Here is a 211,630-nt window from a genome sequence, read left to right as displayed (position 1 = left end):
TCATTTGGTATGACTCAACGGGCCGGTTCGGTAGTTCGGCTATTAAAAGAGTAAGCACGATTACGCATTTAACCGCGTAACCGGTCTAGGCCTGTCTGGACGGATCTAATGACATCGCCGATGACGATATAAGATTAATATCGTACGATTATTGTCAGACCACTTCTAATAAGAAGCACGAGTCGCAATAATCGTGCAATTCGAGCGCACGGACCCTGATGAGTATTTATACGAAATGGGTTGGCTTGGGGAATTTCCCCAGCCCATTGGTCCCGTCTCGTTGAGCCTACTAGCTCCGTACTCGCTTTTCACAGCCAAACTACCGCACCGACTCCTTGTAAGTCCGGGAGATATGTTAAGTCCCCTACGACGTCTTCGGCACCCCTCCCTCCGGGGGGGCCCCGCCGAAGAGTCGTAGGGTCCACCCTAACCCTCTCGGCCTGATCCGGCACATTAGTCATATGGTATGACTAATCAGATCATCGGTTAGTATTAGTCATTTAATCTTACTAATAAATAAAAGTGGCTCCACTTTTATTATTACTAATGTCGCACCATAATGGCGTGATTTGTTGCAATTCGCTTGGCGAGCGCTGCTGGTCCAATAGCATTAGACCCGCATAGTCTTGGCTTGCACGATTAACGGTCCCTGAAGAGCTTTAAAAGTGAAACAGGTCGGGTTGGCTAATCCCCATCCCCTGTTGGACCTGCATCGCTCCCCAAGCACCGCAAACAAACCCTCTAAGGTGAGTGGTTGTGGCACCCTACTACTCTTGCGAGCCTCCGGCTCGTACCCCCCTCCCAACGCGGCTTCGCCGCGAAGGTCGGAGGGCTAACCCTAAGTCCACCTTATGGAGAACGACACGCATACCTAGTATTGATTTTGACAAAGACTGTCCCGTAGTAGAGCGACTTCAGAATGTGACTCATGTTAACACATGTAGAGAACCATTATCTTGTGCAATCGATGATGGCTATGAAGCCGAGATTAGTACTTCTTGGAATTATTAGGCGTACAGTGCAATAAATGCGAGGTACAATGCATAACCCTGCCCTTCGGTCGTCTAAGGGCGTGATGGTGGGAAAAATCGAAAGCTGACAAGGCGAAAATTACTATGAAAACCGATGAATTGAAGGAGGAAATGAGTATTATGCACAATTTGCCTGTCAGTTTTGCTGTTGAATGACTTTTCCGCATCTCAACTAGATTGTGACACATAAGACGTTAACCTTGTCCAGTTTGTAACATCTTCAGCGAACAAAGTATCCCAGTTCCACGATCTCCGGGTGACCGTTAAACTACAGTTATATTGGATGGAACGAAGTGCAAGTGTAAATGCGCACCTGAATTTCATTTTTAGGAAGAAAATGGTGCGGTAACGGGTTCCATGGAGTCTGCAACGAACCAGTCCGGGCCCACGATTACGGAAGTTCTAATCCCAAGGATGAATCGTTTCGTCCCCGACTTGGGAGGCCGACTAATCAGACGAGCTCGGCTTACAGCCCTCAACAACCCTCTCAGTCAAGTCTTCGTCGCGGGATACAGAAACATAAACATAACTGGGTATTAGATAAACAAGCAAAGCAACAATAAAAATAGATTCTACGGCTACCGCTCCTCCTTGTACGCATACGGAGCCAACCTCACATTCTCATCGTAGCTTGTCCTTGTCGTCATAGGATACTCGCCGCCATCTGTGTAGTCCAATCAGATTCTCAATCCCCCGGGTGTATGACTGATTACGTGCCGGAACTAAGGTTGTTATACGGCGCACTAGGAGTGGGTCGAGCGCCATTCAGCCCAAAGGCCTGTGCAAAGTCCGCCTGCGGAAACCAATACCGTCAGTGGCATGCCGTACAGGCGGAAACTGCGGAAACCTACCTTGTCTTGGCGTGGCCCGTGCGCCCAGGGTTTGCCCGTAAAGTAATCCACGAAGAACCGGAGGGATAACCAAATTTCATGGAAGAAATCCGCGTAGTTTATCGAGTCCCAGAGGGCGCGCCATGCGCCTGCCACAGGTGGCTTTTGAGTGTATTCAGCGGGGGTGTAGGCCCAGAGCATTAGGCCTGAGAAGAATACCATCTGCGGGATCCATCAGAGATGAAGGAGAGGAGAGGGAGAGACGGAGAATGGGTACCTCGATGCATATAGCGAGCGCATTAAGCCCGTTAGCAATATTAGCCGCGGTCCAGTATTTAGTCGCCTTGATAACCCGGCCTTCGAGCCAGCTAAAGACAAATTCCTGGTACCACGGGAGCATGACGATGAGCTTGATACACAGGAACTTGGCGAGTGGTCGTCGGCCCGCTAGCTCTTCCTTCGTAAGGCCGTAGAATATGAGCAGACCGTATAACGCGATCCTGCTTCGGCATGAGTACACATGAAGAAAGGGGCAGGGGCAGGGGTACGCACGTTATACTAATAAAATCCACAATCTCCAAATACGCATTCGCATAATGAAAATCAAACCCCTCGCTCTCGCATAGCACGTTGTACTTTTCACAGATAATCCCCACGATGGAGCACATTGGCCGTATGATGACGTACTGCAACACCGACCACTTGATGGTGTACATAAAGTACGCCTTCGTGGGCCGGTAGCGCCAGTAGCAGAGAGGCATGGGGAGTTTGTTCTTGTCTTTGCGCACGAGGGCATTCTCGGCAGAGTGGTGGGAGCCGGTGGAGGCGACGTATTCGATGAGGAGGAGGAGGAAGGCGGAGAGGGTGATGGCTTCGTAGGCGACTTCGATGAGGGAGTAGTACGTGTAGGACCGGAAGAAGCGGTACGAGAAGAATGAGATTATGGCGTAGACGGCGGGCATGTAGATGATTCGCAGTCTGTAGGTCGATTAGCACGTGGCATACGTATAGTGGTGAAAGGGAGACGGACATTTGTCGTTGTTCGTTAGGGTTGGAATAGTGCCTAGCGTGCTTGCTCGTTGTCACCATCGTGATGATCAGCGTCTGCAGCCCGGTCAGCCAAAACTAAGTCAGACGATAGGGAACCGAACACACCAGAACACTGCACCCCCCAGCAATAGCCCATCCTATCCTATGAGCGTCCCAATTGACTCCATCCGAGTCCCAAAAGGATGACTGGTCGACAGCGTCTTGGTTTTCCGAAGCGCAACCCATGCAAAAAAGTGGTTCGTTATCCTGAGGGCTTCAAGTGGTCGTCGTGGCTGCCTGCAGACTGGGGTGAACGATGAGTGGAGAGGAGAGAAAAAAAGCAATGCTGCGGTGAGAGCAGCGACAGCGCCGAGAACTCGCTTGTGGTGATGGTGATGACGTGAAATTCACAGGCACGTGGCTGGAGATGACACGCTGTCGGCCGTTGCCTTGACATCAAATACAGTCTCACCGCGGTGAAGACTTGGACCTCTGCGCGCGACATAAAGATAGGAGAGAAGTTTAGTTTAGTTTTTATACGGTCTCTGCTGGTGTAAAATCGTGAGCTTTGAAATCGGACCTGTCTCCAAATTTCGCTGTTACTCGGTTCCGCTCCCTGGGAAATGCCGAGCTAGCCGAGACAACTTGGCGCATCGCGAACTTTACAAGCTGAAGCTATCCTTATTCTCCTTTCCTTCATGAGATTTATTTCTCATACAAACACAGGCGGAAGTGGATATCTGTGGATGTCCATCTTATTTTCTCCTTGGATGTGTTCCGCTACAACAGCGAACTAAGCACCTTCCACGTTCGCCTAGACAAAATTAATTAACACTACTATCATTTGCATAAAGTTAACTCACACAAAACGACGTGCTTGACGTCAGCACCTCATGCTTTCAGCGAGGTATCAGCACGATGCAGCAGAAATACGAGTTCGTCAGTCAAATAGACTTTAGCGTCGCGTCCGGCACGATCCTACACTGTCCGGACGTCGCCCGTGAGTACTACTTGAACTGAGCACACGCATCAGTCTACCATAAATGACAAGGAGGGAATGGAAAACTCACTCTGCGACTCTCTCACCGGCAGGCAACGACTCATCCAGAACCACGGGTCCGACATACTCGCATCACGCTTCTCACCGACTGACGCGGTTTTCCCGAGTCCTCCTGCTAGCAGATCGGTTACATATATACAGAGACTCCCAGCACTACCGCAGAGTGGAGTGGAGGACTGGAGAGGCCGTGATATAGACGGAAGTGCCCAGCGATATAGATTCCTCCACGACGAAGGGCGCGAGACTAGGAGAAATCACTAATTCAGGCATCGCAAGTCACCGAGATAATATTTGGCACATACTCGATAATCAGGGAGGTCCTGCAAGCGCGCTTACATTTTCCATCCCCCTTGGTCCACCCCATACTCACATCATCCACACGCCTCCCCCCCCAAAGCCATGGGAAAAATCGGCGCCGGAGGACCGGAATATGGGTGGAATATGCACGGTGAGGAGGGAACGGAAATTTTACTCGGCGACAAGCCAAGACGCTCCTCCGCGCCCCACTTGCACCATGCTTCTCACCCACCGACGCGTCGACCAGGCTTTTCCCAACACACCTCCTCAGACAGGGCGAGAATACATAGATACCCTCTTCTGCACAGCGAAGAAACGACCACAGGAGCCGGAATATCAACGTGAGCACCGAGCGATAGCAGATTCCTCCACAACGGAGGGAGCAAACCTAGGAAAAGTCACTAGTCAGGCGTCGCAAGTCATCGATGTTAAGCTCGGCATTTACTGGTCGTTAAGACGCGCTTACATCAACACATTTTTCCGCTAGCCAGAAAGGCCGTCGCTCTCCCCACTCACAACATCAACGAGCTTTTTCTTTCTTCCCAGCCAACCCCCCCAAAGCCAAGTGAGGTGGAGAAAGGAAGCGTCGGAGGACCAGGGAGGCCGAATAGGTCGGGATCCCTAACTGAGATAAATTCTGAGGGTATGCGCAAGGTATACACCTACAGAGGGCGGCATGTACTCGGTGGAGAGAATTCAGATCCGTGACCGGCATACGTTGTCCCCGAACTCGCTCTTCGCACCACGACTGGCCTTCTTCTTTTGCTAACAAGCCAAGCCGTTCACGCCTCCCATAAATCGGAGTGGGGTGGGAACACAGAAGTACCCTGCTCTGCTCAGCGGGGAAGCGATGACCGGTGGAGGGTTGAGCGATATGGATTCCTCAAAGACAGAAGGAGCAAGACTACGAGACGTCGCGTCAGAATCGTAGTCGATTGCACAGCACGGCACGTACTCGATAGTCAACGAAACATGTTTATGATCCTTCCCATGGCGCGAAGGTTGCCGGTGAGAGATCCGGGATTAACTCCGACGCAGCGTCAAGGATATGAGCCTCGTCGAAACATTCAACGCTCGAAAATGCGTAGGCGTTGCCATGTTTTTCCGTCGGACATGGTATTCTTCGTGGTCCTGCACACCGCTTTCACGTAAGGAATGGAGAAGACAGACATCCAAGCGAGGACGATCCTAGTGTACAGATGCGTCACTTCTTCCTGTTTTCACTCCAACGATGCCAAATTGTGCGGCGCTCGTTTGCTGGATTACCTTTCAGGTGCACGCAGGGGGGCTATTATGTTCAACTTGACGTGTCTACGACATAAGCATTAGCCGAAGATGGCGGAGGAACCATGGCATCGCGGAGAAGAGCATAAGACAAAGACAGGCTTTCAGGAATCTGTTGGGAGTCAGCCTGTGCGAGTAGGTAGGTCGTCCTAGACTTGAACCAATCTTCCATGTCAAGGATCTTGTCGGCGAATGGGATCTCGCCTGCCGGTAATAAGCAGACTGGTTTGAGTCTAAGACGTCCTCCTTCCTGTGGAAACCTTCGACACACGTTGGCCCCTAGTCCCGTGTGTTTTCTTAGTAGTGGTCGAAACGGGTCGTGGCGTGCACCAAAGTAATTCGCACAGGATGATGCCAATATATGGTACTATCCATGAGGTATCAGTACGATGCGGGAGAAAATCGAGCATGGAAAATCTCACCTCCAACAGTCAAATAGACTTAGGCGCGAGTCTGGCGTCGATCCATTTGATCCTGCACTGCAGTGTCGAGATGTCTCCCCGGTCCGTCCGCGCTACTTGAACTGGACGCCTGCAGTAGTCTATGAGAATCGACGAAGAGGGAACGGAAATCTTACCCAGACAAGCTAAGACTCCGCGTCACCCTATCGGCAAGCTGATCTACCGATGCCTCGACCAGGCTTTCCTGAGTCCTCTTGGTACCTGATCCTCACACAGAAGTCCTAAGCTGACTGAGGCGAGAGACGGATTCTGACGGGAGCGCTGACTGAGATGGATTAGGAGAAAGCGAGACTAAGGGATATCGCGTCAGGTATTTATTCAATGGTATAGTGCAGCACATACTCAGTGTTCAAGAGCATGCGATCAAACCCTTTGAGACGATGCGAAAGTGAGTATGAGATAGCCAACGAGTAATAGTCCCAACCTTCGCGCGTAATGCGTAACCATCGGCCAGAAAATGCGATTACGTTATCCCATCTCTCTGCTAGCTGGAGTAGGGAGTAGACATTTCCGTGTACGAGATGAACTGTAAGCGAGATGAAGACTTAGGTGAGCGTCGAGCTTGGGGGGGGGGGGTCGGCATAGGCTGGCCGAAGTTTACGGCGGCTTTCTCCGTGGCTCAAAAACTGCCGAGTTGCGATATTCTTTGCAATCATGCTACGAAGAGAGTCAAGGGATCAATATGCCCACTCGAAAGCGGCCGTAGTACTAGAAACCTGGTAGCCAACAACGTGGCGTGGTGATGACGGATCAATGTCATTTTCAAGGTCCGACGCGACTCAGTCCCCTACCATCATCGTACCCCTCGACACATTACCCGCCTTGCCAATGGACAGCTCACCTCTCACCTCTCAGTACCTCAGAATTTGACGCGGTCCTCCATCATCGAAATGCAAGACTGATGATACAGATCTCATTGAACAGGTGTGTCGGCCTGATTATCGAGCATTCGAGAGATACTAAATGCGATACTGCAGGTCTCCACCACACGATCTTTTATAGAATACTCTGCAAATTTAGCGCACAGAAAGTTGAGGATGATGCATGATTCAACGATATTGAACGTGGTGACTAACAAGCGACCTAACTCCCAGTTCGGCGTGCATAGAGCAAGATGCCGCCTCTGCCAAAGGCCACCATCTCATGGACGGTAGCAAATATTCAGCATCTTCACCCCTCGACTAGTAGCCTCTCCTTCACCTTCCGAATCGCGTATAGTTGGGTTGTACGACATCTTTCAAGACGTCGTATATTGTCAATACACGGCACGGTACCCTGTCTTCTCCAGAAAGTATCTCAAGAACGCCGTTAGGGCTGAGGATTACTTCTTTCAGTGTTGCGCGTAGAAGGGTATGGATGACTGCCTGCTTCATGCACTGTACGCGCTTTTTCCTCAATTTTTTTTTCTGACTGTATTCATTAACTGTATTATAGGGTGTATATTTCCTCAATTCTACGCCCGCCCACACGATCTTTATCCGCTGGTACACAACATCTGAGACGGTACCACTTGCAAGTGTTGAGCGCGAATATTACGTGGTAGCAGGGCTGGAGGCTTGCTTATGAACTTGTAGTACGTGCTGCGATGCTTTTGATATATTCGTTATTCACTGCGCCATAGCTGTCTGCAACGACATTGCCGCCTTACAAAATTCCATCTCCTGGCCCGCTTGAACGATGGTTCACAAACCATGTTGGATCTGCTTTTACTATGCTGACTCGTACGGACTCACTGGACTGCCGATTATTTGGGGTGCCGCTCGAACTGCCCGAATATATTCAAGCTATTATTTCTCTGGGAACCAGGGTATGATTTCCGTCCCTCTGCCTATGTATGCGAGTGTTAACATCTAGACTAGATGCACCTCGAGACGAGGCGGGACGACCGCAGCTGTCGGCGAGGCTGATGCGGAGAGGTGGGAGGGAACGTCGTTTTCTGTGAGACGACGCTCGTGCCAGGAGATATAAGCCCTCGGAACTGTCATGTTCATGCCAATGGAACAAATATTTGCCCTTCTTAGCATCGGAAGTTCTCGTTTCCGGAGGGAAATTGTGGCTGTGACGCGCGCCGGATTGAATTCTTCCCTTCCCCCACTTTCTGTCGCGGCTTTCTCGTGTACAGGAAAGACCAAAATTCGGATCATCTGCACAACAGCAGCGCGAGACGATGCAAAAGCGCCACCTGAAAATAGTCACAAGGAGCTGGTAACCAAGGACGAAGCGACGTTGTGTATCAAGGTCTAACAAGACTCCGACTTTTGCTGCCCTCATCGCCTAGTTTTCTCTGGTGGACTACTGCAGTACTCAGTACGGGCGTCGAATAGGTGAACCAGTCTGAGTATGATCCGAGCTTCGTACGTCATTCGTATTTCGCAATTATGGTCCTCCTCATTTTCCTTTTACCAGATGGCCCTTTTCGTCGACGGGCAGCGCATGTAAACTTCCGAGGACTACGGTATGACGATTAGTCTTCGGTGATTATACGTGATTGATGACGTTTATCAGATCCACCTCGCGCGACCCACGTCTATTTTCTGTTCGTACTACTTGATTTTCCTGTCACACACACTGCTTACTCACTGATATTTCCAAAGCTTCCTTTTTATCCAGTAGGGAAACCTTTGGTGCTGCGCTTTGTTCCTTGGCTGAGCGCTCTCGGGAATGCCGGTGTTCAGTTCATGCGTAGTTCTATTCAGCGTCCGGATGGTTGTGCATTGATGTACACTTCAAACTTTCAATACTATTGCAAGTCTCTTTCTTGCATCGGGAGCATATCTTGCAATTGACCTAAGCAGACTGTATGTAACGTTTCATATATCCACTGCTATGCAACTGACATTTTGGCTATTTGGTAGCCCTTAGCGTTTGACTCCTTAGTCCTGCACTCTTCTAGGGCACCTTCACGTCGCCCTGCCGTCAGAGCTTCTATAAATATGGTCCTGCGCTTGCGTAGGCTAACGGCAGCTGGGGGAGCATGTCGTTTGTTATAAACTCCGACCTTGGAACTACGCGGATTCAGAAGCGCCACAAAGACTCCGATCTGATGGTGATCCTGAAATACCGACAATGTATAAAACGACGAACTTAGACGACTCTTCATCACACCCCATCATGGCTCCCAGAACTCGTGAACAATGGGTCGCAGACCAGACCAGACCGATGCCCGCTGTCGTCACGGCCGACCTGAGTGGGAAGACACTCGTCCTCATTGGTGCCAATGCTGGACTAGGATTCGAAGCTGCGAAGCATTTCGCTAGGATGAACCCCACACGATTGGTTTTAACGGCAAGGGATGAAGCGAAGGGAAAGGACGCTCTTGCCCGTACGTTCTTTGCTGATCTAATCCACGATGCCTACTGATTTTTATCATCTCAGGCGTTCAGAAAGAGACCGGCTACACAAAAGCGGAGCTATGGATCATCGATGTCGCCAATTTCAGCAGCGTCATCGCGTTTGCTGATAGGGCTGAACGTGAACTCGATCGATTGGATATCCTCGTAGAGAATGCTGGTATGGCGACTTGGGAGTACGAACAAGTGGAGGGTTGGGAGAGAACGTACGTTCTGCGTGGCGTCCTCTATGGGCGGAAGAGGACTGACTTTTTTCTTAGGTTGCACACGAACAACCTCGGTCCAGGTCTACTCGCCATCCGTATGATTCCCAAGATGCTCGAGACAGCTCGCAAGCACTCCGTCGTCCCGAGATTGGTCATCGTCGCGAGCGATGTGCATTATTGGACGACGATAGAGAAGGACGTTATCGCCTCACCGAGGATACTCGCGAAGTTGTCAGACAAAGAGTATTGTACAAAAGAGTGCGTATGATCTCTCTACCTCGTAGCATCTGTGCTAACCTTTAAGCAGGGTCATGGATCACCGATACTTTGACTCCAAACGTTCGTCAAGTCCGTATTGATCTTCATACCAACTAACCTTCGCGCCTTCGTAGTGTTCAATGTCCTATTTGCTCGATCCCTGCAACTCCACGTCCCATCTTCCCCAGCAATAACCGTGAACTCCGTTAACCCCGGATTCTGTTTCTCGGGCCTCCGAACTAGTATCCCTGCCGAGGAGGCGGAAACTATGCGGAAGGAGGAGGAAGAACTTTGCTTCACCACCGAAGAAGGGAGCCGGCAACTCGTTTATGGTGCTGTCGGGTCGCTAGATGACGAAGAGAAACTTCGTGGCAAGTACATCCAGATGTCCGAGGTCGTCGAGGAGAGTGATTTCGTGATCAGCGAAGATGGAAAGATTGTGCAGGACAAAGTCTGGGTGAGTGACTTTCACTCTACTGACAGTAGAGTGGATCGTTGATGTCGTGTCCTTTAGGCGGAGATGCTGGACATTTTGGGTAAAATCGATCCCAAGGTCTCCGAAGTAGCGAACTCGTGTCTGAAGAAGATTTGATTGACGTTCGCATTGTTGAATATTTGAATGTACACTATCGTGACGAATATGCAAATGTTGAAAATTGATCATTGACATAGCGCTCGTTTTCGGCTAGGAACGATCATGATCTCTTGACTCACTACGAGACCGATCAGACATTTGCTTCATTCCAAACTACCACCACTACCATCACCTCTTCCTCCTCCCACGATGCCCTTGCTATGTCCCTGTCGTAAGTGTAATTGTCGCTTCGGGATCCAGAAGATGGTAGGGCAACTCGAACCCCCTGAGTATAGGGCTCGCTTCAACCACCTGCTGGCTACGAATGACGTCGCATTGGATGAAGAGATTAACAGCTTCATAGCGATTTCTGCAGAAAAGGAGGAGCTGAGAAATAAAGTCTGACGTCAGATCACCCATCTCAGAGACTCGATGGATTACTTGTTAGCTCTGCAAGGGAAGACAGTGGGAGATAGAGAACTATAACACCGTCAGAACTCCTTTTCGACGTCTTCCCGACGACATGCTCTCGGAAATATTCTTTCAATGCGAGGACGAGATTGACATCCAGCAGAACATCGAACGGATTGGAAAGGACCAAGATGTCATCGCTTCTTTGGATTATCGCCGGGCACCGTTGCTTCTGACTAGGATGTGCAAGCATTGGCGCGCCATTGTTCTATCTCATCCTCGTTACTGGTCTACCATAAGTGTCAATACCCCCCATGGCAGATATGCCAACAGCTCGACGCATATGCAAGCTTTGGAACTGCAATTCCAGCGCTCCAGTACATGCTCATTATCCGTGATACTAAGGAGCATCACAACACTCGCATTCTCTCATACTCTAGAGCTTCTCGTTTCCTCGTCGCATCGGTGGCAGAAATTACTCACGGCGTTCCCAATACAAGCATATCGAGATCTCTGCAAGAGAGAGAGAGGGCAACCTTCCTTTGTTAGAAGAATTCTATGGTCTCACAACCGTTGATATTTATCAAATAAACAGTGCACCCATTCTCGAATTTACCGGCCTCCGTGGCGCTCCCGTGCTCAAAAAGGTTGCGCGCGCACCGGGTATCTTGAGCCATATATCTCTGCATACACTCCAAATCACGGCAGCGGAGGTCATCAGAGCGCCGGCGACGAATCAAGAGCTTATTGCAATTCTTGGTCGACTACCATCACTCAAACGATCTTCCTTCCTCTGCCTGCCAGCCACGGAGAGTGGAGACCTTAGGGGCACCAACGTGAAGATGGCTCAACTTCGGCATCTATCCCTTCCAATGTCGTCCAGTATCCTTACAGGACCCGCGTTACCAGCGCGTTGATTCTGAAAGGAGATATCCTCGTCGATACCGTCCTCTCACAGCTTCAGTGCTCCAGATCTATAGTTCGAGAGGTAATCATCGCCTCGAATGATATTGTTGAAGCAGATTGCATCACCTGCTCAACGAACTCTTGTCTCGAGGTGGTTGTAGTGCTTATAGAACACGCTCATGCGACCGTATTCATCCAAGGGTTATTCGAAACTTCTGGCCTTTCAACAGGCGCTACGCAAGCTCACGTTGAAGGGAGTAAAAACTATTGATCCGGCCAGCCTTGCGCATGTCAAAGATGCGCATCCTGGTGTCGTTATAATGGGGTAGACCATAGACAGTCCTTTTAACAGATTGATGAAATGTCATTACCGTAGGTAGTTACTCAGTTGGAATACCTCCCGTCATGTTTCTATGTTGTTTATTAGTGACCATTTCACAGCGAGTGTGACTACAGTTTAAAGTCATCGCCACATGATATTGGCCACTCAGAATCCGTTCAAGATCAGATAATCCGAAGAACAGCACACCCCATCGATTTCACACTCCCACGTTGAAAATGTCTACCACGACTGTAACATCCGAATTCTTCCTCTGGCTTGAGGCGGCTAACAAGAACATCAGGGGTTATCCAAACAAAGTCCTGCGGTGCTTAGAGAACGGAAGACAACTATCGCAATCTGCCATCGACAAACAGATCCAAATGTATGCTCTTTCTGCGTATATTGATGATATGGCCGACTTACTCAAACCTAGATCCCCATGAGTCTACGATGTACGTAGCTATTCTAAATGATTTGCATGTGGCGATTAGCTGCTAGGCACGCCTTGATCGTAGGTAGAAACCACCCGTAAGAGATAAATCTTTTGACCTCTTCAATTACCCATTTCTCTCATTTAGGTTCCGTCCTACACCCGACTTACTCTTTCACCATAAGAACTCCAACGTCGAAGCGATGGCCTCTCAAAACAAGGAAGAAAATCTTCGGAACGGATCAAGTGATATACAGATCGGTCTGTACCGTTACGCCCTCCTTGCATGCGTAGGAAGTCGCTGGAAAGATAAGCGCGTCTCTCCGCCAGAATCCGGACTTTCTCTTCCCATTACTAAAGCTATTTACGAGGATGAAGAGTAGGATCAGGTTGCTAATCCCGGTCACAGTGGTTTTAGTGTTGTTCACGCACACCGAAAGAAGGGGAAAGAGCGGTGCATAGCAACAAGGAAGATACTTACCCATCACGGTATTGAGCAAGCGGAAAGAGAACGTTCAATCCTGGCGCAGATTAATCACATCCACGTAGTTCGATATCTGGGGTATGTTTCGACGTTCTACGTTTGATAAAAAGGACTAACTTATTTCGCATGGATCGCATCTTGATCAAAGGGCATGCGAGTTCTGCATCTATATGAATTATGTCCCCGGCGAAATGCTTGTTGGCCTGTCCTGCATCATTCCAGTTACTCGAAACGGATGTAAAAGTGCTGATCCGTCAGGTCCTGGATAGTCTTATCTTCCTACATCGTCAGAATATTGTGCACCGTGACATCAAGGGATCCAATTTGTTCATCACGCTCGACGACTGCGCCAAAATTGGGGACCTTGGTTGTGAAACTGTTATCGATCCCGGTACGAGCCCTCATAAAGTTGAATGATATTAACATGGCCTTACATATGGTCATGTACAGTGGAACTTACTTTCTCTCTCCGGCGCCCCATGTTTCATGTCTCCGGAATTGTTATTCCATGATCATTATGATGAGAGGACAGACATTTGGAGTTTGGGCATGGTGATTATTGCACTGTTGAAGCAAGGGCACCCTGGGTGTAGGAACAAACCTGCTCGTATTGTTGTAATGGTATCCGTATGTTTGCTGCAGTTCAGTTTTCCGGGCTTATCTCTCCTAACGTACCAGGTGCATGAGCGCGACTAACACCTACCTGCGTTTCTCAGAGGGATCACTTCTGAATCGATTCTGAGAAAGATTTTATGTTCACTGTCGAGCAAGCTCCCAGCTTGCCTGCTATTATCAGACTTCCACGTATCCGCAGTCAATCTAATGTTGCGGCTCACGCCGCATTGATGTCCTCATGTTATATTTTGGTATTTATATCTCACTTTCTGCTGCAGCTTCGATAAAAAAGCAGTAAATGTGGAGTGAGATACATACTTACACGGAGGAAAGGCAGGTCCTTCTGATCGCGTTTCAGCCGGAGATGTAAGAGTCTATCAAGCTCCTATAACTCTGATACTACAGACGCGTTGTGCTTATGAGAAAATTCCTGTGGTTTTGCCTCTGCAAGAACGCACATAGCGCCGATGGGATGATCCATCATCCCGTATCGCATGGCAAGGTTTCTTTCGACCCTTTCCAAATGGGAGATTTCTTCTTCTTGGGGATCAACCTAGGAGAAGGTGAGAATGGCCTTACATGTGACGCAGTAAGGCAGATATACCTATGGACCGCAAGGAAGAGACCTGTAATAGAAATAAGAGTTCCACAAGTGTTGTGATGCTGAATGGAACAGCGCATTAAATGGCCGCCCTTATTCTTGCGAGCGCTTGACCAAGGGAGAAGCATAGCAAGAATATTCGAATTTGAGTCGCACGAAAAAAAAAACAGATGTGGATCACGCGCCGTGGATCTGACACGGCATCATCATTCACGTTTAATCGCCGAAGATTCTGATCCCATAGAGTGGCCCTCAAAAATTACAGAAATTACAGGTTGATAAAAGTATGAGGAAGACCACAATTGCGAAAATACAAATGACGCACTGGGAATCATGACAGGGAGATAAGTACTAAACTACAACACAGGCCTGTAGATCTCCACCTGTAATACGATTAGTGCATATGGTGAAGGCATGAGGAAGAAGTTAGCCTTGCCAACAATAACCGTTCTCTCATCACCACCATATCCTGGGGTGGGTCTAGTCCAATTTTAGTACTCGCATATATACATAGAAGGACCACTTTCAACATTCTCGGAAGGCTCGAGTAGCATTCGAAATAATCAACAGTCGGCGAGTTCGTATGAACTAGCATGGTAAAAACATTTCCAATAGGTTCCTTAGAATTATCGTTCCAGAGGTCTGTAGGAGTCCTACTCCAGTGTCACCAGTCGGAATTGGGTCACTGGATGAGAGGCGATGATATTATTGCAAACAGCTACAACACAATAATTAACGAATATCTCAGAGGAATTGCAGCAGTACATGTTCATAAGCAAGCGTCCTGCTCTGCTACTACGTAATATTCGCACCCAGCACTTGTAAGTGGTACCGCAAAGAACGTCGGGGACCACTCAGCTATTGAAGGTCGTATGAGCGGGCGCAAAATTGGTGAAATGTGCAGGACGCACAGGTATAAAATTCGCAACACTGCCTGTAATACAATTGATAGATGCAGTCAAAAAAATGGGGAGAACGTACGTACCTTCCATGAATCAAGTGACCGTCCAGGCCCACACCACTGAAAGAAGTAATCTTCGAGCACTAACGGTATCCTTGAGACGCTTTCCAGGGAGTACACCTAAACATACTGTAAAATGTAACAACGATTACGACATTCTAAGGGATGTGGTATGAATCGACTATAAGCGCGTCGAAAGGGAAAGAGGGATACAGAGGGGCGAAGAGAAAGTGTATTCCCAGCCATGTATGACATGTCTTCTGGCAGGGTAATATCATGCTCTGTGTGCCCCAAAGCGAGTTTAGGGTTGCTTGTTGGCCACCATGACCAATGTCATAGTGTTTCCGTGATATACGTCGTCTTCGCGCACCAATTTCTCCAAAAATTCTATACCGGCTCCATTAGGAATCGGTCCCGGGCAATGGATCGAGTGTTGCACGCTAGGAGGCGATGGTGGTGGTAGAAAACAAGGAGTCGGGTCCGATCTTGAGATTGATCCGAGCGATTCGGGACGTAAAACCCGGATAGTCCCACTCCCGAGGCTGTCTCCTAGCTCTCTAGCAACTTCTTGTTCTTTTGTATAATCCACAGTCGTTCATAATCCTTACATAAAACGGAGAGAGCAAGCTATCGAGACGCCAGTACGACCATGTCTCTGAAGGGCCCACGTCACCTGTACGCAACTTGTACGTCACCTTCTAGCTGGAGATCGGAAGATCAGGCCCGAAAACGTCGTGGATTTTTACTTGATGAAAATAAAACTAGTAGGACCTGTATATCGGCAGCAGACTGAGAATATTCTTGCTGCCACTTTGTCACATTGCAGTCCGACATCGTGAGAAGCTACAATGTAATAGGTGTTGGAATGTCAAGTGTCGCGCATCATGGTGCAGTCGACGTCGGGATCTTCAGTAGGAAGCACCGTTCATCTGTTCTCCTCCTCGGCTTTCCTTATTACATCATATTGCTTCTATTAGTGTACACGGCATGTAGATAAATAGGTAGACGAACGACGATGACCCTCGCCTGTTTGCGAGGGTTCCCTGCTATATCCGGGTGAGCGGCTGGAGAATTACCGCTTATCTCAACAATAGGTCCACTTCGCTTATCACTTCAGGTAGTATGAGGCCTTCGATGGGAGTGCGCCACCCATGACTACGGATAGTGCCACCGAGACAAATACAGCTGGAGTGTCTCGAACGAACGAAGAAATTAGGAAACTAGGGACGAACGAGTTTCCAGGCTTGCACGAGACAGTTCAATAGATCGTTTTTAGGCGGCTGATCACATTGAGTCTCACTTCAAGGTGTTGCAGTGGTCAAAAGAGAACCGACATTGCTTATTGGATTTTTTCATCGTTGCCCTGGTCCGAGACACTGTACTTTTATTTGACTTGTATTCTCGATTTTAGCTTGAGAATTGTGACTTCCCTACTAATAACTCAATCCTCCCTTTTATTTCGCTGGCCTTCGCAGTTACATATCCAGGGTTGAGAAGATGAAAGAGATATATGCTGTCAGATGTATTAGCATTTGTTTTTATCTCAGCGTATGAAAGGTTGTCTGTTAAGTTGTTTCGGTGTGTATGCGGCTGTGGCCAACCATTCTGTTCCTTCCCCGGCATTAGATCAACGGTGATCCATATTTATTTTCAAAGCTGTCAATCATGAAATGTTACGGTTGCAATCTAAATTTATTTCATTACGTATAGATAGTTCAAGCAAGGCAGTTTACTGACCTGGGGAGTCTTCATCCTTCTACCTTCATATCCAAGGGAGAGAAAAATAATGATGTCACCTTAAGATATTTCCATCTAGACCAACGGTGATGTACATGGACATTGTTGGTATTGTATTAATTCTGAGACTTCTACGCTCACGTCATGATGGCTTGTTCGTTTTATCTTCAGGGCCAAAAATCATGATCCCTACATACTACCTCTTGAAATCCTTCCAATGTCACAATCGGATTTGGTCAGATTTATTTGGGTTCTCAGATTGCTCTCGGCGGCTGTTTAGTATCCAATTAACATTGCTTAATTTAATGTTCCGCTGTCATGTTTTACGGCCGTATTTGTAGGGTCAATTTGACAATATAACGTACCTATACCGCATTAGCATCACCCAATACGAGAACCGTAATATGGTCCCGCACAGCACACAGAGCAAATGTCACCAAAGTCCATACTGTACCCCTCAGTCGTTTCTATATGGCTGACGCCATAACTAATACGGCCATGATCGCATATGGTTGTTACACTAAACCTAGATCTTCTTTCTTTACATCAGTATGATCAAAGTCCATCATCTTCAGCAGTGCTATTGAACCTTAACAATTATTCACTGCTTCGTGCTGAATATTTCTGAATGCCCAAAACAAAGGGGCAGCGAATCAAACATTGTGCTTGGAATGAATTTGGTATTTGGTATTGCTCGTTACACCTACTCTCCCCCGTCACCTTGTCGGAATTACTTGCGGCATCACCCCTTGCCCCAGAATAATTCAGAATGATCAATTATATTGCCTCAAAATGTACTAGTACTGTCGGGGTTGGACTCCGGGAGAGGTGTTAAAGTATCTGGATCCCCTTGCGGCACTCACGTTATGCAAGATATAAAGCTAACCAACATTTGAATGTCCAATCATCGGGTGCATTTCCCTACCAAATCCCAGCTTTCCGACATGGCATCTCCTCCATCCAATGACTCCCTTCCTGTGAGTATATATCCATAGTCATTGACGTGTACTGACAAATTGCGTTTAAAATACTAGCATCCGAACTCTATTGAAGGCTCTCGATTTTGGGCAGTATTAATCGGCATCGATGCGTATCCATCTTCGCCATTGAATGGATGTGTTTCGGATGCACTTGCGATGAAGGAATACATAACTAACGACTTAGGCGTTCCAGAAGATCATATTCAATGCCTTCTCAGTGCCAGCTACCAGCCATCCTCCCAGTCGGATGACAATGACACCCCCCTTGTCGACAATGGCGTCCATAGCCACCCTGGTGTCCAATCTGGAGCAATATCCGTTGACGATTCCTCCAACCCCACCCGCACGAATATCGTCGAAACACTTCTCGGTCTATCTACTAGCCCTCTGATACAGAAAGACGACATCATAATCATCTACTTTGCCGGACATGGCTCAATCTACCTCTGTTCAGATTATCACCAGTTGAAGCCCAATCAGACCGTTAGATCCATTTCATCTCGTGGATCTATTGAGGCTCTATGTCCCGTCGACCGCAACAGCTCTACCAATAATGGTGCCGCCATCCCTGACATCAGCGACCGGGAGATAAATATCATTCTCTCTGAAATCTCTCGCAATAAGGGGCACCGTATTACCTTCATTGCTGACTGCTGTCATTCATCAGGTGTCACTAGAGATGTGACTACACCATTCAATGTTCGCCGTGCCAAACCGCTCCCGCCTACTTCAATTCAAGTCATGCTCCAAGCCGCGCACGCTAGGCTCAAAGAATTGAGCAGCTATCGGTCCGTATTTGAAGGAAACTGGAATCCCGATAAGGAGTCCCATGTCGTTCTGGCTGCATGTGCAGAGTTTCAGCATGCGAAGGAGGATAAGGGAGCGAGTGGTTGGAATGGAGTGTTCACACAGGCACTTATTAATGCTCTCAAATCAAAGGATTTGAAAGAACAGGCGACATATACTGACCTCATCCTGGCATTGGAGATGCCTTCGAACATTGGGCAGACACCGGTCGTTGCTGGGATGCATATGAATGCACGACTTTGGTACCAGGTATGATGGTGCCTTTTAATATTCTTTGATGAATTGCTCTTACTCAGACATACATGTAGGATTACACCGATAGCTTCTACAATCGAGGATGCCATATACTATGATGAGTATGTATCCCATCATCAAATACCTGTCGTTTGGAGAACCGATGGGTGAATATACCTTTGCATAATGTTCTACGGCGGGAGAGGCTGTAAAAGCAATCCTATATTCAAATGCACCATTCGTAGCTTTGTTCAATCCTGGCGCCATATTTTCTTTGCTTAATTATTGAATATACCCTGTCGAGTTTTCACTCAAAACGCAAAGAAGACTGTTTCGAGTGTATGTGTAGTCCCTTGGCTTTGTGATTAACGAGACGTCGTCTTTCCATTGGTGTGTATCACGTTCCTCGACTTACGTATCCTTCCTGCTTAATATTACCCATGGGGCGTTTGAAGATTTACGGAAGGCAAATTGTGTATCAAACTTGGAACTAGGGACCTCCGATCCTAATCCATCATAAGATGATAGATGACGGCTGTCCTTACACACTTGAATATTCTCACACCAAAGTCATCGATCCGAATATCTATGAGAATACTACTGTGTAATTGACATAATACCGTATACTGATGGCGAGGTAAAGACCATGCTTCCCTGCATAACTATTGGTAAAATCTGACTTTGAGCATAATTTAAACTGACACAACGGAACTTGGCGCCTGCTGAACAACTGTTGTATTTTCCAAGCTGAGAGGGACCAGGGGATGACCGTCCTTCTAACTGTATTTCAGCCGGAGACGTAGGAGTTCATCAAGTTTATCCAGCTCCGATATAGACTTCATGTTCCCATTGGAAAATGCCCGATTTTTGGCCTCTTGGAGAACACCTGCGGAGTCCATGGGACCAGTCATCCCGTATCGTGCAGCAAGGTTTCTCTCTACCTTTTCCAAATACGCAATCCTTTTGTATCGAAGATCTGCCTGATAGGAGATTAGAACGATATAGACATGATGTAAATTAAAGAAGATCTACCTGCGATACGGCATCAGGAGCGAAACCCTCTCTCGAACCATTCTTGTAGGGTGGTAGATAGTTATCACGAAAAACATTGATGTAATTGTTAAATCGATTGAGAAGGAAGGCGGGAAATGCATGAAAAATTTGAAAGTTCTGACTGTATGTGCCAAGTAGCCACCATCTTGAATTTATGGAAAGTAAAAAGCGTAACATCCTATTATTGAGAGTCTAGAGATAGATTAGGAATCCAAGACTTCTTCAAGAAGTTACATAATATACCTGCAAAAGCCCTTATTACTAAGTTTGTCTTTAATCGACGAGAAACCAGGTATTATATGAGCCGCCCGTTTTGTGAGAGGCCGGTAGGAGTGAGTTGGGAGTAGGTCGGAACGTGGTGACAATCCTTCCTCACGGTTTATATCAGAGTGTCCTCATGGTTCCGTCGTGATTTCCGTGCATATAACGTCTGTTTCTGAAGAGTTGTATATTGGGGTGACACGTTGAAACTGGCCACAAGCTACGTTGCGGACAGGTGTGGCCTGTGCTTGAGCATGACGTCATTCGCAAGGTGGGATCATGTGGGAACTCAAAACTCTAAACGCTATGGAATATGCCGATGAGAAGCATGGCAGCGTGCTCGACGTGCAATGCAACTGCTATCTTGAAATCAGTTGAGTGGCGGTGTTCCGATGGAATTTCATGCTTTACAATAACCCAAGTTTATTCTCCTAACTCTACGCCTAACTTGCGAAATCAACCTTGTCACCTCGCCAGGCCAAAGACCATCGAAAAGTAAACTTATGGATGCGCTGTGCCTCACAAACTTGTAATATGATATGTGAATTCGTGTGAGAGACCGGTATACCACCCATTCACCAGGGAAGATTTCATCTGTAGCGCAGAGCATTCCTTCAAACGAAAAGCGCTTTAGATCACCCCTCAAGCGGAAATTACCGAGAATGACATCCGCCATGACAGTAGTCAGGTACCAGGGTTCGATATCCATCCTACTGTTATAATAATCAACTTTGAACCCTAAAGCTACCTTGATTTCCGTCCTTTCCGTGGCCTTGCCCACTGTCCGGCTCGTCTCGAATTGAAGAGGAATGTTGTTGAACCTCGAAATCATCCACTCCCGCTTTTTCCGCTCCTGCCGGGGGAGTTTCCGTTGATTCCAGGATGTGCCGTTCCAGGGATTTCTGGATTCGGTCCGGAGCCAGCGTGATATGATGGGGAGCTTCACGCTCGGTTTGCAAGACAAAAAATGAGGAGAAAAGGGAGGGTATGCTCGTCAGAACGGTTTCTCATTTGCTCGCCATGAAGTTGCTGGGTGCATGTGAATGATGTCACTAAGTACATGATCTAAAAATGCATTGGTACCTTTCCTCCTTTCTCCGTGCCAGACTGATGCGCTCGTTGTCTAGACCGCCTTTCACACTAGGAGGTTACGTTCACCAGCGACGGAACTGTCAGAGCGAGAAGGTTGCAGGACACAGACTTGATGAGTCTAGGACAACCATTGGACGAAAAAGGCAGATATCAGGAATATTGAGTCAAGCAATGACGATGGCGAGAAGCGTATGGTGTGAAGAAGAGAGCCTTCCGGGGATCGTTTACATAAATAACTGTCGGGCGCGTCTGCATGGCCATCCGTAGCGAGGACATCCTCTCCACCTCGTACTTGGGTCGTCCTCCTTTCGCCTGGAGACCCACGGCACTCGTTTGCCGCTAATTCTGTGGGTTTTACTAGTAGCGGTCAAAATGGTGATGACGCCAATATATGATGCTATCAACGAGGCATCAGTAGGATGCGGGAGAAAGACAAAGATGGCAAGTCTTACCGGTCAAATAGACTTCAGCGTTGAGTCCGGCGTCGATCCGTCTGATCTTGCACTGTGCGGACGTCGCCCGTGAGCGCTACTTGGACTGAGTGCATACAGAAGTCCATGAAAGGGAATGGAAATCTAACCCTGCGACAAGCTAAGACGCCGCTTCACCCTCTCCACAAGCTGGTCCACCGACAACGTTTTATGAATTGTCTCTCCCACTCGCATCACGTTTCTCATCCACCAACGCGTCGACCGGGCTTTGCCGAGTCCTCCTTGTTAAGAGATCCTCAGACAAGAGTCCAAAAGTCGAGTGATACGAGAACATGTAGATAACCCTGGAATGTCCCAGTGCGGAAGGCTGGACTGTCGGGGCCGGAATATGAGCGGGTTATGGCGGGAGCCTTAAGTGACATGGATTCCTCGACGACAGAGGGAGCGAGACTAGGAGACATCGCGTCAGGTATCGTATTCAATTATACAGTGCGGCAAGTACTCGGCGGTAGGGAGAACTTGACTGACTCCGACAGGTAACACTTTGTCTGGGAGCCTTCAACAGAGAACGAGAACGCGCGCGCGCTGTCCCAATATTCCTGAAAGGAACCGCCGAAGGGAAGTTGAAGAGACGCGTTGCTTCATCATGTTTTGTTTCCATGAAAATATGATGCTGGTCCGTGCCGTGCTCGAAACCAAACGCTAATCCTGCTAGTCTTTCTCGTTCACCGGCACCGCACAAGGAAACTATAGCCTCCCCAATGAGAGACACTCTACGAAAGCAAATACCGGAACTCTCCCTATAATGTGATTGACCTCGGTACTTGATGACGAAAGTAGTGGTGAACGGGGAGCTTCCCTGCTTGCTCTCAGTGACTACAAGTTCGTTGACCCGAATCTCCTTTTCGCTAGAACAAAACGGGTAGTAACCGCATTCCGTATTTTAGTGTCCGCCTAGATGAAATTCGTTAATTAACGTTTGTAACAAGGTAACTCCCACGTACTTTCCAGACGCCAATGGTATCGGTACAAGACATCTCGCCATCTCCGCACGACGTCTCATCCACCTTGATCCCACTACTGCTCCTAACGGTGGATGGATAGCTCACACTAAAAGCAAAATGATACATCAGTTCGCGAAAAGGAAAAGGCGAGAACGATTATCTTACCCAAGATGCTACATCAGGGCTTCACCGAATTACCCACCGAAAGATTTTCTGTCGTTGGTGGCTTTACCTCCAGAATGCCTCTCCACCCTGCTCCACTGATATAGGTTCATCCTCGACCTTGTTCTTCCCATCAAGCCCTGACCTTTTCCTTTATTAACAAGCCAGCCGTTCACGCCACGTACACAGCCCAGTGAGGGTGTGAACACAGAGATGCCAGGGAGGGGAGGCTTAGTGTGGTCAGGATAAGCGTGGATTCTGACAGGTGCCTTGAGCGACACGGATGTCCCGACGACAGAGGGAGCGAAACTAGGAGATGTCACGTCAGGTATTATAGTCGATTACACAGCACGGCACGTACCCGACAGTCGAGAAAACATTATGATCCTTCCCATGGTTGAGGAATGCTGGTGAGACGTCTGGGATTGACTCCGACACAGCGTCAAAGATATGAGCCTCATCGAAACATTCAACGCTCGAACATGCGTCGGCGTTGCCATGTTTTTCCGTCAGACAAGGTATTCTTCGTGGCCCTGCACATCGCTTTGATGTCACGTAAGGAATAGAGACGACAGACATCCAGCGGGGACGATGCTGGTGGAAGAGATGCGTCACTTCTTCCTGTATTCACTCCAACGATGCCGAACTGTGCGGCGTTCGTTGGCTGGATTACCTTTCACGCGTACGCAAGAAGGCTAATACGTTAAACTTGACCGTGTCTGCGGCATAGCCATTAGCTGAAGATAGTGGAGGGACCATGGCGTCGACGAGAAGAGTATAGTGCGGAGAAGACAGGCTTTCAGGAATCGTGTACACGACTGTTGGGCGTCAGCCTGTGCACGTAAATAGGTCGTCCTAGACTGCAACCAATCTTCCATATCAAGGATCTTGTCGGCGAATGGTGTCTCGCCTGCCGGTAATAAGCAGACTGGTTTGAACCTGCTACATCCCCCTTACTGTGGAAACCTTCGACACACGTTGGCCCCCTAGTCCCGTGTGTTTTCCTAGTAGTGGTCAAAACGGGTCGTGGCGTGCACCAAAGTAACTCACACAGGATGATGCCCAATATATGTTACTATTCATGAGGTATCAGTACGATGCGGGAGAAAATCCAGCATGGGACATCTCACTGGTACCAGTCAAATAGACTTCAACATCCGGTCCAGCGTCCATTTATCCGTGTCTGACCCTGCACTGTGCAGATGCCGCCCGTAAGCGCTACTTGAACTGAGCAAACGCATCAGTCCACCAAAACCGACAACGAAGGAATGGAAATCTTACAAAGATGCCGTTTCACCCTAACCACAAGCTGGTCCACCGACAATGGTTTATCATTCTTCTCTCCGCTGCGCCTCCTCTCGTATCATGCTTCTCATCCTCCGACGTGTCGACCTGGCTTTTCCCTTTGCCAGTCCTTTTGCTGGGAGATCGTCCACACCTCCCACAAAGCCGAGTGACCCGAGAAGATAGAGGTACCCTCGCCTGCACAGCATGCGATTGAGCGTGTTGGAGGACTACGTGGTCCGGAATATGGATGAGAGCGCAGAGAGATATGGATTCCTCGGCACCGGATTGAGGGAGACTAGGAGATGTCACCAGTTAGGCGTCGTAGGTCATCGATACAAAGCTCAGGACATACCCGATGGTCAAGGAAGGCGTGCAAGCGCTCTATAACACGCCTACGTCAACGCCATTTCTTCGCTAGCCCGAAAGGCATTGACTCTCTGCATCATCACTCTCCCCACTCACACCATCCACCAACGAGCCTTTTTGCCAGCCAGTCGTTTACGCCAAGTGAGGTGAGAATACACTCGCGGCTGAACAGTGGAGAATCAAGGGGTTGAAGAGCTGAATATAGGTGGATTGAGACGGGGAGCTTTGAGGGATGGATTCAGAGGGAAAGGAGTCAGGCAATACAGAGCGCCGCACGTACTCAATAGGTCGAAAGAACGTGCTCTTTCAGAGAACTAGTGAAAGAGCCAACATTGTAATCGTCGAACCTTCCAGAGTGCTAGAAACCGCATTTGCGTTCAGCCATTTATCCACTAACCGTGATGCCGATAGGAATAGCTAGGAGGATAAAGTCGGTGAAAGAGACGCGATGTTTACTCTTCTTTTCACACCACGTGGAGTAAAGGATACCGGTCCGTCTGCGCTCGACCACCTTTCCCGCTCTCGACTACACCCTTCAAAATCAGCCGCCCCAAGAAGCAACTCAGGTATATTAACCAGCAACGTCACGATGATGGATGGCGCAGAACAAGGTTTCTCCGGATTATTAGGGTCAGGTGGTCGCCCATCCCATGAAAAGGGAGTAGACGTTCTACAAGGACGACACCCCTCGAACGGCCGGTATATGAACATCCGTTTCGAAGAAATATGACGTCATAGCAAGCCCATCGTCGAATGAAGAGAATTTTCTCAGTTCCGAGTCAAGGGAGTATTCCTTGCGTCTGAATTCTGCTACGCTTCGGATGCATAGGATGACAGTCCTCGTAAGAGACTGCCGCACTCGCTGTGCGCTTGACTCCGTGCGACACATAAAATGACGCCAATACCCCTTGCCATCAACGAGGTAGCAGCTCGATCCGGGAGAAACACGAACATGGGACGTCTTGCCAGTGAAATAGACCTCAGCTTCACGTCCGGCATTGGTCCGTCTCATCCTGCACTGTCTGAACGTCACTCATAGCAACACTTGAACTGAGAGTGTGTATCAGTCCACGAGGAACGACGAGGAGGGAATGGAAATCTTACGAAAATGCCACTTCACCATATCCACAAGCTAGTCCATGGCACCGGTTTATCAGTCGACCAACCGCACCCCACTCGTATCGCACTTCTCATCCACGGACGCGGGGACTAGGCTTTTCCTGAGTCATCTGGTACCAGATCCTTAGACTCTTGTCTGAGGCGAGAATACAAAGATATTCCCGATCGACAGCATGAAAGAGAGGGGGCGGGAGGACTGGAGGGGCGGAATATGGGTAGGTGGTACGAGATTGTGACAGGAGCGTTGGGTGAGATGAATTCCTCAACGACAGAAAGAGCGAGACTATGAGACGTTGCGTCAGATGTTAATGTTGATGATACAGTGTGGCACCTACTCGAAAGTCACTAGTCACTAGTCACTAGTCAAGACTCAAGAGGGTCATGCATCCGCCATCTGGGACGTGATGTTCTCCGTCGCCCTGCACACCGTTTTCGCGAATAGAGTAGACTTTTGGGAGTAAGAAGAGACGAGGACGATGACGTTATTGGAAGGGACGCGTTGCTTGTTCATGTTTTCCTGCCAACTGTAATCGCCGTGCCGGTCCGTGCCGCGGTCGATTCACCGGTCCGAACGCGCCTTCCCGCCTGTCACCGCAAAGATTACTCAAAGATACTAAATACGAGCTTCAAAATGAACCAGTCGAAGCCAACATTTCATGTCGACGCTAAGAAAGGTTCCAGAGCGCAGCATGCAATGTTATTTGTTGGGCATTTGAAGCCCTTGATGGAAGACATGGATTTTTGCAGGTGGCAACGGGCAGGCGCAGAACCCGGGCGTTCTCCAAGTTGGAGAGATATTGCTTGGGTAGAATATAATGGATGATGGTCAGTCGTAAGTCTTTTACAGCCATCAAAGTGATATCTGCGTCGTATTCAGTGGCAAGGGTATCTTATACCTAGGTCGTCATCCTGCATTTCCCCTTCGACATAACCCCATGTGTTTGATTGGTAGCAGTTGTGAGACATGATTCGATTGACTTAGCACATATGGTGTGTGATCCCGTCCCATCATCGATCAGTGGTACAATTCTACGAACGAGACGGTTAGACTCCCCCCGATGGGTGGATTATTGTCTTGTTGAATGTGAGTTTTTTTTTTTGACAGTGTTTCGATGACCAGCCCCATTCTCTTGTTATGGCTGAAATGCTTTTCCAGAAAATGCACCACTCATATGACTGGCGTGTCGGAGGGACTCGTCTACAGATAACCAAGCTCCTCCTTTCGCTTCTACCTTATCCAGGAAGCAACTGACGCGGAGGTCTGGTTGATTCAGCAGCGCGGTATTCTTGTGTCGCTACTGTCATTGATTAGTGCGAATGTTTCTACGAGTAGGATGGTTCGAATCCGTCCGCTGGTAATTTCCCTGTATTCAACAGATTTTTTCTTCTGTTCATAGGCTTCACGCAGTTCTCAAGCTTTGTCTGTTCATCTGTTCCGTAAATAAATTTATTCGTGAGTAACTAGGTAGTAGAGGCAGCTCACTTTCCAGCGTGACATACGAAAAAATCAACAACGCGAAGTGTGAGGTGAATGACTGATTCTCGCAATATGTCCGATTTTCTCAATCAGGCTGGATAAAGACTAAGGTTCAGCCGGCATTCGTAAGCTCAGGAGAGAGAATCAGATGTGTCGACCTCCTAGATGAGGAGTAAAATCCGAGAAAGTGCACCTGGCGGTTCGAATTCGTCTTCAGGCAATATTACTGCCTCAGAGTAGGCGCAACATTTTGGGATCTCTATTCAAGCCTGCATTCTTATAGCAGATTTTGGCCGGGATGAAAGGTAGTCCATCTTTTCTGTGGATGTTCTGTCAAGGTTATCCTTGTTCTGGAAATCCCTGTTGTATTTTGAATGAGATGTCAGGTAGCAGTGTCCTAGAATGCCACTATCAGTGCCGGTGAGCGACTATCCTGTCTTGATAAACCAGTCTTTCCGCGTCGCATATTTTTTCACCCCTTGAGGAGTGTTGCTCTGCCGCCGAAACAGGGATCTAGTATTGACAGGAGGCGGGAATTTATGGTGAGGTAACCTGCCGGCAGGAATACGGTTCAATGGTTCGAATCCGTTGGTTGACAATTGCTCGCCGCTGTGCTTTTGGCGTACCGAATATCATGGCGTAGGGTTCGATGGGACGGCCAACACACAAGTCCTGTAATGCCTTCCTAGTAAAATAATGATGCCCGTTGAGTTCTCTCGTCTTGCATTCCTGCCTTCTCTGAAGCGGGAACCCCGAGTTAGACAATTTGTGGATGGTATGACAGCGTAAGTATGTGTGATTGTTGATTAGTGAAAAGTGAGTCTAAAGAAGGCCCCGGTTGAAGTACTGACGATATTCCTAAGCAAAACAAACGTTCCTTTGGTTTGACGCCCTGGTGATTGGGACGAGGCACCATTTAGTAGCGGTCCGGGCCGGTGATTGCCGACTTATAATTTCAATTTCAATTTTTGCGCCTTTCTTTTCTATCTCTCACCTGTGATCTGACTTCAAAACGGCCAATTTTGTTGGCTGCGCTCTTGGCTATATCTCTTCACTTATATAGTCTGTATCCACCGATCCAAAGTCGCCTGTCGATGATCAATGACGCGGACACATAGTGTCTCTCTTCCTGCAGAGCACAGATCAATCAACCTGGTATCCATGAGGGCTACAAGGTCACAGATGAACCTGGTTGAGTAAATATGCGTTCATTCCGGTGAGCTCAGGTGGTTGCCCATACAGTTTAACTCGTTACTGAGGCCGATTAGATGGCGATTCTGAAGCGGCATCGTCATCCTTCTCCATTTCGCTAAAGTAGGCGCGTCGCGTACCTCCTGTTCCAGATCACGGAGCGAATACCCATCCACGACGGCAGCGAGGGTACAGAACAACATGGTTGGGTACAACTGGGTTCGTTCTAGTGAGCTCAGACCGTCGCCTATCCAGCTTAAGGTTAATTAAATAGCACTTCCTCAGCGGTATCGGTATCCCTCTCCATTTCACCCCGACGCTCGATGGGTCCAGCGCATCAGAAGCTTCTCGGTAACACGTTTGTTGCATCCCATCATCCGATCACGTCAGGTATGGTAGTCTCCGTCTCGTCCGTTTTATCAACCTCATATTAAGATGTCGTTCCGCAGACTCCATATATTGAATGCCGCACTCGAAGTGGGAGTGAATGTGCTATCACCTATTCACCTAATGTCAATCGAGAATACCGGTCAAGTCAAGTGGCCGGGTCGACACGAACGTGAACGCACGAACTCACCAGATATACGCAAAATTCACCGTGTCCCTCAAAGGAAATTCTCGGTTGCCGATTTCAAAATTCAGCGGGTCCATTTGACCCTCAGCCTTAACGTTTCAACACCTGTCGCAGCTCCACTGCACGTCAGTCGAACCCTGGTCCTGCTGAAACTTTTTACTGATGGTTCCATTATCCCATTAGATAGTATGCTTTGATAAATAACCGACGACAAACCACCTATTAACATGTTCAGCATTCGTGTCACGTATCGAGCTCTTTCACGTGGAACAACTACCCGATTTGAATCCATGAACGTTGCAACTCGGTATCATGCTGCCAAGTGATTACCTATCTGTCGACTGTTTTTGTTACTGAGTTTTGATCAGGCCATCATGCACTTTCTGTGGGCCTGATTAGGTCCCGGATCCTGCGGAAATTGTCGTACCTGTACATCCGGAGCCTCCTGTTCACACGGATCAAAATCATTTACCGTGTCATCGTTTCCGCGTCAGGTAGTTAATTCGCCACCTTTCACACGTTGTTTCAGTCTCCTCGGCACTGTAGTAAGCTCTCCATGCGCCAGTCCTTCGCTCGAATGAACACGCTAATTATGACCATCATCAGGACTTAATTTGGTAAGGGCGGTCTTAACGTCAATTCCATTTAAGTGGTGCTAAAATAGTAGCAAACGGGCTGCAATTGCTTCCTAGCCTCTTGGCGCCTAGTGTTGTTTCGGGCCGGTGGGCTGGCGTGTTGATTGCCGGTATCTTTTTGACATTTACCATTTCGACAATATGCGGTCAGTACCTTTGTACTGTCGTCGCACCGGGATCTAAAGTCCTGTCATCAGCTTTCCTTCGAATAGCTCCCGGGGTGTTGCTGATCATGGAATTACCGACCCCGAATCCCCCTCGTCTTCTCGACACTTTGTTTTCTGGTCAGCATGTGTTGCCTCCTCCGGTCTCTATTTTCTGTTCTACGTGGCCAGTGCTCCTTCCATAGCGGCATTTTTCTCACTTATGGTGGCTTGGTATCTTCTCTTCATTTTGTCTCTTCTTAGCGGAACGGCAAGGCCATCACCAGCGCAAGGCGCCTATCTGTATGCCGCTTGATGCAATCCCTCCCTTGTCACGGGAATGTATTGATTTAAGTTGTGCCCCGATGCCGAACTATCGGCTCAGCCTCCTTTATGCATCACAGCGTAGTTCATAATCTACACGGCTTTCGTGGTAAATGGTACGGCGTTGTATGTTCTCATCAGCAAGGGTTTTCTTATTCTAATCCATTGGAAGACTAGTTCTCGGTCCACTGTGTTGATTGTTAGCTCCCCGTAGTAAAAATGACGGTGTCATCCCTGAGTCTTCGCTTTCCCACGGACCATCTTTCGTGCAGCAAGGACTGTCTTCTGGTAAGTAGGTTGCCCTCTGGGCGTACGAACCTTCACGCCGCTGACCAGCCGCTGCAGAACTCATATCGTCTCTATTGAACCATAACGGAATATATTTCATTGCGGAGGCTTTCACATGACCTTGGAACCTGTATAAAGAGACGGATTCTCTGGTATTATAAGTCGGTTATCGGTATGAGCAAAATGAATTAACTCACAAATACAATTTCCCCAACTGTTCCGTTTCACTGACAGAACTTGTTTTCCCTTCCAGGTTATGCGCACCGTACCTCAAAGGGCTTCTGTGGCGAATGGGTACTTACCATACAATAGCCGTCGTATTGTGGGCTACCCTCATTGTACACGAACGTACAATTCACTGATTAGCGCCAGCTGCAGTACATCAATGGGAGATTCAGCCTCCAAGTACGATGGAAACGCGAGAGGAATCATTCACCTACTAAACAATCTATGTCTGTCTTCCAATATCCCAAAGTCAGTTTTTTTTCAAACGTAAACAGGGTCGGGATCATCCCGGGGAAGAAATATAGTAGGACCCTAGATCAGCGTACGTGATATGCCTGGCCCGATTGGCTCTCTCATGCATCTGATAGAGAAATTAGACTCTGTGAAGTTCAGACTCAGCGGCTCTGATTAACCACATACGAGCCGTGCACGTGTAGTTAACGTGAGCCAAAGTAGCTGATCACTCCCTTCGCTCGCGTTACATCCCGGAATTCCAGATCACATAGTGGGTCGCCTAGTACCCAAAATATCAAGTCGAGCCCGCAAAGCTCTTGAATGTATCTGAGTTTTCTCGCATTCTCTCCCGGTTTTCATCTATCTGGATCGGTGAGTTTCTCAAATAGTAACTTGAGATAGTCGGTTTCGATTGGGAAATAATTTAGCATTGCAAGTGGTACATGTACCGCCCTAACTACTAGGCATACTGAAGCACAACCTCTGATACCCACCTATATAATTTGAAAGCGACAATTTCGTGAAATAAAGTGATAACACATTCTGACGCCTCAGTTGTGTCTCGCATAAGGACGACTTTCTTCCATTTCATTATCTTTCCCTGTCCCACCTCGCGGCGAACGAACGTCACTCGTCGAGTAGCGCCGCTGATAATACCTATCTCTTTCCACCTGTGAGCCGCCATGCCAAGATTGCGGAAGGTAGTTTTGAACTTGACCTGTGGCCTGGTCCTGCCCTTCCACTGCGGACGACGGCGCTGATAAAGGGGGGATATTGGGGTAAGGATTCGCGTTTGGAGAGTCGTAGCGAGAGGAAGAAGACTGAGTTGTAACAGGGTTTGTGTGGCTTCGATAGTGCCTGAGCATGTTTGACTTGACATTGAACTCTTTTCCGCATCCAGGAAGTGAGCATCGATACGCTTTGGGTAGCCTTTAACACCGAATATGTATGAAGACTGATAAGCTCACGCGTAGCACCGGTATGTGTGTTGGTATGAATATTCAAGCTACTGGGCCGACGGAATCGCTTTTTGCAGACCCTGCAGACATGTTTCTTGCTTTCATCATCGTCTTCGTCCGATGACGGGAGGTGAGGAGCAACGGTGGGGCCTCTGGATGTGAACGGGTATCCTGGAGCGAGGGCTTGCGTAGTGGCTGGGGAGGTACATATGGGTGCAGACGGAATGCGTGTCGGAGGCACACTGCCCTTCACACGAACTTCGGGCGAAACGCGCAGCATGTGCTCTGCGAGATGTACGCCGTTAGCTCAATATGGCAAACTGCAGGATGAGCGATATAGCTGACCTGGGAACAATTCGTGAATACTGGGGAGAGAGATGTTCGCGTTATCAGCCATTGGAAAGTAGGCATAGCGGTAAGCATGAGTTCTCCTGGTTATGTACTAGTTTATTCCCACTCAGAATCAGCAGTCATTGCAAGCACGGGACGATGAGCCGGTGGAAGGCATGTTCTTACTTCTTGTGAGGGAGGGATCCTTCATCTGTCTGTTTTCATCAGTTCAAACCCTGTGTGACCATCATAAACTCACCCTTTCGCAGTGTCGTATTCTCCATTGCACCTCCCACGGCTAAGCCACAATCACGGCTTTCAGAGTCTCCTGATTACCCTTCACTGCCAGGGTAATACCTTACGCGGCAGGTCTCCCGTGAGCAGAGCCTTGCCGATCTCCTGGTTATGATTTCCTGATACGACGGCTGATATTTCGTCATTTCAGTCTGCATTGCGAACTCTACTGACATCCAAGTTCTTCATAATAGTGTGGCCGCATCACGGCTGACGACTTCGCTACGAAGAGGCTTTGTATCCATTCTCACCCGGCCAAGCTTTCCTTCAACTATCCGGAGAGATATCTATGTTATCTGTTGGGGTTTCCCGTAATATAATCCCTCACTGTATGTATGAATTGGTAGGGAAGTTACCGCGAACGGAACTTGATAGAATGCGTGTAAAACGGCGGACTGTGCCGATCCCTTGGTTATTTATAGGGGATTATCATGTCCTCCTGGAGTCTATACTAAAAATTGTACATTCCAAGAGACTAACTAGTTCTGATAGATATAATTAGCATTCTCCTCCCGTCGACTCGCCGATTATACTTCCAAGGCCACCGGCAATTCACAGATACAGTAGGTATCTGTTTCATCTTTAGCAAACGTGAAGCTTTGAGTTGGGCCACTCGCAAAATTCGTCGTTGCCGAGGATCCAGATGAACCATCACGAAAATCCATGAGGTTCTCACTGTGCAGCTACGTACTGTGTGTTCAGTTCCGCCATCTGCCAAAAGTCGTGACAGCAACAATGGAATCCATGTGAGATTGAACGGTGAACAATATACCAGAGCCCAGCGAATTAATATGATTATCATCATCGAAGCCCAGTGCATCGCTGGCCAGGGGAAAAACAATTTGATATGATGGAGCGGAAACAGAGGGCAGATCAAGTTACGTAACCTGTTTTTCTTTTGATCCTGACACGCTGATGATCTCTCCACGTCGTAACCGATGACTGTTGTACCTTCCTGGATAAGCGAACTCTGAATGAAAATTGCACCGTAAGCCGTAGGCCATCCCTCACAAACTATAGCCGCCAGTGGCTAGGCGCTGTTATCTTCATCAACTGCGGAGTACATTTCTACCATTACCTCAAGTTTATAGTAATCAAACGTCATCGGATCGGTTGTTCTTTGAGTTCTTTGCATCGTTTCCTAACCCCGCCCCTTTCTTATTGCTCCCTATTTTTGAAGAAAGAAATTTGATTGCTGATACCGGGATCAAAGGCACGAATCCGGCGGTATACACGTTGTACGATGTCCCCGAGTTTTTCATTTCTGTTTCTCACCGACTGTCGTTGTCCTCTTTCTCAAGATATCTTCTCCAGCTAGTTCGAATACAGGGTAGACTTACAGATTCACAGCCATGGATCCAATGGCTTTAGATGACCTGGCATAACCAAGATTCTTCAATCCGCATGTTGGTGTGACAGCGTTGACACGCAGATCAAATGTCGCAGCGAAGGACTCGGTTTGGTAAGTTCCTGAATGCACTCTAGGCGAAGAATTCTGGCAAAATTCCCTTAGGCCATCATTCATTCACTGACTTGTTCATAACGAGGCATCTCCTCCTGAAATATGTAGTGGCATAAGCAGAAGAGAAGGACTATTTTTGCGTCCGCTGATGCATGCAGGGAAGGTTACTACACACGATTAAAGAATCTTAGGGTGGAAAGTCTAGCCTGTTCATGAAGGTACCCAATAGGATATTGACTACGTTTGGATACATTCAGGTACGCACCAATATTATTTGGCCCCGTCTTTCAGCATTAATATCCTAGCGAAACGGATCGCCACTCATTTTCCATGTCGAACTACTACAGATGTCAGTTGCTCCTCTTCAACAGCTCCCGTTATCCTCTAGCGAAGTCAAGATTATTATCACCATTGGTGTCCTAGCAGAAGGACTGGATTACTCTTGTGTTTATCAATACCAGCTTGTGGTGCGGCGGTACCATAGCCTTGACAGTATGCGGATTTAAGGAGCAAGATTATCGGCGGGCCTATGACATTCTTGTAGTTGCAAAAAGTTCCAGAAATCTGGCTCCACGATGCAGGTGTTCTTATCGATGGTCACTTCAATCAAGCTCAATGATGGCTGTAGTAACGATTGCCACTGATGCCGTTGGAATCGTCTTACGGGAGGGACCAGACTCTATTTCGTGGGTGACATGGTTCGGAGGATTCCCCATTTTGGAATAGGGAATATCTCACCACCGATACGCGCATTGGTAACCAAGGTAGGACCGCCGTACTTTAGGTCTGATTCCTCCATACCATGTGCTGACTGCGCGGGGGGATGAAGGGTTAACATTCTTACCAGGATCGATTGAATACGTTCCCTACCCAGCCTCGACTTCAGGTAGCTATATTTCGACTTTAGACGAAATGAGATGAACGTGACGTACCCATTTCCACATTGTGGTCATATGCAGAGATTGATTCATAGGTATACATGTGGAAGGTTCGTATTGAAATTATACATCGATAGATGTTTACTTGCCCGTCAGGTTCGAAGATGATATGCCCGTCTAAACAGCATATGTCTTCCGGATGAACGACCGACAATTTCTTTCCGTGTACGTCATTTGACAATCGCAATTAAAAGACGACCCTCTGCGGAGGTACGCTCACATCTATCAGAACAGGCACCCCTATGAGGCCTCTTTCCCCTTGACTTCTAGCCACTCCCCGAAACAGTGTAAGATTGGTTGCCGTGGTACGAAATTCCATGTTTAGACTGACATTCCGCACAAGGACATATTTTGGAAGAGTTGCGGTTTGTTTAGTCCACAAAAGAGGAGCAAGCCGGCTTCTTCCACCAATATCTCGCACAGGTATTAATTCAGACGTAACAGCTTTCATCCTTGGACCGTTCATGCCGTAGCCAACTAGGGAAAGAAAGATCATTAGACAGGTTCCATCCGTATCAGGTACGTAGCTGCCATGATGGTGCATCTCGCACTCACGGTCATCTCTTATCCCCACAAGACTAGCCTAGACCTTGCCTTCACGTAGGTAGAGTCCGATTCTGGCAGCCAAAATGAAGCGCATGATTTACCTACTGCTAGAGCTTCCTGGTGGTGTGGTAAAAGTGCTCTTCGGATGAGTCCTACCGCGAAGCATCGGATTCGTGAGTCCCTTTTGGCGAGTTAATATTTTCACATCTTGGTAATCTCCGAACCCACTATGCCGAGTGTGACTGCGTGAGCCTGCCAAATATTCTGGTTCGTACCCCCGAATTCTATCACACAGCCTTGTTGTTCCCAGACGTGATTTGGGGTGGAGTTCACACCATACATGGCATAGAACCAGTCGCTACGGTGGATGCAATTCCCTCAACTCTCCACCTGATGCTCGGCTTCCATCACTGTCAGTATCACTGCCGTGATGCTATCATATCGCGAATGATGGTTTGGTGTGGGAACTTTCGACGTGACTCCGGCCATGCGTCGATGTAAATATCTATCAGGCTCACTTCCCTAAGCCCCGGCTACAGGTTTCTGGTCGCTATGCCCGGAAGACGTCTCCAAGGCCCATGGTAATTAATTCTTCCTGATTGTGTGGCTTGTGAGTTCTGGTATTGTCATGAACCTATCTCACAAATTTATCCTAGAACAGGTTGCACCGTGCCTTCATACGAGACCATTTTCGCGTTCCGGATTATTTACACCACGAAAGCGATCGACACGCACTGCTCAGAGGACATCGGTGGGCCGCGCACCTTGATAGATCTGACCTCACAATAGTCTTCGCTTTCTGAGACCGTTCAAAGATTATCTCTGAGCGAAGAAGGACTTCCGGTTAGTGCTTGCTTCATCATATATGCTCATTCGTTTCCTGATTCATTCAAAGATGTACTTCTGAAATTTCGTCCTCTGCTTGTGTGTCCAGCCCGAGATCATCAATCCCCAGCGTCTACGATGGATTGCATCTCAAAAACATGCACTCCGCCACTTAGATCCCTTCACTTTCACGCATTCGGACCGCCTAAATGATTCGGGTGACTATTACAGACATCTCTCTGAATTTCCTTGAACACACTGTCGTTCAAACGTACGTCGTACTTGATCATTGCTCTAATTTTCTCATGATCTCATTCATTGTCTGCAGAGTCAGGTCAGAAACTGACGGAACATTTTATTTTTCGTAGTCGTGGTCTTGTTGCAGATGCGTTTCATCCACTCGACATCTATTAGGAACCTGTGTTGAAAACAACAATATCACGGAGCAGTAAGTGGATACACCGCCTAGCAGGCGACCTAGCGCTTCCTTTTTGACCTGACAATGATCTACTCTCGCTAGAATCGGTTAAGAAGCCAATGAAAAAACGCCAGTTCCCCCGACCGATGATGTTCCTCAAGCCGCGGCTAGTAGTGAACTCGATGCAAACGAAAGGTCTGAAATCCACTTAAGAACGATTATTCCTGTACTAACAGATTCCCAGTACGAAGGACGCTGGCTTGTCTGTTCGCTACGTGAAATTCCGGTGAAATTTTTCTACATTCACTGATTTTCTTAGATCACCTTTTCGTTGGAGCGCTTTTGTAATCAATGATCCTGTGCAAATATTAATTAATCACGGACATTTTCTGCCCTGCAAGGTCAGGCAACTCGAAATCAAGAACGCGAATTCTAACCAGAACACCTTGAACATTCGCCTCTATCCGCGGTGAATTTCTCAGCGAGTTGAAGAGGCCGTTATTATTCATCGTCGGCAATCATCCAAGCCCAAACCGGTAACATACATTTGCTTCAGGATTTACCTCGCATCGCTCACTTGAGTTCTAGAATGCAGCAAAATCGGGAACAGATACATAAACGCAGACTGTACGCACTCAATATGAGCACAAAGAGCAACACGCCATTCCTGAAGTCCACGTAGCGTCACCTCAAGTACCACTTTCTTTCCACCGCCCTGCACAGCGTGATTTTAAGTCCCCTTCCTCAGGGGCATTAATTTCTTCAGCTCTAACAGGTACCCTCAGAGGAGTGGCATAACAAAAATCCGCAACGTCACCCACAAATGGATTAATAATGGGAAGCCGGATGGTGACTTATTTTTATTCCTCGTGAGGTTTACTGGGTTCGTTCCATATTCGATGATGCGTTGAAGCTGTGTTGGGCTTGAACAATGTCAAAGGAGAATGTAAAGCACTGAGACAGGCCATCAGAACGCTCAGCCGACGAAGTCATGACCGCGTTTCGAGAGAAAAGAAGGCTGCGTAATCGAGATTTGAAATCATTAGCGGCAATCAACTTGTCCGGACCGGTGTCCCCGAACGGCACCGGCTACATAAGATGGCATTAGTTAATAGTCTGTGCTAGGATTCTGGCGGAGAAGGCTCGTATTCGGGAAGGATGAATTATGAATTTATGAATTACGACAAGGGGTACGGTGGATGGTTCTACGATTAAGGACCTTGTAGATTTAGGTACAAGTTAGAACTTAGGAGTCCGAAAAGACAAATGGACCGAAGCTGTAGGGAGTCAAGTATAAATGACAGGCAGTCTCCTCATGTTTCGCGAGCCGTGCTCGATGGCTTGATTCTGTACAGTGTCTTCGTGGAGCGACGGTAACGATGTTCTCCAGCAAACATTGAGGACTTCATTTGCGGCTTGAAGGAGACTTTGAAGGAACGTTGGAGAAAGCGCTATCACGCGGCGAAGTCGGTAGTACGGATAGCCGGCGGCTTGAAGGGCATTTCTTAGCTTCTTGATTTCGAACAGTAAGGAGGAATAGCAATCCGAATTTATACTATCTGCAGGATTACAGCGCCGAAACAACGACATACCTAGGTTTTCGGAAGGGAGAGGAGGAGAGTCATGACATCACAAACGGAACCCGCCGGCGTTGCGCGGGGTGTCCGGGGTACAGCCAACATAATTAAGGGTCCGACCTTCGGTTTCCTTCCTTCTTTTACTACTTTCACTGCGTTCTCGCTTCAATGCAACGCGTAAGCCTCAGCTCAAGCGCCTTGCAATGCTGGCTGCGAAACAGATTACAGGCGAGTCCGAGAAACGTAAGCATCACCCACAGTTTGCTGATATGATTCCTGTACTATAGGGACGAGTACACACACCATCGTCGCGTACTGCCCGTACAATCAAGTTTCCATTTCACCCGCCGAGAAGTCATTGACTCCACACTGGATCTCGCGTCCCACTGACCACTGGTTTCTTAATATGCAAAAACGTTAAGACGGTCTCATTATCGAAAGCAGTGAGAAGGCTATGCGAAGTTGTTACGGTTATTCTTTTCTTTTTTCCTTTTCTTTTTCTTTTCTTACGTATTCACGCTTACTCTATGCTGCGCTTCGATCGAACGCTGCTGCGGCACTATCTTTAGCCTACGCAACGTGTATTTAAGTAGAGCCTCAGCTGGTCTAAACCCCAGCTTCGGCTAAGGTTTATTCTACCTAACATCGAACTCCGTTCTTCGTGATTATCTGTTCCATCAACTTGCGTTGGCTTTGACTTGCTAAAGCGTCGTCTACCGAAGTGCGAGTAGCGACCTTAGTACGATCTAAGTCGATTAGAGTTAGTGGCTAACATTTAGCCGAAGCTCGATCTACGTTGCTCAGCGTCACTTCCGAGAAAGAACGCTGCCCAACTCTTTTACGAGAAATTACCCCGCTTGACCAGAGAGGTCATCGCCTACGTTCGTGTGGACAACCCGGTGCTTGTCAACGTACAGCGAGTGGACCAACGGAAAAGCACTCACTTTCCAAGATTCATCCGATACACTTCCTCGTTGCAGTAGTCCTTTGGGTAATCCCCTTCCGACTACTCCTTCTTGCGCTTGTGGTCGACTTGATTTTTGAATTCATCCTTTTCGACGACCTTATTCTTGCAGTCTTTGTGACTGTAACTCTTACCTTCGTCCTAATCGGACTTGGAATATCGGCAGTGTTGCTAGCAAGCTTGCTGGTTGCCCTGTATACGCTATATCCCCGTCTCGTTTAAGGACACCACGTATCCCAACACGAAACCCTTCGTCCTCGCCCTTCAGCTCGCCTCTATTTTAACAGTTCTGCTGTTAATAGTAACGAGCACTCCTCCCGACGAGACCTGCGAAATCACGTTAATGAACGGCTCTGATTATGAGACCGACCTTAGCTTGATCATCGCTCTTCTCATTGTCCTAACCATTCTTGCTGTCTACCAGCTTGCATGGTCCATCGTCGACTTACGCCACGGATAGATCCCCTGACGAATGCCCTGGTCAGAATCCATTCCCGCCGTCTTCGCGACTTTTATACTCTTTTTCTTGTCCATTACTTTGTACCAACTTCGTCGTTGTTGCCAGCGGAGACAGATCCGCGCACAACTTCCAGTTCACTACATTCCTCACACCCCGGCATATCCGCCGCCGGTGATCGACATTCCCTCGGCTTCTCAGCAAACAATCGGAGATGTCGAGTCCAACGCCTCCGGGCAACCTGGAGGATCCCTCTACACATCATCGCGACCCAGCTCGCGATCCTCAGAGTCGAGCACCGACTCCTACGGAAGCGCTTCCAGCGCACCAGCAGAATCCATCGACATCACAGATACCCGGGGGGTACTCCTCGACCGAGGAGACTCGCCCGTACCAGGCCTCTTCGACCAGTCTCCAGTCCAAGGCGAGTCTGGCGACGACCGAGGCTGAAGACAAGGCACCAGGCATCTGGTCGAGGGCGAAGAAAGCCCTGACACCGAGTTTGAAGGGGACGAGCTCACCGAGTGGGAAAGGACCCGACTCGACGACCTCCTCCGTGACCTCTATCCGCACGAGGAAGAAGATGCCCCCGATTCCGGAAGCGAAAGGACCCACTCAGGGTGGGGACATAACAGAGTATGGGAGGAGGTCCGCGACAGAAGAATCGCGGCCGATGACGCCCGAGACCGCGCAAGGATCGCGCGCAACCGAGGTCGCCGAGACGACTTCTATGAGGATTCCGGGGAGCTTGGCGTCGGAGCCTCCGCGGCTACCACCCGTTCAGCTAACCCACAGCTTGTTTCAAGGACCTGGCCAACCAATAGAGGCCCCCCAGTCGCCTGGTACCCCGACACCAGTTGGGTCTACGCAGACGACGGGGAAGAGGTTGCTGTGGCCAGAGACACGCCCGGACCAGAGCCCGACCAGGTCCCTTCAGGGACCGAGGCCCCAACGGTCAGTTCCCCCGTCGCCCCGGTCGAGCCGACGGATAGGGAGCTTTGGAGCGAGTTCCCAGACCTTGACACCGAAGAACTTGGGACAGTTACTGCCGCCGAGCGCGTCGCCGGAGTCTCCAATTGGACGCCCTCTGTCGCGTCGAGAGCCTTCGCCGACCCCGTCCCTCTCGCACAGCGTCCGTGGCCCCTACTCTACCACACGTACATCGAGTCCCTCGGACTCCCTCGAAATGTCCGGGAGTCCCCAGAAGTACAGGCCCGAATGGACCGAGGCCGAGCGCATGATGCATGCATCCGACGCGCCGAGGAGGACGCCCTCTACGGGCCCAATGGCTTCTGGGACTTACCCGTCGAGCCCGACGCCACTCCCGCCGAGATCGACAACCGAATACGAGCCGCTGCCGTTCGCTATACCGGATACGCCCGGAGGGCAGGAACAGACCTCGAGGCCAGAGCACGAGCATGGAGAGTCTATCAGGAGGAAATCTCCAATGAGGACTCCGACATTGGGAGGTGGAAGCGAAACAAGGAGCTTGACCGAATCGCCCAAGAGAGGAAGGAGGCAGAGGATGCCAAGTCGGCCTCCAACCCGAGCCCTGGAGCCGACGGTGATGGCAGCGGTCAAGCAGGTCCTGCTTCAGGGCCCCACGCCTAGACCCGGCATCTTCGAGCTCTTACCCTGGCATGGACTATATGAAATCATTATGGAAGACATGGAAAAAGACCCGCAGTGGCTCTTCTCCGAGGCAGGGGAAGACTACCGTCAAGCAAAACAAATGGGGGATGTTTATTTAATGAAGAACATCCTCGAAGTCGAAACCTGGCACCGGGCGGCCAAAGTATGGAACCTGGTAAACCCCACGGCTCCCCAGCGGGAATGCGAGCCGTATCGACGGCCTCAACCCTTGCCCAACCCTTACGATGGATCGGGTTTCTTTCCCGAAGGATTCTTCGGGGGGGCAGGAGAAGGCGATGACGATATGGACGACCCGGGGGCTGGACCGTCTCGTCCAGACAAGGGGAAGGGGTCCACGGTACCCCCGATTCCGCCAAAACAGCCGCGATATCCAGACCCTGCCGGGTACCCCCCCTCCAGGGGAAAATCGAAACCTAAGATCCCTTTCACGACCACCCAAGCCGCCCGCGCCGCCGCATATTCCGTCCCCTCCGGACCCGATTCCACCCTGGCAACTCGCGCCGGGGGCCGTCAACAACCCGTGGAATGATGTCAAACCCAAACTAGTAACTCAACCGGAGTACTTTACTGGGGTTTCTTCGGACATCACGCGCTTCCTCCACCACTGCGAAGTGTACTTCGCGGTGTTTCCTATGTACTACTCCGTGAACGATCAAGGGCATAACCCTTATCGCATCACGTTCGCTCAAGGGTATCTACGAGGAGACGCGCAGCAGTGGTGGGTGGACCAATACTATCGCTACCGGGACCCCCAGGGTCACTGGAGATTCCCCACCTGGGCAGAATTCTCCGAGGATCTCACGCGCGAGTTCCGAGAAGTAGCAGAGTTGACGATATGGAAGGCGGAATGGAAGAAGGTCCGACAGGCGGACTTCAAATCCGCAGTCGAGTTCTTCGCGAAGTTTGAGCGGTTGGCCCACAAGTGCGAGGAATTCGGGGACGAGAAGCAGATGTTCGAGGCAATAGAAGCGGCCATCAGGCCTACGGTGCGCAATACGGTTATGCATGGGGACAACGAGCGCCCCACAACCTATGCCCAGTGGAAGGCACGAGTATTGCGCATCGACGCAAACTATCGATACGGAGTGGCCCAAGGACTGGGCAATAAGTCCTCCTCGAACCAGGGCGGTTCGGGTCGAGGCAATCAACAATCATCGAAGGGATCGGGTACCGGGGGCAATAAGAAGGACGCCACGGGAACCACGTACGGTGGAGCAGGGCAGCCAATGGAGATCGACAAGCTGCGGTCCGACAAGCGGTGCTTTAAGTGTGGAAACACGGGGTGGAGCCCCAAGCACAAGTGCCCTGACGACAAGTCCAAGTGGCTTCCCGTCAAACTTCCACCCCGCAAGAAACCCAACGTCGCCCGCCTCCGCCAATTACTCGAAGAAGCCGTGAAAGAAGAAAACGGGAAGGAGACGAAGATCGAGGAGGTCAAGGACGATAAGTCGTCAAAAGACGAGCCGGCGTCGAAATAAGCGATTCGATGGCGTCGGCCAAGGACTTAATTTCATCTGGTGCGCGCTCATGTACTCGTAGTCAAGCTCAAAATGTATGTGTAGGTACTCCCTACGACCAATATATCAACTTTTTTGCCGTATTACCAGTCGAAGAAATTAAAAATGACGAATCGCAAACGCCTACGGCGTAGGAGGGGATTCCCGCCACTGGGCACAGTCTGTGCTCAGTAACGAACCCCTAGGGGCGTCCACAGCTCAGGAACCCCCGGCCGACCGAACAGGGAAAGCCCCTCGAGGGCAGAGCCCCCTAGGTCGTGTCTCGACTGCACCCTTGACGAAGGGAGGTCACCCTGGAGTGGGAGAAAGGCCGACAACCCAACCCGCTGGGCCTGCGTTCTTAGGACCGTCTGTTCCAGAGGGAGGCGATGAAAAAGCAGCTGAGGCCGTGAAGGCGAGGGACCCCCTGCACTTAGTAGCCAAGGACAATGCTGCGGCAAACGGTGTAGACCCCCTGCCCGAGCCAACATGTGTGCGTTCACGAAGGGTTACCCGAAGTACCGCCGGGTCCAAGGAGAGCGTAAGCACTGGATCAACCGTGGAGGTTACAACGCCTAGCACAAGCGCCCGTGGCCAGGGTCGAACACAGGGCAGCGAGCCCTCCTCCACCACCTCGACTTCCAAAGGCGCCCAAGTGCCGCCTCTGGACCTTTCTCGTCCAGGTGACCAAATGCCACTTCGAGGGAAGACCCCTTCGGTATCGGTAGAGGAAGTCGAAGACGAAGAAGCCTACTTACGGTCCGACATACCGGTATCGACCCCCAAAAAGTCAACGTCTCCGACCATACCTCTCACCGCGAACGCCAATGACCAGAAGGTGTTCGCGGCGATGTACTACGAACCCCATGGAGTTCTATGGACCCGTCGAGCCCTACGCATCGCGCAAGGAGATGCGGCGGCTCGCGCCGTCCTCAAAGGGTGGGTACATCCTCGACGAAGAGAAGAGGTGACCGACCAGCTGTGTCACCAACTGGAGGAGCAAACCGAGACGGCCACGCAGGCGAGAGAACGGTGGCAGTGGATGGGGGATCTACAGAAACCACCCATGTACATACGAGGAAGGAAGGGGCGGAATGTTTCAATAAACGTACAGTTGGAGACGCTCGATACCCGAGAAACTCACACCGTGTCCGCCCTAGTCGACAGCGGGGCAACGGGAAGTTCCATCGATCGCGCTTGGGCCCAGGCCCACGAAATCAATTTGAAAAAAGCGGCCCGACCCGTTCCGGTCTATAATGCCGACGGCACCCGTAACAAAGGAGGGGATATCACCGAATATGCCGAAGTACGGCTGCGCATAGGAGACCATGTGGAACGGATCGAGCTAGCCGTAGTCGATCTAGGTTCCACCCCCCTGTTCCTCGGACATGACTGGCTACAATGCCATAATCCGCTCATTGACTGGGACACCGGTGCGGTTACCTTAGCCCGCTGCACGTGCAGGAAAATCCCCTTTTCCCTCCCCGACACCGATCCCTCTGCACGATGGGAAGAGTACGAGGAAGGAGACACCATCCTGGTAATAGATTTTGAAGAGGCATTCCAAATACGGGCCATGGGAACCAGGGCCAATGAGTTGGCCGCTCAGGCAAATGCAAAAAAGACTGCCAAATTGTTTGAAGAGATTGTACCGGAAGAGTACCGGGAGTTCAAAGACATATTCGATAAAGAGAACTTTGATGAACTACCCCCGCGGAAACCCTGGGATCATGCCATTGAACTGATCCCCAACGCCAACGCTAACTTGGACTGTAAAGTCTATCCTCTCAATCAAGCAGAGCAGGAAGAACTAGACAGGTTCCTGGACGAAAACCTGTCTACGGGTCGGATCCAACCATCCAAGTCGCCCATGGCCTCCCCCTTTTTCTTCGTCAAGAAGAAGGACGGCAAGCTGCGCCCAGTCCAAGACTACCGTAAGCTAAACGAGATGACGATTAAAAATCGTTACCCGCTACCGCTTATCGGGGAGTTGATGGACAGACTGAAGAAGGCCAAATACTTCACTAAGCTGGACGTACGCTGGGGCTACAACAACGTGAGGATTAAGCACGGGGACGAATGGAAAGCCGCTTTCCGGACCAATCGAGGGCTCTATGAACCCTTGGTAATGTTCTTCGGGCTCACCAACTCCCCGGCGACGTTCCAATGGATGATGAACGATATTTTCAAAGACCTCATCGCAGCCGGGGAGGTATCGGTCTATCTAGACGACATCCTCATTGCCTCACAAACCAAGGCAGAGCACCGACGGATCGTACGCAAGGTGCTGCAGATCCTACGCGAAAACAGACTATTCCTCAAAGCGGAGAAATGCGAGTTCGAGGTGGAAGAGACCGAGTACTTGGGAGTAATCATTAGTGAAGGGAAGCTTCGCATGGACCCGGTAAAAATTGCCGGCCTCCTCGACTGGCCTGTTCCCCGCCGAAAACAAGAATTACAATCCTTCCTCGGATTTTGTAATTTCTATCGACGGTTCATTCGCGATTACAGCAAACACGTAAAACCCCTCACCTCTCTCACCGGAAAACAAGAATGGCAGTGGGGGAAAATGCAGCAGCAAGCCTTTGAAAAGCTCAAAGAGTTATTCCGCGAGGACGTGGTACTAGCCATCCCGTTGGACCAAGGGAAATTCCGAGTAGAAGCGGACTCGAGCGAAGGGGCAGTGGGGGCGGTACTTTCTCAGTGGCAGACGAGAAATGGCGACCAGTCGCCTTTCTCTCTAAAGCTCTTTCAGTCACGGAACGTAACTATGAGATTTATGACAAAGAGCTTTTGGCCATCATGATCGCCCTCGATGAATGGCGACAATACCTCATGGGGGCCAGGGAGGATTTCGAGATTTGGACGGATCACTCCAATCTCCAGTACTTCCGCAAGCCTCAGAAACTCAATCGACGACAAGCTCGGTGGGTTACGGAGCTGGCGGAACACCAATTCTCTTTACACCACAAGCCCGGGGCTCAAAACCGAAAGGCAGACCTTCTATCTAGGAGGGCGGACCACGATCAGGGTAAAGGAGACAATCGAGACGTAGTGGTACTCAAAGCGGAGCATTTCAGGGCCCTCCTCATGCCCACGGCCGAAGAACTGCACGAACGAATCAGGGTCGCAACTCACGACCCTCGTCGTTGGGACAGAGGGATATCTGACTCACTCAACCATGAGAAAGGCATTTCTCGGGACCAAGATCTCTTGTGGTATGATGGACGAATCTATGTACCGATAGATCGTGACCTACGAGGACAAATCATAGCCCTCAAACACGACCATGCCACGGCCGGACACCCAGGGATCGAAAAGACCAAGGAGTTAGTGCTCCGGGACTATTGGTGGCCAAGAATGCGACGCGACGTAGAAGCTTACGTGAAGGGGTGTGACGTCTGCCAACGAACAAAGGCGGACCGTCGTCCGAGGAAAGCCCCGTTACACCCTAACGAGGTCCCGGTGCGTCCCTGGACACATATCTCGGTGGACATGATCACCAAGCTACCAAACTCAAAAGGCTACGACTCGATTCTAGTCATCGTCGATCGCTTTTCAAAAACCATTATCCCCATCGCGTGTACTGAAGAGCTCACTTCCCTCGGGTTCGCTAAAATCCTGAGGGATTATGTCTACGTACCTTACGGGGTAATGCCTGAAAAGGTTATCTCGGATCGCGGCTCTGTCTTTGTCTCAAAATTCATGAAGGAATTCTATACCCTTATTCACGTCGAAGGGAACCCCTCCACCGCGTACCACCCCCAAACGGATGGGCAGACGGAGCGGGTGAACCAGGAGATTGAAAAGTACCTTAAAATGTTCGTCAACGATCGACAAGAGGACTGGAGTGAATGGTTGCCCCTAGCAGCCTTCACTCACAATAATCGTCAACATTCGTCCACCGGATACTCCCCGTATAAAGTAGTGTTTGGAAGAGATGGGCAGGTCATTACCACTTCGCAAAAACCGACGGTAGTCCCAGCCGCGACAAAACTCGTAGCAGAAATCGAGAAGGCGCAAAAAGAGACGAAGGCCTCTCTAGAAAAAGCGGCCGAATCGATGAAAAGAGCGTACGACAAACACAAGGACCGGGCGATTGAATATCAACCGGGGGACAAGGTGTGGCTAGACGCCACCAACCTGCATCTCCCTCGCCCCACCAAGAAACTCGGAGACCGTCGTGTCGGGCCCTTTGTCATCCTCGCCAAAAAGGGGGGCCTCAGCTTATGAACTCAAACTACCCGTTCACTGGAGAATTCATAACCGATTCAACGAATCCCTGCTAACGCCTTACGTTGCTCCAGCATTCCCGAACCAACCGCGCCCTGAGCGGCCACCTCCAGAATTAGTTGACGATGAGGAAGAATACAAGATCGAAGAGATCGTGGAACAACGAGACAAGGTTGTTGGCCGCGGACGAACCCGTCGCGCCATAACAGAATACTTAGTAAAATGGAGGGGTTACCCAAGAGAGGAAAACTCCTGGGTCAAGCGCTCAAACATGGCCAATGCGGAAGAACTTGTAAACGAGTACGAGGCACGGCTCCAAAGGATCCATTGGGAAGTTAACAAGTACGGGCGAACGGTGGGAAGAGACGACAAAATCCCACCAGGCGTCGGAACGGCTTACCATGACCCGGACACTCCATGCGTCACGGACATTGAAACCGTCCATTCCTCCCAGTGTACAAACCCAAGACACTCCGATTCACAAGTATCAGTCGCAGTAAGAGAGGTCACTACCGAGGAAGCGGAGGGAATACCTATCGTACAGGAAACAACGGACGACGAAGACTCCAAGTTGGACCTAGAAAACTTGCAAAAGGTGTACGAAAATTGGGACTTCGACTCCGAAGACGACGACGATGATGACGACACCTGGTCCTTTTACAGTCCATCAGCACAGAGCGGGACGGAGAGTCAGGACTCATTCGGGACGAACGAGTCTTGAGGAGGGGGTAATGTTACGGTTATTCTTTTCTTTTTTCCTTTTCTTTTTCTTTTCTTACGTATTCACGCTTACTCTATGCTGCGCTTCGATCGAACGCTGCTGCGGCACTATCTTTAGCCTACGCAACGTGTATTTAAGTAGAGCCTCAGCTGGTCTAAACCCCAGCTTCGGCTAAGGTTTATTCTACCTAACATCGAACTCCGTTCTTCGTGATTATCTGTTCCATCAACTTGCGTTGGCTTTGACTTGCTAAAGCGTCGTCTACCGAAGTGCGAGTAGCGACCTTAGTACGATCTAAGTCGATTAGAGTTAGTGGCTAACAGAAGTTTGCGGTGGGAAACCTCGAGGTACGTGTCCAACGCCATTGATATAGCCAAAACACTGACTTGACTAAAGCAGGCTGGCGGCAGAGCTTGTCAGCGATGTACAGTCCCTTAACGCAAGGACGGGATGGAATTTCCGATTTGAGGATGGTGCTGGTGAGCCCTTGTCATTCTCAAAGGTTTTGAGTCTTCCTCATCCTTTACCTCTGCAGAGGTTTCTTACTCCAATTCGATGGACGGCATGGGCCAAGCCAGAGCATATCGTCGGTTCTCGATATCTTCTTTCAATACTCTTCCTTCAATACCCGTGGATGTCTCTCTCTCGCTTGCCTCGGCTTGATGCGTAGAGGGTTACGGCTCATTTTTTTAAAGCAACACCTCTTTTCCGGGTCAGTTCTCCCGTTCTGTTCTTACAACCCCAGATCTCATACCTTCGATGCAGTAAAGGCACGACAGCGGATCCATTGGGTATAATGCCGCTCGGCGTCTCCGATGGACAATGTCGTGTAATCCTATCTAATTATCTTCCGGTCTTCCTTATTGTATTCACGGTATGTCCATATGATTTGCGTTCATGATGCCCTATCTGACGTACTGTAACTTAGATTGTATTTCTATATTCCGCGTTAATGATTACGCTGTTTTCAAGTTCTCTGCATAATAATTAGCCGAGAATTGAGCGGCACAACACTGAAGGATCTGTAATGCAACCTCACGTTGTCTGCGTTTGTTTATTCTAGGCGATCCTGCATCAAAGGGATCCACGTCGTAATTTTTTCTATCTAACTATTTTGCGAAGTGTAACTAGATTTGGGGCATATGGATCGCACCCTGCTCACATCCGCACAGGCCGCTTCACGTATTTTGGACTTCCATCGACGACTTTCCGTTCCTTTCCTGGCGTCAGAACCGCCACGGCAAACCCAAACGAAGTGGTCCTCGTTGCTTCTGATTTCTGCACTGCCCGATGAGAATCGAGATGGAATGGGTACTTGCACTCTCTCGTTTCGTTCGTTCGCCTTTCTCATAATGTTTATAGATGGGTTCGCTATTTTTGAAGGCTCAACATGCTGATCCCCGCCAGAATTCACCTCGCTGGTTGGGGACGCCAGTCATGTTCCTTCCAGATACTAGGCTTCTGATATTTACCTAGCAAACCTCCGCGTCAAAGCTTATCTTTGCGCTTTAGACATCTCTATGCCAAATTCATTCTGCAGAAATTGAAACTACGTAACTCAGCGAGCTTTACGGCTGCCAATTATCGACTTTGCGAGGCCAAACTCGAGAGGCAATCAACTTATAGAAACAACCTTTGAGAACAACGGTATATTCCTCACTGAACGCGGTCTTGACATTGCTAAAATCATGCTTAACAGCAAGTCTCGTCCCCAATTTGTAGTGAACTTCTTTGCAAAGGCGGGCGCGTTGGAACTATACAGTTTTCAAAAATTTCTATATGGCCTCGTGTACCGTGTTTCCTCCACGTTCGCCGAGGAGAAACCTAATCTCAATCTGGCTGCTGCGTTGCGATCCTACGAAAGATCTCTGAGCCGGTTTCATGCATCGTTCCATTCAGTTTGTTCTTGCTGGTACACAGCGTAACTGCCTGGTGCAAGTTAACGATGTTCGCTTAGTGGTGTGAACGGGCGGTGTCTTGTACGCGTGGCACGGTTCGACTCCGTATTGCTGAAATAATAGGGTTGCATCTTGATTTTTTCTCCAGGATATCAATTGAATCACCTTGCGTCCCACAGCCAGGTTTCTCTCTGCATGCCTTTTTATGGATACCATGCGTTCGATTTTGTTTTCGGTTTACAACGCCTTTCATGCGCACACGTGCAGCTCCATCTTTGGTTTGATCCTCGGGCACTGCTATCCCTTGCCAGCTTGTGTTTTCCTCCGAAGAGACGTCTGCTGCTCTACGAGCCAAAGTTGCCTTTTCCATTCTATTCCTATCGATATCTGACACACTCTGGTTGTCAATTTCTTTGGTGATGCACGAGGAGTGCTGCTACCAAGTATCAATGGCTTAATACGCCATGCATGCAGTTGATCGTTCAAATCCTTCCGAGAGCATAATATTTGGATCTACTTTTCGAGCAGCACGTCAGCGTTATTTCTTCAGTAGAGCTCGCAGAAAAGTAGGTCTACGCGGAGATACCTTCATTTGACGGCGAAATTGGCGTCAGACTACCACAGATAGCATCTTTAGAACGCCTATTTAAGTGCAGCCCGTTGCTGTAGTGGTAATGGCTTGTGTACGGAATAAAATTTGTCCCATTTTGCCCATTGTTTGGTCGGGGGTTCGAAACCCGGTGGACGAATGTGCTCGGCAGTTTGCACATTGCACAAAGACCAATGAGCAAGCGAAGTTAGTGTGTCTGATGTCCTCAGACTCGTTTCGAATGAATTGTATACAGAGCAATGCGATGTCTATTTGTTCAATGTATACAATCAAACCTTGGTTGTCTTATCGGTCAAGCTCAGACCCAGTACACAGAAACATAGAGCTCAGTCTACTAACAGGAATGAGGTTGGCTTGATACATACGCCCTGTTCGTCTTTGAGAATACAACGACTTCTTGGTGCTAGGAGAAGACAAAAATATCTTATCCTCACTCCATCATCTCTTCCTTCGTTTCATTCCCAAAATGACATAACCAAACGGGACACTATCGAACCGCTATCTTCTAAGAAGACGTGTGAGTTTATGCACGATTGGAGTCGTCTGAGCACAACGCGAGCGAGAGACGAGGGTTAACTTGAGGAAAGCCAGAAACAGGGATGGGAATGGAAAAGAAAGGGGAACGTGCCTGGTCGGGACCGGTCCGGGACTCCGATATCATCACATCGCATCGCGTCTGACTCCTTTCCTTCTACCACCACTTCCTCGAGCCGCATCCTCAGAGTCATAACTTTCCCGTACTTCCCGATGAGTGTCGCGTGTACATTGATCAGCAAGATTATTCTGCCTTCTATTCAAACTGTTTTGTCCTCGCCGAGTCTACGATTCATGGAGAGCACCATGCATGCTGGCAGCTGATACGATCGAAGCCAGCCTCCGCTTTCGAATCTCGATTGCAGCGCGCTCTTGGATTACCACGGAGGAGCAGAGATCGGTATATATGCGGCATTGACATTGCGTCGCCATAAGGGTACGTGGTCTATGCCCTCTGTCTGATTAGATGCTGATTGGATCTATAGTCTCCAGCCGATGTGTATCCGCCGCAGAACAGCATTGCATGCCCCCTCCGAGTCCGGTGTTTGGATGTCTGTTCTCCAATAGCGTACCAAGGTCGATCGCGTTTACCGTTCACTATACAATCTGCTGTCGTGCGAATCACCCAGGGACTACAGCATTAGGAGCAGCACATCTGGGGTGCGTTACGTGAATTACGTTCTTCCTTCGATGACTTGACGCATATATCCAATCCAGGTCGCATCAACCATGCTGCTTGACAACTTCGGTTCCATTCAATGTAAAGTGCCTCTAAGCCCATAGGCACACATATGCTACGAGGAGAAAGGTTTTCTGGGGCTCGACGGGGGATGTATAATAGGACTCGGTCAAAAATAGATGGCTGTAAGTGAGAAGGTGTGTCGTTCTCTCGCTAACTTGCTTCCTCTTTTAGTGGTATGGGGCATTCAGTAAACAAAGCGATATTTGGAGGATATTGAAAACGTCCTTGCCTGGGTTCCATGGACCATCTCGATACCGGTGTGACTATAAGGTAGGAATCTCTTCTTTCCATGTCAAGTGTTCTCGATGGGACGAATTTTCCTTTCTTCTCCTTGAAGGCGAACCATCGATCACTGTCCTACGCCTCGTAACTGGGGAAAGTGCTATCAATGGGTAACGTCTATTTGTTTTTTCAATGCACATAAGCTAATCAGAGATTTTCCCAGTCGACATATTGGCCGTTTCTCGGCGTGCTCGTTAGTTCCAACAAAGGATACTCAGATACGAATGCGATCTGATCCTGCTGCTCTCAAGCAGTCGGGTTTCAATATGCTTCATTAGAATTGTTGTCGATGGGTCATTAAATGGTGCTCGTCCCGACTTTTATTCACTCTGCATCGTGCAGGTCTTCAGTTCCTACCTTTCGTAAAGGCGCAGACACGTATGCTTCTTTCTCATCGTGTATCTCAAGTGCTCATGTCGTGAAGCTCTGTCAGGACAGAGTATTCAGTGTAACGATACTCTGTCGCTAGTTTTCATGAGAAGTGTTTCCCTGTTTCAATGCTACCATCGGGTTATCTGTCAGTCTCATTGCTATGTATCATACCTCGCTAAAGAATCTATTCAAAGGTTGCTATAGATCAACGGACGATCTTCCGGAGCAAATACCGCGGTTCGATTCCGCGCGGCAGTTGTGCGCAGGTTGTCGTTGTCTTTTTTCAGTCGGCGTCTTGACTACATCCGTCTTTAGTCGTCAAAGACTGAAACAGCTAGTTCGATATCTGCTGTTTTTGACTAGTTCATATATGACTGCGGTGCGCATTTGGATCTCTGGAAGATTTAGCGAACGAGGAGAAACAAAGGATAACTAGTAGATAGAGAACTTACGCATTCGTTGATTGACATCCACGTATACATACACTTGAACCAGGTCACCTTTGCCCCGTTCATTCCCTGTGGCAAGCAGAAACTGCTGGTGAAAACTCCAAGTTTCACCTATGTGTTTCTACAGGTGCATGGCCTCCGTTACGAGCTACTAAGTGAAGGTCAGAGCATATGTTTCATCTTACTTTCATCTCCTTTCTCACCAAGTCGTTCCTTCGTTCAGATGTCCAGCGAGAATATGCTGCCCAAAGCAAGCGTAAATCATGGCAGCCATCTCGATAAAGGAAAGGCTAAAATACACCATACTTTTTATTGTGCGCTAACGTCCGGGACGGTCAGTAGGGATGGCGTCTTCGGACTGTCTCGCTAAACATTGAGAAATACCCATCTGTTCTTGTAAGTCGCTCTTCATCGCATCCCAGGACGAGACAGTGGTATCAATAGGAAAAACCCTTCTAGCTGTCTGATTGACTCTTTGCCGACGTCATAGTGGTTTCAAGCAAAAAAGGTAGAGTCCAACGGCTGCCTTGACCTGGTATCTTGCGAAGAGTAGGTATCTCGTGTCATCCTTGCTACCTCGGATGATGGTACGTCGTTGAACGATGCTCATCCTTTCTCTTGTTCACTCCACATTACATAAATTATTGATCCCAGCCATTTCCTTGCATTCTTATTAGACTTAAAGCTCAATTTTACACGCATACATCCCTCTCATCGTGAAGGTGCATTAGGCTCGATGATTCAGTGTACCGGTGAGAGTAGGCCCTGCTTCATCACGTTTCATCTTAATTACAGGGTATTTGTTCTGTCGTAGGGCCATTCCAACCGCCGTCGCTAGCTGGGTTGGTACTATTTGTAACGTGTCTACATTTGTGTTGCCAGATATCAACGGAAGATCTTCCCCGATGAGTATTTGAAGAAAAGACGGTTCGATTCCGCACAGCGTCCTCGGCAGTCTGATGAGATGGTGGAACCCCCCGCAGGGTCTAAGAGATGGAATGCGTTGATGCGGAAAGACTAACTGCGACTCAACGGGAAAAACTATGTCTACCTGCCCTAAACCATCACGTGATCCGGCCCGACTCCGCCTTGGTCTCCTCTCGTCTACACTCCCAATGGTTCATTTTTACTCTCAAAATTTCGTCGGAGACGATCATCAACTTTGAAGTAATCGTTGATCTTGCTGCGCTGATATTGACCAATGGGAGGTCGGGTGGTCGCACGGTTCGAATCCGTGCAGTAGTGTTGGCTGGAAACCGTCTGGCTCCCGGATTTCTTTTACATAATCGGCTTTTTCATAGGAAAGACAGATGCGTGAGACTGATCCAATAATCAGTCGTAAGTCTCAGTGTACATAGTAACGAGGAGCCACATTTAGTTTAGGAAACATATTATTTCTCATACGCACACTGAATTTTAATTCGGTGGATGAAAGGATAGCGTAGATGCTTGTCAACATCCTACCTATCCGGTCGTGCCGCCATTCTTGCTTCATAATAGCGACAAATTCCGGTCCTCTTAGCTCGCCGTTCTTCAAATGGATTCTGTTTTTGCGACTCAAACAAGTCTGACTGGGCGAGTCCAGAACTTTCCAGTGATGTCCAACGAGTTTCTTCGTAAGTTTCGATAGTCCACGGTACGAGTTTTTCCATTGTTTAGCTACACTACCTATGTTCAACATTAATCCTTGCAACAATAGTAAGCCTGCAGCAGGTGCAATAGCCATGATTCAACCCTGTCTGGACTCTGTTGCCGTCGGAAGAATCCTGGTAATGTTTTCGATTTTTTCACTTTTTTAGAACGGGGCCTGTGGAAAATTTCTATCTGTGTTTGACAAGGCTAGATGTAGCTAGAATACCGCTCTTACTACAGCACGAGAACTGCAAGCGCTCCATGAGCTCACTTCTCAGTCCCACGAATGCACCATCCTCGAGGATGGTGATACTCTCAGATTATGTAGAATTGGCCAGGTAATTAGCGAGAGACAAAAAGAGTCTTCTGACCTTGACTTTTCATCCAATTATGTAGACGAGGGTGTAATGGGCCTCATCTATGGTTCGACTCCTTGGATCCACTGAAGCTTGTGTAGATGTGATATACCTTTTGTCGTAAAGTGCTTGGGAGTGGATTAAAACAGGCAAAATCCTGAAAATTAATCAAGAAGTGCGATAAGTTGGACCGTGGAGGATACAGATATGAGAGTCATCATAACATCAGAGAGAAAAGATCGGGACTCATCACTCGAAAACCTAATTGGAATCTTGGCTCATGGGGATTCGATCTCAAGACCTGGTGCACGCAAAAAAAAAAACATTCACCACTGTACAATGCTGCTAGAACCGTTAAGCTATGTAACAGCATGGGGTGGATTTTCTGGTTGTTGTAGGTTGGCTAAGGTTTAACAGTGAACAGACGCTCTGGGTAATCGCGTCTACGTCTTCTAGCCAGCCGTATGTCCAGAAACCAATTACGGTTCCTAGAGAGTAATATTAGTAATAGCAGCACGGTGGTGGGATGAAAGGAAGCCCGTCCGCCTCAGGCTGAGGTACAGATCCTGGAAAACAGGATCGTGCCACTGTACATCTGAAGAATAGAACTTCAAAGCCGTCACATAAATATACACTCATCCCGCAAGAAAGAGATCATCAGAAAGTATAGATTATGATCATGGCAATTCAGCCAGGTGATCACAGATATTAACCATGTGATGCGTGTCGAAGCATCGAGAGAAATATGGAGTGAATACACAGATTGCATACCGTGCCGCTGCTTTCTGTTTCCCGGATCGAAGGTAATTTTCACAGTAAGAAATCTGCGGATTTAAATAATCCAGATTGTATTTGAACAGAGGAAACAGATACTCCTACCTCAGACACTAGTAAATTTAATTTCCTGTCGATGCCTTGGATCAGAGGTAAAATCTTTGAGGTGGATTTGGCGGTTCGTGTCCGTCTTTGGACAATCATGAAGTTGACGCATATATTTTGGGTGCACAGTGTGTGTATATACGGAGCATGCGTCCTACTGTTATAATGATTAACTTTGATGACCCTTAAAGCTACCTCGATTTGCGTCCCCACCCCCGCCTTTTCCACTCCTACAGAGGGGTTTTCGGTTGATTCCAGGACACGCCGTTCCAGGGTGAATTCGGTCCGCGGAGCCAGAGTGATACGATGGGTGCAGAGCCACCACTGCCATGAAGTTGCTGGGTGCCTTTGATTATGCCGCGCTCCTTGTCCGGACCGCCTTTCACACAAGGAGACTACGTTCACCAGCAACGGAGCTGTCAGCGCGAGATGGTTGCAGTACGCGAGTTTGGGACAACCACTGGACGAAGAGGGCAGATATCAAGAATTTTGAGTGAGCCATGACGATGGCGAGAAGCGTATGGTGTGGGAAAGAGAGCTTTTTGGGGATCGTTTAAATAACTGTCATGCGCGTCTGCGCAGCCATCTGTGGTGAGGACATCTTCCGCCTCGTACGTAGGTCGCCCTCCTTTTTGCCTGGAGTCCCAAGTCACTCGTTTGTCACTAATTCTGTGGGTTCTACTAGTAGTGGTCGAAACGGTTATGACACCGATATATGATGCTATCAACGAGGCATCAGGAGGATGTGGAGGAAATACGAAGATGGCACATCTCACTGGTCAAGTAGACTCCAGCGCCAAGTTCGGCTTCGATCCGTCTGATCCTGCACTGTGAAGACGTCGCCCATGAGCGCTAACTTGGACTGAGCGTATACAGAAGTCCATGAATATCGATGAGAGAGCATGGAAGTCTAACCCTGCTACAAGCTAAGACGCCGCTCCACCCTATCCACAAGCTGGTCCACCGGCAACGGTTTATGAATTGTCTCTCCTACTCGCATCACGCTTCTCATCCACCGACGCGTCGACCAGGCTTTCCTGAGTCCTCCTTGCTAAGAGATCCTCAGACAAGAGTCCAAAAGTCGAGTAATACGAGAATATGGAGATAACCTGGAATGCCCAGTGCGGAAGGTCAGACTGTCTGAGCCGGAATATGAGCGGGTTATGGTGGGAGCCGTAAGTGACATGGATTCCTCAACAACGGAGGGAGCGAGACTAGGAGATATCGCGTCAGGTATTGTATTCAATTATACAGTGCGGCACGTACTCAATGGTACCATGCGATTAAACTCTTTGCGACGATGCGAGGAGTATGAGATTACCCAACGAGTAATAGCCTCAACCTCAATGCGAAAGGCGTAACGACTGGGACTTGAACATCGGCCAGAAAACGCGGTTAGGTTGTCCGTCGCTCTGCTAGCTGGAGCAAGGAGTAGGCATTCCCGATTAAGAGATGAACGTTAACCGTGAACGAGATGATGACTTTGGTGAGAGGTTGCTGGAAGGATACGCCACTAGGACCGAGCCAACGGAGGGAGGAGGCTAGGACAAGTCTAGTGATACAGAGATTCGCACGTAGCTACTGGTCGAGAAAACCCGACTACGGTGATCAGAGAGTGATTCTGGTGATTTTGATGAGAGATCCGGGGTTAACTCCGACGAGGAATAGTCCAACCTTCAACATCGCTGCAAAACACACTTGCGTTGTCCCGTATTCCCACGAAGCAACGGTCTCCGTGACCCTGAACATTGTTTCACGAAGGCGAAGACTTATTCGCGAGCAGAAGGAGGTCAGGAATGAGAGAAAGGATCACGTCATGGAAGGGAGTTAAGACGCGTTATTTGTTCAAGTTCCTATTTTAGGTTCACGTGGGTAAATGATGCCGGTCGTTGCCGCGCTTGTTCGCCGGACCGTGCCGTACTGCCTTTCACTCAAGCTTAAGGGCAAGGGGTTACCGGTCCGTCAAGCCGGTCCACCCGGTCGGTCGGTCGGTCGCCTTCGAGAGGCCTTAAAAAAATTCTATATCAATTTTTTTCTGCACTAATCAGCTCAAAAGTGCCATGAGGAAGCAATAATTGATGAAGAATAAAGATCTCACTGAGGATGTTGGCTGTGTGATTCTGTTAAGCATCTTCTCAGTGATAGAGATGATGAAGGAATAGTCCTGCCAGCTTGCTGATGAGGCGGATTTGGGGATTCCGGCAACGTCTAGACGGGAGAGATCGGTTACTACCGGTAACTGCTTCTAACCGGGTGGCAGTGTGCTTACCAATACCGCATGTTATGCCTTCATTAGGTATGTTATTTCCACGGAGGTCGGTCGGTCGGATCGACCAGGCCTTAAAAAAAATATCGAGTGGATGTAATTATTTGACATCCTCGTAACCCCTTGCTTAAGGACGAAACCAAGACGAAACGATTGACCGTCTGAGGCGAACATTTCACCGGACATTTACATTCACTAGCGCTGAATGGGGTTTTGGCATTCACTGAGACCTGTATTTGATGACGATCAAGAGTTTTAGATGGACGGACAGAACCAGGCTTATAGGTTGTAGGAGGTCGAACGTCTTTTATAATCATCAATAATGATAACTGCGGCCGCCACTGACAAGCCCGTTTTCCATTTTGCTACGCTCCAGATACCTAAGATGACCGACCGACTTGGAAACTCCGATACTATAGTGTGCTGACTACACGCCTAGTCTCTGGAAGACTATTCTACAGGCAATTTTAGACAATTATATCCGCCGGCTCCATTTCTTAGAACGGTTCGATCATAGAGCTATGAGTAACGTTGGGGAGGCCCTCAGACCGGCTGTCGGAAGATCATCCTTGAATAATAAGAAGTCACTTCCTCGTGGAGAGAACAGTAAGTCGTCAGCAAGTAGTGATATGCGGAAGAAGAAGATTAACATCTAGGCTACCGAAATTAATTCATTCGCGACTTTGGTAAAGCAAACCCGATTAGACACTAGCAACATGAAACGAAAGAAATTCCTACCAGTTTGACACAAAATCCTATCGAAACAAATACGCTCCTCCTCTGTCAGGATAGAAGCCAAGTGGGGTTCGTCCGTGTTGACAAGAAGCTGCTTTGTTCCAAGACGAGGATGAACTTCATGAGCAAAGAGATGCAACGCGCATTGATTCCGCTACACTTCGGATTACACACCTTAGACAGTACAAGACGAGACGTTCAGTATCCGGACGACTATTCCGATAGCCAGTTCAGGCGGGGGTAGCGTAATGGAATGGCCGTCTCACATGTTGCTAACACAGTAAGGAACGTTGGGTAGGCCAATAATTCCTTTAGGAAGTGATAAATAATGTCCATCATTCAGCACCAGAGAGTAGCCTTGTGTTACAATGAGTCGTGTAGGCCTTCTGTAACCGCTTCATGGAAGCTGAAGACAAGGTTTACCAGATAGAAGGTATTCAATAATGGCTTAACATGAAGATAAGCTAAAGACTGCATATGACGAGACGGATCCACACCGTATCCCACACTTGTCGGTGAAAATCTTGCTTCCGTCATTTTTGCGAAGCTTGTCGTCCGCAAGATTGTATTAACGGGACGTGAACTAAGACAATCATAAAATAAGAAAGTACATTAGAGACGGTCCGCAGCTAGATCAAAGTTTCCGTGATATCGAGTTTATTATTTAAGGTTCGTTGGGTTGGGAAAGAGAGTTCCAGGGCATGAACGCCCTCTTCAGTAACGGTAGGCCAGTTGATGGGTACGGACAACCAGAACAGTTTGACGTTGTCGACGGCAAGTGCGTCGGCGAGGCTCTGGAATTTTAGATGTGCTTAATATGTAGAAGAGACGAAGCTTTGTTACCACACTTTATTACCTGCAGGATTCGGACTGTTCCGGTCCAGGATTGACATGGGATGTCAGTTCTGTTGGAGTATGCTGTTCAGCTCAGATAAGCGGGACTCCGGGATTAGCAGGGAACCCTCGCAAACGCGCGAGGGGCTCGATTACAAGGTATCCTACTTTATTCCTGCTACGTTAGTAGTAGGTCTTATAGAGGGATGGTGGTAGCCGAGTTTTGAGTTTAACCCGAAGTCCGATGTCATAGAATTTTCTATTTGTGGAAGAAATTCACGGCCCAGCGCTTCAAAATTTCCGTTTAAGTCAGAATTTCGGGGTGGCACAGTCACCACTTGTCACTGTTTACATGTGACCCTCTGTTACTATCACGCTTTCTGCGGCGTTGTTCGGCCGATCTTGCCAAGGATTCTGACTGAACTCTGAGAGAAAATGCGAGCTGGTGGCGGCAGAATGCCGCCACCGAGCGAGTCTTTTTCTCTCAGCAGCAGAAGCCACCACCACTGAGTGAATCATTTCAAGGGGTAGTACTCTCTCATTCATACTACTATTTTTTGAATGCTGACTATTATTGATTATGACTTTGAGTTTTTTCCGCAAGCCAAGATTTGAATAACCCTTGGGCCTTGATTCAATCTCTCCTGCAGGAATTATAGCCAGTAAACCTCGCAGGATCAATCAATTATACATAAGCTTGGTTTATTATAAACCATCATAATTATATAAAGAACAAGGCTTCAAGAGGGGTCAACGTAGCAGGCTTTGCCCCTGATGTGGGCCTTGCAGGCGTTATATACTAATGCTAAATTTAGAAAATATACTACGGAAAGGAGGGGTGGCCGTCGGAAGCGCGGCGCATTTGGTATTTCAACAAGTTCTTTCCTTTATACTTCACACTACGGCATATGATTCCCACCGAGAAAGCATTACGCATCGATAAAGCCAGGATAATGATAATTCGCAGTCTTTCCGAGACACCGATCCTTTATTTCTCGTCAAAGATAGACGAACTTACTCGCGGATGTCCACAATATAACCCGTTACCTTCAGCCAAGTCATCAGCGAAGGTAGAAACCCGACCGTAGATAGCGTCAAACAAGCTGATTTTCTTGATGAGTAATTTGATACCGATTTTACTTCGTCGGAAAGGGCGAAACGTCACGTGGGAGTGATGAGGTTTACTGAGCCGGAGAGAGTTCGAGGTGTAATTATCATTCAGAAAAATAAAGCTCACCAATCATCACGATGAAAAAAGGTATGCAGGGCACCTTACGCATGTAAGTCGATTGTTCTGGATGAGTCGTCCTAGCTCGGCTAAATACAAGACTTTGGCATTGTAAGTGCGTGTGAGAAGCTATACAAGTTGAGCTTAGTTCGCTAAGTGAGGTAGACGAAAGCATCTACTCACCAAGATGGGTAAGGGGAAAGGTTGGGATTACGAATTTCAAATAGTTGGCCCGGTCCACGACACGGGCCGGATACCGGTTCTTTCCTTTCCACTCACACCTGCGGTCCATCTGAGAAACATTACGCGTCGGTCAGTGAAGTCAGTAAAGTGATAACTCAACAGACTCTTACTAATTTACTGACTTTTGTCCTTCTGGTCAACGATAGACGAGCTGACTCCCCTTTCAGAATTCTTTCCATTAACCATGGCGCTGGCAGCTCGGCGACTGCAGCCAAGTCATCAGCGAATGAAGTGTCAAACCGTTCGGTCCTGATCTTTTCGATGATTCATTCGATTCTGTCCTCGCTGTCGAAACGGTGAATCGTCAATCCGGGATGACTAGGTAGGTCAGTGTTCTCGCGCAGTCATAAAGGATGATAATTTGAATCATTAGAGCCTACCAAATTTGAACAAAGCCATTGAATATCCATCGCTTCAGAATGCATAGATCCCCAGTTAGTCGAGAGTGGCAACATGACAAGTATCTCGCATTACGTGCAACACGGCGCACCTCAGACCCCAGTAACGAGCAGGACGTGAATAGTGTCTGAGATCAAGAATAAACCCTTCATATCGGAAATTCACGTTAGTCCTTTCAAGACTGTAGTCGGGATTTTGAGTATCCACCCGTTACGGGGAAACATCCGACATCGAGAGAGAAGATTATATTGACAAAAGGTCCGTTCCCAAGCGTCCACGAAGCGGTGAGATCCTCGTTTGCGCTCTTGGTTGCGTTAGTCCTATCTTCCTGCAGATGTAGGTCCGACGTGAGAAGCACACCCTTTGTGAGCTCACCAGAACATCCCGTCGCGCGGCCTCCCGTCTTTCCGAGGGACACGGAGAAAGAACGACCGGTGCGATGAACCGGCCGTAGACGATGTATCCCTACAGGGACTTTGGACTCTAATTTTCGTCGTGAGCTTGAGATCGAGAGACATTCTGTGAGGGTCATTTCTGCAGGACGAACAGGCGCCAGGATGGGGAACGAAAGAAGATAACGATGCCATTTTTATATGTGCCTGCTGGTACACCCTCTCTAAATGGAGATACTAGATTCCTAACATATTTCAGGCAATTCCTAATTCTCTCATGGCAACTGAGACGACTGGTGAGAAAAAAGAAACTGCAATTCATCCGTTCCCACCAAAGCTCACTATGGCTTTGATAGTTGCGATCCTCAAGGGCCTACGTGTACCAATGGCAGGCAAAACCTTGTGATTTGCGACTAAAAAGGGTGCATTATCGCTGCGGAAAGCGTTCTAGGTTCTTCTCACATCACAATGTCATCTCCCTCCGTCATATCATTTTCCGCAACGCGTTCGTGATTTGGTCCTTTTGTCGTACTACTTCTCTGCAAACGCAGTTGTCAGGGGTTAGCTTTTGGTCAGCAGGCGCTAGAGGCTGTAGTCCAAGTCACAAGGAAATACAGCGCTAACGCACATCGTAGCGGAGGAAGTGCTGGTGGGAATACTTACTAGGTGCCGCGTCAAGGAACAATACAGCAACAAGGCCCCGGTAGAAAAGAACCCCATTTCTACGGATTATTGGATGACCGCATCAGGTCTCTTCAGGGGTCCAGGCAATCACGCTCTTTGGAAGGGTGTGCTGACTAGCCGGGAGATTCCGCGCTCATCCTTCGTTTTCTCTACCTGAACGGTGGCCTAACTGTAGTTCACAGTCATCCTGAGATCATGGAACCGCAATAATTTATTCACTGAAGATGTCACCGGCCAGACAAGGTTAACGTCTTACGTGTCATGGGCGGCCTACAATGCAGAAAAGTCATTTGACAGCAAATCTGGCAGGCGAATCGTGCGTAATACTCATTTGTTCCCCCACATTGCACAACTCATTGGTTTTCATAGCCATTTTCGCATTGTTAGCTTGTTGTATTGTGACTTTTGGTTTTCCCAGCCGTCGCACCTCCCTTCACACCTAGACGACCGAAGGCCACTATAAGTGCATGATTATGAGTGGAGGTTACCTTACCTCGGCAGCTGGGTTGTACGTCACGTTGATTTCTTTTCCCGCCTAAGGAGTACTAATCTCGGCTTCGTAGCCAACATCGACTGCACAAGAAAGTAATTCTCCACGCCTGTCAAAGCGATTCACATTAAAGTCACGACTAAGTACGATAATCGCGCCACGCCCTTGGTACGGAAGAGTGTGCTACTTCCTTCTTATTGTCAACATCAATACTAGGTATGCGTGTCGCTCTTGATAGTATGGACATGAGTCATTCAAATTCCATCTCCGTAGATCCCAAGACATTCTGGGAAAATCACATTCATATTTCATGTAGTCGAACCTGCGAAAATCGTAGTTCGAGTTTGGCACGCACGGAGTCAAGGGATAATGTGCGCCTCCTCTCGTTCACTGACGTTCAAGCAACTAACATCCCTATTAGATTGCTCTCTTGCTTGGGCGACCACCAAATGATGGGAGGACTTGTTCTGTGACCCTCTATCTCTACCGACGACCAGCTGCTTTGACCCATCAGGGACTTGTACATTCCTTTGTTTTCTTCTATTGAATATGCGACACTTTTCCCGATAGACACGGTATCTATGTCTACTAGGGTGGATTCGTCTTTGCTCGAGGTCATCTCTGAATCTACGCGTCCGCCTGGCCGTAGAGCGTCCGGAGGACTCGAGATATTGAGTTCGAGTTTGAATCAACCTCGACCTGCGTAGACAGCGATCTGGAACCGAATAGCAATTGTATTCAGCTCCAATCAGTCCTTCCGCAGAGAGCGGAGCAGCTCTAAGCCAGCTTCGCGTTCCCATGGTTTGGCTACTCTCACGAATGAAGCGTCGCTGACTTTCTCTGTTGATGGTGCGTGATAGGGACGAGCAGGATTATAAGGTGTCGGAAAGTGCGAGATGATTCTGGCAATCCGGTTTTCCGGCATGTTGAGTAAGAAATTGGTAAGAAAATGATTGTACGGAAATTACTAGAATAGTCGTAGTTTAGTATAAATATAAGAAGTCAATGGGCAAAGTCTTCACGAGTTTGTAACCCAGAGACTAGAGGTCTTACAAGCAATGTACTAGATTACAGTCCGAAATACAACATAAGGGCGGAGGAAATACTGCTGTGAAGGTAAACTCGTCCTTCACCGAGCTGAAGCTAATCATCATGCTTTCAGATACATACTACCATGAGCGAGAGCAAGACGCATACTCTTGCTCTTTTATGATCAGGTGGGAGAAACGACTAGCAAACGGGAATTTAATCGGTCCTAACGAGGAATGAAGCATCCTTTTTTGTCTTCTTGCTGGCGTTTCCCACGCATTGATCAATCAAACACAGCACAATGGGAGGGAGGCGCTTATCCATGGGAAAGATCTACACGCATCAAATGGAGATACTCGTCCCTTCCTTCGCCATGATAAACCTTAGGATCTGGCTTGTAGGTGTTTCGGTGACAGCTTTTCGAGCTGCTGATGTTAATCGGAGTTGTAGGAGCGAAGACTTTCCCAGCATTAAATTGATGCGATACGAAGATATTGAGGTTGACGATGGTCAGGTGGTTGTCTGCCGCGTTAAAATTAACAGCACACAGTTATTCATTCTATGAATCAACGGCGAGTCAGAATATAGGAGGACGAGGGGAACAAAAATCTTCCCTCAAAATGCCATTCACTTCCTTCGATGCTGTGCAGCGACGGCTTTAAATAGAAGAACACCTGCATCGAGTCATGTTGTTAGCTTTACGGTACGATTCAGAGTACGTTCTACACAAACAACTCATGACCCGCATGCTTACTGGGAATCTCATTTAAGGTTTCGTCTCCCTGCAATCAAAGAGCGAAACTGTGAGAGCTGAGAGCATCGCTATCGAGCTTGTGTTTTGGAAATAGATCGTGTGCTTTATTTGAGTCAATAGGACTAGACGGCGTGTTGCCATTAATACGGTGCTGTTATCTTTGGGCGTCTATCTGTCAACAGCGCTGCTGATGGTGGCACCTATCATGGTCTAGCATTGTGTGTTTCTTCCTTTACAGCACCACCACAACCTCTCGGTGTACTCACAACTGTGTTCCAACCTACGTTGACTATAGACAGACTCTGTCTGCTAGGTGCGATTTCGTTGTGTTTGATGCTTCAGATACTCACTCTGCTATGAATGGAAAGGGAATCTGGAGAGCTTTTGAAGGGATCTTGAGAAGATCACGATTACAAAGACAACTTCATCTCCGAAAGCAGCATGAACTACTTGGTAAGCATTCAGAAATATCCCAGAGCGGCAAGTAATAACGCCTTTCAGACATATCGAATACCTCTGAAGATCACACTCTCCGCCTATACTGAGACGGGACAAAAAGAATCAACCATTCCAGTGTTGGCGCAACGATCCTACACTGGTAGACGGGTCATACCATCTACTTTGGCCAATACTCTGTGCATCTCACTCGGTGCTGGTAGAGTATCGGAGAAGCTGAACATGACACTCGGCACGTCATACACTCTAGACGGTTACCCCATCTCAAAATCATTTCTGGATTCCTGTATCAAACGAAATCACGATTTTGGGACTGCCTACGCTCATTCTCAGCGTTCGAATGACAAGGCCATCATCAGAGGTGACTTATGCAAGCGTGAAGTGAGGGACCGAAAGATGCGACAGGCAGTACTCTGTGATGGCAGGATCAGCAAGAAGGAAGTACCCCCTCGGCGCGTGTGGGATCTAGGTGCTAATCGGGTGGTGCCGTACTGGGTCGCTGCCAACCGCCCGTGGGGGATATCGCATGCATGGGTGGATGAGAAGGATCGCGAGGATGTGTGGACTCCTATCAATGGGTACCAGTGGCCCGTGCCGATGCCGAAGAACGCCGACCTTAATCTTATCCGCATCGAGATGTTGAACAAAGGAGCGCGGTATGCATGGTTGGATGTTCTGTGTCTGAGGCAGAAGTATGATGCTAGGCAGAATCACCTTGAGGAGGATCACCGCAGGGAGAATCTCCGCGTGGAGGAATGGAAGCTTGACGTGCCCACGATCGGGTATGTGTATGACCAAGTGCATGTGGTGTATTACCTCAGCGGACTGGGTCTGCCGCTGGATTTGACACCCGGGTACTTCGACAGTGATCGGTGTTGGTCCAATCGAGCCTGGACACTTCAAGAGATCGGCCGTCGCTGTAACGTGATCATTGCTGGTGATACCGGCGAGCACAACGTCTGGACTATGTTCCATGAACAACTGGAATGATTGCGGTTTATGCATTCAATGGGTGACATCATATTGCAGATGCAGAAACGGGTGTCGACAAATCCTATCGACAGAGTCGCAGGGTTGGTATACTGTCTCGATCTGCGGTATATCCCAATATATGATGCAGAACAATCAGGAGAGAGCGCATGGCTAAAGCTCGTGAACGCCATGAAGTTTTCGTCTCGGATGCAGTTGTTCTTCTGCTACCCTAAGCCCGGGAACGGAAGCAAATGTTGGCGACCATCATGGATGCAGGTAATGGATGCGACATTTCTAGGTGATCTTTACCCAGTCAGTCGAATCCATCGGACGGAGGAAACAGATGTTGACTGGTACAAGGGACACTGTATCGACTCTGGCCATGTGCGGGGATTGGCTGATACTTCAAACAAAGAACAGCGTCGACGAGGTGAGCTAGTGATTGCAGATCATACAGAGGTACTCCACACATTTAAAATCCTTGCTGACCACGAATACCCAATACCCGATGACTCGTACACTCTCCTACTTGCAGGCTACTCTAACATCATTCAGGAATTTTTTGCCAGTTTTTGGGTGGTCGGGCAGCAGAGGCAGGATGGGAAGTTTCAGAAAATTTCGGTGATTAGGATGGATGGCCATAATTGTGACAACGATATAAAGCTATGTAAACTTGGTATTTTGAAAGAAGACATTAGAATGATCCTGTGTTGACTGTATGGGTGAAATAGCATGTACATGGTAGACACAAGTGATATTTTTCCATACAAAAGTTACTTCCGAAATAGGCGGAGCGTATATGGCATCCCTAGCTCGCATAGGGATGTGCTGCGGTATAGGAAGAATTATGTATTTCATACACCGAGTCAAGATGGCATGTTCAGCTGCGATTGAACGAGAACATCAGGTGCCTATGCATTTTACCAAACACGAACCTGATTTAAATTTGCATCCAGGAGAATGCAGCTTTGTGGACTGTGATCGGCGGAACATATCCTAAACCGTGCCAAATTCTAAACAAAATACAAATCGATAATTATCTGCGGTTCGAACAGGTGGTGACCATCAGGAAATGAGTAACATCATCCGGCATTGTAGTAGGTGGAAGGTCCGCGTGGAAGACACCATAGCACGAGTTCTGTTACTATCCCCATCTAGACGAATGAATATTAATCAGAAAATACTCGAAATTGAGGCAAGGAGCCACGTGCATTTAAATCCCTTAGTAAGTTATCGGCTCGTTGTGCAAAACTACTGATATTATCACGTACGTCCGTGACCATCAGATATTACATTATCTTGTTCTTATCGTCTTCTGTATATCACGCAGCTCGTGAATAATCCCCTCGAGACACCTGGCCCTTACATCAAAAGATACCGACTAGCATGGCAACGACAAGGACAAGTACCGCTGAAAGTCTTCGTACAACGCTTGGATATCAGATATCTTCCCATTTCCGATTCTCGATTACTGATCTGCTGCATTCTTGGTAGTGATCGTATTCCCGATGCCTTCGAGGAACTCGTCGATATCCTTTGTGTTGGTAGATGCTGCCTGTGTAACATGAATTAGTTCCTCATCTCAACGCAGGGCCACTAGAACGTACATAGATGATCTGCAGCACAGTCAAAGCCAAAGCCGCGACGCCTTTGATATATGGGAACGGCCTCCGACGCTACTTATACTTCCTTCAGTACGAGCATCCTTGAATGGAGGATAGACTTGGATTTGCTCTTGGATTTCTTGAAAGAAAGCTGTTCAGGGGATGTTAGTAATCGAGGACTAAGCGCCAGACCTTTCACGGAAGCACTATGTTACCTCGTTTTTTGGAACGTGTTGATTCAGGTTGTGATATGTCGAGAAAGAGTCGAGTAACTTACTCGCTGTTATCATGCACAAATTTATTCCAGGGTTCTGTTAAGGAGGTCGAGTGAATAGAGGCTGTAAACTTAAAGCGGGACCCATGTAAATTATTATTGTTTCTGGAGGTGCACTGGAGGATTCTGGCAATGGACACGATACTTGGGTTTTTCGTGATACGGATTGTTTACCTGAGCGGTAGAGGTGACCTTATACGTTTAACAGCAGTGGTCCCTCTCACTCTGAGTCGCGTCGAGCTATGTGTGTCCGCTCAGCAGCTGGGCAGTCACTCACTAAGAGTCACGGTCACTGGGCCATACCTCGGTCGAATGGAAAGAGGCTGACGGACCAAAGACGGTATTCATGTTCTGGGCATTATGAAGCACCCATATCGTGGCTATCGAGGCTGTAGCTCCTGGAGTCATTTCGGCATTTTTTTTTCGAACAGCACGCACTGCGTAATTGTTCTGAAGCGACCTCGAGATTCAGGAAAAGCGTTAATGGGCGTAAGAAAAGCGAAATGCCAAATAAACACTTCACCGAAGAGTAGGATTCCCGAATACGATGCCAAAAATGTTCGAGCACCAGATCTGCCAGTCCGCAAGCCTCAGAGTAAGAAACAGGCTAAGTGAAGGAGGGAATATGTTTATCCTGCAATCTGAACTTACTAACTTATCCTTCTAGTCATATAGCCAGTCATTAGTACTAAGTTGTGTAGGAACATCCTTGGGACTAGAAATACCATGGTGCGCCACCCATCCTATAACTTGAATGACTATCGTTTTTCAATAACTGCGCATCTATGAAAAATCAGATGAGACAATTCACAACATTCGAGCGTACATTCTGAATTCGACACTGCTGACGGGACGAAGGACTGTTCTCGTCATTCAACAAATTTTAAGACGTTGAGCGTAGGTCCACCGCTAAGTAGTCGAGGAAGATGCGATATTAATAAGATAGAATTTCCACTCGATTTATGAGGAATAAGAGCGCACACAGAAGAATCGGTCTCGCAAGATTATAGCTCGACAAGGACCGGGAAGAGGATACAGCAGACACAGGATGACGGATAACGAGCGGCGTATGACAGGACGGGCCGAAGTCTTCATGCACGTGGCCGTATCAACATCGGTGTTTGCCGCGACATTCTTGTCTTATTACAGCCAGCTGCGTTCTTCGTAAAGCTTCATCCGTTCCTTATTTGATCCTTCATGTGGATATATCTTCCGAAGAGCGGTCTCGTGAACATTGCCGTGAGTATCTGTGCAACCTGCCAAGCTTCGACATCTGTTTTTGTTCATCAAAGTAGGTGTACTACTAGGAAAAGATGGATATCGACTCTTATAGCCTTCCGGTTTCTTCTCATAATGATTGTAGCCAGCTTCCAAATTTGAACTCAATTACCATCAATTCATTTTTATCGTTCTTTTTAGGTTCGTGATCTCCCGAGTGGGTATCAATCGCGGTTGTATTGAGCCTCTTTATGTTTGAGAGCGTGTCCCCTTACAAAATGACGACTGAGAGGGAGAACTGACTTTCACCGTGACATTAAGGATTACTTGGACTCGTCATCCGGAGTTCTGCTATTTTCTAGGTCCTAATTCTTTATTCAGCCCTAGAGGATGTATTATCTGAACCTTGTTTGCAGGTGCAAAACGACAGGCCTCTGCGATTTATCCAGCCCCAAATCTCAATCTTATCACTACTTCAGGATGCGACCAACGGCTCGGAGATTTATGGAACATGCTTTAACGGAGTACGTGTGAGTTGAACACCATATGACGAACTTGGAGAGCTGGAACACGTTGAGCTGTGGCAGTTGTTTTTTCCTGGTGTCAGCCCGAATATTTCGCACATTTTTGAACCGCACTATTGAGCCAGGCGGCTGTAAGCACGACCGTCCGATGACAGGCACAATAAGGAGACAGCAAAGTATCCTTCCACTAAAGGATTCGTCGATCTCAGACATCTGATAGCACGCACAATCAGTACGTCAAAATAGCACGTAATCGTGTCTGCACTAAACTTCGTCACAGCAGGTAGACGGCACGGTCAATCGGGGGATGCTACGTTTCAACGAATTCCTCGGACTTGCAGTCAAAACGTCAAATGGCGTACTGAACCATCCAAATTTGGTACCGTCTTGCATGCGCTGATAGCTTATCAAGCTGACTTTTCTTCAGATTATGGGACAGGATGAATGTACCCTACTGCCATGGATGATTCCCGTGACTGTTTTCGCTTCCCCGGCATGCCCATTAACGGGTTTATAAATTCCCCGCTCGTCCAACGTAGCACCTCGTTCTCTTCCACCATGCTGACAGTACTTCATTGCCTTGAAGTTGGCACCATCGCCGTGATCCTCCGTATGTTTCCCTCTGTCATATAATCAAATTACTAAAACTCTTCAGCATTCTATGTCCTCGGTCGACTGGCAGCCTCTTTTTTCAGCTTTGAGCGACACAAAACATGGCGCGCCGTCTGTACGCATGCGTTATTCCGACTGATTGCGGGCCATGCTACGTTCGTCAGGCTGATATTGGGACCTACTTCGGAGACGTACGTCAAATGGACGAAGAACATCGGGGTACTTCCTACGATTGAGCCACTACCCGATGGTGCTGAGCTCTTGTGGATCGGTCATAAGAGGGTGGATAAAGTCATACTGTACGCGCATGGTATGCCTTTCTCATCTGTAACAATCGCTATGGCTAACAATAGCTAAAGGAGGAGCATATTTATTCGGGTGTGGTCCTTCATTTATGCAATTCTTCCGACACCTCCAACTCGAACTGGAGAAACGCAACGTCCACACTGGTATTGTATTGCTTGCTTACCGTGAGTCCTGCGCTGCTTCTCAGTTGCACTGCTAATAATGTCATCTTAGGACTAGTCCCAGGCGCTGTATACCCCAGCCAACTCATTGACGCCAAACAAGCACTCGAGCACCTCTTTAAAGCCGGAATCCAACCTCAGTACACAGGCTTATCGCGTATGGGGAAACACCGTGTTGCGTGATGCAGACGCACTGTTCGTCGATCCCGTTGGGTTCGGAGCACCAAAGGATTGGTTTAATGGGATAGGCAGCCTGGTCGGAAAGGTCCTTATTACGTCCGGAGCGAAGGAGTGTATGCATACAGCTCACGGAGTATTGGTGGATGGTTACCTGAAGACGATCCATCCAGATGTGAAATTTGCTGTCACGGAGGGCGCGAGGGGCGTGCATGATGATATGTTATTCGAGTATGTAATACCGGGAGAGAAGAGGGAAAATCTGAGTCCGACGACTGGGGTTATTGTCGATTGGTGGTGTGCGGAATTGTTTGGAGAGCATAGTGATTAAATTGGTACGAAAACTAATTCATTTTATCCAACTTGATGTAATAGCAAATACAGCCCTCCAGAGATATAGTTAATGCGAACTGGCATCATTCCATGGAGTTGAGAGCAGCAACAGAGTACAAGAAGGTGGCTTTATTTCAATGTTCCACGCTCTTGAAGATATCCGCACTCCCGAATTTATTCTTGGGACAATTAATTTCGCTATAGCGCGTTACAGTGGTATTCCAGTCGAACGCGGTAGGAGAGATTGTCCAGAATAAAAGGTAAATACGTAGGTAGGTAGGATTACATGGCACTGTCCATCGGGGGACGCCGAGCGTACTATGACACGCCCGCCTTGGTCTCTTGTTAAACTGAATGCGATAACGAGCTTTCCGTCGTTGCAGACCGTGCATCAATCAACCTTGGTTGACGCTTTGGTAATTATATCACGGAAGAGGAGCAGCATTCTCGTTCGAGGGTTGAGGTGGATACGAGCGGCATCCAGGTAATGGTTCTGATGCGCTATTCACTTGTTGCAGCCGAAAACACCCATAGAAAGACAAAAACGAAAGGTATGATTCGTAGCCTGGGTGCATAAGAATATCGATGGGTGTAAAGTCGTCAGGTTGGTTCTCTTCAGCAGCGTCAACGAAGGCATCATCCCTATGTTACTTGCGTATAAGTAGCAATTCCTTGAAGAGACGTACTGAAGACCATCATGGATCTGGCGTATTACGGCGGAGTAATGACACGAGAGACGAAAGTCGCGTAAGGAGCGCAGGAGAAAAGCTCAGCATCGAGAAGATGATGCTAGCAACGTGTCGGAGATAATCGTATCGCGGACGAACGGCAGGTGGATCCCATCAAGAAATGGTCTCGTTTTCGGGGGGGATGAAACAGGGAAAGGTTCAGAGCATTGACGAGAACAAGCACTGTTGCAGAACGTCAGTTTGTGGAATTGAGAAAATGGATTAACGCACCATGAATATACCCAACGATAAGGATCTAGCGCATTGGTCAGTTAGCGGACGCGAATACACCCGATCGATGCGTAATCAAATGCACTCGATTAATCATGAACCCGCCCTAATCGTACCTTCTGTACAAATACTCCACCCATTTAACGTCGGATATGACTTGACGGCTGAGAGTGTCACATCTCGAGGTTCGACTCCTCGTATCCGATTATAGCCCAGATCCGTCTCCTTTTGATACTGGTCCCGAAGCGGAAACATTCGACCCTCTTCCCTTCAATATCAAAGTGAGAAGCCATCGGACCAAGGCGGCAGGGCAATGACGCGGAAGTGGCGGTAGTCATCTACTTCGACGACGACGCTACCAATTCTGCTCTGCCAAAGCAGGAGCCTCAATGTAAGAAACGGGCGTCAGTCCAAGAGCGGGAAAACATACCTTTCTTACCGGAGCAAGGAACGACTGCCCGACAAAAAAGCACAATGATGCTAGAAGTACCATCCCCGTACAGCGAGCGCCGAGGGAACGACGTCCATTCCTCTGCAAGACTGAACGTTAGCCCTCGTAGCGTGCATTGTTCTGAATCCGTTCGCCAAGGTTTTGATTATCCTTCGCGATAGGGAGGGAAAGGGCGCTTCACTCCGGCTGAGTAGCATCAGGCATATACGTAGCAAAGATTTGGCGACATATGTATCAATAGGAGATGAATGTTACAGAAGCGGACGAATGAAGGTCTTCTTCCTCTGGCAACGCCAAGGGGAAACGTGCTCGTGAGTGATCCGTTTCCTTCAACTTGGCATAAGCATCAAAAAAGAGAGACGAAACTAGCACACGTACGATGACGCTTCCGATATCCAAATCCTCCTGGCCATGGTTCATGACTACTGCATAAGAAGGTCTATCCACAGCAGGATGCGCACGTCTGCTTGACGCATCCACGCTCTTCCTCGGATTTTCACCGTCTGAATTCACGCTATTCTACCGCTCGCAGAAGTACGACACGTGTAAAGCGATGTCTTCGTAAATTTGATGGCGGGTTTCGAGGTCTGTGCGTTGAAAAAGGCAAATACGAGCGCGAATATACGTGACAAGATCCTGGACAGGGAAGGCAGACACCTGACTATCTAGTCAGTTAGGAAAAGCTCGCTGGGGTAGGGAGGAATGTACCTGAATCATCTTGTCCGTAGTGGTAAACAGTCGCCTCCAATCTTCGGGAATTGGACCCAGTTCGCGTTTGTCGAGGAAAGGCATTGCTATTCTGAGCAGTAGAGGCGACTGGATGGAATTGGATCAATTCAGCCCCATTTGCCGGGATGCTCCTCAGCTACATATCCGCATATATCGGGACAGGACGCGATAAGAGAGCCGTCGATGTTTGTAGCTGGTGCTGCTCGCGAGCTAGGTCAAACACATAGGTGACTGTCCCGAGCTCTTCGCGCGTCTCAGAGTCGCTGGCCTGGTTGGACAAGAAGTTACAGCTCCGATGCAGACACGTATAGAGCTGGACGCGTTGAGGGAGGGATGGGGAGGGCGGTAGAGAGAAAAGAAGGCCGAAATTGAAATTCACTGGATCGGCAATCAACGTATCGCTCTCAACCCGGCCCTAAACAACACCACACGCTCAACACAACCAAAAGGTATGCTAATGACATGTTCCTCGTTCCGTCCAAGATTGAGACCGAAATCAATGGATTTGATGCCGCGTGATGCCAGCATACGAAACTAAGCGTACGTGGATTGGACGGTCTCGCTGATTGGGGAAATACGCTCGCTGGTAGTACCTACAAAGTGCATGGGATTATGCAATTCAAATGTGTTAACCACCGTTTCTCCCTGTCACGATGTCTGCTCCAGAAAAACAAAATATTATATCATTCTGCTGTGGAACTGCAATACCATTTTCCGGACTCGAACCGGAGCCTCCCGCCGTAGCTTACGACTAATCTATGATGGCATATACACTGCTTAATTCTTAGCATAGAGAACATATTCAGAATGTCAATACCATGAAAGTACCAAAACGAAGGAACTAGCTAAATTTCCGGATACCAGTTCAAACTTGATAGATACAAAAATCGCTTATCAGGCGTACACAGGTAACTCAAAAACCATATTCGTTGCACTATTTATTGCCAGAAGAAGGATTCGAACCTTCTAGTACCTGCTCTCGGATGTAACCCTTCATCCAAGCCATTGACACATCCAGATCATCCGACCGTCTCCACATCCCTCCAACAAATAGCCAGCGCCGAGTGTACACTATAGAATCCTTAGTCGCATTAAGATTACGACGCAACTTTTATCCTACAAGTTCAAACAGTCGCCACTCCCCGAGAACTACAATCGTCGTTGCCCGGTCACGAAAGACTCGGACGCTGTGAGGTGGTCGCAGTGGTAGAGAGATAAATCAGCAAATAACACGTTCAAAGAAAGAAAGAACGGACCGGACCGGTGTATACGATGAAGGTAAGATACGACAAGCATGGAGACTCTTGTTAAATTTACTCATTCAAACCAATTCTCTGTCTGAGCGACGCTTATCGGATTCGAATGTCTACTTACTGTGAAAATTAGTAAGAAAACAGGCAGGCTGAGACGTTTATCGTTTTAAATTGTGCATCTTCACTCTGGAGATATGCCCTTCACGACGATCACGTTCAAAATCAAAGGTCTTCGCATACGAGCCCGTCCATTGATTCCTCCATTCCATGAATTCCTGGATTCCCTGTCTATCACCTCCGAATCCAGTTCGTGACTTCACCAAGCATCATCAAAGGGAATTTTGACAGAGGAATTCATTTCGGATCAACGTCCAGGATTTCTATCAATGGATTCAGCACAAGTGCGACGTCTATGATAGCCTCCCTCCAAAACAGAATCATGTCGTCTATCGTTCAGCATCAGAATGCCATATTCGGAACACGAACCGGGTCTTTAATATTAGGATAAGAGTGCCGAGCCGAAGGGTCAGCGAATTTCCTGATACCAGTCAAATGAAAATGAAAATTTCCAGGCCTACATAAGTAGGTCAAAAAACCATTCTCTTCGTATTACCATTGCCAGAAGACGGATTCGAACCGCCTAGTACCTCCTCACGGATTTTACCCTTCATCCAAGTCTGATTCACTGTACTTACACTGGTCTCCGCTCTGTCCAGATCGACATTTCCAAGAAAACGACTCGGAATCTGGGAACAGCACGGATCTCGTGAACCGAAGATAAAAATTCATTGCTCTGACCGAAGATTATGCATTAATTGCCAATGGGCGGATTCGAACTATCCCGTTGGTAGAAACTAGCATCGCTACACAGGAGAGGGCGGGCTCATAATGTGAAGCGATAATGTTGGAGAACGCAGGCATCTGCACGAGCATCTAGTTCCTTCCTACGCACGTAGAAGTAGTATCTGGTGGTAGCCATAACGGTGATTAGAAAGGAAAAGAAATATCCTCGACCTGCTTTGGACGACGATCTAATCAGTTTACGGGAGCTATCCCACAGACAAAAAGACACACCTGAATCATTTCCTGGTACGGCTCTCCGATCTTGTACCGGTATCGTCTCCTTTGTCTTTAGAAAAGGCGATTTCTTCTTTCTAAGCAGTTCAGGCGGGACTGGATGTGCTCATCCATCACGGCGTTACGTCCTCGCTTTTCCATCCTGAGCATGTCGATATCTGACGTAGAAGATGTTCTGTACAATGCTGTTCGTTCATCCAACGTCGGATATGGCACAGAGGCTAACATCGCAAAATCGTTGCATTTCGAGGTTCGATTCCTCGTATCCAACCTATTGTCAGTGCATTGAGCTTTTGATGGTGTTCACGAGGCGGAAACATGGTGAGGCTAGGGTGCAGTTCAACGATCTTTACATCCTCCCTTCAAAGTCTAGCTGATATCGATGAAGCACAGTTCTGAGAGACCAAAGACAGCGATTACATAATCAAAAGTACGTGCTCCGGCGCATCTATCTATGCCTTTCAGAATTTAGCTACCGGAACCTGGGCGTGAGAATAGTGCCCTCCGGGGGCACCGCGAGGAAGGAAGCGTGTGTGGTGGGAGGCGGCACCCCGGAAATCTCTCCCGAACCATGCGGCATAGGAGCAGACGCAGTGTTGGTCCAGCCTTGAAGAAACGAATCGATCAGCATATGAAAAGTAAACGAGACAGAATGATTACATCACTCGCTGCAGTTGAGATTAATTTGACAATAATGCTGCCGATATCGGAATTGCCAGTTCTGCCAGCGCACGAGCCTCAGTATAAGAAACGGGCCAAGATGAAGAAAATGTACCTTTGGCGGTCTTCCAGCTACGCTTACACCATAATTCAGGAACAGTTGACTGATCCGAGCAATGCCGCGAGCAACGAGCGCCTGCCCGAGAAAAATCCAGGACAAAGCACGATGGTCATTGAAGCACCATCCCTCTGCAAAATTGAACGTCAACCCCGATAGCATGCATTATGTTTGCTAAGGGTTTGCCTATCCTTTGCGGTAGTGAGGGGTGGGCGCCAATCTGAGGGTGCGTGGTTCCGGTTGGGTGATATCGGGTAAATCGGCAACGACTAGGTGGTGAGATCCCCGCCAATATGACATCCTTTAGCTGAATAGCCACTACGGAAGAAGATGTATGCAAGTCTCCATCCTCCATTCACGCTACTTGGAAGAGTTGAGAAAATACGCTTCGTGAGTAATCACTTTGTGGTCGCCCGCCTTCAGCTTGGCGTGAGATCAAGAAACAGAGGTTATCGGAATAGAGCACGTACGATAATTCCACGGCTATCCAATGTCATTCTAGTCCTGATTGATGATGCCAATCGCTACTGTGGACCGTCAACCCGAGATAAAATGGGAAAACGAAGAAGCCTACCATGTAACCTGGTACCATCACCGTAGAATGCGCATATCCACTTCACGCAGGCACGACCTTCTTCATCAGAGTTCAACCCTGTCACTGCGACCATTCTTCCGAAGACTCCTTAGTACCACCGCACCTTCAAGAACACAGGCAAACTATGGCTCGATGTCGTCGTAATATTGATAGAACGTTTCGAACCCGCTCTTTGATAGAAGCGCATACGTGCTGGTATTGGATGCGAGCATATCGGGCCAAGTCCTTGACGGGGAAGGCAGATTTCTGGTGATCTAGTTGGTTCATAGAATCTGGCTGAGGGGAAGAGAAGGACCTGCATTACGTCTCTCCCGGTCCGACTCAGAGGGTTAATAGTCGCCGATCTTCCTACGTTAGAGGATTCCGGCAGTAAATGCGCATGTCTCGTTCTTGAGACGAGGGATTGCAGCTCTGAGCAGTCAAGGTGACAGTATGCATTTTGCAGTCGCAACGATGTCGTGTTTTCTTCCTTTCCGAGTCGTGTCGGGTTGAACAGCGAACCCTGAACCTGAAAACACGAGTCAAACAGAGGATGAAGGACAAATATGACAGACATACGCCGTGCAAAGGGAGGACCCTTGGCGTAGATGGTATCGATATCAGAAGACAAGTTCTGCAAGCACATGAAGTCATGCAGAAAAAAAAGGTTAGGAGAAAGAGAGCGCACGTTTTTCGATCAGTTGCCATCCAACCCCTCATATCCTTCCAACGACTTATCCAGCGCGAGTTGTATTGTGACATCCTCGGTCACGTAAAGATTACGATGTACCTCTATCCTGCAAGCTCAAACAGCTGCTGCTTCTCGATAACTACACGTCTATGAGTCATCCGATGAAAGAGAAATAGCTACAGTCAAACGCACCAAGAATTTAACTTCGCGGAGAGTTCCAAACGGCTGGTCCAGATGGAAGTTTTCTGTTATTACGTATCGATGCATTGATGATTCGACAGAGTTCGAAGTCGTCATTGTTAAGCTACGGAAGACACGTCGTTAGTGCGAGGTGGTCGTGGTGGTAAAGAGAGAAGTCAGATAACAACACGCTCAAACAAAGAACGAGCCGGACCGGTTGCTCCTGGTTTATCACGATGAAGGTACAATATGACAAGCACGGGATCTTGGCAAAACTTACTCATTCACAGAGATTCTCTATACGAGATACGCTTACCGAATTCAAATTTCATACATCCGTGAAAATTCGTAAGAAAGCAGGCAGGTTTGGACATTTATTATTTTAAATAGTGCTCCTTCACTCTGGAGATATGCCTTTCACGATGATCACGGTCAACATCAAAGATCTTCACATACGACCCCATCCTATTTATTCCTCCATTCAATGAATTCCTTGGTTCGCTGTCCATCACCCTCCAAGCCTTCCGAATTGTGACTCCAATGAGCATCACCAAAGCGAATTTTGACATGGGGATTCATTTCGGGTTTCGCATCGAAACTTCCTAGAAACGGCTTGAGCAGAACTTTAGTGGCTTCCCATGTCTCCGTGGTTTCCTCCCCTGTCAAATCGTGGCGAATGTCGTCATCCCCACCAAAGTCGGAAACATCAAAGGTTGACTTCTGTGCATAGCCATAGTTTTCCTTGAAACAAGCTAGCATGAGCTTATCACTAGGTCTGAGACACCTATGTACAATTACCAGGGACTTTTGCGAGGTAATACCGTAGCTGGTGACTGTGGATGGCATAAATATATTAATACACACTTCAACAGAGCAAAGAACATGTGTACGCAGATTCATGGGGACCAATTGAAGCCTTAAAATGGCGAATATTCATAGAAGCCACTTTGAAAATCATATCAAGTTCGCAAAGTGGATCTGGGTCGACGTGATCATAGAGGGACATTTCGTTAGCATTTGGTATCCATGGCCCCACAATATCAATCCTTTCGAGTTCATCAAGAATAATACCAGAATCTTTGAGGAGGCTGAGAGGACTTCCCCAGTATCTGCAACAAGACTTGTCCAGAGTCTTCAAAGCTATTTGAAGGCAAGACGATTTCTGTGGAGTATCCTCTTCTTTACTCAAGTCATCCAACAACAAATATTCAATCGAGAGGCATTTCAAATTCGGAAAATGTTTCAAGAGTCTGATTAAATCCCCGGCGGTCTAGGCAGTGTTAGGTCCTTCATTTTCAATCCGAAGCTCCGATATGCTGATAAACGATTGCCCCACAGGATTTTTGACAGGGAGAGAGGCATGGTTTTAAAATCCAACACGATCAAGGACCAACATGATTACTTCAGGATTCATCGGAATGCCAGAAACAAGATCCTCGACTCTCAAAAACAGTTGTGCTCTCTAGGATCATTTCCAGTCATGAGTATGGACTGTATAACAAAGAAAGGAAAATTTAACAAGGCATTTACCGCATGTCGAGATGATCAACACCGTGAAGACTGAGGCTCTGAATCCGGACATCTGTCGCTTGTTATAAGGCTTACTTCTCGGGATTCTCCCACTCAACATCGGATGCAATGAATAATGCCCTCTCAGACACTGATAGTAGGTGCAATACTCACCTCACTTACTCAAGACTGGTCTGAGCCTGAGCCCCTTCTTCAAGTTTAAGAGGACTCAGATTCACAGTTCCTTTCCCTTCTAAGTGTTTCAATTCATTGATGGCATTTAGAAAAGCGGAATGGGAACAGAATGGAAGCTGTCATTGTAAAATATTAGTGTGGTATTTCCTTCATTTAAGCTCTAGCATTCGGCCACGGTGAGTGACATACCTGAGTAACCAGCGTTGTTTCTCACCGAGTTTGCTCCGTGTCGTAAAAGGAAATTCTAGGGATGTCCAATGGAGTGTTTGCGAACGTTTGCCACCATCGAGGCAGTATCCTTGACCATCCCTAGGACTCAACACCCACCTTCATTGTCCCCAATACTTCCCTACACGAGAGACGGATTCATCGGCTTGTACCACACCATCTCTGAATTTTATCTCTTCTTTCAAATGCTTTCAAACATTTGAAGATGCAGTGAGTCCTAACCATTTGCATTCATTTCCTTTGTTTACTCAGACATTCATCAGAGGTCAACATTTTTAGCTCTTCTCTCCTTGGACATAGTACTAATTCGTGGAGTTTGTGACAGAACCAGAGAGAGGTACTGGGCAGAGTAGGTGAAAATATGCTCGCTCCATGCCGTGCTAATAATTCAGATGTCTTCCCAGGCAGGTACAGCAGTTATGGACTTATTTATCCAGTACATTCCCCATACAAGAGTTTTACATCCATCAAATCAAGGAGCTTTCGAAGTCCCGCATCTCTACCAGCAACCTTCCTCTTTCTTGAGCCTCGAAAACGACGAAGGTGACATCCTGATATCAGGGCCTACCGGGAAACTGGAGTCGGATGGATTTCTCCGTTGTTATACGCCTTTGAGTCATGTTTTCCGGAATGCCTAGGGTCAAGTTTCGACTGTTCGCAGGAGTACCTGGGTTGGGTTTGGTTGAGAGAGAGTGAAGCAAAGGTGCGTATCCTGTATTACCTAGGCTTCTGGCAAGTGATATCCCTCTGACAATGTGCAGATATAAAACCTATTTCGAAGGTGAGGTCTTGCATATGCAAGGTCTCAAGACAAATAGGCTTCAAATACGGTGTGTTGCAGCTTTGTAACTTGCGGTTTCGGAAATGACTTGAACGAGGAATATTGTGGCAATGACAGTCAATGATGAGGAACGGAAGTTAGCAAGACCTACCTTGCATATCACAGTAGTGTAAATTACAGTATCAGCCCAGTGCCGGCGCATTTTTTCACCACTTCAATCTATAAAAGAGAACCACAAGACATCTAGGTAAATGCGTACGGGAAAGGAAATTAGCTTGGTCGGCATTTTAAAAGCGTTTAGGTGTGTTCTACCGATTTCAAGTTCCGCATGCTTCCACATTTCTCGGTCCGAAATTTTATCTTCCGCTGTATATTTAAGAACAAGGGCAACGGGAGACTTTTCTCTCTCACCACGACTATCAAACAGCTATGCCCCGATACACCGCCTCCCAAGGGCAAATCGTTTTTTAAAGCCCCGATGCACAACACTGTACGGCGGATTCGCTACCATCCGTACGCTCAGTACGGTCCTCGCGCACATTCCGTCTCAACTCCGCAGGTGAGCTTCACCGAGCCAGATTCCTTCGAGCCAGATTCAAGCTCGGACATCTAGCCCTTGGATCGCACCGTTTCAAAGACCACGGCGAGCGCGCTTTCACGCCCTACTTTGAATGATCATATTCAACGTCTTTCCTTGCATCGACAGGTTTACAAGAATCCCATGAAGCAACCATCGAAGACGGACGACGACCAGTCCTTTAGTTGGTGGAAAATCGTAACAGGCCTTATTGTGAGCGGAATGCATCTTCTTCATAGCGAAGCCGCCGTTGACACCTCGCTTCCTTTCAGCTCATTGCTGTAGCTGCGCGCGTCGTGGTGCTAATCTACGGGTACGAAATTCTCTGACGTGCATCTACCGTACGTGAGTCTTCTGTGCGTAGTTGATATCGCGCCAACCAAGACTCACTGCGTCCCCGTCTAGCGTTCACCGTTTTTGTCCCTTGATATCTTCATTTTTTTACATTTTGTCTTTGCTGTGCTAAAGTCGACACCGTTTCTTTCCTTCAGCGCGTTTGACGAGTCCATAAATATAGAGTTTTGAACAATATATAACAAGTTGATTCAGTATCATGTAGCTAGCGTCAGAAGCTTGCGAAGGGTAAAACGAGAATTATTCAGTTAGCCTCTACTCTCATTCTCGGCCTCTAAGCAGTGAGTATCGGGTTCTGTGAGGGGTATCGTATATCCTTCAGACCGTCTCCGCGAGTATAACGAGATGGTTACAGCGAGAGTCCAACGATTCCCAAACAAAAAGCGGAAGGGAATCTGAAGATCTCGCAGGAAAGATCCGCCCATTGGAAAATAGTGCAATCCCGAGGGTGCATATGAACGAAAGTTTAATATAGACGCGATTAAGAGCCATTGTGCTCCTAGGGAGAAAAGAGGAGCCACGTTGCCTTCTGGATTCAAGTGCCTGATGCTGTCGGTAAGAAAGGTACTTTTCCTTGGCGGGGTCTCCAAAATAAGATGAAGTCAATCTATTCCAGAATGTCGAAGGTATCGTGGGACTGAATCGTTCCTGACATTGATTAATCAGATGGAATCAACCCTTCCTAGCATTCATGGTGATTTCAAGCCATCTGGATGATTATATCTGGCGAAGTGAACCGTTGAGGGAGACTCTCTCGATGAACATGTTCATAGGATATGCCCACCTCATTTGTATTCCGAAAGACCCGAAGAATAAACTCCAACTAGTTCGTTAGCAGATAGTCCAGACTCTGATTAAAATGAGTGCCGTTAACAACGACCAACCTGAAGGAAATTGATCGGAACGACGGTGCAGCAAGAATATTGAACGTACGTCCAGAATGTGCTGTTGCTGATGGATTCATGTCCATGTGGCGGCGCAGTAGACAGTGAAAAACTGTCGAGCAACGGATGGAAGTCGCGAAGATATCTATGTAATAGGTCAGTACTCTAAGTGAATCCTTTTAGGCTCAGACCAAAGTAACGGACGTACTGTTGCTCTAGGGGTAATTCTTATTTTGTTGTAGAGAAATCCAGATTACCGGGTTGACAATCATCGGGATAACATCACGAGAACTACTAGGATCCTGTGTTGGCATGAGAAAATAAACTGAGATAATGCGGAATAGGCGTACCTAGAGGCGCTTGAACATGTCATACACCTTATCATGACTCATGGTTACCAGATTTTCAGATCTTCTTCCCATCAAGCGATAAAGAGATGACCAGCTCGGCTATCCTTAGTACGGTGTCACAACCTTGGACGGAGCTGTGGAACTCTGAGTCCAGATGATATTGAGGCTACTGTCTAGCTCCAGCACTCATCAAGTTCTCAATACAGATCCAACAACAGTTATTGTAGATCGCAAGAAAGACTTAACGATGAACCACCGTGCGCTGTGGGAAGAAGCCATTAGCTGAATCTTCCAGCGGCGCCAACGATCATCAATGATGAAATGGTCTTGCCCAGCCTCCAATGTTTCCATCTGACATAAGATCTGGCTTTGAAACATTAAGGGCGTCAGCGTGTGATCTGTATGCTAGGAAATTCTGCACCTCGTTCTCGCTCTGCTTAGATCCTCCGGAAACAATGTTCAGTACTTCATAACGACGAACGACATTATGCATGTCTTGAACGACTCTATCGACGGCACAAAGCGTGGAGGTTGCGATGGTCCTAGTGTTAGTGGTGTGCTGGGCATACCGTTAGCGACACAGATGGAAAATGCTTACACAAAGCGTGGGGAATGGCTTCATCCGTAAGTACAGGCGGCGTGGCCAGCGTTTCCGGCTTGCTGTCGAAATCGTATAATATTCTCATCGCAAAGGTTTGATAGTTGTCCCTGAAGAGATGTGGCTTTTTCACCGAAGCCATTTAATTGGGAAAGTAAGGGATGAGGACATAGCGTTCCGTTCACCTGGAGCCATCGTGGAGAGGGCTCCTGAAAAAGGGCACTTTTGAGCTTTGCACAAGGAAGTCGGAAGTCATAGTCAATGACGGTAGCTACCATGAATCTCTCTCAAAGCTTGCAATATCCTCTGGGTAGCCAAGAGCGAGCGTTTCCATGCTGCATCGAGTATATTGACAGTAAAAACTTGATCTCCGTAGCACAGTTGGCGGTAGGATTCGCCATAAGCATATCTCTTCCTGGCGCATAGCTGGCAAATCGATGGGCATTTCTTTAGGCGCCGGCCCGTTACCTACGCGTTCATCTCGGGTTCTTGAACAGCATACAGCACGAGAGAAAGATGGAAATAAAAATTGAATTTTCATGTCTACAGAGAACAATAAGGGTAACATTTTGTGGGCAGGAATAGAAGACGTACCTGGCTGCCTGCCTTTAGGAAGCGGGAGAAGCGAAGTGGAAATTCCAAGCAAAAGGCCAAATTACGACAAATACCGGAGCGTGCCGAGTTCCCTCCTTGCCACCGATACCCTTCTTTCTTTCTCCCATGGTCCTTTAGGCAGACTCGAGCAACGGTCACAATCCGAAATTTGGAACTTTTGATTTCAGTTTGCTTCTCCATCCGTGTTCTGTGGCCGTTATTTACACCAGTCATCGAAGACAAGCCTCGCTGGAAACGTTGCAGACACCTACCAGGGCAAATACGGAGACAGGAAGCCGTCCATGGAGAATATGCGGGAGCCCGAGTATTCTCGACATCCATGGCGTTGACACTCTGCAGGACTACCAAGTCTGAGGTTACCCTTACCTTACGGTGCGTCGCTATGCCTAAATTTTCCTGTTTCTTCCTGAGCTAACTGCAGCTCTATAGTGGTTCATTCTCTATAATGTGAACGAATTATTTACATCGACAATGTCTTCCCCTTTGGTCGCCGATCCATCCGCAGCGCGATTCCCCGCTGCAGACGGGGTTGTACTTCAAATGATGCATCGATGTTAATAATCAATACACAGTCGGCTCTGCACAACTGAGACCCTCGCAATCTTGTGTGGATGGCTGGACTTGGCTATCTACCATCATCCCTACTCCTACAGCACGACCTATCCGCCCCAGTCAAACGATAGCCACACGACGACGGCTATGGCTCTCGGTACCGTCAACATTACGACATTGCGTAACGCTACGGAGCCTGAACATTTGGCTACATTTTCGACTGTGGTTACCGGAGAAAATGGGAGAATGGGTAAGCGTCTCAGCCGGGTGCTGAGAATATTTTATTCACGTCTTTTTCACCAGAGCACGGGATTCGGAGTATATATGTACCTTCCAGCTGCTTCGGCTTCCAGACGGATACCTGCGCTATCGAACCTATACATTATTCTATTTTTGCTCGTGTTGCCGTCGTGTCTGAATGCATCCTCGCCATCGCTGTGTTGTTCCCTTCCTTCAACATGCTTTATAATACAACGGACGTTGATGTAGACGTTGCGTGAAAATGGACACAAGGAGGAACCACACTCAGAACCAAGATTCTGCAGGTGGCCTGTCGGCACTCGGTGATATCAAAAACCGGCGAGCGGCCGAGGACTTGAAAACATTAGCATCCTTGATGTTTATACTGACTTGACTCCTACGCTTGGCGCTTGAAATTTTGATTTCGCGTCGTGACAGGGACATGGGTTCCGTTCTCCACATTCGTCTAGAACGACAACTCTTCTCAGATTTGAAGGTCAATCGGTCACAACGGTTAACGCGTCAAATGAGAGGTTCGACTCCTCTACCTCGCAATCAAACCAGTGGTGGAATTCTTTTTATAAGTTCGCTTGCCCTTCGCTTTTAGGTTTTCCCAACCATGGAACTCACTGGGGCAGCTTTGGGAGTCCACAGATACTGGAGAAAGATGTGAAGAGCGATCTTCCGCACGGGAAACATTAAAAATATCGCTCTTTTGAGTAAGTTGCCGATTGACGGCAATTATCAGGTGCGAAGAGATGAAGCATTCCCGAGTCTTCTCTGGACCTGATTAGATCTTGAGGAGAAGGCGGTATGAGGCGTACCAGAAATTTTAGGATCGTCGTGTCGAAAGGGTTAAGACATTCAACCCAGAAACAAATTTGCTAATCCACCCGTCAGCCCACTTACAGTTTCACTCTCGTTCATTCGCGTCGTACGCATGCACGACCGGTTTCCTGCCCTCTATTAATTGACGATCGCTTCCGTTTCTCCGGACAGAATATCTACAAAAATCTGCCGAGCAAACTTTCTTCGTTGCGTTTCTTCATGCAGTGAGAGAGTACCAGGAATATGCCAGTGAGCCATAAAGTTGACGTCCTTTATACAGTCTTCCGTTGTTACTTCTATATACGTCCCCGTCTGATAGGCAATGTATTTTGCGGTGCTTACCCCATAGAAATTTTTTAAAAAATGACTTGCACTATGCTATCCCCGGCATTACAGTGAGATGGGAAGGCACGACACACACCTAAATATGTTAAATATCGGACTACAAAGGGACAACTACCGTTCATCTAAGGGATTCACACAACGGTGGTGATCCTATATCCTTGGTTGTTACTATGTCCCTGCCTAAATTAGGGTAAACCATCTATCAACCTAAACTCCATCCATGCGAATTAGCGCACAAAAGTTCCCGCGACATAGAAATTTACCTCGCCGAATAGGATCAGAAGTATCGGTGTCTCGCAGAGGTAACTACGTTGGCATGATGAAGTATACCAGCGCACTGAGAAATTGGTTGGACGGCATAATTTCCGTGTTCATGCTCAAGTGATCTGCTTTCACCTGGCATCAAATCAAAAGTGATCATTGAACTACAAGTCCAACGATCAGAGAGGAGTTTCGCTGAGCAGAACTACCATCCTACAACTTTGCTCGGGAAAGAGACATTGGCGATATTTAAAAACCCCGACCGTAGCTGGATGGAGAATGATAACCCCTTCCAGGGAATCATCCGGAATTGAACGCAGAAACATTTCCGGCTAGGAGATATAGTGAAGCGGGAACTAAACGATTCCGAGTCCTTCGGAATGAGTGCACTAACCCTTTACCTCTCAAGCCTCAACTTACAGAATGTTTCGTCTAGAGGTGTTTCGAGTATAACTACGGTCCGGGGACTTTCGATTTCAAGCTAGAAGTGTAGAATCTGCGTTCTTTCGTGATGATGACGGATAGATGGTGCTCCTGACGAAATCTTCGAAGTAGGTTCCGGAGACTTTTGACCTCAAGAAGGTTCTGCCGTTTCAAAATAAAGCCTAGTATTATTATATTCGATATGCGTATATGGGAAAAGGATAAGTCACCTACAGTATCTTGTCCACCTTCCTCATACGTACGCTGATATATGATCAATGTCAACGTCACGAGGAGAGTAGGCTGTCGATGCAATAACCCGTAACATTCACGTACGAGCCAATCTGTTGATTGTAATGATGTTGCCATTGTATTCTTCGTCCGAATAATACTTGAAACTGAAAGTCCGGGCTAAGAGCACATCGTACTCGTCGACGCCGGGTATCTGATGGAGGGCCACATTGACGGTATCCATTGCAGCGAATCAGAACGGCGTGATGTAATATCCGAAAGCGAAGTTGAATTGTTTGGGGAATCATATTCTGTGCGTTCATGCACTTATGACCTAGGTTCACTTCAGACCCGAAACTCTAAGGAAGGTTCGATCTTTCGATTGGCATCGGGGGGAACCAAGAGAAAGTAGTTATTACCATCCTAATTTACAACGGAGAAAGGTAATGGCGATGTTCCAGAACCGGTGTTATGTACGTCCTCTGAGTGCTCCGCCCACTAAAGCACTCGGTAAGAAAGAAAGAATAGTGCACGTGCAGAGAAAAGGAGTGAAACAGTTCCCTACAATGATTGTGAATCGCATGTATTAGTGCGAGAACTGAATGTTTCTGGATAGTTCAGAATGCGCGCCTAGAGTCTCGACCTGCAGAAGGTTTGTGAACCGTTTTATCAAGGAAAATTCGCTTCTGGCTCAACTGCGGCCAGGGAAGAAGTCGAATTCAATCTCAAGGTGACATTCCTTGGAACGAGGAGCGGAAGAGGTTTAGGGTCTATTCCTATACTGTCAGGACACCGCGAGAAGAAGCGCCCCAAACTCGACGGCGTCGTATTACGTTGGATGGATGGTACCCCTAGCGAGATCGTAAAGTCTTGTAGATTCCGAAACGCTTCCAACTCCAAGAACATTTTACGCTTCGAAACTCGGAGTCAGGTCCTACAGGAACCAGACGTTGATCATGGGAAGATGCGATCAGGGCCCACTGACGGTTTCTTCTTAATTACGAAAGCTCATAGTCCAGGCTAGGGATCAGCAGACTATAGCACCAGGGAAAGCGTGGGGCGCGGTCAAAACATAAGCCAAAGGAAGCGAAGCTTAAATGACTCACTGTTTTATGTGATGATACTAAGTTTCTATGATGGCCACCTTTTAACTCTGATACTTCTCACCATAACAGAATTTCAATAACCGGATAGTAGCATGGTCCGATACTCACCCACTTCTAAACCCTACAGGATGTTTTAGTTTGAGACGGCCTAAACAAGCCTGGGATCAACATACGTACTCAACCACGTTTCGAAGGGTGCACTCGAATTCCGAGTCACGCGAGCATATCCTTGAAAAACACCGAGCCTCGTTTCTAAGTCACAAGCGAAAAATACAGTTTTGGGGTTGAAAGAAAGGGTATATGTTACTATGGTGTTACTATGGTTCAGTGATCGGAGAGTGTTTCGTTGAGCGCGTCTATAGGAGCCTCTCTAGCCTAGGCCTTTCTAGCGAAGGGGATTTCAGATGAATGTGATTTAGGAATATTGTTACGGAACCTCAGCGAGAAGATAGAACTGGCCAAGCTGACGGGGAGGAATGCTAGCAGGTAATTCGAAACGTAGAACGTACCACGAGTCGGCGTAAACGAGGAACAGAAAAACGAAGCCAGATGACTTTACGGACGTTTCTTGATGTGTGTGAGTCCGCGGACCAGGTCTTACTGCGAGTAGATATTTTCAAAGGTTTCTTGCACCGGCTCCGAATATTCTGTGTCATTAAATGCCACTTGATTTCAGGCCTTGATACCAAGGAAACACTGGGAAGCATTGATACAAGTGAGTCTTGCAGGTGAGATAGCCCGGGGGTGATCGCACACCGATGTCAGATCGTCATTTGATTCCGTTTTGAAGAAAACAAGCTCTCAACAAGAGAAATGGGTTCAATTATGACTAGAGAAATAGCGTATCATTAATGTCATGAAGAATAGGTGCATCAAGCGTTAACACCATTCTTTTCGGGGAGGGGCTGGTTGATTCGTCCGACTTCGTGCACGCCAAATTCAAGATACTTCCCCAGGGGTAGTAAGGGAAGAATTGAAGTAGACGTAAGTACTCACCAGTATGACTGGAGATCCTAGCCTACGGTAACCGAATTGAACCCAGGAACCGCAAAATAGGAAACCGGCAGTTATTTCGGGGTTGGGAAGCCACATTGCTCTTTCCCTGACTCTCAGGATGATCGTGTCCTTCAAATGACATCATACCACTCTTGGAGGTTTGGGGACGTCCCAAACGGAACTGCGGTCCGGGAGTGACTCGGAGATTAAAGCCTTTCACATCGGAGACAGTTACATTCAATTTCAAGAGTCACGCCCAGGGGAAGGGCCTATCGACCTAGAATATCGGACCACAACACGAGAGCGGAAATTAGGCTAATATGCGACATAGCAGTGACACAAAAACGCGTTACTCCTGTATCAAGTATCACTTGTTGTCCAGCTAACGGCCTTTTGCGCTTTGTACATTTTTGACGATGATGCAATGCGAATGTACTTATTTTGCATAGCCTTGCGAGTTGCATATACTAAGAGGATATAAAAGAGGTATTTACGGTATCTTGCAGATGCATCATAAATCTTCAGTACGAATACGGGATCACTGACTTTGATTAGTCCCGGATCACTACGTTGTATCGGTCCGAGTTGCGAGGGCTAGAGCATCAGTACCTTGCATACCAATGAACCGCCAATGGAGTCTGAGGAAATGAGCGATTTATTAATGAATGGAGAATGAAGGACGTAAAGTTCACCTGCCATTGCGCTGGACCGTCGAAACGATGAATAGCATAGTCTAAGAATGTTTGGATAACGTATGCTTCGAACCCGAAGAGAATTCAGTGCTATGATAGCGGCCGTAGTAAGTACTATCCGTGCGTCATAGTTTTCGGATCGGATGCGGAAGATTTAGGCATGAGACGGCGAACTACCAGCCTTCCGGAGAGTGCTAGAGCAAGTGTTAAAAAGCACAATTGCATTAGAAGCTGAATCCACAGTATGAGGTCCTATGATCTGGCGGGACTGATCACCGTTGAAGCAACAAGTATTCAATGCCATCTTATAACAAGAGTAAAAAATTCCTCGGCTCAGGTACATAGAATAACACTGTAGAATCATCGCCGCTTCCATCGGTGAGTTCCATACATATGTACACGTTCCCCGACCAACGGATACTATCAAATACATGCGAACTTGAAATATGGATGCAGGCGCATGAAATCATCTTCGAGCATTGGACAACTCCCCAGTATCCCAGAAGAATAAAAGATAACAAGCAGAGCGCATTAAATGAGTCGACGCAAAGGATAAAATAAATTTACGTCTGCACATGTCTAAATTTCTATTGTGTGCAATGGAATTGTCTTCAGAAAAGGTTTGGTGAAACCACGAGTAAATCTATAAGGCAGTCGCTGCGACGAAAAAGTATAAGTCAGAGTGCGAACAACGCTGTGAATATGATACTAGCAATGGTACATCACCTATGATCTCCGTGTCATTTGACTCACCATCACAAGCGAGATCTGTAAATTATGAATGTGGGAATGACGCACGTTAATAAAATCCCCGAGGAAGAGGTGCTATAGAGTCTAACATGATACTCTCTTCGGATTGCGACTCGTACATGAGGATTCATCATGTGGATACCATAGAGTATTGATCGGTCTTTTGAATATCGCGTTAGTAGTGATGGAAGGATAAATGTAGAGTGCACAGAATAACTCGGTATTGTCACGGAATATATCTGGAATTGACCGAATAAGACAGAATTTGGCTGAGATAATAATGAACTTAGGGAATATATGAATAAGTAACATGAAAGGGACAGATTTGTTGATACAGAGGGGCGATCCGAGTTCCTTGGGAGAACAATGTATACTTGCACTGCACCAAGGGAACCGTTGAAATATGAATGGGGAAATAGATATATCATTGACCTCCCGAAGAAGAGATACGGCGATCCCTAATACGGTTACTATCTTCTCCGAGGAGGTAGAGGGAGGGCTCGGGAGTAAATCGCATCGATTCATCCAAAATTTTAAGTCAAATTTTAAGATATCCCGTAGTGTTAATGAAGGAGAACTTAAATCGAAGTGGATGTAACTACTCACCACGCAGGAAGATAGAGCAAGCTTGAGATAGTCACACATGACGACGTGAATCGAGCGCTGGAAATGTGTGAGTTAAGTAATCGGCAATTACTTCGGGAATAGGAACGCGCTTTTCTCTTTCCGCGACTCCCAAAATGCTCGTGTGACTTCGTTCCACTTGGAACGTTTTCAGCTAAAATGAGACCCGGGAAGGACTCGTGAGTCTGAGATTACTGACATCAGAGAGAGTTGCATTCACTTCAAGTCAGGTCTAAGAATTCAACTTAGAACATCGGAACACGGTGCGAGAGAAAAAGTCGGCTCATAGGAATGAATGCAGCATCCAAGTGATGCTAAAACGCGACGTTCCTATGACAGTACTCTTTGTTGTCCAGACGACGACACTCCAACGATGATGCAATGTAAGTACCTGTTTTGCATAGCCTCAGCGAGTCGCGTAAATAGAAATGATATGAGGAAGAGATTTACGGTATCGTGTGGACACGTCATGAGGGTAGAGACGAATACAGTGCCACTAACTTTGATTAGTCCCGGATTAGTCCGAGCTGCGAGGGCTAGAGCATCGGCACCCTGCGTACTAATGAGCTGCTATTAGTGTCTGAAGAAATGAGCGATTTTAATGCATTGAGGATAAAGGTTGTACAACTGCGCTGAGTGGACAAGGACCCTTCCGCCTAGTCACTAATAAATGATGTACGCTCAAGGCTTGAAAGAGGCAAAGAGAGCTCAGTAGTCAATTTTGATAGCTGCCATATAGTAGGTAATATCATGCGCCATAGGATTCCGATTCGGATGCAGAAGATGTAAGCAAGAGACGGCTATCCAATAGCCTGGCGGAAAGTACTACGTCCAAGAGTATAGCGGCATTAAAGGTGCAATGCGCAGCAGAGAAGTCCCATGATAAGGCGGGATTGATCACGTGCCAAGCGAGATTTGCCGCGTCATTAATCAGCGTTGGAGCAACAAGTATTCAGTCTCGTCTGGTGACAAGAGAAAGAAAACGCCTCAGCTCAGGGCTACGGAATATCGTTGTATAAGGCTCTCCGCTTGCAGTCCGTGGTTTTCAGACGTACGTACATATTCCGCACTAGCAAGCAGTCCCCAAATTTGCCATTTGAAGCATAGCATGGGCGCTAGAATAACCGGCGAATAGACGCGTTATGGCAGTGTTGGTGCACTAGTACTAGGCTGGAGAATCCCTCCTCAAGAGTCAGATAATTCGTCGTAGAGTACCAGGGAGAGTAGCAGGAATAACCAACGCGGAGCGTAGATCCAATCTGCTTTCGTAGATAGGCATGACAACGAAGGTGTCATAGACACTTTTAAATCTGCACCGTGGACGTACAAAAATAACTTTACCTGTACACGAAAAAAAACTCAGAGGCTAGACCTGCTCTTACGTTTCGTTAGAGTTGGTAGGTGGAATACTAAGGACGAACTAACCTTTATCTAAATCGAACGTCTGGAGACGCAGTCCGATGTGTGAAGATGTCAAAAATAAAACTTGGACAGGCATAAAAGAGCCTTGTTTAACATCGTACTTGGCCTGCTTGAAATGGTGATATTTTTCGAGTGTTCGAAATCAAGATGAGCAGTGCTGTTAGGGTGAATGAGTCCGTAAGCGGAGGATAAAAATCCAATGTGCAGGTAGACGTTGACAGATTCATGGCAAATAAAATCTCTATTATTAGTAGTGTAGCTAACGGAAGTCTCGTTTGTCAGCAAGGAGACCGCTATTCCTGATAAATTACTAAATACTGAGTCCAAGTTGATAATTCGGGACTAGGCGACTCAGTAAACCATAAATATACAGGTTGAGGATTGGATGGAAAAAGGCATAGATGCGCATTATCAAATCGGAAGGACAAAGTATTAACAACCAGGTATTTCAAAGCCGGAAGTTCCTGCGTGAGGTCAGAGGCATTGTTGAAAAATCAATCGATGGATGCAATTTATAGACAACGTTCTATTGGTATGCAGTTTTCATTGGAGTAAAGCTGGAATGCGAGATGACATGGAATCACTCCAGCGGTTGTTTTCTCTAGGTTCGGTGGTGACCTCTACTCAGCGAGGAAAACAAATAGTAAATAATGTCTCATGACCAGTTGTCTGTTGTCCCTGAGCTCCTAGAATACCCAGGTATATAGGAGCATCTTGTACTCGAGAGGACTTGGTCAGAAATACAATCCGCATGATCCCATCTCGCGTTCAAACCCTGTCACAATGATTAATACGCTGCATACATCATACACAAGACCAATGTGCTAGTCATCACAAGAAACCATTGACACAAAACCCCGCCCATCCGACGCATGTGTCATGTGGTATAGCAAAACCCCAAGGGGACAGGTACTTACCCCACCCAGAGGTTTCATGCGCAACCCTAGTGTATACAAAACTCTAGGATTTAAATACAGTGACCATAGATGTTCGCAGGAAAGTTTCACGCATCCGTCCGAGGGAAGAATCCACGACGGCCGAAGACTCTGTGGTTGTGCACAAATACTCTGGGATTTTTACCAAAAAATGAAGTTCTAACACCTTCGGTCTAGTGGCCAACGTGGGGATCGAACCCAAGACCTTCGCGTTAATAGCATTGAAACAGATGCATATTAGCACGACGCTCTAACCAACTGAGCTAGTCGGCCACATAATTCCATGCGACTCTTCTCCTGATGAAAGGAAAGGGCTGCTTTCGTATCCGGTCCATTCCGAGGGAGACTTGACCCCATGGTACGTTGAACGGAGATCTAGAATCCTCCCTACCGCTGCTCACCATTCGTAGGTTGGTTCTCGGTCGTTCCATCTCATGGGTATAAAGTCTGGGGTGTCGAGGAGGGAGGGTATCTATCACAATCCATCTATCCACGCTACGCCAAGAGTACGACGCGTCCACTTTTTCTCTGATATGTGGGATATACCTTGACGTGCCCGTTCATTTAGCCTCACACCCCACATGTCGGAGATAACGCGTAGCATCTGGACCGTCGTGCTCATCGCTACGGGCGAGGGGAAGAAACAGCGTTAGCGCTGAGGTTCGTGTGGTTAGCGTCAACTTTAGCACTTGCGTTAACGTCTACCTAACTTAGTTCCGCTCCCGCGCGTTGGATTCTAAAATTACACCACTCTTCCCATTCCATTGCAAAGCTGGTCAACTATCTATCTATTTATTCATCCACACAATCAAATTCGGTCCCGGTTTCCCCAACTCATCCAAACTGGTATGTGTACCCTCTCCTTCCTTTCCCTTCCCCGCGTTCGGGTCTGACGAACTCCGTTAGTACCACTACCTATCCTGATATCCAAAAGAAAATGTTATGTACAACTACGCGCGTGTCTGTATGATTACCAAATAGCATCTCATCTCTTCCACCACTATTACTGCTTGAATAAAAATAAGTCTTCGCACGCATGTCTTTACATATCCTTCTGCGCCAACGTTACGTGTACCCAGGCGAACACAACTACGCGCATTTCTGTATGATTACGAATTAGCGATAGCATCCTTTCCGCCACTTGAATAAGTCTGTGTGTGTTGTGACGTCGGAGGAAAGCGGGTTGCCTTCTGAACCTCCGTTACGTGCAAGACAATAGCACGCCAGTCTTTACCAATTGAATAAGTCTTGCTACGCGGGAGGAAAGCGGGTTATCTTTTCGCCGTTACGATATGTAATGCACCCAGTTCGAGACAACTATGCGCATGCTCCTGTCACTAATAGCATCCATTCCATTGCTCGAACAAGTCTGCGCCAAGTCCGTAACGTATCGCATTACGTCCGAAGAAAGCGGGTAACCCTTTCCACCTGTGCGCCCAGGTCAAGATAAATTGCCAATGAACGTAAGACGCGATCTTGGCGCAATCTCGAACGACACTACAATCTCGAACAGTACACCGCGCTCCAACGCCACCCGATATCGGGATCCGGCGATATATGTATATTAATACAGCCTCGAATAACGAAGAACAACCGAGCCCTAGTACGCATTACCGATAAGATATACCCATACCTATACTATACGAAAATGTTCGAATGAATATAGTATTGACGCGTGATAAGAAGATAAAAAAACCTAAAAAAAAATGAAGTGTTGCGTTATGAATGTCGATGGCGATGTTGATGGTGATGATGATGTGGCCGGTGTTCCCGCTGGTAGTCATACCCGGGAGCGACGGTGACGGGTGTAGGAGTGCGATGCCCCCCTTGGAACACCCTCTGCAGGAACGAAGGATGTCGATGCGGTGGCAGCGGAGGCGTATCGGAATCCGTCGACGAAGATGTGGAAAACACGACCGGCTGAAGCCCGTCTGCGTCAGAAACCGCGAGAAACGAAATGCGGAAGGGAAGGACGAACCACGACTCTAGATGATGACCTGCCTCCTTTTTGTTGTGGTGGAACAATCACGTATCCTCCTGGTGGCGGCGCGTATGCGCCGCGGTAGTACTGCGGTGGTGGCGCGGGTGGATTGGGATACGGTGTTGGGTAATATGGGTTGTGATTAGTATACCCGGGGTAATACGGCGGTGGAGGCGGTGGTGGTGGTGTAGGCGTAGGCGAGACGTAGTAAGTCTGGCTGGGACGGTGTTTTGATTGGGAGCGGCGAGTGGAGGAGGAGTGACGTGTGGTGGTGGGTGGTGGCGCGGGGCCGTGTAGTGGTATTGCTGGCTGGTGGTGACGAGAAGCAGAGGGAGGGGGGGCAGGACCATGGTTATGTGGCGGCATAGGTCCGGGTACCGGAGCGTACAAGTTCATCGGAGGCGGGGGCGGGGGAGGTACTCGCTGGGAGATACCCCGGGTGAGCACGGCCTGATGTGGCCCAGGAGCATCATCGTCTCCGACATCCGAACGAGGACCAAAGGGCGACCTGTACTCGGAAGCATGAGCTTGAGCATCGTCGACCCAGCGAGAAATCCGCCGCATGGTCGCTTGGTAGCGCTCCGCTGCTTCAGGAGAGTAGTCGTATTCCGTCATTGTCGTCACAAAGGAGTGTGTGAGGCAAGGGGACAATAAGAATAAGTCTAGGAGAAAGAGAGGAAGGAATTATATATCAGATTCGGAGCGGAGAGGGAGAAAGTCAAGGTTGCGTGGAAACAATTGCCTGGCGGCCCATGGCGGTTCGGTTCAAGTGCGATCTCGGCTGTGACGCTGCCTTATCTACGCGGCACGTGTCCGGCATGTGTCTCTCCGTGGAAGGGAAGCAGATTAGATTTTAGATTTAAGACTCCGCAGTTCTTTCGTGTGCTAGTGAACTGCCTCTCAAGGACTACAGCCAGTAACTAACTAACAGCTAAGCCCTCGCAAGGATGGTTCAGATCGGCCGGGGCCGGCATCACATGCAATGACTCCAAATTTATTCTCATTCAGTTGGGACTTGAGCTCTCCGTCGGACGGAGCTGTATTGTATTCACTTACGAAAACCACCGACATCGTTTGCTGTTTACGGCGAGTACCGCCTATTATAGGACTTACCACACCACTCTGGGCCTAGTATATTCCGCCGACATCTAACCTTAGATCGCCGTCTCAAGCGAAGGATAGAAAGCGTCACACACCTGTAGTATGTACGTTATCGAGCCTAATCGTCCCTGACTCTGGGGTAAACGAGTGCTTGCTTCTCTTCCTTAATTAATCTCGCTGCTTTCTTTCTTGCTCGACTTGACGCCTAAGGTATGGTGACCGTGTTCCCTCGTGCACGGATCTTGCTCTTTCTTCAAACCCGCGTGTGATACGGCTTTTGTCATACGACGTGTTATTGTATTCTCAAGTCTCCGAGAGCGGATTCCGATGACGCAAACATAATACGGCACCCATCACCACCCACACTTTCTTTTGTCTGGATGCTCACAACGCTGACGTCCTCTATGATGAGCAGCAAAAATAAATACCCACTCCGGTCCGACAAGGGGTAACGTTAGTGATCATTGGGGAAACAAGCATCTGTAGGGTTTTCATCTTCCTTTCATTAATTTCGCTCAGTTCTTGCAGCCCCTTGCGACCCGGACCGGTACTAACCCGCGAGTCAAAGATCACGACTCACCCTAAATACATCGTTCTGTTTTTTTAGCTCTTGGTCCGGGGAAATATCGCCGCGTCGTTCCTACTATGATCCCGATATCGCCGTCTCTGCCCGGCCCGAACGAGCGTGGAATACAGGCGCCTCTGCGTGAGTATCAGCCCCCACGTACCGTAGAAACAAGCGCTCGTATGTCTTTTGTCTTCCATTTGTCGTTCACATCTCTCAATTAGGTCCCATTGCGACTCGGGCTCAGTTACTAGCGCCTAATTATATGTTCTAGTCAACGCTCGAAGTATCCTGCCTGACGGCGCGGTGACCGTTGATTGATTCGACTCTCGTATCCGTTATGACTCATGTTAATCATCCTTCGCAGCAAACAAGTACCTCCGGTCCTAACGCTCTAGGCCTCGCTCTCGGGCACTTACCATATCCCCGAAAGAGTAAGTGATTCGTCTTACAGCCCACAGCAAGCCCACCCTCCCAGCTTCATAGCACACTGTGATAACTCGACAGCCAGCACCGCCTCTGTATGTTCGCTGCACCGCTTTGCTCAATAAAGTGCTTCTTCTCCGCAGTTACGATTGAGAACATCCGACCCTCTTCACAACAAGTACCTACTATGACGCTCGGCTTCATAGCACGCTGTGATGCTCAACAGCCAACACCGCTTTCATATGTTAGATGCACTGCTTTTCTCTATCAAAGGTCATTAACGTTCTTCTTCGCAGCTACGATTGCGAAGAGAGAAGACGTACACAGGAATCTACACGCACCTGAGAAGTTCATTGCACCCTTCTCCGGGACGCGTAGCTTTCTCACACGATGTCACTTCTATGGCGCTTCTTCTTCCCCGGAGGATGGGGGGGGGGGGGGTCCCAACTTCCCTCGTATCAATCCTGACCGGTATTCTCTTATCACGACCCTTCCGCATAGATTTGTATGGTTCCGCTTCTGAGCGTCTTCTTCGACCGGGAGTCTTAGTCCGGCCCGAGTAAGCGAGCAGGCGCCTCTGTGCGTGGAAACAAGCGCTCGTATGTCCCTTCACCCAGTTTAACTCTTCACAGTATCAGCGCCTAATCATACCTTTCTCTCGTTATCCTGCTTCCCGCATCCGGTATGAGTCTGCAACAAACACGCTGATTTCCGGTCCTACAGCTGCCCCCTCGGGGCACCCCCGATGGAGTGAGTGGTAAGTGCTTTCCCCTGTTCTTCCGTCCCTCTTATCCTTACAGCTATTACGACGCACTCCTCAGCTTCATAGCTCGCTATGATATTCCACAACCATCACCGCCTTCTGTGTGTTCGCTGCACTGCTTTCCTCAATTAACGTGCTTCTTCTTCTTCGCAGTTCCACGGTTGAGAATACCCCGATTACAGAAGAGATTCGGTGTATACAGGAAGCTGAGAAGTCAATTGCTCCCCTCTCCCTTCTCCCTTCTTCAGGACGGTAAAGATACGTGCTTTCCCACACTTCCATGGCGCTTCTTTTCCCCGGAAGACAGGGGACTCAGCTTCCCTCGTATCAACACTGACCGGTATTTTTTTCGTTCTTTGGTGGGGCGGAACATCAAGCACGGATTCGTCAAGGTCCATTATCCGAACTCGTGGTAGAACTCACTATAGCGCCATGTATGTTATTTCTCCGGTCCTGAAATCCGATGAGCATTGTTTCTAATACTTAACTTCTGCAAGTTCTACAGAGGCGCTTAATCCTAGTCTGGACTCTTGGTGACGTTCTCCGAATCCGAATCCGATGATGCGTCACTCTTGACACCTCGTCTAGTATACACTAACCGTCCCTGAGCACTCCTCTTCTTCCGTTCATTAATTTCGCCAACGCATGATATTCTACGGCACTCAATCCTCTCTGAGTAAGCTTGACCAGAAATAACCACCCCGGTCCGACTAGCTGGGTAACGTTAATGAATGTCTTACAGGTGCTTGTTTCCCCAATGATCATACTCCATTCATTAATATCGCTCACCCCGGCCCCTCGCGACTCGGATCAGCGAGTCAAAGAATACGACTCTTCCACATACATTTGCGCGTTGTTCAATTCCATCATATCATCTCTGTGTTAGCCCGGCCCGAAAGAGAGAGGTGTGCTTAACGCTCAGGCGAATATCAGCGTCTAATGGTGGTCCTGTGCACCGATCTCTCGCAAAATAATAAGCGCTTGCACCTTCTTCTTCCGCTGAATTTTCTCAGTTATCAGCGCCTGATCATATATTCGTTGTAGCCAATGTTGATGAACCCTGTCTGATGGCGCGGTGACTTGGCTTTCTTGCTAAACATCCTTCGTCTCGGGCAACAAACACCTATCTCCGGTCAGGTCGCTCGGGCACCTCCGAATCAAAAGATGGAGTATGTGTCCATCTGTCCCTCTTATCCTTACAGCTCACAACAAATATATATTGCAACCGTCTCAGCTTCATAGTATTCGACAGCCATCAATTGATAAGTAGCACCGCTTTTGTATGTTCGCACCGCTTTCTAACATTCCTGCAGGCGAGCGATTTTCTGTACACAGGAAGCTGTTTCCATCTCAAAGATTTAGATCGTCCCCCCTACCCGGCCCATTTCACAGCGTACTCTTCCTTCACTCCTTCTCCGGGATGGTCAATGGTACGCCTCCTTTCCCACATTCATAACGAGCGGATCTCACTTGCAGGGCGCCAGATGAGGGTCAAATGACGACCTTCACTTGTATCGGTACTGACCGGTGTTTTCTTCGTGCGAACATCTCCGGACTTGTTCATCCTTTGACCGTGTTAAGTACTGTTATCCGGACTCGCGGCAGGGATTTATGAGTCAATGCTAGGCTCCTTTTCATCCATCTCCCTTTCATTATGATATCATGTTTGCCGTTTCACGAAATCCGTCTCTGATACTTGAGTTCTGCATGTTCTACAGAGGCGCTTAATTCTAGCCTGGATCCATGGCGACGCTTTCCGAATCCGAATCCGAGTCCGATGATGACTCAACACCGCCGCCACGCTCTGACGCCCTTCATCTCCCGGTCATTAATTTCGCTCATTTCTTGAACATTCGCGGTTCGGACTAGGACCAACTCAAGATCGCACCAGCAAGTAGATACACGGTAGCGTCAACCACTCAGACGCCCATAATCTAAGCGAACACGAACAGGTATCTTACTTAGAAGCAGACGCTCGTATGTCCCTCGTCTTCCATTCTTTAACACTGCTCAATTCAATTATTCAGATGCCAGCCAGTGGATTCGCGACTCGGACTTGGCGGACTATTACCCACCGCGAAACCGATATCGTGAGTAGAAACATGACTCTGTTTATTTATGTCTCTTTATATCCTTCCAGCTTTTAGACCGGGGAGGTATTTCCGTGTTATTCAGTTCCATCATATCATGATACTTACATCGCCGTCTCAGCCCGAGCGTATTGTACTTAACGCTCAGGCGAATCTCAGCGTCTGATGGTCCTGCCTGCCGGTATCTCACGACGAAATAAGCGCTCGTATGTGTGACTTCCATCTTTCGTTCGTTCACATCGCTCAAATCAATTCTATAGACCCGAGCTAGAGAACTTGCGACTCGGATACAGTTATCAACGGCTGATTATACATTCTAGTCAATGGTGATGACAGTCTATCCGTGCCGCGTGAATAACAATGACTACTCTGGTTCGACTCACTTATGCAATTTTGGTTTAACATATGTCTCCGAACCGTGGGAGAACAAATAATTGTAAGTCCCTCCCCCGTTTATTACTTATCTTCGCTCATTTCTCGAAGCCCCGGCGGACCTACAGCGGCCCAAATCTAGGTCTCGCGACTCGGGGTACCTCTGATGGTGATGCTCTTTCCGTGACGGAGCAAGTGCATCGTGGCTGCTTACCTCCCACGATAGCGTCATTCCCAGCTATAACATCCGCTGGGCTATTCGACTGCCATCAATGAACACGCATCGCCGCCTCATAACGCAGCGCCTCCCAGATCAGAAGACCATTAACATCCTGCTTCTTCTTTCCCGCAGTTATAATCAAGAGACTGCAGATTGAAGACGATTCCCTGGGTGCAGTGTAAGTGTAAGCGCACAGCGCCTCTCTCAAGGAACCCGGATCGCCCCTCTTTCATTGTTACTGCGCAGTGGAGCCTTTCGCCCTCATTTCCTTCCCTGGACCTGGGCCCCTTCTCCGGGATTTTAATAAAACTTGCTCGCTTCTTTGGAGCTTGTTTCCTCGTACTGCGAAAAGGGGGAGTATGAGGGCAGATCATGGGTTCTCACCGGCGCTTTCGTCGCCAGCGAGAGCCTAGCTGCGCGGTTCTGAAGCAGACATATCTGGATAATATCAGTCTCTTCTATTCGAGCTATATAGATCAATGATCTGTTCCGGGCTCTGTAATGCGATTGGAAGTTCCTCCTGATAAACAGCTCGCTCATCTGGTGCATAGCGAACGAATAACGTATACACAACTTGGGAACTAGGTCATGAGAGCACCTGTCTAAACATCCGGTCAACAGACCCTCCCCGACCGCATTGTTGTCGTACTGCCAACCCCAAGGTTATGAAGCACAAGACCACTTTCGCTGATGACGCCAGACCGGGTATACAACACAACTGCCTCCGATCACTGCCTCCATTAATCTACCCACACTTCCTCGCAGTCAGGAACTGAAGGGGGAAGACGATTCCCAAGGTGCAGTGTAAGTCACAGCCAAGCGTTCTGATCGCCCCTTCCCGTATCAATACCCACCGGGGCCAGCGCCTATATTATTGCGCACGTGAGTACGATTCGTTCACTCGATTAGTGAAAATGAAAGTCGTCCTTCCCTGCAGGGAGTGTTTGCTTGCTTTGTAGATCAAGTATTGGCATCTGGAGGTTCCTAATTCCCGCAGTACCCCCCTGATCACATAGGCAGCAATATATGAGCCCCGGATCCACGCGCCGCTGGTCATAGACGAGCAACAATCTTTGTTAATAGCTGAAATTTTATGGTCTACAAATGAGACGCAGTACGTTTATTGTTCCCTTCTTCGCACGAAGCCAATCGTCCACAAAGTCCCAATTTTCTTTCATTTCCGACCCTGCTCTAACTTCTGAGTTTTCAGGGACTACACATGCAACTTCATCAAGCCATTGAGATCGCGAATAATACTTAGGCGACTCATAATAGCCGACATCGACAGTTGGTAAACGTCAAATGGCTGGTCATGCAGCTTGTTTATATTCCTTCGCTGAGTTCAAGCTGTATTCATACCGGGCCGGGTGAGTCGTATATACGTTCGTCTCAATGAAAATTTCCCTCATCAGAGTCATTAATCTGCTTACAAGTTCTTCTCCCGCAGTTACAGTTGACAGAACTTGTGGCATGAAAATGCCGGTCTTTCGGTAATTCATTCATTATACGCTGTGTGCATAGGATGCAAATGAAAGCTTCCTTCGTGACAATCTCACGATAATGAAGCCAGATCTGACTCTGGGAAAGCCATCTAGAAGTGCCGGGATCGCTCCTTCCCGTGTCAATGTCTAATTCAAACTTCGCACTGTCATTCCCCGGCTAGCATTATACAGCGAGGATCTCGATACGTACATCCTTCATTACTTCTGGAGCCATATTCGAAATGTCTACGCCCACATGTCGAATCACCAGGTTACCTATTTCTCCGGGACGTTAATGAATCTGGTTCCTTCCCCACGATCATAACTGACTTGCTTCCTTCGTGCCTGTTTTTACCGAAAGAAGGTCAAATGACGAGTTCTAATCCAACTTCCTGTATCATTACTTGCAGGTTGCGATGTCGATGTCTCCTTGTTTTCAATCAAGTGACCGTTTGCAAACCGAATATCAAACAAGCATAATAATTGGTCAGATGCGTGGGTTTTATATCAATGGTTTTCTTGTGATGCTTGGCGCGTTGGTCTTGTGTACGATAAATGCAGTATATTAATCATTGCGACAGGATTTGAACACGAGATGGGATATCGGAGATAACAGGTATGTGCGCAACGCGACTCAGGCGACATGCTACGGATCGTGTTTCCGACCAAGTCTTCTCGAGCACACGATGCTCCTATAGACTTGGGTATTCTAGGAGCTCAGACACAACAGACAACAGGTCATAAGACATTAATCACTTGTTCGACGTAATACGTCCGCCCGTTGATTTTTCAACTTGCCTACCCGGTGCCTCCTGACTCGAGGATTCCAGCCCCGCGCAGGAACTTCCGTCATTGAAATATCTATTTAGTCATACCTTGACGTTCCGATTTGACCTTGCTATGCCTTGTTCCCTACGCTATATCCAATCCTCAATCTGTACATTCATGCTTTCCCTGAAAGTCATAGAGTTGCCTAGTCACGAACCACGGCGCAACATGAACTTATCCTCAGCATTTATCAGGAATACCGTATGCGTGCGGCTCGTTCTCTTTAATCTAGGATATTGCTTTGTCTCTCACGTTCGTGTAAGCAAAGCTATTGTATTTTAATGGAACCTGTTCAATTATGTATAATTTCGTACTGATGTCGATATGCTATTACCTCCAAGGATCTTTGCTGGCAAACAAGACTTCAGTTAGGTACACTACCATTGCGTTGCTCGCTTAGAACTCCGATGGTAGCCAAAAGTAGGCCCCCGGAAACGTCTCCAGGGGGCCCTAAAAACATATATTTCAGCGTGTCGTGTGTCTGAGCCGGTGGATACAGTACATGAGTGGAGAGAACAAAGAAAAAATTCGTCCAATGGTTTGTACTAGTAGTCAGAAAATTATCCAAGATATGAAATATCCAAGGGAAAGTCGGGCGAATATGAAAAAGGTCTAATGACGAAGCCCGCAGTAACTAGGGAAGGGAGGGAGGGTAATCGAGAAAACTACAGCACCGAGTCTGGTACGACAGCGAGAAGGCAAATCAGAGAGCGACCGTTCAAGCTTACCTGGTAGGACAGTGAGAGGGTGAGTGAGAGAGCGATGTGGCTCCTCTCTTCGCTGCACTGTCTTACCAGGAACCGATCGAGAAACACTTGCGAGAACCTCTTCGAGCAAGTGTCGGGCTAAGATTACCGTGAGGATCTCGGTCCTTCGAACGGCACTATGACGAGGATCCCGGTCCCCTGGGTGACTTGATTTGGAATCCCGGTGCCAATCTCCGTTCTGCCCTTGCCGCAATTAGACTTGCGTAAAGCAAGCTTTAAACCCATTTTATTTGAACGAGAAGTGAATCTGTCCACATCCATTTGCACGCCGTAACATTGGATTTATCCTCCGCTCACAGACTCATCTATATCATTCACCCCTAACAGCACCGCCTATCTTGATTTTGAATACTTGAAAAAAATATCACCATTCCAAGCAGGTTAAGCACGATGTTAAATGAATGATATTGGAGTTACTAGTGGCTGTACGAGCCGCCGGAATCAACAGGCTCCGAACCCGTTTCTTACCGTGCCCGTTTCTTTACCGTTTACCACCATGTCGACATACATAGGTTAAACGCAGTTGCTCTTTTCGTTCCCTCCCGTACTCGAGCTTCAAAAAATGAGGCTTTTAATCCTGTTCAAGTTTATCTTGGCGCAGTGTACTGCCTTCCCAGACATTTGGTTTAAATAAAGGTTAGTTCATCCTTGGTACTCCACCTAAGAAACATAACAGCAGGTCTAGCGTCTGATTTTTTTTTTTCGTGTATAGTACGTCCGCGGTGCTGATTTAAAAGTGTCTATGACACTTGGCAAACACTTGGTCGTCATGCCTATCTACGAAAGCAGATTGGATCTACGCTCCGCATGGGTTCTTTCCGCCAGTTGTGAGCTCTCCTCGGTACTTCTCTACTTTCCTGGGAGACCACGACGAATTACATGACTCTTGAAGAGGATTCTCTACCCCAGTACTACGAGCACTGCCATAATGCATCTATTCAGTTATTCTAGCGTCCCCGCTATGCTCCAAATGGCAAAGTTGGGACTGATTAGACAGGGCGCCGACTTTTTCGGGCAGTAGAATGGATGCTATCTACTCTCCAAAGGCAGCAGAGCGTTAGCAAGTGACTATGCGGAGGATCTCTTGCTGGGTCGACGATGCTCAAGCTCATGCTTCCGAGTACAGGTCGCCCTTTGGTCCACGCTCGGATGTGGGGGACAATGATGTTCCACCACAGCCCGTCCTCATCCGCGGGATCAGCGCTTCAGCCAGCGAGCACCCCCTCCGGGCCCTCCGCCGCTGATGAACTTGTACACTCCGATGCCAGGACCCATGCCGCCACACAACCATGGTCCTGCCCCTGCCCCTCCCTCTGCTTCTCGTCACCACCAGCCCGCAATACCACTACACGGCCCCGCGCCACCACCGCACACCCACACTCACACAACCACACGTCACTCTTCCTCCACTCGCCGGTCGCAATCAAAACACCGTTCCAGCCAGACTTACTACGTCTCACCTACGCCTACACCACCACCACCGCCTCCTCCGCCTGCGCCGTATTACCCCGGGTATACTAATCACAACCCATATTACCCAACGCCGTATCCCAATCCACCCGCGCCGCCACCAGGAGGATACGTGGTTGTTCCACCACAACAAAAAGGAGGCAGGTCATCATCTAGAGTCGTGGTGCGTCCTTCCGTTCCGCCTTTTGGGTATCGTACGTAGTGTCTGACGCGAAGGGAGTTCAGCCGGTGGTGTTTTCCACGTCTTCGTCGACGGATTCCGATACGCCTCTATCGCCGCAACGACATCCTTCGTTCCTGCAGAGGGTGTTCCAAGGGGGGCATCGCACTCCCACACCCGTCACCGTCGCCCCCGGATACGACTACCAGCGGGAACACCGGCCCCATCATCACCACCATCATCATCGCCATCGACATTCATAACACAACACTGTTTATTTCATTTTTTGGGTTTTTTTCTTTTCTTATCACGCGTCAATACTATATTCATTCGAACATTTCGTATAGCATAGGTATGGGTATATCTTATCGGTAATGCGTACTAGGGCTCGGTTGTTCTTCGTTATTCGAGGCTGTATTAATATACATATATCGCCGGACCCCGATATCGAGTGGCGTTGGAGCGCGGTGTACTGTTCGAGATTGCGAGTCTTACGTTCATTGACAATTTATCTTGACCTGGGCGCACAGGTGGAAAGGGTTACCCGCTTTCTTCCGACGTAATGCGATACGTTGCGGACTTGGCGCAGACTTTTTCGGGAAGTAGAATGGATGCTATTAGTGACAGGAGCGCGCGCATAGTTGTCTCGAACTGGGTGCATTGCATATCGTAACGGCGAGAAGGTAACCCGCTTTCCTCCGACGTAATGTATAAAGATACCGCAGACTTATTGAAGTGGTAAAGAATGGCATGCTATTGGCAGAAGTACGCGCGCAGTTATCTTCGCCTGGGCGCACGTAACGGCTGTTCAGAAGGTAACCTGCTTTCCTCCGCAAGATATGTAAAGACACACACAGACTTATTCAAGTGGCGGAAGGGATGCTATTGCTAATTCGTAATCATACAGAAACGCGCGCGCAGTTGTCTTCACCTGGGTGCACGTAATGTTGGTTCAGAAGGATATGTAAAGACACGCATACGAAGACTTATTTTTATTCCAGCAGTAATGGTGGCGGATGGGATGGGATGCTAATTGGTAATCATACAGACACAAGCGTAGTTGTACATAACATTTGCTTTTGGACTTGGGGGTTATCATAATAAGTAGTGGTACTAACGGAGTTCGTCAGACCCGAACGCGGGGAAGAGTGGCACAACGTACCAACTTGGATGAGTGGGGGAACCGGGCCCGGGTCTTTGTGATTTGATTGTGTGGATGAATAAATAAAGAGAGAGTTGACCGGCTTTGGGTTGGAGAGTGGTGGTGTGATTTTGATTCCGAAAAGAACGCTCGGGAAGAGCTAAGGTAGGTGAAAGTCAACAAGGCGCCAAGCTAACGCCGACAAGACGAACCTCAGCGCTAGCGTTGTTTCTTCCCCTCGCCCATAGCGATAAGCACGACGGTCCAGATGCTACGCGTTATCTCCGACATGGGATGGGGTGGGGTGAAGCTAAACGAACGGGCACGTCAGGGTATAACCCACATCAGAGAAGCGGACGCGTCGTACTCGTACTTGGGAAAGATGTAGATAGATACCCCTCCCTCCTCGACACCCCAGACTTTATACCCATAGGATGGAACGACCGAGAATCAAGAATCAAAGGGCTCGAGCGAGAACCATCCCACAGAGCAGCGGTGAGAGGGATTCTAGAGCTCGCACTTCGTTCATGGGGTCAAGTCTCCTTCGGGGTGGGCCGGATGACAGGTCTAGACCTCCCCACATGTACATGAATGTCTTACGGTAACCCAGAGATCTGCGTGTGGCCGACTAGCTCAGTTGGTTAGAGCGTCGTGCTAATATTGTTACTTTGCAGACGTATTAACGCGAAGGTCTTGGGTTCGATTCCCACGTTGGCCAATAGAATGATCGCTGGGTTTTTTTCGATTTCAGTAACACTGAAATGTTTTAAGGGTACCTCGAGCCAGATCTCCGGTGGTAACTGACTGGTATGAAACTCTGCTGTATCCAAAACTAAGGTTTTCTGGAGAAGCCCCAGTCTGTGCCATTTAGAAAGGGGGACTTTTATATATACCATAGCAACAACTGACAAGCTTAGTATGTCAAGCAGATCCCAGTTTCAAGTGTTTTCATTTAAATGTGAGTACCAACACATTAGCTATCTGGATCACTTGGAAGCTAATGCAGGGTTGAGTTTGATTCCACTCAGTAATGATGTCTTGTGCAAGATTTTTGTCTCTGATAAGTTTACTTGGCATGCTTGCCAGTAGAAACTGACACCAGAATCTCATACTATCAATGAGAGTACAAGAATAATGTCAAAGTATGTGGGGAGAAAGATGAACATAGAACATCTTGCCAATCAAATGCACAATAGAGTCGCATCCAATGAGTATTGATCCTCCTGATCTTGCACATATAGCTACTATTCGAACTGCCTCATCCATGAAGGAAGGATATGCTGCCACATTCATCAGTCTGTGAGATATGACAGCAAGAGAATGTAGATCTTACCCTGCAACAGGCTAGGATGTTGCTTCGCCCCATTTGCAAGCTTGCTCATCAGCAACAGTTCATTCAACTGACCCTCTGTTTCCTCACTCTCCTTACTCATGTTATTCACCAAAGCACCAACCAGGCCTTGACTGAGTCCTCTTATTTCAGTCATTCATGTCTCCCCAGACACAGGAACACAGAGATACCCTCATAGGTACTGTGGAGAAGTGAGGCTTGCAACCAGGCTGGACAGCAGAGCACTGATGAGTGGTACATGGTTAAGACAGGAGCTTTGAGTGAGACTGATTCCTTGACAACAGAGGGAGCAAGGCCAAGGTAAGTGAAGCATTGTAGGTCATCAGCAGAAAGCACAGAAGATAACTCAACAGTGAAGAGAACGTGATTATGGTCTTTCAGATGACATGAGGAGGACTCTGAGATTCTGATTAGAGACCCAATATTGACTCCAACTATCACCATGCCAAGAAATAAGTTCAACCTCAAATAGTATGAGCATCAAAAATTTGAGTGCTACAAGATAGAATTACATTATGCCATTTCTCTGCTAGCTGTGGGTGCATAGTGTTCTCTGTGACCCTGCACACTGTACTCATGAAAGGGTGAGGAGACAAGAGGATGACATTGATGGAAGTGGTGCATTGCTTGTTCCTGTTTTTATCATCTGATGTGCCTCACATATAGTATTACAGTCCTGATTTGTGCTGCCTAGATCAGTTGGTGAACTTTTAAAGTTGTTCCCAGGAAGACAGCAAGTACAACTGCCACCCACATAGACATATCATCACCTTTGGGAAAACCAAGCCGCATCCATGAAGAAAGCAGTTCTTTCAATAACTTTAGCATGCTGGGTGTCCATTATGACACATCAATTGAACGAAGATGTGTGCGATCGATGAAAGAAGGAATTAGTGCTTGGTACTGAGCAATACAGCCAGTACAAGGTAACCATCAGAAGGAGGACTTGACTCCTGGGGAGTTCTTGAGCCAAGGCAGATTCGAGTCAATTCTTCAATGTGAGCAGCCCAGTGTTAGATGACAATGATGGAAGTCAAGGGTTTCAGATATACAGGTGCTATGCCTGCTGGCACAGAACCACATGCAGCTCCAGATTTTAATCTGAGCATCTCGATGGCATGGTGAGGAAGGTAAGAAAGAGTTTAGAGGGGATGGTGGCTGGGATATCCTCCCAGTAGGTGCACATCGACAGTCATGGTTCTCTGTGTCCTCAGAGTTGTCTATTTTTATCGATTTTAAACATGGTTTCTCTGGCATCTATCTGTCACATTGTCACGTATGTTGATCCTTAGCTGCCATAGGATCGAGAAGGGCTGATATGTGCCGGTCTAAATGATGACACAGAGGGAAGAGAGAAATAAGTCTTGGATTGTGGGCTGATGAGGCTGAACTGCATCACATGAATGCACCCTACTTTTCATTGAAACACTAATATTGTATGGTTTGATGTCCTTTATTACTTCAGAAGTGTGAATTGATACTGAGCTGATGAAGCTAAGTAGGCTAGATGTTATTATGTGGGTTTGAACCCCACCTCGGCCATGGATTTGGTATTGTAGTCTTTTGAGTCTTGACTGCTTTTGACTAGGGTCTTGAGTTTTTTTAAATGCATTGGCGAAGCTTGAATGCTTGAACATCACCTCTTACTTGCTGCTCCTCGATGGAGACTTACATTCCTAGTAAGATGTATTATTACTTTCCCCCAACATCAAGTCTGACAGGTAGAAATGTTTGATCTTGTTGATAATGCACTTGTGGTGATGATATTGACAATAAGTCATAGAATATCTTCCTAATGGGGAATACTAGAATTGAATGACTGATAGAATTGAACTCAAGAAGTCATCCAAAAAAAATCCAATGTTCCTCTAACATGCCCAGGAAGCTGAATCTTTAGTGGAAAATGAGAATTTATTGATACTCTGCCCACCATCTAAATAGGTTAGGCATTATAACATGAGGTTCAACCCCCCACATCAGCTATTCATTGAATGGAATATTCAGATCCTTTTTACTGGGGCTCCAAATTCAAAGTTTTGTCAAAGAATACATGAGGTGGAAAGTATAAGGAGTTGAATTCTAAGACGAAGGGAAAGGATACAGAAATACAGACTATTTTACCATCTTACCAGTGTGAGGGTCAGATGAATACTCAGTCAACTAGCAGCCCCATATGTCATTAATGTCCTGGGTTCGACTCTTACCCTGACATCTATATAAATGTTTTGATAAATTTTTTAAATCTAGGTTTTCCGCCAGGGCTAAGAGTTCTTGTTTTACTGATCTAGGTACTCAACAACATATGCCCTACCATTGCTGTATCTCCAAGTGAACATGTACATGAAGGACAGATGTGGGCTGACGAATCAGTTGGTTAGCATATCTGGCTTGCTAAGGAAATATTGGGTTCGAATCCCTTGTTGACCATGTCCATGCTAGTATCATTTTTATGTCTTCACCAGGGCTTTTGCATGCGACAATTCATACTTAAGCAGGAAGTACCTGTCATTCAGTGAGCCGACCCCAAGGAAGTAGGTGTATCTCCTGCTGTAAGTTTTATAAGCCTACTCTCTCAAGTTGATTAGCATTGTTGAAATGTGTTCAATCCCCATCTTTCAAGTTGACAACTTCGAAATATGCCGAGGGAACAATGTTTTATATTTTCAACAAGTACATTCAATATTTAATTGTGGTATTGTACTTGTACTGGCATATGAATGTCCACAGGGATTCTTGTTCCAATACATCCGCAAATAAATGTACTAGACTACAGAGTTTCCACACCACCATTTGTCTGTGTACTTGCTGACTCCGATAGGTGTCGAACTAAGGGTTTGATCCTGATGCGGACAATGATTCCCTCATTTGTAAGGTCTCAGTATCTTGTTTTCACTGACGTCTTGCTTTGTTAGCTCGAGACGGATACGATGTACTCCGCTGGTCCCTTGAACACCCACACGGTCATCCAGGAGAACTTTATCTTTTTTCCAATGGATCTTCGGGTGACTGACTCAACTGGTTAGGTGTTCTGATCTGGGTTCGACTCCCATCGTAAGGCAGTGTGCTATCTGAATACTTTTGATGTTGGCTTCGAGGTTGGCTTCGAGTTTTCCTGTGTGATCGGGAAGATATGTTGTTCCCTGCCCGTAACATCAAGTCGAACTGCATGTAATTCATGCTATAGCCTGCACTGAGATGGGATCACGAGCTCAAAATCGAGGGATCAAGTCCCACAAACGAGACCAAGCTGGATCCTCTGCATGGGAACAAATGTTTAAACAAACACTGATTATTTAAGATTGAATACTAATAGCAACAGCGCATCGGCCAACTTACCTAGATGTAACATATTGAATGCAGAAATGAATCTTCGGGTCGATCCCCAGATTGGCTGCTCGAATAACAACGGTCCACCGGATTTTTATCTCCAATCCTTTTCTTTTAACCGTGCTGCCGAATCGGGATTCTCTGAAAAGTTCATCGTGGGGCTCCGATAAACCTATACTTGCTTCACAAACCTTGTCGATCTTGCAGATGCTCCTTCACCAGTTCAATTCCAGCCGCTCTGTAACATGTTAAATAAAGTCATTCTCACAGCTTGGAAGGCCGGTCCAACTTACCGTATACACTCCTCCTACTCCTCCTAGTATTTCCAAATCATCTTATATCTCCTAGGGCATCCAGAGCGATTCGTATTCGTTGAATGGGGTTGAAACAACGCCAGTTCATGAAACTCACACGCGAATTCGAGCTTATAGATGACGATGCTTCACTAGCAGCGATGAAGAAAAGTTCATGCGAGAAACCCGACCGGCGATGCGCGAATAGAGATGAAAATTTGGGTTAAGGGACTTATAGTAATACAACTACAGATTCATTTGGTTCGCTGCATAAGTAATAAGTACCAATATCGCATAGACCCGGGAACATATACCGACTTTCTTTCTCCCATTACATGCCTTCAGGGTCATCATGGTGGGGATGACAGATATCGAACCGGAGAGCTGGTATCACACGAGGATTTATTCCACCGGATGCCGTGTGCCGAGTCTCGAGTTTAGATGGTCATCGGCGACCCATCCTGAATAAAAGGGTAGGTCGGTGTCAAGACGAACTAAGTTGGGAATCGTTCATCGCCAGGAAGTCACCACTCTGGATCAAGCAGAGAGAAGCTGAGAGTGAGTGTCAAGACGGAAGGCGCAAGCTGTTCCTTACGTTCAGGAGTTAGGACTTCCGCGTTCGTGTTGCCTGCTAGACGAAAACAATTAGCCTTACCATCATCTGCATCAATGTCACTCACACAAAATAGCGTTCTTGCCGGTATAAACAGACGTCGATCCCTTGTGTTATTAAAAATGAGTATCAGTCCAATGCCGAAGCAACGCATGGGGGAGAAAGACAAACATGGAGCATCTCTCCAGACAAATACACGTCCGACCAGCATCGACCCGCCTGATCTTGCGCCGTTCAAGCCGCCTCTCCCGTGAAGGGAAGGATACACTACTTGAATTCAGCGCATACACCAGTCCACGAGAACGACAAGAAAAAACAGGTACCTTACCCTACGACAGGTCAGGACGTAGCTCCACCCTCTTCACAAGCATATCAGCCAGCAAGAGATGCTCTTGATCTCGAAGTAGACATGTGTACGCAAAGGACAGGTATGGGCCGACGGATGAGTCAGTTAGCATGTCATGCTAAGGAAGTATTGGGTTCGAACCCCTCATTGGCCGTGTTCGTGTGGCTTGTATTTTTACCAGCGCCTCTGCATGAGACAATGCATACCATATGGTATGGGTATTTTAAGCGTTCGGTGAGGCGAGGTAGGTATATCTCTTCCCTCTCGAAACGTAACTTGAAACTCATATGTATGTAGAAAGACAGGAGAAATAATAGACTTAACATCCAAAGAAGTATTATTTAAGACGAGTCGGGATATAACGTTCGCGACGGTTTTGCTTCTGGATGTGTCAACGAAAACGACTGCATCATCGTGCGAACACAAGTCGGTTTGTATCTCTGCCTGCTTACGACGTCTTCAGGGCCGTCAACTTCGGATTGGATCTCCTCCCGGCGTCGCTCTGCAAGAACAGGAAGGTAACCGCGTTCCGTGTTCTTGTAGTCGCCTAGACAGAATTAATTAGTGTCACGCTCGTTTGCATCGAGGTCACTCACACAAAATGACACGCTTTACAGACGCCAATATCTCATGCTATGTATTAGCATATATGCGGGAGAAATACGAACATAGGACCTCTCGCATCGCGCCGGTTTGCTTGCTGTTGCCCATATAGCTACTGTTTGAGCCGCATCGCCCGTGACTGAGGGATATGCTACTGCATTCATCAGTCCACGAGAAACGCAGAGGCGAGAATGGAAATCTTACTCTATGACGGGCCAAGAGCCTCTTCACTCTCTCTACGAGCTGATTCATCCGGAGCCACAGATCGTTCCTCTGCACTTTTGCTCTTTCCACTCGCATCATCCGCCAACGAGCCCTCTGTCCAGCCGGTCGGTCATGCCTCTCCCAAAGCTGAGTGACAGATATACCCTCGGCTGCACAACGCAACAGGGACGTTGCAGTGGGTTGGAAACCCAGGATATGGGAGGATTACAAGAGATTACGACGGGAGTATCGAGGGAGATGGATTCGACAACGGAGGGAGCGAGGCTAGGAGAAGTTTCAAGCATTGTAACTGATATAAAGCGCAGCACTTACTCGATGGTCAATAGAGCACGATTATGATCCTTTAGATTCAGCTTCAAATGGCACGAGTAGGACTCTTGTAGCGTTGGCGAGGGATCTGGAACCGAATTCCACGATAAACGTACCGAGTAATAAGTCCAACTTTCAATGGCATGAGCTTCGTAAATTTGAGCATTGCAAAACGCGCTTACATTTAACCCATTTGTTCGGCCGCTGCAGACGCGCAACGTTCTCCCTGGTCCTGCCCGCCATGTTCACGAAAGGAATAGACGTGGTCCACGAGGAGGAGTCGAAGAGACGCGCTGCTCGTTCCTGCTTTTCGTCCCCGCGCATGATAGTACGGTGCCGACCTGTACCACCTAGGTCGGAGGTCGGTTGGTGAGCTTTACGAAGATGCCCACTGCAAGACAGCAAGCGTATACCTAGGTGTACCATAGCCATTGGGCAAACCGAGCTGCATACATGAAGGTGATTCTTTCAGGGGATGTAGCACGTTGGGCGTTCAGTGAACTGACAGAGACTACGCGAGGCCCTGTGGCTTGTGACGCGTCCACTGAAGGAATGTGTATACGATTGATGATGGTGGTGGTGGTGGTGGTGTTACTGGCGCTAGGTCCGAGGGAATTACTGCTCGGCAGAAATGATGGGCGTATCGCTTGTAACTGTCAGAAAGAGGACACGAATCGGGAGCGCTAGCCCTAGAGCTAAGGCAGATGCGGATCGACTTGCGACATACATGCATGAGCATCCCGGTGCTAAACGATCGTAACGGCGAATGTCAAGAGTGTTGCCAAATTGGATATATCTCACTACACATGTTGGTGCGGAATCGCGCGGAGCTAGGAGCTTCCCGAATTTAAATTTGAGAGGACGAGATAGCATGGCGAGGAAAGGAAGAAAGGATCTGGGAGGCTTTCGAATTGGTGATGGGGGCATCCTCCGAGTACGCGTCGACGATGGCCCAAGTTGCTCTCTGTCGTCCGTTTCCATTCATCTAGGCCATAGTTCCTCTGGCATCCGTCTCTCGTCTGATTGCGTTAATCCGTAGCTATCGCAGGATCGAAAAGGGCTCATACGCGCCGGCATGAACGGCGAGCGCAGAAGAAGAGAGAAAGAAAGGGTGTTAAGCCTCGGATCCGATCTCGGGCGCTTAACTATGTCACGTGAGCGCAACACCTTAATTCTGAACATTTTCAAGCTGAGCTCGTATCAGTTCAGTCCGTTGTTATTTCAGACGTGCGAATTAATACTGAGCCGATGAAGCCAAGCAGGCTGGATGTCATAACGCGGGTTCGACTCCCACAATGGTACATATAGGTTACTGTGCTATGTCTAGATCCTTTTGACCTCGGCAATGTCTGCATTGAGTTTTGTTAACCGCACAAGTAAATCTTGAAGGCGTACACCTCACCTCGCACATGCTGCTCCTCGACGGAGACTCACATGCATATCCCAGCAAGACGTAAGTACTATTTCCTGTTGAGATAAGCGGTAATTCTCCAGCCGCTCACCCGGATATAGCAGGGAGCCCTCGCAAACAGGCGAGGGTCATCATCGTTTGTCTGTCTATTTATCTACAAACTGTACACCTAATAGAAGTAGTAATACTACGTAGTGAACAAGGCCGAGGAGAAGAACAGTTTCCTTGCCTGACAACCGAAGATCCCGACGTCAACCGCGCTGCGATGCGCGACACTTAATACTCCAACATTTCCTTCCCCCAATATCAAGTCTGACAGGGAGAAAATTTCGCTCTTGGTAATAGGTCATAGAATACTTACCATTCTAATGGGTAGTACGACATTTGAGTGACTGATAGATCAGAACTCGAGAATCAGAAATCATCAAAAACATCCGACGTCCCTCCCACGTGCCCGGGAAATTGAATATTTAGTGGAAAATGTGAATTTATTGGTACCCGGACAACCAGCTGAATAGATTAAGTGTCATAACACAGGGTTCGACTCCCCGTGTCGGCTATTCCACAAAGGAAAACTTGGGATCCTTTTTACCAGGGCTCTGAATTCAAAGTTTTGTCAAAGGATACGCGATGTGGAAAATGCCAGTACTGATTTTAGATGGCCATTGGCGACGCATCCTAACTCAGAGGAGCTGTAAGTTGGTGTCGAATAGAGTAAGATTCATAATCGCTCATCAGCAAAAAGTCGTGGCAAAAAGTCTAAGCCAAGAGAAGTTGACGGGTCAAGCGAGTCGTTCCTCACGTCCGAATTCTGCTACTCTTCGGATACCTAGAATCACAGATTCCCTTTTATCGACTCCGACAATGAACACTGTAGCATGCCCCCTCTCCGGGCGACTATTCCACCAGCTGAGGGCATGAGGACGGCCGGCTCACTTGGTTAGAGCTGTCCCTTGGCTTATGATGAAAGTCGGAGATGATCACTGAGAACGTTGTGTCTCACTGTGCTGTATTTCGACCCTATTCAGTTCTTGGAAGTGCAGAGCTAGTAAAGAGTCTGATGTCGCCAACAATTGCTTTCCTGTGACATTGTCATGCGAACACAAGTGGATGTGTATCCTACCTGTTCACGACGTCTTCAAGGTGGTCTCTTCCTGGAGTCGCTCGGTAAGAACAGAGTTCCGTATTCGCGTCGCTGCCTAGACGAACCGAATTAGAACCAATCTCATTTGTATCAAGGTAGCTCACACAAAATGACGCGCTTTCCAGTAGAAACTGACGCCAACACCTCATGTTATCAACGAGGGTATCAGGATAATGTCTACGGGTGCGGAGAGAAAAACAAACATAGGACATCTCACCGGTCAAATAGACATGCGTATCACGTCCTTCCGCCTGATATTGCGCATATATCCACTGTTCAACAGTTCTAGTCAACCGTGATGGAAGAATGCACTACTTGAACTAGGCGTATATATCAGCCTACGAGATACGAATACAAGGTAGTGGATATCTTACACTGCGACAGGCCCAGGTACGGTTTCACCTTCTCCACTAGCCGTTTCATCCCGAATAGCCAATCGACCCCGGTCTGCTCCCTCACTCTCTTCACTCATGTTATCCACCAATGCGCCGGATGGATATTGACCAAGTGGAACACAGATACCCAGCGAAGAAGCGAGGCTTAGAAGAGGTTGGAGAGCGTTGAGAACCAGATAGGTCATAATACGGGTAGGTCGTACGACTAGAGCCTTGAGCGAGATGGAATCCTCGACAACGGAGGGAGTGAAGCTATGACGAGTCATGTGTCGGAATCGATATGGCATACTCGATGGTCAAAAGAACGCGATCACGATCCTTCAGATGGTGTGGGGCAGACTCTAGTAATGCTGATGATCGTTGTTCCGAGTAATAGCCTATCCCTCAGCCTGAGCTTCAACGACATGAGCTTCGGAAAATTGCGTGCTGAAAACGTGCCTATATTGCATAACCGATTTATCCACTAAACAGAGAGGTGTGATGTTCTCCACGGTCCTGAATGCCGTTCCCACAAAAGGAATAGAAAGGTCGGCGAGAACGATGAGAAACCAGTCACGAACGAGAGGACGACGTCGATCGAAGAGACGGGTTACTTGTTCTTGTTTTCTTCCGTCAGACGGACCCCATGCGTAACATTTCAGTGCATATCTGCACCGCCTAGGTTGGTTGGTGAGCTTTAGTAAGATTTTTCCTGCAAGACAGCAAGCACGACTGCCGCCCACCTAGCATATGCCCACCTTTGGACAAACCGAGCAGCAGACATGAAAACAGCGTTTCTTTGATTGGATTTAGCGTGTTGGCGTTTACTCAGCTGAAGGAACCTAGGACGGGGCCGCGACTTGTTACATGTCGATCGAAGGAGCGTCGTTAGAAGGCGCTGATTCATCTATACGGGTGGGTGTATCGTAGACGGTAGTAGAGATTCTTTTTTTTTATTTAAAAAAAAACGCTTCACTTAGTCACTTACGCTGTTTTTCTCGAGATCATCGATTCAATGTCCATTCCATTTACTGCTCGATAAAGTAATGCACGCGATGGTGTAGTCGGGATGGGATAAAATTATTGCTGGCTGCAGATATAACATTGATTCCAGCGACTAATACTTGATGTTCAACAAGGGGGGGAAAGTCGCGATAGCGTAAAACAATACCATCAGATTCGGTAACTGGCTGTAGCTTCCCCCTAATAACAGTTCTCGAGGGATTCTTCGTAAGAGTATAAATTCTTCTCATGCTGGCCGGCCATGGATATAGAGACTTGGAATATACACACACCGAGTTATTATCGCCAAATTTCATCAGGCACCCATTTAATTAGATCGCTTGATACTAAGCTCCACCTCTTCAGGTCACAAATTATTTATGGAATCTCGCATAAGAGAAACATGCCCGCCTACCACCAAAAAGATTCACCACGGCAAAACCACAAATAGATATCCATTGAAGCTCGACCTATCATAAAATCACTCTTCCATGATCCCGTCTCCCGATATTTAAATAGTTAATGAAGACCATTCCCTCTGTCCCACTGTCTCCACGCATTCAACCGCCAATTTCCTTCAGTATATGATTCAAACTCATCTTCAGCCGATGGCGCGTGTCTGGATTAGCAGACGATCTCATATTCAAAAATGGCCTAATTCCCCACGAATCTCTCGTCTATGGGCCGCTGGAGCAGGAACCTGAGTTGTTAACGTGTCGGTGGATGACTCGGCGTCGTAATGGAATACGGCTGTAGGCCGCTGTGGCATCTGATTAGATGGATGGAAGAAATCGCTGGGATGCGCCATCATCGATGGAGTTGCTGGTCCGGTTGGCCTTCGGCGTCGCCGGCGAAGGTAAAATGCCAGTGATCCCGCCAAAATGACCAATGCCAATACCCCTACTGCAATGGCGCCTCCGAAGGTTTTGGCTAAGCTCGAGGAGGATGTGGTGGCCAAAGAAAGAGCGGAAGGAGCTCCTGATGACGGTGAAAAAGATTCACTCGAAGTAACTGAATCTTGTTGTGTGGACAAGCTTGGTAGCAGGATAGACGACCGAGTGTTCCTTCAAGAAGTGAGCACGAAATCGAACGATCATACCAAGGACGTACGTATAAACAACATAATCGAAAATAATGTATGACGGCTTCGTCCCCGTAGTCTCTATAAGCAGCGTGTGATCTTCGTCGCTCAAAGATGCATTGCTATACGCCAGAACATCGTACTCAAACTGGTATGTCCCGTCAGAATCATGGCTATAGCTTCCTACGACTTCTCCGTCCATACGCAAATCACATATCGCATCGCTCACAAATCCTGTGCTCTTTGGATAGTTGGAAATGATCAGGTAAACGTAGATCGCAGAGCCTGAAAACGATACGTTAGTCTAAGGATGTCTTCAAAACGAAAACGACGCAGCGTACCATGGAATGTAAGCCGAGCAGTCGTATTTCTCAGAGACGGATAGTATGTCACCCCAGTCCATGTGCCGTTCATCGCCAATGAATTGTCCGGCACAACGGAGCAATCGCTGCAATGGGAGGCGTTCTTCCACACGAGTTCGCTCACGTTCGAAGGTTGACTAGCCGGACTATATTCTACTTGGAACCCAGTCAGCTCATCCCCGAGCGTATCATCGATGGTGTGGTTGAACAGCTCTCCCGCAACGAGGCTGTTGAAGAGAAGAAGGGGAAATAGAGTGAAGAACGCCATGGTGCCACAAAGAAGACGCAGACAATTCAGCCGCCGACAAATCCACGGCAGCAATGTCGTGGGAAACGACACGACTTCGCATAGAACTCATGGCAGTGGAGAGGCAAAGATAGGCAAGTACTGAATTTACACAGCAGCGCTTCTCCCACAGTACGTGATATTGTGGATCAAAGAATGTCTAGCTGGTGAAGATACTTGATCACGGGATCCCGGAAGAGATATAGACGTGATACAAAATATGTAGAGACTGAAGGAGGAGTAAGACGGTTTGCTCATGGTAACAGGATATCTATGTTGCAGTTAAAACAAGGTGATACAGGTGATGGGGTGTAGACGTACCATCGGTCGTAGTAATGCTTATGTTTTGATCAAAACGACCGAAACACGGCAACGAAGAATCGAATTCACTTATCGAAGCCCCGTGATCGTGAGCATCAAGAACTCATGGTCCTGGTAAAGGAAAACCGGTAGGTCGGCGTGGGAAATGTAGCCAGTTACTCACTTAACAGTTGATGACACGTCGATATTGAGCCCACTGTGAGCGGACGATATAACGTTGCGCCACAGATCTAAGAAACTGGATCGGCTGACTGCGAGCCTGGGGGTGGGTTGGCATACGTTCGGCCTGCCAACATATCACGTTGATCTAGGCATGATATCGGAGCTATGCGAGCATTGGAAAGAAAAGGATATGTACTAGTTTTGACATAGCCTTCGCTCTCCGCAGCGACGCAAGGCGTAGTTAGTTGGGTGTTCTGACTACTACGATGAGATTATTCAGGCGGCGTAGTTGTATTAATTGAATGAATTTACGTATTAAAAAAATCCAGCCAAGTCCGGGGAGTGGGTTCAAAGTCGGTCGAAAGGAAAAAAGTCAACGAATTTGACATAATTCACGCAGTGCACTTTTTGACCGGAGAATTTGAGCGAATATAATGAATCTATGTCGTATTCGAGTTTATGAACTGCGATCCTCATTAAATCGATATACGCTGAGAGAAAATTGAACCATACCAGCGTTGCAGAGGCGAGCGATAGTAGATGAAAGTCGCATCGGTCTCGTCCCGAGTTGAGTAGGAAGTAACCTGTTGATAGGAAAGTACGTGAACTTGCAGACAGGAAGCATTCACGGAATGAATCCGTACCAATGAGCGATCGCTGCTGGCTCACGGTAGGAACCAAATTATTCCCGTTGACGTTTATTGCAGGGGTCGCTGTTCCAGTGGCCTCGTAGGCTGCATTGTGCGTTCTGCGCTGAAATACTCGAAATATCAAAGCCACACCAGAAAGGGAAAATGATCCGAACGTACTAATCCTTTCAAATATATCTCCTCTATAGCCAGAGAATCGTATGTTCCGCTTCTTGATAGCGTGAAGGGTTTGAGACTTCCGTTACTTAACGATGGGACCTTGCTTGTTTAATCTCATGAGGGCCGATGACGATAGTAGCATAATTGGATGGTTGAGCATAGGAGGCGAACGAGTGGGAAAAGAATCCTGCGGGTTCAACGATAGTACTAGATCCTTATGCGGAATCAGAGAAAATGCCGCCTGGAAATTGTTAAAACGGAGAAAACACCGCGCTTGGAATAATAGTGCGGTACGATAAGCGTCGCGGTTGATCAACGAAACGAATACCTCTACAGAAAAAGATCTGGAGCCAGTCAGCCTTTGCGTGAAGTAAAGAGTGAAATTTTCACCTCTGACCAATGATGTTTCGTCCTGATCAAGTGCCGCAGAGGGGTACTGTCCTTCATTTTTGAGCTCCACAGGGACTAGTACCGAGGCATCGAAGACAGAACGTCCTTGAAGATCGCGTTATGGCGCGTGATGGTGGTGGTCAGAAAGGAAGCCACCACCGGGCCGGTCTCCGAAATGTCGGTTGATCTCTTTCCAACACCGAGGAACTGGAGACCTCAATCTCTGCGCGGGGTCATAATCGATACTACGGTTCTTCGACTAGGATTTCACAGAAATGTCGTATTTCTCTGGCTCGCAATCCTAGGGTCTTCTTCCTCCGGACCGTGTGCATCTTGTTTTGGGTTCTCGGAGGATATCATTCTTCGACATCTCTCTCGAAGCTTAGGATTATCGATAAGAAGGCTTAACTTTTAATTTCGAGCACGCTAAATCTCAACTACGTCCGGCCGTTTAGCGGGCAACTGCTTTTCAACAAGTGTAGAGGACTTCGTCTAGGGTGATTTTCTCGACATAAGCTAATGGGTATGAGCGTCTCGCTGGGTTCCTGGTGCTGATATTGATCTCTTCTCGTGCGTGGTTTGTTGTTCGATGGAATAATGACAGTACCGGTCTGTCATAGCAATGCGAAGCCAAATTTTCCGCTCTTAGGAATGGCGGTTTGCATATCAAAATTACTCCGAGGATACGAATCTTGTAAGCCGGGCGACGTGAAATATTGGGCTGGAAAGTAACTCGTGAAGCAAACGTATTCTTTATTGAGAATTATGCGCAAACACCATGCAAATCTCCTCTTGATGAGCTGTCTCGCAGTTTAACTGTTTTATTTCCTTAGCTGATAGTTTGGACAGGAACATTGCTTTTCTTTCTCGCACACGGTACCATAGCACCACTGACGTACTGGCTGTTATGGTGTACTTCCCCTGGCTGCGGCGGAACTTCTTGGAAAATCGTGTGTATCATTGTTCAAATATTTCTTTCATGCTTGTGAAGTCTGCGTTGAGCAGAACGACCCATCACGCGAGAGCGAAAGCCGTGCGGAAAGCCACTCTTGTCGATGAACACGTATTGCTCAGTAATTCCCCAAAAGCCTCGAGTAAAAAGCGTGAACACTGGTTAACTTCAAATGAAGGGAAATCAAATTATCGCCGCCTCCACTTTTGGACCCATCGCCTGTCCCTCTTCCATTTTAAACGCAGGAATTCTATCTTCTCTTCTTGGTGAAGGCTATTTCACCGTCCCTCCTCGGCTGTTCGGTGAATTAAATCCGAATGTCGCGTGTCCTCCAAATAGTTACTTCTCGCCCATGTGCACGAGCAGGTGGATTAAGCACCGGTGGAGGAAGTGTGGCTTGAAGCTGTGCAAAAAGGAGAGTTATCTGCGTTCCCAACTCATTTGTTGAAGCGCAACTTCAAAGCATCTAGGCATGCAACGACGATGCATCAAGTGAGTTCCGAAAACGAGCAGTCTTTCCCTCTATACATAGGGAATGTGTATGCAATCGATGGAAGAGGGAGTTAGTAGTTACTGCTCGGCAGAACGATGTTGTATCCCCTAAGACTGTCAAAAAGAGGACACGAGTCGGGCGCGGGAGCCGTCGAGCTAGGCCAGATTCGAGCCGACTATGCAATGTGAGCAGCACGGTACTAGACAACAACGGCAAGGGATTAATGGTTTTGGATGTACCACCGCTAGCGGCTACACTTGTTGGGGCAGAATCATGCGCAGTCAGGGATGTCCAAGGTTTGAACCTGAATACCGCGACGGCATGGTTGGGAAAGGAAGAAAGGATCTGGGAGAGACGTTTGAATCGGTGGCGAGGGCATCCTCCGAGTACGCGTCGACGGTGGCAGCTCTCTGTGACCTCAGAGTCGTCCGTTTCTATCCATCTTGAATATAGTTTGTTGGGATTTGCACCTTCAAGCTCATACTAGAAGATTCCCGAAGCTTCGGCTTACTCATTTGTCACGATACTTAGATATATTTAGTACTTTTGGTAGAATATTCTAGATACTTTGTGTAGTATATAAGGAGCTCATTAGGAGCTCTAGTAGCTAACAATTTAGTATTATTCCTACTGCAAGCCTCCCACTGCAATAGTTCCAACATAGTTCCCCTGGCATCTATCTGTTGCCTATTCACGTTAGTCCATAACTGTCACATGATCGAAAGGGATTGATACGTGCCGGCCTAAATGGCGAGTGCAGTGGGAGGAGAGAAAGAGAGGGTGTCAGCCCCGGATCCGATCTCGGGCTGATGGTGCTTAACTGTGCCACGTGAACGCATTCAACCCTAATACCTTGAGCAAACCAAGCCCGTATCAGTTCAGTGTTATTATTTTGGAAAAAGTATGAATTAATACTAAGCTAATCACTGCGTTCAACCCCCAGCTGTAAAGGGTCCAAATAAGACTGAAAATCCCGGCCGGCCACACCTTAACATACCTATAAAAGGCACTGGTGACTACATCCAGAATAGCTGTGTGAAAGTCTTCTTTCCTCCAGATTTGTAAGTCAGATACAGTCGCTATCTAAATAACGCCTGCAAGGCCCACATCAGGGGCAAAGCCTGCTACGTTGACCCCTCTTGAAGCCTTGTTCTTTATATAATTATGATGGTTTATAATAAACCAAGTTTATGTATAATTGATTGATCCTGCGAGGTTTACTGGCTATAATTCCTGCAGGAGAGATTGAATCAAGGCCCAAGGGTTATTCAAATCTTGGCTTGCGGAAAAAACTCAAAGTCATAATCAATAATAGTCAGCATTCAAAAAATAGTAGTATGAATGAGAGAGTACTACCCCTTGAAATGATTCACTCAGTGGTGGTGGCTTCTGCTGCTGAGAGAAAAAGACTCGCTCGGTGGCAGCATTCTGCCGCCACCAGCTCGCATTTTCTCTCAGAGTTCAGTCAGAATCCTTGGCAAGATCGGCCGAACAACGCCGCAGAAAGCGTGATAGTAACAGAGGGTCACATGTAAACAGTGACAAGCGGTGACTGTGCCACCCCGAAATTCTGACTTAAACGGAAATTTTGAAGCGCTGGGCCGTGAATTTCTTCCACAAATAGAAAATTCTATGACATCGGACTTCGGGTTAAACTCAAAACTCGGCTACCACCATCCCTCTATAAGACCTACTACTAACGTAGCAGGAATGATGAATGCCTATAGAATAATGATAATCTATACCTAGTCAGAGCCTGAAATTGTGAGTGCACCAGAGCCTAGATATTGTTGTGGTCATTATCTTATTATGCAAATGAATGAGGTCATAACAGGTCATGATATTCTCCATTAGGTAGTCTAATTAACACATGATTTTGCTTTGACGTGACACGCCCTTGACCGCTACTTTCCTTCATCTTTCCATGACCCCCGCTCTCCTCAAGCCCATATGGATGCCCCAAGACGTCTGGGATGGTCTGGAAGATGCTGCGAGAAATCTTCTCGGAGTGACAGCTATCGTCAACCCAGAACTTGAAGGCAATTCAGGCCACCAGATCCATAATGCAATGTATGATGGACCGCACAAGCCAGATCCTTTTGATCCCAGGGAACAGGAGGCTGATCTATCAGAAGAAAGGTGAGTAGAAGGTCATATGAAGGGCTTTGACTCACTTCCATCCTTTGCTGTTGCAGGTCATCCACCACCATACCTGCAGATCCATCAACAGGAAATGTCCCTGGGAGAAGTAGCAAGCCTGTATCTACTAGGCAAGTTTTAGTACCATCAGAGTCTGAAGAGAAGCCTTACCAGAAGAGTTTTAATCATTCGCTATGTCCAGTCAGCCCCAGGATCCGTTGCATCGCCAAGCGCCAGAAAATCGTGGTCCAGATCAAATCTTGCAACGAAAACAAGCAACCGCCTCACAAGTTGCAAAGAAGATGCCTGAGAAGAAGGGGAAATCTGTGGGAACAGAGCAGTGAGTGACATGCATGCAGTTTGATTGATGCTGAGGCTAACATCGTCTGGTAGACACCATATACATACACAGAAGTCTAAGCCTGTATCGCACATGTAAGAATGCAACTGTGGCTGTGAGGAATTCACTGACCATAGGGCCCTTCAGCGTAAACAGCAATTCTGCAGCGAAGAAATCACGTCGCCCACCAACAACAGGAGATTTCCATCGGATGATGGATGCTGTTGATGGCCTACTGGAACGGCAGGCTGATATGATTGATGTGATGCACGAGCAGAATGAGGTGTTGACAAAGCTTCAGGAAGAGCCTGTGAAGAAGAGGAAATGAATTGGGGGTGAATCAGCACAACGAGGCAGAAAAAAGAAGCCATTGGGAAGATGTACACTTAATGTTGATGCTGAAGAAAGTGATTCGGAATCAGAGAAGGATGAAGGGCCTCCCTCAGACTATGAAGATATGACCTGAGGAAAACAGTGGTCACAGCCGGTTACCCGAGCTAGAAAGCTTTTGAAGGTTAGAATTGCATCTTAAAGAGTGAAATCATAACTGAACACTGGCAGAAAATTGATTTGGAGAAGTTCCGTGCTGTTTGCAGTGTCAAAACCGGTGACAAGTGGCCAGCTCCAGGAAGAGTCCATACAAATGCTGAAACGCACGAAGTCTACATGACCCCTGTTTTCGAGAAGAATGTCCTTTATGAAGATAATATGACAATCTTCTGCAAGGTTGCTCATCTAGTCAAAGAGGATATCAAGGTGAACTTACAATAAGCATCATGAAAGAAAGCTCACCCTGCCATATAGACCAAATGTCCAGAAGACTTGAAGCACTCGAAGGTTTATTACACCCATGAGACTTTGATTGACTTTGCAAAGGACACTTTTCATGGCTTCAAACCAATCGTGCAGGCACAGGTCAACGAGGCAAAGGCAGCAAAGGCAGCTGTTAATGGTAAAACATCACGCTGGACTCAGAGGCATGCAACTGTGAGTCAATTTTGTGAAGTATGTTATTGGCTTACTGACATTGATTCCTGAAGGCATGTTCCCAATTGCTGAAAGCCACAGGTGAATATGAGAAGGAGTATGGAGTCAATCCAACTGACCTGCTTGCAAATGAGTACATGTCGGATTATGCCAGCGGACCAGAAGATGACGATGAACTGAAGACTGGCTGGAAGCTTCACATGGCCAAACTTGCAGGATTCAACATTGAAGCATTGCCAGAAGATGTATATGCTCAGTTGACATTCTGGGAGCACATCCGACCATGCTGGCGAAGTCAAGAGGTAGGAACCTAGCATTTTACTGAACTGAGTGCTGATAAACATAAACTCAACAGTTCACAGACATACTTTACCGGCTCAAAGACAAATACAATGAGTTGCGAACTGAGCATGAGAGAAAGATGGTCTGCCCAATTCGAGTGATGAATAGCGGGCACAACACTGTTGTACCAGCTACCAAGGCACCCTATAACTTTGGGATTGATGAGGCATGGTGGAACGAGCATCAAGATGACCCAGAGTACACTTACCTTCTTTCTGATTGGAATCGCTATGAAGATCCTGCTGGTTTTGGCTCAAACAAATTAGAAGAAGCTCAAGGAGATGGAGACGCACCTTCTGGGGACACATCTGGAGAAGAAAACCTTGTGTAAAGAGAGAGACAGAATGGAGCCATGTGCTTTTTGCTGGAATTTGGACCTTTGTACTTTTACTCTGATATGCAATTCGGACTCAGACTTGGACCATGGACCTGAAGTAGAACTAGAAGCTGTTTTATGCTGTACAGATATCCTTTGTTCAATCAATATCTAGAAGAGAAGAATGCTGTAGATCATATTAGCAACACTCATAAGTGACATATGTTGAGAACGTACCCTGGGCAATGTCGTTGTCACCCACATGGGTGGCCGATACAGCTTTAATTCCCCACATGCAGCTGGACACCAGATGACTTTGAATGGGATCACGCTTGGAGGTACCCCCAGTGTACCAGGTTGATGATAATAGTCATGACGCCAAAATTCAACCTCCAGTTCTGGGCTGTAGAAGCCATGAACGATCGCAAGGACATTGTCACAACAAGGAACTTACAAATCACTCCAAGGATTGCCATTGACAGCACACATATCCAACTTCGCCATCCACAGAATCTCGGCCCACAGGATTTCGTCCATAACTGAAAGTTGGTCATGGCGGAAAATGTGGGTGATAACACCGGTATATGTTTCGTCATTCCATACAACCTTGACAATTGAAGAACCTGCATTTTTCCGCTTTGTCCGAGACGTTGGTACAATGCGACGACCATCAAGAATTGCATACTCGAAAAACTGTGCCTTCTTGTTAAGAGGTTTTGAGTGTCTGACTGCAGGATTCAAGGGATGATGGACTTTGGGAGAAGGGCCCGAATTATAGTGCTGGACAAGGGTATTAGCAGCAATATCAGAGAGCGGAGTTTTGTTCCTGGAAACCGGCGGTCCAACCACCACACGGATCATTGACAGAGCTATAGAACACTTTAGTATCAAAGAAAGGAAGAGCTCAAATGTACATACCATCTTCAACGATTGCTTCCGGTGTAATATCCTGTGTTGCCACCTGAACAAGTCCTCGATCCTCACCACCTCTTTGAAGAAGTCTGCTGATAAAGATTTTAGCAGCAGCATCCTCATCAGCAGCAGCCAGGATAGCTTTTGACTGGTACGTGGCATCAGTATACATGAGAGACAGAAAGCAAGGTGTCTTACAATAGCGGAGAATTGATTCTGGCATCCAAAACTATGCAGCATGCTGACTTCTAATTGCCTGTAACGCACTAACTTGGATTGAACAATGGTTGCCTCTTAACTGTCACTTGCGTTCGGTGATTCAGTTGTGAAGAGGGCATTGCAATCGCTAAGTAAGGTACGATAGTCCTTAAGCACGAAACAGGGAGTTTCTGTGTGAAAAGTTAGGAGTGTATAACTTTAGCCAAAGCTGGGGTGTAAGACCACAGCAAGGCTCGTTTAAATACATTGTGGTATTTACTAGTATGTACCGCTCCTGTGTCTCGGTGCGTGCTGTCCCAATGCAGCACTGTCTTCTATGTCCTCTGTATCATATGGTGCTTGGTATAGGAGAAGCCCTCCTGCGAGTAAGAAGACTAGTGTCCATAGGGCACGGTCTTCTGAGGAGTGTACGTGGTGGCTTGTCCATCCTAGGGTGTGATCACAGATGACCTAAAGAAGCGTGACTGGGTGAAGAAGGATCCGGCCCATAGAGTGTGATCGGTCTATGGGCCATCAAACAGATCATGCATGTGAGCGGTGGATCCAGGGACCTATCAGGGAAGTGTTGTGGCAATGCTCCGATGATGCGGTGTGAGCGTGATGACACTAGAAGTGCTCCTGCCAGTGGGAATGGCATTGTCCATATGGTGCCGCCTCCCACCGTGTATGGCTGCAGAGCCCATGACAGAGTTCCAGTGATATGGTCCGTGGCACGAGGTGATGCCGTGTAGGCGTGTGACCGAGCGGGTCATGAATGATACCGGTCAGGTACGAGGAGTGATGACGAGAGTCGAATGACGAGTTGCTGTGATGCTGAGATAAGATACCATGATAAGATAAGATAAGCGAAAAATAGGGGTGAATTCATGACAATATTTGCCACGTACAATGATTGGAAGTGGTACTGTTGTGGCAAATTTATATTCATCAGCACTGAGCGAACCACCTGCAGGTTCACCTAGCTGGAGAGGTAGCTTCCCAGCCCATAGTGGTGCCTCGAACTGGTCAACAACGATCATCAAAAGTGTAAAAAGGTAGGGATACAAAACTCGCTTACCATTGATAGAAAGTCATGTATGATATCAAGCTCTCAAGGCTGTGTCTCAGTAGAAGCTCGCAGTGAGTTCCATTTGATAAATTGAGTATACCATTGATTTTTGGCAACATCTACCGATATGGTCAACTCATGTTAGTACTCCCTTGAAATAGCCGTCAAATCAGAACATGCACCTTGAAGTATAGCATGCATTGGATCAATAACAGTGTCCCATACTAGATCAAAGTAGTCTAAGCACACAAATTCGGTCCAGCGAACACCATGACATTTGAAATAGTCGGCTCGCTCAATGTCAGAGGTGAGGTTTTTCCATTCGAAACAATGCTGGCACATCAGGAAAATGCCAAATGCTATGTAGCCCCACGCCAACCCTACATACTGGCAGTACACTCAGTAACCTCGGTACCCCTCTGCCAAGTGTACATAGCTCCGTGTACCATTAGGTACCACATGCAGAGTCTATATGTACCTTGGCATATGCTATGTGCACTTTGTGGTTCAATTCATATTACAGAAGGGCTTTTGGGGGACGAGGGAGATCTAACGCAACTTAATTTTGCATTCATGTCATAGTAGTACAAAGTCAATGTGTCTAAGATATGAATTCACAAAGAAAGTCTTACTTCTGTCCAATACGTTCTCACTTGTCCATGTAGGATCCATTTTCCGCCCTGAACATGGTGTCAAATGACAACTCCACAAAATGTAGGTGATAGGAATTATAGATGACTTCTGCTGCTGGTTTGCTGTTGATCGGCTAACCTTGAACATGCCTGTATGGTCGTTGAGCTTCCGGAGAGGAGTAAACCATTCTACGTAGGCAAGAGGGTGTGGAAAGGTACCAAAACGGTCTGGAAGGGAGAATATAGCCTGGACTTGTGCAACATGTAGTCCTAGAATAAGCCAGTAAGAGTCATGCCTGATTAACACGTCAGGAGCATGCACCTTGGGGCCCAAGTGTATGTAGATCCACCCCCTCTTCAGGCAGTTCTTTCCATGCAAGAACTGTGTCGAACGCAGCCGGTGTTTCCTTCTTGTATCCCCGAGCAGGTTGTGGCAGCGTCGCACGAACAGAGTCCATAGTAATTGATTTTGAGACCTCGGGAGTCGGTGGGATGAAGATATGGAAGTGTTTGTATACGCTATATGTCGCTGGCTCTGACGTCCAAAAATCCGGTGGTACTTTACCAAAATGCCATCGAAGAAAAGCTTCCAGTGCATATACAAATTTTGTGGTGCCAAACTGTTTTTCGAGAGAGAGAATATCAACATTGGTGTATGATGGAGACTTTGCAATGGAATACTGGCATTCACCATACTCTGAAGATGGTTTGGATGTGCTGGATTCCTCGTCTGCATTTGCGTCATCATCTGTGATGGCAGAAGGGTGACTGGATGTCAAGTGGCCGGACTTGGTTCCATCAAATGTCATGGGAACAATGCCTGCTTGTGGACCATCATCATCCTCATCCTCATCCTCATCCTCATCTTCCTTGTCTTCTTCTGGCTCAGCGTAGTTGTCAATTGCCCACTGGAGAAATCTCTGAAATCTCTCCACAGCCTCTCTTCGCATCAGCCACTTCGTCATCTGCCTAATGTATCCCTTCTTGTTGGATGCATTATATGCAACCTTTGCGTAATCGATATGCAACTGCTCCGACGCCTCTGTATTGAATCCATCTGCCGTTCCTCGAGACCGTATCATTGCTGCATAATGCATAGTGGAATGGACTTTCAGGATATTAAAGTCGTTGCGAGCGTTGAGATCAATAAAGATATTTTTGTGTCGATGGAAGGTACGCCATGCTTCTTCAAGCTTGTCCAGACTCTTATCTGTATGCTCTTCAAAGTGGGCATAGTAAATGAAGTCTAGAACTGCACGGACGCAGACTGTGACCTCCCAGGATGCTGATCCTGCAATGACAGACAGAAAGATCTTTTCCATATTCTTGTACTCGTTCCCAGTCCACTGTGTCACTAATGATATACCCTTTTTGAAATGCCGAAGACTTGGATGTCGCGTCATGGCTTTGAATCGACCATCAATCTCATCCTCCGGCTTTCTTCCATCCTCCACATTGATTGTAGACGTTGTCCATTTTATGAGATGGTCCTTGAATACACCCTTATGCAGCTGGTGGAGGATATCTGGGGTGAAACATTCAAATATATTGCAGTGTGGTAAGTCTATCCAGAAGGGATTCACAGGTCGAAGTCCCCAGTCGGCATATTCTTGTGACTTCAACCCTGCAGATGCGTCTTTCAGGCTTTGGATAACGCTCTCTGGATCACGCATTACTGAGCAGACAGGATCGCCCATTTTCTTCGCAGGTGATGTGCACTTTGGACATTGATTCTCCATGCAGCAACCTACGAGGCATTGCTCTGGATAGTCGGCGACATACACAGCCAGAAGTGGATAGACGAGTTGGGTCTTGCCATCAGTGCACAGCATCTCGACACCATCCTTTCCAGCTTTGACTAAGGGTTCGAGTAGTGATCGCATGCATGTATGGAACAGCTGGTATGATTCGATAGCTCGTTGTTTTTTGGAGAAGCACTCAAGCTTGCTGACAGGGAGATAGCCTATCAACATGGTCGCATGTTCTGATGGTTTTCGTCTCGTATCTTTGTTGATATTGCCGATTGTCAGGTATACAGGCCAGGCCTGCTTGTTGCCACTGAAGCGGGAAAGCTGGGTCTTATCAGAGGCCAGTATTATTGGTGCAATTGTAACACCCTGAGGTAAGAGTTTCTGCGTATATTAGTCTCAATGTCACATGCTAATTAGTAGATTATAGAGCTCACCTGTATTTCCCACCACCAATCTGCCGTTGCCATCTTGCTGTATACTCGTGAGGTACCATTTGAATCCTTGTAAATGCGTTCTGGTGCATAGCATATGCAATTTATAAACCGAGGGTCACCGATGAGCTTGCGAACACATGCAACTGGGTCTCTTTTCCATAGTTCCACTTCCTCTGTGCGGTTGTTCCCCTTTTCATCCACTTCATCGCCAACTATCTCGAAGATCTCACACTCCCATTCTAAACCCATTGGCAGTTTATCAATAGTCTGGAATAATTTGCGTTTTGTATCGAAAGCTGGTGCAACGTCTTCCTTAATCTGAAAAGCAAAATCAGGACTCCCTTCTGGTACTAGCATGCACAAGAGTCACTTACACTTGCCAACTTCAAGAAGTTGTCAATTTCTTTCTGGCTGATCCCTGAACGAACGAGCCAACAGGCAAGCTCCCATTCTTTGCAACTTTCAAAGGGCTGCCACATATCCTCTCCTCGTGCCAGCTTCTCTTGACGGTACGTCTGAAATGGTGTCTCCTGAGTACCACACCACATGATGGGATCACCGGCTGGAAATGGGAAGTCATCTATCCATCATGCTGATCCCGCTTCATCATTGTCTTCATCTGGAATGTCCTCGACTCTGGTTTTTTTTGAGGGGCGAGAGGGTGGAGGTTCAAATGAGTCAGATGGCTCTGGGAAGGCTTGTGACTCTATATTGGGGATGTCTGTTCTATCTGATGGACCAGGACTGGAAGATGGGACTGCCATTGCTGATGATTCTGTTGCAACATGTATGTGCTTTCGTTTTTTTGCCACCAATGCTTGACCCCTAAACTTGTCATCCAGCTGTTTTCCACATGGTGTCAGGGCATAATGAGACTTCATGCCTTGCAATGAACACGTCGAAGATCCGCAGAATGGGCAATGATAATGTGTGGGGGCCATTGGTGCAGTGCAAGAAATATATCAGGCAAGTGGAAACGCGGTAAGGTGAGTCTTGTTGATCATGTTATTTTATTGTTTTTCAACAAACATTTTCAATCGTAGCTTTCTTCCTTGCACCACCACCATCCTTGTCCCATGGCTCACAGAAACACTGTCACCTCTGAGTCTGATGATGAAGTTAGAGTGCCTTGTCAAAGAATTGTGAGCACGAAGCAGTTGGAAATGGGTGTGCCACTTCACGAGTGTTTATTAAACATACTCACAGACATCTTACAGATAAAAACCATCAAGAGCAATACATGAAAAAGCTCGAAAGAGAAAATGCGGCCTTGAAGAAGAAGAACCAAAAGCTTGCTACCACCAGTGTGCTAGCCATGCGAACAAACCATGATCCTTTCTCTCCTATGCATTTTTTTCAGCTAGATCTGACTGCTTTCTCCAGAAGATCTCCAGGAGCATGCTGATGAGGAATATTGCCTCTTGCACAATGGCTGTGAGCCTCCAGAGAGTTTGACAAGGAAAATGAAGAGCCAAGCACCCTCTTCTCGTCATCGGTATGAGTTGTTACTATTATGCTTGAATGGTTTCAGAGTTCTTTAACAGATTCGAAGCAAAGGAACGATACAAAATGAACCACCTAAAAACCTTCACAAACAAGGTTCAACTCGCAAGCCCACAACTGAGCTGTCACAACGTTCATCTTCCCCCCCTCGAATTGACCTTGCAACTGGGCGTCGGTGGGAGAGCCGGCATCCACAGCTCAGCCACTCAGCTCATTCAGGTTCCTGTGCACCTTTGCCTTCTGCTCTCACTGTGCTAGATTCACCTCCACTGCCTGATATTCCATTGCTGCCACTTCCAGACTTGGATCTAGCACAAAAAAGTTCTTCTGTTCCACCTCGTAATGACCCTCCAGAGAATTCAGCATCCTCTTCTCATCGTAGCAAGCGCCAGTGAAGCCTAGGTACCGATGACACCAAATCAGACTCCAAGCGAACTTGTACCATTGCACGTGGTGAGAAAGGTCTCAATCTTTGGGACTATAGTGGTACTGCAAAGAGTGTGATCCATGAGGTCCTCCAGCGCTATGAGAACAAGATTTTTACAGTTGACGCATACCCTGATGATACAAAGCAAGCTGAAATTGTTCATTCTCTGTGGGCTGATGTGTGTGAGAATGTCAGGAAAGAGTTTGAACTGACTGCTGCTCTTCAGTCCATGGTATGTGACTACTGTTGTCTTGTTCACTTTGCTGACAGCTGCATGACAGATTAAAAAATGAGGCGCAAGAGCTCGTGGCAATGTTCGGGATCGGATCCAACCTATGGTCTCCCCAACGTATGGCTTCCAGGTCTCCGACAAAAAGAAAATTCAACAAACAAACAAGAATCTCTACGTTATGCTCTCAACTGGCAGTGCATTCTCCTTCAAGGTCTGTTTGTTTCACTGTTCTCATTTAATACTAGCTCAGTGTGATGTCAGAAACCAGAGGAGAAGTTCAGATGATTTGAAAACAAGATTATCTTTCGTGCGATATGTGTGTGCTGGTTCAAGAATCAAAAGGCCCCCGGAATCAGGTACTCGGATGACTATGACCTGATTAAACCAGAATCCTTGGCACTAGTCATGACTATTGTGTGTTTGATTACCTTTTTGCACTCCTAATGACACCTGACTGATATCCTTTAGCTCGAGAACTGTATTGAAGAATGGTCTAGCAGTAAATATGTACCGAGACCTCTGGATGAGGATATCCAACGCCCACGCTATCTCGCTCATCTGGCAGATGTCAAGAAATGGTGTGAAGGTAATTTGAAGGTCACAGAGAACATTCGCAGACACTGGCATGATTGCGCTAGGTGACATCTTTGTGAAATTGGTGTTGCACATCATACTCATTCTGCATATATGTAGGTCTAATTCTGGTGCAAAAGCGAAGGAGAAAGTGACAGGATATCTCGACGATGAAGAGGAAGAAAATCGGGCTAAGGCAGATCTCGATGGTAGGACCGGAGAAACAGATAGTGAAGATGAACCTGATGAAGATGATGAGGGGAACCAGATGGAGGTCCTGGATGAATGATAAACTAATTGCTGTGAAATATGAATTTTGATGATATATATCTAATCTCACCTCTCTCATACTGTGTGATTATATCTTTATCATACTAGTACAGCAAAGAACTGTTGTGATATCATTACAGTATCATAATGCTATGGTACTGATACCTAACTAATGGTAGGCGCTACTGGGCGCTACTAGTGGGTACATACAATTTTGACTGAGCTACATAGTGGTACGTAAGGGGGGGGGTGTGCTACGAGGGTATCTGGGCTACATATTCAATGTAGCTAAACGTAGCGCACAGGTTTTTTCCTGATGCAGTGAATTTTTCCTGACCACTTTGGAAATCCTGTAGATAGAATAAGGAGGCAAGGTAGATATACTATTGGCATACCATTCCTGAGAGACCTATCAGAAGAAAGCTCGGCATGTGTAACAAAGCACTTCGTGCAAGGGGCTTCAGTATGACCGTGATCTGCAAATCCTGTTACCTTCATCATGGCTGGATGATCACATACAATGGCAAGAAGCATGAATTGGACAAGTCGGCCTGATTCACACTGAGCAAAGGGTCACATGAAGGGAAGATCGCTAACCTTCAGGTGTAGACGGCATTGGAACATTGATACCCTTTTCAAATAGAATGATCAAGTCGTCAACAATGAGCTTGAGGTAATTCTGTAGTTGCTCCGAAGTCGGCTCTGTTGGGCCAGGAAGTAAAACAGGTATGAGTAAGTTACTTGTGCAACATCTGTGGAGTGTAATAAGCAGGCAAACAATAGTACAAGGGTGCGGGTGACCAACTTGAGATGTGGTGGTAGGTTCTCGATCGAAAATGACAAAACTCCAACTATGTTACGGTTTATTCATTTCTTTCTATTTTCTCTTTGTTTTACTCAGTCTGATTACTCATGTGCGATCGCAGCGGACGCATTCCCACAGTACAATTATTAGCATACCCAACGTGTATTTAAGAAGAGCCTCAGCTGGTCTGAACCCCAGCTTCGGCTAAGGTTAATTCTACCTAACATCGAACTCCGTCCTTCATGACTACTTGTCCCATCGACTTTCGTCGCCTTTGACTTGCTAGAGTATCTCCTACCGAAGTGCGAGTAGGGATCCTAGCACGATCTAAGTCGATTAGAGTTAGTGGCTAACATTTAGCCAAAGCTCGTCTTCCATTGCCCAACGACTCACCGTTGCCCAACATTTTTCCAATCATTCTTTTAACCGTCGTCGCACTCTCCGTGCTACGATTTCTTCTTAACGACCCCCTTGGACTGGTCATAGTGACCGTCCTCCGAACCCTCCTCACTTGCGTATTCATCCCGTCCCTGCTGTTTGCAGGATTACTCCTGCTTCTTTGGGTCGGATTTCTATGCCATTTCTAAAAACACGAAACCCTTCGTTCTCGCCCTCCAGCTCACTTCGTTATTAACAATCTTATTGTTGATAACAACGAGCACTCACGAAGATTGCGAAATCCTGTTGATGAACGGCTCCAACTACGAAACCGACCTCAGCCTGATCATCGCGATCCTCATTGTCCTCACCATTCTTGCTGTCTATCAACTTGCATGGTCAATCGTCGACTTACACCAAGGATAGATCCACTTACGGATGCCCTGGTCCGACTCCACTCTCGCCGTCTTCGCGACTTTTATACTCTTTTTCTTGTCCATTATTTTGTACCGACTACGCCGCTGCTTTCAGCAACAGAGACGAGTCCGCGCCCAACTTCCGATCCATTACGTCCCCAGCACTCCCGCATACCCCCCGCCGGTAATAGACATTCCCGTGGCATCCCAACAGACGATACAAAATGTCGAATCCAACGTCTCCGGGGGATCTGGAGGATCCCTTTACACATTGTCATGACCCAGCTCGCGATCCTCAGAGTCGAGCACCGACTCCTACAGAAGCGCCTCCAGCGCAGCAGTCGACTCCGTCGACATCACCGATACCAGGGGCGTACTCCTCGACCGAGGAGACTCGCCCATACCAGGTCTCTTCGACCAGTCTCCAGTCCAAGGCAAGCCAGGCTCCGATGGAGACTGAGGACAAAGCACCAGGCATCTGGTCACGGGCGAAGAAAGCCCTGACACCGAGTTCGAAGGGGACGAGCTCTCAGACTGGGAGAGGACCAGACTCGATGACCTCCTCGATGACCTCTACCCGAACACGGAGGAAGATGCGACCTATACCGGAGATAACTACAGCGGAAGGTCAGGACACCGGTGGACAGACGCCGTATGGGGCAGCGAGAGTAGGAGATACAGGGTCGCCCAGGAGGATGACTACGACAGTGATTCCGGAGAGCTTGGCCTCGGAGCCTCCGCGGCTACCACCAGTGCAGCTCAGTCACAGTCTGTTCCAAGGTCCTGGCCAACCGATAGGGGAGAGCCTGTCGGCTGGCACCCTGCAACCAGTTGGGTCTACGCCGACAACCGGGAAGAGGCTGCTGTGGCCGGAGTCGCGTCCGGAGGAGAGCCCGACCCGATCCCTGCGGGCACCGTGACCCCAACGATCTCTACCACCGTCTCCTCGGATGAGCCGACGAGTGGGGAGCTTTGGGGCAAGTTCCCAGATTACGACGCCGAAGAACTTGGTGCAGTTACCGCCTCCGAGCGACTCGCCGGAGTCTCCAACTGGGAGCCATCTGTCGCGTCGAGAGCCTTCGCCGATCCAGTACCGGCCTCTCAGCGTCTGTGGCCCCTCCTCTATCACACGTACGTCGAGTCCCTCCGACTCACTCGAGATGCCCGGCTCGCCCCAGAAATCGAGGCCCGAATGGAGCGAGGCCGAGCGCATGACGCACGCATACGACATGCCAAAGAGGACGCCCTCCAGGGCCCAGGAGGCTGGTGGGATCTACCCCTCAAGCCCGACGCCACCCCTGCCGAGGTCGACAATTGAATCCGAGCCGCTGCCGTTCGCTACTCAGGAGCCGCTCGAAGAGCAGGAGCCGACCTCGAGGCGCGAAGAAGAGCCTGGAACTCCTACCAGGCCGAGATCAGCGACGAGGACTCAGATATCGGAAGGTGGAGAAGGAACAGGGAGATCGACCGCCTCGCCCGAGAGAGGAAGGAAGCCCAGGATGCCGAGCAGGCCGCCGAACAGCGCTCTCGAGAGCGAGGTGATGACGGCAGTCCGGACCCTTCTGGTCCACCCTCTACACCCCCGGCCGACGATCTTTAACATACTACCGTGGCATGGACTATATGAGATAATGATGGAAGACATGGAGAAGGACTCCCAGTGGCTCCTAACGGAGGCGGGAGAGGATTATCGAGAAGCGAGAAGATCGGGCGACGTTTACCTCATGAAGAATATCCTGGAGGTGGAAACGTGGCATCGGGCCGCCTTGGTGTGGAACCAGGCGAACCCCGACCAACCAAAGGAGGAGTGTGCGGCTTACCGACGACCGCAGCCGATGCCCAACCCGCTTGAGTTCGAAGAATTCTGGGCGGGTGTGGGGCCTGACGACGAAGATATGGACGATCCGGGTGCGGGACCCTCGGACAAAGGGAAACAGTCCACGGTCCCACCTTTGCCGCTGACTGGACCCCCGCGTCGACCAGCGTATCCGGGTGATTATCCCCCGCCCGGGGAAAACTACCGCCTACGATCGTTACCGTGACCACCGAATCCCCCGGTACTGCCTAGGGCACCCTCGCCCCTGGACCCTATACCTCCATGGACACTAGCGGCGGGAAAGGACGGCAATCCGTGGAACGACATCAAACCAAAGTTAATCACGCAGCCCGAATACTTTACCGGGGAATCAACCGACATCAATCGGTTCCTTCACCACTGCGAGATGTACTTCCAGGTGTTCCCCCTGCATTTCACTATGAACGACCAGGGTCAAAATCCCTACTGCATAACGTTCGCACAGGGATACTTACGTGACAAGGCCAAGGATTGGTGGGGCGATCAGTACTATCGCTATCGGGATGATCAGGGCCATTGGAGGTTCCCGACATGGGCGGAATTCTCCAACGACATCACGGTAGAATTCCGGGAGGTGGCAGAACTCGTGATATGGAAGGCTGAGTGGAAAAAGGTCCGGCAGTCGGAGTTCAAGACCGCGGTCGAATTTTTCGCCAAGTTCGAAAGGCTGGCCCACAAGTGCGGAGAGTTTGGTGATGAGAAGCAGATGTTCGAAGCAGTGGAAGCGGCGATTAGGCCGACGGTGCGAAAAACGGTTATGCATGGGGACAATGAGCGCCCCACAACCTACGCACAGTGGAAGGCGCGGGTCCTAAGGATCGACGCCAACTACCGGTACGACATGGCCCAGGGCCTCGCCAGTAAGACCTCCCCGAACCAAGGCGGCTCAGGTCGAGGCAATCAAAATCAGTCGAAAGGAAGCGGGTCTAGTGGCGATAAGAAGGACGCCACGGGAACGACCTATGGGGGTGCCGGACAGCCGATGGAGATCGACAAGTTGCGATCCGACAAACGGTGCTTCAAATGTGGGAACACCAGGTGGAGCCCAAAGCATAAATGCCCCGACGACAAGTCCAAGTGGCTTCCCGTCAAACTCCCACCTCGCAAAAAGCCCAATGTCGCCCGACTCCGCCAATTGCTCGCTGACGCCGAAAAGGAGGAACTCGGGAAGGACACGAAAGTTGAGGAAGTGAAGGAGGAGAAGTCGTCAAAAGACGAGCCGGTGTCGAAATAAGCGATTCGACGGCGTCGGCAAAGGACTTAGTTTCCCCTGGTGCGCACTCATGTACTTCTAGTCGGACTTATACTACGTATGTAGGTACTCCGTTTGAACAATATACCAATTTTTTCGCCGCGTTACCAGTTGAAGAAGCCAAGAACGATGAATCGCCAACCGCCAATGGCGTAGGAGGGGATTCCCACCGTCCTATGCAGTCAGCGATGGACAATGAACCCCTAGGGGCTGGTCCACCTCTGACACCCCCGCCTGACCGAACGGGGAAAGTTCTGGAAGACCCAGCGAGCGCCTCAGGTCAGGACAAGATGGACGCCAGACGTGGTGGTCGTCGCCCCGGCAGGGAGAATCAGCTGACGACTCCGATGGGTGGGCCTTCCACACAGGTTGTCCTTCCCGTCAGCAGTGGAAAAGCAGCTGAGGCCGGGAACCAGGAGGACCACCTGCATTTAGTAACGGCCTCATCCGCAAACGATGCAGACCCCCTTGGCGAGCCAATATGTGTGCGTCTACCTAGAGTTTCCGAGAGTACCGCCGGCGTTAGGAAAGAGGATAAGTACCGGATTGTAGTGGAGGTTACAACGCCGCACACAAGCACCCTTGGCCAGGGCCGAACACAGGGCAGCGAGCCCTCCTCCACCCACTCGTCGGAAGGTGACCAAGTGCCGCCGAGGGGCCCTATTGACCGGCCTGGTGACCAACTGCCACTCACGAGTACGAATCCCTGCATTTCCGTAGAGGAAGTCGAAGACGAAGAAGCCCACTTACGGTCCGACATTCCGGTCCACTTGCCGTGAGGGAAACCTCTGGTAATCCCTGACGTTACCCCAGAGGTCAAGGAACGGAAACCCGTTCAAGACACTTATTATGAACCCTTTGGACCACATTGGACGCGAAGGGCCCTAAGGCTCGCTACAAACGAGTCGGCCGCCTTCGCCGCCCTCGCTCGATGGGTACATCCCCGTCGAAAGGGGGAGATCACAGTCGAACTATGGGAAACTCTCAAAGAGCAACCTGAGACCGCCGCAGAAGCCAGGGACCGGTGGGAGTGGATGGAGGATCTTAACAAGCCCCCCATGTACATACGAGGAAGGAAGGGGCATAATGTATCCATTTCCGTACAGCTGGAAACGTTAGACACCCGAGAAACGCACTCCGTAAAAGCGCTGGTGGACAGCGGGGCCACGGGTAGCTCCATAGACCGCGCCTGGGCTCGGAATCACGCCCTCAATCTCAAAAAGGCGGCCCGGCCCGTCCCGGTTTACAATGCCGATGGCACCAGAAACAAGGGCGGTGACATCACTGAGTATGCCGAAGTGCGGCTCCGCATCGGGGACCACATGGAACGAATCGAATTAGCCATGGTAGACTTAGGATCCACCCCCCTTTTTCTCGGGCATGATTGGCTGCAACGACACAACCCGTTGATCGACTGGGATACCGGAGCAGTCACTTTGGCCTGTTGCACCTGCCGAAAGATCCCCTTCTCACTTCCCGACACGGACCCATCCGCTCGTTGGGAAGAGTACAAGGAAGGTGACACCATTTTGGTAATAGATTTTGAGGAAGCCTTTCACGTCCGGGCTATGGGAACTAAGGCCAATGAGCTAGCCGCCCAGGCTAACGCCCGCAAAGTGACCAAGTCCTTTGAAGAAGTGGTGCTGGAAGAGTATCAAGAGTTCGAGGATGTGTTCGCCAAGGAAAACTTCGACGAATTACCGCCGCGAAAGCCATGGGACCATGCTATCGAATTAATACCCAACGCTAACGCCAATCTAGACTGTAAAGTCTACCCTCTCAATCCCATGGAACAAGAGGAACTCGACAAGTTTTTGGACGAGAACCTGTCTACCAGGCATATCCAAACGTCGAAATCCCCCATGGCTTCCCCCTTTTTCTTTGTCAAAAAGAAGGACGGAAAACTCCGCCCAGTTCAGGATTACCGAAAGCTTAACAAGATGACTATCAAGAATCGTTATCCGTTACCGCTTATCGGGGAGCTTATGGACCGGCTAAAGAAAGCCAAGTACTTCACAAAGTTGGACGTATGATGGGGGTACAATAACATCAGGATCAAACAGGGCGACGAGTGGAAGGCCGCGTTCAGAACTAACCGCGGGCTCTACGAGCCACTAGTCATGTTCTTTGGGCTCACCAACTCCCCCGCAACTTTCCAATGGATGATGAACGACATCTTCAAGGAGTTAATAACTGCGGGAGAGGTGTCGGTCTACCTCGACGACATACTTATCGCCTCTAAAGACAAGAAGGAGCACAGGCACATTGTACGAAAAGTACTTCAAATCCTTCGAGACAATAAGTTATTCCTCAAAGCCGAAAAATGCGAATTCGAGGTAGAAGAAACCGAGTACCTAGGCGTTCTCATCAGCAAAGGAAAGATACGGATGGACCCCGTAAAGATTGCGGGTCTTCTGGATTGGCCGATTCCATCCAAGAAACAAGAGCTGCAGTCATTTCTAGGCTTTTGCAACTTTTACCGACGGTTTATTCGTGACTATAGCCGACATGTCAAGCCACTCACCGCCTTGACCGGGAAGGTGGAATGGAAATGGGGGGAGGCCCAGCAGAAGGCGTTTGAAACGTTAAAAGAACTGTTTCGCGAAGACGTAGTGCTGACTATACCGCTGGATGAAGGGAAATTTCGAGTAGAAGCGGACTCTAGCGAAGGAGCGATCGGGGCTGTCCTGTCTCAATGGCAGGGGGAAAAATGGCGGCCAGTGGCTTTTCTCTCAAAGTCTCTGTCTGTCACAGAACGGAACTATGAGATCTACGACAAAGAGCTCCTGGCCATCATGATCACCTTGGAGGAATGGCGCCAGTATCTCATGGGCACCCGAGAAGATTTCGAAATCTGGACGGACCATTCGAACCTCCAGTATTTCCGAAAACCCCAAAAGCTCAATCGCAGACAAGCGAGGTGGGTGACCGAATTAGCCGAATACCAATTCACCCTCCATCACAAGCTGGGGGCCCAAAACCGCAAAGCGGACCTCTTGTCGAGGCGAACAGACCATAACCAAGGAAAGGAGGATAATAGAGATGTAACGGTCCTGAAACCAGCTCACTTCCGGGCCCTAATCATGCCCACTGCGGAGGAGTTACACAAGAAGATCAGGCTAGCCACCCACAACCTGCGCAAGTGGGACCGAGGGATCTCCGACTCTCTTAATCATGAGAAAGGGATCTCCCGAGACCGAGAATTGCTGTGGTATGACGGGCGTATATACGTACCCAGGGACAGGCAACTACGAGGTGAGATCATAGCCCTACGACATGATCAGGTAACTGCGGGGCACCCAGGAGTGGAAAAGACGAAAGAACTCATTCTACGCGACTACTGGTGGCCTTGGATGCGTCCAGAAATAGAGTCCTACGTGAAGGGATGCGAAGTATGCCAACGAACCAAGGCGGACCGTCGCCCTAAAAAGGCACCCCTTCACCCTAATGAGATCCCTGATCGACCGTGGACTCACATTTCGGTGGACATGATCACCAAACTCCCGGACTCTAGGGGGAACGACTCCATCCTCGTTATAGTCAACAGATTTTCTAAAACCATTATACCCATTGCTTGCACTGAGGAACTGTTGTCCCTAGGGTTTGCCAAGGTTCTCCGGGACTATATCTACGTACCCTATGGCGTGATGCCTGAGAAGATCATCTCAGACCGAGGACCTGCCTTCGTTTCAAAGTTCATGAAGGAGTTTTACACCCTCATTCAGATAACCGGAAACCCCTCCACCGCTTATCACCCCCAAACAGACGGGCAGACAGAGAGGGTTAACCAAGAAATTGAGAAATACCTCAAAATGTTCGTCAGTTATCGACAGGACGATTGGAGCGAGTGGTTACCGCTCGCCGCATTCACCCACAATAACCACAGACACTCGGCTACGGGATTTTCCCCGTATAAGGTGGTCTTCGGACGTGATGGGCAGGTCCTTAAAACAGCCCAACGCCCCAACACTGTCCCAGCAGCATACAAACTGGTCCAGGGGATCCAGGAGGTGCAAGAAAAAGCGAAGGAGTCGCTCGAACGGGTGGCTGCGTCAATGAAGAAAGCTTACGATAAGCATAAAGGGAAAGCAGTGGAGTACCAAGTCGGCGACAAGGTATGGTTAGATTCCACTAACCTAAACCTTCCTCGCCCCACAAAGAAGTTAGGGGACAGGCGAATAGGACCGTTCGCTATCGTTGCAAAAAAGGGGGCTTCGGCATACGAACTGAAATTACCCACAAAGTGGCGCATCCACAACCGATTCAATGAGTCGTTGTTGACCCCATACCACGCTCCAGAATTCCCAAACCAGCCACGCCCTGAAAGGCCGCCTCCAGAGTTGATCGAGGACGAAGAAGAATATGAAATCGAAGAGATCATGGCGGAGAGGGATCGCATCATTGGCCGCAGATGAACCCGCCGAACCATTACCGAGTTCTTGGTGAAATGGAAAGGATACCCAATAGAAGAGAACTCCTGGGTCAAACGTTCGGATATGGCCAATGCCGAGGAACTCGTCAATGACTATGAGGCACGAATTCAAAAGGTCATGTGGACCGTAAAGAAAAAGGGAAAGACCATTGGAATCGACGACAAAATACCTCGCAACCTGCCTGTCGAGTACCATAATCCCGACACGCCATGTATCACAGACATTGAGATGGTATATTCATCCGAGTGTACGAACCCGAAACACTCCGACGCCCAACAAGACTCTTATCCCTCCTCCGAGATCATTGACAATATTGACCTTCTCGATGACTGCCCTGACGAAGAAGAAGAAGTAAACCTCCAAAACCTAGAACGTATACGGGAAAATTGGGACACAGAAGCTGACGATGATGAGGACACAGATGATGATACCTGGTCCTTCTACTCACAATCACACCAGTCCACCTCAAGCGGCGGAGCGAACTCAAACAGCTCATTCGGGACGAACGAGTCTTAGGGAGGGGGTAATGTTACGGTTTATTCATTTCTTTCTATTTTCTCTTTGTTTTACTCAGTCTGATTACTCATGTGCGATCGCAGCGGACGCATTCCCACAGTACAATTATTAGCATACCCAACGTGTATTTAAGAAGAGCCTCAGCTGGTCTGAACCCCAGCTTCGGCTAAGGTTAATTCTACCTAACATCGAACTCCGTCCTTCATGACTACTTGTCCCATCGACTTTCGTCGCCTTTGACTTGCTAGAGTATCTCCTACCGAAGTGCGAGTAGGGATCCTAGCACGATCTAAGTCAATTAGAGTTAGTGGCTAACAAACTAGATGTGTCGGGCTGTAGGCAGACTTCGTGACCTCAAACCTGCAGAACCAAAAATCAGTTGATGTTTTCGACACGTGAGAGGCAATGTACCAATCAAGAGAGAAATTTCCAGCTAAACGAATTTCGTTTGGCTTTTTGAGGGATTCCTTAGTGAAGAAAGGCTTGCCATTGTGATCAAGCCTTTCTTTCCATTGTTTTCCGTCCATGACATGGCTGTGCTGTCCTGCAGGAGATGGCTCCAGCTCTCGCCATTCATCTACAGCAGCTTCATTACCTTCTATCTGGAAGAAATCAACCAGCAGTGATGAGAGTGAAGCGATGGGCACCAAGAAGGCAGGAATAGGGTCAGGCGGTGGACGTCCAAGTAATGATTGGAGAAGTGAAGTGCGTTGGGAAAGGAAGAGTGGAATCTTGCATGCTGGGCATTTCCTTGTAGGGTCCGTATCCCCCACAAAGATGCTATGACATTGAGGGCATCCTGGGAGAATATTGAACCAGTCCTGCATGTCAAGTCATCTAAGGACCATGTTCAACGTGATGGGCATTGGTTGATCAGGTTTGAGGAGGTCAAGCCAGGTAAATATGAGATTCAGCATGAACAGAATGATATTGCATGCGAAGAAGGTGACTTGGCACTGCATATTGAGAAATACAGTCATAAGCATGACCATACGAGCATACCACACATCATGGCTGTACTGATACGTCTCCAAGGGAGGCCGTCGAGGTTTGAGAGTGGGTAAGAGAAGATCTGGTTGGGGTTCTCATGGAATATTAGACGTCAGAATGACTGGCGCCGGCCGAACTGCAGGTTCATTGTCATGTGCAAGCTGCTCCGCCATCTGTTCGACTTCGACAATAGCCTCATATGATATTTCCATGCTCTCTGGATCATCGTAGAGGCCCATCTGGATATTGTTGTCATCGCCTGCATTTGCGGTATCCATACCCAAATCTTGGAGTGGCCCCATCTCGACATCAGCTGTGGTCTGGCCCAGATAAACAGGTGCCTCATCCATATTTGCAAGTTCAGGAAAGTCAACAAAAGAGCCCAGCCCGTTGTCGTGAAAGTCCTGCATGTTGATGTCAGAATGTAACATAGAACTGTTCTGATGAGTCGAGGACCCGGCGGTGATTTCAGTTGCAGGCTGCTTCAGCTTCTGATATCGGTACAGAAGTTTTGTAGCTGGCGACACCCCGTAGCACGCACCACCGACATTTCAGCCACGAGCACTAGAGGCAGAGATTTGCTTGCTTGCCCCCAGGCTCTTTACTCCTCGCCCTCTACCCCTCTGAGATGCCATCAGGTTGACTGTGGATGGATACAATATGTCAGTATACTTTTAAACAACTTTGATACATCACTGACATGATATCCAATCGATATGGCCCTAGAAAACAACAGATGTGGCTTGTGCAGCTCCTAGATGGTAGTAGTTGCAGTCAAAAAGGTCTGCCACGTCGTTTCGTGTTGATTAAGATTTCCCCAAGACACGTCAATGGATTTTTAGAGCATGAAGAGATGTATATTGATCACCAGCCAGTGATATGAAACAAAAAGCCATCAGACAGCTGAAAAAATCACTGGCCTGAGCTGGCCAGGCACAATCATATTACAAATCCCTTCCTATTCGGGATGTCAAATTGTCCCTTACGAGGTCTAAGCCGATACTCTATCTAAAGGCTAGACATTCGGGGCCGAAATGCAGTGAATGAAGTCAAGTAGGCTAGCTGTAATAACGTGGGTTTGACCCCCAACTTGGCCTTGTCTCACTGAAATATAGTTTTGTGTCTAGATCCTTTTCACTTGGCATTGAGTTTTGTTGATCACATTGGTAAAGCTCGAAGGTGTACACCTCCAGTTTGATATGCTGCTTCTTGAGGGAGAGTCGCATTCCCAAAATGAAGGTCCATTTCCCTCCCCAGGCACCAAGTCTGACAAGTAGAAATGTTTGCCCATTCACGATATTACCGGTCAAGACGAGATAGATAGACATCCCAGAAAATACTTGGTCTGCAGCTAGAGAAACCCTCTGGTGCATAAGGCGCATGTTGGAAAAGGAAATGGATGAAGGGTTCTAGACCGCTTTATTGTTTTGCGAATGAGTGTGTGGACGAAATGACAGTTGGCCGCTGGCTCAATAAGTCAGTTCTTCAAGGCCAGGCCTCAAGGCCTCACAGGCGATCATCTCACCAGGTTTTGTTTATCTTTCCGCATCTTTGTGATTAACCCTGTGATGACTGTATTTCACAAGGATCTTACTGGGTAAGTCAAGCCCATGATAAATCGCACTCGAGATATTACTGTATAATTTCGATCACATCGAATGTCACACATCCTGAGCCCACATTCGTATTCGTAAAAGAAGGGTATGTCACAGGTCACAAGAGCCTCATTCGGATAGGTTCTGGGGGTTCCAGACCCCAAAAAAAACCCTAAATTGAGCTATAAATCATGTAAATAGCATAAAATTCTCCAAAGGCGCTTCTTGCATGGTTCTCAAAGGATCCTGATCCTTTTACGGTCGAAGATCTGCCCAAAAAATCGATGTTTGTTCAGGTTCCTTTTTACCAATGTCACAGTCCCAAATCCCCCATTCGTTCATTCAGCAAGGTCCAGGACTGTCACAGGTCACAAGCCATTCACTCTGATCAAAATTATACAGTATTGACACTCGGCTTAGTCAACAGAATAAGTAACTAGTTCTTGGGATGTTGGAAAACAGGGTATCGGTTCGTTCCCAGTGTCACATGCACAGTAGCAAGCCAATAGTATTGCACTTGGCTGAGCTCTGCAAATGCATGAGGATCTACCCTAAAGTACCTACTTTTATACTAAATGTACTTTTACTAGAATCTTCCACGCTTTTCCTAAGACTTCTACCTTAATAAGCAGACTCGGCATGATGCCGGATTGCCAAATCCCAACATGGGATAGTAAGGAGTGAAAACCCAAGGACTATACTTCTTGTACAGATGCGTTCTCTCGTCTGTAAGAGTTCGCTTAGGCTAGTATCAAGACTGAGCGGGTGGTTCAGAGGGAAACCGAGGCAGAATCGAGGTTGGACTAAAATATAAAAATAACAAGCTTTATGTATGTGATTAGCTCAGTTGGTTAGAGCGTTGCGTTAATATCCTAGCAAGATGTCTGTTCTGGGTTCGATCCCTACGATCATGTCTATCATCGTTGTTACTGCTTTTTTAAAATATACATTTCTCGCTAACGTTCCATTTTCACCATTCACCGTTCACCGGTGTTCTAGGTTCCTCCTTGCTACAGGAAAACGTATGCTGTATTTCGAAAGTGGACATGTACATAAAGTACTGACGAATCAATTGCTTAGCATGTCTTGCTAAGGATGGCCGTAGTCGTGTTGGCACGCTTTCTGTAATATCACAACTTCGAAATCGTTAGGAGTAATGATTTTTTATACTTTCAACAAGTACATTCCACAACCATTCAATGGTAGTATCCTACTTGTACCATGATTGGCGAATAGCCTTATGGAAGTCCGTAGTGATTCTTTTAACAATGCTGGGAAATAAATGTACTGGACTACTGCATTTTCACACTACCATTTGTCTGCATACTGGCAGACTCCAATAGGTGTCGAAGTATGGGTTCAATCCCGACGCGGGTAATGATTTCATCTTTGGTAAATTCTCAGTCTTTTTTTTTCACCGGTATAGCGCTTGCTTCTTTACGTCGAGATGGATTCAATGTGCTCAACTGGTTCCTGTGAACACTCGAGTGATCATCCAGGGTAACTCCACCATTTTTCCAATTGAATCTCGGGTGACTGACTCAGCGGGTTAGGCATTCTAATCCGGGTTCGACTCCCATATCTGCGTAGTAAATCCTTTTGATGCTGGCTTTCAAATGTGGCCAGGAAGATGTATCGCTCCTTCCCCGTAACATTAAGTCGAGCTGTGTGATATTCTTGGTAGCCCTGATATGGACACACAAGCTCAAACATGAGCAATGAAGTCCTTCATATGTGATCAAGTCGGATTCTCTGCATGGGACAACATTTCTTTTCGTTTCTTGGATGTGACCGCTGATTAAGATTGAATACTAATAGCAACAACGCATCAGGCAACTTACCTGGATGTAACATAACACAAAACTAAATCTTGGGTTCGATTCCCAGATTGGCTGCTCGGATAGCAACAGTTCGCTAGCTTTTTATCTCCAATATTTCTTTTCACTGCGCTGCAGAGTCAGAATTTTCTGGGAAATTTAACCTGCTGCATGATAAACGTGTGCTTTCTCTACAAACCTCATCGATCTCGCAGAATCCATAGGATCACAGAAGCTCCGAGATTGTGACATACTCATTATACGCCTGCTATCTGGGCGACTATTCCACCAATTAAGGGCATCAAGCCAGCCAGCTGATTCAGCTAGAGTTAGAGCTAGGTTTGGTCTTCTCGCTGTGAGGAAAGTCAGAGAGGAACACTGTATCTCAATCTCGGAGGTTATCAATCAGCGTCTTGGTACGAGAATGCGCTATATACAACATGTAGCAAAGCAGAAGCCTTGAATTGATTTTTCTACCGTCTGCAGTCAGTTGTAAAAGCAGAGCTGCCTTCGAAGTTCAGTCTTGAGAAGCACTGAGCTAGCTGAGACAGCTCGGCCTGTCGCACATTACCCACTCACTTTCATGTGGCATCATGCGAACACAAGTGAATGTACACCCATCTTGTTTACGAGTCTTCAAAATGGTGAACTCAGATCTCCTTCCGGAGTCGCTCCACCAGAACGAGAAGGAAACCGCGTTCCGTGTTCGTGTGGTTGCCTAGTCGGAATTAATTATCGTTACGCTCCTTTGCATCAAGGACACTCACACAAAATAGCATGCCTGCCAGTAGAAATTTCCGCCGATACCTATGCTATCAACGAGGGTATCAGGATAGATCAACGTGTGGGGTGAGAAAGACGAACATAGAACGTCTCGCCAGTCAAATACATACCAGCGTCGCATCCGACTAGTATTAATCCATTAGACGTTCTGCGTATATCTACTGTTCAAAGGCAAGAGTAATGGAAGAATGCGCTATTTTAACTAGGCGCATACATCAGCCTGACAGCATATGAGACACGGCAAGAAGGAAATGGATATCTTACCCTGCGACAGGCCAAGATACCGCTTCATCCCATCTACCTGTTTCACCGGTAATGCGTAACGGTTCATCCAGAACCACTACTCTTCCCTATGCACCCCCGCTCTCCTCACTTATGGTTATCTACCGACGAGCTTACCGGACCTTGATGGAATCCTCGCGATTTCCGGTTCGTCTCGCTTCCCCAGAGCCGAGCGGAGCAACGACACAGAGATACTCAGGGGCGAAACGAGGCTGGAAACGTGTCAGGGACTGGAGATGCTGGAATACGGACCGGTCGTACTATGGGAACCTCGAGTGAGATGGATTCCTCAACAACAGAGGGAGCGAGGCTAGGACAAGTCAGGCATCGTATACGATATAGATGGCAGCACATACTCGATGGGATCTTTTGGACAATACGATGCAACTTTAATTGGAGATCCGAGATTGACTCCGACGAGTGATAGTCCAAGTAACCTGCAATGGCATGAGCTTCGCGAAATTAAGCACCGCAAAACGCGCTTACATTGACCCATTTCTGTGCTAGCCGGAGAAACGCAATGTTATCCCGGGCCCTGCATACCGTGTTCACAAAAGGAATAGGCGTGGTCGGCGAAGAGGAGGTGAGATGATGGCGTCGATCGAAGAGACGCATTGCTCGTTCCTATTTTTCCCATCCGATGAGTCCCCATTTGTAGTAGTGCTGTGCCGATATGTGCCGCCTAGATCGGTTGGTGAGCTTTACGAAGATGCTCACCGCAAGGCAGCAAGCGCCTACCTAGGTGTACCACCGCCATTGGGCAAACTGAGCCAAATACATGGAGAAAGTGTTTCTTTCAAGGGATGTAGCGCGTTGGGCGTTCAGTACTCAGTCAACTAGCAGAGACTGCGCAAGGCCTGTTGCTTGCGATGCGTCGATTGAAGGAATGTGTATACGATCGATGGAAGAGGGAGTTACTGAATTGTTGCTCGGCAGAAACGATGGCGTATCGCTTGGACCTATCAGAAAGAGGACACGAGTCGGGAGCCCTGGAGCAAATGCAGATTCGATTCGATTCAACGACATGAGCAACCCGGTGCCAGACGACAATAACGGCGGAGGTCAAGAGTTTCGGCGCTACACTTGTTGGGGCAGTGCAACCAGGAGTTTCCCAGATTTGGATCTGAACATCGCAATCGCATGGCGAGAAAATGGAGAAAGGATTTAGAGGAGGCAACGGCGGGAGTATCCTCCCAGTCCGCGTCGACGGTTGTGGCTCTCGGCGTCCCCAGAGTCGTCAGTTTCTATCCATCTAGAGAATAGGTCCTTTGATGCTCGTCGAACTTCTAGTCACTTATGTTGGTCCATAGCTGTGGTAGAATCGAAAAGGGCTGATACGTGCCAGCCTGGATGACGAGCTCAAACTTGAAGGGAAAGAAAGGAGGGTGTCAGCCCTGGATCCGATCTCGGGCCGATGGCGCTTAACTAAGTCACGTGAATGCATCCAACCTTCCGTCAACACCTTGAACATCTTCAAGTTGAGCTCGCATCAGTTCAGTGCGTTATTATTTTGGAAGTGTGAGTTGATACTGAGCCGATGAAGCCAAATAATTTAGATATTATAGTTCGGGTTCGATCCCCACATTGACCATGTCAGTGATGTCACCGGTATTATGTCTAGATCCTTTTGACTACGGCTTTGAGTTTTGTTAATCGCATCAGTAAAGCTTGTAGGGTTACACCTGGCATCTGACATGCCGCTTCATGATATCGTGTCGCATTCCCAGAAAGACGGACCATTTCCTTCCCCAGGCATCAAGTCTGACAAGTAGAAATGTTGTCCAAGTTCGGCATGATAATGCCCCCAAAGACGAGAGACATGATAAACGATAAAATAGACAGCGCAGAAAGTACTTGAGTAGATATGTGAGATTGAAAGTAGTTAGGCTTCAACTCGAGCGACACTCCAGTGCAAAAGCTCACATTGGATGTATCGCTATGAGGAAATTTAATAAAAAGGTCTAGACAGCTTTATCGTTTTGCGGATGAGTGTGCTGATCAAATGACAATCGGCCGCTGGCTCAATAAATCAGTTCTTCATGGCGGGGCCTCACAGGCGATCATCCCATCAGGTTTGTTATGTTTCCACATCTTTGTAGCGGTCAGACCACCTATAGCCCTAAGTGCGCAAGAGAAAGAGACTTCAAGTCCATGGTAAATCGCGCTCAAGATATTATTAAGCTCAGCTGACTCGATCCACCAAGTACCTAGATCTTGGGGTGGGAAAGAGTAGACAAAACCAAGGACCATCCCTCTCCTGTGCATGCGAACAGTGCTTTGCCGTTTGTAGAGCATACTTTGGGTAGTCGCAAGGATGGGTGGCTCAGAGGGAAACAAAGATGTAATAAAGCAAAAATCTTTAGGGCCGAATAGTTCGGTTGGTCAGAGAGTCGTACTAATACTAGGTCTTTAGGTGCTATTAACGCGACGGTCTTGGGTTCGATCTCCACGTTGGCCGGTATCCGCTGTTGCAGTTCATTTTGTCAATTTTGTTTAAATGTTTGAAGTTCAAACTGTCGGGCGAGGGGGGAGAGGTAAGTTACTGGTAACTACCGGTAGTAAAGTCAAATGTGTCGAAACCTAGGTTTCGTGCGCTACGATACTTGAGTCTCGACTTAATGCTGCCAACCTGGTGCTCGGTGCTCAGTGCTTTTAAAACTCGCCTCATTCACGACTCGCTACAGAACCTGGGGCTGTGTATCCGAGTACTTCTCCAAAGTGACATACACATTTAAGTATTGTCCGCACGGTAAGGCAGAAAATTTAAGCAAAGCAGATACAGTTAAACCTTACTGGTCGCCTCCCTCAGTGTAAGTATTAGCGTTGTCGAGATAGGTTCGATCCCTGTCTTGACAGATGACTGGCAGCAATGGCCATTACAATATCTTGGAATCTCAATTGCTCCTATGGCGCGATGAATCTACCATGACGGACCTCAGGTTGCGCACTGAACTTCCATTGGCGGTAATCTACGGCTTTATACAGGGCCGAGGGTTATAGGAAACCTATCTACCGGTAGAAACTCCCAATTGGCTGGAGTGGCTAAGACGTGTTCGATTCGCACGTCGGCAAATGTATAGCGTCATTACATGACTTTGTTGAAGTCTTTCCGCAAGGGTCGAGGCGACCCGTGAGCTATCCCTTTTGCCGACACTCGCCGATTGCTTTTCTTCTTCATGTGGAACACCAAGCTCGTCAAATAGGGTTAGGAGCGAGGCTAGCATCTGTCGTTCCTTACTCCTGATACTCAAAAACCCTCCAGAAGATGCGCGTTTCCTCATAAAAAGATACATAATGTCATAAATAAAAACACGTGCATCTGGTATAAAATGGTATATATAGAGAAGAAACCCGCCAATATGGATGATAAATAATCAACTTGATGTCCAGAAGGAGAAAAAATAAGGATAGTCGGGACACTTAAGTATAAGTTATTATTCACAGCTGATCTGAGGTGAGGTTCCCGTAAATCGGACAGAGTTGGTCCCAAGCCGCTAAAGAAATTTCTTTCTCAGTATCTCTAACGGGATGAGGTAAAGGAGAAATCATACTCGGCATGTCTTGCATCTGAATCGTGTCGACGTCCTCGGCGAAAACGACCGCGAGACCGCTAAGGAGAGGGAAGAAGTCAGCTCTGGAAAGAATGGAAGAGTAGATGAGAACTCACATCTCTAAATGCCAGTCGATATGGCTGATACAGCATGGTTAGCATTCGTGTATCTTTCAGTGAGAAGTAAGATATTGATTTACCAGTGCAGGAACCAAGGACCGGCGTTGTCGGTTGTGAAGCGGATAGTAACGTTGTCAGTGCCAGAACCGGTGGAGACTACGTCTCTTCGAACCTGGAGAGAACAATTAGTTATCTATCCCCCATGAAGGAAGGGATGAGTAGCCAGGACTGACCGGGTTCGCGTAGTTGTATTCAGTGCTTCCTGCGCTTCGTACGACGTCAAAGGTATGCTAGAAAATGGGATTCATTACCAAGTTCGCAAAACAGTGGAGAATTATCTTACACCATGAAGATGGAAGGGATGCTGGAGACGAAAGGTCAGAATGAGAGTGCATAATGAGATAACAATTCGAATACTTACGGGACCGCCAACCGCCAACGCCGGAGCGCTTATCTCAATGACTTTATTCGGCGGGAGAGTATACACGCTCCCAGCAGGAAGCAAGTTCTGCGCAGTATTAGCTCCGCTCAAGATCTGCAAAAGCACTGGAGCGGTAGGCGGGATGAAAGATGCACCGTTGACCGTGAATTCAAAGTTATTGATATCGAACGCAAGAGCTAGGTTCAACGAGATGTCCGCCCCGCCAGCCTGCGGCAACCCCGGCGCACCAGGGTTCTCAAGCGGATGGAGGTTCGTCTCGAGGAGCGGTATGACGCTCGTCGTCTGATTACTCGTTGGGTCCACCCCGGACGGCGCCCCAACATAATGCACCACACCCGAGTTGATTCCACTCTCGAATCCCTGCGTCCCGAGGTTGGGGCTTGCGCGCATCCAGTAATTGCTGATCCTTTGGTTCGCATTGAGGATGAGGGAGTACCGCTGCCCGGCGAAGATCTGGACGGAGTCGACGACGAGTGGCTGGGTGTTCACGCCATCGGCCTCGATGACGGTGAGGTTGTGCGAGTCGATGGAGAATACCCAGTTGGGGTCGCAGGAAGTGGCTACGAGGCGGAGGCGGTATCGGAGTCCGCGGACTACGTTTAGTTGGAAGAGGTCCGAGGCGGGCTGCGTTTGATGCTTAGGAAGGAGGAGCATGGGAGAAGGAGATGAGAGGTACTTACGCCGCCTGCATAACGTCCTTTACCTATTTTGAAATTAGGAATTTAGGGTTGGAATGATAAATTTGTTCTGACGTACCGTTGATCAGGGTAGCATCAAAGACGGGTACTGGCCCGGCTGCGAGGGCCGGAGTATGGTACCTAGTGTGTTTCATCATGAGAGACTGTTGTTCGAGAGTCGGAAAGAAGTATTCACCAATCTGCGAGCGTGATCACTGTTGCCTCTGGAAGGCGTGTCAGTATGAAAATGTGACAGATCAGAAGGGAGAAATCTCAAACCGGTATCAACGTCGTAACGAGATCGATGAGGATCATTGGGGTCGTAAACGACCATGGGTCCACGTAGACCATCACAATATTGCGTAGCTGAAATTATCGCGTTACAATTCTGAGATGCGAAAACAAAAGGGAGAGACATACAGAGATGAGAATGATACCAAAATGTTCCCGCTTGATCGGGGACCGTGAAGTCGTATAGGAATGAATGGTTCTGCGACATGATCAGCGTCTAAAGAGCGGCAATGGAGAATTTCACTCACGGCAGCGATGGGGCACTGGTTGACGAAACTAGGCCTGTGGTCATGAGAGAGGTGAGATACGATGTGTTACATATCTGTTATATACTAACCCATCAGCCCATGAGGATCCTTTCTGAAATAGACCATGCCAATGCTATTATTACGGTCGTCAGAGAAACCCAGACAGCACATCAAGTAGGAAGATATCACTTACGATACTAGTGCTTCTTAACATCGTATTGTCCGTCAATCTATCAATGACGTTGAGTCTGAATCGGTCGCCCTAGAAGGAAAAAAAAGCAAGAATGAGATCAGAATGACTTGGTACGGCAAGGATGTATACCTTGTTTCCTTTGACAAGCGGGCCAGGGAAGGTCCCGCCAGCCAGGACGGCGCTGAAATGGGGTTAGCGAGAGCGAAAGGGTGGGGTGAGAGCGGCGCGTACCTTCTGGTGAAACCGTCAGGCGCAATATTTGCGTTGACGATCTGCATATTGGCGACGGGACCGATGGCGGCGTACGCCCCAGAGAATAAGGCGGAGACGAGGAGAAGAGCGGTAGACATCACCATCCTGATATGGTCTTGCTGTTAGATAGAACCGCTGATAGAGAGTCGACAAAATCCATCCCTCTTTATACCTCTCGATGGCCCATAAAATGTCTCACTCGTCCGACATCGCGGCAAGGTAATTGAATCTGATACGAGCGTCTGACAGCTCTAGACTAACATAAGTGTATGTCCTGGGGTTACGAGAGATGCGTTCGTACCTTGGGGTATGAATAGAGCCAGGGGTAAGAAGAAGACTAGTTGCAAGAACCAACCGCACCGTGCTGATCGTGTCTGTTGGTCAATTCGGGAACCTGAGGGAGTTTCGATGTTCCAATCAGAGATCAGGGAGGGTACGGATTTGTTACCCTCACATATTTCGATATGGATGTCTCGTGGTTCGAACACGAATTGGGCATTTGTGTCGATCGAGATAGCAAGTAGAGCTCTATGAAAACTGGGATACGTTTTTCTTGCCTTGGCAATTCACTGGTACACCTCGACCGTTGAACGCATGGGAGACTTTCCGCTATCTTTGAATTCTCAAGGAGTGGACATTCGTTTCACACCAAGTCACCGGTCACACCGTCGGGACAGGAACTTCACCTTCAGGTGCCTAGGGTTCCTACATGTCAGTTTACAGTCTACATTCTTTGATGTTAGCGGCCGACCTTCGCAACAGCACACCAGGACGGCTTATATCCGCCGCCGGCCCAATCACCCAACACGTTTGCCATGGCCCATGGATGAAACCTAGAGAAGTAGGGTGTGGCTGATACTATAGGACCGGCCCTGTGCGTGATGCGGTCCTCTGTATGACTTGAGCACAGTTAGTAAGTCGTCGAGATTTTCTCAAGTTTGGGGTATTACAAATTGAATCATTGTTCTGTTGCCGCGATGTCCTAGTACTGAGATTTTCGAGGTCAAATGCAAGGGCAGGATACGTTCGGCGACTAAAAAGTGGCGTGCGATGTTGATGTTGATGCGAACGTCGTCACCGTGGTTAGGTCTGAATCGGACTTGAATCGGATATTGAATTATTTCTTACCCCGTGGCCGACGGCACCATGCTGAACAAGTTAGCACTGATCATGATGGCTCATTCGAGGCTCGTTGTGCTCTGTCGCGTTCAAATGCATCCAAGGCCTGGAATCGTCCATCATTAACCTCTGCTCATCATTTTCTAGTTGATTCTTTCTGGTTTGTTACATTTATAAATTATGATTACTCGTCGGCTCATTCCAATGATTCGTTCGGTCTGTCTAGCTTTGGATCTCATTCTAGGGCGCTACTATTGCTCCCCAGCTGGTCCAATGACCGTACCACACGCATCTAGCGTGTCCGATTGTCGTCTAAGCCTCTTGGGCCATGGACGATAATAAGTATCACGTCTCCCCGAGCCATGTACACATGTTGCCGGATAAAATATCCAAGAAACCTTAGTACAACTAGTTGTTTAAATCGCGTTTTGCTTAGAACACGCGCTGGTCAAAAACGGGTATGTCTTTCCCATCACGGGAACTAATTGCAATAATCAAATAAACCCTGTGCCCAGATCAAACTCCCCTATCACAGCCACGACTCTCTGTATTCTTCCTGCCTTCAACAAGTACGCATCATTCGAGCTGTGTTAGAATTCTAGAGCCCTAACTTTCGCAGAATATGGCTCAGTGACCATCAATCATGTCAGACGGTGATCAAGTAGCTCCGAATGGTTCCGGAGTACATTCTCTGCCCAACGAAATGCTCTTGAAGATTTTCAAAACTACGTCCGACCTCCCGCTTTCTCCTCCCAGCTCTCGGCCCCATCTTCTCGCCCTCTGCGGCGTTAGTCGCCATTGGAGGAATCTGTGTCTGAATGATCCAGAGTTTTGGACCATTATTGACATACCATTTCACCAAGCGCACGTCCAGGATCCAGTTGAATGGGCATCAGTCCGGCTCCAACGGTCGAAATCGTGCCTTTTCGATGTCGTCCTGAAGGTTTCGTCCGCACAAGACACGGCAATCGGGGAATCTACGCGCCAGGTTATACAACTCGTGGCTAATCACGTTAGTCGCCTTCGACGGCTATCTGTATCGGCACCGTCACTGCAGTACCAAGGTATCGACTTCCTCTCCCCCCTCAAACCTCTTTTGGCTCCGGCTCTCACAGATCTGGAGATTTTCCTCTATGATTACAGAAGATTCGCTTCCGAGCTTACGACCAACGGCAGGTACAATCTTTTCGTGCATGGTGTCCCTCGGCTATCTCACCAGCGGCTCCTCGGAACCAATCCCCTTTGCCCCCTTACGCATCTCAGTTCGCTCGACATCTACCGTGTGTCGATATCCCCATTGACGTGTAAAGCGCTCTTTTCAGAGTGCCCGGCATTGAAGACTCTCGTCCTCCGAGGCGTGTGGCCTCTTGACGAAAGTACTCGGCTTGACACGTTACCGGAAGTTGAGGCCCCGTCTCTCCTTTCCCTAACCTTCGGTCAGATTCGTTCCCATACCGCCAACATTTCCATCTTGTCCATGCTTTCATGCCCCAATCTCGAATTTCTCGAGCTTCGCGGTCCTGCCGCCGGCATCCCGCCTTCCTTCGTTTTAGGGCTCGTCAAGCTGCGCACTCTTCGTTTCACGGAGTGCTCCACTCTCGTCAGTTCCCGTAGTGGACGGCTGATGGACTTTTCCGCACTACATGCCCTTCCCGCAGTAGCACACGTCCAATTCTATCACTCCGCTTGCGAAGACATTCTCCCCATTGGAGACCCACGGCCTCTAACCTCTCGCAGAAGACTTTCTATCGGTTCACAAGCTATGGCACTCCGTAGTGCGGAAGGTAGGAGGAACGCCGATAGGGACACCCTCGGTATCATGCGATCTCCTCCTGGAGAGCAAGCGAATTCGGGGACGCCGTCCGCGATCTGGCCAAATCTCCAAAGTGTAGTGGTAGATTCCATACGTCCCAAAGATGTGCAGTGGTTGTGTGATCTAGTCCACGATCGCCAAGGATCAGTGAAGACGATCAAGTTATCGCATTCAGCGAAGCGGCATCTGACGGGAAGCCTAATAATGCAGGGAGATGAGCCTGATGTCAGGTTCCTCTTGGCGTCAACTGTGTTCTGGAAACATAAACCGGACCCGGGTCATATCGGTGTGGATAAATGGATGGGGATCCATGTCGAGGTTCGAGATATAGGAAGCGAGGATATGTTAGGCTACGTACCCTTGGATTCCGATGGAATATAGATGTTCCTGTATAGCAAAAACCCCTCTTCGTAACTCAACTGTACGAAAACTCTGATGCATTCGAGTCAATTTATGTTGATGATTAGGGCCGCAGCCTTTTCCATCAGCATCACGCTCGAGACATCATTTTTTGCAATCAAACTTGGCGTAACAAATGCGGTAAGTGGCGGAAAGGCCGCTGGATACTGATTTTGCACGGTGTTGCATATGGAAGTGATCTACCATTGACGTCAGTGCAAGCGAGGCGCTAGCAGGGACGGAATTAGATGCATTCTAAAAACAGCCATCTATTTTTGCCTATCCGCAGTCCTGCCCTCACTTCAGCTTAGGTACATTCAAAGCGAAATACTTCTCCTGGCACATCTGGTCGTAATCCTGCATTCAATACTATTCAATACTTCAGTTTTCTGTGGGCCGATCAGCGTGAGTACTACTGAAGCCGGACAATTCATATCCCCTGAATCTTTTTTACCTTCTAATACAACAAATTGCGCCTACGATCACCGCTCGGATATTCTGAAGAGATAAAATACCTTGTGTCCTATAGTACGGAGAAATTTCGGTCATAGCGCGCTGTAATGGGGTGCGATCTACGGATCTCTTAGATCCATGACTCCCAGCACCAAACCATGAAAAGTCTCATACACGCCATTCCCCGTGCGCCGCACTGGCTATAGTACATGCTCGCGACCTACTTCCAAGTTATGTGTTCCGGCGGCAAAACTATGACTTTTATCTTATCGCTGTTTATTGACCCGGTGAGGGTGCGAGCTTGAAGCGCTAAGTTACCCTTGCTTTGCTGCTCAAACAATTCCTTTTTTGATTTTCTGTAATGTTATTATAGTTGTAGAACTTTCAACGACATACCATCGTGGTTTTAGAAGATGGAGACTGACTTTTTTGTTCACTAGGTAGCTTGTATTTTTACAATGGATACAAAATGGAATCCTTCAAAAATTGGAAAGGTTCGTTGGAACATCAACGTGACATATACTTAGTCTAGGTTGGGGCTCCGGGCTGAGAAGCGACAATTAATATTACATTTCAAGGAATACGGAGCTTACAGACTCGTTTGCTTTGGAAATAACTGGTCCTCCCGTGTGAGAGCATTACGAACGTGGAGCGACTGACGATTGACGCTGAAAATCTCATGAGATTTACAATTCACGAGATCCTCCGATCGCTGGAGGAAGTAAACATAAAATGCATCATGTTGTAAAAGTACCGTCTAGTAAAGCTTCCCGCCGCTTGTCTCCATTTACATTGTCACTAACCCTTAAGTAAAGGTCGTGGGTGAAGAGAGACGCGCATTAGACGCATGGCAAGTCCCAGGCTACCTAGTGAATTCACTGCAGACGTGACCCGGTGATGACCGTCGCTGTCGAAAGCCTATGGAGTCGGACAGTTCGGTCCGGAAGCGTTTATGATGACAAATGCCGGGTCAATACTTACCTCCGACACCCATGTTGAATTGACTCAACACCTATTTCATGAGTCGACGATGTGTGCAACTGCAATCTATTTCCGCGCAGTTCTTGGACTTTATCAATTAAAATCGATACAGCCGGTGGCCGACTGCAAGCAGAAAGCCAAAGAGCCGTTTACCGGTGGTTACTAGCTACTAGTTAGTTGTTATCCAGGGACCAGTGGTTGTCCTTAGGACAATATTCAGAGACACGGTGCGTGTCGCTACATAAAATATTCTCTGTCATCTCTCATCATTACGCCTAAACACAATTCAGGAAGTCGTTTCATTTGCCGGGACTGATATTCCGAGCCTAAAGTCGCTAGGTAATCACTTCCCAGTTATGAGTCGCGATAAACTGGCGATTCGCGGTAGCAAATTCAATGCGATATATTGAAGCTTCAATTCGAGTGACTATTTTGTGTACAAGACGTCGACCCTTGACTGAACAGGTGATCGTTTAACGGCATTCCTGAATGAATGAAGATTTGTTTGAAAATCATTTCTGATTCATTACAAACGATTCATATTCTGTTCGAAGTGGCCCTTGGGGAGTCTATGAGTGGTAAGCGTTCGATTTCTGCATTGTCATGCATCTTATTTCCAGATAGGCATCAGGCTCCCGTCTTCAAGCCATCCTTACCCAGTATTAATGCTAATTATCCTGCTCAATTCAGTCGATGGTATGTGTCCGTCTCGGTTCTTGTAGTAAGCAACAGCCAACATAAACCGTAGATCCCTTGTATATTTGCTCATACCATGGTATTGTCCAAGGAAATGCTGTACGATCTGAAGGTGCCGTCACCCACAAGGCGTATATTGCTTCTATCACTCGTTTCCTCGAGGCGACGAATTTTGTCGTGCATTCACCACACTTCTGTGTGTATGTGCAGTGTTGGTACTGTCGCTGCATTTCCATCCTTTCCGTCCTGTTACAGCGTCGTGCGGAAGCCGACAGGATTTTCAAGTGTCCGTCCCACAAGCTTGCAAAAGTTGAAGTGTTTGCGGCTGCTCATCATCCAGCGTCTAAGGTGCACAGGCCCAAGAACCATGCTACAATCACGTTGCGCACTCTGAAACATGTCCTATACCACATTTCACCTCTGGGGATCCCCTTCGGCTAAATGTTTGAAGAGTTATTTCTACCGATATGAATGTCATCTGGCAGGGCCAACGCTTATTTCGCCCCTTTTTATCACCTTTTCCCCACAGCGTTGGACTCCGCTCGACGAATCATCAAGCAATAACTATCTTACACCTCGCAAGCAGACGCCTGTAGTAACTCGCAATGTTCAGACGAGTAGCAGTGCCTTGGTACTGTGGTCAAGGGGCTCGCGCGCTTGATTCTATCTCGTTTCACATTGGCAAGACATAAATATTCAGAAGACGGGAACCCTCCAACATTGGCTGACCATTCGAGAATGGGATTCCACAGCTTTCTTCGTCGAGTCTTCTGTTGCTTACATCCGAAGCCTTTAGATGATTCTAACGCACCCCATAAACCCACGACAGAGTCTTCTACTACCTCTTCTCCTCAGACAACGAACACATTTACTCCCGATTACGCTCAGAACGACGTAGCTCGGTTTCCCAGAAACACCGTAGCCCCGGAGCAGGGGAATGTTGTTCATGGATTGAAGACGACGCTCATTCTGCTGCAGAGGACACTTGGAGAGGTACCCATACCCGGTGTAAAACCCTTCCTTAGCATCAGCCTTGACATTGTAGACCTCATAGAGGTAAGAACTTCTTTTCTTCTCTTACTGTATCTGATACCATATATCTAGAAAATGACGTCTAACCAACGCGACTTCATTGAGATATACGATTTAATGCTGGAGATAAATGTTCGGTTTACCGTACTGAAAAACCGTTACTCAATGCCAGAGGAGTTGGAAGAGAGGGTCGCTTCAATTGCCAGGTACTTTCAAAAGGAACTTCCTTTCTGCTCGAGTTTGTCTCATTCTTCTCACAGTCATATTGACGAATTCCTGCCTGCACTTCAAGATTTAATCAATCGCGGATTCCTCGAGCGTGCTTGGACTGCAAAAGACGATCAACTTCTGGTTGTGCGTTTCTTCAGCCGTATCAAACAAGATCTCGACTCCTTGACTGTACGTTTCATCACACTTAGAAGCCTTCATTGTTCTCAGTGTCGTTTACAGGGAGACGCAGCCATCCATGCGGCAGCCAATGTTTCAGTTAGTCCTTCGCTGTATCTCTTCCTCGACAAGTTCCAATTCACACCCTCCATCTGCATAGATACTGGTCGACAATGGTAAGAAGTTCTTGGTCGATAGTCTTCAACATTGCTAATAATTCTTAGAGCTGCGCAAGAATCTTCAGTTTGTTCAGACTGCAGTGTGGGACGTTGGCAACGGCCCGGACGAATCCCTCCCGGAAACGCGCCAAGATATCCTTCGTGATCTCACCTCATGGTTGAAAGACGACACTCAGCCGCACGTTTGCCTGCTACATGGCATGGCGGGAACTGGAAAGACTGCCATAGCCAAGAGCTTCTGCCGAGACGCCCAGGAACGTGGTGTTTTGGGTGGCACCTTCTTCTGCTCTCGCAAGAACGAGGAACGGAGGAACGCGGGTCGCATTATCCCGTCAATCGCCTTTCAGCTCTCAGCATTCAATAACTCATATGGAAGACAGTTGGCGAAAATCATAAAAGGCTGGAACGGGTTGGTTACTGCAAATCCGGCAGATCAATGGAAAAAGTTGATCATTGAACCTTTTGAAACGATGGCGCCAGGTTCTGTTCCTGTCTTAATTGTAATCGATGGGATCGATGAATGCGATGATAAAGAAGGTCGAGGCGTGCTTTGGGCGTGTCTCTCGGGGCCGATGCCGGGAAACCTCAAAGTCCTCGTAGCAGCTCGACCTGATGGCAATTCGCATGCTCGAAATATCTATAGTGTCAATCTCAACTCGTTCCGTCAATTCGCCGACTCTGATATCCAGCTTTATGTTCAGAAGCGCCTTCAGAAACTCTCTCCTCCTGGAATGCAATGGCCGCCAAATGAAGATGTTTCACGCATCGTAAAGCAATCGCAAGGTTTGTTCATTTACGCTGCTGAGGTGTGTCGGCAGGTGGAGGCACCGGGTTCTGCAGTGATACATCTATCCAACTTGTTGAACAAGACGAGGGATATACCGGCCGGCATGCAACGCTTCTACGGGAGAATTTTTGTATCTGCTGTTGGATCATTCAGCGATGAGAATATCGCAGTATGTCGGTCCATCTTGGGGATGCTTGCGCTTTGGAAAGAACAGAAGCTTTCTTTATCGGATCTTTCCACTCTTCATGGTCACGATACAACGCACGTGCGAAGTTTGCTGGTTGGTTTCCATTCCATCCTGCACATACCCGAGGACGTCACAGATTCCGTACGCGTTTACCATCCTTCCTTGACCGAATTCTTGATAGCCCGTCAAGTATGGCAATCTCGATGTGACTTAGATGGTTGTGAAAATAGCCAATGTCGAGATCATCCGCGCCTCGATTTCTTCCGTCTATATATGCCGAAGAAACAGCATCATCTTTCCATCACCACCAAACTCCTACAGTACATGACCAGGCATATTCCCACCGATATAGGAATTGCGCAGCGTGATATCGGAACAAGTCATCTCGTAGGTGTGCGAAGATCACCTGTCGACGGGGCTCTCGAGTATGCTTGCAGGCATTGGGCAGATCATCTCTTTTTGTCGGACTCCGACAGTAGAAGAGATGTTAACGGATTAGCCACTTTGGTTATCAGTTTCCTGGAAGCAAAGGGTGGTTTGTGGCTTGGAATAATTGTCAGCAACGAAGGCGACTCTTTTCATGAGCCATTGCGCGATCTTCAGAGTGTTGATACATGGCAGGTATGTATCCACGCATTAATCTGAGACTGTTCGTTTACGCGTCTTTCATCTTTTAGCGCCTTCATTCATCAACATTCGTACCAGAGACCCAGAAGGCTCTTCAATGGCTGATACGAGTCGGTATATCGAGGCTAGAAACTGTCATCCGCTCGGAAGGAAGGCACATGCGTCTCGAAGAGACGATCACGCAGGACGTGCGGCCTACGACGTCGCCCATCTTCCCTCATGATGCCCACAGAGCCCCGCCTCTTCATTCCCCCACGACCGGTCCCCAACTCCAGATGCCTATCCCTTCCGTCTTCGATTCTCCTCATACGCAGGCTCGAGCAGGAGCAGTGCCTTATTCATATACCAATCACACTCTGCGGCACTATCGCTCTTGGCAGAAAGAGGACTCTCTTGCGAGTCGCTGGCGGCAGTCACTCCTGATCAGGCCATCTAAGTCATCCTGCTTTGCCGAGGAAATGCCTTGACACCTGGCGTTGGATGGGTGGTAGCCGGTCTACTTATGTTTAATAATATATATGTGTGTTTTCTGCTTGATTGGGTTTATCTTTGACTAACGGATTACTTGACATTCTCGCGTCAGCAGAGAACGGTAGATAAAGCTTCATTAGGGTCCAAGATACTTGTATGATATACATATATATCTAAAAAGCCTCCAAGCGCACTTTTTTGGGCAACACCACGCGCATGATACCGCGCTCTATCAAGTCCCTGCACTCACTCTCGATACCCCTTTTCCTCCCCAGGAAGTTTCGAGGACAAGAAGGTATCTGAAGCTCGACAACAACCTGTTCCAGAGACTCCTTCCCTGACAAGGCAGAATCAATCATTTGCCATACGTTCTGCCAAGGTTTGTTTTCCGCCTTGTCAAGGTACGTGAAAGCCATGGCGATTCGAATGCTGATGGATCGAACATCCCTCGCTGCGGCGATGCTCGATATCCACCAGCGCAAGTAGTCTGCATAGTTCCCGACTCTGAGACCGACGTCGATAATCAGGTGTTCAGTTGATTGCAGGGCTAGCGGATGGACGCCTAGGACCCATGGCAGTGGCACCCCTGGGGTTGAAACACCTGGCAAAGGGACGACGGTGAGATACATGGCCGATATGAAGGGGAACTTGTTTACCATTATCCACTCGCGTGATGCCTAGTTTCCTGAGGGTCCTCGGTATGTGAGGAAGAAATCTCCCGATACGGACAATGTCTGTCTGGTTCGCGCACCGGACCTCGAACATGTTCAGGTTATCGATGCGAAAAGGTTGGTTATTAAAGGGAAACTCTGAGAATAGGCGCGTGTTTGATTTGCGTGTCTCAACAGACCTAGCGGTGACCGTGAGGTTCTCAATACGGGGAGGCCCACATACGTCCAGGTTATTGACCCAGGGAAATTCGGTATCGGCTGCTGAGGAGATGGAAGCACCGAAGAGATTGAGCGATATTAGCCTGGGAAAGCAGCGCATGGCAAAAGCGAACGCGTTGATACTCGTAAAGTCAGATCCATTGATCGTCAAGGTCTCTATGGGGAGAGCGGCCAAGGCCTCGATAGCCTCGCGATTCCGAAAATGGTGAATGTAAACGTGGTTCATGAACACAGTTTTGACGTTCCGCATATACCGCAGCATACTGGCTGCTTGGGGTTCTGTGAGAAAGACTGTAGAGAAATGAAAGGTGTGGATGTACGCCGGAATGTGTGGAACCTGACCCCAGCAATCGACGAGAAGCCCGAGATTGCGTTGCGGCACTGGGTTAACACGGAACGTGCCGAATATGAGAAAGCGCGTGCGAGGATAAAAGGAGCGAGATACCGAAGAGCATGCTAGTAATGCTCTGGTATCCCCCGCAAGTTCGTCTATGATTCTGTCACAGAGCTCGAGTGGAAGAACTACTCCATTTTCTACAGGCTGACTCATCGTGCCAAAGGACTGACTGGAATTCAATCAACATTTTACATTAATAGATTGATTTGAGCATCGCATACCCAGCTATACCCACAATTTCCAATACGACGCGAGCCACTGACCGCTTGAAAGAAGATGAACGAGAGAAAAGCCTTTTGCACCAGGCTCGACGGCAGACAGACTTGTAGACGAGAGCGTAGAATAGAATAAAAAGAGTGCTCGTACCAGACGAGGCGAAAAAGAGTGGCTAGTGAATGATAGAGAAGCAGAACAAAAAGTTGTTACGGCAGCCGATTAAGAAATTTAAAAGAAAGCGTCAAAATCACGTGGAGAGACCAACTCGGGACGAGTTTTGCAAATTGAATTTGAACGTTCATTTCACGGCTTATGTATGTACTTCGCAAATACTGTAGACTCCTAGAGGACGGGGTTTTCAGAAACCACTACCCGAGTCATGGACAGATACCTTGTTTTATTATGTGCAAAGTCCCTTTCGATTCCCCGATTTGGATATTTTTGCTTCGTGGTGTTCGTTATGATCATTGGTGTATTATGCATTAGTGTGTTTAAAAAAACGGTGCAACGTTTTCACCTCGGAAATCATTTCCTTTATATTTCATTTGCGACGTGCATGCGTAGTCACCGATGAGACACTGCCGGTCATGACGACGCTCGCCCACCGACTCGCAGATTTGAATACAGGATGAAGTCCGTTTCCCTGAAATCCTCTGTGTTTAAGCAGTACCTCACAGATAGCTATATACAGAGTAGTCTTGCAGTTGACCATCCTGAAACAGGGCAGTCCGGGCATCTTTAAACCAACCTTAAACTCCACTTTATTGCTCCACATTTATCCCATCTGAGTAGCCACCCAGATAGGCTCCTCCGTGATACGATAAGCCTGAATGGCAGTTTCTTATTTTATCGGGGACTGACCGTGGGCTCCTTTTGGAAATTTACTTTGGCTATTTTGTCGGTTCCGCAACATTCGAACCGTCGTTCAACACCTGATTCGCCGTTAATGATCTCTTTTCTGACAGACGTCTCTTAACATACGTAGCCCAAATGAGGTGCTTGCGGAGGAGGGGAAACACATCTCGAATATCAAGTTTAAGGGGCGTAGTATGTTCCTTTCAATGTGCGGGGTAGACGAAAGATATAAAAGTATGCATCGTCTACAGGTCAATGCGATAAAATGTAGGTAGTTCCTAGTCACGACGAAGTTTTGGGAATATAAGCGATATACAAGGCATAGAATGAATGGGTATAGTATGTAGCTGTTGTTCGTAAACCATAGGTGAACTGTATAATCTGAGTGCGAGGAGAAAAGATTAAATGGTCATACAGTAGGTTATTATCAAAGTCCAGATGATCCCATAATAGTGAATTGTCGCTGAAGCGGATCGCTTCTTTCCGTCCTTCAATTCGTGCAGGCGCTCACGAAAGCATCCATCATCCTCTGCAGCGTTATCTTCCCTTCCCTCGTCTCCACGAAATCCGAAGGGACGTCGATATATTCCGCAGGCTCCGACCATCCATCCCAATCCTTCACTTTTGCCACAAAGACGTCCCCCCTCACCGTGGTGTCCTTCCGAAAATGCAAATTCCGCTGCAAACGCCCATCGATGCAGCGGAAGAAATAGTAGCTCCCATTCAGAGCCTCGGTGTGTTGGTCGGCGACATCGACTCGGCGAAGGGTACGCTTTCGCCATATTCCCTCCTCTGATTTGGCGTCAGTGGCGTAGTGGAAGGTCCAGAAGATGCGGACATCAGGGATGTGGAAGAGGAAACAGTCATCGAGCTTGTCGTCGTTGATATAGGTGGTTTCGAGGCGGACCATATGAGGTTCTGAGCCATCTGCAGGTATCTGAATACACTCGATGGTGAGGGGAGTATATTCCGACTGCGTAACGGCAGGCGGCGGTGAATGGGTTGTGGGGAAAATATCTGCCATCCATGACAACATAATGAAGAGAGGCTTTACCGGGGTAATTTGAGTTTGAGTATTGAAGCTAGGTTCGACACTGAGTATTGGTTGGTGAAGAGTTGGATCAGCTTGGCGTTAATATAGCCAGCAGAGATAGCCGACGCCACCAACCGCGGATAACGGGGAGTGGGCGCCTCTCTGTGACCGAATCGGAGCCATGATTATCGCTCTAACGCCCGAGAGAAGCCCAGATTCTGGTGAATAGAGGGATCTGTTTCCGCTTAACCGACTCAATCGTCCGTCTTGTTTCATGGATCGCGGTTCATCAAGCATCACCGTTTTCAATTGGCGTCATTCAGTCGCAATTTTGTGACTCAGAACAGCATGAATCAACGAAATTTAGAGGCATGCGCGACCAAGGAATGATTTGAAGGCGCCTTAACAACATAAGAAGCCGGAGGCTATCGTGATGCGGTGACAGAAGAGAAAGGGAGGAGGAAGGAAGCCGGTTATCTCCGAATAAGCCAGGAAACGGCCGGACCATCTGATGTCAGGGTCCTCCGGATCACGAGGGCACCTTTTCCTTTGCGCCTGCAATTTCTGCGCTGAAATTGATTTGACGCGAGCTTACTACAATGCAAAATCAACTCGGTCTGTTACTATAGTGGACCCTTGTGGTGACATCTATTTCTGCCCATTTACTATTCTTCGTGCCAACGAAGCGGAAGTAGGTCTTGTGTTCTCTTCATTCAATTCCTCCAGCTAAAACTGCGCTTCCCGACACGTCGGCTAGTGCGGTCCCGGGGGAAATTACGCGCTGACAATTGAGCATATAAATGCCGGGGTAGTCGTGAGCATGGAAGCGAAGGCTATTTGCTCTGGGACGTTTAATTCATTGTCCAGCCTTTACCCGCCGCAGCACATACTTCAGGCACACACCGTTCGTTAATCCGTTCCTGCGCCCGCTTCCTCTTGCGCCTCAATTGAAAACAGCAGTATGATATAAAACACATCTCACGAATACTGGTCTGGATCCCACGCTCAGGGAAAACTGCCCACAGCTCAGGTACTTGGATCCATTTATAGGTTCATGAGTCACCAACCGACTGCCTCCTCCTCCATCTACCCCCGTATAGACCGATTCTATTCTCTTCTGGGTTGTAACAGCTTTACAGCTTCACTGCTCCTCGGTCTCTCGTGACCGCGTTAGGATCCCAGAGCTTCGTAGAAAAGGAAATCACACCCTTAGCCACGCACGGGCCCCCGCAAGATGACGCCAACAGGGTTCTCTTTCCAAAGGTTAATTTATTTCCGGTGTTTTGTCCTGTCAGTTGACAATAATCTTTGCAGCGGTTAACCCGAAGCGCTGTTGCTTCTAGTGGTCATCCGTAGGCTTCGCGTTCATGTCTTGATCTAGGCTCTGGTCACTAAAATTTGATAGTCATCAATCCAGAGTGAATATCTGAAGCTCTTGATTTTGAACTTATCAGCATGTGGAATGAAAGATGTAAAGCGTCCTTCGGCATCGGTCGTTGCGTGCTGACCACAAGTTGATAGTTCTCCACTCCGCACACGGATACCTTTCGGAGGATAAGACTATGTGTCGAAGAACGCAGAAATTTACCAACCAAAGTAAGTTCCTCCGTGACTGTTGAAAAGACGACACGAAACGCTGTGCTAAGGGTAAAGGCATTCCACTGTAGACTCCCAAGCCCGGAAATCGGTATACCTTTGATAAGTAACCATCAATTACCGGCTGGGACGACGAGGAATACGACCTGATTATAAGACTTCTCTCCTCTGAGATGCAGGTATCCAGTTTTTTTTTCTGGATCATCGAAATCGAAAATGATGCTGGCCTTCTATCTCGAATGGAGTTGCCGGTCGAAGGAATTGTAGTCTCTGAATCTGTGTCTCTGACCAGCAAAGGTAAAGTAGCAATATCAACTAAGACTTCTTTTTCCCAACTGCGGCTCACGTACTCGTGTCTAGTAGGCTTCATCAAACACGGCATAGACATTCCAACAATAGATCATTACTTGATCGATGCAGCTTTTATTGCCTAGTATTGCGCTACGTCGCTAATGTAGAGCAATAACGACGGTATGCGAGGAGCTCGAGAGAAAATATATAGGGAGACCAATCACTTAATTTTCTTTTGGACCGACTAAAGCTTTGGGGCACCCCAGTACGCGCGACGCCTGAGTTGCCGGTAAATCACCGGATCATGTGCCTGCGTTTATTCTGCGAAAGTCGCCTTGCAACCCTGATCTCAGCTTCTTTTTTTTTTCACTCCACGTCGATATACAATGGCAATGCTCGAGGGACCCCCATCGCTTCGGTGAGTCTTGCAATTTTTTCCCCTCGAGGCTTTTATCAATACTTACCCGGCTAGATGGCTCTTGAACCCTGTCTCAACCACTGGCGCGTCTTTGGCGCCTTCATTCCAGACAGTAGGGGTTTGGGTCGCTCTGTGGTTGACCACCTGAACTCTGACATTGTCATAGGAATCTCGGGTTAGTTCTGAAATTGAAATTCTAGTTCGGGATGACACGTCGGAATGGATGTTCTCGCGTGATTCCTCTGCTCTTCGTATAGGCGCTCGGCACCCTCTCCCACCACGGGACGACAATTCTGGTTTTGACAGAATCCAAGTTCCCTCGTATACTACATTTGACCCTCAGTCCGTGTCTCATAACAACAAACGACGCTTCCACGAGATTGATGATCGCAACTGTCGGGTGTCCGACGGCAGTTCAGAATTAGCTGCTCAGCCGAAGCCGGTGTTTTATAAAAACAAAACTGCGATGCGTGCTCCACGTACGTTTTGTTCGGGTGGCTGTGTGTCTCGCTCATGACAGCTTTCAGCCAAACCCAAGCTTCAGCAGCAACATTACTACAGTGCAGTCTCTGGCGCTCCAGTTCAACCGACGCTAAAAGATATTTACGGCAATGACGGTACGATCCTATTCTCGGTCTTGTTTCTTTCGCTAACAGATCTGAAAAGGGTCCATGCAATACCCTTACACCGGATGTCCACGCGCTTTCGACATCTTCACCCAATACGACGAAATGAAAATCCACCTACGCAGGAGCACGCAAATCGAAAGGCTGAAGTGGCCATCCAGCGGAATGTTTCTTACGTCGAGCTCGAAAATGTGAACGGATCGTGTTTCTCTTTTGCTCCAAAAAGATGTACCCATGGCGATGCGCTAGACTCTAGTGCGTCTCTTTCTTTTTTCTTTCCTCTGCCGTACTGACTCTTACATTCATGCAGAAGCGAAGAGACATCCTCCGTCAAGACATGCATCCAATCCAGTCACCCAACCTATACATGCAAAACATCGAAATCCATCATCGTTCACCCAGGAAATGGTAACGGCTCACCCTACCCGATTGTTCCTTGTTTCTCATTACTTCTTAACTTGGCAGGTGAAGCACGGAAAGACTTCCCAGCGCGCAACCCCTCGGACTATATATGATGTCAGCCATCCCTCCAGAGCGTCCCCTCCCAAGGTGAAGAAGACCGGTCCGAGTTTGACGGCCCGAATACCTAGACCCGGACCTGGTCGTACCATCTATGACGTCGAGCATCCTACCGCGAGAAGAAGTCGGCGTTTGGCGGGGAAGAAGGTTGTTGACGTTCAGTGCAATGGTAAAGTGCGATGACGCGCCCAGCATCTCGCGCATTTTTCCTTGGACTGCGTCTTAGTTTTAATTTTACCCTTCTGATGTCCTTCTTCAACCTTGTTCTCTCCGTGTCACGTTTTGTAACATTCACAATACTACAACGTTATTTACCGCTATTTTCAATCTTTCGATGACGGGACCAAAACTGTCTAGTTCTCTTGAGGTCCAAGCATGGCCGTGCCACAACATGGGAGGTAATTCAATGAACCTCTGATTGGCGGCAACCTGGAGACAGTCCGCCGAGGTTCTGTTGGTCTTCTGACCGGACACAGACGAGTCTTCTATGTATGGTTCTTCCTACGCGTTGCTCGGTGACATTCCCTCTCCGATATTAGAAGGACAACACGAAGACGGCATCGCATAAGCGATATCTCAACTTCTCGCACCCACACCAAAGAGACCTCAAAACGTAACTGACTGATCAAGTCGGCATGAGAGTCTTTTGTTTATGCTATCTATAGCAGACAGAGGTAGCAGAAATGATAAGATGGGTGGTCTCCGGTGGTATTCACCGACTGGGAAAGGATGTACATTTACTCCAAAACGACGCCACCCCACATACAGGCACTATATTGAAGCGTAAAAAGTACTATAGACTCATTAAAGAACTCTCAGTATCTACAAATGCTTTTGCTTGAATGTTGTATAATTTAGCGTACTCTCCCTCCATTACCATGAGCTGTTCATGAGTACCAGTCTCAACGATTGTTCCGTCCTTCATACAACTTAAGAGTAAACTTCAGTGGCCGTCGTGAAGCATAGAATGGAAACAAGAGCTTACACAACGAGGTCAGCGCGCTTCGTCAGATTTCCGAACCGATGCGTGACAAATATCATGGTCTTTCCTTCTCGCGCTTGAATCAGATTATCGAATAGCGCAAATTCTCCTTCAGAATCTAACGCAGAACTTGGCTCGTCAACGGCGACAAATCTGACCTCTCCACTCTCAAAACGCATGAAAGTCCTTGCCCTAGGTTGAAGAGAGATCAGCATGAGGTTATATCTAAAAAATGACACTCACGCAACAATCCTCTGTACCTCCCCGCCAGAGAGCTGGATGTTCTTCCGCAGCTTCGCTAGCTCGACTTGTAGAGGATGATCTGGGTCATCCGGTAGGTTGCATCCACGCGCCTCATTTTCCGTACGTAGTCTTGTCTTCTTTCCCAGCTCAAGTTTTTCCAGGCAGTGACTCGCACCTCCCATCTCCGCGGAGCGATCAATCATGTCTGCATCATCCACCCTTCCTGCATACCCCAAACCTATATTCTCTCCTAGTGAGAGTGGGAAGAGAGAATGCTCCTGCGTCAAGGTCGCCGTCGCTCGCCGCAGATCTGCCATACGGTAATGCGAAACCGGGATACCATCGACTAGAATGGAGTCAGATGAAGATGTAGGATCATAGAATCGTGAGAGGAGTTTTAGGATAGTTGATTTCCCGCTGCCGTTCGAGCCGACGATAACGACGAGCTGGCCGGGCTTGATAGTTAGGTTGATGTTGGATAGGGTGGGTTTGGTGCATTGGCTTCCTGGGTATGAGAACGAAACATCGCGCAGTTCAAATGACATCCCTTTGGGTTTCTCCTCGGAGGCAGTACTGGGGTAGGCGATGTCGCCGTCAGACAGGGTGTTCGCGATGTTAGCCGATTCATAGACATTCTTGAGCTCCTGGTACTGTTTCCAGAAGGATCTACCATTCATAACGACGTACTGGATGGCCCAATCTAGGGTCTGTGAGGACTCTTGTAGTATGGCAAAGGAAGAGAGAGAGAGTCCCTCGGAGTGGAGAATGTACACCACCACGCAGTATATCTGGAATAGGCGATACGTTAGCCTCAGTTAGTCAAAGAGTTATTGGGTACATACGGTAGGAAGGTCTCCAAGTATATCATTAATGATTTGCCAAACAGGCGACGTCCTAACCATGTATTGGTATGGAGCCCATTCATCTGAGAGACCTCCGAGCAGCTGAGTTGCCTTTTTGTACTCTGAACGAGGAGTTGAGACATATCGAAGAACATTGACGGAAATATCTACCATTTATGATATAATTCGCGATATCACCTCCAAGGACTTCGGACCTATATTCTGGGGACGACATACTGTTCAAAGTCTTCATACGCTGTCGATGCTCATTATCCGTGTGAACGATGTGAGCTGGAACTTAACTTCAGTCTAAACGGAACAATGACAGCAGATCGGCGTACGTGTATCCCAGAGCGTTCGTCCCGTAATAGTGAGAAAAACTGGCTTTATGATACAGAGGGTGGCAAAGAGAGGCGATCCAGTAGATCGAGAAGCTTGCACGACGAGTATAAGCTGGCTCAGGGCCTTCGATACGTTCGTCGCAAGTTCGAGGATACCCTCAAAGGATGTCCAAGCATCGTAAGAAGATGCCTGGAGTTTGCTGCGTGGCTCTGATAGGGAAGTTATTAGTAACAGTATCACATGAAGAGAGCAACTTCAACCTTGCGAAGTCGGAAGATCTATCCTTAATCGTGCTAGGTGTACTTTAGACATGGATGCTGGTGTGACTCACTCGCTTACCTTGCATCAAAAACAGTTCGAAATGAGTCGTTATCCGAGTCTTCAGTGTTGGAAGGACTAGCTCCCTAGGATAATTGGGACCTCAGCAGTGAATTTCATAATATGAACATTTAATTCACCTTGCCCATTGCAGTACTGCTGAGAATATGACGCATAATATCCGCACGACGAGGACCTTGAGAACAGCAGCGATGTCTAGAGTACGATCGACCATTCCTATTTCGATCTTAGCAAGATGGCGTTAGCAGGATATAACGAAGGAAAGGGAAAGCACCCACAATTCGGAGTATTTGACTAGACAAGTATAACAGAAGAGTACCTTGAACCCCCGACCATAGTTCGTTCAGCACATATAATGTCGCTAGCACGGGTGCCAGGGTGTAGACCTCGATGGTCAAACGCCAAAAGTACTTGAGGGCAACTTTCACATCCGAGAATTGTTTTCTGAAATTGAACGAGGTGCTTTTGAGGATAGACACCTTCCAAACACCGAGTTGGAAGGTTTCTAGCTCTCGTCTCTCGTCTTCGACCTGGTTCATGGTCAGATTTGCCTTGTCGATGGACATGCAGTCAGGTGGCGGACGATTGAGGAATGACTCGGAGACAGAGAGAAAGGGAGAGGCTGAATAGCGACGAGCGCCCAATACTGTGATATCTATCCATCTTGGTATATGAGGCAAAGACATTGGTGAAAATGACTCATCATGGTTCTGGTAACAATCAGCGCGCCAGAGCGGTACCGCATTGGGGTTACGTCCAATTCTTTCATTTTGGCAATGCAAACGGAATGTATGCCTGCACCATAGTCATGCAGCATCACCTGTATTCAAAAAACGTCAAGAGGGTAGCAAAAGCAAGGTAAAAGCACTGTACGGATTCATTGTTCGGCCGTATTTAATCGGCGCCAGCGAGGGTCCCGGATTATGACATAGATCTCGCTTTTGGCAGTATGACGAGATTGTCGGTTCCGTAACTTGCGTGCTGTGCTCAGCGCAGAGTTGGTTCGGCTTTGAGATATATCCGTCCGTTAGCACGTGGCCGAGTCAGGGAGTCAACATCAGTCGCGGCATTTGCCGCAGCACTCGTCGAGCCTCAGATTCTCTCAAGGTGTGCGACCGTACCTGAAGCTGGAAGCGACATCTGCAATGTGATCAAAGTTTGATAGCTTTTTTTTTTCACTCGGATGGTTTTAACCGCACGGCTTCCGTCTTTGTCTTATCTACATGTCCCTCTTGTAATTTTGCAACCCTTGACGTAGCGCGCAACATCTTTCCTTCTTACCAAGCGTCTGACACTGCGTATTTCAGGTAGATACCAGCATTTGTGGTATTTTAGAAAATTACCCTTCGAGAACTCATGGCTGTTACTCGTCTGGTTTTGTTTGTGAGACCGGCCGTTTCAGGAGACCGGCTAAGCCGGTTGAGTCACTTGATTCGATCCAGACGAAAGATAACATCGTTTGGTTTATTTTGCTGTTCTATAATGATTCCTATGATCTAGCTTCTGAAAGATCGGGTAAGTACCCCCTCGTTTCTATTACATACCTACAGGCCCAAACTGTTCACGATTAAAAAATATCTCTACTAGATGTCCCGCTCATCTAATCGGCAATGAAACCAGTATTATGGGTTTGTTACCACTGACCAGTTCCGCGATCTTTCCGAACGTCCATGTGAGGCGCTACCCTGATTTATGGAACGCGTTTCACACACCTCATCTTGCTCATTCAATAGAAAACGAAAGCGCTCGGATATTATTGTCCCTCCTGTTAAAACAAGAAATTCGTCAAATAAAATCAGAGCGGAATCGGGTATAGTCTCTGTTATACCGGGAAACTCGGACAAATCACATCGGAAGGGAAAGGATGGAAGCCGCAAATACCTTAGACTAGTAACGAGATATTAGCACTGAGATACCGGGCCAACCGGTAAGACGTGGGACTAGTCGTGAACGGAACTGCTATACGTGTGCACTGCGAAGTTGGAGCAATGATCTAGAAGCTTTAAGACTTCCTGGATGAATGAGGTCTCGTGTTATTCTCATAGACGATCTACAATAATATGAAATTGGAGCACTGGATTATGTTGGACAATAGACAGAATCGTCATAAGGAAGAGGAACGTCGGTAAGAACGAAGAATCTCGACTACTACCCGGAAAAGCGATCAATAATGGAATCCAGATACTCCGGAAGTCTTTTCTCCGAATCTCTGTCCTCCTCTGTCACTATGGTTTTGGGTCAAGTAAAGAAGGCGAAGCTTGTAAAGTGACGAACTTACGCAGTCTTTGCAGCACAGTTTTGCCCTTGAAGATCAAGCTTCTATTTTCTGGACGTACGTGGCTATTTTGCGCGACGAGAAGCTTGTCAAACATCCCGCTATTCCGCCAGTGTTGTTCCGGAAAGCGTTCTTTCACTCGACTGGCAAATTTATTAATCAAATGCATCCGCTCAACATGCCCTATACTTTCCGGTATATCCAACGGCGGATTGATAGCCCACGATGGAACCACTCGTGCGCCAGACCAACCGAGGATAGAAACAATTTTCGTGGGATCAGCAGGATCGACGAGGATGTAAGAAAGAGAAAAGGCAGGATGTTCGAGTACAAGTATCTTCCTAAAATCTCGGTCTTCCTTACGCATGCGCCCCAAGATTTCATTCACGTCGCGTTCTCTATCACGCCGCTCATCGAGGGAGAGGACGGAGGGTGCCCCGGTATAGTCCAAGTCTCGAGACGCGATCGCTGCAAGCCATTTATCCGCAGATTCAAACGGACCGCAATGCCAGATATTCGGGGGCTCGGCATTAGAGAACAGTCCATTCGAACCTGGAGGGCATACCGCGATAGGTCCCACAAAAAAGCCAGCGGACTGGGACTTGAGATCGTCGACATCTGTAAAGAACCAATCCCGAGCCATTTGCTGTCGATCTTGATGGCGATAGATGCTGCCGATTTTTGAAAACGTCCGGCTGCGAGACATGAGAATCCTGTAATACGTCTCTGCAACAGAATCGATAACAGTTTCCCGCTGCTCTGGAGTAAGAGTGTCGAAGATGTCATTGAGAAACGATCCCCTGGTCTGGAAAGAAGATAATGCGCTCAGATGGATATACGATGTAAGTTGCACGCACGCACCAGTGTGGTCGCTGTCCATGGTCCACCAACCAAGTTATCCTGATCTTCGTCGATGCAGATGGGTCTCGGAACAGGGACAGACTTAGGAACTCGGAGTCGTAACAATGTCAGAGTTGCAAACTGTCGGGAGATATTTAGCTCGAACATTTACAGAGAAGTGAATGAAGAACGCCAACCTCTGAGAGCATAACTTGAAAAGGTGTGACTGCGCCGCCATCACGAGCCTTCGGTAACCTCACGAAAACAACGATCTCGCCAAATTTTTCGAGGGATCCATGGTATACCTGAGAAGTAGTGCTCAGCTATGAGTGGAAAATAATTTTGCTTCGATTGAACACACATTGAAGTCGCGATCTATAAACACTCTCGGTCCGTAGAGATTTAGAAAGAAGAGAAAATAGACATACTTTCGTCCACGAGTTTCAAGCGAGATCCAGAACTCTCAGCTTTATTAATAAGCCTAGACTCAAGTAGAGGCACATTCTGTGCGGCAGATGCCATCGCCGTTGTGGGTAGTGGGCCGGAAGGAGTAGGGAAAAGTGCCACCGGGGCAAAGGGAGAGAGAAGGTAAGGGAATGAAGAGCTGATACCGCTAGCCTTCGCCTTAAATATTGAAATATCTTCGCACAGCCATTTTGGAAAGACAAAGCAAGCGGAAGGAGACAAAGATCAGTCAGCCTAAAACGGCACAAGGGTAGCGTCATCCGTGCCTCGTGTCTGAAACCGAGTTAGACAGGCAAGGCTTCGAAATGGATGGAAACAATGTAAGTATCTACGCTTAGAGCCATTAACGAGCGACAACTGGGTCTACCTTCTCGATATGACACCGCGTTTAGCTGTCTTGGTCGAGGGGAGCTGTCATATCTGATCCTGAAGGAACAAATATCAGCTCCTGAAGTAGAGTTTAGTGATTTATTTACCATCCTCCTACCTGAGCTGGTCTTGAAGAAAATGGTGGCACATTTGTCAATTGTATGCGAGGTGCCAAACACGATATTTCGGATTGTCTTCACAGAAATCAGCTGGGAATGAGCGTAGAACAGAGCATGATGCGCGCTATACTATTTTAAACTTTTCTGTAGAATAATTCGATGACGCTGAGCTCTTGAGTGATATCTGACCCAGGGGACAGTTTTTCCTAGCCTCTGCATGTTGCGCTACTTTGCATGAAGGGAGAACCTAATGTGCCTGCTAAGATGTACAGAACGGAATTGATTTTGTGTGCCAGCTCATCCGATATAAGAAGGGAAATCCAAGGAGGGGCGAATACAATCCGGTCGAGGCAGATAGGTGATGGTGTGTGATGGTTTGATACTAAGCGTTGATTTCCAATTCTGGACACCGGCTGAGTCGCACCGGTAGCCGGCGTTAGCCCGGTAGCAATTACACTGACTCATACCCTTCTCCCATCATCTCACCGCAATTCACCCTCTTCTGTTATCTTTTATACACTGTCTTCGATGGGTCCCCTCAGTACAAGCCCAGTTTTCTCTTGATATTTCAGTTCTATACATTTAAAATGTGTCTGAGATATACTGACCAGTGACCATGATAAATAATATGGTACGGCATTTATCCCAGACTCACGGCACCTACTGCCTTCGAATTCCTCGTACTGCCAGATCCTACTTGGGTCGCAACGCGAACGCAGGGACTAGTCTCGCAAGTAGAGGGGATCAACTTTTGAAGGACGCGCGGCTTAAGCGTGACATCAGCTGACAGCTTGGAGGTGGGGCGATTTCAGTGTTCAGCGAACGCCTGTCCTCTAAGGGTTACTCTATGGGGATTCTGGAATACGATCACCTCAATAACGCTATAGCAGTGTAGCACATTGTCGTCAGACTCCTACCAGAGACTGATTAATCTTCTACAAGTACAAGGTTTTCTGTCCTTTTTTATGCTGAATTATTATGGTAGAGCCCGCTTAGTCAAATTATTCTTGGAGGCAGGATTTCCAATACGAAATCTCCGCACTCTCGGAGGTCGGTATTTTACTCTATTCAGAAAAGCAGCATGCGCTGGAACATCAGATGTTCAGACCGTCTTGCCCTTGATAACCGAAAGTTTGAGGGAAATTTCCTTGATAGCGTGCTCACGCCGGGATTTGTCGTCCTTGCATCTAATGTATCATTATATTTTGTACCTGTACCAGTCCTTGGTTAGCTGAAGTCGTGGCTCAATAGATAAAGGGTTACCACTTGGTGTTGACTAGGTCTAAGGTCTGCCCAATTTCCAGAGCTAATAATATGTGACGAAAATGGATCATTCAACTATCTCACATTGGTATGTGGAGGAATGTGCTTGAAATCAGAATTATAGCCCAATATAGCCGGCGGGACAATATACAAACCGACCGGCGACGCAAATATCACGTTGTCGCGCTGACATCGGAATTGCCGCTTTCGGAAGGTCCTTTTTCACCTAGCAGTCACCATCTCGTACAGCATTTCCTCGACCTTTTGACTCTCTTACAACACCCCAGTGCGTTAAGGTTTGGATTATTTAAATTTTCGTCATTTCCTGTCTTTTCGAATCAGTAAGGATCTTCTAAACATCTTCTCAGTATCGATAGTTCTAACTCTTTTGCCAGCAGCACAATTCCTCCATGACGCGGATTACCAGCGAATCCATAAGCTCTAATTCACATCCTATCCATAGGCTCCGTCAAAAGAAAATGCAGAAATATCAAACGGCTTCCATTGTGAAATCAGAGCCGAAAGAAGAACCGGCCGACACAATCATCCACCTTCGTTCCCCTTCGCCTCCCAAAGATTTGGGATGGGACCATCCCAACGAGTTGGACTACAGAGATGCGTCTGGATGGTCCAAGGACGACATCATTAAACATCTCGTCACTCACTCATTCTCGGTCCCAGGACGTACACATCGTTCGAAATGGGCTACTATAACCTCGGCAGATGGGTCAACAACGGTAGTCCCGAACGTATACCGTATACCGCTGATGTTCGTGGGAGAATTCATGTGGAGCTCCCTCCGGTTGGTCTTGGGTGACGACAAGGAGTGGGCCGAATTCAAGACAGGAATCCTGCATGTATCGAGGCTTTGTAAAGCGTTCTTGGATGAAGTTAGGCGAGCAATGAGTGAAGAAGGCATTGGAAGAAGCTGGAGATGTGCGATGTTTGATAGGGCCCTCGTTCGATATCGTATGGGGTGGTTGCTATCCCACCCAAAGTACCTGAAGGAATTTTGGGAGATGTATGGCGAGGAAGAGTATCGGAAAGATGCTGTCAAATCTGGTAAGTTTTTTCTCTCTGTCGCAGTTATGGTGCTGATAAGCGTAGATTGGAAACGACTGGTTACGAAAGGACTCAAGGGATTCAAACTTGATGAAGAGCAGATAGAGGGCGGGGTTATGGCCGTCCGGTGGATGAGTGGGCTAAAGGAGGTTGCCGGCGCTTGGATATGGGATACGAACGAAAAATCACCGCTCCCTGCGAGGAATGCGCAAGACTATCTGGAGTCTTGGCAGCGCACAAAGCTCTGGGGGGACCGGCCCGTGGCACCGTCTATATCAGCCGTCAATACCCTTCCAACGAAAACGCATGCTTTGGAATCTTGTGATCCGGAGATTTCAGTCGCACCTCCCGGATTAGGCTGTGACTCCGTCGCTTTTGCCATACCGTCTCCATCACCCGAACTCTTCAAGCTCTTGGGTCTAAAATTCCAATCCCAAGAACAGCGTATCGCATCCCTGGAAAATGAGGTCGCCTTACTCAGGAAATCAGCAGGAATTAGAGCGACCGTAACCATTCCCGAACACGCGGTCGCCTTTGTCCCGACCCCCAATTTCCCAGAACTCTCCGACCCGGACTGTTCGACGAGCTTCTGGAGAAATCCCTTGGAACAGCTGTTAGATGTGGATATGGATATGGATGAGGGTGCTACCCTGTCTTTCGTTAAACTGCGAGCCTGAACAGGAGCAAGCGCCGGCAAAGGCTGTGTCACGATTGAAGGATGATACTGACGACATAGCGTCGGCACCAATCAAGTCATTACGCAAATTGCAGAGGATGGAAAGTTGAGGCTTGAGCTTGAGGGCTAGCATTGTTCGCATCGTTTTTATTCTATAGATTATTCTTATTCATTTGCTCTTGTATGGGTTAACTTTGCCACTTCCCCTTCTCCTTACGCGTAACCGAGAGATACAGGTTAAGATGTCCAAAGAAATACAATATGTTGAGCCATCTACATGACGGTTTGACTTCCTTTATAAACCGAGGGTAATTAATCTCTCCCAACTGTCCCAATTTCTGGACAATATTGGCACCATACTACTTTGTTCAGGGTCAAACCAAGGTCATACTTAGAAAGTTTCACAGCTTCCTTGCGTCATTCCGTCTTCAGAAAGAATTCACGCCTCGAGTAAGTAGCAGTAGTTGCTCTCAAAGGGATATCAGGACTTTCAACCCAGGCCGAGTGCTTAGGATCCAGTCCTCCGCCAATCCTAGTCAAGAGGGTTCAGGCAAGGGCGATAGATCACGTGATGTTCGCGTTAATCTCGGAAATTTTCATTTGACCTCAAGGCAGCTGCTGTCACTGATTTCTCGACATTGGTTGAGCTCGTGTATACTATTGCATACTTCGATTTCTTCAGCACATCGGTAACTCGTACCGTCAAACGTTAACGGCCCGCCACTTGCTAGAATGACACGAGAACGGTCTTGAAAAGGCAGAAAGGAAGTCCTTCGAAATCTCCGGGTCGTATGGCTATCAGCTGACCCTGTTCTGCTCGCTTTCGTGCTCTCATGAAGCTGGTATTGTACAGCTGGCTCATAAATCTGTCTGCTGCTCTCGATCCCCTCCAATATGTGAACCTGTTTATCGGCACAATCAATGGAGGACACACTTTTCCTGGTTCGTCTTCAAGAGAAGTTCGTACCTGCCAGGGAGCTGAAAAGACTCGTTCTAGGCGCGACGATTCCGCATGGTATGGTCAAAGTGGGGATGGACACCGATTCTCCTGGAAACGTATGGCCCTTTAAGTCGGGTTATCGGACCATCAACTTATTTCAATTGAAAGCACGCAGGGTACGACGGTGATGGCATGTATAATGTCACAGGCTTCTCCCAGTTACATCAGTCCGGGACAGGAGGAGTATGTGCTATCGGTTTCTTGTCAGTGATTGCTCAAGTTGTTTAATAGCAAGTTCCTTTATCGAACTTCAAGCTTTTTCCTATTCACAATTGTTCGGCGTTTGAGCAATGCCTCACTACGATCGACTCGAGGAAAATTTTGCGTCACATACTACCTGATGGTACGGAATTCCCTTCGAGACAGTTTCTTTTTCTCACGAAAGCTTGTTTTTAGGTTCAGTGGATGACTATGCCTCACCCGGCTATTTTTCTACCAACCTCTCTAATTCAATCAGAGTTGAACTTACATCTACACGACGAACAGCTTTACATCGGTACACTTTCCCTGAAGAATCTACGACACCTAGGATTCTGCTGGATGTTACGAACGACGGTCAGATTAGTGCAAATGGCATAACCATGCTCATCGACGCGGAGACGGGTCGCATGACAGGTTCGTCCCTATTTTCCATCAGCCTTTTGGTACCACATTTCACACCCATATAGCCAGCGGAAGCTTCGCCGACTCGTTTGGAATAGACCGCTACAAAGCATATGCATGCGTCGATTTCAAAGGAGACTTCAGCGGACCAGTGGAATATGGGCCATACAAGATCAACTACCCAGATCTCTGGGGAACAGATATCCAGCAACATTATTACTAGTGAGAATCAGCCGTCTTCTTTCGTTCAACTTTATGATTAACCTTTTCACTAGCATGGGGGTATGAGCATGGTGGTTTAGTCGGGTTTCCCGGTTCGGGAGTGGGACCTACTACCATCCTAGCACGGGTGGGTATCTCGTTGCTCTCTGTGGAACAGGCATGCGCGAATGCAGAGGGAGAAATACCGGATTGGGATTTTGAGAGGGTCGTTCAAGACAGCGAAGCGCAATGGAGAGACATTCTGGGACGAGTGCAGGTTGATACTGAACGCGTGGGTGAAAATACGACGACCCTGCTATACTCTTCCGTGCGTATTCTTCTCACTTCTATTCCTTTTCGCCCTAACGACAACCAACAAAACAGCTTTACAGGACTCATATCACTCCCGCGGATCGTGAGTTATGCATTTATCTGCCTACACAACCCTGAAATATGGTATTCTTCCAGTGACAGGCGAAAATCCCGGATGGTCATCTACCGAGCCTTATTACGACTCATTTTATTGTAACGTAAAATTTTCTTCTTTTGCCTCCCTGTTTTCACGCTAACATTACTTGTACAGTGGGACACCTATCGAACTCTATTTCCTCTCATGTCGCTTCACGACCCCGAAAGGTTTTCAGATATCGTTCGGGGAATGATCGATATTCAGAAGAACGAGGGTTGGCTCCCTGAGTGTCGTGAGATGGGAACCAAGCAGTACGATTCGTGTTTTTCTGCATGCTCGAATCGAACCTCACATAAGAACCAATGAAGGTTCATCCAAGGCGGGAGTCGTATGTTCATCCGATACCGTTGCCTTGCCAAAATATTGCTCATGACTTCTAGATGGTGATCCCATCTTAGCAGAATTCTTCATCAAGTCAATCCATTTATCTCTTCGATGCCCAGTGACTAATGCAATCTATCTGAAGATATCAGAATCACACCTCCGCGCTAGGCGTTTCCGACCAAGATCTCTATACCGCACTTCTCGCAGATGCGGAGAATACCCCTCCCAATTGGAACATCCAAGGTCGCCAAGCCGACGTATGGAAAGAGTTCGGTGCGTATGACCCAGTGTGTCGATCAAACTTCCTGGCTGATCCTGTACTAGGTTACATTCCTTCGATACAATGTATCGTGGAGGCGCGAACACAAAACAAGTTTCTCGGGCTATAGAGGTGGGTCTCTTTTCTAATCTCTCCTTTCTCTTTCCGTGCTAACGAAGGAATGCTTTTTAGTATGCTTTCGACGATTTCGCCATCTCGCAGGTCGCGAAGGGTCTGAAGAAGACGGAGGATGCTGCCAAGGTCTGGTTTCTTCTATCTTTCCTTTACGAGCGTACGCCTCATCCCCAATCACTAGTATACATCCCGGGCGGGAAACTTCGTCAATTCGTGGAATGGGAGCATCATTGTTCCGGATATCGCAGAGGACATTTCTGGATTCTTTCAGGTCTGTCGTTAGACCGCTCAGTATGTCACCAGTTGTTGATGAATAGACAGCCCCGCTTCGCCAATGGAACGTGGAACTACACTGATCCTCGACACTGCAGCATTCATGATCCAACTGGATCAACATGCTTTCTGAACGCCATCCGTCGCGACGGGTTCTACGAGACCTCTCCTATAGTCTATTCTCAGGTATACCTTTAGACTCTTAATACACTCAACATACTCATTCGTGCAGTACGCCCCGCACGACACAGCCAAGCTCATTGAGCTGCAAGGCGGTCGGCAGAAGTTCATCGAACGACTTGATTGGATATTTGATAACGTAGGTATATTCTATATCATCTAACAGCCGTCCTTTAATCCTCAGCTAGGGTTACTTCGATTCGACAAACGAACCTTCACAACAGATTCCATATATGTATCACTATGCCGACAAGCCAGGATATAGTGCGCGTCGCGTAAGAGAGACAATCGATAAATACTTCAACACATCCCGGAATGGTCTACCTGGGAATGATGGTACGCTCACCTCTCCTCACCTTCTTCACGAAACTAACCCCTGGCAGATTCAGGTGTGTAATCTGACCTAGTAGCCAACGACACCTCTGTTAAAACAAATCTGCAGGGGCTATGGGTAGCTACGTCTTCTTTTACCTCGCTGGGATGTACCCATTGCCAGCTACGAAACAGTATCTCCTCTCTTCGCCGTATTTCCCCTCTATATCATTTCATAATCCCTTCTTAAACTCTACGACCACCATCGTGAGCAAGGGTTTCGGTAGTGGCATCTATGTCAAGGTACCCTTGAACCTCTGTTTACCCAGGGCATTGCTAATCTCGGTGTAGAGCGTAACCGTCAACGGCAAGCCGTACAAATCAACCTGTTTTCTGGACTGGGACGTATTTACGACGACGTCGACAGTGGTTTTGGAGCTCACAGACGATTTAGAGGTGAGCTGCGGCGGGGAATTACCGCCGTCTTTATCTTCAGGGGGATACGATTAGCTAGCGGTTTTACATGTTGACGTGCTACGAAATATGATTTGTTCTTTCAAGCTATCCCAAACAAAGCATCGTTACATTTATCCCAGTATTTGCATCCGGACCCCCATGCTCAAGCAACGCAAACACATACTCCCCCCTCTCCAGCTCCCATTCATATCTCCTATTAACAATTCTCAGGTACCTATCTACCTCGAGCTCCATCATCGCCACCTTCGTCTGCCCCGCATCAAGATAAACTCTCTCAAATGCAACAAGCTGCTTCTGCGGGCGCACGATGGTGGACACTCGGACTAACAAGTAGACCTGCGGGAACACATAAGCAAAGCGAGCGGAAAACAACGTGCCCTTCATACCTGAGCGACATATGAACCTGCGACGTCCCCTTCGTTGGTCACCTCCACGCGAAAAGTTATTGTTTCACCTGAAGTGAATGTCGTCACTCCGCCAGTTGAAGTGGCATTGAAATTGTGCACCGAAAACGTTGTGTATGATAGACCGTAGCCAAACGAGTACTGCAGTCACATCAGCCAGTAGTACAACCAGACGGCAAAAAACGTACCGTAGGTAAAGGGTTCAGATCCGTATAAGCCACCGCATGGTCCGTAAATTTGTAGCTACACTCCAAAATCAGGGAAGGGAAAACCAAACAACGATGTTCTCCTCACTTGTAGTAAACGGGCAGTTGCGCCACGTTGTACGGCACGCTCAGCGGTATTCTTCCGCCAGGATTGAACTCCCCAAATAGAACATCTGTAATAGCCTGTCCGCCCGATTGACCTGGGAAGAACTACGCTCATTGATCAGGGTCGAAGTGAAACGACGGCACGAATACCAACAGCATTGATCGCGGCGGCGCATTTGTTATAATACTCCGGGATCGCAAACGGCCTGCCACCTTCTAGCACAAGCACTACCGGCTTCCCCAAAGCGAAGATTGCGTCGGCCAGCTTAGCTTGAACAATATCAACACCGAAACAGCACCAAAGCTCACTAAGACCCACTTTGATTAACAGACAAGCCCAAAGTAGCCCTATCTCCGCTCTCGCCATCACTACTCCAACTAGCACCAACCGCCAACACCACCACGTCTGCCTCCCTCGCAACATCTACAGCCTTGCCCACAGCATCCCTCCGATCCACCAAATTCCAAAACAGTTCCACCTGCGCGTTGATCGAGTTCACATTCTCGATCTTTTGCCACAAATTCCACGCCTGAAACTCGACCCGCAGTTTATGCCTGGCGCCGGCCCTCCAAGTGAAGGCCACGCCTCCGGGTGGAGTGCTCGTCGCATTCGCGCGGACGTAGTTGAGCGACTGGATGTTGCCCATCACAGTCCCGGTACCTGAGAACTCGGACTGAGCGACTAGGACGTCGTCGACGTATATCCTCCCCGTATTGTTCGCATAGACCGCGACACCGATGTATCCATCGACGTCGCTTCCATCCACCGGTACCTCGAGCTCGCCTTCCCAGACCACACTGAAATTGTTTGATGGCAATCCAAGCGGAGGGTATATTCCCCAGTCCCTATTCGGCTGCTCCTGCACTTGGAAGACTGCGTGCGTGAAATTGGTATCGGAGTAGTAGGTCGCGAGCAATCCACCAGGAGTACCGTTAGAAGAGAGAAGGTATCCTGGGATGGCATGCTGGGCGGTGTACATCCAAGTATCGGCACCCCAGCTCGAGACGAGGCTGACATTTGGGTGGTTCGTAGAAAGATACTCCTTCATCGCCTGCCTGATAGTGCTCGAATTGGCGACAGGGTACTCCCCCCACGAGCCCGAGTAGTCACCATAGTTCAGAATGTCGCTGAAAGGTCCGATCAAAGCGATCTTGGAGATTCCTTGTTCCGCCGGTCTGATGGGGAGCGTCGAGTTTTTGTTTTCGAGGAGAACAATGGAACGATGAGCAGCATCGAGGGTGAGAGGTACATGCTCGTTTGTGAGGGTCCGATAGTCGAGGCCATTGGGGATGTATGGATTGTCGAAGAGTCCGAGGTCGTATTTGACGCCGAGAATCCTTCGAGCATGGGACCGTAAGGTTGATTCAGAGACAGTCCCATTCGCTATGAGGTCGATAGTGCACTGCTTCCGGTGAGAATAGGAATATGGGGGATAGCAGGCTGCCTTACGTTAAGATATGTCGGCAGGTCATAGTCATAGAATTGTAGATTTCCGCCCGCGTTAAACCATTGTCGTATCGTATCTGCCGGAGAATTTGATACAGTATGTCGCACATTCAACATTCTCATTCCTTTCAGTGATCAGTCAGTTAGTTAGTCCATCATTTAGCTATTTCATGTCATACCTGTATCATCAGCCATGATAAAGCCTGCGTCGAACAGGTCAGATTCGAAACAACAGGTGAAACATAATCAGCGTACCATCGAAACCCCACTCATCCAATGCATCGTATAGTAATGGATGTACATGTGCTGGGACTTCATCGAGTTCGTGATATGCCCTATAGTCAGATCAGCGCCATCACCAGTGATTGCATAAACAAACAAGTACATCATGACGCCTCTCGCGCCTCCGAGGTCTAAACCGGCCTTGAACGGCACGAGCATCTCCATCATGACCTGACGCATTCCGTGACCCATGAAAGAAGCAGCGTTAATTCCACCATGAGGGCTTCCGTGTGCGGCGAAGTGCTGTGCATACACAATGAATTAGTCGGCTGCAGTAAGGACGATATATGTTCGTACCTTCACAACGGGAACAACAGCATCAGGGTCACTCCATGATCCATTCTTCGACAGTCCAGAAGCGAATGCGACGCCCATATGGGATGTGAGAACAGAGTCTTCCCCCCAGTCTTCTATTAATAGTCTCAGCACGATATGCAGACGAAATTTGACCGCACGACTTACCCTGCACTCGGCCCCATCTCGGTTCTTTCCCAAGATCAAGCACCGGCGCCAGACAAGCGTGGATACCTATGGATCGAGCTTCGGAACCAATTGCTCTCCCAACTTGGTATACCATGCTTGGGTCAAAGCTGGCGCTCATGCCTATTGCCTGAGGGAACATTGACTGCTTGAACGACCCAACGCCATGCACACATTCGCCTAGTTGCATGAAGGGAAGTCCAAGACGGCTCTTGTCGCTATTGAGCTTCTGAAGTATATTATAGTATGTCGGATCGGTGGGATACCAGTCGTGGATAACACCAATACCGGCCGTTGGTGCCGCTTGCATAGCGAAGTCTGTCAGGTGGTTAGATAGGCAAGGAATAGATTATATCGATGATCCGCATACCATAGAGTTCATTTTCAGACCTAGGACCAGCAACATTATCGGCGAACATGAGATGAAGCTGCAAGACAAGTTCGGGAATGGACATCCTGCTAACGAGATCATCGAGGAACACGTCCTTGTCGGGATTCGAGTATGCATGCACACTGCAGGTCATGGCGAAAAAATCGGGTGATCCACTTGAACACCATGTTTTGCAGTAATTCTTCTGAGTTTTCTGATCTTTTCGCCGGGTCCGTTGCAGATGAAAAAATATCTAAGAGGATTCAGCCAAACCGTTAGGAGACGCCGTGAGAAACAGAAGAGCACTCACTTGTAACGGCGTCGATACCTGAATAGTAGAAATGACGAAGGTCACCTAAGACGTTCTCCATAGGCCATGGGTAGCGGACTTCGCGGTTCCACGGCTCTTCTGCCCGCGTCAGGTGCCAAGTCTCAGAGTGAAGGATATGCAGAGACTCGAGATTAATCATGATATCGACGCTATGAGGGTCCCGTTTTCTATCGATAGTTCAGGTAGAAGAAGGATAACGAGCACTGAGCGCTAAACGCCAGCAATAGTCTCAGACGCCGTCAGTGGTGGTGGCAACAGTGAAAGCCGTAATGCGGGCCGGAGTCTCCGAACTGGATATTTTCAACCATCAACACATGACCTCTCGGCCCGGTGAGATGCCGGACAACGCTCGCAATTTTTAAAGCAGCATTCTCTATTCTCTTATCTCACAGCGACCCGAATGTAGCGCTATTCGGTGTTATCTATCAATTCAGCGATATAAATGCTCACGAATCCTGATAGGGAGAGGTCTAGTTCTTCTTTCATGTCTATTGAGAAGCTCTCTGACGAAGATATCAAAGAAACGCCCGTCTCCTCGTCCCTCGACGATGCCGTCCTCAAAAAAGTCGATGTTTCCTACAATGTCGATTTCTCCAAGGCAGTACATACGACGCTATTGGATCCATGGAGCAAGCGAGCGTTCAAAGTACATATTGACTTTCTACTATCCTTATCTATCGAGATTTACCTCGCGACTGCAGCTATATTTTATCGTAATGGTGGGATTTCTGAACGCAGTATCCTCCGGATTCGACGGTAGCTTGATGAGTGGGATCAACGCTATGGACCAGTATCTGAACTACGTATGTCATATTTCTTATCTTCATAGTTCTTCGTTGACAACTACTAGTTCGGCTACGATCAAGTCGGCGTATCAACTGGAATTGTTTTTATGATTTAGTAAATATGCTCCATTTCTTCTTAATGTATGCATACTAATCCTTATAATCAGTATTGTTGGCAATGTCGTCGGTGCACTTTTCGCTGGTCCACTGAGTGACATGGTACGTAGCAGTGTAATAACTATTCAAGTTATCCTATCTTACCTTCGTGTTTGCTGCAGTGGGGAAGACGAGGTGGGATGTTCACCGTCAGCTCTTTTCGTGCTACGTCACGGTTCACCCTTACCCTATCATCAGGGCGGATTCTTCATACTTCTCGGAGTGGCCATAATATCCTCCGCACAAAATATAAAAGCCTTCTTGGGCGGTCGAGTAAGCACAAAGTCCATTCTCTCCATGCCCTTACCCATGCACCTTCCAGTTCATTCTCGGGTTCGGAATCTCCATTTCTACAACAGCAGCACCAACCTGGGTAACAGAATTAGCACCCCCTCAATGGCGGGGTCGTCTCGGCGGCTTATACAACTCGTATGTCGACATCTCGATGACCGTATCTCTATACTGAAACGAACGTCTTCCACAGATGCTTCTTCATTGGAAGTATCCCCGCCACTGGAGCTATGATTGGCACCCAGAAGATGAACAGCACCTGGGCTTGGCGTCTCCCCCTCATCCTTGCAGATTTTCCCACCGGTACGAAGCTAGCCTCATGGTTCTACTTGCGAATTCTGATGGACATGCCCAGATTATAGTTATGTCTTGCTGCTGGCTTCTGCCCTGAAAGTCCCACGGTGGTATGTCCAGAAAGGTCAGCTGGACAAAGCGAGGGAAGTTCTCGTTCGCTATCACAGCAACGATGGAAAGACAAATCCTATTATCGAGGTCAGATTATAAGCTACTCTGCTTTGAGAATCTTTCTTTGACTAGAGGCAATTAGCTCCAGCTCAAGGAATTTCAGCAGCGATAACGGTCAAGAAACGTGAACCGTTTTGGGATTATAGCGGTCTCTTTAACAATAGGAACAGCCGTACGCTGATCTTCAGTTTCATTCACTGTATTAGTTCTAATAAAATCTTTCCTTCCAGGATGGCGCATGCTTTGCCTTGTTTTGATGGTACGTTTTTCGCCCATATAACGACCGTATTTGACGCGTCCTTCAGTGTGTAAGCCATTCTGCCTTTTATTTCTTCTGCTAGCTTGACCGAACTCACTTCAAAGGTCAACGGACAACTCGCAGGGAATGGGGTAAGCCGCTAGCCTCAATCCTTACATCGTGCAGGGTAACTCAAGGGTCTATCAGCTGATCACATATTTCCTCCCTACGCTGATGAGCAACGCTGGCGTAAAATCAAAACATCAACAACTCGTCTAGTTTGTTGCACCAAACCCAGCGGTTTGCGCCTAAATTGATCTTCCCTCTCTAGTAATTTTGCAAACTCAATTTTATCCGCTTTTGGTGCCTTCAGTGTATGCTCTCTCCTCACCTCCTCCCACCGCCTCATGTTACCCCCACAGGGTGCCGCAGTAACCGACCGCACCGGGCGTCGCAGGCGTCTATACATCGGGGCTTTCACCCTTGCGGTGCTGTTAGCAATGGTCGCCGCCTTATCATCCGCATGTACGTCTAACACTACCACTAACCTGCCCACGCTAATGAAATCTCCCAGATGGGAAATCTGACAATACGAACACGGCTGGGGCTAACGCGTCCATCACCATGGTTTTCCTCTTCGGTGTCGTATACAGTTTTACGTATACCCCCCTGCAGGCGCTGTACTGTGCAGAGTGAGTTACGATTTTTTGGCGCTATTTGAATGTGCCAATGCATGCGGGTTCTATAGAGTTTTGCGGCAGGACATACGCGCTAAGGGCATGGGAGGTAAGTCTGACATACAACGCATCCTTCCCGACCTGAATCTCGTCCACTCCCAGTTCATATCCTGATATCCAATATCGCCGGATTCATCAACACCTTTGCAAACAGCGTTGGTTTGGAGCGTCTTGGATGGAAGTACTACTTCGTTTTCGTCGGATGGGACCTTGTTGCGTCCGTCCTGTGGTTTCTATTCTGCGTGGAGACAGTAAGCTACATGTCGATATCTCCTTATAAACACCCTCTTACCTATGCCCTCCTCGTAGCGTGGACGTACACTTGAAGAATTGGATGAAGTGTTCAATTCTCCATGGCCGGCTATGGCAAGCGCTCGGAAGATCAAGGTCGCCGTTAAGACGTTGGGTGATGTCGACGTGTTGGAGTGATATAGCGGCTCAAGTTGAGGTTTTGCCGTTATAATTGAGGACACACTCGCTATATAATTTTTTGCTACTTCCAAATTCTCGAATCCGAGCCCCGTCTTTGCTCCCCCACTTGAATCTGCCTTTTCCGACTTGCAGAAGGTCTCTTGTTGGATGGAAGTTGGATTCCCATGACCATACTATTATCTTCCTAGTTCTTTTCTTCATCTGAGTTCACAACTTGACGCCCTCTCTCCTCTTCATTATGTCAAACTGTCAATAACTAGGCCCCCGCATTACCGGCAAATTTATTATGGCCGTCAAGTCAAAGGCGGACCCTCGTTCCCGTCATTTAATCGAACAGGAACGAAAGCCCAGTCCGTGATTGGTACATCCGGAGCGGTCCAACGTAACCGGAACATATTGCATAATCCGGCTCCGATGAACTAGAACTTGGTCATGATGTCGGCATTTCTCTTTCAACTCCCATGCTCTCTGCGGTACCGCCTGAGATACTAGAAGGCATTGTGTTCGAGGTGCGAATGTTGGAGCTACTGGCACTGGGAAGCACTCTCGAAGCTGATTCTCTCTTTCCTTCCTCGTAGCTCGATCACGACGACCTGATAGCCCTTCGAGGCACGTGTAAATACTTCCGAGATGTCGCTACACCTTTCGTCTTTGAGACTATCGAGATATGTCTCCACATAGACAGTCGATACTACACTTCTGTTTCATTGCTCAGAGCTCTCGCGTCAGGGAAAACCGAAGTGGGGCAATACATCCAGACTCTGCGGTTCGTATCACCATTCGACCCTCCCCATCTCAAATACCGAAGATTCTGGCATCGCATGGCGCGTAAGCGTGCACGAAAAACTCAAGCCATCGAGAAACTTCTCGTTGGGGCTATTCCAAAATTAATTGAGCTGAGATCTCTATGGTACGTGCTGCGCTACTGGTAGTCCGCAAACTTGCTAATGGATCGCAGTTGGATCGGATGGTCCCAAGGATCGTTCAGAAGAAACTCTATCGAATTAATTATGAAGAAATTCATGGCCTGTCGTCATTTGACAGACGTGAGCATTCAGCTGCATCCTAATTGCTCCTATACCACCGCCTTTTCCGCCTTTCGAAATCTCACCACGTTTACATTTGCCGGATTTCGCGTAATGGATTTCTGTCCACATATAGTGGGGAATTGCCCTAACATGACGTCTTTATCGGTGACGAGTTACGATGATATATCTGATTCACATCCTTCCATCGAGAAACTTCTTTCCCATGTGCCTTCTGACGTCGAGCTTCCATTGAAATCGCTTTTCCTTCGCGGACTCGTCATTTCGACTTCCTCTCTCCCAGATGACTTTCGACATCTACGTTCGTTAACTGCTCTCACCCTGGATATGGAAGTCCCAGACCAATTCTGGGAACTCGCTCGTGCGGAAGGCATCAAACTTGTATCGGTGTCTGTTGCGTGGGGAAACAAATCTCTTCTCGGCTACCTCAGATCTTATTCGGGGATCGAGTTACTGGCAGTGACCATTGACGTTGAAGAAGCGGACCATAAGGAGGAAAGGCGTTGTGCCGACGACTTTTATCATGCAATCCTACCGCTGCATGTGCAGACCCTCACAGAGCTATACATTCAGCCCTCTTACGCGGGTGCATGGTGTCTGGAGGAAAAGCATCTGGCTGCTTTGTTGCAGTGCACGAAACTGACTACTTTGCGATTGGCCCTTGATTCAGCACATGCTAATGTTGAGGGTTCTGAAAATATTATCGTATGTGACGATTCGTATTCATACTGGAGTCTAAAGCGCTAACTGGATTTCCTCACAAAGGCGCGTACTCTCGACGTGTTGTCTTCTTGGCCGCGTCTTCAGTCCTTGCACTTCTCGTCTGCGCGAGGCGATGAAGAGAATACGCAACCACGGGTCGCTCAGTTTTATGACCGTACTTGCGAGCGGATTCAAGAGGTGGTTGGGGGATACAGGTGTAAAAACTTGATAGATAATATGCACGATTTGATTGTGAGCACAGATTTTGCTGATAATATACTGAGGAAATACGACGAGGATACTTACATATTTGTATCGCTTCCAATATAATTCTCGTTAAAAGACACTTCCCGATCACCTCTGAACCCATGTCCAAACGCACAGGGTCACGGCCCTTGACGTGTTACATGCACTCAGGCTTGAAAAACGCGCTCGCCTGTATGTTGTACAGTTTGGCGTACTCCCCATCTCTGTGGATCAGCTCTTCGTGAGTACCGGCCTCAGCTATTGTACCATCTTTCATGCACCTAAACAGAATCGAGTCAATCAGTCTGATTTACGTCAAAGCAAAGGACTCACACAACAATATCAGCATGCTTCGTCAAATGGCCAAACCGATGCGTGACGAATATCATAGTTTTCCCTTCTCGAACTCTGATAAGATTTCTAAACAGAGCCGCCTCCCCTTCAGGATCCAACGCCGAGCTTGGCTCATCGACTGTCACTAAATTGACAGACCCAGACTCAAAACGCATGAACGTCCTCGCCCTGGACGATAAAGATGATCAACAGGTTCGCCCCGAAGAGAAACAAGCTCACGCTACGATCCTCTGGGTCTCCCCTCCTGACAGCGAAATATTCTTCTGAAGCTTCTCCAGTTCACACTGCAATGGATGGGACGGTTCGTCGGGTACGTTGTGTCCATACGCCTCGTTGCCCGTGTCCAGCTTGGTATTCTTCCCTTTCTCAAGCTTTCCTAAACAATGTGTCGCCCCACCCATCTCGGCAGCCCGGTCTACCATCCCTGCATCCCATGTTCTCTCTGGATACCCCAGTCCGATATTCTCTCCCAGCGACAGAGGGAAGAGCGAGTGATCCTGCGTCAACGTTGCCGTTGCTCGTCGTAGGTCCGCTATACGGTATCTTGAGATTGGGATACCACCAACGAGTATTGAGTCTGGCGAGGAAGAGGGGTCGTAGAACCGTGTGAGAAGTTTGAGGATGGTGGACTTCCCGCTGCCATTTGCCCCCACGATGACGACCAGTTGGCCGGACTTTATGGATAGGTTAATGTTGGACAGGGCTGGTTTGGTATTTTGGCTGCCGGGATAAGTGAAGGAGACATCTCGCAGTTCGAAGGACATGCCCCGGAGTTCCTCTTCGCCTGTCCTGGGATAAGATACATTGCCATCTTGAATGTTTGTTGTGAGTTGAGCGGAATCGTAGACATTCTTGATCTCTTGATATTGTTTTCGGAAGGAGTTGATGTTCATGGAAAGGAGTTGGAGGGTCCATTCGAGTGTCTGCGAGGATTGTTGGAGTATCGCAATTGAAGAAAGTGACAGCTTCTCTGGATGAAGGATAGACACGATCGCGCAATACACCTGGAGATTAATGAATCAAAATTGAGCATCAGAATGCCGACTATTATATTGGACATACGACTGGCAGGTCGCCCATCAAACTGGTGGCAATTTGCCACATTGGAGACTTCCTGTTCATGTACTGATTGGGAGCCCAATCGTCCGAGAGGCCGCCGAGAAGCGCAGCCGCCTTCTTATATTCTTTTGCGAAACATCACTCTTGAGAAATAGTGGAGAGAGATTGAGAGAAGTAATTACCATTAATAATGTAGCCGATCAGGTCTCCTGCGAGGACTTCGGATCTGTAGCCAGGGGTAGTCATGACGTTCAATGCCTTCATACGTTTGCGATGCTCGTTGTCTGTATAAACAATATGGGCTCAAATTAAATGTCAGTCTATAATTAGGGAGCGAGTCAAGAGCAACATACGAGTATCCCATAGCGAACGACCCGATAGAGAGAGAAACACCGGCTTCATGACACATAGAACCGTAAACAATGACGAACCCGTAATTGAGAAGTTTGAAGAATGAGGGTAAACTGGCTAAATGCCTTCATTATCTGCGTCACAAAGTCGACGACGCCCTCAAATGAAGTCCACGCATTGTAGGAGGATGCTCTAATTTTGCTTCGCGGTTCTAAGCAGGAGTTAATGAAACTGACGTGCAACGCGGGAATACGACTCACCTTGTGAAGTGGGAACGTCTATTCTTAATTGAGCTAAAAGCACGATAAACGCGTGTTGATGATGGAAAAGAATGACGCATCCAATTACCTTGCATCAAATACAACTCAAAATGAGTCGTAATCCGGGTTTTCAGAGTCGGGATTACTTGCTCGCTGGAATAATTAAGCGCACATTGGACGTTAAGAAAAGCAAGACACAAACCTGGCCCAGTGTAATATTGCGGCGAGTACAACGCAGGCGATACGCGCCGCTACCGCATTCAAGATCGCACCCGTGTCTGGCACTCCTTCTATCAACCCGATCTCGATCTATACGAGAGAACCTGTAAGTCATATAGATAGAATGATATAAGGAAAAACCTACGATTCGCAGAATTCGGCTGGAGAAGTATAGCAGTAAAGCACCCTCTACTCCTTTCCACAGTTTGTTCAATACAAACAAGATCGCCAACATGGGCTCGAGGGAATACACTTCGAGGGCTAAACGTTGAAAGTAGGGAAATGCAGCTCCCAAGTCAGAAATTTGCTTGCGAACATTGAAAGGAGTATTTTTGAGATAAGAAACCTTCCAGACTCCGAGTGCGATGGTTTCTATCTTGCTTTGGTCGTCTTTCGCGGTAAGACGAAGCATCGGTACGTCTCTGGAGTATACTGGTAAGTAGAGGGCCGTGCTGACTTGTGGTAGGTACACGACGCACTGCTATTTATCCACCTGCGCTCAGCAATCTCCGACGTATAGACGGGATATGAATCAGGAGTCAGTATCACCTCACATTACGGCGCTGGCATGCGTATAGTGGGCAGTAGGGCTGGCTGTTGGAGGTGCGGTAGCACTACTACCGGATCGGGTAGGAAAGCGATGTAAAAGATCGTTGACCACGATTGTCTTTTCCAGCTCTTTCAGCATTGGTAACTAGACTAGAGTAAGAGGCGGTGTTTGCAAGCAGATGCACAGGCGATAGGCGGCTTTGACGTTGCAAATCTGGAATGTAATGACTAACTGATTTAAATGATCTTGTCTGCGGTTTGGAAAAAATGAGCAGCGGGTACCTACGTCTGGAAGGATGGACTGTTTACTACTTGAAATGTCGACGTGTTGGTAATGATGCATTGATGATCAGAGGTGAGGCTGTTTTACAATTTCAGGGGCATCAGAGCCTGACCTTGTGGATCCGGGCCGCCATTTAATGCAACAATTATTCTTGCTTCATGTCCTCGCGACCACTGGAGCTTTGGAATGAGTATGAAAAATGGAGTGACACTTGAGAACTGTGCTACTTACACCTCGGTGAGTTGTTCAGTTCCCGGATGATCTCCCCCAACCCTGAGAGCTCTGAGCGAAGCGCGCGCATCTTCCCTTGTCGACTAGACCCTGAAAGATCCTCGGGGTCAATATGTAGTCCGTAATATATGATCGCGGCAGTTCATGATTCTCAGCGAGGAATAGACCCCCCCCCCCCCCTCCGGACGTATTCAGTGGAAATTATATTTAGAGGGTTACTGGAAAGTCTGTTCCTTCACCATACGCTGAATGGCCGACATCTTGATCGGGGACCGGTAATGATATGAGTTACACAGTTCATGAGCCTATCAAACGGCATGTAAATGTATACCACTGGTCGTAAAAGGCTGTGCTCAGAGTCTACGATGGGGTGGAACCCGATCTTGCTCCACCCAGTAATAGCACAGTGATCTTGCTGTTAACTTGCTGTTTTCGTTGGAAATTTCCATCCCAAACAGTAAGATCATGGTCTATAAATGAAGAGGAAGAGATGATTCAAAGGAATTTCAGTGAAACCCTGGAGTCTTACCTTTCTTCGTCGTGCCTCCTTTTCGACAAGTTAAAAAAAACCTCCAAGAACCCTCCTTTCACCATCTCTTCAATGGACCCCCTCTTGTCCCAAAGCATCCTAGAACTTATAATAGACGCCATTAGCTCATGGACGGACAGATACCGCTCTACCCGAGCTCTAACATCCTGTAGCCTCGCTTCACGCAGCCTCCTCCCACGATCCCGCTTCCATCTTTTCCGTATCATCCGATTTAACGACGCAAAACGATTCAGCACATTCCAAGAAATATCTCCCCAGATAGGGGCGTTGATCCGCGTTCTCGACGTCTATAATGACTCGGGATGGGTGACCTCGCTAAGCGCGGTATGCGCCCATATGAACAACCTCGAGGAGATATTCTTCCGTAAAGTGAAGTGGGGTAACTTGGATTTAAAGGGGTGTCAGGCGCTGAAGAGGGCCTTTCTAGTCGATGTGGATATGACGGGGTTCTGGGCGGGCGAAGGAGCTGACGCTGCTTGGGAAAACCAAGGGCGAGAGCATGGAAGATTTCCGTGGCGATTTGAGGTTATTGGATGTTGAGTTTTGTCCGTACGTCAAACAACGGCTGCAGAACGTTCTTCTGAGGCCGGGAACGCTGAGGAATTTACGATCGCTGGCGGTCAAGTTTTGCGAAAGGAATGATGAGGAACTGCATTTGTTTGTGAAGCTGCTTGAGCGCACGAAATAAGAGTTACAAGAGCTCAAGGTTACGCACCTGCCAAGTTTCGGTGAGTCTTTGGTTTTCAGCCATTTTACAAATATTGATACACGGCGCAATATGAAGGCTTCGATTCAACATTACTTCATCTGAACGTTTTCAGAATCAGAAAACTGACGATCAGGCTCGAAGACCATGCCAATGATTTATCACAATGGCTGACCTTGATCACGAGACAGGAAGTCCCCACTTTAAGGGAAATAGACATCTTCGCTCCCTCGCCTAGCATGTATGAAATTGAAAACGCCGAAAGCCTCTGGGACGCTCTGGATGACAGAAATATCAAGTTGATGATCGACCTCTCTTGGGATCGGGGTGAGCAGACGTGCTGGAAATTTCAGGATGCGATATGGGTGGACAGTTTGGACAGGAATCAGTTGGAAGAAATGAGAGATTTCATATTGAGTAGGATGGAAAGACTGGCGAAAAGGGGGATGCTAGAAGTGCAGGTAAGGGTTACAAGGAAACTTTTCACGAAGATTGGACCATATTAGCTTGATAGATAGAGATTGTGATGCTTGGTTTCTCCTTTTCCGTAAAAAATATCCTGGAAAGTGAACTTAATGAAAGCTGATTAATTGAAGAAGGCAAGAAGAAGCACTCGCAATTACAGGTTGCTGTTATTCGGTTTTGAGTCAGAAGCTCTGTTAACTCCTGAAAGTCACGTATAGTGTTACCATAGATGTTTATCGTGGGGTCGACATCAATCGATAACGATGCCAGGTAGATAAAGGAGCATATGTGGCTGTGCAATGCTTTCACGCGACGCGTTGTTTGGGCATGTTGTTTTGCCAAGGCTTTCTTCTTCACTCACTGCACCTTAGAAGTCGAGTTTCTCTTCGTTTTGGGGGTGTCGTCCCCAGAGACATCTGGGGTAGCAATAGATCAACTTCTATTTGCCAACTCATTAAATATTTTCCTAGTCTCTGTTTTTGGTGGTAAGCTTCCTTCTAGCAGTGTGCTGTGCTTTGTTGACCAAGTTCTTCGCAATCATTCAAGCAAGGGGAAGGCATTTTTAGGTGACTCAGAATCATCAGGCTGGAAAAACAAGACTAATCGCGGGTGTGTTCTATCAATGATATCCAAATGCTGTCGTCGGTGTTCCTTTCCACTTGTGACTAAATCTGAGCTGAGACAGGTGCTCACTGCTCAGCCACAGGAGGCTCGCGGGAGTGACTTCTGTCGAGTTCCAACGTATCCCGTTGAGTAATGACACCGGACTTCTATGATGAGGTTTAGATGAGGAATGCTGCTTGAGAAGCCGTGCATGGAGGAGGGCACAGGGATCATAGTGAAATACACGAACTATCAAGGCCATCAAGGGGATTCCGAGGACATTTTCCGTAACTGCTGATCATCCGCAATCCAATCGGGGCCCCCTTGAAACTGAACCGCCGGCATTCTTTGTCAGGCAGTCCTCGCGATAAATGTGATATCCGTGACGTTTCACCCTTATTAAATGCCGTGTGTGACCCTTGATGTAGTTAGACACGCATCCTCCCGGCTCAGCCATCATCTGAACATGGTCTCCCCCAATATGCTCAAATGGAGTAAAGGATTGGGCGGAATACAGTCTGCAGCTCTGCCCCACATCATGTTCCAGCACACATTTCTGACCTTTCGCCTTTCTTCGTCTTTATTCTCGCTATATGAAACAATTCCCGAGTCCCTTGGCGCAGGAATACTACTGCCAGCATGGACACCACAAAATCGTAAGTCCTCTCGTAACCAATGTTCACTGTTTCGCTGATCTTCGCTTCTAGGTATTATACGCTTTTATCAACAAGGATTCTGTGCCTATTATGGCTAACAGGGCTTTATGCCCTCAGATTAACTACTAGGTATTTCTGCTGGCCAGTCGCTTGCAGCATGCAATTTGTTTTCTTACTCACTGATGTTACTTTGATTTATTTTGGCCGCATACTAGATACATCGCTCAGCGGAGACAAGTGGAAATATCACCTTCTTCGACAATAATAAGATAACTACCAGCTAGAAATGCGACTGGGGGAGTCTATTCAGCTATCTCGTCTTTGGTCGTATAGCCCTCTTGAGTATCTGAATCGACCTCGACGGTATCTGTGATATATACGGCACTATTCTCCGTCATGTTCTACGACGTTTTCTTGGTCTTTCTCTACTCGAGCAAATTCGACGTGTGAGAGATTATCATAATATTTCGCATGAGTAGGTGGTTGCGCTTCCTTCCATCGATGTCTTCCTCTTGCACAATGCAGTCAGGACGTGGTAGCCAGGCAAGTTGCCACACGCGCTTGTTCTTCTCTCTTCTCTTCTCTGATTAGCCTAACGGTCAATGTGAAGGAATTTCATTGGCTCGGCAACGTCACATTGCAATTGAGCGAAAGGATGTGCACTAGCAGTACTTGATCTATGCAAAACAATTTACAACCCACCCGCTCGCTAACTGTCCACAAGATATATAGCGTCTCGTATAAGAAATCAACACTAACTATTGGCCCTACACCGCCATCTATCTTCAAATCGAACCGGTATCGGTTCCGTTCGTACAGTCATGGTAAATGTTCTTTACGCGTAGGCTGGCGGCGAATCAAAGGAATTACCTTGAGCCCTTTCTGATTCACGTACAAGGAGTTGCCAAACCTGTGTCCTCAATCTCAGAATTTCTCCTGTGACATCACCCAATGCGGCAGTGTCCGCCTGCGGACCCTCTTCTTCGGTGGAAGTTTGAGGTCCCACTTGTTGTGTGCTTCTGCGTATCTGGGGTTCTCTGGGTTCAGAGGGTCCGACAGGCAAAGGAGCAAAAACTGTGCCGATGTCGTCCCTCCGTTGTCTCTCATCTTCAGTTGGACTTCCCTCCAGATCTCTATCAGCCATTCTCAAGTGTCCCTCCTGCAAGTTGGTCGATGACTGTACCATCTCGCCCGCAAACATGGGAGAGATGGTTACGCCATTTTCTTTGCTCATTGCGCCAGGTGGCGGAGAATGCGGCGACCATATTGATTGTCGCTCAAATATTATCTTAGGGTTTGGTGATATACGGTGCTTCAAGCTTCGGTGCTTCCGCCGGCGTATGAAGAGAATCGTGCCGCATCCCAGAATAAGCATCAAGGATACCACCGATCCTGTTACTGCGCCAATAATGATGGATCTTTCGTGTTTTCGATTATGACCTTGATCTGTCGAATCTGACTTCCTACAATCAAGTCAGATCTATTGACCATGCCAAAATTATTCTGAGGACACGCACGGTGGGTCACTTGCAGTAATTTTCGCACTTTGTACTGATGTTTCGGAGGAACTACTGAAACACGGATATTGAACGACATCCAAGAAGTGCTATAATGTGCGAATACAGACCTGGGTGATGGATTCACAGCAGTCAAGGACACATTGGGTGGAGCATAGATCTGGGTAACAGCAACTACGGTATTTGTTTGGTTGTTTATTGCTCTAATGGTGTATTGGCTGTGTTCAGCAAACTATGAGTGGGGATACGCTTTGGAAAGAGACTCTGGGCCCACCCCGGTGAAGGAAAAGTCACATTCAGCGTCCCATGAAGTTGACTGGCATCACCTTCTAAGATTATGTCCCCTTGTGAAGAACCTTGAGAGTTGCTGACTCCGTCGAAACGGATATCGCCCGTTTCGTTATCGCGATGCCAGGATACCGTTATAGGTATCCCGATGGTCACAATACCCGGGTAACCGTCAAAACGAAAGCCGTATGAAATAGCGAACTTGAGGCAAGATCTACGGCCCTGAAGTTTTAGCGCCTACGTAGGTAGGGAGAAATGACTCACAAAACAATAAGGAGTAGCATCTTCGCCTCACCTGAGGGCCTTCCGAGTACTTAGAAGCGAGACCTTGCAATATGCGACTATGGAGAGAACGAAAAGATACCATTGATGTCCTATATATGTATCCAACTCGTGGGAGAAACATACGGTCCATCAGTGGTCTGGGAGACGAATAATACACCGCCATTGAGATATGAACCCGTGATGAGATCCGCCAAGCATTTAAATATCAGAATAGCCAGCAAGGAACAGTTCGTCGGTGGGATACGCTCAACGCCACAAAAGAATGCCTGACAGTATTTCACTGATCAAGTTTGAGCTTGAGCTTCGTGTTGATCTTTCAAACCCTGATGCAGATGGGTGTTAGCCGCAATCATGACAGAAGAAAGGCGTTCATTAGTTAGTGCAGTTACGCGTTACTTGTATCCTTGCGTCCGGCGTGCCTAAAGGTACCATGCCATGTAATGATGAAATGAGATGAGATGCCAGTTCCGATTGGTTGAAAGTGTTTACACTACCACCCTTATCTCCAGGGAACAACACAGATTACCCACTCGATCTATTTTCCCTTCTGATACTCATCCTGTGGGAGGGATTCATTATAAGGCGGAGAGATGCAGGGATTCAAAGTCATGCAAGTTTTTTTCTCTTGAATATGATATTTAGTTTTAGCGACGGTTTTGAGTCTTTCAAATGATCTGATGGATATCAGATTGAGACGGCTTCCCTCTTCGTTATGTCGTCTTCAAATTGTATTCAAGTGAGTAATTGAAATGTGCTGGTATAGTAAACCTGACTATCTGGTGGAAATTTCGGGGGAAATTGCTCAACGCGACTCTGTTACCCTGTGTGCTTACAGTCCTTTGGACTGTATGAAGAGGATCTGTAGGAATCACAACCGGAAATAATGCCTTTGTGACCATTGTCGGGAACAGTGTCGGTCGACAGTATGAGTCAGCCATGGCCGTCTATTTATAGTTTTATACCGACCTTCTAGTGACATCATGGTGTATCGTATGACGCATCGTCGGTCGTCATTCAATGGCCCCTATGCCCACCATTCGCTCTAAGCGCATCGATACAAAAAGGCAGTATTTATCTTTCATGATGACGGTGAGTATGGTAACCAACAAACTAGTCTTGTCCCTTACATCTGTTGCGAACCCAGGACGAGCTAACAATCGACTTTACCAAACCAAATCACCGTTTAAATACAAACCGCTCCAACATCCCACTCGGGTGGAGCTGCGACTGGGCCAGATTCGAAGGTAGTGATTTGCTAGCACCCTGCATCAATGGACGCATCAGAGAAAACGCTATATTGGAAGGATATTATAGCATCTTTGGCGAAATATTCTTCGTCATGTACAAGGTTGGGACGTATACGACCATCATCAGATGTGGCAACGACACGGGGCAATATTACTTGTTCAACCTCGACATGGACAATCTTTACAAGTTCACAGAAAGATATCCGACGCTGGAGGCGTTTATGGAACGGGCGGCGCTTTGGATCAATGGAGACGCGCAGATCTATTCGGTGACCCCTTTTGCGGCCGTGGAGACAAAGCCAGGGCCAATCCCGCCTAAAGAGTTGGAAGATGCATGGGATCTCGAGGAGGAGGCGATGTCCTAGCACAATATTGAGTACGCACGCATTGTTATGGTCGCCATCTGAAGAATCAGAAACAAGCTAGATCACCACGTAAATTGATATCTTGCTTTTGCGGAGATACCATAGCCGGCTAGCACCATCAATCCGAAATGTATCCCCGCTTCGATCGATACACCGTTGACGTTGAGAATCATCTCGAAGTTCATCATCGTTACCGTACATCCCATGGATCCTAATGATATCGTGGGCAAAAGCACTAGAGTGTTCCACCATAACTAACATCATATACTGGACCGGATTTCTGTAATGTCTGACATGCGCTATTTCTTCCGCGAACATGGCTGGCTACCCATCGGCTGGCGATGCGACCGGAACATGCTCTTGGGGAACGGGACGTTTTTCCCTCGTGCCATCGATGGCCTCACATATTTCAATATTGAGCTAGAAGGGATCTACGATATGCCCCGTGGCACCGTCAATGCCATCATGTTCTATCACGACCTCATGGTCTTCCTTTGTTCAGGGCGATTTTACGTCTGGGACCTCTCCAACAGGCCGCTTTATGAGTTTACCACGGGGTATGCTTCGATCGATGACTTATCGAGCGACGCGGTCAGGAAATGGATGCCTGGAACCTTGCCACCGACACTTGTGGTAGGAAAGAAGACGGGCGTGTTTGATAACTCGTCTACGAAGAGAAGGAAGCGGAATGGTACAGGCTTGTGAGCATTAAGGATTATGAGAGTGGAGATGACGACGAGGACGTTGAGCTTGGATTCTTTTGTGACAGAGTGGTAGTGAGAAATTCCAGTGGGTCCATTGAACATGATGCATCCCCGGCTTGTCCTAAGCAGCAAACTCGACTTCAGACGCGGAGTGAGAACCAAAAGTTCAGGTCTGCGGCACAAGGTGGTTATACGAGTTCACGATCGCGTTCACTTCCGTCAATGCCTTCTTGTTGGAACAGGTAATCGGGCATGATGCCTGTGACGCTGAAAGACGTTTCCGCTGTACTATGAAGGCCACGAGATCGAGGGGATGAGTTCAAGGTGAAGGACGAAGAGCCGTCATAGTGATGAAATGATAATCGAAGATTTGACCGCGGCCAACTACGTTTGTTCCGCTTCCTTCTGAGCTCTGGTCTCCGCACACAACTCGCGGGAATTATCCGAGATAACTTCCACCTCGCCTGAGGAAAGATGTCGTCCGCTGCGTCTCCTGATTGACCGGACCCTTCCAATCCTTCACGGCGTCTAAAAGCGTCTGATGACGAATACGTTTCGGTAAATTCGCGGAGAAATGCTTTGAATGCGTGCCGGATCTATGGCCCCACAGACATGCGATGAGATGATACATGTCGAAGAAAATATCTCCGCAGATGCCAAGGTATTATTTCTCGAGGAAAATGTTCGGGAATATGAGCCCTTCCCAGAGGCTCTGATAGGTATACAGGTGGGGATCCTTCCGGAAGAGACGCAATCCCCGATGTGTCTATGACTATACTCGTCAGCACTTAATAAAGACGAAAGAACTTAGATACTCACTCTTGTCACGAGAAAGGTTGCTTGATTAAGAGCTGCATCAATGCCGGTGGTTCAACCTCAAGGGGGCCTTGATTTCCTCGATTGGATTTGGACGGACTGTTCTTTATTGGAGAAGAATGATTGAGTACCACTCTCGTTGGGGCCTGGATGATATGGTATTTCGGTTCGGTGTGAGTCCTGTCATCAGGTGTTCGCTGGACTTCTCGACGTAGGAGGACACTAGGAAAACCTCTCAGGCGTTACAGAGATGCAGCTCCAGATGTGCAACGGCCGAGTAACGAAACCTGCCGTGAGAGAGGGAAACCACGTTCTGGACGCGAGCCTTGTCGAAAAGACGTCATTTTAGTCGTCACCGCAGTGTTATCTGAACGGAGTTCAAAGCTGATACAATGAAAGGCGAATGGAAGATATGCATATTAAGTTTAGAAAATGATTACCAGGTTTTCCCCATGTGCCGACCTGACCATAGACCTGATATCTGCGGAAGCGTTAGCGTACATTTAGGTGGGGTAATCGCAAGGATTCCATACTTTGACAGTCGTCGAGTATTCATCCCGCACACTTCTATCACCTAAAGGAACGCTGAAGGACTTGAAGTTCGTGCCGAAGTCAGACGAGACATGATCGGTTTGATATTGAATATTGAGAAACCTCGACCCGCCTGACCGTCAACCGATGTGCATAATTTCAAGCTCCGGTCATGCTGACTTGGCCAATGACTGTGAGTCGACGTTACACCGTCGTCCCATCCATATCCATCGCTCACATTTATCATGAACTCAGACCGAACTGACAATCGATTTCTCGAAACCAAATCACCACTTGAACACAGGCCGCTCCAATGTCCCACTCGGGTGGAGCTGCGACTGGGCCAGATTGATTTTATACTAGCACCCTGCATCAACGGGCGCATCAGACAAAATGCTGTCTTGGAAGGATGCTACAGCATTTATGGCGATATCTTCTTCGTCATGTACAAGGTCGGGTCGTATACGACTATTCTTCGATGCGGCGACGACACAAGACAATACTACTTGTTCAACTTTGATACAGATAAGCTTTACAAGTTCACGAAGAAATATCCGACGCTGGAGGCGTTTATGGAACGGGCGACGCTTTGGATTAATGGAGACGAGCAGATATATTCGGTGACCCCATTTGCACCTGCGGAAGTAAAGGCAGGGCGAGTTTCAGTCAGAGAGTTAGAACTTGCGTGGGATCTCGAGGAGGAGGCGATAGAGGCAACATCGTAGATGGCATATGCTAACCAACAAACGGGGTGCCTTCCAGACCCTCAGTCCCAGACTGTTTCGGTGACCAAGCTATCCCTGTCGTCTTCATGCGACCTCCGCAAGCTGTTCACGGCGCCAATGCAAGCAACTATTATCCTTCTTGTACTTGCTCTGGGTACTCAACTCCGCAAATCGTAAAATTATCTGACGTGGCGGCCGCCTCACTTTCATGAACGATGTCGACTGCGCGTATGCTGATTGACCGATCCCAGCCAGTCCTTCACACGTGCGCGAGAATGTATCCATGACGAACACATCTCGGTGAATTCTCGGAGTTGTGCATTTAGCGGGCGGTCGTTCATGGCTGGCAATGATATACGTCGAAGCAAACACCTCCGGTGACGCTAAGGCAGCTGTCGTAGAAACTGCTTGGAGATATGAAGCCGTCTACAACACGAAACAGGAAGCGGCGTTACGAGTGGTGTCGCTCAGCCAATGCTCCGGTCGAGGAGCATACGGGTGGTGATCAGGCTTGGAAGAGGGTCGTGCATATGCCAAGGTAATTTCCAAGAAAAATCCTTGGCAATGAGGCCATCTATGGCGCACGACACGGGGAGAAGCGCTATAGGTGATGGACCCTGTAGACACACTACTTGAGGAAAATGGGTGGGGGTGATGTTCGAAAGATGCGCGGGTTCGGAGACAGGCATGTCTAGCTGCGTCACGTCAGCATTTAATAAAGGCGAAACAACCCGACACTCACGTTTGGAATACGGCCTGATTAAGAGCTGTATACCTGTCGGTGGTGGAGTTCCAAGGGGATCTCGGATGCATTGTGGAAGGGGTGATCTTCATTTGTGATAAGCGATTATGCACTATCCTCATTATACCCTTGACGATCTGCCACTTTGGTTGAACATGATCTCATCTGCCAAAAGGTCGTCTCCATAAAACGCGGGGCAGAAGTGCGTGGGGGAAGTCCCCCCCCCCCCCGATGTGACATCATCTACAGAAGGGGTCGAGGACAGGAAGACCTGAACAAACAGGACAACATCGGAACAATAAAACGGCCAAAACATCGAGGTCTACGAATCTGCTGTCAACAGACATCTTGCCTGAATGGGAAGCCCTTGACATTCGCTCCGACGTAATCACGAAATAAGGAAAATGACGATGGATGGATACGGACTTCAGTACCACAGTTGTACCTTTAACAGAGTTAAGGACCCACAAGAAAGGAGGATGGACGATAAGCTTACCAAACTTGAAGAAGGTTACCAAGCTCTCCTGCTGACGGCCATTGATGTAGCGATCCGACCTTAGGTCTGATCAATGCAAGAGAAGAGCTGCGGAAGTGTTGGCGCATATTTTGGCGCGGTTTCTCATAGCCATTCTAGAAAGTCAGCGCTCGGCAAGATGGTACTGGTGGTAGTACCAAGCAAAGTCCCAATAAAGAATAACCGGGTCCATGGTGCGATTCCATATCTAGCATGGGTGCGGCACAGGTGAAAGTAACCTAAACGATGAAGAGTATTGATAAGCCGGAAAATGAAGATGGACAATGGACCTACCTAAGTTTTGCACAAAGACGAAGGCGTTCTCTGCAACGTAGAACCACAAGTTGCGCTTCTCTTCGAAGCTTCAGCGCCACGAGTAATGAGCTGTAAGGATATTAGCATGATATAATTGACACAGGATCACTCGTCCATACCTCCGTGCTTGGCCGCCTTCTTCCTTCGATATTTGCACACTTCGGCTACGGCGGAGTCTCTGCGCCTTCGACACACGGGATCTTCACTTTAATGTCGAACAGTACGGGGAGCAAGTCTCTGAAATACGGCCTTTCCTGGAGTTTCATTGAACTAAAGTCGGGCGGATGCAGTACTATAAGTCAAAAGTCAGCATGCAACGATAGGATTGGTCGACGCTCGACGGACAAAACAACGATCCATACCTTGGGACGACGTGATGCCACCGCCTTCCTCTCTGTTGAATAATACCAATGTACAGCAGCCTAAATGAAAGGAATCAGAAAATGAATTGAAAATGAAAACGGTTTACCAAAAGCATCCTACCGTCCAACTCGTCATAGTTGCGGAGATGATTAAATTACAGCCTATTCTGGGATTTTAGAACCGGTATTTTTTGAAATACTCCGCGCGTACTCCACCGCGGGCTTCACATCAAAGCTCAGACCTAGCCAACTGATACCGTGACAGCTAATGTTCGAGAGGCCCGCTAGAATTTTAAAAGATCAGCACTTGCTTCGAGAGAGAATTACACGATAACATTACTTTAGATATCGAAATTTGCCATAACTGTGTCTTTTCGCATCCGGGTCCTGCTCGTCCTTGACGGATGACGTACAGGAGTTACTAACACCAGTTCGACATTAGACCTTCGGGAGAAAGAAATATCTGTAGGGAGATTAGTGAAGATCCCAATGATATCTGCTCCTATGGCGGACCTCTAATAAGTGGTTCGTCTCAACCATTCTTCTATGCCCAGTTGTACATTCGATATGGATCAACACCGCTTGGACCTTGTCCGCCGTCTCTCGAGAATCGAGATTGCTGGTGACAAGCTTCGGTTCCATTTTACACGGAGTAGCGACTATGGAAACGGATTGGTCAGTATAGTGCACATGCAAGCCAGCACAGACACGTACCCTTCACAATATCATCAAGCCCTACACCGGGAATTTTTTCCGAGAAGTCTGTTCCTTCTTTTAGTCATCGAAAACATTGTAAGAGAGTCTAGCATTTGCAGAAGAATAAACAGCATACGGAACGTGAGTGAAACGAGTATTAAATTCAACAGGCCCGATCACCGTCGTCGTGGTAGGAAAGGAGAGGACAAAACAACAGACGCAAATAGACGCGTCACGTCAGTGGCTGTGCCAGCACGTTTCACCATTTTCCGACTCCCTGGTCGCACCTCCATACTTGTTATCAGTCTGTCGGCCCCGGATTACACTTAAATTTGCGTATCGTCTCCAACCCACAATCCTGCCCCTTCCATAAAAGCCTCGAGCGTTGGATAGTGCTCCGTAAACTTGATAAGCCTCTCTGACGATTTACCACTGACCAGCCGTAACAAAATAAAGATCATTTTAATTCACAGGTTCGTATACAGGGAATTCTCTTTCACTGTATATCCAACACAATATCATACCACGACAGAATCAGGACAATGCAGAGCAATAGCTGAGGCAGATTTTCGATAACCCGCTGAGCGGGGCTGTCAGGTGAAAGGACATCTGCCACGCTATCGACCCGACCAATAGGCAGTATCTGGAAAGAGAGTCTCAGCCACAGCGGCAATAGCTCGGCAAATGAGCCGTTGCGTGCCGCACGCTCGCCACTTAAGCCGACCCCGAGTATAGCCCCTGTCCAGACAGTTTTGCGCTACTTACGACCAGTTAGCCCCTGCTGTAACCCTCTGTCGTTTCCTCATTCTTCGGAAAAAACTGGGGATGGATCCAGATGCAGAAGGTCGACGGCTATCACAGAACAGATTAAAACTATTCAACTCTGATCGAAGATCACTCGAACATATTTCGTATTTTGACGTCTAACCATCACCTGCATCAGTGCATCGCAATGCTTGTACGTTTACTTTCCCACTCAGCCTTGCACACGCCCATTACTTATGTTTATCCCGAAAGACCGAGAAGGAAATTGATTTCAGAGTCCCCAATCACCGCCTGTATACCGGCTCCTCGGATCTTCCATTCGGGTGGAGCTGCGCCTGGCACAGTTTTTGCGGTCGCTATAACCTCTATCCTTGCGTACGAGGACGTATTGACTCCAACCTCATCCTCGAAGCCCTATTCAACGTCCATGGCGATATATTCTTCGTCATGTACAAGAGCAGGACATTCTTAACCGTCATCAGAACTGGCGAAGACCCCACCCAGTACTACTTTTTCAACCTCTACACGGAGAGGCTCATCAAGCTTACCGAACACTATCCTACAGTTGAGGCGTTCATGGAGCGGGCGAGATTGTGGGAGGGAGGTGATGCGCAGATTAATTCAGTGACTCCATTTCAGGTTCTAGAAATTACCCCAGGTCCGAGAGACATCAGCGATTTGAGCATAGAGTGGCAGGCGGATGTGCGAGCCTTGGCGTAGGCTGCAGGTTGGCTTTATTCCAAAGCTTTTCCCAGAGACGCACACAGTATGAAACTCGAAAACTACTACGAGTAGCAGAGATGGGCATGAGAGACAAAGGAGGCGGTAATCGTACCTCCAGCAAATGGTTAGTCACAGAGTGTTGACAGGCTGCCCCAGAGATGGAATTTCCTTAGCCAGTATTGGGTGCGACCCGAGAAAGTCCCGCAGTAATATCGGAGTACATTGAAACCGCTTCGTCGATAAGAGATTGTAAATCCGAAGCATTCGCTAGGCCATCGCAAAATCAGTCGGCTCCCGTCGAGCTCCTCGTAAAGCTTGTTGTGTGCTCGGTGTAGGGTCGAGGTAGTAGATGAAGCCTGCACATGCAGTACAGCACAACAACATTTAGTTCACCGATGCTGCACACGGCCAATGGGAAAGACATAAATCTACTTAGCAGTCACATCAAATCCCGGTATGAGACGTGACATCGCTTCTGCGGTGAAATCTTCCCGGATTGTTGGTATACCTTTGGATATAGCAAGT

The 211,630-nt window shown here is 47.9% G+C and overlaps 44 protein-coding genes and 3 non-coding genes across 47 annotated transcripts; 26 read left to right on the top strand and 21 right to left on the bottom strand.

Moving 5' to 3' along the window:
• Positions 1 to 1,377: 1,377 nt before the first annotated feature.
• On the bottom strand, positions 1,378 to 3,411 carry EV420DRAFT_1581505 (DUF300-domain-containing protein). Its single transcript, XM_060474662.1, has 7 exons — positions 3,017 to 3,411; positions 2,892 to 2,965; positions 2,414 to 2,839; positions 2,139 to 2,361; positions 1,883 to 2,083; positions 1,749 to 1,824; positions 1,378 to 1,695 (listed from the first exon to the last, which is right to left on the bottom strand). The coding sequence occupies exons 1-7, from the start codon at positions 3,134 to 3,136 to the stop codon at positions 1,610 to 1,612; spliced, it is 1,206 nt and encodes a 401-aa protein (XP_060323754.1). The 5' UTR covers positions 3,137 to 3,411; the 3' UTR covers positions 1,378 to 1,609.
• Positions 3,412 to 3,808: 397 nt separating this feature from the next.
• Positions 3,809 to 5,178, top strand: EV420DRAFT_1485855 (uncharacterized protein; the record flags this gene model as incomplete). Its single annotated transcript, XM_060470295.1, has 4 exons — positions 3,809 to 3,890; positions 4,169 to 4,588; positions 4,735 to 4,890; positions 5,021 to 5,178. 4 exons carry the CDS (start codon positions 3,809 to 3,811, stop codon positions 5,176 to 5,178), a joined length of 816 nt encoding a protein of 271 aa, XP_060323753.1.
• Positions 5,179 to 9,103: 3,925 nt separating this feature from the next.
• EV420DRAFT_1279069 (uncharacterized protein) lies at positions 9,104 to 10,398 on the top strand (the record flags this gene model as incomplete). Its single annotated transcript, XM_060468116.1, has 6 exons — positions 9,104 to 9,314; positions 9,368 to 9,548; positions 9,603 to 9,806; positions 9,856 to 9,887; positions 9,941 to 10,263; positions 10,321 to 10,398. 6 exons carry the CDS (start codon positions 9,104 to 9,106, stop codon positions 10,396 to 10,398), a joined length of 1,029 nt encoding a protein of 342 aa, XP_060323752.1.
• A 451-nt stretch (positions 10,399 to 10,849) lies between these two features.
• Positions 10,850 to 11,104, top strand: EV420DRAFT_1247035 (uncharacterized protein; the record flags this gene model as incomplete). The annotated part of the gene is made up of 1 exon (XM_060466697.1): positions 10,850 to 11,104. A coding segment is annotated over one exon (255 nt), but the record flags the coding sequence as incomplete, so codon positions are not given.
• A 1,586-nt stretch (positions 11,105 to 12,690) lies between these two features.
• EV420DRAFT_1315838 (uncharacterized protein) lies at positions 12,691 to 13,350 on the top strand (the record flags this gene model as incomplete). The annotated part of the gene is made up of 2 exons (XM_060468666.1): positions 12,691 to 13,011; positions 13,082 to 13,350. Exon 2 carries the CDS (start codon positions 13,111 to 13,113, stop codon positions 13,348 to 13,350), a length of 240 nt encoding a protein of 79 aa, XP_060323750.1. The 5' UTR covers positions 12,691 to 13,011; positions 13,082 to 13,110.
• Positions 13,351 to 17,761: 4,411 nt separating this feature from the next.
• EV420DRAFT_1131107 (peptidase C14, caspase domain-containing protein) lies at positions 17,762 to 19,225 on the top strand. Its single transcript, XM_060465978.1, has 3 exons — positions 17,762 to 17,824; positions 17,882 to 18,883; positions 18,943 to 19,225. Exons 1-3 carry the CDS (start codon positions 17,792 to 17,794, stop codon positions 18,985 to 18,987), a joined length of 1,080 nt encoding a protein of 359 aa, XP_060323749.1. The 5' UTR covers positions 17,762 to 17,791; the 3' UTR covers positions 18,988 to 19,225.
• Positions 19,226 to 29,253: 10,028 nt separating this feature from the next.
• Positions 29,254 to 30,354, top strand: EV420DRAFT_1581466 (uncharacterized protein). The gene is made up of 4 exons (XM_060474661.1): positions 29,254 to 29,666; positions 29,718 to 30,103; positions 30,165 to 30,275; positions 30,333 to 30,354. The coding sequence occupies exons 1-2, from the start codon at positions 29,662 to 29,664 to the stop codon at positions 29,977 to 29,979; spliced, it is 267 nt and encodes an 88-aa protein (XP_060323748.1). The 5' UTR covers positions 29,254 to 29,661; the 3' UTR covers positions 29,980 to 30,103; positions 30,165 to 30,275; positions 30,333 to 30,354.
• Positions 30,355 to 31,098: 744 nt separating this feature from the next.
• EV420DRAFT_1130824 (uncharacterized protein) lies at positions 31,099 to 32,209 on the bottom strand. The gene is made up of 3 exons (XM_060465977.1): positions 32,039 to 32,209; positions 31,703 to 31,978; positions 31,099 to 31,653 (listed from the first exon to the last, which is right to left on the bottom strand). The coding sequence occupies exons 1-3, from the start codon at positions 32,088 to 32,090 to the stop codon at positions 31,286 to 31,288; spliced, it is 696 nt and encodes a 231-aa protein (XP_060323747.1). The 5' UTR covers positions 32,091 to 32,209; the 3' UTR covers positions 31,099 to 31,285.
• Positions 32,210 to 32,800: 591 nt separating this feature from the next.
• Positions 32,801 to 33,164, bottom strand: EV420DRAFT_1581453 (uncharacterized protein; the record flags this gene model as incomplete). Its single annotated transcript, XM_060474660.1, has 1 exon — positions 32,801 to 33,164. A coding segment is annotated over exon 1 (293 nt), but the record flags the coding sequence as incomplete, so codon positions are not given.
• A 13,993-nt stretch (positions 33,165 to 47,157) lies between these two features.
• On the top strand, positions 47,158 to 48,645 carry EV420DRAFT_1769200 (uncharacterized protein; the record flags this gene model as incomplete). Its single annotated transcript, XM_060481012.1, has 6 exons — positions 47,158 to 47,575; positions 47,921 to 47,954; positions 48,004 to 48,086; positions 48,143 to 48,319; positions 48,373 to 48,481; positions 48,536 to 48,645. The coding sequence occupies 4 exons, from the start codon at positions 47,158 to 47,160 to the stop codon at positions 48,268 to 48,270; spliced, it is 663 nt and encodes a 220-aa protein (XP_060323745.1). The 3' UTR covers positions 48,271 to 48,319; positions 48,373 to 48,481; positions 48,536 to 48,645.
• An 11,480-nt stretch (positions 48,646 to 60,125) lies between these two features.
• Positions 60,126 to 62,178, bottom strand: EV420DRAFT_1752661 (uncharacterized protein; the record flags this gene model as incomplete). Its single annotated transcript, XM_060480414.1, has 10 exons — positions 60,126 to 60,182; positions 60,215 to 60,380; positions 60,704 to 60,716; positions 60,790 to 60,872; positions 61,158 to 61,212; positions 61,274 to 61,394; positions 61,442 to 61,531; positions 61,801 to 61,891; positions 61,921 to 61,997; positions 62,122 to 62,178. 10 exons carry the CDS (start codon positions 62,176 to 62,178, stop codon positions 60,126 to 60,128), a joined length of 810 nt encoding a protein of 269 aa, XP_060323744.1.
• Positions 62,179 to 64,624: 2,446 nt separating this feature from the next.
• Positions 64,625 to 66,009, top strand: EV420DRAFT_1130194 (uncharacterized protein). The gene is made up of 2 exons (XM_060465976.1): positions 64,625 to 64,868; positions 64,917 to 66,009. The coding sequence occupies exons 1-2, from the start codon at positions 64,857 to 64,859 to the stop codon at positions 65,859 to 65,861; spliced, it is 957 nt and encodes a 318-aa protein (XP_060323743.1). The 5' UTR covers positions 64,625 to 64,856; the 3' UTR covers positions 65,862 to 66,009.
• Positions 66,010 to 69,843: 3,834 nt separating this feature from the next.
• On the top strand, positions 69,844 to 70,931 carry EV420DRAFT_1130046 (uncharacterized protein). Its single transcript, XM_060465975.1, has 4 exons — positions 69,844 to 70,073; positions 70,119 to 70,385; positions 70,435 to 70,545; positions 70,595 to 70,931. Exons 1-4 carry the CDS (start codon positions 69,908 to 69,910, stop codon positions 70,723 to 70,725), a joined length of 675 nt encoding a protein of 224 aa, XP_060323742.1. The 5' UTR covers positions 69,844 to 69,907; the 3' UTR covers positions 70,726 to 70,931.
• A 10,004-nt stretch (positions 70,932 to 80,935) lies between these two features.
• Positions 80,936 to 81,363, top strand: EV420DRAFT_1650380 (uncharacterized protein; the record flags this gene model as incomplete). Its single annotated transcript, XM_060478438.1, has 3 exons — positions 80,936 to 81,016; positions 81,071 to 81,247; positions 81,307 to 81,363. The coding sequence occupies 3 exons, from the start codon at positions 80,936 to 80,938 to the stop codon at positions 81,361 to 81,363; spliced, it is 315 nt and encodes a 104-aa protein (XP_060323741.1).
• A 3,171-nt stretch (positions 81,364 to 84,534) lies between these two features.
• EV420DRAFT_1650379 (uncharacterized protein) lies at positions 84,535 to 84,887 on the top strand (the record flags this gene model as incomplete). The annotated part of the gene is made up of 2 exons (XM_060478437.1): positions 84,535 to 84,637; positions 84,691 to 84,887. The coding sequence occupies 2 exons, from the start codon at positions 84,535 to 84,537 to the stop codon at positions 84,885 to 84,887; spliced, it is 300 nt and encodes a 99-aa protein (XP_060323740.1).
• Positions 84,888 to 93,417: 8,530 nt separating this feature from the next.
• Positions 93,418 to 93,513, bottom strand: EV420DRAFT_t272. Its single transcript has one exon. It is a non-coding gene; the product is annotated as a tRNA-Ile (tRNA).
• A 1,365-nt stretch (positions 93,514 to 94,878) lies between these two features.
• Positions 94,879 to 95,836, bottom strand: EV420DRAFT_1650378 (uncharacterized protein; the record flags this gene model as incomplete). Its single annotated transcript, XM_060478436.1, has 3 exons — positions 94,879 to 94,936; positions 95,027 to 95,160; positions 95,219 to 95,836. The coding sequence occupies 3 exons, from the start codon at positions 95,834 to 95,836 to the stop codon at positions 94,879 to 94,881; spliced, it is 810 nt and encodes a 269-aa protein (XP_060323739.1).
• Positions 95,837 to 107,227: 11,391 nt separating this feature from the next.
• Positions 107,228 to 107,323, top strand: EV420DRAFT_t273. Its single transcript has one exon. It is a non-coding gene; the product is annotated as a tRNA-Ile (tRNA).
• Positions 107,324 to 118,150: 10,827 nt separating this feature from the next.
• Positions 118,151 to 119,547, bottom strand: EV420DRAFT_1129332 (uncharacterized protein). Its single transcript, XM_060465974.1, has 3 exons — positions 119,026 to 119,547; positions 118,714 to 118,969; positions 118,151 to 118,667 (listed from the first exon to the last, which is right to left on the bottom strand). The coding sequence occupies exons 1-3, from the start codon at positions 119,312 to 119,314 to the stop codon at positions 118,247 to 118,249; spliced, it is 966 nt and encodes a 321-aa protein (XP_060323738.1). The 5' UTR covers positions 119,315 to 119,547; the 3' UTR covers positions 118,151 to 118,246.
• A 4,836-nt stretch (positions 119,548 to 124,383) lies between these two features.
• On the top strand, positions 124,384 to 126,598 carry EV420DRAFT_1485835 (uncharacterized protein; the record flags this gene model as incomplete). The annotated part of the gene is made up of 7 exons (XM_060470294.1): positions 124,384 to 124,598; positions 124,655 to 124,938; positions 124,992 to 125,248; positions 125,500 to 125,694; positions 125,743 to 125,925; positions 125,979 to 126,227; positions 126,281 to 126,598. 7 exons carry the CDS (start codon positions 124,384 to 124,386, stop codon positions 126,596 to 126,598), a joined length of 1,701 nt encoding a protein of 566 aa, XP_060323737.1.
• Positions 126,599 to 126,754: 156 nt separating this feature from the next.
• Positions 126,755 to 127,444, bottom strand: EV420DRAFT_1279046 (uncharacterized protein; the record flags this gene model as incomplete). The annotated part of the gene is made up of 2 exons (XM_060468114.1): positions 126,755 to 126,986; positions 127,038 to 127,444. The coding sequence occupies 2 exons, from the start codon at positions 127,442 to 127,444 to the stop codon at positions 126,755 to 126,757; spliced, it is 639 nt and encodes a 212-aa protein (XP_060323736.1).
• A 1,498-nt stretch (positions 127,445 to 128,942) lies between these two features.
• On the bottom strand, positions 128,943 to 129,095 carry EV420DRAFT_1230535 (uncharacterized protein; the record flags this gene model as incomplete). The annotated part of the gene is made up of 1 exon (XM_060466538.1): positions 128,943 to 129,095. A coding segment is annotated over one exon (153 nt), but the record flags the coding sequence as incomplete, so codon positions are not given.
• Positions 129,096 to 129,338: 243 nt separating this feature from the next.
• EV420DRAFT_1279061 (uncharacterized protein) lies at positions 129,339 to 131,828 on the bottom strand (the record flags this gene model as incomplete). The annotated part of the gene is made up of 4 exons (XM_060468115.1): positions 129,339 to 129,664; positions 129,717 to 130,124; positions 130,227 to 131,526; positions 131,580 to 131,828. 4 exons carry the CDS (start codon positions 131,826 to 131,828, stop codon positions 129,339 to 129,341), a joined length of 2,283 nt encoding a protein of 760 aa, XP_060323734.1.
• Positions 131,829 to 132,296: 468 nt separating this feature from the next.
• Positions 132,297 to 134,603, top strand: EV420DRAFT_1485832 (uncharacterized protein; the record flags this gene model as incomplete). The annotated part of the gene is made up of 10 exons (XM_060470293.1): positions 132,297 to 132,366; positions 132,422 to 132,560; positions 132,623 to 132,721; positions 132,786 to 132,883; positions 132,963 to 133,013; positions 133,506 to 133,741; positions 133,872 to 133,952; positions 134,075 to 134,155; positions 134,210 to 134,319; positions 134,435 to 134,603. 10 exons carry the CDS (start codon positions 132,297 to 132,299, stop codon positions 134,601 to 134,603), a joined length of 1,134 nt encoding a protein of 377 aa, XP_060323733.1.
• Positions 134,604 to 144,356: 9,753 nt separating this feature from the next.
• Positions 144,357 to 145,779, bottom strand: EV420DRAFT_1730879 (uncharacterized protein; the record flags this gene model as incomplete). Its single annotated transcript, XM_060479917.1, has 6 exons — positions 144,357 to 144,528; positions 144,556 to 144,599; positions 144,651 to 145,060; positions 145,085 to 145,195; positions 145,352 to 145,633; positions 145,771 to 145,779. 6 exons carry the CDS (start codon positions 145,777 to 145,779, stop codon positions 144,422 to 144,424), a joined length of 963 nt encoding a protein of 320 aa, XP_060323732.1. The 3' UTR covers positions 144,357 to 144,421.
• A 1,877-nt stretch (positions 145,780 to 147,656) lies between these two features.
• On the top strand, positions 147,657 to 147,739 carry EV420DRAFT_t274. Its single transcript has one exon. It is a non-coding gene; the product is annotated as a tRNA-Ile (tRNA).
• Positions 147,740 to 149,022: 1,283 nt separating this feature from the next.
• EV420DRAFT_1129277 (uncharacterized protein) lies at positions 149,023 to 149,591 on the bottom strand. The gene is made up of 3 exons (XM_060465973.1): positions 149,506 to 149,591; positions 149,409 to 149,453; positions 149,023 to 149,359 (listed from the first exon to the last, which is right to left on the bottom strand). Exons 1-3 carry the CDS (start codon positions 149,530 to 149,532, stop codon positions 149,180 to 149,182), a joined length of 252 nt encoding a protein of 83 aa, XP_060323731.1. The 5' UTR covers positions 149,533 to 149,591; the 3' UTR covers positions 149,023 to 149,179.
• A 3,293-nt stretch (positions 149,592 to 152,884) lies between these two features.
• EV420DRAFT_1730861 (laccase) lies at positions 152,885 to 155,580 on the bottom strand (the record flags this gene model as incomplete). The annotated part of the gene is made up of 17 exons (XM_060479916.1): positions 152,885 to 153,200; positions 153,258 to 153,316; positions 153,374 to 153,397; positions 153,457 to 153,548; positions 153,610 to 153,666; positions 153,720 to 153,740; positions 153,798 to 154,442; positions 154,499 to 154,521; positions 154,575 to 154,636; positions 154,692 to 154,719; positions 154,775 to 154,861; positions 154,916 to 154,985; positions 155,035 to 155,068; positions 155,124 to 155,167; positions 155,228 to 155,296; positions 155,357 to 155,408; positions 155,459 to 155,580. 17 exons carry the CDS (start codon positions 155,575 to 155,577, stop codon positions 153,145 to 153,147), a joined length of 1,542 nt encoding a protein of 513 aa, XP_060323730.1. The 3' UTR covers positions 152,885 to 153,144.
• A 1,552-nt stretch (positions 155,581 to 157,132) lies between these two features.
• EV420DRAFT_1581259 (uncharacterized protein) lies at positions 157,133 to 159,277 on the top strand. The gene is made up of 2 exons (XM_060474659.1): positions 157,133 to 157,167; positions 157,218 to 159,277. Exon 2 carries the CDS (start codon positions 157,242 to 157,244, stop codon positions 158,790 to 158,792), a length of 1,551 nt encoding a protein of 516 aa, XP_060323729.1. The 5' UTR covers positions 157,133 to 157,167; positions 157,218 to 157,241; the 3' UTR covers positions 158,793 to 159,277.
• A 2,401-nt stretch (positions 159,278 to 161,678) lies between these two features.
• Positions 161,679 to 164,606, top strand: EV420DRAFT_1730832 (uncharacterized protein; the record flags this gene model as incomplete). Its single annotated transcript, XM_060479915.1, has 7 exons — positions 161,679 to 161,996; positions 162,045 to 162,178; positions 162,233 to 162,371; positions 162,423 to 162,458; positions 162,520 to 162,535; positions 162,584 to 164,133; positions 164,190 to 164,606. The coding sequence occupies 7 exons, from the start codon at positions 161,679 to 161,681 to the stop codon at positions 164,604 to 164,606; spliced, it is 2,610 nt and encodes an 869-aa protein (XP_060323728.1).
• An 88-nt stretch (positions 164,607 to 164,694) lies between these two features.
• On the bottom strand, positions 164,695 to 166,354 carry EV420DRAFT_1129170 (uncharacterized protein). Its single transcript, XM_060465972.1, has 3 exons — positions 166,119 to 166,354; positions 165,267 to 166,066; positions 164,695 to 165,211 (listed from the first exon to the last, which is right to left on the bottom strand). Exons 2-3 carry the CDS (start codon positions 166,048 to 166,050, stop codon positions 164,784 to 164,786), a joined length of 1,212 nt encoding a protein of 403 aa, XP_060323727.1. The 5' UTR covers positions 166,051 to 166,066; positions 166,119 to 166,354; the 3' UTR covers positions 164,695 to 164,783.
• Positions 166,355 to 167,102: 748 nt separating this feature from the next.
• On the bottom strand, positions 167,103 to 168,470 carry EV420DRAFT_1581254 (uncharacterized protein). Its single transcript, XM_060474658.1, has one exon. It carries the CDS (start codon positions 168,002 to 168,004, stop codon positions 167,459 to 167,461), a length of 546 nt encoding a protein of 181 aa, XP_060323726.1. The 5' UTR covers positions 168,005 to 168,470; the 3' UTR covers positions 167,103 to 167,458.
• Positions 168,471 to 170,130: 1,660 nt separating this feature from the next.
• EV420DRAFT_1129024 (uncharacterized protein) lies at positions 170,131 to 171,251 on the top strand. The gene is made up of 6 exons (XM_060465971.1): positions 170,131 to 170,306; positions 170,361 to 170,418; positions 170,473 to 170,785; positions 170,834 to 170,923; positions 170,973 to 171,187; positions 171,243 to 171,251. The coding sequence occupies exons 1-5, from the start codon at positions 170,275 to 170,277 to the stop codon at positions 171,125 to 171,127; spliced, it is 648 nt and encodes a 215-aa protein (XP_060323725.1). The 5' UTR covers positions 170,131 to 170,274; the 3' UTR covers positions 171,128 to 171,187; positions 171,243 to 171,251.
• Positions 171,252 to 171,837: 586 nt separating this feature from the next.
• On the bottom strand, positions 171,838 to 174,885 carry EV420DRAFT_1769187 (P-loop containing nucleoside triphosphate hydrolase protein; the record flags this gene model as incomplete). The annotated part of the gene is made up of 10 exons (XM_060481011.1): positions 171,838 to 172,380; positions 172,437 to 172,625; positions 172,677 to 173,464; positions 173,519 to 173,640; positions 173,690 to 173,809; positions 173,860 to 174,069; positions 174,121 to 174,153; positions 174,200 to 174,264; positions 174,319 to 174,425; positions 174,478 to 174,885. 10 exons carry the CDS (start codon positions 174,883 to 174,885, stop codon positions 172,245 to 172,247), a joined length of 2,178 nt encoding a protein of 725 aa, XP_060323724.1. The 3' UTR covers positions 171,838 to 172,244.
• A 1,347-nt stretch (positions 174,886 to 176,232) lies between these two features.
• EV420DRAFT_1128978 (uncharacterized protein) lies at positions 176,233 to 178,012 on the bottom strand. The gene is made up of 5 exons (XM_060465970.1): positions 177,743 to 178,012; positions 177,512 to 177,619; positions 177,336 to 177,455; positions 176,474 to 177,279; positions 176,233 to 176,424 (listed from the first exon to the last, which is right to left on the bottom strand). Exons 2-5 carry the CDS (start codon positions 177,521 to 177,523, stop codon positions 176,364 to 176,366), a joined length of 999 nt encoding a protein of 332 aa, XP_060323723.1. The 5' UTR covers positions 177,524 to 177,619; positions 177,743 to 178,012; the 3' UTR covers positions 176,233 to 176,363.
• Positions 177,743 to 178,288, bottom strand: EV420DRAFT_1581241 (uncharacterized protein). The gene is made up of 3 exons (XM_060474657.1): positions 178,256 to 178,288; positions 178,147 to 178,205; positions 177,743 to 178,077 (listed from the first exon to the last, which is right to left on the bottom strand). The coding sequence occupies exon 3, from the start codon at positions 178,037 to 178,039 to the stop codon at positions 177,758 to 177,760; it is 282 nt and encodes a 93-aa protein (XP_060323722.1). The 5' UTR covers positions 178,040 to 178,077; positions 178,147 to 178,205; positions 178,256 to 178,288; the 3' UTR covers positions 177,743 to 177,757.
• Positions 178,289 to 179,739: 1,451 nt separating this feature from the next.
• EV420DRAFT_1752646 (uncharacterized protein) lies at positions 179,740 to 181,269 on the top strand (the record flags this gene model as incomplete). The annotated part of the gene is made up of 3 exons (XM_060480413.1): positions 179,740 to 179,871; positions 179,926 to 180,592; positions 180,617 to 181,269. The coding sequence occupies exons 2-3, from the start codon at positions 179,941 to 179,943 to the stop codon at positions 181,267 to 181,269; spliced, it is 1,305 nt and encodes a 434-aa protein (XP_060323721.1). The 5' UTR covers positions 179,740 to 179,871; positions 179,926 to 179,940.
• A 617-nt stretch (positions 181,270 to 181,886) lies between these two features.
• Positions 181,887 to 185,586, top strand: EV420DRAFT_1581228 (glycosyl hydrolase family 92-domain-containing protein). Its single transcript, XM_060474656.1, has 21 exons — positions 181,887 to 182,210; positions 182,266 to 182,324; positions 182,437 to 182,475; positions 182,500 to 182,611; positions 182,665 to 182,883; positions 182,937 to 183,022; positions 183,161 to 183,400; positions 183,457 to 183,487; positions 183,541 to 183,602; positions 183,656 to 183,792; positions 183,850 to 183,869; positions 183,922 to 183,955; positions 184,008 to 184,138; positions 184,222 to 184,256; positions 184,317 to 184,385; positions 184,441 to 184,530; positions 184,581 to 184,718; positions 184,765 to 184,851; positions 184,901 to 185,048; positions 185,155 to 185,327; positions 185,376 to 185,586. Exons 1-21 carry the CDS (start codon positions 182,102 to 182,104, stop codon positions 185,532 to 185,534), a joined length of 2,178 nt encoding a protein of 725 aa, XP_060323720.1. The 5' UTR covers positions 181,887 to 182,101; the 3' UTR covers positions 185,535 to 185,586.
• On the bottom strand, positions 185,481 to 188,997 carry EV420DRAFT_1128765 (glycoside hydrolase family 3 protein). The gene is made up of 13 exons (XM_060465969.1): positions 188,796 to 188,997; positions 188,408 to 188,743; positions 188,243 to 188,355; positions 188,049 to 188,188; positions 187,919 to 187,998; positions 187,843 to 187,866; positions 187,667 to 187,788; positions 186,536 to 187,619; positions 186,371 to 186,486; positions 186,200 to 186,321; positions 186,094 to 186,148; positions 185,888 to 186,046; positions 185,481 to 185,837 (listed from the first exon to the last, which is right to left on the bottom strand). Exons 1-13 carry the CDS (start codon positions 188,947 to 188,949, stop codon positions 185,586 to 185,588), a joined length of 2,757 nt encoding a protein of 918 aa, XP_060323719.1. The 5' UTR covers positions 188,950 to 188,997; the 3' UTR covers positions 185,481 to 185,585.
• A 613-nt stretch (positions 188,998 to 189,610) lies between these two features.
• EV420DRAFT_1730786 (general substrate transporter) lies at positions 189,611 to 192,561 on the top strand (the record flags this gene model as incomplete). The annotated part of the gene is made up of 19 exons (XM_060479914.1): positions 189,611 to 189,772; positions 189,828 to 189,929; positions 189,977 to 190,026; positions 190,079 to 190,130; positions 190,190 to 190,216; positions 190,266 to 190,340; positions 190,390 to 190,496; positions 190,552 to 190,661; positions 190,714 to 190,850; positions 190,896 to 190,995; positions 191,054 to 191,082; positions 191,187 to 191,213; positions 191,269 to 191,339; positions 191,393 to 191,435; positions 191,484 to 191,586; positions 191,636 to 191,753; positions 191,810 to 191,847; positions 191,901 to 192,049; positions 192,108 to 192,561. 19 exons carry the CDS (start codon positions 189,611 to 189,613, stop codon positions 192,225 to 192,227), a joined length of 1,620 nt encoding a protein of 539 aa, XP_060323718.1. The 3' UTR covers positions 192,228 to 192,561.
• A 130-nt stretch (positions 192,562 to 192,691) lies between these two features.
• On the top strand, positions 192,692 to 194,181 carry EV420DRAFT_1769181 (uncharacterized protein; the record flags this gene model as incomplete). The annotated part of the gene is made up of 3 exons (XM_060481010.1): positions 192,692 to 192,739; positions 192,809 to 193,140; positions 193,189 to 194,181. The coding sequence occupies 3 exons, from the start codon at positions 192,692 to 192,694 to the stop codon at positions 194,021 to 194,023; spliced, it is 1,215 nt and encodes a 404-aa protein (XP_060323717.1). The 3' UTR covers positions 194,024 to 194,181.
• Positions 194,182 to 194,381: 200 nt separating this feature from the next.
• Positions 194,382 to 196,879, bottom strand: EV420DRAFT_1650350 (P-loop containing nucleoside triphosphate hydrolase protein; the record flags this gene model as incomplete). Its single annotated transcript, XM_060478435.1, has 11 exons — positions 194,382 to 194,505; positions 194,558 to 194,746; positions 194,798 to 195,582; positions 195,641 to 195,762; positions 195,820 to 195,921; positions 195,991 to 196,033; positions 196,069 to 196,199; positions 196,249 to 196,281; positions 196,337 to 196,401; positions 196,451 to 196,557; positions 196,613 to 196,879. The coding sequence occupies 11 exons, from the start codon at positions 196,877 to 196,879 to the stop codon at positions 194,382 to 194,384; spliced, it is 1,968 nt and encodes a 655-aa protein (XP_060323716.1).
• Positions 196,880 to 198,131: 1,252 nt separating this feature from the next.
• Positions 198,132 to 198,620, top strand: EV420DRAFT_1650349 (uncharacterized protein; the record flags this gene model as incomplete). Its single annotated transcript, XM_060478434.1, has 1 exon — positions 198,132 to 198,620. One exon carries the CDS (start codon positions 198,132 to 198,134, stop codon positions 198,618 to 198,620), a length of 489 nt encoding a protein of 162 aa, XP_060323715.1.
• A 2,725-nt stretch (positions 198,621 to 201,345) lies between these two features.
• EV420DRAFT_1769178 (uncharacterized protein) lies at positions 201,346 to 202,638 on the bottom strand (the record flags this gene model as incomplete). Its single annotated transcript, XM_060481009.1, has 5 exons — positions 202,580 to 202,638; positions 202,302 to 202,529; positions 202,138 to 202,245; positions 202,028 to 202,081; positions 201,346 to 201,973 (listed from the first exon to the last, which is right to left on the bottom strand). The coding sequence occupies exons 1-5, from the start codon at positions 202,597 to 202,599 to the stop codon at positions 201,346 to 201,348; spliced, it is 1,038 nt and encodes a 345-aa protein (XP_060323714.1). The 5' UTR covers positions 202,600 to 202,638.
• Positions 202,639 to 203,314: 676 nt separating this feature from the next.
• On the top strand, positions 203,315 to 205,264 carry EV420DRAFT_1752640 (uncharacterized protein; the record flags this gene model as incomplete). Its single annotated transcript, XM_060480412.1, has 6 exons — positions 203,315 to 203,689; positions 203,745 to 204,205; positions 204,326 to 204,434; positions 204,633 to 204,913; positions 204,982 to 205,086; positions 205,213 to 205,264. The coding sequence occupies exons 1-6, from the start codon at positions 203,618 to 203,620 to the stop codon at positions 205,262 to 205,264; spliced, it is 1,080 nt and encodes a 359-aa protein (XP_060323713.1). The 5' UTR covers positions 203,315 to 203,617.
• A 1,187-nt stretch (positions 205,265 to 206,451) lies between these two features.
• Positions 206,452 to 207,030, top strand: EV420DRAFT_1128413 (uncharacterized protein). The gene has a single exon (XM_060465967.1). It carries the CDS (start codon positions 206,509 to 206,511, stop codon positions 206,986 to 206,988), a length of 480 nt encoding a protein of 159 aa, XP_060323712.1. The 5' UTR covers positions 206,452 to 206,508; the 3' UTR covers positions 206,989 to 207,030.
• A 3,304-nt stretch (positions 207,031 to 210,334) lies between these two features.
• EV420DRAFT_1128381 (uncharacterized protein) lies at positions 210,335 to 211,245 on the top strand. The gene is made up of 2 exons (XM_060465966.1): positions 210,335 to 210,575; positions 210,635 to 211,245. Exons 1-2 carry the CDS (start codon positions 210,570 to 210,572, stop codon positions 211,100 to 211,102), a joined length of 474 nt encoding a protein of 157 aa, XP_060323711.1. The 5' UTR covers positions 210,335 to 210,569; the 3' UTR covers positions 211,103 to 211,245.
• The last annotated feature ends 385 nt before the right edge of the window (positions 211,246 to 211,630 follow it).

The sequence above is a fragment of the Desarmillaria tabescens genome (genome assembly GCF_030435595.1).
Source record: "Desarmillaria tabescens strain CCBAS 213 chromosome Unknown EV420scaffold_74, whole genome shotgun sequence".
Lineage (NCBI taxonomy): Eukaryota > Fungi > Basidiomycota > Agaricomycetes > Agaricales > Physalacriaceae > Desarmillaria > Desarmillaria tabescens.
The sequence above is the reverse complement of the archived record's forward strand: the minus strand, read 5'-3'. Positions and strand labels throughout refer to the sequence as shown.

Excerpts from the sequence above, each read along its gene's own strand:
- EV420DRAFT_1581505 (XM_060474662.1), bottom strand. The coding sequence starts at position 3,136 with ATGGGTTGCGCTTCGGAAAACCAAGACGCTGTCGACCAGTCATCCTTT. Across the intron at positions 2,084-2,138 it reads CGCTCGCTATATGCATCGAG|ATGGTATTCTTCTCAGGCCT; the intron begins GTACCCATTCTC and ends TGGATCCCGCAG. Across the intron at positions 1,825-1,882 it reads ACGGGCCACGCCAAGACAAG|GCGGACTTTGCACAGGCCTT; the intron begins GTAGGTTTCCGC and ends TGGTTTCCGCAG.
- EV420DRAFT_1131107 (XM_060465978.1), top strand. The coding sequence starts at position 17,792 with ATGGCATCTCCTCCATCCAATGACTCCCTTCCT. Across the intron at positions 17,825-17,881 it reads CATCCAATGACTCCCTTCCT|CATCCGAACTCTATTGAAGG; the intron begins GTGAGTATATAT and ends TTAAAATACTAG. Across the intron at positions 18,884-18,942 it reads ATGCACGACTTTGGTACCAG|GATTACACCGATAGCTTCTA; the intron begins GTATGATGGTGC and ends ACATACATGTAG.
- EV420DRAFT_1130824 (XM_060465977.1), bottom strand. The coding sequence starts at position 32,090 with ATGGCTGATAACGCGAACATCTCTCTCCCCAGTATTCACGAATTGTTC. Across the intron at positions 31,979-32,038 it reads TATTCACGAATTGTTCCCAG|AGCACATGCTGCGCGTTTCG; the intron begins GTCAGCTATATC and ends TACATCTCGCAG. Across the intron at positions 31,654-31,702 it reads CACACATACCGGTGCTACGC|CGTATCGATGCTCACTTCCT; the intron begins GTGAGCTTATCA and ends GGCTACCCAAAG.
- EV420DRAFT_1130046 (XM_060465975.1), top strand. The coding sequence starts at position 69,908 with ATGTACCCTACTGCCATGGATGATTCCCGTGACTGTTTTCGCTTCCCC. Across the intron at positions 70,074-70,118 it reads CACCATCGCCGTGATCCTCC|CATTCTATGTCCTCGGTCGA; the intron begins GTATGTTTCCCT and ends AAAACTCTTCAG. Across the intron at positions 70,386-70,434 it reads AGTCATACTGTACGCGCATG|GAGGAGCATATTTATTCGGG; the intron begins GTATGCCTTTCT and ends CAATAGCTAAAG.
- EV420DRAFT_1129332 (XM_060465974.1), bottom strand. The coding sequence starts at position 119,314 with ATGGCGTTCTTCACTCTATTTCCCCTTCTTCTCTTCAACAGCCTCGTT. Across the intron at positions 118,970-119,025 it reads TGCTCGGCTTACATTCCATG|GCTCTGCGATCTACGTTTAC; the intron begins GTACGCTGCGTC and ends TATCGTTTTCAG. Across the intron at positions 118,668-118,713 it reads TTCGATTATGTTGTTTATAC|GAACACTCGGTCGTCTATCC; the intron begins GTACGTCCTTGG and ends CACTTCTTGAAG.
- EV420DRAFT_1129277 (XM_060465973.1), bottom strand. The coding sequence starts at position 149,532 with ATGTATTTGACTGGCGAGACGTTCTAT. Across the intron at positions 149,454-149,505 it reads TGACTGGCGAGACGTTCTAT|CATAGGTATCGGCGGAAATT; the intron begins GTTCGTCTTTCT and ends CCTCGTTGATAG. Across the intron at positions 149,360-149,408 it reads TGGCAGGCATGCTATTTTGT|GCAACCACACGAACACGGAA; the intron begins GTGAGTGTCCTT and ends AATTCCGACTAG.
- EV420DRAFT_1581259 (XM_060474659.1), top strand. The coding sequence starts at position 157,242 with ATGTCAGACGGTGATCAAGTAGCTCCGAATGGTTCCGGAGTACATTCT.
- EV420DRAFT_1129170 (XM_060465972.1), bottom strand. The coding sequence starts at position 166,050 with ATGAGTCAGCCTGTAGAAAATGGAGTAGTTCTTCCACTCGAGCTCTGT. Across the intron at positions 165,212-165,266 it reads CATCACGCGAGTGGATAATG|GTGTTTCAACCCCAGGGGTG; the intron begins GTAAACAAGTTC and ends TCCCTTTGCCAG.
- EV420DRAFT_1581254 (XM_060474658.1), bottom strand. The coding sequence starts at position 168,004 with ATGTTGTCATGGATGGCAGATATTTTCCCCACAACCCATTCACCGCCG.
- EV420DRAFT_1129024 (XM_060465971.1), top strand. The coding sequence starts at position 170,275 with ATGGCAATGCTCGAGGGACCCCCATCGCTTCG. Across the intron at positions 170,419-170,472 it reads TGGCGCCTTCATTCCAGACA|GAATCTCGGGTTAGTTCTGA; the intron begins GTAGGGGTTTGG and ends ACATTGTCATAG. Across the intron at positions 170,924-170,972 it reads AGATATTTACGGCAATGACG|GGTCCATGCAATACCCTTAC; the intron begins GTACGATCCTAT and ends AGATCTGAAAAG.
- EV420DRAFT_1128978 (XM_060465970.1), bottom strand. Across the intron at positions 177,280-177,335 it reads CATGGACAGCGACCACACTG|ACCAGGGGATCGTTTCTCAA; the intron begins GTGCGTGCGTGC and ends TCTTCTTTCCAG. Across the intron at positions 176,425-176,473 it reads GTGCTGCAAAGACTGCGTAA|TGACAGAGGAGGACAGAGAT; the intron begins GTTCGTCACTTT and ends CCAAAACCATAG.
- EV420DRAFT_1581241 (XM_060474657.1), bottom strand. The coding sequence starts at position 178,039 with ATGACGCTACCCTTGTGCCGTTTTAGGCTGACTGATCTTTGTCTCCTT.
- EV420DRAFT_1581228 (XM_060474656.1), top strand. The coding sequence starts at position 182,102 with ATGAAGCTGGTATTGTACAGCTGGCTCATAAATCTGTCTGCTGCTCTC. Across the intron at positions 182,325-182,436 it reads ACACCGATTCTCCTGGAAAC|TCCGGGACAGGAGGAGTATG; the intron begins GTATGGCCCTTT and ends CAGTTACATCAG. Across the intron at positions 184,139-184,221 it reads CGACGTATGGAAAGAGTTCG|GCGCGAACACAAAACAAGTT; the intron begins GTGCGTATGACC and ends TGTATCGTGGAG.
- EV420DRAFT_1128765 (XM_060465969.1), bottom strand. The coding sequence starts at position 188,949 with ATGACCTGCAGTGTGCATGCATACTCGAATCCCGACAAGGACGTGTTC. Across the intron at positions 187,789-187,842 it reads TATCATGGCTGATGATACAG|GAATGAGAATGTTGAATGTG; the intron begins GTATGACATGAA and ends GATCACTGAAAG. Across the intron at positions 186,149-186,199 it reads CAACTGCCCGTTTACTACAA|CTACAAATTTACGGACCATG; the intron begins GTGAGGAGAACA and ends TTTGGAGTGTAG.
- EV420DRAFT_1128413 (XM_060465967.1), top strand. The coding sequence starts at position 206,509 with ATGAACTCAGACCGAACTGACAATCGATTTCTCGAAACCAAATCACCA.